We start from the raw sequence: 266186 nt of genomic DNA, 5'->3' as shown, positions 1-266186 counted from the left end.
AATGGTCTTTGGAACTAGACTGATGGTATGTCGAACACTGATGTTGAAAAAGGAACATCGATGTTGAAACAGAAAGCATAAAAATGATAATAATTTTCCCAATGTTCCTCAAGATTATCTTCACCAAACCCTTATGTTGCATTCATCTGCTTAGCATTCAAAGTACATCAGAATGTATCTCACAGTTCTGTGTTAAAAAGAAAAAAATAAACTGGATATGGTGGTACACACCTGTAGTCCCAGCTACTTGGGAGACTGAGGACTGGATTGCTTAAGCCCAGGAGTTTGAGGCTGCAGTGAGCTATGATTATGCCACTGCATTCCAGTCTGGGTGACACAGCAAGACCCAATCTCAAATATATGTGTGTATATATACACATATGTATGTGTGTGTGTATATGTATATATGTGTATATATGTATATATGTGCATAAATATATAAATACATATATGCATGTATGAGTATATATATATGCCTATACAAGTATGTGTGTATATATGTGTGTGCATATATGTATATATATGTATGTGTGCATATATGTGTTTATATGTGTATGTGTGTGTGTATACACACACGTGTGTATATACATATATACATATGTGTGTATATATGTATATATACACATATGTGTGCGTATATATATTCAAAGTACATCAGAATGTATCTCATAGTTAAACACAAACTTTAATATATGTATGTGTATATATATACACACACATATACATACACACACATATACATATATATACACACATACTTATATAGGCATATATATACACACATACATGCATATATATTTATATTTATAGAAGATTGTATGTGATTTAGTTTTTCTTTTTTTTTTTTTCTTTTTGAGAAGGAGTCTCACTCTGTTGCCCAGTCTGGAGTGCAATAGCGCGGTCTCAACTCACTGCAAACTCCACCTCCCGGGTTCAAGTGATTCTCCTGCCTCAGCCTCCCGAGTAGCTGGGATTACAGGTTCTCGCCACCATGCCCGGCTAATTTTTGTATTTTTATTAGAGAGGGGGTTTCTCCATGTTGGCCAGGCTGGTCTTGAACTCCTGAACTCAGTCAGGCCTCCCAAAGTGCTGGGATTACAGGCGTCAGTCACCATGCCCGGCCTGATTTAGTTTTTCATTCATTATCACTGAAGTCTAGCAACATCAGCAATGTGCTATTTGCAGAGAAATGCTTACAAATACTAACTTGATACTTTTTCTCATATCCCTATTTGTTTATTGATAAAAACAAATCAAATGTGATAATTACAAACCTTAAATCATATAATATATTTTGGTTGATTTTTGATTGAGTGTAACACATGGTTAAATGTAATTCTAAATTTTAGTATATTTTGTCCTCCTAAAGTATACAAAATCCTAAACATAATACAATGTAACTATAACTATAACATTTGTCCAGAAAAATCATGTTTTTATTACACATTCAGTTTAATCTTAATTAAGTAGAATGGCACTTGTTAAATGGAAAAAGTACAAATTTACCTAACTATATTATGAATATTATAAATATTATATTAAATTTTGTGTTACAATCTTTTAAAACAACTTTATACCATAATAAAATGATGAAATTGTTTAACTAAGAGTTTTTATGAGATTATTATTATGAAAGGGGCTTTAAACCAGAGAATGATGGGAAATACTGATCTAGTCCACTTTGTTTTATAGATGAGTTAACCAAGACCCTGAAAGGGAAGTGGATCGCTCAGTCCGTGAAAATTAAGCCCAGGTTTCTTGACCAACTAGCAAAGCTTCATATTATGTAACTCTAGGGGGCGCTGTTCATATTGTTGTGGTGCCATTTTCATAAACTAATGAGATCGGTGGCCTCCAGAGTTGTGCAGTGCAATGGCCTTGGCTTTTAGTTACTCAGTGCTTAATCCGTGAAAATCCCAGTTGTTAAATCTTGCTTATTTTCCTGAAGTTTTCAATATATTATTTGCAAGACCTCTAAGTTCTCAATTTCTTTTTTCCAAACTGAGTCCCACATGAGAAAAGGCAATAAAGAAGCATTAGCAGCTGGGCACGGTGGCTCATGCCTGTAATTCCAACACTTTGGGAGGCCGAAGCGGGTGGATCACGAGGTCAGGAGTTTGAGACCAGCCTGTCCAATATGGTGAAACCCCATCTCTACTTAAAAAAAAAAAAAAAATACAAAAATTAGCCAGGTGTAGTGGTGCGTGCCTGTAGTCCCAGCTACTCGGGAGGCTGAGGCAGGAAAATCGTTTGAACCCAGGAGGTGGAGGTTGCAGTGAACCGAGATCGCACCACTGCACTCCAGCCTGGGCGACAGAATGAGACTCCGTCTCAAAAAAAAAAAAGAGTAGTTCACTTGACAGTTAATCAGATTCTATTTTTCTTTTTAAATCAGGCCTTATGCTGGGGGCTACAAATCAGAGTTGAACTGTTGTGCTTTCTGCCCTCAAAAAGTTTGAAATGGGTCAAGAAGCAATAATATATCAAGAAAATGATAAGGGTGCACTATTAGGGATGTGCTGTAGACTGCAATGCTGGCACAAAGGAAGAAGTGATCTGTTCTGTCCAGGGATGGTTGAAAAGAGAAAAGCCTCACAGAGAAGGTAACACTGTTTGCCATGGGAGATTTAGTAAAAGAAAAGCAGAAGTTAGTTGTAAATAAAATTGGCCTAGATTAAAACTGTCTTATAACCCACACCCTTCAGTGCTAGATTTATTATAAATTCAAAGCAAGGTATCATTTATATCTGATATGTGACTAGGATTAACTAGAGAGTATTCAGGGCAAGCTTCAGTACCTCTTTGCCTAGAGTGATAGGAAGGAGGCCTCTAATTTCCTCTATCAAGTTCTTACAATGCCTTTTGATTAATGATGAGATGTGAAACTGAGTATTTACCCTCAGTGACGAGAGTGTGACCCACATTAAATCCAGTCACTTTGTCTGGGTCTCTCATAAGCCTGAAACTTTCAACATCTTTCTAGGTTCCTCTCTTGTCCCACATGCTGTTACAAAGTCCTGTGGGGTCTACCTTTTAAATATCTCTCAAAGATTTCACCTCCTCTCCATACCCACTGCTGCTGACTAATTCAGATCCTGTTATTCTCCATCTGTTCTCTAGGTCCTCTTGACCTAAGCCTCATTTCCCTTTAATTCCTGTAAGTCGATGGTAGGCAGGATGTGTCTTGCTCATATTTCTGTCTCTAACCTTTAGCTAGATATCAGGCACATAATATATACTCAATAAATGTTGAGGAGCAAGTATGAATAATAAATATTGTATTTAAGCTTTGGGTTCACAATCTGACACATGACAAGAGAAGAGTCATGCTGTAATGAACAGAAGATACTCCTCTTGTCAAAGGAATTAATTTCAGTCCAGCATCTTGTAATTTCATTGCTCCATCAGCTTTTCTTTTCAGCTATCACATTAGGTTTGTTATATGATGTAAGTGAGGAGAAACACTTAAAAACATTTTTTTTGACTGGGCGCAGTGGCTCACACCTGTAATCCCAGCATTTTGGGAGGCCACAGCGGGCAGATCATGAGATCAGGAGATCAAGACCATCCTGGCCAACATGGTGAAACCCTGTCTCTACTAAAAATACAAAAATTAGCTGGGTGTGGTGGCGGGCGCCTGTAGTCCCAGCTCCTTGGGAGGCTGAGGCAGGAGAATTGCTTGAACCTGGGAGGCAGAGATTGCAGTGAGCCAAGATCATACCACTGCACTCCAGCCTGGCTACTCCATCTCAAAAAAATAAAAGATTTTTTTTAGTAAATAAACTGAAATTTTATGTGTAAATAATATAAAAGTTTTCTTTTTTTAAGACTGCAATTATCTTGTTATGACAGATTGAATATTGAGCAAAGAAAGATGCTGCCCTAAAGTAGTTAAAGTGATCTGGGAATCTGTGATAGATCTCACATGAGTAGCATTCCCAGCACGTACTGTGTCTTGAGCTAACATAGCAACACGATGATGTGGTAGACACCAGGGACATATCAGTGTGGCTTAGGACAGGTAGAGAGCCAGCTGTTCCATTCTTTAAAAATTGTCTTTTTCACTTGCTTTACGTAGTTCCTCCTTGATGCTAATCTACTCAAATGGAATGAAGTTTCATTTCAAAGTCACAGATTAGGATAGATCTGGAAAGGTCCTTGGAGGTTGTTTGGGGTCTGAGAGATGAGGAAGCTCAAGTCCCCGATACTTGATTTGGGCAGCAGTGAGCTGCCAGCTTGTCTACATAGTCCCTTCTGGCTTCTCTGGCCAGTCTGGGAGGGGAAGTGTCATTGTGTCATTCCTCACCCCACACCCCTCCATTGTTTTCACCCTAATTACTTCCTCTGTTTCTCTCTCTTCTTTCCTATGGGAAAACCCAGGCATCCAGCAACAGGCCTCAAGTCTTCTCCTCTTTAATTAGTAAAACTTACAGTATCAAACCAACATTGTTACGTTCTAAATGGTATTGTATTCACATGTTAGCACCATTGTAATCATTGAGATATATTGATCAATATACATGCCATTTTCTCTGCATTCTTTCATGGTTATAGAAAATGGAGACTTCTGCTTTTTACTCAAGTTTCTGCTTTTTATAAAACAAACACTTTTTGTTTCAAATATATTTCTCATTTGTTTAAATATGTTGTATTTAATATCTATTCAAAAACAAACTTATGGCCAGGCTTGGTAGTTCACGCCTGTAATCCCAGCCCTTTGGGAGGCCGAGGTGGGCGGATCACCTGAGGTCAGAAGTTCGAGACCAGCCTGGCCAACATGGTGAAACCCCATCTCTACTAAAAATACAAAAATTAGTTGGGCATGATGGTGTGCACCTGTAATTTCAGCTACTTGGGAGGCTGAGGCAGGAGAATCGCTTGAACGCAGGAGGCGGAGGTTGCAGTGAGCTGAGATGGTGCCACTGCACTCCAGCCTCGGTGACAGAGTGAGACTCTGTCTCAAAAAAAAAATATTAATAATAACATTTTAGATTAAGATGGGGAAGCAAAGAAAAAAACCCACTAGAATATGTTATATTAAAAGATTGACTGCATGTCAAGAGGAAAATATGTTGAGCCTCATGATAATTTATAAAGTAAAAAACACAAAAAGCAGTTCTCAGGATCCTGACCCCTCCCCACCTACCACTCCCTCTGTGACAAAATATCCAACTTACTGTAATACATTACAATAAACACTTCAGTCTCATTTCCTCTCTGGGCAAGTTGCTATCACCCTTGGTGTGGTCCCAGTGATTAAATGAAATGCAAATATCCTGGAAAAATAGCCTTCATTTCTAAAATATGAATGTTAGTTTTTGTTTGTGAGCAATGTAAGAAAGATTTTCCAAGAGAAGTATGAGATGCCAGGTCAGTAGGTGGGACTCACACGGGACTGCTGATATACCACCTAAAGGAGGGGACACAGTGCGGCGGCTGGGAGCCTGCACCCCAGACTTTGTGAGACCTGAGACTGAATTCTTAGTTCTACATGGCTGTCTCAGTGTCCTCATCTGTGAAATGGGCATCGTGAACTTTGGAGTGATGTGAGGAATAAAAGAGGTACAGCACCTGACAAACAGTAACTGCCCAATAAATGACACCTACAATTCTTCCTCTAATTACCCAGTTTTATGTCACTGTTATTGCGCTAGAGAAACAGAAGTAGTAATGCCGTACATTGTGATTCTTTTTCCAGGTTCTGATTTCTCTACTGACCAATGTGAGGAGACTTCCTAACACAATTTGTGACAAAGAAATACAATGAGTTATTATTGTTCTGTGGTCCTGCATGAGTTCTAATTGGATCTACACAAGGGGGATTAGTTCCAGGAGCATCAGAAAGATCTTACTATAGCCGAACCTGAGGCCCCAGACCTTTAGGGTGAGAATCATAGATGAATTCATTTCAGAGCATATTCATATTGCAATGATCCAGTATAAGTCCTTTGGAAGATTTGGGGCCAGCATGATGCTGCTCAGTTTTCTTCTGTCGGATGCCAGAGGGTCCTCCACTGACAAATACTCTGCCTCCGTATGTTTTGGGATTGCATTTCAAGGTTTAACCATATCTCTTATGTGAAGCAAATATTTCTCAATTCATTGAAAAAAGTAAAACCACTGTATCACATGACAAGAAGGAAATATTTTCTTTCCCCCTTTCATTAAAAAAGACACAAAACACAACACCGAATAATGAAAGGAAAACAAACAGGGCCATTCCATTCTGTGGAGGAGGGGCTGAGTAGCCGCAGGGGACAGCTGCAGTGTGTCTGGCGTCCCAATTCTTTCCTTTCCCATCACTTTATTACTTATTGGACCAAGAATGTAGACAATTCCGGCTATGGTTGTTTTGCGTTTTCGTTTCTCGACTTAAACTCTGTGTTATGCATGTTTGACCCCTATGCTGGGTCTTGGAGCCGACAGAGTCACTTCAACATTCTGCATGGAGCCTTCTGAGCAGGTGGCTGTTATTCCTTTCTCAGCCCCCACCCCTTCCTGTGAGGCCCTGGCCAGTCACAAGGACTCACACGCCCCTTTGTGTTTATCAAAGTCATTAAACCTTTCATGCCTCTTTCAAGCACTTCTCACTGTGGTCGTGGTTGGGTACCAACTGACGGAACATTCACACACCTTCACTGTGTGAACTTTAACACGATGACCTGGATTCTGCCGAAACAAGGCAACACAGGGAGGAAAGAAATAATGGATGTGGTGGTTCCTTAGGGGGTGCTTGATTCATTTCTGAAAACATATTTTTGAACATATAGAAAAAAAAACTCTTAGAAGTGAATATTTTTCATTATAATATTGATGGTTACATATGGATCTTAAAAACAATGGTTGACTTTGTTCCACAGTTCATGACAATACAAATACAAGACGACCACTTTTCCAAATCTTTTTTGTAAACCATCACTTTTGTTTACAAGCTTTCATGACTCTTGAATTTTCTGATATGCACATTTACATTAAAAATGCTAATTTTTAGGGTGACACTTAAAAGTGCAGCTTTTTAAAGCGTTGTCAATGTTTTGCTTATATAAGAAAAAAGAAGTGTGAATCGGTAGTAACATACTTTATATTATAATTTCTAATGAAATGTTTAGAATATTGCTTATCACTTTCTGCATGTGGGGAATCTAACAACAGAACTGTACAGGGGCAAATGAAATATACAATCATTACGTAGAATTCTGTGTTTGGACAAAGTGCTTTTCCTTTTAAGAGAGTTGTGCATTTTCTGAAATTTTAGTAAACAATATACTTATTTCACTGCTGGAAATTGTGCCTAATATAGCAGAGATTTCTATGTGGTAGCAGTGCTCAGGCTGTGTGTGCGCCTAATGGGCTTGGCGCAGTGGTGTATTTAATAATACAGAACATCGTGTCCTATTATGTCAGCCACGCATCCTCGCTAATGAAACACGATCTGCCGCCATTATATATCAAGTGGTGTCAAGTCATCCAAAAACACTCACCAAGGAAATACTGCTTATTAAATTTATCTAGAATTCTCATCCAAATTAGTGTTGCATTTTATGCAGATGGGGAAACTGAGACTGTCAAGAAGTGACACTAAGAGAGTCTTGTGCTAGGAGGAGAATCTTTTATAAAATACAATATGATTCTTAAACTTCACTGGCCATCAGATTTCTTGGGGTATGTGTTAAAAATCAATATTCTGTGCCTCCAACTCCAGAGTTTCTGACACAATAGGGGTCAGATGGCACCCAGAAATCTGACTTCACAAGAACCCTGTGTGATTTTGACATCACTGGTCTACTCTAACAAATGAGTTATAGTTGTGTTGGCCCTATACCCAGCTGAGAAGACACACACCAAGAAGTTGTGTCCTGAGCAAGATGGGAAAGGCTAAACTCTAAAGCTGAAGAACCTTGCTTTTGAACCCAGCTCATTTCTGTTTTCAATTAATTTCTCTCTCCCCAGGCACTTCAGGTGGCCTCACTGTTGAATCTTCATGGAGGTGACTTACCAAGCTCCTCATTTATTTTTTCCCTTTCTCCCTGCCCTCCGTCCCACATTAAACCTCTGTGTTATGCCTAAGGTGACAGCCAGATGTCTGATGAATGGCCCGTGTTGAGGGGTCGTGACTGCCAGCACTTCAGTGTGTGGTGCTCCTAGGCATGCATTCCTTTTAGCAAAGGGCTCCAGAAAGTGTGGACGTTTGCCACAAGGAAGAAATCTCAAATACTAAACTTCCAGATGCCTTGGCAGTACAGTGGGGGAGGTGATTTTGGTTTGCTTCCCTCGACTCTTGGCAGGTCTCCTTGTAAAATCAACTCTGTTCCTAAGAACGCACAGGATTTCCTTTGCAGACTTGCATAGAAGTTGAAGAGGACAGAACTGACCACAAAAGGCATCAAGAGTGCCAAATTCTTGTATTCCAGCTTTGCTGGTTGGAGTGGATAGGATCAACCTGAAAAAAAGATTGGCTAACACTACTCAAATTCATTTGACCCCAATATGATACTAATCTAAATCGTAAAGCCAGCATGAGAGTTTGCAGTGGGAAGTATCTCTTTCCAAAGGGAAGCTGTTCCACCCGGGAAGGATCAGCATCGGCTGTAGGAGTTTAGAATCAGGTCACTTTTGCTCTTCTCCCAGAGGCCCTACTCCAACCCTCCTGGAGGCCAGGGTCATGCACTTTAACAAGCAAGCAGAGGGGGAATGTTTGCGAAGCCAGTGATGAGGAGGGCCAAGATGAAGCTGGCTCTATTAGGAGAAATGGTTCTGGTTCTAAATCTAGCCCTCTTACTCTAGCTATGTGTCCTTGGGCAAGATATATAAACTCTTTAGCCTCAGTATTCTGTCCTTAAAGTACGGAAGTACACTGACACATAGTAAGCACTCTGTTATTATCGTATCATTAGTGGTATTATTAGCCCTTCTGGAAAAAGTTAGAAAGCTGGACTTGATGTTGGGGTACCTCAACCTCTTTGTTGGGGTAGGAATGGAAACACTGGGAGAATTTCTTCTATGCATTTTCAAGCCACAGCGCATCTGAATTATGGGTTAGAAGCCAAATTAAGGTATCTGTATTAAAATATTAAGGATATTATTACATCAATTTCCTCAAAAAGTTCTTAGTCTTTGTCTCTATTAGTACTTTTTAATGTGTAAAATTTAATTAGATAAAATAAAGCAAATTGTCAAATTCAATCCTATATTGTAAACTGCAAAATAACATTGCAAAGCATCATGCAGACGTTTAGGGTTAAAATTCAAGGTTTGACCTGATGAGGTGGCTCATGCCTGCAATCCCAACGGTCTGGGAGGCTGGAGCAGGCAGATGACTTGAGCCCAGGAGTTTGAGACCAGCCTGAGCAACATGGTGAAAACTTGTCTCTACAAAAGATAAAAAAAATTAGTTGGACATGATGGCTCACACCTGTGGTCTCAGCTACTCAGGAGGCTGAGGTGGGAGGATCACTTGAGCACAAGAGGCAAAAGTTGCAGTGAGCCGAGATCATGCCATTGCACTCCATCCAGACTTGATGACAGAGCAAGACCCGGTCTCAAAAAAAAAAAAAAAAAAGAAAAAGAAAAAAAGAATACAAAGTTGGCTTATCTTAGCATATGTTTTCCCAGGGGAAAAAAATACTATATTTTCATGACCTCTTAAACTTAGAATCAGATAAAGGGATACAGATTCATTGTTCATAAAAAGTTCAGTGTTTCTTATCACTTTATTTAAAAAATGTATTTTATTTTATTCCAGCTTTATTGAGGTATAATTGACAAATAATGTTATATAAATTATAAGTGTATATATGAGAAACGTGAAATATTTATCACAATCAAGTCAGTTAACACATCCAAGACCTCACATATTTACCTTTTGTGGTTGTGTGGTGAGAACATTTAAGATCTACTCTCTTAGCAAATTTCAAGTGTACAATACATTGTTGTTAAATTGTCATCATGCTGTACATTAGATCCCTAGAACTTACTCAACTTATAACAGAAAATTAGTACCCATTGACCAATTTCTCTCCATTTCCTTCACCCCTCAGCACTTGGCAACAACCATACCACTCTCTGTTTCTATGAGTTTGACTGTTTAAGATTCCACGTATAAGTGAGATAACAAAGTATTTATCTTTCTCCATCTCACTTATTTCACTTAGCATAATCCCCTCAAGTTTCATCCATGTTGTTGCAGATGGCATGATTTCCTCAGGTTTTTAAGGCTGAGTAGTATTTCATTGTGTGTATTTTATTTATCTGTTCATCTGTGGATGAACACTTGGATTGTCTCCATGTCTTGTCTATTGTGGATAATGCTGCAGTGAACATGGGAGTGCAGATATCTCCTTGGGATATGTTTTTGTTTTCCTCAATTATATACCCAGAAGTAGCATTACTGGATATGAAGTATTTCTATTTTTAATTTTTGGAGGAGCCTCCATACTGTTTTCTTTTTATTATTATACTTTAAGTTCTAGGGTACATGTGCACAACGTGCAGATTTGTTACATAGGTAACATGTACCATGTTGGTTTGCCGCACCCATCAACTCATCATCTACATTAGGTATTTCGCCCAATGCTATCCCTCCCCCAGCCCCCCACCCACTGAAAGGCCCCAGTGTGTGATGTTCCCCTTCCTGTGTCCAAGTGTTTTCATTGTTCTATTCCCACCTATGAGTGAGAACATGCGGTGTTTGGTTTTCTGTCCTTGTGATAGTTTGCTGAGAATGATGGTTTCCAGCTTCATCCATGTACCTGCAAAGGACATGAACTCATCCTTTTTAATGGCTGCATAGTATTCCATGGTGTATACGTGCCACATTTTCTTAATCCAGTCTATCATTGATGGATATTTGGGTTGGTTCCAAGTCTTTGCTATTGTGAATAGTGTCGCAATAAACCTACGTGTGCAAGTGTCTTTATAGTTGCATGATTTACAGTCCTTTGGGTATATACCCAGTAGTGGGATCACTGGGTCAAATGGTATTTCTAGTTCTAGATCCTTGAGGAATCACCACACTGTCTTCCACAATGGTTGAACTAATTTATACTCCCACCAACAGTGTAAAAGCATTCCTATTTCTCCACATCCTCTCCAGCATCTGTTGTTTCCTGACTTTGTAATGATTGCCATTCTAACTGGTGTGAGATGGTATCTAACTGTGGTTTTGATTTGCATTTCTCTGATGACCGGTGATGATGAACATTTTTTCATGTGTCTGTTGGCTGCATAAATGTCTTCTTTTAAGAAGTGTCTATTCACATCCCTTGCCCACTTTTTGATGGTGTTTATGTTTTTTTCTTGTAAATTTGTTTAAGTTCTTTGTAGATTCTGGATATTAGCCCTTTGTCAGATGAGTAGATTGAAAAAAATTTCTCCCATTCTGTAGGTTTCCTGTTCACTCTGATGTTAGTTTCTTTTGCCATGCAGAAGCTCTTTAGTTTAATTAGATCCCATTTGTCTATTTGGGCTTTTGTTGCCATTGTTTTTGGTGTTTTACTTATGAAGTATTTGCCCATGCCTACATCCTGAATGGTATTGCCTAGGTTTTCTTCTAGGGTTTTTATGGTTTTATCTCTTACATTTAAGTCTTTAATCCATCTTGAGTTAATTTTTGTATAAGGTGTAAGGAAGGGATCCAGTTTCAGCTTTCTACATATGGCTAGCCAGTTTTCCCAGCACCATTTATTAAATAGGGAATCCTTTCCGCATTCCTTGTTTTTGTCAGGTTTGTCAAAGATCAGATGGTTGTAGATGTGTGGTGTTATTTCTGAGGTCTGTCTTCTGCTGCATTGGTCTATATATCTATTTTGGTACCAGTGCCATGTTTTGGTTACTGTAGCCTTGAGTATAGTTTGAAGTCAGGTAGCGTGATGCCTCCAGCTTTGTTCTTTTTGCTTAGGATTGTCTTGGCTATGTGGGCTCTTTTTTGGTTCCATATGAACTTTAGTTTTTTCCAATTCTGTGAAGAAAGTCATTGATAGCTTGATGGGGACGGAATTGAATCTATAAATTACCTTGGGCAGTACCTCCATACTGTTTTAAATAAGGGCTATGCCAATTTATATTCCCACGAATGGTGCACAAGGATTCCCTTTTCTCTGCATCCTCACCAACACTTGTTATCTCTTACCCTGTTGATAATAGTCATTTTAACAGGTGTGAAGTGATATTGCATTGTGGTTTTGATTTGCATTTCCCTAGTAATTGGTAATGTTAAAGAGCTTCTCAACACCTTTTCATGTACCTGTTGGCCACCTGCATGTCTTCTTTGGAAAAATGTCTATGCAGGTCATTTGCCCATTTTAAAATCAGATTATTTATTTCTTGCTATTGAGTTGTATGAGTTCCTTATATATTTTGGATATTAATCCCTTGTGTATATGGTTTGAAAATGTTTTCTCCCATTCTGTAAGCCGCTTTTTCATTTTGTTGAATGTTTTATTTGCTGTGCAGAAGGTTTTTAGTTTGATGTAGTCCCACTGTTTATTTCTGCTTTGGTAGCGTGTGCTTTTCATGTCATATCCAAAAAAAGCATTGCTAAGACAAATGTCATGGAGCTTTATCCCTATGTTTTCTTTCAGTAGTTTTACAGCGTTAGGTCTTACATTTAAGTCTTTAATCCATTTTAAGTTAATTTCTGTGACTGGCCTAAATCGGGGTCCAAGTTCATTCTTTTGCATGTAGATATCCAATTTTCCTAACACCATTTATTACAAAGGCTATCATTTCCTCATTGTGCATTCCTGACATCCTTGTCAAATATTACTTGATTGCATATGTGTGAGTTTTTGTTTTATGTAAAACATTTTTATTTAATCACGGAACTCTTTTGGGCACCATTTTTCCATTAGCATAGGGGTAGCTTCAGTTAATATTCTATAGCAAGGCAATAAATGTTCCATCAAGTGGAAATTCTCAAGTTCAGTTGTTGTTATTGAAAAATACTCACAGTCTTTTGCCATCAGCCCCAATGAATGCTCCACACAAAGGGATATGCAGTGAGTAATTCATCTGGACTAGCACTCCAGCTATTACCCTATACTTTGTGGGCTTAGGTGATTTTACTAGCTCCCATTTAGCATGTTTAACTAACATTTCCTAAAAGAGAAGATTTACATGCCTTCAGCTTCATAGTACTAGAAAGGGGAAACATCCCAGTCAGATGCAGTATCCATTTTAATAAGACATTTAGGTAAAGGAGTTCAACTACCTTACTTAAAGCTTGTTTAAACATCTTAAATTTAATAATTATATTAATCTGTATGCTTTTATGTTCTGGTCCCAGGCCTTTTCTACCCCCATACCATTTTACCTTTCATGGTGAAAAAGGGTTTGTGTTCCCAGCAGGGAGTTGCATCTGTAAGACATATGAGGGACAGCAAATTTGATAAGGCTTCTGAAACAGTCCTGTGATTCTGTGGGAGGGGCACCCATGTAAAAGGGGTCCACTTAGCCCCCAAATTTACTATGACCTGGCTAATGGGTGTACTTGCTGGGAGGATATCCCAGTCATCATAAAGCCAGTCCAATGTGGCTTGCATATGAAGCATATTAACTGTTTCATCTGGGGTGGATCACTTGGTATTTTATAGGGAGAGTTGGGCAGTCCTCTTCTCAGGGCAAGCAGCTCTTACAGTGTCACTTATCCAGTTTACTAGGCTGATTGTTCTCTTAGAAATAACCTCCTATACATTTGGATTACATATACTTATTAGTGATTAGTAGTGAGCTATGAGTTTTGCATGAACCCAAACAAGCTCTTAAATCCTGTGGCATTTAAATTTAAGAATTTTGTCCTTAAAGTGGTTATTTTTACAATTCACTATAGTAAAGATTTTTTAAGAAGTCGATAATACCAATCTATGAAATGGAACAATTCTCTTATATTATATATTCTGCTTTTTAATGGTTACTTGATTTTACCCTTCCCCCATATTGACTTTTTTTTTCTTTTTTTGGTAATCACAGGGCTCAGAGTTAGCTTTTGTTGCCCTGGCCTAATTGCTCCTTTTGTTTAGTTTTATTTGTATAATTTTTACTTCATTTTAAAGCAATCATTAAATAGTTTTTAACTAGAGGAAAAAACTATTTTCCTTTTTTTAAGCAAAATCAACATCTTTGTGTTTTATAAAGTTTACCAAAAACATATTTTATGCTCCCATTATTTTAAAATTAATAATCCAAATTTCCCAGTGAAAATAAAAACCAAGGGTTTAACATGACTTTAAGATTTTAAATTACTGGAGAGAATTTTGAGATTAAATTTACCAAATTAATTTTATCACAGATTACCAAGGTTATGGGAATTAAATGACATCTGAGCTAACTTCTACCAGTCCAACGGGCACTTTTATTTTGCATATCTATTATATCTATATCTTTATATGTGTCATGTGGAAGTGATATTTCACTACCAAACTGCATGAGAGAGTTCTAATCAAGTAACTTTTAAAAAGCCACTTGATTACCACTATATCCTATATGCTCTTGATATCCAGGTCTGCCACATAATAGGTACTCAATAATTTTTTTAAATTAATGAATGGAAATGACTGGCTAATTTTTTGTGTGTTTTTAGTAGAGACGGGGTTTCACCATGTTTGCCAGGCTGGTTTCGAACTCCTGACCTCAAGTGACCCACCTGTATCAGCCTCCTAAAGTGCTAGGATTACAGGCATGAACTACCATGCCCAGCCCCAAAGGATATTTTATTTGCTTGTTTAAAAAACAATTCCCTTTCCTACTTTAGATAATTAATAGAAGTTACAGGAGCCAACAAAAGGTGAAGGAGAGAGCTATTATCCAAGACCTTTTCTAAAAGAAAGAGTTGAATTTTTGAGATGTCAATCTGAAGAATGTCAGAGATAGGTCATAGAATTTAAAAATTAAAAACTTCTTGCATTAAGAATAAGTCAATATTTGTAATAAAATCTTGTTTTAACTAATTAGTTTTGTATTAGTGTATTTTTTAATATTAAATACCCATCTCTAGAAAGTTTCTTCTTAATCATAGCCAACTGAATTATACAATCCCTTTTTAAAAAAATATTTCTTTTTACTAAACTAATTATGACTTACATAGACCATTCACAACATGCTTAGACTTTCTGTTTTGTCCTAAATATCCCTCTTTCTTGAAAAACAAGGCCATTTTATTTTAGGACAAAAATTCATATGTGGGTTTATTTCTGAGCTCTATGTCCTGTTTCATTGGTCTATTGTGTTTTTATGCTAGTACCATACTGTTTTGATTGCTATAGCTTTGTAATATAGTCTAAAATCAAACTGTGATATCTCCAGCTCTATTCTTTCTCAAGATTGCTTTGGCTATGTGTGGTCTTTTGTAGATCTATGCACATTTAGGATTATGTGTTCTATTTCTGTGAAAAATGCCATTGAACTTTTGATAGGAATTGCCCTGAGTCTATAGATTGCTTTGGGTAGAATGGACATTTTAACAACATTAAATCTCCTGATTTATGATTATAGGATACCTTTTTATTTAGTTGTGTGTTCAATCTCTTTCATTAATATTTTATAGTTTTTAGTATACAGATCTTTCACATTCTTACTTAAATTTATCTTAAATATTTTATTCTTTTTGATGCTGCTGTAAATAGGATTGTTTGTTGTTAATGTATAGAAACATAGCTGGTTTTTGTATGTTGAACTTGCATCCTGCAGCTTTACTGAATGTATCCTTTCTAACATTTTTTTAATGGAATCATTAGGGTATCTATATATAAGGTCATGTCATCTGCAAACACAGTCAGTTTTGCTTTTTTCTTTATGATTTGGATTTTTAAAATTTCTTTTTCTTGCCCAATTGCTCTGGCTAGGACTTCCGGTACTAGTTGAATAGAAGTAGTGAGAGTGGGCACCCTTGTCTTGTTCCTATGAACAATTTTCAAAATTTTGGATTGGCATAAAAATTGGCTGGTGCTACCTACAGCCATAACTTCAGTTATAATGTCAAGATATTTCCATTTATTAATTCAAAAACAATTGTTCAGTACCTATTATGTGCCAGACCTGCATATCTAGAGCATATAGGATACAGTGGTAAATAACAGAGAAATATCAACTATTCACATATCAAACTTTCCATTTTAGCATACAGGGTGGAACAAGAACCTGCTCCCCCTTTGTTGAAACTTAAGTTTATGTGTCCATTCTGGATAAGTCTTGCAGAAAGTTTGATGAACACTGTCAAGGATGTACAGAGCAGGGTAAAGCTTAGGCACAGGTCGAGGGCTTGAAGTGTCAGGTGGTACTCTTCGTAGTGTGGTATGTCCACATAGGCTAATGGGAATTTTGCATATGGATAAGGAAAGGTAACTGCATATCCAAGGTAATTAGTCCCTGCAATCCCTGAAAATGAATAGAAGCAATATGGGCCCAGGAGAGCAGATTCCAAGGCTACTGCAAAATGGAGTGGACATTCCATAATGCTCAGAATCCAAAGGTGAAAGTAGCTTCCCACTGAAAATAAAGCAAGAATAAATTGTTACTGTGGAGACAAAATATTTCAAAACCTTCTTAGCAATATGAAGAAAAAAAAAGAGATGCTGGCTATGAATCTCTCCTATTGGAAAATGAGGGAGAAATCGATCACGACCTTCTCTTTATATTTTCATTTTCCCTTGAATATGTCCCTTGTATTTTCATTTTCTTTTCTTTTCTTTTTTTTCACTTTTTATTTTAAGTACCAGGATACATGTGCAGGATGTGCAGGTTTGTTACACAGGTTAATGTGTGCCACAGCGATTTGCTGCACAGATCAACCTATCATGTAGGTATTAAGCCCAGCACCCATTAGCTATTCTTTCTGATGCTCTCCCTCCTGCAGTCCTTCATTTTCAATCTACACCACAGGAGAATAATATATCAGCCAACTGGGGCAAAATTTAAATTAGTTCAATTCAACAAACATTTATTTATATATTTCCCATCACATGGAGGCAACTAGTCTGGGTTGGGAAAAACAAAGATGAGTGAACAAAATCCCTGCTCAAGGTTCTTGCTATTCAGCTACTCAGGATGTGGTCCATCCAGTAGCACTGACATCCCCTGGGAGCCTGGCAGACATGCAGAATCTCAGGCCTCACCCAGATCTACTGAATCAGAATCTGCATTTTAACCAAATCTCTAGTTGATTTACATATACATTTAAGTTTGAGAAGCCCTGCATTAACCATGGCAATAAAATCTATAATCAGATAATGTAGTCTTTCTGTATCATGGGATTATCTGGTTTTATGCAGTTGAAATGCAAGATAGCATAGACTTTTCATCCTTTTTTAGAAGGAGAGGTACCAAGAAGATTGGAAAGAGATCTCAGTTTAAGGAGTTGAGAATTAAAAATATATTACTAAAAGCAGAGAAACCTATAGATCCATTTCTTCAAAATGAAATTTAGGAGCACTAGCACTGGCTCCATCCTCCCCAAATACAATAATCATCACAGGAACTTGTAGAAAATATTTGGAGCAGGGATCAGATAAAAATTATTCAGGGCTGGGCGCAGTGGCTAATGCCTGTAATCCCAGCACTTTGGGAGACTGAGGTGGGTAGATCATCTGAGGTCAGGAGTTCAAGACCAGCCTGGCCAACATGGCGAAAGCCTGTCTGTACTAGAAATATAAAAATTAGCTGGGCATGGTGGTGTGCACCTGTACTCCCAGCTACTTGGGAGGCTGAGGCAGGAGAATCACTTGAACCTGGGAGGCGGAGGTTGTAGTGAGCCGAGATCATGCTACTGCACTCCAGCCTGGGTGACAGAGTAAAACTCCGTCTCCGAAAAAAAAAAAAAATTCATTTAAAACAGAGTTTATTACTGAAATCCATTGTAGCATGGCATCAATTAGACCAAATTCAATTCTAATTGGATGTCATATTTTTTTATGTTCCATCCTGAACTTAATAGTGATTTGACTTTCAAAGCCACTCTACCATCCTATTTGGCATCTGTATATTTACCAGGTACCTCTGGGTCCACTCTCTGTAAGCCAACAGTAGAAGCACACCAGTTGTGATGGCCTGCGACAAGAAAATGCAAAAATAAACATTCACCACAGAAGGTGCCTCTGGAAAGAATTCAATCTGTCTCACAGTTTGACAACTTCATCACGAACTTGAAGGAACAGCAAACGACTCAGTGGATTGATGGCTCTGATTTCCTCCTCATCCATGGAAAAAAACTGTGATGATGAGGAAAGTAAGCCTTTAGTGTCATAAAGACATGATTCATACAAGCTCATTTTTTGATTCTCTATGTTGCCTTTGCCATCAGAATCACCCCCTCCACTACTGTGAGGTGTCACCACGATAATGGTTTGGTTTTATAACACTTGCCATATGTTTTATTTGATTGTCTTTTGTTCACCTTTCACACAAACTGATGAAACTGTAAATGGAAGGAACCAGAATGGAAACTTGTCACAAAACCCTGAAGCGACTTGCTCTTTTGCTATTTGCTTTCTTTTGAGACTCCACAGCCTCAGCCTGCTGGTAGGATCCAAATATACGATCCCCTTTTCTCAAATAACAAAGATTATCATTAGAATGAATGCATGATGTGGCATTTATTGTTCTGGGTACAGTGGTGTCCAGCCTTTCAAAAGAGAGTTTTTCTTTATAGTCTCTGTTGAAGGAAAAAGGCCCAAAGTGTGGAATGAAAATAGTTAAACAAAAGAGGGAATAGTGTCACCAGAATTTAGCAGTAGATAATGGGAAAAAAAATATTCCTGGGCTCTTTGATTCAGCAACAGGTCTCATGGAGGAGACCTTTGTGGTCACTGAGACTGGAAATAACTTATTCTTAATCCTGTGTATCATTTGTTCTTGGTTAATGACTCTTTTGAGGTTGAGAGAGAAAGAGGAAGAGATGTGCCTAAAATAAGATATAGAATATGGACAGCTCCAAATATAGTACAAGTTAGCTTTTGACAGAGAAATAAGCATGACTATATGTACACAATCTACAAAGTTAAGGAGGAAAAAAAAATCAGCATTTTTACCAACATGGTTTTGTGGTATGCTGCTTTTGTAGCAGCTGGATCTGGCATATTTACTGTTTTGAGACTTAGCTTTTTCATTTTCCTGGCATATTTTATTTTGAATGTTGGATTTAGAGAATTTGAGAGACAGGGAAACACACACACACACACACACACACACACACACACACACACACACACACTTCTCATGTAGCTGAGCCTTCAATTCCAGACTTGGCATCGCCATACCATAAAATTCCCAGGGATAAAAACAGAACCATCTGTAGTCAAAAGAGGTTCCTGGCTTGATTCTGCAAGAGGAAAGTTTCCAAGGGACCCTATGGAGGGTGAGCCAGCATAAATAATACAAGAAAACAAAAGAATTATTAAGAGCAACTGTAACACCGGTGCTGTGGGGTAAGCCTGGGGCTTTCTCTGCTTTGGGAAGCATGGCCCTCAATTGACACATCACTGCTCTGTAAGACAGAGAAACACTGAAGCCAGATAAGCAAGGGAGACAGGCTCATGCCCCTCTGCTGGTTTAACTCTGAGTAGATAGCTGACATTATCAGATGCTGAGATTCCAGGTTGCCTTAACTACTTTGGCATGAGCTGTTTCTTTCCTTTCAAAAAGTTGAAAAATACTGCAGAATTTCAGTTGCCTGTTATTTTTGTAGCTGCCAGCTTGAATTTTGCTTTGTTTACATAAAACTTTGAAAAAGATCTTTCATGGAGTAGGCTGAGTATGAATGCCTTCAGTAACTTGTTAAATCTACCCTGCAAATGGAAAGGTGGCTCAAGAGGTTAGCGCACCCATCTTTATTGGTGCTCCCCACCAGACATGGGAGATAGAATAGAGCTATTTTCCCCAAGATGCACAGATTTCCCCTTTTCTTTCTTCCATTTCTTTTTGAAAATTACATTTTTAGATACAGAGGAGAAAAGAATGAAAAAGGAAGAGATTTGAGGGTAGGCAGGACAAGTCAAGGGGAAGAGAAAATGTGTGAGAGGGAGAGTCTGAAGGGGAATAGTTGGCTGAAGAGGAGGCCAGGTTGTGAGGAAGGGGAGAGTGGAGGCTGTGCCCAGCAGTGAGTGGGGAAAGAAGAGAGGGCCTCCATCCTGCACTCGCCTCCCTCAGCTCTCCTTGACATGCTGCTGCCTTGCTTTCTGGGCACATCCAGGGGTATCAGTTGGGTTTTGCAACAATTGCTGCTAACACTTTGATTGCATGATAATTATGAACTCTCCCACTAAATCTTTAAATTGCCTAAGTAGAGGCAATTGCCTAAGTTCCCAGAAGTAGATGAATTGAAGGAATCAGGGAGCCCTCACAATAGAAATAGAAACTTTTAGAGGTATCATTTAATATGGGATAATTTATTCACTTACAAGCATCTGTTACGAGTCTACTGCAAACAAGCAATTTGCTAGGTACTATGCTGATAAAGTAATAATAAATGTTTACATGTATTGAGTGAGTGTTTAATATATGTTGAACATGTCACACATGCTAACTCATTTAATCCTCACAATGACCTTATCATGTAGATATCCTCCCACTTTTAAAATGAGGCACAGAAAGGCTAAATAAGATGAGCAAGATCCCGAAATAGTAATTGTACAAATAGTAGTTTTGACTGTCACTGGAATCTACAGTTTGGGTGTAAAAATAGTGCACATAAGAGAATGGCTACAACACTAGGCAAGAAGGATGAATGTTTTCTACATGAGAAGAGCCCAGGGATAAGGTATCACTTACAAGGGAAACATCGATGATGAAGGCACTATGGAGAAATAGGATCTGAAGTCGGTTTAAGGATGGATGTGATTTCAATGGGAGGTGACAGAGGGAGGGCAGCCTAGGCTGTGGGAGCAGCGTGTGCAAAGGTGGGGAAGTGGCTGTCATGCTTAGGGAGCAGTGAGTGAGGAGTCCACACTGAAAGGAGGGTCAGTTCTTGGCAGAGACGAGTAGAAAACGAGGATTGAAAGCCAGGTAATACCGGAGTTAGGAGGACCTCACAATGCAGGCTAGCCCATCTGAACTTTGTTTAGGGACAATGAAGCAACATGAAAGCTTTTTGAAGGAGCTGTAGCCTGACTACTGAAGGGGTTTAGAAAGATGAGCCAGTTGTGTGCACGCGAGATTGGAATAAAGGGAGGCCTAGAAGTCTCTGTAGAACCCTGGTCTTCAGATTTATTTTTTCAGCTCTTGCCACAATAACTAATACATTTCATGTCATAGTTATAAATATTTTTATGATGCATAATGAGGGTTACATATTATTTTGTTCAGATATAAAAAATGTGATGCATTCTTATACTATCTATTCCATTCCATTCCATTCCACTACACTCCACGCCATGCCACGCCACTCCACTCCACTGCATTCCATTCCATTCCATTCCATTCTATTCTATTCTATTCTATTCTATTCTATTCTATTCTATTCTATTCTACTCTACTCTATTCTATGCATTTATTGTAAATGCTGCTAGCTACTCAATAGATTTATTTTATAATTCATTAATGGATAGATTCCCACAGTTTGACTATCAAAGTTACCTAGGCATAAAATCTGAGTAGTGATGGGAAGTGGTGAGGGGAGGGTGGTATACAGTGAGAAGGAAAAAGAAGGAATGCGTAGGGATACGCCTTGTAGGAAAAATTAAAGTTACATGGCAACTGATTGGAGTGGGGCTGATGTTGGGCTGCTTTAGGGCATTGCTGCCTGCAGTGTGGTCCTAGGACCAGCAGCATGGGCATCCTCTAGTAACTTGTTAGACATGCAGACTCTCAGACCCCACCCCAGACCTGCTGAATTAGAACCTGCATTTCATCAAGATCTCCTAATGATTTGTATGCACGTTACAGTTTGAGAAGGGCTAGTTTAGAGGAACAGGTTGAGTCAAAATCACTCCTGTGTTTGAAATTGAGTTACCAAGACAACGACAGGGAAGTTGAAGAAGAAAAAAAATGGTTTTGGTGACAAGATGATTAATTTGGTTTTAGACAAACTGGCCTTAAAGCAGCTTTGGATATCTAAGTGGAAAAATGGACCATTGACATAGATTCTTTGCTTGATCAAACTGTAGTCAGGTTCCTGAACCTTCTCCTAGGCCCATCTGTGTACTTCCTTGTAAAATCCAGTTTGAGCACAAGAACCCTGCTGAGTCAGTTTAGCAAGAATCCCCCCCAGCCTTGATAACTGATCACCCTCTATAACTAGTTAGATTTCTCCTCCTCCCCAATCCCCAAAGTGATGTCTGATCACCCTGGCCTGTCTTCAGCAAGAAAACTGTTAGGTCCGTATAGCCACAATCCCCCTTGTCCCTGATATTTCCTGTTAGTAATTTTCCATCCACTGACTTTCACCCTGCTTCTCAGCTATAAATTCCCATTTGCTCATGCTGTATTTGGACTTGAACTTTGTTCTATATTGATGTCTCTTTTTCCCTATTGCAATAATCCTGAATAAAATTTGCTTTTATTGCTTTAACTAACTGTCCAGCTCTGGTTTTTCTTTGACACCATCAGGCAGTTGGAAGTCATGCAACTGTGGAAGCTGTAACAGACGTGCATGGTCATGTAATCAAGCCCCTTCTCTAACCGTCGAGGAAGGGGCAGAACTTCCGCTGAGGAAGACTGCAAAACTAAGTCTAGTGTGACCTTTCTCCCAAATTCCCTTCTCTAAGCAGGGCTCTGGGTGTAGCGCTGTGCTTGCCATTGGCCAAGTCACTGGGCTCTCCAGTCCTCAGGGCCTGTGTTTAAACTCATTGTACTCCAGTCTTTTCATCAGAACTTGTTCTACAAGCCATGTTTTCTAGAATTAATAGAGCTCATTCCTTAAGGTACTATGATCTCCTCACTGAATACTTTCTAGCAGCTGATGCTTTTAAATAACCTACCTCCAAAATTCTAGGAAAATTGCTTGTCATATAAATGTCAAAATGGAACTAGGGAGTCTGAGGACAAATCTATATGAAGTACTTAGAGAGTCTTGAATGAAAGGCTTTGAAAAGTACTGTATCATATGCAAAAATCTCTCTCTTACAAGTCTCCAAGGAAATATGGAGTCATCGGCAAAAGGAAATGTCGATATGGTTGAAATGTACAAATCTTGTCACTGGAGGAAGACATACTTTGGAGGCAAGTTAAGAAGTGATTGGTAAGGAAGGTTGTGGAATGAGTCAGAGACCATTTGAAGTTCACCCTGATCAGGCAGAACCATGGTTCAGTAGGAAACTCACTAGGAAAAAAAAAAAAATTTGGTTCAAATTTAGACATTATTGAAATACTGAGCATTTGTATTACTTTCCTTCGCATGAGGATTTTTTCCTGCCCTAGTATAATATAAACACCACCCTGACCTTTAGTCCTTGCAACCTAATTGGTATGCAACTGTATAAGAAATTTTGTACCAACGGAATGGAGGGCATGAGATTCATTCACTCATTCAACAATATTTATTGAACAATATTTATTGAACACATAGTATGTAATTCCCTTTGTTCCAAGTTCTTCACATACGGCAGTAAACATTATAGAAAAAACAATCCCTGCCCTTCTACAATATACATTTGTTAGAGGAGAGGGGAATGCACAAACAATAAATTTAAAAAATTATATAGTATCTTATATGCTAATAAGTGCTACGGGAAAAAAATAGAGCAGGGTATCAGAGATTGGGAACACCGGTTGGGGTCAAGGAATTACAACTGCAAACAGTGTAATGGGAGCAAACCGTTGTAAAAAAAAGTGATGTTTGATAAAGAATTAATCAAGAATTGAAGGAGGCTAGAGAGTGAGCCAAGTTCAGGAAGAGGCCTTAGGCAGAGGTCCTGAGGCAGAAACACATCATGGCGTGTTTGAAAACTGCAAGGAGCCAGTGTGATGGGAGAGAAGTGAGCTAAGGGAAGAGTGGTAGGAGATGAAGTCCAGGAAGTTAACAGGATGGAGAACTCAGCAGGTTACGAGGGAATAGGATAGGAAAGTGAGGCGGGTGACACAGGATTAAGAACAAAGGGCTTGAGCACAGAGAAGGCACAAATGAAAGGCATGGTATTAACTAGCATTTGAGGAGGGCTTTAAAATTGCAAAGCTCTTTATTACACAATCTTTGTTTAAATTGTGTTAATTCTCATTGTGCATCTTAGGGTTAGACAGTTTTACATGTGGGCTCTTTTTATCTGTGAAATTCCCCATTTTACAGATAAAGGGAATGAGGAACTGGCTGGCAGAGGGTCCTACTTTTGACCTCCTACCAAGAACATCAAAGTCAGGACTTGAAAACAGGTCCGCTTCTCTAAATCCTTTATCTCTGACTCCATTTCCTGATGCTGCCACCTCTGAAATCAAATAGTCAGTCACCAATTAACTATGTGCTGGAGACATATCATATCATTTCTCTGGGCCTAACTGGTAAAAATAGATGTTTGACCTAGAACATGATTACATTCAATCAAAATCACCAATATTTGTTGAATGTATTATGTTAGAGTCTGCAAGGATAGGCAAAGAGCTGTAACAAAAGAATGTAGGGTTGAACTCTAATCATGATATTGTTAAACTTTGTGAAATTAGACTTTGAAATAGAAAATATCAGAATATGTTTCACATAGAGGGTAAGTACTATTTTGAGAAACTTTTGTTTTACAGATATATAAACATCTACTATACATATATATGCATAATAGATGTCTATTATAAACATCTACTATACGTATCTATTTATCTAGAGAGAAGAATGTAGATGTATTTATGTACATTCTGGGTCCTCACCTACAATATTTTTCTGACTCTGAGTCACCAAAAAAAATTTTGGAAGCTGCTTCAATAAATGTAACTGCCATCTCTGCATTCCTGTAGAACTTTAACAAATATTTCTTTGAATGAATTATGGTTTCAGGCAGGTGTTGAAGAAAAGAAGAGAAGATCACGATTGGGGTGATAGATACAAAAGCATGTATTGAAAAAGAAAAAAACTGAGAAAGAGAAACATAACCCTATGCTTTCCTCATTCCATCCACTCTCCCATCATCCCACTGGCCTCCATCTATCTACACACATTCATCAAACCCCACTAGACTAAGTTCCTTTAAGATGAAGACCTTGTTGGATCCTTCATTGTAACTCAAGGACATAGTGGGCTATTCATAAATATTTATCTAATAAGTAGATTAAAACTTATATTTCCTGAGGACTAGTTTTTAGGTGGTATCCCAGTTAAAGTTTTAACTTTTTAAAGATTTAAGATACTCTCTCACACAAGAGTGACTACATTTTGTTTGTTTGTTTGTTTGTTTTGAGACGGAGTCTTGCTCTGTCGCCCAGGCTAGAGTGCAGTGGTGTGATCTCCGCTCACTGCAACCTCTGCCTCCTAGGTTCATGTGATTCTCCTGCCTCAGTCTCCTGAGTAGCTGGGATTACAGGTGCGTGCCACCACACCCAGCTAATTTTTGTATTTTTTAGTAGAGAGGGGGTTTCACCATGTTGGTCAGGCTGGTCTCGAACTCCTGACCTCGTGATCCACACCCCCCCCCAGCTTCCTAAAGTACTGGGATTACAGGCATGAGCCACCATGCCCGGCCAAGTCGCTACATTTTAATAGAAGACTCCTTAAGATCAAAAAGCTTCAAAATTGCATTCTCCAGTCTCCAGTGGTGTCAAGCATCACAGGAATCAATGAGAGAAGGATTTGTTGGACAGGTGCGTCTCTGTAACTTGTCTTAAATCATACCAGCATGGAAGCCAGTTACTCTTAAGACTAGATGTGCTTATTTTTTTTTTTTCGGTTGGAGAGCTAAGGAACCAGGCCAATTGTTTATGTGTGCAACGATTCAATGAGCACACACGGAGTACTACTACTTAGTGTCAGACACTGTACTTGGCAAACGTACTTTCCTAGTGAATTTTTAAGTCCATCTTGAATTACTGAATTATTTGAGTTATTTTCAAATAATTGAAAATTATTGAGCTATTTTCAGTTCAAACAGTTGCATGCAAGAGAAAGGTGGAAAAATAAATATTTGGAGTTTGTAAATTTTGGGGCCATGTACATCTTAGTGTTTGCAATGAAAGCATTAGTTTGAAAGTTATTTTACTTTGTTCTCTATTTTAAAATTACGTTTCAAGGTTTATGTTTTTTCTAAATTCAAATTTCAAAAGATTCTAATTTCTTAGCAATCAAGATAACAGGATTAAAATAAAATAACTTTTTAAGAATTTCTTGAGCAGCATGTCATTAAAGATACATAATATACATGTATACATGATAAAATAATATGACAATTTTTATACTTAAAAAATGCAATTAATAGAAATCAATGTTCCAAGGCGGATTCTGATTTTTTGTGGAATTTTGACTTCTTTGTATTGTTAGAACAATTTAAAAGGACATACATGTTCTTCTGTTTCCCCTTTCCCTCCCACCTTCCTTTATTTTCTCAATACATTTCATAAACTATTTTCATACCAAAGCTCCATTCCAGATGGGACAAGCAATCCGAATACTCCATCCCGTGAACCAAGGCTTGTAAGAAAAGACAGGGAAGAAAGCAATAACTCCAGAGCAGACACTGAGGCTCCCCAGAGTGACGAGAATCCGGCCAGCAGCCTGGTAGAGGCCCTTCATTTTCCTCGGTGGCTGGGGGCCTTGGTCTCAAAGATGTTTTGTTACCAAAACATGAGAGTATGACAGGCCTCAGTAAATAGAAGTTTCTTAGAGACAGTAGCCACGACACATATGAACTGTTGATCTACTTGGAAACAAGATTCTATTTGTTTTACCAAAGATGAAATGTACTCAAATAATCCTTGGCATAAATTTGACACAATAAATTCTAATAACAATTTATTTAAGAGAAAGAGAGAGAAAAAAATTATTCCTTGCTTTGGATTGCTGCCTTGATTCCCTTCATTCTGCCCTGTCCTGGGGAGTGACCACTTCCTGGCTTAATCAGATTCAAAGGCTTGCTGACTGAGCTAATTGTTTCTCATCTCAACCTGCCTAGTGGTTCCAGCATAAAGCCAACATCCTTTGTGTACAATAGATCCACATTCCCAGCACAATTTCCCACAAAACAAAGTAAAAATAAGCACCCTGATCACTTTTCATTATATTTAATTTAAATGATTTCAAGCAAAAGCAAGACCTTCACCTCCTTTCAAAGTTTAATTCCACTACAATTCTTTTTGATAAAGATTTTTGATATGGATTCATTCCCAAATGGACATGAACTTTATTATGGAGCTTTGCATTGTTTTCACTAAACCAGTTGCACTTTATTTTATTATTAATCTAATTTTCAAATAAAGTATGCTGATGGAAATCTATGCATTTATAAAATAAAATAAACTTTGAGGAGTAATTTATCAGTTGAATAAAATGCTGATCCCCATTCTTTCTTGAATCATAATTCTGATTTGAGATATTGAACTTAGGTACATTTAGGCAGTTACAAGTCATCTCTTACTTTTTCATGCATTTGACAAAATGGTGTTATTTAATTTTGACTGATTGGATATATGTAGATGTCTGTTTCAAGACAATATCTTAAAAACACAGGTCAGTTTCTGAAGCTATCTGAATAATTTTCCTATTTAACATTAATGCATTTTTTCTTTTTACTGAAATAAAATGATGAAAGACAATTTTATGAATGTAAATATGGTGGTTTAGGACATCAATTTTGAGTCAGATGGAGCCATGACCTGATTCTGGTTCCACTCTCTACCAGGTTTGTGTCCTTGAGCAAGGGCAAGTTACTTAACTTTTCTAGGTCTGTCTCTTCATGTGCGAAATGGGAATAAAAATTAGTGTTTATCTCACCAGGGATTTGGTTGAGAGGATTAAATGAGCCAAAATCAGAAATGCCTAGCCCGGAGTTTAGCATAACAAAGGTGTTCAGAAAGTTACTCTTGTTACATTGGGATATTCCACCTTTGGGGTCCTTGCATCAGGGGACAAAGGTGCAGTCACTGTTGGTTTTTTTAAAATTCATCATCTTATAAGCATTATGTTGAACTCTTTCTGAACAATTTGGTAAAAACTCCCAAAGGACCGTCCCATGTGTGGTGGAAAGAGAAGCTTCTCTCTGATTCTCTGCTTTTTTTCTTTCTGCCTTTCTATCTTTAATAGCCATTCCACAGTTTGACCCAGATTTTGAAGCAGTTGCATTCCTGGATATACAGAATCCAGGAAACCAGCTCATGCTTTCTGGTACAGCTGCTATTTCCTATCTCCGCTCAACACTGTCGGCTATATTCTCTGATTTTTTTTTCTAACACCACTAGATAAATTTCACAAGGGCAGAGACCTTGCAAGTCTTCTACATCCTTTAAATATATGAGATATCCGCAACATCTACAACCCTGTCTGCAACACAGCAGATACATATGGTAATAAGTATTTGTTGAATTAGTTGATTAATACATTAAACTTTCCCCTTTGTGTTTGGGCTCCCCTGTCCCCCTAAAGCTGCACAAGTATAGATCCATGTGAATCCACCACCGTCAATGAGTGTTGATGCTAGTTTGTTCCATTGATATGGGGGGAAGGGGTCGAGAGTGAAGAAAGACTTGTTTGTATTAGTATTCGGTTTGAGCTGTTTTGACTTTTTCCTTTACTTTTTATCTCAAGGTTATAGATAGATGGCATGTCAATATGCTGCGGGTCAGATCACTCTCTCCTGTTTGCATGTTTGGAAAACAAAGACTGTTGAAATACTCATGTTAAACAGTACAAAGATGGCAAACAAAGAGAATATTTTTGTTTTAATTTGAAGGGCCTTTTAAGTGCTTGTAACACTCACAGCCTAACCCTGACACTGCTATTGTGACTTATAAACCTGAATTTATTAGTGATTAGAGGAGTTGTTGCCACTTAATATAACAAAGAGAAGGAAGAGAGGTAGAATAGGGTTTCTCTCTGTGTGTTTTCCCGCAGGAATCTAGTCACACTAATTTCATTAAAACAAGGACATTTTCAGGGAGAGCAGCTACTAGGAAAGAAAAGAAAAAATCACTGCTTCTGTCTTGGGCGTCCTGTCTGATCAGCCATGTCTGTGTTCCCATGTCCTCGCAGCCAGCAAGGCTTATAGGGTCCCTGCTCCCTCTAGTCATCCCATGTGGGATGACTACAAGCTGGGCCTGCAAGTTCTCCTTGGAGGTGGTGGCATCAACGTCTCTGTAGGCTGCTTTGCAGTCCCCACCTTCTCCTCAACCCAGGGGATCCCAGGATCTTGGCTCAGGGAAAAATGCGGTAGCTTCACTAAACTCTTCAAGCCAGTTTTGCCACTGAAAACAAACAGAAAGCCCAAATGGACATTTTTATCCTAATGCTCCCCCTTCCACACCAAACACAAGAAATCATCAATCAATAAATCAGTCAAGCAAAATTGCGCCCCCAAAGAAGTGGAAGAATGTCAGTGACGTGGAGAGAGGGAACCTGATATGAACATTCTCTACCTCTTTAAAATGCATTCCTTCACATGCGAGCCCTAAAAATAACAGCTCTGTGGGTGCTGTAGTCTTGGGATTTTTAAAGTAGGTTTCAAAGCTATGGAAGGAGTTCACTTCTGCCAAGATAAAAGACAATGGAGCTCCAAAAGAGAGATGAAATTGAAATGTTTTCTTTTCCTAGCAGCTTCAGATGACTAGCTTAATTTGTTTATATATTAGAAACGTAGCTTGTGTACTAGAAAGAGTATGAGCTTAGGTGTCAGAAAGACCCAGATATTCAATATTCTATCTGATGCATACAAAAGGAATGAAAAAATTAGAAAAATTAACACTCTGCTAATACCAGTGCAATAAAGCAAAGATCATCAATAGATGTTAAAAACCTTTGGATAAATGGAGAAAAAAATTACAGTGCAAAAGGATATCTCTACAAAGTAGAAATATGTCAGCCACCTTAACCAAGTGATCAAACTTTACATCACCCAAAACAAGACAAGCAGACATCATTGCCTCCTGATACAATACAATGCAAGCACATGCCATCATCTGTGTAGTATTTTTGGCAAAAATATTTTAACCTGAATCTAATTATAAAGAATAATTAGATAAATCCAGATTATAGGGACATTTTGCAAAACACTGGCTTGGACTCTTCAAAATTATTCAAGTCGTAAAAGACATTTAAAAAGCTACAGGGACAACTGAGGAAGTTTAAGTATGGAGTTTATTTTAGACAATACTAGTGTATCAATGTTAAGTACCTTGGGAGGATGATTAGCATTGTATTTATATAAGAGAATGTCTCATTGGTGAAACTGGGTGATGTCAGTGCTCTTTACAGTTTTTTCAGGATTTTTGTAGGTTTAATTTATTTTTTAATTTGTAATTTAAATTTTTTAGACACAGTGCCTTGCTCTGTCACTCAAGCTGGAGTGCGGTGGTACAATCATAGCTCACTATAACCTTGAACTCCTGGGCTCAAGCAATCCTCCTGCCTCATCCTTCTGAATAGCTGGGACATTAGGGCCATGCCACAACTGGTTAATGTTTAAAATTTTTTTTTTTTTAACGTAGAGATAGGATCTTGCTATGTTGCTTAGGCTAGCCTTGAACTCGTGGCCTCAAGTGATCCTCCAGCCTCAGGCCCCCAAAGTGCTGGGCTTACAGGTGTTAGCCATTTTCTGTAGGGTTGGAAAGGTCAAGATAAAAGTTGAGACAAGAAAAAACAAGATTTAGTTGTATTAACTGCATGAAATAAAAGGCCTGAGTTTTGCTCAGGCATATGGCCATGCTGGCTCAATACCCCTGATGATATTGATGAATCTGGAATGTGCAGGAAATGCAAGGCAAAAGCCGCTTTGCCCCTGTGCAGCACCAAACAGAACCTGTCTTCCTAGAATCAGAAAGATGGGACAGATGTGTTAGGTTAGACTGTGAAGGTGCTCCACCTATGCAGACACAATATAGGTATTTTTAAATTTACTTTTGTGTCTTTCCAAATAGTGCAGTTTCTTAACTGGATTTAAAATCTTTCCAATGTTCATCCATAATGCACATTTCCCTTTGCTTTTTACTAGCTATTCAACTTCAACTTTGAGTGAACCCGCTCTTCTTGTAATGGCTTGGGGTTTAAAGAGAACAAAGTTCAATTTTTATCATCCCTAACTGGGAATTGTCAAATTTAATGTCATCCAATCTGCAAAATGTTTGGATGTAAATAGAGATTTGTACATCAGCTTGTACTTACCTAACTCAGATTTTTACTTGCCTTTGGTATATCTGACCTGCAAATATGTTTTTGAAATTATCTGGAATGTATCAGAATTTTCCCATGGTTTTTGAAGCGAAGCACTTAATTGTGTCACCGGCAAACTTGCCCAGCTAGCTGCTGTTTCCCTCTCCCAAGCCTTGCAGCTGCAAGGAAAACCTCTTATTGGCTGACTTGTCCACACCAGGCGGCCTCCCACAGGCTACTGTGGATATTGTCTGCCTTTTGGAGAGGCTACTCCTATCTTGTTTTATCATGGAGATAGAGGAGTCACAGATAGAACTGTAATTGTGACCACAGCTGTGATTGATTGGTGCTTTGGCCACCAAGGAGAGGAAAAGAAACTAAGAAAACAGGAAGAGAGAAACAGTGGGGGTGTCTGGGGAAGAGAGGTGGAGAAAAGATGGAGAGGAAAGAAGAACAACAAGAGAGGAGTCAGAATGTAGAGCAAAACATTCCTGAAGCCAAAAACAGCTTCTTGCGTCACTTACAGATTCAAAGCTCGGGTCTGAACAGAGTTGATTCAGGGACAGAGGAACGATGGAAGCCTTGGGCCGTTCATGTACATTTTACAAAAGCCGTTTGTAGGGAGGACAACAGGGAAATAAATAGAGGAAAAAGACAAAAAAGTAGAATGAGAAAAGAGAAACTCTGAGTATTCTAAAACATTCTTAGATGATGCTTGTTTTAAAAACAAGCTTTAGGGATGAACTTTTAAGTCTTCTTAAACAAGGAATGTATATTCATTTAGTTTCTTCTCTTGACATTTTTGAAAAAGAAAAGAACCAAATTGATCCATGAGAAACTAAGCACAGTTTTTGACCCAGTTATACGCATGTAAGAGGCAAAAGGGGAAGAGGAATGATGAAGGTGCATTGCTAAAGCCCTCTACAGTTACTATTATTAGTCCCATTGTAGAGATGGTGAAACTGAGGTTCTGAAATGCTAAATGAAGGTGACACAATTATTAAGTGCCGAATCCTGGTTTTGAACCTGTAAATGCTTGATTCTAAATTTTGTAATTTTTGCTTTTTTCCACTAGATCAGTATTTGGTGTACTATGTCTTTTTAAAAAATATACATACATCTGAGAAATTAACCATGAAGCATACAAAAACCTATAAGGCTATACTCAAACCGAGGACATAAGAGGAATGGGATGATGCTGTGTTTACTTACACCAAGGAGGCTTGATCAGAACTGCTGATTCTGCTTCTAGTTATACACAAAAAAAGAATGGAATAAAGAGATTCTTTACTTTCTCTTAAAAAAAAAAATTAGACCGGCCGGGCACGGTGGCTCAAGCCTGTAATCCCAGCACTTTGGGAGGCCGAGACCGGCGGATCACGAGGTCAGGAGATCGAGACCATCCTGGCTAACATGGTGAAACCCCGTCTCTACTAAAAAATACAAAAACTAGCCGGGCGAGGTGGCGGGCGCCTGTAGTCCCAGCTACTCAGGAGGCTGAGGCAGGACAATGGCGTGAACCCAGGAGGCGGAGCTTGCAGTGAGCTGAGATCCGGCCACTGCACTCCAGCCTGGGCGACAGAGCGAGACTCTGTCTCAAAAAAAAAAAAAAAAAAAAAAAAAAAATTAGACCAAAGGAGAGAGTGATATAAAAGTCCCAGAATATCTATCTAGAGTGTTGCTGTGCATAGTTTTCGGTTTTCCAGTGCTGTATGAGTGGGCTGTTGCCCTTGATGTGGAGATGGACTGGAATGGTTGTCATATGCAAGGTTCCTGAGTAGGACAAGGAACAGCCTGCTGCAATAGAAAGAAACTAGGGCTGTATGACCTGGAGTAAATTTAAGCCTCCTGTAATCTCGGTCCTTCTCAGCAAAATGTGAAGGTTGGACTGGATAATTTCCAAGACTCCTTCTGTCTCTACGATTCAATGACTGAAAATAAATCCCAAAGGAGCAAAAATACCTATGTGACCAGATTGCCTGTCCCAAAGAAGGCTTTATCTGTTAGAGCAGACATGCCAACTTGTGTTCCCCTCTATCTGGTATAAACTGTGGGCACATAATAAGCACTGCACACACTGTGATTTGGCCAGCCGAATTCTTGCTCAAGAGATTTCACCCAGTATTCCTCTAAGGAGGCCTCACTTTGGCCCCAGCAGAACACAAAAAGGCAATAAGTGGGAGCCAGCATCTACCAGCTAAGTAATTAGCAGGTTGTGAGTAACAAATTGGTGACCTCAGTCCAGCTCCTGTTGTCTGTGTCATAAAACAATTAAAACTGGCCAAAAAACACAGCAGATGCCAAGATGGCCAAGGAACAATGGAACATAAAGTCATATCACTCTTGTTTCCCATCTTCTTGGAAAGGGATGAAAAGCTGGGGAAAAAACTGGTAACATTTGTAGGCATGGAATTTATGGTGCACATGGAATGGAGAAATGAGAATTCAACAAGGATCTGGTATGGCAGAGAGCTCAAAGGCAAATCCCCATCTACTGGCCAACACTAGGTAGAGGATATCTCTGTAAACCAGTTTCTGATTGGTCAGGAAACAAAGTTCTTTCTCTGTGTTTCCTTTTCTTTCTTTTTCTTTTTCTTTTCTTTTTGCTTTCTTTCTTTCTTTCTTTCTTTCTTTCTTTCTTTCTTTCTTTCTTTCTTTCTTTCTTTCTTTCTTTCTTTTTTTGAGATGGAGTCTCTGTCACTCAGGCTGGAGTGCAGTGCTTCAATCTCAGTTCACTGCAACCTCCACCTCCCAGGTTCAAGTGATTCTGCTGCCTCAGCCTCCCGAGTAGTTGGGATTACAGGTGCGCACCACCACACCTGGCTAATTTTTATATTTTTAGTAGAGATGGGATTTCACCATGATGGTCAGGCTAGTCTCAAACTCCTGACCTCGTGATCCACCTGCCTTGGCCTCCCAAAGTGCTGAGATTACTGCGCCTGGCTCTGTGTTTTCTAAGCAATGTTAAAAACATTGTGAGCCTCAATTTTCGGTATATTTCAACACATATAGAAAAGCAAAGTGAGCTAAGGTTGGTACAATTTGGTTCACTTTCTCAACTTCATCCACATCTCTGCTCAAAGATTTTCCCTTACCAATCTCCCCCTCTCCGTCCCTTTATCTAGCTTTATGGATCTTCATGGCCTTGTTACCACCTGACTTTATTCTTCATAGCTCTTGGCTTATGTCTTTACTGTGTGTCTTCCCAATTAGAGTAACAGCTCCATGAAGGCAAGGATTTTGTTTTATTCACCACTGCATCCCAAAGCCAAGAACAATGCCTGTGGTCTATAGTAGATGCATAGAAAGTATTGTTTAGTCAAAGAACTAATGAATGAATGAATGAATGAGTGAATGAATGAAACCACTGCTTATCATCACAGTTGTTAGTTTACTTATTTTTAATTTTTTTAATTTTTATTTTTTGTAGAGATGGGATCTTGCCATGTGCCCAGGCTGGTCTTGAACTCCTGGCTTCCAGTGATCCGACTGTTTCAGCCTCCTAAAGTGCTGGGACTATAGCCATGAGCCACGGCACCAAGGCTACAATTGCTAGTTTATACAGACCAGTTTGCTATGAAAGCTAGCTTCTCAGGTCTTCTCAGAAACATGCGATATTTAATATTTTGGTCTTAAACTGCTCCAGCCCTCTTCCTTATGAAAATCCACATTGAAATACAAAGAAGATCTTCCAGGTTAGCTCACCTGGAAACTGCATTGTGAATTTATATGCATTGTATGTAGATACATGGGAGAGGTGCACTGAAGTGACCCATGGCTGAGATTATTTTGGCCTTGCTATGTAAGCACACGACACATTGCCACATGACTTTGTGTTAAACAGAGGAAGACGCAACGTCACAGACCAACCGCCTGGAAGTCCGGCAAGAACTTCTGCCTCTGGGAGAAAGCTCTGACAAACACCTTTTAAATCCACTGCTGACTTTTAAAGTAGTTGCTGTTCATGATGACCTATCTAATTTAATAGATCTTTCACTTGGCCTGTGGTTTTATGTATTGATATCTCTACATATTAAAAGTTTTTATTTCCTTCAGCAGACCTCTTTGCATAGATAATATTTTCCCCTAATTCTGTAGAAAAGTGAAATACTGATATTAACATTTTTAAACTTGGAAAAATTTGGCTATGCAAACTCACGTTTCTATCATAGTTTCATGCAGATGATAATGTGGTCTTTCCTAAGATAGGAAAATCGATCCACTAAGTGCATTCGTATGACATAAGGAGCCAGGTCACACACTCTAAACACCACCTACTGACGGCAGATTGAGGGTATCAGTTTTGTATCCAAAGGCTCACAATTTATTTTCTCTTTTCAACAACCCAGATATCCTGCCCTTGTTTTTTTTTTTTTTTTTTTCCCTTAAAGTGGCACGATACGAGAAACGGATGTTTGTGGGACTTCCACATCACATTTTCCTAGTACGTAAGCCCTTCCATTTCTTCCACACAATCCACACAAAGCAGATTGACATAAAAGATAAAAGCTAGGTCTCTGCAAGGCCCCTTTATCTAACAGACTAAAAAGAATGTAGGGCAATGACAATGAAAGGCGCACAGTAATAACCCAACTGGAGAATCACAGGCAGAGCCAGCAAGGACCTTTGAGACCAGCCAGTCCAAGCCTGCCATTTCACAGAAGAATACCGGTTAAAATACCAAGAAAAAAGTCATCCAGTTGCAATATTAACCTAATATTGAATAAGGCTGTTGTGACTGATTATCTTTCTGCTATATCTGTGTTTAGCACTAGATGTTGCTATACTGCTATTTATAGAGCAGCTTCTCTTTGATACCCAGTAGGAGCTTAACCTTCTAATTTGAGTTCCCTTTAGCAAATGCTGAGTTTCTAAAATCATACTCTGCTAGTATATAGTATGTTACATTGAACTAGCTTCATTTAAATGGCACAGGTATGACATATTTAATCAGCTGAAACAACTATCCTGAAAAGAAGTGGTCAATAAATGCTAGGGAACTCCAAAGTTAAATTTTTCGAATTGTCCTAATTCAAATATTTACTTAAACTCTGTTTTTATATTATGCGCAATACAGGGGGAATGACATTGTTAGCTGTGTGTTTCCTGGAACTGACTAACTGCTACAAGGCCACAGATAAAGTTTGTTTATAGAAAAACAAAATATGAAAAACCATTTAGCACTCTTCTATTTGGGATTTAATAATCCCACACTTGCGAGTGGGAGAAACGATAGTCCTCCAGAACCTTCCTCTCCCTATGGTAACAGAGGATGAAAATGCTTTAACCCCATCTAGTGACAGATGAGTCATGATTTAGATTAGTTCAGTTGTTCAAAATTTGAGTGGTAATACCAAAGGCAGAAATAAGTAATGCCCCAAGAAATTAACAGTTTAGGAAGAGGGCAAATTTTCATTTCACCTTCAGGTTTTAAAGGATAAAAAATTCTCCTATTACGTGTGAGTCCTCAATATCATTACTTGCTTCTTTAAATTTGGATAAATTTGGCATAAGCTCAGCATAAATGTTCAAATTCTACAAGTCACTTTTGTTAGAATCATCTAGTGCTGAGTTTAAAATCTTCTAAATATATGTAACAAAACAATGTCTAGTGTATTGCTACTAAACATGTTTTTAGTTTTGGTTATTTATCAGTAACTATTTGTAACAATAATGATCAGGTAATGATGCTAATAACAGTCCTAAGTTTTTACTGGAAAGAAAAGTGGAAGACTGAAGACCAGACCTGCAGCATCTTCATCACCTTTTGGAGCTTAGAGTAATGTTCCTGCAGAGTTAGCTACCAGGATCTGTAATATAAACTCTTCATTCTAGTCCTGAAGTGAGGGTTTCTTCTAATTTTTATAGTTTTGGCCTCAGGCTAAAAGAACGAAGTACTTGGCTGAAGTATTACTTTTTTTTTTTTTTTTTTAACATATTCTTCCCAGCTCTCTCCCCAGCACAAACACAGCCCTTCTTTTCTGAAGATTTTATTTCCTTTATGTCTTTTGAGGATAAAACTATGCTTTGTGGTTTTTATACCATATTCACTTAGGATATTTAAGATATTTGAAAACAGAGTGAACTGTATATTTTCTCCCAATTCTTTCTCCATACAGGTCCTCCCTTCCCTGCCACTCAGAGCCTCAATGATAATGCTCGATGATAGTATAAAGTAGTATCCACCACTATTTTGGCCCTTCTTTTTTTTTTGAGACAGAGTCTCACTCAGTCTCCCAGGCTGGAGTGCAGTGACGTGATCTCGGCTCACTGCAACCTTCCACCTCTTAGGTTCTACTGATTCTCCTGCCTCAGCCTCCCAAGGAGCTGGGATTACAGGTATGTGCCACCACACCCAGTTAATGTTTGTATTTTTAGTAGAGACGGAGTTTCACCATGTTGGCCAGGCTGGTCTTGAACTCCTGGCCTCAGGTGATCTGGCCACCTTGGCCTCCCAAAGTGCTGGGATTACAGGCATGAGCCACTATGCCCGGCTTTTGCCCTTCTTTTGTTATACTCTCTATCAAAAATGGGAAACTTCAAAAGTGCTCCAAACTCTAACCCATGTTCTTGTAAACTTGGTATAAGAGGTGCTTATAAGAAAGTGAATTATCTGTTTCCTACAAAGTAGAGGACGGAAATAATTTTTTACAGAACCTAGTTTGGAAATAAATGTTTAGTAAATGACAGAAAGGCAGGAAGGTAAGAAACAGTGTAGAAAGAACAGTGAAAAAAATGTTTCTGCCATCTTTGGTCAAACCCACATAGATCATTTATAGGTAAGTCTGTGGGCATGTGCATAGGGGGTAAGAAATAGTAAGATCTGTGAAAATGGACTTACCATTTACACACACACACACACAGACATGTTTTACCATTTACACACACACAGACTTACCATTTACACACACACACAGAGACACACACACACACAGACATGCACACATAAATTACCAAATATTTGCCCTTTGCTTTTCTTAATACTCAATTAACCAAAGTTATATTTAAAAAAAAATAAACCCTTTCTAGTGTCATCCACTAATCTTTTCCATCCCCTTTTATCCTCCAAGCGAATTTCATTCACATAATTCCAAAGAGGTGAGTCCATCTGGGTCCCGCTCTTGTTGAATCATTATTTCCAGCGTAGTTTAACAACTTCTATTTTTCAGTTTGTTCCAAGATTGAGACAAAAGCTCCCTACCAGAAGCAAAATAAAAGCCAAATTCCTACCCTTCTGCCTCATTTCATATTTTAGTATACTATGTTTCCTAATAACACATTTTGTAAACATGGAAATGGAACACGTTCTGTGTAACAAAGGTAAGGCTATGCACATTTAATATTAAGTTGTGATCCTCAGAAGACATCCACTTCAGGCCACCTACAATTTACCTTTGTTCCTCTTTCCTACATATAGGAAAAAAACAACTAGAAAAAAATCATAAAACTCAACTACATGCACTTTAAGGCCAATGATAACTCAAAGGCTTTTAATACCTACATCAGGGTCAGAACTGGCCTAAGCTGAAAACTGAGGATTGCACACTGACGTACAGACGCGATATCCACAAATAAAAAAATATAGTAACAAGGGCAGACCATATGATTACAAGGTGCTACTAAAAAGCACATTAAAATCTAGCATTATTAAAGTACTATAAATGTTTGCTTATGACCAATGAAGCCCACAAACACTGTGAAGAATATTTTATGTATTAATAACAAAAATTCTCAAAAAAACTGTTTTTAAGTTTTTCTTGTTAATTCTGGGCTAGAGAAGACAATCTTTTCTTTTTCCCTCCCTTCTTTCCTTCCTTCCTTCCTTCCTTTTTTTTTTTTTTTGACAGAGTCTCACTCCGTTGCCCAGGCTGGAGTGCCGTGATGCAATCTTGGCTCACTGCAACCTCTGCCTCCCGGGTTCAAGCAATTCTCCTGCCTCAGCCTCCTGAGTAGCTGGGACTACAGGTGCACGCCACCACACAGGGTTAATTTTTTTTTTTTTTTTTTGTATTTTTAGTAGAGAGGGGGTTTTTACCACGTTGGCCAGGATGGTCTCGATCTCCTGACCTTGTGATCTGCCCACCTTGGCCTCCCAAAGTGCTGGGATTACAGGCTTGAGCCACCATGCCCGGCCCTTTTATGTTGTTTTTTATTAAAGACATTTCAAAGAGCACATACACATTGGTTAAATCTGAGAAGTATTTACAACATAGATTTAATTCCATTTTGAAAAATCGACATATAACTATTGTACATATTTATGGGGAACATAGTGGTGTTTCAAAATGTATAATCTATAGTGATTATATCAGGTTAATTTGCATAATAATCATCTCAAACACTTATCATTTCTTTACATTGAGAACATTCAATATCTTCTTTCTAACTATTTAAAAATATACAATCTATTATTGTTAACCAGAATTATTCGATAGTGGTATAGAACACTGGAACTTATTCCTCCTCTCTAGCTATAATACTGCATCCATTAATAAGCCTCTCCCTATCCCCTACCCCATCCCCCATCCTTCCCAGCCTCTAGTATCCTCTGTTCTACTTTCTACTTCTATGAGATCAACTTTTTTTAGCTTCCACATATGAGTGAGAACATGTGGTGAGGAATAATTTCTATAGTTCGTTTTTGAAAAACATAATTATTTCAGTTAGGAAAACCTTATGCTCTATTTTCTTAGAAGAAAGATTTGCATCATTTTTGGTGCACTTTTAGTGAATTAAAGCCTTTATTTTTAACATATGAGTGTAACTTTGGAATGAAAAATCAGTAGACTCTAATCTAAACATGGTGTTTGTCAACAGTAGACATTCTGAAAGCACAGAGGAGGTGTTACCTTTACCAGCTTTTCCTCATGAGGAAAGATACAGTAGTATGCCCTTGAAGGATGTACACCAGTTTTCTCTTCTATTTTTCAAAATAGTTTAAAACACACGAGAACCCTGGTTCTCTAGTCCACACTATTTTCTTTGACTTCACCCTGCCTGCAGGACTGCGGGACTCTGTCCCAGCTCGGATGTTCCAGGAGATGTCTCCCTCAGGAGCCTGCTCTTCGGCAGCACAGCCTCCCACACTCATTTCCTCCAGCTGCCTCCAGGTGGCCCTGGGCCCCATGCCTTCTGCAGCTGCTGCAGTGATTCCTGCTGCTGCTTGTCCTTGGCAGACGGTCACAGTGTGGTCTAGCCCATTATCTTTGGACCCAGCTACTGGCCTTGACTTTCCTTCTGTGGGAGGATTTTTCTTACCCAGTGGACTCTCAGCTTCATGCAAATACAGCTGTTTGTAGAACCTCCTTAGTCTTGTACAAATTTGCAATAGTTTAGCCTGACCTGGGGGCCCTCAGTTATGTAAAGATTGGGACTATCACTGTAAATCCGTCATCTACTACATTGTGCTTAGCAGTATTTGACACTGTAGAAAGATATAAGGAAGGAGGGAAGGAAGGATGGAAGGAAGGAAGGAAGGAAGGAAGGAAGGAAGGAAGGAAAGAAGGAAGGAAGGACGGAAGGAAGGGAGGGATGGAGAGAGGGAGGGAGGGAGGAAGGAAGGAAGGAAGAAAGGAAGGAAAGGAGGAAGGGAGGGAGAAAGGGAGGGAGAAAGGGAGGGAGGGAGGGAGGGGGGGACTACAAATGAAAATCCTAAAAGGCATGTGTTTCCTGACTGTAAGAAGTTTATTGTCTATTTGATTATAATCACTCATAGCTAATACTCTTCAAATTTTATAATCAGATGACTAAACCAGAGAGCATATCTAGAGGTCATCTTAAAAACTTTTGGTAAGCAGTCAATCAATAGTAATCAGTTCAACCAGTAAGCTCCTGATAGATGTCATTGCAAAAAAACATTTTCTCCTTCCAAGATCAAATCCAAGTTCATGGTTTTAGCAAATGAAAGTAGAAAACCTCTTCTAGCCATCGATCTCAAATCCAATTTTGGCCTAGGCTTCAGAACAAAACTTAGCTCTAACAATTTTTTTAAAGTCCTTAAGCAATATGTTTCCACAAATACTCTCACAGAGGAGGAAATTACAAGGTAGGGAAATTGCATAAGGTATCTACTCATTAGTAGATCTAAGTTGGGTCCAGAGTTATGTATGAACTCCAAAATCACCATCAGCCATAGCATTGCCCCTCTGGCACTGGGGAATGTCTCCAAAAATCTCTGGGATGAGGCACCACTCTTTTCCTGCTTCCCCATCCTACACACCCAATGCAATTGGGCCAATAAGGGCACATGCACACAAGTGATAAAGCTTGTCATCTAGTCAGAGAATGGGGAGATATCACTTCTCTGTTCCAGGTATGACAGTCTTATTAACACTGCCTATCATCACAGCAGCATTGTTGTCATGCTTTTAGATACCACTGAGCTTGCAGTGAGTGAGCTGAAGCTCTCAGGTCTTTTATTGTATGAAGTCTTGTTAAACCAGCCATCTCCCCAATCCCATATATGTGAAGTTGATTTGTCAAACTTTACACTATTACTGTTTAAATTCTTGGTAATTTTAACCCACTCTCCAATTCAAGTTAAATCATTGTGAATCTTGATTTTGATATTTTCCCTTAGTTTTCATCTGCAAATTTAATAAGCACAACTTTAAAATTTCCATCTACATCATTAGATGAAGGTATACAGAGTCCTGTGGCAATTTACTGAAGACAGAGCTCCACGCTAATATTCACACATTATAACAAGCAGTTTTTGGATATGCTTATTCAACCAATTTAGCTTTCACATAATAAAATAATCAGAAATCCCATGTATATCTATTCTTCTGATTTACCAGCTCAGTAGGTCTATCCAAATATCATATCAGGTTTGTTTATGGTAACTCATTCCTAGAGAATTCTCGCTAGCTCATTGTGATTCTTTCTCATCTTAGAAAAATAATAACATTGTGATTCTTTCTCATCTTAGAAACATAATAACATTCATGAATAGTTTTCTGTTTATAAAAGTAATAAGTGTCTATTTGTAGAAATGTTTTGAACACAAATGCATAAAGAAGAAAAGCCACACAGAGTCTCACCTCCTACGACTGTAGGCATTTTGGTTCATTTCTTTTCAGCTTGTTTTTTATGTTCACTCCTCCCTACTCCATCCCTACCCTCGTGCCTTACACACATCTTATGAAATCCCCTCAACTGTTCACTCCGTGCCTGCCCTTCTCCCAGCTCAAACATTGAGAAGATACGAATACAACAAAACCAGAAAAAATAGTGAGAAATCTCGGAACTTTAAGGTCAAAAAAATGTAAGTCTAAAACAGAAATGTTTGCATGCATGTTTGTAAGAGTGACTATTCTTGAAACCAGATCAGAGGAAGTCAAGGAAACCAGATCAGAAGAAGTCAAGGAGTTATTACAGCCAGGAGCAGACCAAGATTAAGAGAACACAGCCTCAGCCAATGCAAGTTGTCATCTGCACCAGGGAACCACGCGGGTGCCCAGGTAGTCTTGCTGATGTCCAGTGGAAGCCACCAGCCAATAGTGGCCAGTAAACTGTCTTGCATTATAACCTTCTGTGGCCAAGGCTTTGCCCTACTTGATACAGCCCTTTCTTCAATAGCTCCAAATAATATCATGGAAGAGATAACTCAACTTTATTACAAAGCCTTACCGATATTAAATGAATTTAAGACCCAAGTAAAATCATTGTGATCTCCCTCCAACATATGTATTTTGGGGAGTCTCTATGTTTCTGTCAATCTGAGGCTCTGCCAAAGTAGCTGCCTTATCTCTGCCAAAGGGAGGTGCTGCCACCACCCCCAGAAGCTGGAGACTACTGAATGCCTTCTTACCCACCCAGCCAAGACTGCACTCCCAAAGATCAACCTCTCCCAATGCTTTGTCTTCATGCCTTCAGCCCACTTGGTGCAAGGCAGCTCAATGCCTGCTCAGACAGCATTTAGTTAGATTGCTCTTTTGATACTCATACAGCTTTAACTCCTCAGGCACACACAACTCCTCAGGCACACACACTTTTCCAGATCCACCAGAATGTGTCTCTTAAATCAGACGCCTGTGATCCTGGCAGTGCTCAGTGATGTGCCAGAGGGACTCAATGCCCCAGGACACCCACAGAGCATCTGTTGGAGCATCCATTTAATGTAAGGATAGGAGAAGGAACTTTAGCTTTACATTAAAATAATTAATGAAGCACTGCGGGTTAAAATGCAAAACATGAATTTTAAATGGAGATGAAATACAAAGCTTGAAAGCAACTTGATTGCCCCGCATTCTTAAATAACACACGTCTACCTCTAATACCACTTCGGGGTATGTGTTGACTGTCCTGGATCCTCTGAAGTACTTGGGATGAAACATTTGAGATCCTTTTCCTGCTGTGCCTGAAACTGTTGCTAAGTTCAGCTCAACTCACCAGTCTCCTATTTACTCTGTGACATATAATCACCCAAGGGCCCCAGAGTCCTTCTCTGCAAGCCCCCTCCTGTCCCCTATGAGTATGCTGGACATATCTGTGGTACCTGAACCCAAATGTGGATGTGGTGCAAATATTTTTCCTCGGAAGGCTTTTTATGTCAATCTAACTCCGTGACCATAAAGGTGAGTGAAAGGGAAGGCTTTGCTTAGTTTTGCACAGCAATTCTCAGGCCCAGGCCAATAAGTTTCGCATCTTGATTTTAGAATTTAAGTTTAAATTGTGATTACCTTTTTCACATTAGTAACTATCATTCAAAAATATTATTTTAATAAGTTTATAGTATTTTATTATTTCATAGTACAATAATTTAGGTAAACATGATTATAAGATTTTTATGTGATATCTATTTTTTGTGATTACAGATTATGTTATAATTAATATTCGTAATTTTTAAAATAAATCCATAATTGTTACCTTGGGATACAAATCCTACAATTGGGATTTCTAGGCTAAAGGGTAAGAAAAAAGTTTGAACGTATTGATATGTATTTGCCAAATTATCCTGAAAAGTGTTTAACTCTTCCCAACAACGAACACATCTGCCTGCTTTCCCTCACTCCACGTTCACTAACAAAGGTCTTAAAAAAAAAGTCATTTAAAAAAGGTCATTAAGAGCAAAAAAATGTGTTTAGATTTAACACATTAAAAAATGTTATTTTATTGTGCTCTATTTTTGTTTCTAAACTCCCTGTGAGGCACTTACTTATTGATTTGTTCATTTGTCATTTTATTTTTTATTTTGCAAACTGGCTGCTTGTGCATCTCATTTTTGTTTGTTTTCTTTTATGTGTCTACAAATTACAAGCGAGTCTTTTTTTCAACAAGTTGAAAAATAATCTCTTTAGAGGCCAGATTTCCTGAAATCACTGAAGAACCTTACTAATTCCCACATGACACTGAAAGAAACAACACGGGACTAATTTATGCCTTCCCTGGACTTCATATGGAATTCCCACTGTAGTAACTTCTCCAACAACATTGTGAAATCCAAGAAATCCTGGGGCTCTATGTGGCTTAGTTTACACAATCATAGTCAGAGTCACAGTGCAATGACCACAAGCGTCATTTGAAAAGATAATTTTTGATATTTACATAACATGATGACCGTAAAGTGGGATCCAATTCAGACTCCAAGTAACAAGGGGCTCAAGCCTTCTCCTGAAGCCACTCTGGATCCTCTTGGCCCCCACATTCTAGCACTTTCCCTCTATACTATTCTTATGTACATTTTTCTTCCTCTCCTTTCCTCACTCTCCTAGATCTTTATCATGTAGATTAGCTCAGCATCTCTGCCTAAATCCTTTCCACCTTCATATTTGCCTCTCCTGCCCAGTTCCTTCCTCCCCATTCTTCTGAATTTCGATTAAAAACAAACAACAAGCAAACAAAAGCAAGGAAGTTGAGGAACATTCTCAGCAGAGAGCACTACAACCTGCCAGCACCCACAGGCCTTTGATACCACCAGAAACCACAGTTTGTCCCTGCATGGAAATAACTCTGCACAGCACCTCAGAGCTATTAACAATTCCTGCCAATTAACTCCCACCTTGACCCACATCCTGGTCACTCTCAGCTTACTCCCCAGTGCAGATGCACCAGTTACTCATCCTCGCATGTGCTGTGTATTTTGTTCCCTCTTACTCATCAGCTCCTCTTGCTAACTTAGGTGGGAGCCTTACCTCTCGCGGTGGTTAATATTAGGTGTCAACTTGAGTGGATTGAAGGATGCCTAGGTTGTTGGTGAAGTATTGTTTCTGGGTGTGTCTGTGAGGGTGTTGCCAGAGGAGATTGCCATTTGAGCCAGAGGACTAGGAAAGGAAGACCCACCCTCAATGTGGGGGGGCACCATCCAATCGGCTGCCAGCGAGGCTAGAACAAAGCAGGTGGAAAAAGTGGGATGACCTTGCTTGCTGGGTCTTCTGGCTTCCTTCTTTTTCCCATGCTGGATGCTTCCTTCTGCTCCTCCTGCCCTTGGTTATCAAACTCCAGGTTCTTCGGCCTCTGGACTCTGGGACTTGTACCAGTGACTTGCTGGGGGCTCTCAGGTCTTCAGCCACAGACTGAAGTCTGCACTGTTGGCTTCCCTGGTTTGAGAACTTGGACTGAGCTACTACTGGCTTCTTTCTTCCCCAGCTTGCAGACAGTCAACTGTGGGACTTTGCCTTGTTGCCATGTGAGCCAATTCTCCCTAAAAAATACCCTGTCATACATACATATATCATATTAGTTCTGTCCCCCTGGAGAACCCCGACCAATACACTTCTGGAGCCTGTGTTCCTTTGTCCTCTAAACAAGCTTCTCATCCTGAACCTCTTGCAGAACAATACTATGTGGCTTGTGCTCCTGCAATGCTGCTCCACTCACTGCAGTCTGCCGGAAGCATGCCATCGTGAGATAGCACAGTTCCTCAATCTTCAGCGCATCAAAGCTTACCCCTCTTTTTGCCAACAACACTTTGAGATGATATCATCTTCAGTTGAAAAATGTTGCGACCTTTCAGTTTATGAGTTTGGCTTGCTTACATGCAAAAGTTATAAAGGAAAAAAAAGCAGCACAATAAATTTTATTAAATTTAAGGAAATATTATTTTATGGGTAAGTTACGGATATTCACACAATACATAAAAGAAAGTCACGCTGGTAAAGTGCCCATGAGGACAGTGAAGGGCATTCTCCAAAAATGTTAAGAAAAAGTTGGCTGGGGTGGGACCCAGATGTATGATACCAAGTGTAATTTATGTGCCAAGGTAGGACCCAGAGTGTGAAGAAGGTGGGATGCGAGGTTCCTCTGATGGATGAAGAGCAAAGACCTTTCACCTCCAGGATGAGTAAGGCTCTGAGAGCAGGGACTTTTGCCTGAGATTTTTATGTCTTACTCTTTGAATATGACCTTTTTTATGTCAGACTATGTCCAACTAAAGAATTAAAAACCTTAAGCAAGCAACCTTAAGCCTCCCAAGCTTCACTTTGAAGCTCCATGAGTTTTCCTGCTGTCTGCTCATCTGTCGGTAAACCTAGCAAAGTTGGGCAAGTTGTTTTCTGTTTTTTGAGGGTTCCTTAACGCCACTACACAAAATGAACTACTTGTCCTTCCCCATCTCCTTTTATCTGTTTTTGGCATAAATAGTGGTGGGGCCTTGTGTCTCTGCTTGTAGTTCCTAAGATGCTTTGAGAGGGAGTCTGGCTGTGAAAGAGGAACCAATATATACATTTCATAGAATGTTAAATTTCTGACCAACACAACCACTCACTCTTCTATTCCCCACTATATGCCTGTTCTGCCTCATTATTCGTTATTTCAAACTGTGACCCAATATTTTAATCCTACCTCTCCCTGTAGCCCCTTAATCGCCTGTTTTGATTGTTTGCCTGTCTTTTGCTTTTGCTTCTGCCTTTGATGCTATCTCAAAGATCAAACTGGATTTCCAGCTCTGCAGTACTTGGAGCAGTGCTACTCCAGTCCTTGGATGGGTGAGTTCCCTGGACCCCTCTGGGAGCTCCTGCTTCATCATGAGGATACTGGAACAATACCATGTGGTCTGGAGGCAGTGTGAGAACACTCCTAAACTCACACTCCTATTTCCCAGTGACTACCCTTCTATTCCTATGTAAAAAACCCTGCATCTTTGAGGTTTTGCCACCTGACTGCACCACAATCTTGCCCATTCTCATTTTCAACTCTTGATATCCAGGTTAATATTCGACTTTGAGTATGGGCTTTAGGGCATTGTTTACTGTCTGACTCACAATGCCAATTCTCACTATTATCTTTAGTGCCTTCAGTGGTCTTGTGGATGATCCATTAAATGCCCCAGCCTCATAGTTCTTTGATTTCTTCAGCTCCAACCAGCTTAAAGCCCCACTTGATTCTAGACATTCATTCTCATAACTCAAGTTTTTCTGTGGCCAACTGCACTCGTTCAATTGCAATTTGATGCAATGCAAAAGGGCATAAAGAAAGGAGTGACAATCACTGTTGGTGAAAGAAGCCAGAGGCTGCAGTCTGAGAAACAGCAGAGCCTCAAGTCTAGGGGATTAAGGGTAAAGGCAAGAGATAGACAGCTTAAACTAGGGAATGAAGTATGATCATGTTTTGTAAATCCAGGGTAGTGAGCTCCAGGACATTAGGATAGATGCATTCACATACACACATGCAACTTCAGGGACTTTATAGACCCAGATTAAAGACAGCTCTCTTAAAGGATCAAGCTCATATTCTGTAGCATGTATACAAGGCCATTTGGTTACTGCTTTCCTCAACCTCGACCCGCAAGCTCCATGTCCTTTATAAATGTTGCTTTGATTCAGTTGAAGTTCACTGATGTGCCATGCTACTTCTCAAGGTTGTTCTGTCTGCCTTCTCCCCATTCTCATTCCTAGCATTTCCATCAGCTAGTAAAGGTCTTTTCATCTGCACCTAAGCCCTGCCTACCTCCCCAGGTACAGATAGGCCCTCCCTTTCTGCCTTCCACAACACCTATTTCCTGTTTCCATTGCAGCATTAACTCCTAATGCAGCAAGGTAACTTTTCATGTTTTAATCTGGGTCCTTCACTAGAATGCAAGCTACTTGTCGGTTAGGGACCAGATTTTCTTATCATTGTGTTACCAAAATCATGCTCAGCATTTGGCATATGTTAGGTGTTCAATAAATTGTGGTTGAATAAAGTTCATTAGTGCATATTATCTAGAGCCACATCTAAAGCTTTCTTTCTGAAACCCTGAAAACCAGATTGTGATTTCCAGTCTTCTGGTGATTCATCTTCTCTATGGCTCCTCAGATATTACCGAGCATGGGTTCTGCAAATGCATCTACAATGTTTTTAGTGTCCTGGAATATCAAGCATCTGTGTTTGAAGGAGGGAATTTAAAGAAGCTAAGAGTTCTCTTCCTATCTGATTCTTCACTTATCTTAGACTTAACCCTTGTGGCTGTTCTCAATTGTTCAGCATAAAAATTTTTCCCTTTGATAGGGACAATGCTAAAGTAACAGTTAAGTAATTTCTGCATTCTCTTTTCCTGGTCTGACCCAGCAATGGTTCTATCTCTTCTTCCTCCTTTTTCTTGCTCCAACTATAGCTTTATGAAATAGTTTTAAAATGTGAACTTAGTCTTTCGTTATTCCAGGCTTCCATCTTCCTAAAACAATTCTTACTCTTTGAATATGTCCTTGCTTTTGGGTCCCCCTTTCCACTTGGTCTCTTTGTGCTTCAGAGGGACAGGAAACTCTAAAAATCTCCCTTAAAGAGTCTCTCACTACACAATCATGTCAAAATTTCTTTGAATGTTTTTGTGAAATCTGCTTTTCTAATGTTTAGAGTTTGCATGTGAGTAGCCTCAGGGTTCCCATTTGAGGCTGTTGTAAATGTTAAGATAAAAATACACACTTTCTGCCAAGATTCTCCTTATTCCTATCTCACCAACCAGTTCTTCCTCGCGGGTCCGAATTAAATCCTGAATAGCAGATCTCTTCATTGCAAGTTACGAACAACGCAAATCAAGAATTCGTTAGACACATCCCTTTTACCAGAGTGAGACTTGTGGAGAATGTTGTCACTCTGTCTTACTGGTGGGCCACAGTTCAGACATTATCCAGAGTCTCCAGCAAGCCAGGTTAATTTATAACTTATTCCTAAGACAATTACTTCTTCTTTATCTTTCTCTCCTTTTACCCTCCTCCACTCCCTTTGGTTCATGTTTCTTAATTAGAGAGTTGAAGATTGAGCCTTTCTGTTCTCTATCTTTCTTTCAACAGATTTAACTCATTCACTGCTGTCTTCAATGTTTATACACAAAACTTTGGTGATACATACGTAATTTGTGTAAGACTACAAATTATCATTGCTTATTATCTATCTGCTCTAATTGGTGAACAGTTGAATCATATGGAGAAAAAACTCCAAGGACAAAAATGAAAGAAAATAAATGAGTATATTCCTCATTTACATCTATTGAACTGAATTACATTTCAACATTCATTATGACAGTCCATCTCACTTAAGTGTTAGCCTAACAGATTTTTTTAAGTTCTAGATTTGTTAACAAATTTATGAGAAAAAATTCTTCATCTGTACATATTATACATTAATATCAAATCAATCTATTTTCATAGGTTTCAAGTCTATAGGAATTATTCCATTACAGACAAGAGAATATAATTTATGGAAGATACTCTCTGATTAGAATTTATTTCTGTTTGTGATGTGTAAAATCAGAATTTCTAGGAGCAAATATTAAACTGTACAACTAAACAAACAAAAAAAAACTAGTCTCACAATTCCCTGCAGAGTAGAAAGCATTAAATTTTTACTTATTTTTGTTTTAAAAATAAGAAATTAAGTTAATAAAATATTTGGATGAACACAGACACCCTCCCTTAAGTTTTTCTTAAGTAAAAATAATTAAAATAACGTAAGCAAAACAATATGGTAACCAAACATCAGGAAATAACTTCAAAAGATGCGTAAAAAATATTGTGGAAGAATTTAAGGAACAAGTGTTAGGACAAACTATACAACGTGGGATGCTTGCTATAGCACCGGAGGAAAAAATGGATGTTTCTATAATGTCTTGACTTATGCTAGATTTTGCTTTAATTATATATTAGAAGTAATTTCTATGTTTTATTTAAGCAGTGGCGATCAGCAGAAGGCATACTGCATCCTTGGGACATTTTGGAAATAGGGACACATCTTTGATCCACGCAGTGACTGGGAGGCACTTACTGGCATTTAGTGGGTAGAGGCCAAGGATGCTAGAATTCCTTGTAGGCATGGGATAGTATTATACATTGAGGGACTGTCCCTTGTCCTGCAAAACTTCCAATGGTCTTACTGGACATTCAAGTAACCGAAAAACCTGCTAATTCTCTGAGCCCATATCTCACTCTGTTTTATATATAAACATTCAATATATTGTTTGCACTCTTTTCATATACACTACATTTTGGGGGAATGTAACTAGTGTAAAATGGAGGAGAAAATGTACTTTGTTTGGAACTTTGCTGATAGTTGTTCACCACCAAGTCTTGCTTATTTAATAATCATGAACTGATTGTTCATAACTCGCTTGGCAGCAAAACTAGATCTGAATCGATTTGAGGCTATTTGGAAAGTTATATCACTGACAGTAATAATTTTATCAGGCCACAGTTGTAACTGTCACATTCAAATATCCATATAAAGAAATGATGTTGACTCGCTCTATTCAAAATGTGGACCTTGGACCAGAGCGTTGGAATCACTCTGAACTTGCTAGAAATGTCCCACCCTAGACCGGTGAATCAGAATCCATATTTTCACAAGATCCACAGGTGACTTTTATGCACATAACAATTTGAGAAGCAATAATATAGACAATAATTAGATGAAAATTCTTATACTTCTTATTTTTTGAGACGGTCTCGATCTGTCACCCAGTCTGGAGTGCAGTGGTGTGATCTAGGCTCACTGCAGCCTCCGCCTCCTTTGTTCAAGGGATTCTCCCAGCTCAGCCTCCCAAGTAGCTGGGATTACAGGTGGGCATCACCAAACCCGGCTGATTTTTATGTTTTTAGTAAAGATGGGGTTTCACCATGTTGGCCAGCCTGGTCTCGAACTCTTGGCCTCAAGTGATCCACCTGCCTTGGCCTCCCAAAGTTCTGGGATTACAGGCATGAGCCACCATGCCTGGACCCTGTTATACTTCTTCAATAAAATATATTCATCATAGATAGCACAAATATCTGACCGCTTTATTATGTCTTTAGTGTGGTTTCTTCAAGAATTTTACATATTAGGAGACATTCTATTTTATTACAATTTACTTTCTCTTATTTGTCTTTTATTTATTGTCAGTGTATTTTATGTATTTTTGAAATTAGGACTTAATTTAATTTCAAGATGACAAAGAGGACAATGCAAAAATAAAAAGGTGTGTTGTTCTTATAAGGCTGAGAGCAACTGAGAAAAAAGAATTATGTATTGAGGAAGAAAAATATATTTCCAGTGCATATGATTTCCACTATAAAAACAATGTTTTATGGAAAAAAAATGTCTCAGTGCACTGATGGACGAGCTGCTTTGACTGGAATAAAACTTAAATTCTAGGATAAGGATACAGAGATAGCTCCAAAAATAAATTTATTCACTGCTTTTAATAAAAAAGCAAAATGTTCTTGTAGCAAAGAAGTTGAAGCTAGAAGGGCACAAATTTGCTATAAGATTTTGTTGATATATTTGATGGTTAATTTTATGTCAACTTGATTGGGCTAGGGGATGCCCAAATAGCTGATAAAACATTATTTTTGGATATGTTCATGAGGGTGTTTCTGGGAGAGATTAGCATTTGAATCCATAGATTGAGAAAAGAAGACCACCCTTGCCAATTTGGTTGAGCATCATACAATCCATTGAGCTCCCCAAAAGAACAAAAAGGCAGAGGAAGCATGAATTGACTCTCTTTGAGCTGGGACATTCATCTCCTGCCTTAGGACATCTGCACTTTTTGTTTTCAGGCCTTGGAACTTGGACTGTGACATACCGCATTAGCTCCCCCTGGTTCTTCAGTCTTCAAGCTTGGACTGGAATGGTATCACCAGTTTTCTTGGGCCTCCAGCTTACAGATTGGGGACTGTGGGACTTCTTAGTCTCCATAATTGTGCAAGCCAATTCCTAATGTAAATTCCTATTTTATATATCTCTCTGTATATTCTATTGGTTCTGTTTATCTGGAGAACCCTGACTAACACATATTGATAATATTACCAAAGGCAGGCATTTGTAGTAAACTGTTCACTGTTCTCTGCAGAGATGATGAGTGATAATGAAAACATTCTGTATCACGGATAAGAACACTGATTATATCATGGCAGAGTATGTTTCACAGTTGTCAAATTTATTTTCTTATTCTTATTTTCTAAAAACACTAGTGCTTTATATTCTGTCTTTTCTATGATAACAAGTATCTGTCAATCCTATGGTAGTAAAGCAGAATTTTTAAAAGAAATTAGCATTGTCCCTTCAAAATAAAAGTGTCACTTTAATAACAAATTAGAGAGTTTCCACTTTTGAAGGCAACTTAGGCTATGGTGACAGCATTCTGAAAGCAGACCTTTTGCAGTGCTTCCTTCTTAACCGATTGACTTCTGAAAACACGTATCATCTAAAAAACTCCTCATATCTGCTCACTTTAAAAAGCCTGGAAATAAACATTTCTAATTTGGTTTAAAAATCTTGCCAACAATGACTCTCAAGTGGGTTTTGAATCTACTTGTTATATGCAATTGTTAAAAATAGAAAAATGCAACGCCTCTGATTAGTTGACAAAAAATATTGATCTCTAAGACACTGGATGAATTGGTTGTGGTAGAAAAGTCTTCTTAAAGAGTTCTTGCTTGTCTGCAGAGTTTCCCCAATTCTGTTTTAATTCAGGTCCATGATCACTAATTCATAATTCTAAAATCCAAAATTTCTGAAAACCGAAAGTTTTATGTGTGACTCACTTGGCAGCAAAACCTGATCTGAATTGATTTGAAGCTATTTACAGTCTATTTTTCCATGCAATATGCCTATTCATATCTTTTGCTGTAGAAATATAAGGGTGTTTAACTATGGGGTGCAGCCCCAGACCTCATCAGGGGTATTACATAATATATGCTATATGAATTGTATATAATTTCTGAAATCCATAGAATTCTGAATATGATAAATTCATCTGATCCTAGGAGTTTTGGAGCTCATGGAGTTATGCAAGTACCGGCACTGAATAGGAGATGAGTAAAGAATTGCAGTGTTCCTGACATGCAAGGGTCTTTTCCAGTGTATTTTAATGTTAAGGGTCTATAATTCTGAAATTTGTTCCCGGATTTTTTGTTGTTATAAGGATAGAAGAATCACATTTTTGGGCAGAGGTTCTGTAATTCAGGGTCAGCATGTCAACTAACAGATTGTTCCACATATACATATTTTTTCCTACAGAGGAGCTCTAATTCCCAGGAACGCCCTGAGCGCAACTGAAGCTGAGACATTTCTGAGAAATTCTTTTGCTTTATGTGGGGTGTGGAGTAAGGGTGTCTTGACTGGCCTTACAAACTAGCCTAAGGCATGAGTTTAAAAGTGCACCTTTAAGGCAACAGATTGTACAAGTGTGAAAAACGATACCAGCAACGGTTTAGTGTGACTGTCCACAGGATGACTTTTCTACTGGAAAATGAAGAATGAGACTGGAAAATGAAGAATGAGGCAGGAAGATGAAAATGTTTTCCAAACTCCTTGGCTATCAGCAAATGTTTGCCAAGAAAACATTTCCATAATTCTCCAGAGGTTCTAAGTGATTAGAAAGCACACAGGCAGGGATCCAACCGACTCTTACCCTGGGAGGTTTTACCATTCTTACAATCATTAAACAACATTTATAACAAGTCTTTCTTTTTCTATTCTTTTATTTTAAAGAAAACATTTGCTTAGAAAAAATACAATACTAAAATTTATATGGAACTACAAAAGACCCAGAATAGCTAAAGGTATACTAAGCACAAAGAACAAAACTGGAGGAATTACATTACCTTACTTCAAATTATACTGTGGAGCCATAGTAACCAAAACAGCATGGTACTGGCATAAAAACAGACACACAGACTAATTGAACTGAATAGAGGACCCAGAAACAAATTCACACATCTACAGTGAATTCGTGCTTTACGAAGGTGCCAAGAATATCGACTGGAGAAAAGACAGTTTCTTTAACAAGTGATGCTGGAAAAACTGGATATCCATATGCAGAAGAATGGAACCAAATCCCTGTCTCTCATCATACACAAAAATCAACTCAAAATAGGTTAAAGACTTTGTTTTTGATCCAATGATAGTTTTTATTATATACCATTTATAATTAGTTTTCCATTAAAAGCTATTCATATATGTGGCTCCCTTCGTAATCCTTTTAAACACAGTAGCCCTATGGACTTAACCTGTAAGTTACTATTATCCTTTATTTCATTTTATTTACAAATTTGATTAAAGACTTACATCTAAGATTTCAAATTATATAACCACTAAAAGAAAACATTGAGGAAACTCTCCAGGACATTGGAGCGAGCAAAGATTTCTTGTGGAGTTTATGCATTGTTTTTCTTTTTCTTTTTCTCTTTTGGGATTCAGTTTTTTTTTTTTGAATTCAGTTGCGCTTATAGTTCTTTAATACAATTGCAGCAATCAGTTGGCATATAATTGTATTATTCCAAATATTCATTTTTAAATGGCTTTTTGCAAGTTTGCTTATTTACTAAACATGCTAGTTTGTATAAATATGCAAATCCATGAAAACAAATAAAATTATAAAAGTTATGTCAACATTATCCCATTACTGGGTATATACCCAAAGGATTATAAATCATGCTACTATAAAGACACATGCACACATATGTTTATTGTGGCACTATTCACAATAGCAAAGACTTGGAACCAACCCAAATGTCCATTAATGATAGACTGGATTAAGAAAACATGGCACATATACACCATGGAATACTATGCAGCCATAAAAAAGGATGAGTTCATGTCCTTTGTAGTGACATGGATGAAGCTGGAAACCGTCATTCTGAGCAAACTATCACAAGGACAGAAAACCAAACACCGCATGTTCTCACTCATAGGTGGGAATTAAACAATGAGAACACTTGGACATAGGGCAGGGAAGATCACACACTGGGGCCTTTGGGTGGGTAGGAGGCTGGGGGAGGGATAGCATTAGGAGAAATGCCTAATGTAAATGACAAGTTAATGGGTGCAGCAAACCAACACGCACATGTATACATATGTAACAAATCTGCACGTTGTGCACACGTACCCTAGAACTTAAAGTATAATAATAAAAAAAAAGAAAAAAGTTATGGAAACATTGAAAATACAGAAATATTTCAAATAAGTCATTAGATGGGGGAGTTGGATCCTTTTGGGCTTGTTGGATATGAAAAAGCTTCACAGGGACTGGCTATGGGTAACTGAGAAGACGTATCTCTGGTATTGCAGGGGGAGCTGTAGGCGTCAGTGTGGGGCCTTTATAGTCACATGGCAGACAGCTCACAAGTTACCGTTGCTGGAAAAAATGCTGAAACATACAAATGAGCTGAAATGAGGATACAGAAACACAATGCTCTGCACATCTTGGCAATATCTGCTGTGCTGTTGTGTTCCTCATTCTCTCTTGAGACTTTTGGTCTTAGCCACTGTCATTTTTTCACAAAAAAATTGAGCCTCACTAACGACACCGTTCTGATCTTTCAGTGAGTCACTATTATGGTGGTTGAAGTGATTTATGTCATCCGGTGACTGGGAATACAACATCTTGCTCTATACTCTGTGTCTCCAGAGAAACATGTGCATTGGTTAATTAACGTTAGCAATTAGATGCTTGTGAATGAATGAATGAAATGAATGATTGCTAATCCACAGACTGTCAGGTGGACTGAAGGGCACAGAAGTCATACAGATTATGTCAGTGAGGATTATTGCGGACAAATAATGAATGCAGACTTGCTATCTGAAAGAAAAGGGCACCAGGGCCTTACAGAATCAAGACAAAGTGAAAGAACAGCAGGAGTGAAGGAAACAACAAAAAGATAAAAGAAGAAGAAAAAAAAAAAGACCCACAAAACCTAGGAAGTAAAAGTTTCCTAGGTTTTACTGGTCAGGGTAAAGCTGCTGCTGGGACTGCTTCTGTCTCTGTTCAATAAGCTCAACCCCAAAGATCACTGGCTCCCTCATCCCTTGAGATTCAGTCCACCAGGCCTATAGGGTAAATGGAATGGTGGTGGGAATATGGAAGAAGGATCTGATCTTCACTTTTGAGGTTACTGCTTGAAATTGCTCTCTTGCCAGGACTATGCCTATTTGGGGAGAGGTAATTTTCTACAAGAAAATGGAACTGTCAGAAAAGATGACCGATGTTGGTATCCCAAAATGACCCAGATGATCTGGATGGCAGTGTTTGTATAAAATGTACCACAAGGGAAAATCTGGGGGAGCACCATTAGTATGTAACTATTATAAAATAGTTCTGTTTCTGTTGAAAGCATTATTACAAATTAACAAGAAACTAATTTGCCATAGAAAAAGAACAGACAATGGACATGAATAGATCATTTTCAGTAAATGGCACAAATAATAACATGAAAAAATAGTGTTTAGCATTACTGACTATAAACAAGTTGATTAAAACAAGATATGATTTTGATTCATGACATTTTCAGGTTACAAGCAAGGCAACATTTAATACTGGAAGGTAATTTTGCAGCCTCACACAGCACCTTTAAAAAATGCTGATCCAGTATTTCTACTTTTAGGAATCTATCCTAAGAATGTAGAGATCTTGACAAAGATGATGCAACGTAGTGTTCATTCCAGCATGATCTGTAAACTGCAATAAAGTCTGAAAATATCCTAAAACATTTGATAAGTGATTGTAATAGTCTTCAACCATAGAAATGATACCTTAGAGAAAATTTAGTGACAGTAAATAATACTCCATTTATAAATACTTAGTGAGATAAGGAAGATTCTAAATTCCGTACAGCACGGTTTTAATTTTATAACAAACCTTTAGGCATAGAAAACATAAGGAAATATACTAAATGCTAATAGAGAGTGTGTGGGGGAGTTATAGGTGATTTTAATTAAAAATGTTTTTCTGTGGTCTCTAAAACATAGATGTCCTTTTTTTCTAAAATATAGATGTCAAAATTATAAAAATGAACATATATTGTTTTTATTCTCAGAAGAAAATATAACAACAGGATTTCAAATACCACTTTGACAAAAATGTCAAATGCATATTGAGATGAATGTATAGCATGATTACTTAGTCATCGTTTCTTGACATATTTGAAGATACGAAAGATTTGGAAGAAAAATCACAAAATCTCTCAGTAAAATAAAAATAATTACATACAAAATTATACTACTTCTAAAACTTATGTTTGGGAGTCCATAAGCTTAAGTTCATCTCTAAACAACATATGGCATTTCCTCTTTTATTCCTCTATCCCAGGGAGGCAGAAATTCAGTTACTGTAAGGGCACTTAGATAATTTTCTTTCTTTCTTTCTTTCTTTCTTTTTTTTTTTGAGACAGAGTCTTGCTGTGTCACCCAGGCTGGAATGCAGAGGCACGATCTCAGCTCACAGCAACGTCCTCCTCCCAGGTTCAAGTGATCCTCCTGCCTCAGCCTCCCTAGTAGCTTCGATTACAGGCACCCGCCTCCACCTCCGGTTAATTTTTGTATTTTTAGTAGAGCTGGGGTTTGGCCATGTTGCCCAGACTGTTCTTGAGCTCCTGACCTCAGGTAATCAACCCACCTCGGCCTCTCAAAGTGCTGGGATTACAGGCGTGAGCCACTGCGCTTGGCCTAGATAATTTTATTTCTAATTAGATTTAGTAGAAAGACCTATTGTTGGAGGCAAGTGCCAAATGTTTTCATAGTGACACTTAAGAATTTGGGATGCAATTTTATAGGCTGCTGCTTCTCAACCAAAAGCATTATAATTTCTAAAGACAAGCTTGTAAGAATGCAGTTACGTGTGTACACAAGACTTATCAGACCATCTGTGACTAATAAAGCTTGAGAAAGAGGGGAGGAGAGAGGGTATTCTGCCTTCCAGTAACATGCTTGTCTGAAACTTGCTAAACTCCTCTTAGGCAATACTCTGCTCAGAGAGCCATGTGTTTAATTGTAAAAACCTGTCAGTATCATAGGATTCAAAAGACATCAATCATTTATGTCAACAAGGAAAGAGTGAGGGCTGTATGACTCTTCTATCATTAGGAAAAGATGTGCTCAAGAGACAAAAACGTGGTCTAAGGAGGGCTGAGCAACTGTAGGTTACAGGAAAACTGAGTTCCAGACTATAATTTGGCCCCCCTCCCCTAATTTGGACTGGTATATTATATTTTTCATTTCATGTAATGCCATGTGTGCAGTAAGACATTATGTAACTTGGCCAGTCTCGGTGTGTAATATCCACTAAATGCTTTAAAGTGGCTGAGGTTATTAGCAGTTTGGTGCATGGGGAGGCCATTGCTTCCCTTGGCTTTGGCGGGATGCAATATTGTGTAATGAGGTTGGAACTGGCCTATATTCAAAATTACATTCCCAAAGGGCTGCTTATTCAAGCCACATGACAACTGGTTCTCTTTTTCTTAAGACTTCATTCTAAGTGGACTAAAAACAGCAAAATTGCCATGTTTGAACAGTTCCATAGGTAGACTGGGTCTTTTCCTTGTTTTGCTCCCAATTTATTATTTTATACTAAGATTTCTGAACTACACCCAGTTTTAGAGACATCGGGACACAAATTCCCGTCCCCCTCCATCTAAGCTGTGTGACCTCAGGCTGGTTACTTCATGATTCTGAGCCTTCATTTCCTTACCTGTAAGTTGGCGTTAACACTTCCCTAAGGAGGTGTAAGTCTTATAAAGACGCCAGCAAAGCTCCAGTCTCTTAATTATGTCGCCTCAGGCAATTTATTTAGCCGTTTGATTTGCGGATTCCTTACTTACAAGTTGGACCAGTTGTGGCTACTATCCGCAGTAGTCGAGGAATAGGTATGATAGGCAAAGCTCCGGCAACGGTGGCTGGCCCTTGGCGGCTCAAGAGGACCTGATAATGGTCCTGCTAGCGAGCATGCCCTAGTGTAATGCGGTCGAGTCATGAAACTTTGGGAAAAGAGAGAACAAGGAAAGCGGGCGATCAGAGGCCCAGCCGCGAGACCCGCCCCGCTGGGGCCGCCAGCCTGCACCGCGACGCCCCAGGACCCGGCACCGCCTCGCTCCACCCCTGCGAATCCGGGGCGAATCCGGGCGGAGAGTTCCTGGCGGCCGCGCAGCGCAGAGCACCCTCCCGCCCGCCTCCCTCCGGTTGAGCTCCAGCTGTGCCAGAGGCACGCGGGCCTGGAGAGTCCGCAGCCAACGCGCAGGTGCTAGCGGCCCCTTCGCCCTGCAGGTAGGAGCCGCGCCGAGACCCGCATCACCCGGCGCCTGTGGGAGCCGGGTTTCCCCTGCCTTCGCCTTCAGTCCCTTCTGGCTCCCAACCCGGTCAACTGGCCGCTCCCCGCCCAACTTGGACGGGACTTCAGTGAGTGAGTCGGCAGCGGACTCCCCAGCGATCCCCAAGGGCCTCCCTTGCACGGCTTCGGGTGGAATTCCTGCAGGGTGAAAGCTGACCACTCAGGCACGCACTTTTGCAGCGCGGGCGGCTGCCTGGAGCGCAGAGCCGCGCAGGCTCCAGGCTGAAGCCCGGGCGTCCTCTGCAGGATGCACCGCCCCGCCGGCGCGGGGCTTCGGGTGCAGTGTGTGTGGTGTCCCCAGGTCATCCGGGCGCCCTTGGTTCGGAGGCGCGGTGGCATGACTGGGCTGGTGGGGGCGATGGGACCAGCATCCCGTACCAACCAGGAAGTGCCGCGTCCCAAAGCTTCGAGCCCAGCCCTCAGAGCACGGTCCCGGGGGTGTGGTCACAGCCGCGGGTGTCCGCGCCTCCAGCCATGTGATGTGACCACTCGGAGGCGGGGCGGGGGGCCCGGGGGCGAGCAGCAGGGCGTGTGTAAAGGGTCTTGTTCGTCACAGTACGATTCAAGGTATTTGGGACCTAGGGCTCAGATCCAGGAGTGCGGTCCTCCAAGCCTTCCAAAGGATTTTGTGACGCCCTTGAGAACCGCCCTTGTAGACTCAGTCCTGAACTACCGCCACGCCTGTGTTTGCTCCTCCTCATCTGGGATTATTGCCTTCTTTACTTCCTCTGTGAAGCACTAAATACGAGTAGCTTTTTAAGAACAGACCACAACAGTTTCTTCGTTTGACTATCACTAAGTCTGTCTCCAGAATGGGGAGCTCCGTTAACTTTATCAGCCAGCCCTGCCAATTTTAGTTAAGATAAGCCTTTGTGGGCCTCCAAAGACCTCTGAGAGACTAGGTACCCAGAGACCTCTGAGGTATGTTAAATGGTTTAATTCGTGGTGTTGCAATTAAAACTTAAAGAAGGAAAGGAATCTGCCATTTGAACTGTTAACAGACACCACATTTATACACTGCCTATTTGAATAAGAATCTCTTTCGATATTAAATGTTTTGTGACACACAAGTGAATTTGTACACAGTCTTTTAGCTTGAATTTGTAGACAGCCTTTAAATGTTGTTTGGGGATCTTTGGACTAATTGTATAAGCGCCCAGTCTGGCTTCTCAAGAACCAGTACAGTTAACAATCCATATAAAAAGTTGGAATGCTGCCTGGGCGCGGTGACTCACGCCTGTAATCCCAGCACTTTGGGAGGCTGAGGTGGGCGGATCACCTGAGGTTAGGAGTTCGAGACCAGCGTGGCCAACATGGTGAAACCCCGCCTCTACTAAAAATACAAAAATTAGCCGGGCGTGGTGGCACACACCTATAATCCCAGCTACTCGGGAGGCTGAGGCAGGAGAATCGCTTGAACCCGGGAGGCGGAGGTTGTAGTGAGCCGAGATCATGCCATTGTACTCCAGCCTGGCTGAAAGGGCGAGAGTCTGTCTCAAAAAAAAAAAAAAAAAAAAAAAAAAAAAAAAAAAAAAGAATACTAAGGCTTTGAGGAAAAAATGTCTTTACAATGTTTGTTCCTGATGACAGAATAATTATGAACTATAGTAAGTGCTGTACAACGCTCATTTAGGTTTGTAGACTTACTTATAACTAGGTGGTGGGGAACCGTGCTTCTTGAAAGTTGTATGATTACTTAGTGTTTCTTAATTAAAAACATAGTTACAAATTTTATTTACCTTTAACTCTTACATGGTTTTAAATTTATTTTTGTTCCGAAGGAAAAGTAGGACTGTCATTTTTAAAAAAAAAAATTTCCAATTTTATTTTAGATACGGGGATACATGTGCAGGTTTGTTACACGGACATGTAGCATGAAGCTGAGGTTGAGGGTACAACTGATCCCATCACCCAGGTAGTGAGCATAGTACCTGATAATTTTTTAACTTTTGCTCTCCTTCCTCCCTCCCACCTCTAGTGGTTCCTAGCGTCTATTGTTGCCATCTCTATATCCATAAGTGCCCAATGTTTACCATATATATATATATATATATATTTATTTATTTATTTATTTATTTTGAGACAGAGTCTCACTCTATCTCCCAGGCTGGAGTGCAGTGGCACGATCTCGGCTCACTTCAAGCTCCGCCTCCCGGGTTCACACCGTTCTCCTGCCTCAGCCTCCCCAGCAGCTGTAGTACCTTCCACTTATTAGTGAAAACATGCGATGTTTGATTTTCTGTTCCTGCCTTAATATGCTTAGGATAATGCCCTCTATCCGCATCCATGTTGCTACAAAGGACATGATTGTGTTATTTTTTATTGTTGCATGGTATTCTATGATGCATATGGACCACATTTTCTCTTATCCCGTCCGCAGTTGATGGGCATCTAGGTTGACTCCATTTGCTATTGTGAATAGCGCTGTGGTGAACATATGAATGTGTGTGTGTTTTTGGTAGAACAACTTATTTTCTTTTGGATATATACGCAGTAATGGGCTGCGGGGTTGAATGGTAGTTCTGTTTTGAGTTCTTTGAGAAATCTGCACCTGCTTTCCACAGTGGCTGAAATAATTTACGTTCCAACCAACAGTATATAAATGTTCTCTTACAGGATTTTTTTTAAAAAATTTTCTTTTAATTTCACTTTTGTTGTAGTAAAAGATGCACAACATAAAATTTACCATTTTAGCCATTTTTCAGTGTGCATGTAGTGGCATTAAATACGTTCACATTATTGTGCTACTGTCACCACCATCCATCCACAAGACTCTTCATCTTTCTTACAGGGTTTTAATAACATTTTAATGATAATGGTTGTGTTGCAGGCTTTAGTTTTATCACTAAGCAAGGTTTGAGTTCCTTCTCGTAGCTTTAGAGAAATGCACCTTTTAAACTTTTTTTTTTCTGAGGCAGGGTCTCACTCTGTTGCCCAGGTTGGAGTGTAGTGGCACAACAGTCTTGACCTCCCAGGCTCAAGTGATACTCCCATCTCAGTTTCTGAGTAGCTGGAACTATAGGTGTGCATCACCACCCTTGGCCAGTTTTGTTTGTTTGTTTGTTTTTGTAGAGATGAGGTCTCACTGTGTTGCTAAGGCTGGTCTTGAATAACTGGGCTCCAGCAATCCTCCCATTTCGGCTTCCCAAAGTGCTGGATTACAGGCATGAGCTACCATACCCAGCCAAGAAATGCACTTTTAAAAGAGAAAAGGTAAAAAGCCATAAACAGACTGTTTAACAAATCTTATCTACAGCCGGAAAGGCCTAATACGTTACTGTTTGAAAATAAACTTGTGATGTATTTAAACTTTTATCTAAGGGTATTGTGGGGTTTAGCTATCAAGAGGAAGGAACACGTAAGGCAGTTACTGTTATTGATCATTTCCTCTCCTGAGTATCTATCAGAAAAATGGCAATTGTCAGTGTTGTTGTCTTTAGCAGTGCAATAGTACCTATCTAAATTATGCTTGAACTCAGGTAATGTTGCCTTCTTAGTAACTAAAGGCAATGTTGATCAAACTTGAAACTACATGTAGCAATTTCCTGTCCATCCCAGGTGTTTACTAAAGATTGATACTACGGGACCCAACACATAAGATATGTCTCTTTAAACTTGTAGTTAGGCTGAGTCATTGTGTTCACAAGAAAAGCTGTAACTTTGCAAGGTCTGGTTTTATGTTTACAATCCTTTAAGTCTGAGCACCACAAAATAAAATGTATTTGCTGGGGGGGTGCGGTTAAAAGTTGTCGCAGGGTTAAAACGAGAAACATGTAAACCTAACTTTCCCATAGGCCTGTGACATTTCTGGTTACAAAGAGAATCATACAAATCACATCTTATGCTTCAGTGGGAACACATTCCAGTGTGTTAGTTTCCCTAAATTCACACTACAGTGTAAAATCTGGACCCCAGCTGTTTTAGTGCTGGGTTATTAAGCAAAAGTGTATGTTATATAAGTGTTTCATAGTATCACAGGTTTTTTTCCTATTGCAAAACTTTCTTAATTTTTAAATTTATTGAGCAAACATTACAGCGGCAGAATAAAATCAATTATTTATTTAATAAACACTTACATGGTGTTTACTTTGTGCCTTGCACTTGTCTAAGCATTTTACAAACATGAATACATTTAACCCTCAAACAACCCTGTAAAGTAGGTAATCTTATTATGGCCATTTTATTTATTTATTTATGTTTGTTTTACTGTATTTTATTTTGTAGAGATGGGGTCTTGCTATGTTGCCCAGGCTAGTTTCAAACTTCTGGGTTCAAATGGTCCTCCTATCTTGGCCTCGAAAAGTGCTGGGATTCACAGGTATGAGCTACTGTGCCTGGCCTATGCCCATTTTATAGATGAGGCAGTTTGAGGCATAGTGAGATCCCACAACTAGCTCATGGCAGAGCTGGGGATCCATCTCTGGCAGCTTGCACCCAGAGTTTTGACATTGCTGTCTGTTTAGAAAAAAACATAACCTGTGATTCCATCCTCCTAACAAACTTTTTTTTTAAGGTTTTTTGATTCCCATTTTGTCTTTGTTCTTTGACGTAATCGCAATTATAGTGCAACTCAGACAATCTGTTCAAGTCCTTTACTTTTCGGAAGAAGAAATTAAGGTGGAACATGGGTATGTCCAAGGGTAGAAGCACTGGGGCAGGGTCCTGGAGATCCTCTGCTGGGCCAGGCCTTAACTCCCTGATTGTAAGGAGATTGGGCCAGGGATCCTGGGAGAGTCTGGGAGGCCAGGGCTGTGTTTGGGAGGAGTTGGGTGTTATTTGCCAATCCAGAGGGAAGCATTTCAATATTTTAAAAATTGTTATGACCATACTAGAGCTAATCTACTAAATAAGGGCCCACGTTATGGCCGACTGGGTCATGGGAGGTCTTGCTTCCTAGGGCTCCAGAATCCTGGATTGCTTCCCCCGTTGCTGCTAATGCTCATGACCCTCAGCTCCCCCTCTGGATGAGGGCAAGATTTTATTCTGTACTCAATCATTTTTTGAACTTTTTGGATCTAGAGTTGGGAACCTTTTGGAAGCCTCTGACGCACAAAAGAAAATCAGCCAAAATCAACATGGAAATAAAAATAACTTGGTTTAGTCAGTTCTTTTGTTAAGAAAGAGAGAGAGACACTTCTAAGGCCGTAAACTTATGAACTTTATATTAAGAACAGGAAAATAAGGGTTCAGAATTTAACAGTGATCTTTTTCAAAGTAGGCTTTTACAGATGGCACATTTAGATGAAGGCGAATAGGAATAAACATGGGGAAAAGGAAAGCCGTAGAAAGGGAGGGGAGAAACAAGTGCAGAGATGAGGCATTGGCAGAGAGCCATAGATAGGAAGCATGGAGCTAATACCTTTGTCAGTTCTTTACAAAAAGCCTGCGTCTCAGAGTGTTACCACCGGATGATGCCTTCAAAATATCATAAGCAGTTGCAAATGATCTTTCCTTTGGTTTATCTTGATGGGATCTTAATGTTTAAACTGTTGCTAATCAACAAAGCATGTGGACAATAAGATACAAGGGAACTCTTGGCCCCTGATTGGGATCTTCATAACAGTCTAGTCTAGTTTGGTTTATGCCACTTTCCGTGGGTGGATTTTATATGTAGTGTGATATTAGAATCACTGGATTTGCCGTTATTTTTTCTATTGACAGTCTTCCCTGTGACAGGGCAAGGTTCTTGAGGTCACAGACTGTGTTTTTGTCATTTTTGTGTCTACAGTGTCCATTGTAGTGTACAATAGATGTGAGCTGAATGACAGGGTACATGGATGAAGGGAGAAGGTGTAATCCATTTTGTTAAAAATACATAGGTATTTCCAGAAAATAAGTCTTTATAATTAATGTTGTACTTATTTATTTGCTCCATGGTGCCATTTAACTATTCTTAAAAATAAAATGTGTAGATGTGGAATGGACAGTCTGTGGCATTTTGGGTAAACAGCTGTACTCACTTCATTGATCTTTTTCTGCCCAAGTTCTGATGAAAGAGTCCTTTGAAATAAAGAGTTCGAGTAGGTAGCCATGGGTTGGGATTGGAGATTCATGACTTGGAGCAGAAAAACATTTCCAGATGTGTAGGGCAGTGGTTCTCTGAAGATGCAGACCCGAAAGTGAGACATTTAACCAAAGGAGCTAAGAATAGGGAAAAAAATGAAGATGAAGTTTTAGATACTGTTTTTTAAGTGTCACCATTATTCCTGCTTTGGAATAAAAAAATGTAAGAATTTGGGGATGAAGTATATTTTTGGCACTAACATCACTGTGATGTTAAAACTATTTTTAAAAGATAATAAATACCCACACCTCTGACTTACTAATTATTTTACTAAATGTATTGCTCTCTATGCTATTTATGTCTATTATTTCTATATGGTGAAAATACTGTACCTGCTGCACGTCTTCCCCAAACTGCATGTTCTAGTGATATCATGTTGGTAACTTAGAGGTGGCCATGGTAGGAATTTCTTTTTTTGAGACAGGGTTTCACTCTTGTTGCCCAGGCAGGAGTGCAATGGTGCAATCTTGGCTCACTGCAGCTTCCACCTCCCAGGTTCAAGCAATTCTCCTGCCTCAGCCTCCTGCCTCAGCCTCCCAAGTAACTGGGATTACAGGTGCATACCACCACGCCTGGCTTATTTTGTATTTCTAGTAGAGACAGGGTTTCACCATGTTGGCCAGGCTGGTCTCGAACTCCTGACCTCGTGATCCTTGGCCTTCCAGGAATATTTACACTGTGGAAATTGGCACACACTACACTTAGGGTTTCTCCTCCACCCCAACCTGGTTGCTAAGCATTTGTCAGCACACCACTGGCTTTGCCCAAGGGGGATATCTGAGCTTCTCCACCACCCCCCCCTTTTTTTCTCATTATGACCAAAGAGATTTGTCGTGCACTTTTCTTTCAACTGTCACAGTGATTCTGAATTTGGCGATGTGGTTGGGGGGAAAGGAATACATATAGTTATGCTATGTTCTAATCTCTTTGTGCCTATTATCTGGTCTGGTCTCAATTGCATTCAATTTAACCTTTGATTCTATCCTTTTGTAGAGATAGAATTCTCCCTGCAACCTCCTGAAGAGCTGGCCTTCCCTCCTTCTCCATCACAGTAGTTCCAAGGTCTGGCTAAACAAAATCACCTGGGAACTTCTTAAAATACAAACTTCCAAGTTCTATCACATATGTAATAAATTTAGATTTTTGAGGAATGGGACTCAAAGTAGTATTTTGTAAATTCCCTTGGGAGTTTGATGATCACCCCATGTGCCTTCTGGGCCCCTCTTGTGGGCTCTTGCTCTCCAGCCCTGGCACCTGTGTACCGTGCTTAGAATCAGGTCATTTGGGCTGCTGGACCCCGGCCACATTGTATGGTAGCCTTGATTTTTATGTTTGTACTCAAATTCTGATCCTGTGAACCTTGGTAATCAGGGGCCACTCTTTTCCCCATTGGCCTGTCATTCATACCAGAGCCTGATTTTTCGTGCTCAGTTCTTTGGAGCCTGGGTTTCTAACTAGCGAGGCAGCTAGTGTGTTGCAGGGAGACTATCAGAGGAGTCAGGTGTGCTAAGTTTCATTTCTACTTTAGCGTCTGTGTAACCTCGAAAAACTTGTTTTTCACCTTTCTGGACTACAGTTGCCTATCTCCAGAGTTTGTTAGGAAGGTTGTTTCTAGAACACATCAAGCTTTGTTCCATCTTAGGGCCTTTGAATCATGCTATTCCCTCTGCCTGGAGCACACTTCTCCTAAGTCTTTGCATGGCTTGCTTCTTTTTGTCATTTGGATCAATGACAAAATGGTCAAATGTTATCTCCTTGGAAAGGTTTTCCCTGACCATTGAAAGCTGCCTCACCTCACAGTCCACATTGCGTTGCTTGCTACCTGATCCTGTTCCAGCCTTTTACCTGGGGTTATTTTCATGCTAGCATTTACCACCATCTGAAATTCTTTTTCTTTTCTCGTTTTCTTGGTTACTGGGTTTTCTATGCAAGAACTTAAGCTTTATGAGAGTAGGGACTTGCCTGACACATAGTAGGTACTCACTAACTACTTGTTGAATGACTACCTTTCCAAGTTATTATATAAATATATGATGTTAGTGTGAACCCTTGTTCCCAAGCGATTCATTTGTTTTCCTAATTGTTCTTTTCTGACCTCACAGATGTTGCTGTTTTTATGACAATGATTCATTGCTGAGGTATTACTGCAATTTGGAGCAAAGTGCTGCTCTCAACTGATGAGAAATAAAATCTGTAGCTTTCTATGTGAATGCCTCCTTTCGTTTTCAGAGAGCTTGCAAAATCTTGTTTCAGTTGCATCTATTTGTCATGTGGGTGTATAATCTGCGATAGAATGGATCGATTAAACATAACATAAATGAGACTGATTTGGGGAAACTCCTGTTTCCTCCCTTTTTTGAGTTCTACCAGGGGTGGTTTTTGGTAGCGTCATGGGGACTAGGGAAATGTGTATCACTTTGTAAGAAAGGCAGTCCATAGGCTGGGCATGGTGGCTCACGCCTGTCATCCCAACATTTTGGAAGGCTGAGGCAGGTGGGTCACTTGAGGTCAGGAGTTCAAGGCCAGCCTGACCAACACGGTGAAACCTCATCTCTACTAAAAATACAAAAATTAGCCACGTGTGGTGGTGAGTGCCTGTAATCCTAGCTACTTGGGAGGCTGAGGCAAGAGAATTGCTTGAACTTAGGAAGTGGAGGTTACAGTGAGCTGAGATCGTGCCATAGCACTCCAGCCTGGGTGACAGAGCAAGACTCTGTCTCAAAACAAAAACAAACAAGTAACAAAAAGAAAGGCATGCCAGAAACGCATGTTGGATATGTTCATCCTATCTGATCTCACCAGATACATGGAGTAGGTTTGACTAACGGTGAAGTAATTTTTGTAGATCCATTGCCTGGAAGGCCAATAAGGTTGGCAGTGAAAGCTTTCATCCTGTATTTGCAATAGCCCCTTTTCAGGATGGTGTTGAAAGATTTATCAAGCACAGAGTCTTTTTGGTGCTAACACAGTACTAGGCCTAGGCTAGTGAGTCTAAAATGTGGTTCCAGCCCCACAGTTTATAGTCTAATGCAGTCACCCAAAGGCATGACTGAATTGTGCAGCAGAATCCTGCCAGGCCACCTGAAATGGGCTGCCTTTTATAATGATTCTATGTTCCAGTTTTCCTTGATAGTGATTTTCCAACTGCTTTGTTTCAGGGCAGTGCGGTGTTGTGAATGTTTGTCTTCTTCAAATTCATTTGTTGAAATCCTCACCCCAAGGGGTGATGGTATTAGGAGGTGAGGCCTTTGAGAGGTGATTAGGCCACAGTGGCTCTGCCCTCATCAAGGAGATTAGTGCCTTTATAAAAGAGGCCAGAGAGGGACCTCTGGCTCTCTTCACTAAGTGAGGGGTTAGTGAAAAGGCAGCCACTGGGGAAGCAGGTTTTCACCAGACACCAAATCTGCAAGCACCTGGATCTTGGACTTCCCAGCCCCCAGAACTGTGAGAAGTAAGTTTCTGTTGTTTATAAGCCACCTAGTCTATGGTATTTTGTTATAGCAGCCTGAATGGACTAAGACAGGTGGGCTGGCATTGGAGTAGAGATTGGGTCCAGGGATGTAGACAGCAGAATTCTGGAGCGTTTCTAAACACCACATTCAATCAGAGCATCTCATTTAGAAAATGTACTATTGTATATTTGCCTTTTAAAAATTATTTTTGGGCTGGGCACATTGGCTCATGACTGTAATCTCAGCACTTTAGAAGGCCAAGGTGGGTGGATCACTTGAGGTCAGGAGTTTGAGACCAGCCTGGCCAACATGGTGAAACCCCATCTCTACTAAAAATACAAAAATTAGCCAGTTGTGGTGGTGCACACCTTTATTTGCAGCTACTTGGGAGGCTGAGGTAGGACAATTGCTTGAACCAAGGAGACGGAGGTTGCAGTCAGCTGAGATTGTGCTACTACACTCCAGCCTGGGCAACAAAGTGAGACTCCATCTAAAAAATAAAAAATAAAAAAGTAAAAATTATGTTTGTTTCAGATTTGCAGAAAAGTCGTGACGCTATTGCAGCAAGTTTCAAAGGAGTACACAGTTTCCTCTATTATTAACATCTCACATTGGTATGTGATACATTTGTTATAATTAATGAACCAATATAGACGCATTATTAAGTAAAACACATACTTTTTTTTTTTTTTTTTTTTTTTTTGAGACGGAGTCTCGCTCTGCCGCCCAGGCTGGAGTGCAGTGGCCGGATCTCGGCTCACTGCAAGCTCCACCTCCTGGGTTCACGCCATTCTCCTGCCTCAGCCTCCCGAGTAGCTGGGACTACAGGCGCCCGCCACTGCGCCCGGCTAGTTTTTTGTATTTTTTAGTAGAGACGGGGTTTCACCGTGTTAGCCAGGATGGTCTCGATCTCCTGACCTCGTGATCCGCCCGTCTCAGCCTCCCAAAGTGCTGGGATTACAGGCTTGAGCCACCGCGCCCGGCTGTAAAACCCATACTTTATTTAGATATTCTCCCATGTCCTTTTTCTATTCCAGTATCTTGCCCAGGATACCATGCTACATTTCATAGTTGTGTCTCCTTGGGCTCCCTTGGTTATCATGGTTGCTCAGACTTTCCTTGTTTTTGATGACCTTGATAGTTTTGAGGGGTACTGGTTAGGTATTCTGTAGAATGTCCCTCAGTTGAGATTTTTATGATGTTTTCCTCAAGATTACATTGGGATTATGGGTTTGGGGAGGGAGAGGACAGAGGTAAAATACCATACTTATCACATCTTATCAAGGGCACATACTATCAGCATGACTCATCACTGGTGATGTCCACTTTGATCACCTAACTGAGGTTGTGTGTGTAAGGTTTTCCATTGTAAGGTTACTTTTTTCCTCCCTCTACACACTGTACTCTTTGGAAAGAAGTCACTGTGCACAACCCATATTTTTGGGAGTTATGTTCTACCTCCTAGAGAGGGGAAAATGTCCTAAAAAGATCTCATTCCCTTTACTTCCTTTAATGTTATAGATTTTCTGTTGAATGTCATTAATTTTGGTTTAAAATAGAAAAGTAGTACACTTAGGTGGCCTTGTTTCATTTCTGTGCTAGTTCACAAACACAGAAACACTTTAGAAAGAGTTTTAGTTGCAGGCAAGTCCCTCTTTTTTTTTTTTTTTTTTTTTTTTTTTAGATGGCGTCTCACTCTGTTGCCCAGGGCTCACTGCAACCTCCGCCTCCCGGGTTCAAGCAATTCTCGTGCCTTAGCCTCCTGAGTAGCTGCAATTACAGGCACACACCATCATCCCCGGCTAATTTTTGTATTTTTAGTAGAGACAGGGTTTCACCATGTTGGTCAGGCTGGTCTTGAACTCCTGACCTCGTGATCCACCTGCCTTGGCCTCCCAAAGTGCTGGGATTACAGGCGTGAGCCACCATGCCTGGCCTGAGTCCCTCTTTTTTAATGAAAGTTGTGGGCAGACAATTATGCTCAGAGACCAGATAAATCTGGTCAAAGGGACCAGAATGATACCCCTGAATCAGGTGTTGGTTAGTGGCTTAGTGTGCGGTAGGCTTCCCATGAAGCCTTTGTGCTCTGATGCCTGACTGAGGACACAGTCCTCCTAAAAAAGAGTGTGAGGCCCATTGCAGCATGGCTGACTCTCTAATGGCCAAGTTCTCTTGTGGCTTAGCTCTCAGGACAGTCAGGTAATATGCCCAGAGCTGGACCTTGGGATCTGGCTAGACAGACCTGAAGAGTTTTCTGTTGCAATCAAATAAAGGACAACAATATTAATTTGGAACATGTTGAGAAGTCATTGTTGTAATTAAGCACAAGTTAAGCATACATAATAAACACTTCACATAATTGATTAGAATTATTTTAACACAACCAAAGCAAAATTCAAAAATTCCAAAGCAAAAATTCAGTTCTCAATCTTTCTCTCTCTCTTTCTCATGCCAGTGACCATTATTGACACTGTCTCCTGATTTCACCTAGAATTTATTTCTGAATTTACTTGATATTCTCTAAGTCATAGCACTTAATATGACTTCTATATAGCAAAAGCTTCCTTACGCCTGATTTCCTAGGGCCAAGGACTCAAGGAGTCTGTAAAATTTGACCATAATTTAAAATTGGCCATATGTTCAATGAGTAGGAGAGTTGATGTGAAGCAAGGGAGGTATCACAGGCCCAGCCTAGACCCTTTGCTCTGTGCTCCAAAAATGGTTTAGAATTCCTTTAGTAGAGAATGTGTGACTGTCATTCACTGAGCACGCTACCTTATCATTTAGTTCTGTATCCCACAGCATCTTAATCAGTCTACTTTGATCCTGTCCGACCCACTTTCCTGCCATTGCTGATTATATAATAGGACAATCTTACTTAAGTAGGGGTGAGTGTTACCTGGATTCAATGGCCTGAGAATTTTTTCCTTCCCTTTAATGTTTCTTTAGGTTTCACATTTTAAGGGTCAGTGACACTTAGCTGTTATCCATTGTTTCACAGATGAGTCATGGAAAATGGAAAATGAGTTTGAAAATTATCCTCACATGACAGCCATCATGCAACTTATAAGGAAAAATGGCACTTGGGGAGTAATAAGCCTCTAAAAATTTCTAAAGATTGAGGGGGGAAAAAACCCTCAAAGAATTTAGCTGACTTCAGTCAGTTTTAAATAAGAGGCCCAAAATAAATAAGTGAGAAATTTGAAAACTTCCTTCATATCAATACATGCCAGCTTTTTTCATATTATTAGGATATTTGCATATATTTTGGTCAAAACTGCTTACTTGAAAATACGTATTCAGAAGAAAAATGTCCATAATATGCTGTAGTGGTTTTTTTTTTTTGTTTTTTTTTTTTTAAAGACAACCTTCTAAGTTTGCCTCTGAAACTACCCTGAGAGCAACTGCCCTCTGGGGATTTATGGTCTAGTGCTGTGGTTCTCACACTCCACTGTGCACTTGAATCCCTGGAGGGCTCAGGAGAGTACAGAGCGCTGGGCCTTACCCTAGAGTTTCTGATTCAGTAGGTCTGGGCTGGGCAGAGAATTTGCGTTTCTAACAAGCTCCCAGATAATGCTGATGCTGCTGGTTTGGGGACTGCGATTTGAGAATCACTGATCTAATGGTTTAGCTGACACATCAGTAAACATAATTCAAAGATTAAATGCTGTGAAATAAGTACAAGTAACATGCAATGGGAAACAGGGTGTGGAGAAGTGGGGTAAACGATGAATGATCAACTAAAGATCAGAGAAACCATATGGAAGCAGAAAGGTTAAGCAGGATCTTGAAGCCTTGGCAGGTAGGGCATTTTGGTGATGACAGTCTCCTGTTGGGAGGGAGAGTGCAGAATGTATATGGGAGTGGGAGTGTAGCCTAGCACAGGAGGAGAGTAGGGGTGGTGTGAAGGGAGGAACAACCATGAACAGGTAGAATTCAGAATGAGAGGGCTGGAAAGTTAAACTAACACGTTCTTGGTTTTTGGAGTTTGGCAGCAAAGGAAAAGCATGATCAGAGCTATGCTTAAGAAGGGCAGCTCTGGCATTGCAACAGATGGTGCAGGAAGAGAAAGAGTGATTTTGGGAGAATCAGTTAGGAATTATTGAGGCAGCCCCGCCCAGAAGCAAGGATAGCCTGGAGAAGAGCATGAAGGTGGGAGGGATACAGTCATGGGAGGCATCTGTAGCAGAAGCCACACATTTGGTAGTTGATTGGTTCCTGAAAATGAGAGAGCGAAGAGTCAAGGTGAGAGTGAGGATTCAGAGTCTGAATTGTTGATGATGAGTGTTGGTGGTGGCTGGATCTCTCAGAACAAATAATTGGATAAGAAAAAGAACCTCGGCCGGGCGCGGTGGCTCAAGCCTGTAATCCCAGCACTTTGGGAGGCCGAGACGGGCGGATTCCGAGGCCGGGAGATCGAGACCATCCTGGCTAAAACGGTGAAACCCCGTCTCTACTTAAAAAATACAAAAAACTAGCCGGGCGAGGTGGTGGGCGCCTGTAGTCCCAGCTACTCGGGAGGCTGAGGCAGGAGAATGGCGTGAACCCGGGAGGCGGAGCTTGCAGTGAGCTGAGATCCGGCCACTGCACTCCAGCCTGGGCGACAGAGCGAGACTCCGTCTCAAAAAAAAAAAAAAAGAAAAAGAAAAAGAACCTCCTGGGCCTTAGTTTCTTCAGTAGAGGAGTGGACTAGATACTCTTAAAGGTTTCTTTGTAATTGTAATTAAGGGTTTGAGGGTTTTTGTTGTCTGAAATATGACAGAACATAGTTGTACAAAAAGTTAATGGCTTGTGTATAACAGGCACTCGTATGTTTGTTGATTAGTTGATCCATGACAATCATTAGCTCTGAAATAGTTACATCTGCAAATAGTCTTCTTCCTCGGCTCTTCATTTTGCTATGGTTTTCTTAGTATGTTGACTTACTCTTCCTCCCATTTTATAAATTATGAATATCAACCTTTTTTGATATGTGCTCTATGTATATATTTTAACAACTACAGCAGATAATTTAAACATCTCTTTGGCTGTTTCTTACATCATAATAATCACACCATATATGGGGATATTTATACACAACTCTGTCTTTCCCACTGGATCATAAAATCCTTTTGGGTAAGGGACATATCTTACTCATTTTCGTCTTCCTCACTGCACTCATGGTCAATACTTATAAAAAGTGGCCAGCAAATGTTTGAGGAACTGGATTGAATCATTGAGTAAGAGTAAATTACTGTCTGTTCTTTTGGGAGAGACAAATGTTTCAGACAATAAAGAGTAATAGTTTAAAGGGAAATGGAAGTCCATATATCCTAGGAGGTAGAAAGAGGAAACACATTTCATTCAGTAGACTCTTAGAACTGGAATAGACATACTCATGGACACTGTAGGGACTAGAAGCAGAAGCCTATAAAAAGTAGCGCAGTGGTTAGCTCTATCCTAAATTAGTCATTGAAAACCTTGGGCCAGACCTTTCCATGCTGGACCTCAATTTTCTCCTTTGTAATATTGAGGTTATACTAAATTACAAAGTTTTAGAACTCTCTGAACACCCTTTTGGGAAGAATTTTAAGCAGAGGGAACAGCATGAGTAAAACACAAGAGATAGGTAAGAGTATGTGTGTTCTTTGTGACTGGTTGTGACATGCTAGGAAATTAAGCAGGAAGAGCAGGTGGAGGCCTTGTTTCAGAGAGCCAAGATAAGGAGTCTGGACCCATCCTATGATGATAGGTGGTGTCTTATGCAGAGATTTGTGCCAGGTGGTTTAATTGGGGTTGGCATCCAGGGAGCACGGGTGAAGGACCAGAGACAGTCATCTAGGGAAGGAGGCAATAGTAATACAAGGAGGCATTATTGGAGTGCCATTGCTATAGGCAGCTGATTGCTTTATTCCAAGAGATCATCTGAGAAGTTTTATGAAATGCACTCAGCACAGTTTATGTAGAGAAAAAAGAGAGAGGCTTTTATCTATATTTCTTGTTTCCCATTGAATTAAAGCAGCCCCACTTCTGGATTGCACATGTATGACTGCCAGGTTCCCATGGGCGACACATGAAGCAGCAACAGAGGAGTCTAGGGGTGAGTGAGCTTGTCAGTTTGCACTTGTGTGAAGCTGGTTAAATTCTTCATGGAACTGGCTGCAATGGCAATGCTGGAATAAGAAGCAAGTTTGAGAGGATTTGAAGTAGTCCGTAAAAGGAGGCCAATACAGGGAGCTATTGAGAGATTTTAAACAAAGGAACACCTAATCAGAATGATATAATGGTGTGCTTGTAAGTGTTTAACAACCAGCTCTCCAGAAAATGTGCGTGCACATATGTCTATTATAAATTGTTCTGATACAAAAGATGTGTAGCACACAATTTACAAGTAGTAATAAAATGCTCTTTATCATTAAATCTATATAGCTAATTGATTTGACAGATTTCTGTTGGTTTTTGTTGAACTCTTGTATCCATAGCCTAGTCATGGTTACAGTTGATGAAAGAGCATATTGATATTTTCTTTTTACATTATTGTGTAATTTGAAAGTGAAGCAGCAGAGGTGTATCCCAAAATTTTACTTGTTCAGGAAACATCTTCCTTATGAATTGGCCAGTACTTTTTCTTAATACTAGAAGAATATTTCCTCAATTTTTTGTTTTATTCACGATGTAACTAGTACAAGCACCAGGCATTTTATTAATATTTTCTCTATCACCTCCTTAGGCCTAGACAATTAACAAAACAGAAACGATGTGATTATAGTGTTCGTCAATTTCAGTATGAAACTACCCTTATCATGGCCAGTATCAAGTTACAGGGAATTGGGAAGAGATGCACAGTAGCAGCACAACACAACATTGTATAGTCTTTTCACATCCAGTAGTCTCCCGTCATCCAAGGGGGATATGCTCCAAGACTCCCAATGGATGCCTGACACCTCAAATAGTACTGAACCCTATACACACTATGATTCTTTTTCTTATACATACATGCATGTGATAAAATGCAGTGTATAAATTAGGTACAGTAAGAGATTAACAATAATAACAAAATAGAACAGTCATAATGATATACTATAATAAAATTTACATGAATGTGAGCTCTCTTTTTTCCCTCTCTCAAAATACCTTGTACTGTACTCTTCTTCTTCTTCTTTTTTTTTTTTTTTGAGATGGATTCTTGCTCCCATCATGTAGGCTGGAGTGCAGTGGCACGATCTCGGCTCACCACAGCCTACACCTCCCAGGTTCAAGCGATTCTCCTTCCTCAGCCTCCCGAGTAGCTGGGATTATAGGCGTGCGCCATCACGCCTGGCTAATTTTTATATTTTTAATAGAGACGGGGTTTTGCCATGTTGGCCAGGCTGGTCTCAAACTCGTGATCTCAGGTGATCCACCCACCTCAGCCTCCCAAAATGCTGCGATTACAGGTGTGAGTCACCGCGCCCAGCCCCTTCTTCTTGTGATGATGTGAGATGATAAAATGCCTGTGTGAAGACAAAATGAGGCGAATGACCTAGGCATTGTGACATAAATGGAAAATGCCAGAAATAAACAATTCATGTTATAAATTGTGCACCATTCTGAGTAATGTGATGAAATCTTGCACTCCCCCATTCCATCCTGCCAGTCACTCGGTAGCCATCTCTGTTACCAGATTAACTGTGGTTTTATCAGTATCACAGTGCTTATGTTCAAGTAACTGTATTTTACTTAATAATGGCTACAAAGTCCAAAAGTAGTGATATAATATTTTCGGACCATGGTTGACTGCAGGTAACTGAAATTTTAGTTACATGAAACTACAGATAAGGGGGGGACTGCCCTACAGATAAAATAGGCATAAGTATCCTCAAGACAATAGATATTATTAAAATGAAGAAAAATAATAAAGAAGTGATAAACTGAGAACTTTTGCTTTAATATAATTTATTTTATTGTAAGTTTATATAATTTAATTTTTAATAATTGCTATGTTTAACAACTGACTCACAAAATTGCTGAAAATTTCCCAATCTTGATGAAAATTTCCCAGTCTGCTCTCAGGAGCCTATATGAGCCAGCCCAGAACACCACTGGAGTTATAATTTGAGAAGATTACCTTGGTAGCAATCTCTAGAAATGTTTTGTAGGGGAGCTACAGTAGGGGTCAGAAGTAGGAGACAGATTATGAAATGTCTTCAGACCCTGCCAGCGTGAGGGTTCAAATGATGTCTGGTCGGTGGAGATCATGCAAATTTCACTGGTTTGTGTTCCCACACGGATCTGTAGGACCTTCAGTGAAAGTCTCCTCCAGGTATTCCTGGAGGTATCCTGGCATTGTCTCACATGTGTTTTGAGAGCCCCACTCCCTTGGGGGGGGTCTTACGCTTTTGCTTCCTTGTTGATGACCATGGGCCAAAGGGGCTCTGTGGGTGAGGCTCTACCTCAGCCATAGCTGGTGTCCTCCTGAAGAGGATTTATGCCAAAAAGAGTCACAGGCCAGGCCTTGTTTTTTCAAGTTTGCAAATCTAGGGGAGAGGGAGGCTCTAGAAAAATGCTGGAACCTGGTATGTGCCCTGCAGAAACATCCTTGACTCCCTTTGTCACCAGGAGCCTAATTTTACTGTGTTTTTCTGTGACTCACAGAGGCAGGGGGCAAAGACATTCCTCCCCACTTCTTCCTGCAGCTGCTTGCTGCATCAGCCTCAGCCAGTCTGGGGCTGGGCAGGGAAACAAACCCTCTTCCTTCTCTTGGTTTATCCCCTGGTTTGCTCAGAGAGACCTTTGTGTCTGAGGCCCCCTTCTTGCCTTGCAGCTCAGCTGGTGCGGTGCTGAATGCCTTATTGATGGCCAGGGGCCCCTGATCCATCTGCATTCCCAGAACGTATGAATCTCATTTGGGGGCCACCCAGCCCCCACTACTCTTAGTAGATGAAATAAGGTGGAATAGATAAGAGGATGGAACTGGCCCCTGGATGCATGATGGGGCCAATAACGGAGGTACAGGGTGCATAGGTGGCTGGGCTGTTAGACAGGGAAAGAGGATGGAATTGAGATGCAAGGTAGAAAAGCATGACTATGTTCAGTTTGGGATTTGAAGAAATAGGTACTGGTAGGACAGTTCAGAGGGCACTGGGCCTTCAGGAGAAAGAGAAGAAAGGAACGGTGGCATTGGGAGTAGTAAAGCTGTGGGTATGAATGAATGTCTGTGAGACTCGCCTCCCCGTGAGGACATAGAATGAGAAGACACACTTTACAGGTAGACTAGGTTGGGTTCAGAAGCCCAGAGAACACGAGTGTTTAAGGGATGGTGTTGGGAAAGGGAGCCAGGCCAGCCAGAGTGGAATGTTTGGGAACTCTGAAAGGAAGGAAATGGCATGAACAAAGGAGCTAGGGCACAACAGTGGTGACTCACACTGGGAACACTTCAGCCCATTGTGTTTATGCTTATAGTTTCCCGAGTTTATCTTTTGCGGGTTATGATTATGTTAACCTCACCTCCCTTCCTCCCTCTTAAAAAAAAAAAAAAAAAGGAGTGAAAGACTCTTCAGTATCATGAATGGCCCCAGGTGAGGAAGACATCTGACACTTTTATATCATGTCAATACTTCGATGTAGCCTTTTAGAGTCAGTGTGAGGAGAAAACAAATTTACTTGAAGCTAAAGGCATGGAAAGTGTCAGCTTTTTCCTGTTTGATGTTTCTTGTTGTGTTTTCCATATTAATCACTTCATTTTCCCCTTGGTCACGGGCCTGATATTTTTTTTCCCGACACATGTCAGCTGCCTAGTGTGTCAGGCAGTTTTTCACTGCGATACAGAGACACAGTAGAGCTGGAGCTGGCAAGGCGACTGCCAGAAGTATGTGTCACTCTTGATGGTTACGTTCACGAGCATCCAGAAAGCCCAGTGCTCCTGAACTGAATTGCAGGCTTTGAAATGACCACGTGGTTTGCATTCAGCAAAAAACTATACCCCAGACATGTGCAAGTGTTGTTGGTTTGGGGAAAATTAGATGGTTCCAACATGAAAAGACTGAATCTATCTAAAGAGATAGGCTAATGTGAGTTTTTTTTGCAGCACAAATCTGTTGAATAAGTGGATTTGGATGTAACCACAGGCTTGCCATATGAAATTCTGTTCCATGGGAATTAAAGTTTGTGGCTTTGTGAAGGCATTTGTTGCAGACTTATGAAAAGTTCTCGTATTCTTTTGCCAAAACATAGAAACATGGAGAAATACAAAAAAACCCTTTACTGTGGCTGTCTCCTCTAATCCTCTTAAACACTTACTGTGTCCCATGTACATAGCAGTGAAATTAAATACAGCTATTCCTGATAATGTAGCAACTTAGATGTAGAAGTCTACTGCTAAGGGAATAGGAAGACTAAAGAAAACAACGCTTATATCAGTTAGGAATTGTGTTTCACTACAAGTATCAGAGCCCCCAGGTAGTGGCTTTCTTCTCATGTATAAACAGTCCAGAAGAAGTCCATTGAGAGCTGGCATGATGGCTCTAGAAGTCATCAGTCTCTAGAGCTCTCCAATCTGCCACTTCCAGGATGTGGCCCTTGTCTGAGGTGGCTGCTGGGGCTCTCCATATCACATTTACATTACAGACAGAGAATGGAGGAAGAGGGGCATGCTAACTCCCTTTGCATCGACTCCCTCTCATAATTCCAGTACTCCCAATTACGTCTCATTGGCCAGAGCTTAGTAACATAGCCACACCCCGCTGTGTGTCTCTAAATTATCATAAGTCTCATTTTTTGAAAAACTAACTCACAGTCTTCTCTTCTCCTGGCCATTATTGCAAGAGATTGGGAGACAGCCAGTACAAGAGTGAGATTCTTTAGTGTCTTCCTGGATGATTCCATGCCAAGAGGTCTTCCTCTGTGTCCTCTCGACAGTAATAATTGCAACATCATGAATCAGTCAGGGTTTACCAGAGATACAGACTTAGTAGGTTACATGTATTAAGGGATTTATTATAAGGAATTGGCTTACTCAGTTGTGGGACTGGCTAAACAAGCTTGAAATCCACAGGGCAAGCAGTCAGGCAGGTAGACCATGAGCAGGCTGGAGCCCTGTGAGTGGAGTTGAAGCTTGGAGTCTCTGAATCCAGGGAGTGCCTAAGCCCTCTTTTAAAGGACTTTCAGGTGATTACATCAGTCCTACTCAGGATAATCTCCCTTTCGACTAACTAAAATCAACTGATTAGTTACCTTACATCTGCAAAATCCCTTCACAGCAGCAGATTAGTATTTGATTGAATAACTAGGTAAAGGCACGTGAGTACACACATGCTACAAAATGGTTGCTGCCTCCTTTCTTTTCTCCACCTCTTAGGAGAGAATATCCTTTGACCCTAAGTGGAAGCCTACAGGAAGTGGAATTCTGAGCAATGTGGTTCAGCCCAGCCATATCACATGCTATTATAAAGTAGTCATGAAGAGAGAGACATAGGTAAAAACAACAGTTACTGTTTCTTCATTCTGATATCTGGCAGCAAGTGAGCGATGCTATCATTATTGGCTAACATCAGGAACTGGTATTAATGCGTTTTGTTTTGTTTTGTTTTTTGCTTTGTTCTCCTCTGTCATAGATAGTGAAGAGTAAGGGAAGAATTTGAGGGTCATCAGCCATTGCAAACTCATCAAAGTTAGTAACACTTAAAATTTGCTTTTAAAATGAATGGAAAGATGTCCAAGTTTTTAATAGCACAAATAATTTTTTTCTCATTTGTACCTTTTTTTTTGTCTTCTGTATACAGATATTCCCACTGCGGCCACTGCCCAAAGGGGCTCTTATCTGAGGACTACTGTTGACTTCGTGTCCCCAGTTTTACAGAGCCATCTTTCTGAAGCACAAATTAGATTACATTATTCTACAGCTTAAGTCCTTCCATGAACTTCCCATCACCCAAGAGTGGATCTGAAACTTCTTAGTGTGTCATTGAAGACCCTTCTCTATGTGGCTGCCATGCATTTTTTCAACTTTATTTCCAGCCTTCCAAATACATACATCCATCTCCCTCCCACACCCTCTGCAGGGGCTTTTCGGTGCCAGAACATGCCATGTGCTTTTCTCCTTTGGGGCTCTTTGAATAGGATGCCCTTCCTCCCTTGTCTACCTGTAAATAGAAACATCCTGTGCATTGGTGGAGTCTGCCCTGACCACCATTTTCTCAGCATGCTGAATTACTTCTGTTCCCTTCTGTGTTTGCACAGCTTTGTTTGTACACAGTAGACTTTTGGCTGGGCCATGTAGACTGCCTCCTCCATGAGTTTGCCAGCTTTTTGAGGACAATGTCTGTTTTATTCATCCTCGAATTCTCAGTGCCTAGCAGAGTGCGCAGCACAGGGTAGTTAGGGAATACATATTGGAGTAAAGGAATACAATTCAAATAAACAGTCTCATTAACAGATGCAAACCAACTCCTCTCATGACAGCAGAGAATCTAAGCTCAAACAAATTACCAGAGTTGGCAGAAGAAGTACTATATATAGACAGAAGTTAATAAGTGCCTTTCTTTGTCTTAGGCCATTGATGACAGTGATGTGTTTTTATAACGTAGATAACCACAAGCAGATGTGTCAAAGCTCTTTTGTCCAGGAATAAACTGAGTTTCGTCATCATCTTGATAGTACTTTCCTGGATGAGTGTTCAGGAAACATGAAAAGTTTTTAGAACAATTCAACAAATGTGTAATAAAAGTTTGTTATTTTGTTTTATTTGTTGTTATATTGTCTCTTGGCTTGGGTTTTTATTTGGGAAGCTAACAGAGAGACGGGATATTAGAAAACCAGAGGCAAACTGCTTGGTTTATTGAAGCACTAACCAAATGAATGCAGGTATACAAGTAATCCAGGAATTCTATGCATTAAGGAAAAATGTATTTCTATCACCTCTGTGTTGTTGTTACTTTGTGAACCTGGCTTGGTTTTTTCAGCAGTTGGTAAACTGATAAAACTGTTTCTCACTCTGTCATTCATCTCCTCAGTTTACCAACCCAGAAATCCTCCTTTCAGTCTTTACAAAAAAAAAAAAATGCAGATGCACTCACAAACACGAAAGTTATTGTTATTTTTTTTTTTTTTTTGAGACGGATTTTTGCTCTTGTCACAAGGCTGGAGTGCAATGGCACGATCTCAGCTCATGGCAACCTCCACCTCCTGGGCTCAAGTGATTCTCTGGAGTAGCTGGGATTACAGGTGCCCGCCACCATGCCCAGTTAATTTTTGTATTTTTAGTAGAGATGGGGTTTCACCATGTTGACCAGGCTGGTCTCAAACTCCTGACCTCAGGTGATCCACCAGCCTCGGCCTCCCAAAGTGCTAGGATTATAAGCATGAGCCACTGCTGCGCCCGGCTGAATTTTTCTCTTGAGGCTGACAATCATACAATTGTTTTTTTTACAAAATATTTTTCTTCCTTTTTTTAAAAAAACCAAGTTGGTTCCAGTAATATGTAAATTTTGTTAAATTATCAGGGAAAAATATTTTCTTTTCCTAAATGAGAATTCAGGGATAATATGCTTGCTGCTCCATAAAAGGTGGCTGTTCTTTAACTTGTATCAACCTTCCTCGTTTGTACCATGCCCCAACCCACACACACACACCACACCATCCCATGAACATTAACAAGGGAAAAGTGGCCTGAATTTTATTTTCTGGGAATGATGGCATTCAAATGAGTTATAAAATATGCAAATATATTTTAGATTCCTTTGCTGGTGCACAAATCCATAACATTTTCGCCTAGGATGATAACGTGGTCATGAAGTTCTTGGGTGCTGCATTTTGTACAACCAGTTCTTGCAATGGCAGAGAACCATCATCCACTTGGGGGCACCCAGGTAGTTACTTAATTAAAAAAGAAAGAGGGCATTGCCAAGGGAAAGTAATTTGATCACAAAAATAAGGGAAAATACTCAGGGTAGATGATCTATTCCAACATAACAAATCCAGAAAGTAGGCCTGTGTTGAACAGAGATGACCATGCCCTACAGACACCTAATGTACCATACAGACTCAGTAAAACCCTGGTCAGGTACCTGTTAGTTGGTACTTCAGCACAGGCACGTAGCCTGAGAGACACAGGGGCCCAGAGGCGGACAAGCAGAATGGGCAGTGATTGGCAAGAGAATTCAACTGTAAGCTTTCCAGGGCAGGGAACATGTTTGGTTGACTCTCTGTTGTGTGCTGGGTGCCTAGCACTCTGCTGTAGACATGAACTCAGTAATATTTGTTTAATGAATGGCTGGCTGGCTGGATGAATTGAGTGAATCTAGAAGGAATCTAACAGGAAATGGATGGACAGAGACTGAAGGTTTAAAGCAGTGATAACTTATCTATGAAGGGAGTTAGTTAGCATGAGGCATCACTACGGAGGCACTACGTGTATTGAAAAATCTATTTGATTGGCTAGACTGTTTGCATAAGAGATAAGAATTCATAAGAAAATCCCCATGTTACCTATTCTAGTTGCAGTTTTGTCAGATGAGATATTTTGTTATATTTATTACATATAAAAAATTTAAAGACTTGCTGTTTGTATTTTGAGTAAGTAATTAAACAACACAGAAACTCAACTGACATGGAAGCTTAAATTACAAATTTTATGGTACCATCCTGAACAATAATGTTGCTTTGAGCAAAAGAAATTCTGAAATACTGTTTGAGTCCTCAAACAGTATTCAATTATGATAAAAATATTTCAGTGTTCCTAATTCTTTATTCTGTCTAATTCTTTGAGATTAGAATAATTCTAATACTTTGGATATTCAAGTATCCGCTTAGCTCGGTTGCTGCATTTCTCCCTGGCTCTGGGCTGACAGGATTCTGTAATGCTGAATCAGTCTTACCAGCCATTTCCAGATGGACTTGGGGGTGGCTGCTCCTTGGTTTAGAAAGACAATCTTACTGGATCTTTTCTTTATCTTCCTGGACTCAGAAATTCACTTTTATTAGTTCAGCCAAGGATAAATGAATCCTACAGGTTTGCTTAAAATCAGATTCACTGGGGATTGATGAAGAGCAGGATAATAGTTTATTTATTCTGACAAATTGCTATTTCCAAATAGTTGGAAAAGTTTATTGGTGGGTAATTATTCTTCTGCCAGGAAAATCTGCCACGAACCTACATTAAGGTGACAAGATTGCTTGAAGGGTACTGGGCAGGATAAAGGGAGCCTGATGGCCTTAATTCCATAGTACTGTTTCCAGTTTGGAAAGTCAACCCGAGAAACATTTATTGAGGGCCTACTGCATGTGAAGGAAAGGAAGTTGGCCATTATTGAACCCTTCTGTGTGGTAAGCACTGTTTAGTGCTTTAACACTTTGGTTTTCACATGCTTGTTGCGTTTAATCTCATTGAATGGGCAAATCACTGTAGAGAGTACAGGACTGAAAGAAGCAGCCTCTGCCCATAGGGACGTTCCAGACCTGTAATGTCCAGTATGTTGTCCCCTAGCCACATGTGGTTATTTGAGAATTGAAATGTGGCCAGTGCAAGTTGAAATGTGCTCTAAGTATAAAAGAGACACTGGAGACTGGGTGCGGTGGCTCACGCCTGTAATCCTAGCACTTTGGGAGGCCAAGGCGGGCAGGTCATGAAGTCAGGAGTTCAAGACCAGCCTGAACAACATGGCGAAACCCTATCTCTACTAAAAATACAAAAATTAGCTTGGCATTGTGGCATGTGCCTGTAATCCCAGCTACTCGAGAGGCTGAGGCAGGAGAATCAGTTGAACCAGGGAGTCGGAGGTTGCAGTGAGCTGAGATCGCACCAGTGCACTCCAGCCTGGGCGTCAGAGCGAGACTCTGTCTCAAAAACAAACAAACAAAAACAACAAAAAAATAGACACTGGATTTCCTAGTAAGCAAGAGACGTAAAATATCTCAATAATTTTTGTGTGGATCATATTTTAACATTACACAGTATTTTGGATAAATTAGGTTAAATAAACTGTAATTAAATTATTTTCATCCATTTTATTGCACTTTTTATGTGGCTACTAGAAAACTGAAAATTATATATGTGGCTCACATTTGTAACTCATACCATATTCTGTTGGAGTAGAGAACAGAATAGAGGTAAGATATAAACATAAATTGCTGAGATCTAGGCTCTCTTCCAACCTTATGACAAGCATTTAAATTGGAGTAAACGTGTCGAGGGATACTTTGGCAGTATCCCACAACAATAAAATCTGGATCTTTACAGGAGTTACTGTAGTATTCCTATAGTACTGTGTCTGTACTTCAGAGACAGAATGCTGAGCTTAATATAAGTGCACCTAACATTGTATTTAACTTTTCCTTAGGATTCGCTCTAAAACCTATTTGTATGTTATTAGCTGTTAATTGGCTATAATATGCTGGCACTCTGTGAGGTATCCATTACAATGGTAAATACGGAGATCCAGATTCGAATATTAGATTATTCTCTCTAAGGGAGGAGTTTCTATAGATATTTGCTATCTATGGGTAGCTATGATACCAGACACAAAGTGACAGATGCCTTATGTGTAGCGGGTAAAAAACTTTGGTGATTCTAGAGGAGAGTGGTCACTGTCTGGCTTGCAGCCTGTGTTTGAGCTGGAGCTTGAAGAAAAATAGGATGTCTATGGAAAGATTGGGCAGGTTGCGGTGGTGGCGATCCAGGGGAGGGAACAGCAAGAGGAAAAGCTCAGAGATGAGACATTCTTTGGGAAGAATGCGGCTAATTCATTTGCCTGGGGCATGGCATGTGTGCAGGGGAATGATAAGAGGCTGGATTTTAATAGTGGAAGGCCAGGCTAGGGAATCTGGACTTTTTTTTTTCCTGAGTACTTAAATGTTATTCAGATGGTTTCTTAAATACACAATTGGCTCAAGCCTGTAATCCCAGCACTTTGGGAGGCCGAGACGGGCGGATCACGAGGTCAGGAGATCGAGACCATCCTGGCTAACACGGTGAAACCCCGTCTCTACTAAAAAAATACAAAAAACTAGCGGGCGAGGTGGCGGGCGCCTATAGTCCCAGCTACTCGGGAGGCTGAGGCAGGAGAATGGCCTGAACCCGGGAGGCGGAGCTTGCAGTGAGCTGAGATCCGGCCACTGCACTCCAGCCTGGGCGACAGAGCGAGACTCCGTCTCAAAAAAATAAAAAACACAATTAATGGTCCCTCTAAAATTCTGAATGCCTCAATGCTTGCTACTGTGTTTTTTTTTTTTTCCTTCTGAGAGTGAGGTGACTTAGTGCTTACATGTTTTTAAAATAAATTATGTTGAAATAATTACTTTGAGACTAGTTTCTTCAAATCCTCCAAATGTGGTATTTGTTTTGTTCCAAGTAGCAACATGTGCTTTTTAGGAGTGAGAACTATAAGACACAAAGAGATGAGCTGAGATAGGAGGATGCATTTTTCTCTGATAACCAATTTGTTGAAGTGTTTCAAAAATTACACCAGCTCTTTATGTGTCTTATATTTCCCATTCTATGAAAGAAAACCACTTCCATAGAAATTATTTTTAAGAATATGAAGTCAAATAATACTCCTGGATCTTGAAAAGACCAAATGGGTACACATATTATCCAAACACAGAGAGTATAGGACAAGAGTCCTAAAAATGCTGGAGAGTGTTACAGTTAAGAGGGTGGGCTGGGTGCAGTGACTTATACCTGTAATCCCAGCACTTTGGTAGCCTGAGGCAGGCAGATTGCTTGAGCCAGGAATTTGAAACCAGCCTGGGCAACATAGGGAGACTCCATCTCTACAAAAACATTAATACAAAAATTAGCCGAGTGTGATGGTGCATGCCTGTAGTCCCAGCTACTCAGGAGGATGAGGTAGGAGAATCACTAGAGCCCGAGATGCAGAGGTTGTAACGAACCATGATTGCACCACTGCACTCCAGCCTCAGTGACAGAGCAAGACCCTTTCTCAATAAACAAACAAATAAACAAGCAAACAAACAAACCCTATCTCAATCAATAAAATAATAATAAAAAAACCCAGGAGTCAAACATTTATATTTAAATCTACCATCTGCCAACTTTTATACTGTCATCTAATATCCTCAGGTCAACAATTTTACGTCCACTCCTTTGACTTTGCCACCTTTTTACTTTCCATCAATGCCCTGTGTAGTCTAACTTTCCACTTTACTCACCTTATCTGCGTGGTCCACTGTTGTGGTTACTCTACTTGCCTCTCTCCTCTTTCTATCCCACTGTCCTGCAAAACACAACCCTGGTTAAAATCAGGGTTATTCAGGCATAACTCTACATTTTCTTCCAAACAACAGAGCATTCCTGGAAAACACACAACACTCTGATGACATTAAATTAATCATCCTACCTTCCACCCCTGCCTCCACTGATACTCAGCCCTCTCTGGCAACCCTACTATATTCCCTAGTAAACTCACTCTCCTGGGTGACTATTTCACACCTTTGTTTCTTTCCTCAAACCCCTAACATCCCTTCCCAGACTCTCTCGGCCATGGATCTTGCTGCTTATATCACTGGGCAACTAGAAGCAGTTTCCCAGCTCCCATATCCTCTTGCATCCATCCATCATCTGTCCCCCATCCCCTGCTCTTTACCATGGACAAATGTGCATCCTTCTGGTTGACATCCATTTCACCCCAGTGTACCCAATCTGTTGCTCTTGCCTGTTCAGAACTCTGCTGCCACAGAATCTGCCCACTAGCTTCATTAAAGTTCCTCTTTTTACAGGATCATTCTTATTCAAACATTCCATAATGTCTTCCTTCTTTACAAATACCTCCTCTTCATTCTTTATCTCCCTCCAGATTTGCCTCATATCTTTGTTCCTCTTTAAAACAAAACTCTGGTAAGTTGTCTGTTCTCGCTGTCTCCAATTCCTTACCCCACACTCTCTTCTAATAACATCTTATAAACATTTCAAACATGCAGGAAAGTTGAAGGAATGTTAAGGTGAACACCCATAAGCCACCACCTAGATTCCACAATCAACAGTTTGCTTTATTGCTTGAACATACGTCTTGTCACCCATCTATCCCTTTATCCTTTCATCAATTCAATTTATGTTTTGGATACATTTTAAAGTAAATTGCAGGCATCAGTACACTCACTCCTAAACATTTCAGTGTACATATGATTAATTTGCTTCCCTATTTGTTTATAGTTCTCTTTTTAAGTAAAATTTACATACACTGAAATGCTCAGATCTTTAGTGTACCATTCAGAGTTCTGAAAAATGCATGTACCACCTCTGCAATCCAAGCCCTTTTCAAAGTAAATAACACGACTATCGCCACAGAAAGTTCCCTCATGTTCCTTCCCAGTTAGTCCCCAGACCACCCTCTTATGCTCTGCCAGAGGCAACCACTGTTTTGATTTTTTTCCCACCATATGTTATTTTTGCCTTTCTAGAAGATTATCAAACTTGAATCATACAGCATATGTACTCTTTTATGTAAGGCTTCTTTCACTGAGCGTAATGTTTCTGAGATGTATTCATATCATGTGTATCAGTAATTCTTTCCTTTTAGAGTGAATCCATTCCTTTCTGAGCTACTGAGTATCATTCTATTGTTTGATGATACAACAGGTTGTTTATTCATTTTTCTACGGGTGGATGCCTGAGTTGCTTCCAGATTTTGACTGTCGTGAATGCAGTCTTTTTTTGTGGCTGTATTTTCTTTTCTTTTGGATAAATACTGCAGAATGAAATGACTGGGTCATAGGATAGGTGTATATTTAGTTTTATAAACAATGGCTGGACTTTTTTCTAAGCTGGTTGTAGTTTTACACTCTTACCCATGGCGAATGAGAATTGTGCTCTCTCTGCATTCTTGCCAGCATTTGGGTTTGACGATCTTTTTAATGTTTACTTGTTCTGGTGGGGATGTAGCAGTACCTCATTGCGTTTTTCTTAAATTTCCCTGGTGAATATTAACATTGAGCACTTTTTCATATGCTTATTGATCACAAGTCTGTCTTCCTTTGTGGATGTCCAGTCAAATCTTTTGCTCACTTTCATTGAATTGTAGGCATTCATGAGGTATTTTAAAATATTAGTTCTTGGCCGGGCGCGGTGGCTCAAGCCTGTAATCCCAGCACTTTGGGAGGCCGAGGCGGGCGGATCACGAGGTCAGGAGATCGAGACCATCCTGGCTAACACGGTGAAACCCCGTCTCTACTAAAAATACAAAAAGAAATTAGCCGGGCGTGGTGGCGGGCGCCTGTAGTCCCAGCTACTCCGGAGGCTGAGGCAGGAGAATGGCGTGAACTCGGGAGGCGGAGCTTGCAGTGAGCCGAGATCGCGCCACTGCACTCCAGTCTGGGCGACAGAGCGAGACTCCGTCTCAAAAAAAAAATATATATATATATTAGTTCTTTGCCAGATATATGATTTGCACATCATTTCTCCCAGGCTGTGTCTTTCCTATTTATTTTTTAAATGACGCCTTTAGATGAACAGAAATTTTAAACTTTGGCTAAGTCTGTTTTTTTTTTTTTCTTTTTCTTTTTGTGTTAATTGCTTTCTGAGCCATATCTAAAAGCTTTATAATTTTAGTTTTTACTTTTATGTCTATGATCCATCTCAATTTTTGCATGTGGTGTGAGGTCGGGGTTGAGATTTATTTATTTTTGCTGTATAGATATTTAGTTATTTTAGCATCATTTGTTAATAAGTCATTTTTTTTTCTCCGTTGGATTTTTCTCTCACCTTCATGAAAATCGAATGACCATGTAAGTGTGAGTCTATTTCTAAGCTCTCTATTCTGTCTCATTGATCTATTTGTTGATCCTGTACTAGTACCACACTGTCCTGGTTGCTATAGACTTACTACGATGTCTTGAAGTCATGTAGTGTTAAGTCCTCCAACTTTGGTTTTATTTTTTTTATGATTGCTCTGGATATTCTAAATCCTTTGAATTTCTATACACATTTTAGAATGAGTTTATCAATTTGTACAAAAGAGCTTGATGAGATTATAATTGCTATTGTGTTGGATCTATAGATCAGTTTGTGGATAACAGAAAATTTAACAATTTTTAGTCTTTTAATCTGTGAACATGGTATATCCACTTATTCAGGTCTTTAATTTCCCTCAGCAATGTCTTGTAGTCACATTCTCATTTGAGCCGATGTTTTAGGCTTTTGCATAAATTTCTCCTGAGCCCATCTTGGGGACATCAGTGACCTCCATGTTTCTGTATCCAGTGGTTAGTTCTCAATCTTCCTCTTTCTCTATCTCTCAGCTCCTTTGACATAATTGATCTCTCTATCATTGACACACTCTTTTCACCTGGCTTCTGTCTTGCTCACCACACTCTCCTGGGTTTCCTACTACTCCACTGGCAGTTTTTCTTTCTTTCTTTCTTTTTTTTTTTTTTTGACCCCCTTTACTGGACACATCTCTTCTTCCTGGTATTTAAATGTTGGAGAGTCCTGGGTGTCAGTCTTCAGAAATCCCTCCTTTATTCACCCTCAGTCAGTCTATGGTGAAAATATGTTACTTAATGCTAACTACCACGTTTAAAGCCACCTGACGTCCAAGCCTTGAATCTCAGACTTATGTCTCCAAACCCCAGTCCTGAATCTCAGACTTATGTATCCCAATCCCAGTCCTGATCTCAGACTTACATCTCCAAACCCCAGTCCTCATACTTACATATCCAAACCCCAGTCCTGAATCTCAGACTTATATATACAAATCCCAGTCCTGAATCTCAGACTTATATATACAAATCCCAGTCCTGAATTTCAGACTTATATATCCAAACCCCAGTCCTGAATCTCAGACTTATGTATACAAATCCCAGTCTTGAATCTCAGACTTACATATCATAACCCCAGGCCTGAATTTCAGACTTATGTCTCCAAACCCCAGTTCTGAATCTCAGACTTATGTCTTCAAACCCCAGGCCTGAATCTCAGATTTATGTCTCCAAACCCCAGTCCTGAATTTCAGACTTATGTCTCCAAACCCCAGTTCTGAATCTCAGACTTATGTCTTCAAACCCCAGTTCTGAATCTCAGACTTAGGTCTCCAAACTGCAGTCCCGAATCTCAGACTTATGTATCCAAGCCTCAAACTTAGGTATCCAACTTCCTACTTCTCTTCATTTGGGTATCTCTAAGGTCTCTCAAACTTAACCTACCCAAAATGGCACTCTTGATTTGCCCCTAAAACCTTACTGCTTCTCCCCAGACCCCATCACCCACAATGTTCCCTAGCTGAATAATTAGACTTTCCTCCCTGTTACTCCTATGAGTCTTAGAGTCTTCCTTGGCACCTCTCTTTTTTTCTTTAGCACTCTGCATCACAACCCACATTAGAAAATCTTCTTGGCCCTATCTTCACAGTAGATCCTAGATCTGACTCCTTCTCTTCATCTCCCACCTGGGCTACTGCAGTATTCTCTTAAGTAGTCTACCTTTTCTCAGTCTGTTCTTTTTTAATTTTTTTTTTTTTTCATTGAGACAGAGTCTTGCTCTGTACCCCAGGCTGGAGTACAATGGCACGATCTCGGCTCACTGCAAATTCCACCTCCTGGGTTCAAGTGATTCTCGTGCCTCAGCCTCCTGAGTAGCTGGGATTACAGGTGCTCGCCACCACGCCCAGCTAATTTTTGTATTTTAAGTAGAGAGAGGGGTTTCACCATGTTGGCCAGGCTGGTCTTGAACTCCTGACCTCAAGTGATCCACCCACCTCAGGCTCCCAAAGTGCTGGGATTACAGGCGTGAGCCACCATGCCCAGCCCCTCTTAGTCTTTTCTTTACCTACCCAGCTTGCGTAATCTTTTCAAATGGCACAGTATTTCACTTTCTTGATTAAACCTTTCAGGGCCTTTTCATTATATTTAAGGAAAAACACAAATGAAACTATGCGATGGTTTACAAAGCCGTACATAACCAGACTCCCCAGTTTCTTCTCTCACTACATCCTCTACTGTTGCCCTTTCTTTCACAGCACTGACTACATTGGCCTTTTTGTTGTTCTTGAACACACTAAGTTTGTATTGGCCTCTGGGCCTTTGCAGTTTCTGTTTCTTCTGCCTAGAACCTTTGCCCAGATGTCACCTCACTTCGTTCAGGTCTCTGCTCAAGTGTCATCTCCCCAGAGAGGCCTCTTCTGACCACCTTATCTAGGGAGTGTGCCACCTCGCCACTTACCCCATCTCTCTCCAGTCCCTTACTCTGCTTTAGTTTTCTTAACAATACTTAGTATTTTCTGGCTTTATATATATTTGTTTTAATTTTTGATAGTCTGTCTTCCCTAATAGAATATAAACTCCCTGAAGATAGAAGTTTTCTGCTTTCATCACTAATGCTGATAACAATGCCTGTCGCATAGTAGGTGCTCACTAAGTACGCATTGAATGCCTGACCTTGGGAAATTTAAGCTTTCTGGCCCCATTTTCATCACCTGAAAAATGGGGAAAATAATTGTATCAACTCCTATGGCAGATGTCAATGTCAAATAAGATATTGAGTCTAGTAAGATATTATGGCAATAGTGTTGGCTGTTGTTTTGTAATTATCATTAAGTAACAGAAATAATTTAAATATAAGCAACAAATACATATATGAATGCAATGTAAGGTAGAATTTTTACTATATGCTTTTTACAATGGCCGATTTCAGAGGTATAACTTGTAATATGTAGTTACTGATTACTAAGTTGGAGGAAGTAGTTATAAGTACCTGAAAAGTTAAATGCCATCGCTATTTAAATAACCCATCCAGATAAAATAGAAAGTCGCAAGGCATAATTTGTTGCCTAATGGATTTGCTGCTGCTAATGATGATTGCTGGAGTTGTTGAGCAATTTTTTTTTAAAGCAGGGTGACCTGAAAATGCTTTGTAGGGGACATGGGTTTGGGCTGCCCCTTGAAATTCTGGAGAGAATCTGACTCCTTTACTGTCCAGGAGGGGGAAGGGCATTGCCGCAGTTGCGACAGTGGCACAAACTCGAAAGGAAGGAAGAACTAGGTAATTTGAAAAATGGAATAAACCAGTTTGGTTGGAAAGCGAGGTCTTGCGAGAAAGCAGATTGAGAGCAACACAAAAAACAGGGTAGGAACTAGAGCAAGTGGCTTCAGGTTAAAGGAACTGCTAGGGCAACAGGAAACCCTTCCTTAGATTGGGTAAGCAAGGAAGGAAATGCCTCTGGGCAATTAGGAAAGAAGGTAAATTACCAAGGGCTTGTTCCTGCCAGGTTTAGTCTCCTCCTCCCTTACACTGCAGGCAGCTCTCAGTGAAACCTCTGCGTTTCGTACAGCAGATGGGTGTGCCGTGTTCAGAGACAGGCAGCAGCAGGGAGGCCAGTTCTTCTGTTCCTGGGATGTAGAATCCAATTCTGAACTCTTTTTACACACAAAACTTTTCACTCTAGTTTTTAGGTGACTGATTAGAAGGCAAGTGACGATTTTCACTATGGCTCCTTATTTTAAAAAGAAAGAAAATAATAGGGAAACTTGGAAATTAAAGATCCATCAGTGAACATAGTAATGTAGATTTTAACTGCATATTAAGAAATGTTCAGCTTTGTTCAGCCTTTTTTTTTTAAGCAGAAGTTACTGTATTGTGTCAGATTAGTCATATAAACCTACATTCTCGTTACTGTGTAAATGAAAGTCATGTATTATATGAGAAGGGGCCAAAGTCGTCTGTGAACTGATCAGGTTATTTAAAAAGAGAGGTTATCTAGTTAACCTTGAGATAAAATTTGTTTGCAATTATACAGTTTTATGTAAAATTACAGTAATTTAAAAGGGTGCCATCACACGCGCCTTCAGTTTTTTGTTATTACCAAGTTACAAAATGATGTTACACGTTGCAGGGTTAGAGTAGATTTCAGAGCAATTTGTAGTAATTAAGAGTCACGCTGTAAAAGTAAAAGAAGCAAAATAAAATGAAATATAGACAGGAGCCATGACAGATGTTACAGAATAGAGAAAGGATGTGAAGACAATGGGTGCTGTTGTCATTACCGCAGCCCTGGCAACACGCGTCACAGATTCGATAATGAATGCCAGTTGGTGGGCACAGAGAGGAAAGAACAGAGAGCCCATTGTTTCAGCTCATCCATCTAATTTCAAACCAATTGCTTCAGTAAAGTCTTCTGTCTTGGTTACAGCCAATGGCAAATTAAAGAGCTGAAATATTGCAAATCTTGTAATTCACTCTGGATCATCAATCAGAACTAACTAAAAGAGCTTTGAGCAAGGAAACAAATTCAATTCTCAGCCTCACCTGCAAAGAGAAGCCTGGACAGAAGTGCAGCTCATCACTGGGTGGGCACCCACTGTGCCCTCCTCTTGCGATCAGGTTCTAGCTAGTGTGGTATGAGGGGGGGCTCTTCATCTTACTCTTCTGTGTCCATGACTACAGCTCCATAGAGTGGTGTGACAGGTACCGCCGTCCGCTGCAGCACTGGCGCAGTGCTGAGGCCCAGGAAGGAGTGTCCTCTCAGATGGCAGCTTCTGCTGAGGTTCAAGGCAGGTATGGGTTCCTGCCTTTTCCTACTCTGAATCAATGTGATGGACGAACAAGCTAACACACGTGAAAGAACTTTGTTTCCACAAATGAAGCGGTTACTGTTTTGATTATTTTAGGATGTGGAGTCAGGTGGTGGTGGAAAGAACACAAAGTCAGAAGTCCTGGGTTTGCATCCTAGCTTTGAAAGCTGGCTCCATCTCATACCAGGGTCCCCCTTTTCCCAGTGCTACTTTTAAGTGTTTTCCTGTGGCTTCTTTCCCCTTTTATTTTAGTTAACTAATTAATTAATTAATTAATTAATTAACTTATTTTGAGACAGAGTGTCTCTCTCGTCCAGGCTAGAGTGCAGTGGCACAATCTCTGCTCACTGCAACCTCTGCCTGCTGGGTTCAAGCAATTGTCCCATCTCAGCCTCCTGAGTAGCTGGGATTATAGGCGTGCACCACCACGCCCGGCTAATTTTTGTATTTTTAGTAGAGATAGGGTTTCACCATGTTGTCCAGGCTGGTCTTGAAGCCCTGACCTCAGGTGATCTGCCCCTCTCGGCCTCCCAAAGTGTTGGGATTACAGACGTGAGCCACCGTTCTGGGCTCTTTCCCCTTTTAAATCACATGTTGTTTACTTTTACTTGTGCCATGGGACCTCTTTGATATTCTAATTAAGCTAATGAATCACTCTACAGACTGTTTATTCTGTAAAATTAAACATATAAAATTAAAATGCATAGGATTACAAAGGAAACCAATTATATTGACATAAAGTTATCAATATGCAAAGAAGTAAATATGTCATATTGTGATACCTGTCCTTTATTAAAATGCATTACTTACCAGTATCTAGTGACAGGTCTAATAACTACTGTAATTTCGAAATAGTGATGAGTGGAAATGATACTTTGAGATATTGCAATAACTAATGTGATATGAAAATATCTTTGCTGTCTAAGAAAATATCTTTGATGTCAAAGAAAATATCTTTGATGACAAGTTACAGAAGGAAATGATAATTTTAGTTAGAAGTTAGTAAAAATAAATATAAAATTTTTTATCAACAGCCTGAATTCTGTCTGACACCCTTAGCCTTGCCTTAAATTTCACCCTTTCTTGTTATGCTGTGCATTTTCCAGGGATAAACTCTGTGTCCCACTGTCCCCCAGCTGCAGCTGCTCCTTCAGTGTCAGTGACTCCTAAATGTACACCTCTGCTGTCTAGGCAGAGAACTGGAGCGCCTGGCCTGCATCTCCTGGGACATGCTGAATATCCTCCCTGAATGGCTCAGAGGACCTCAAACCCAGCCTCCTTCAGCAAACTCCTTGGCTTGAGCATCTCCCCACCCTGCTCCCACCAGCCTGCCCTTCCTCCTTGTCCCTAGCTCTGTGAATGGCATTAGCAACCACCACGTGGCTCCAGCCCCGAGCTGGCTTGACAAGGGAGCCAGTGAGCATGCTGCTGCAGGGGTTGCTGCGCAAGACTCCTTGATATAGTTTATGAAAGTACAAACTTGTATGTTTTACAGCACTGGCCGCTGCTTGCCTTTACCTGGGATGTCTAAATTTCTACTCACTGAACAAAGCCTCATTCCTCCTTTTCAACATGCATATCTGGACACTTTCTGGTTTAGCATCCCTTGGTGATGCCTCTTTGCTCCCTGATGCGACATAAGAGGACTTTGCATTCCTCACAGCGTTTTCTTCTGCTGGTCCCTCAGCCTTACTAAGGCCCCTGCAGGCAGTCCCTCCAATATCCCCCACGGCATTTACCCCTTTGCTTTGGCAGACTGAGTGAGTGCCCTCTCCCTGGGGACCCTTTCCCTTCCATGTTGCCTCCAGGTCTCAGTTCTGTGGCCACTTCTCTGAAAAGACTTTTTGAGGACCGTTCACAGTGCTGTTCTTATCCACTGTCTCCCCCACCCTTGCATTTGACCAGGGCCTTGGCAGGGTTTAAATGGTACGCACTCAGGAAGAAAGAGTTACTAAAGTACATGGTTAGGAGCACCGACCTGGGTTCTAATCCCAGCTCTGTCTCTAACCGTGTGATCTTGGCAGTGTACTTACTAGCCTTTGGACGCCTCAGTTTTCTCATCTGTAAAACTGGTATAATAATAGAGTGGTAAGGTTTAAATGAGTTGGTACTTATAAAGCGCTTTAGAACCAAGCTTGGCTCATCGTAAGAGCTTAAATAATAGCTATCCTTATTCATTTTAGTTTTTTGTTCGTTTGTTTTGTTTTGTTTTTTTGAGACAGTCTCGCTCTGTCGCCCAGGCTGGAGTGCAATGGCAGGATCTCGGCTCACTGCAACCTTGGCCTCCCGGGTTCAAGTGATTCTCCTGCCTTAGCCTCCTGAGTAGCTGGGATTATAGGTGTGCACCACCACGCCCAGCTAATTTTTGTATTTTTAGTAGAGACGGGGTTTAGACAGGGTTTCACCATGTTCGTCAGGCTGGTCTGGAGCTCCTGACTCATGATCGACCTGCCTTGGCCTCCCAAAGTGCTTGGCTTACAGGCATGAGCCCCTGCACCTGGCCTCATTTTAGTTTTAGTAATACAGCTTGGGCTCATTTAAAAGTCATATCCTGCTATAGTCTTATTATTGCTGGGGTTTTATTAAAGAATGTAGTGTAATTTAGTGCCCATGACTTAACTTTTCTTCGTCTTCATTAATGTTAATATTAGACATTCATTTTAGATGAATTAATTTATAAGTGGCAAAAGGAAATAAATTTTTACTGAAAGATAAGAGAAATTCTGGGAATACAGACATACAGACTGATGGAGATATAGCCCCACCAGTAGTTTATCTAGCTGAGTTGGGGATTTATTCATATTTCTTCCATTTCAAAGATTGTGTTGGTCTCCCACGAGTATTTTTTGAAGCTCTTTGTGCAGAGGAGAGATCAATATTATTTATCGGAGGATTTCCTTGGGCATGCAAATTATCATATATGTTTGCAAACCAGATCTATGTAAAAGAGATGGTTTTGAATCTAATTGCATTTTTTGCATGAGCATTTTTATATCCTCTAGAAATATATCACAATTGTGTGGAAAAATTTACTATTTAACAACATATTGTATGTGACATTAATGCGCTCGCATAACTGATCCTTCCCTGTTTTTCTTCTAACATCAAAGTAAGTAACATTTTCCCTGAGGTTTGTTCAGTTCGTCCAGCCTTCTCTTGGTTTTGCCAGCAGGTGGGGCACTAGCTCCTTTTAAAGTCATCGGCCACGTGTCCTGAGGCTCGTTTTCTTTTCTTCCAGAGGTGGAGGGGATTGTCTTGCCGCGTCACTCTGAAGTGACCCCATGAGATCCTGTTGAGCCGTGACCTGGGAGTGGGTAGAGGAAGTGGGAAAGGTGTGTGTTAGATCTAAAATAGTCTCCAGGATTTTCATGCCTGGATTTGTTGAGCTAATGGCTTATATTTCACAGGTTTTGAGTCACTTGAATTTTACCAGTAATTCATGTAAATCAGTTTGGCAACAGGTGAATCACATTTTGCTTGGCATATGTGGTCCAATCTTATGGTTTAGGAGAAACAATAAAACTCAGAAACTTTGATCATTATGTTAAAATAAGTCTTATTTAAACAAAATACAAATCATTATGTTAAAATAAGTCTTATTTAAACAAAATACAAATCATGGCAACAAGCCATTAGAATTAAAACTGTTCTTGGAGTTGAGTTCTAGGGGAATTATGTATACTGTGAGCACATTGTGTAAAAAGCTGAGCATAGATTCTTCTTCTTTCTTAAGCAATATGCTAGAACATTACTGACTCTGTTTTAAGATCTAACTGCTTTAAGGAATTGATTGACTACATTTTTCTAGAATGAAACATAAATTTCTTACTTTGAAATCTTAGTGAGTGGTATTAAGTTCCATTTTAAAAGGCAGCTTAAAGATCCATGTTAAAAGACATGTCTTAGCTTATACATCTATTCTAAATGTAGGTGGTGAAACTGAATTATAAGAATGTTTTTAAGATTTATAGACACTAAGTCAGAATCAGAAGTTAGAAGGTTCTGTGACAAATTTTCCTGTTGAACTTATGTTAATCATTGGATTTGATGCAGTTTTTAAGCTTATTCAATGATATCTGAAAATAGTAATAGTATCTACATTTGATTCTCAGAAATGATAACTTCATATGTCCCTCTTATGCAATGTGAAATTACAGTGCTATCTGTTCCATAACTGCCACCCAACTTGTACAATATAAAAATCATTTCATGGCCCTAATGGAGGACAGACTGTATTCCCTTGTTTAAAGTAAATCAGTCACTTTAATGCAGTGTCTGAGGGGAGAGAAGGGAGTGACAGTTCCCTTTGTTTAAGTTTGTGTTATGGTTTTCTTGGGCAGCCAGTACGAAAGTGCAGCCTGAAGCTGTAGCTCATTCTGTATGTGGATTTTATTTCTCACAGCAGTCCGGTGTCTATTTAACATACGGGGAGTGGTTTCAAGTTCATTACTAAAGCTTATAGGTTAAAGTGCTTTGTGGGCTTGGCTATGACTGAAGTCGCCTTGAGGGAGTCAGCCAAAACTGGGCTTGGGAACAGGAAGGCTTTTGTTTATTTGGATTCTCAGGGTAGTCAATTTTGCCACCTCTTGGCTTTCAGCTGCTTTGGAGATTGGTTTCATAGCAAGGATTCTTTCCTTAAAGTGATATGGAGCAACTATTTTCACAGGGGCACCAGGTTAGTAAAAAACTTTTTGCACTTTCTGCTGCATGTGTCAGATTTTCTTTCTGAGCTTGTGGTGTGATGATAGGACAAACTGGGTTGCTGCGTTCTTTTAGAAAATAATGTGAGTTCGTTTATCCTGTAGAGGTTTAGGGGGTTATGTTTCTCCTTATAATATATGCATTGTTTGACCCATATTAAATACAATGGGAAGCCAAGAGGAAATGACATATTCATATCTGTGTTGGATTTGCAATCCAGAAGTCTTGTTAGTAAATATCAGCCCCTGCCACTCTTTTTTTTTTTTTTTTGAGACAGGACATTGCTCTGTCACCAAGGCTGGAGTACAGTTGAATCATCATGGCTCACTGTAGTCTCAATGTCTTGGGCTCAAGCGATCCTCCCACCTCAACCTCCTGAATAGCTGGGATTACAGGTGCATGCCACCACACCCAGCTAATATTTTTTTATACTTTTTATAGAGACCAGGTTTTGCCATGTTGCCCAGGCTGGTCTCCACCTCTAGGGCTCAAGCGATTCGCCTGCCTTGTCCTCCCAAAGTGCGGGGATTACAGGCATGAACTACCTTGCCCAGCCCAGTTCCTTTCTTATCATTACTTTGTGTCCTCGCACTAGACTTTCTAGGTATAAATATGATTTTATATGCAGTTGATTTTATTTTTTGAAACATTAAGTAGCGGGGAGTTGTGCCCCAGTTGGGGTTGTCCTCCCTCACCACACTGGTGCGTGCTTGTCTGATGCACGGTTTTTCCTTGAGCCTACTCCTTGGAGTTACAGTGAACCAGAATATCATTTTAATTTTTCTCTTTGAAAAGTCTGGCACTTTTCTGGAATGCCTCATAAAATACTGGCGTAAGATTTGATTCAGGCAGAATGTACAGGTGGATTAAGCCCCACTGAATTTTGTCTTCAGTTTTGCTGTTTTTATTCTCAAGTGATTCTTCAGAATACAAGATTACCCTAGGATTAAAGAACAGCTGTAAAAATGGAGTGTGACTTGTAAAACATAAAAGTATAGTTAATAGTAATTAAGAAATTAAGTCAATATAATCAAGCACAGAGAAAGACATTGTCTTCCTTAATCTCATTAATTTAAAGATCTAAAGAGCAATTCTGCCTTTGTTAATTTGCCACCAAAGCAATCTGGCATGAAATTGTTCTATAGGAGTAGTTCAATTTGGTGTTTTAAAGTTTGCAACACTTTATGAAATATAGTTTCTCTTGCTCTCATGTTATCTTAAGGATGCTTTAGTTCAGGGTAATGTACTAGTGTTTTAAAATATGCTAATATGCTTCTGTTATTGCCGTTTTATTCTCCTTTTTTCCCCACTGGGAAATACAGTGTATTAGAAAGGGTCTGTTCTTTCATGTTCTTCTCTGCTTAAAGAAAATTGAGGGGGAAGGGAGACAGAAATAGGTACTTAAAAAAGATCTTTGAGGTGATATGCCAAACTTTAAGGATCCCTTTCCCATCAGTGCTAAGTTGAAGTTATAATGTTATGGCTGCATGCCATTTTGGGATTACAAAATTGACTGTATTTTATACCCCCTAAGACACAATTCTACAGCTGTGTTATTGTCCCTGCCTCTGTAGATATTTTCTTTAACAGTAAGTTTATTACATCATTTTAGCTTCCCCAAAGTGCAAAGATTGCTATGACTTTGCTAAGTTTTATATATATGCCATATATATGCTATGACTACACATATGTGCTGTTGTGCAATTATTAATTATTAAATGATATTAAATTTCAAGGAACGACTTGTCTACCTGATTGTAGCTGCCTGATGATTTTAGAGAGAAATATTAAGACATGTTACTCGTTGATTACTTGTTCGTGCTTGACGGATACAGATAAAGGTCTTTCAAACTTACATGAAACTCATTTGTAACTTGTAGATCTCAGTTTCTGTGTTCCCAAGTGCTTCATAGCTTTTCATCTCAGATGGCAACAAAGCAAAGACCACTGATTAGAAACAAAAATAATGTGGCAAAGGATTAGAAAAGAGGAAAACTCCCTAAAAACCAGATTTTAGGGTTTTCCCAGAGAATATACACATTAAAATGTTTCCTCCAAACGTGGGAGAAAAAAAACAAAGGACTACAGTAGAGAGTTCAAAATCTGTAAATTTGGGATAAAGTATCTAAGCAAACCTTAGCTTATTCCTGATTCTAGGTTTGGAACACACATTGCATTTGTGTTCTCATTCTGCTGGACTGGCTTAATTTTGTTATATATTTGTTATATTTTTGCTAATAAGAGATGGGTATTTGCCTCATAACATACCATCTAATTTTAAGCTGAGTTTTGTGCTAATTAATTGTTATCCAACATGCTTTCTTGTGGATATTCAAAGTGATTTAGATGTCTCACACATCTCAGATGGTTTATGAACCTAACTATGACCCAGAAGGATGTGATGCCAATTTTCTTATAAAATGAATCTGAGTTTCAAAGCTGAAGATAAATTCTTAGGCAAACTTTTTTAACTTGAATTGGCTACGCCCCAAACGTTGAGCAAGTTGCATGGCAGTAGAAGATCAGGACTCTGAGGAAATAACTGAGGAACTAGGAGTAGCAGTGGTATTAGAGATGAATTTTCGAACCTTGATAGATTTTCACCAGATGGACCAGTTCCGTTCACAGCCCAGATCACTCCTTGTTCTTGCGTGATCACACATAGTCTTGATCTTTGCAGCATATGGTTTGGGAGGTGCAGGCTTTTGATCTGCAGTTTATAGCCTTGTCAGCTTCAAGTAAGGACTAAAATGAACTGTGCCACATCTGCCTTTTCCAAGAACCATCCTCCTGGTTCTTGCCCCCTCAAGAACCAGGTGCTTGTGTGCACATAGGTCTTATGGTTGTGTATCAGGAAATGTGGAAGATTATGATACCACCCACCCCAGAAATTCACTACTTTAGTAATGTCAGTAAATACTGAACTTCCCAGAGGAATTGCAAAAGCTGAGGACAGAGTATACTCCTGGAGCTGATCTGACCACGGAGGTCCCCAGTTGCCTGTTTCATTCCAAAGAACCCAATTTAAGTTTGACCTGGGATTTCCGGGGTCATCGTACTACCCTAGTAGTAGTAATAGTCATAGCAGAAGTGGTAGAATAGTGGTAATAATAATAATGAACACAAAAGGCATTTCCTAAGTGCAGTCACTATTCTAAGCCCTGCCCCACCTTCTTTTTTTTTTTTTTTTTTTTTTTTTTTTTTTTTTTTTTTGAGGCAGAGTCTCACTCTATTACCCAGGCTGGAGGGCATTGTCACGATCACTGCTCACTGCAACCTCAAACTCTTGGTCTTAAATCAGCCTCCCACCTTGGCTTCCCAAAATGCTGGGATTACAGGCATGAGCCATGTAAACAAAATACTGGGATTACAGGCATGAGCCATGTAAACAAAATGCTGAGATTACAGGCATGAGCCATGTAAACAAAATGCTGGGATTACAGGCATAAACCATGTAAACAAAATGCTGGGATTATAGGCATGAGCCATGTTAACATGCCCGGCCTGTTCTAAGCCTTTTCCTTAATGCTCACAACAACCTTAAGTGGTTGATTTTCTTTATTATCTCCATTTTACAGTTGAGGAAACTATCCAAGAAAGTTAGATTGACCCAAGTCAGAGCAACTAGTAAGCAGCAGTGACAGTGTTGTGCATCAGAAGGTGCTGTGGAGGGGGAAAAACTGAAAATATAATCCAATATTAGAAAAATATAAGAAAAAAATACAACCTAATACATTTTGGATTGTATTATATCCGATATAATCCAGTATTTGTTATTGAGAAGCAACCATGTAGATACATCTGTGCTGCTCTTCATTCTGAAGATGCTCCGTTGACCTACTGTCAACCAGCAAGGCAAGCCATTTGTATCCTTTCTCCACTTGGGTTGGTAAGCTTGTGTTCTGCTTTCTCACCTACTCTGCTCATGACCAGTGGCAAGAACCTGGTGACCAGTGGCAGGATATAGAGGTTGCCCATGGCCTGTAAATGAAACCAGTACTGGCCAGGCCACATGGAGAATAGCCTACTGCATTGAATACTGTCTTTTAACTACTTAAACTACTCTTGGGATTTTAGAGACTTTTTAAGGCTAAAATAATAAAACCATTAAAGCTAGGATCTTGGATTTTCTGATTGTTTAGCTTTAATTTGGCCTGTATGAGTGTCCTCTTTATTTCTGCCCAGTATGACTTCCTGCTAGTAATCAAAGCTCTGGTTATTTTGTCAGTCTTGAAGGTTTTCTTAAGCTTAGTGGATAACCGAGATTATGAGACATGTATTTTTTTTAAGAGACATAAATGTGCATTTGAAAAATATTGGGCAAATAACTTCTACACAATTTGACTAAAATTTAAACATGTGACAAATAAGTTTGGAACCTTTAACAACATAGAACAAGATAGCCCAGACAGATTAAGGAACTAACTTAAAAGAAAGAAAAGAAACCAAACAATAAGAATTCTGATCTTTGAACGGGTAAGCACTTTCTCTTCCCAAAATCAATAGAGGAAATCACAAAAGGAAAAAGTCCATAGATTTAAATTTTCTAGGTAGGAGTATAGAAGCTTTAAGTATAAAAATGTTAATCGTAGTTTTATTTATTACCATGAAAAGTTGCAAATAATAAAAACATAGAGTAGCAGAAGAAAATTGCATGATGGACCACCACAATTTTATTTATGGAAAATTGTAATAGGAGGAAGTGGTGATGATAGATCTTTAAGTTAAAATAATGGATATTAAACTATCTCTCCATCATACATCTGAATGTGTTTAAAATATACCTCTCTATGTGTGTTATGCTTCCAAAGACAATAGAAAGGACGATCTCCTTAAGTAAATAGAGATTTAGGGGTTATTTTGAAGGTGGGATTTCTGATGATTTATATTTTCTTCTTATACTTTTCTACGTATTGGTATTTTTAAACATGATTACTTTATATTCATTTAAAAAAGGGAAAAACTATTCATGGAGAAAAAAAATGAGACTATACCAACATTTAATAATAGAAATAGTAGACTAACATCACTCTTAATCTATTTAAGGTAATGGCTCTAAGATTGATTTTAATTTCCTCAAAGTTTTATATATTTAAAGTTTTCTTAAATAATAATTTATTACTTTTATAATAAAAATTAAAATAGATTAGAAGTGACAGGTTAGAGTTGAGGTGAAATGAATTTTTGTAAAGGACAGGATCATTTTACTTTGGAGACCAATTATATTGCTGCCCTTATACATCATGTTAGGAAACATACCTTTTTGACTTTTCTGTGTCAGACTTAAAATTTTAATTAGGTTTTTATAGCTAATTAAATTATGAGGTAGATACTTTATTTAATAAAGGATATGGAGGAAGTTCACATAAATACTTGAAACATCAGTCCAGGAAAGATTCTTTGAGGGATTTTCAATATATCCAGATGTCTGAATAACACTTCTTTGGTCTAAATGCAGTTGATAATGTCATGAAAGAGACAAGTCAGCATACCAAGACAATCCTTAGAAGGGATGATTTGACTGGAATGCTGAAGACAGAAGAAAACCTTAGAGTAGCTGACTTCATTCTTCCCCGTCCTCACTTTACAGATCAAGTCACTGAAACCCAAAATTATTGAGTCCTCAAGGCTACAAGGTCGTAATAGACTCAAATGGAGGCTTTTGGGGTCCTTTGATTCCCCCTCTGCTGCTCTTTATAATATTCTGCTCGTTTTCATGCACTTTAGTAATGATGAATGAAATTTTATTTCCATTTCTCCTAGGTTGGTAAAAACTAAAAACTAACACCATTCAGAACTTAACTAATGATGTTTGAAAAAGAGGCGGTAGGCTGGTAACTGCTTCCCAGGAAGACCTACCAACTTCACTAGCATGCTCATTACTTTCATCATTGTTGTTGGAACATTTTGTTCTTGGGTACAAGCTTACTTTACACACATCTGGTTTCTATGTTTGTTCTGGAAGACAGCAGCCACATGGAGTGACTAGAGAACACTTGATACTGAGCTCTGGAAATCGTTTTTTAACAGCTTTATTGATATTGTGTAATTTACAGATCATAAAGTTAAGCCCTTTAAAGTATACAATTCATTGGTTTTTCTAGTATCTACAGAGTTGTGTGACCATAACTATAGTTCATTTTTTGAACATTTTCATCACTCCAAAAGGAAACTTTGTATCCATCCTCTCTACCTCCCTCTTTTCCTCTCCTAGCTTTAGGCAGTCTTTCTTTCTTTCTTTCTTTCTTTCTTTCTTTCTTTCTTTCTTTCTTTCTTTCTTTCTTTCTTTCTTTCTTTCTTTCTTTCCTTCCTTCCTTCCTTCCTTCCTTCCTTCCTTCCTTCTTTCTCTCTCTCTCTTTCTTTCTTCTTTCTTTCTTGATTTGCCCATTTTGAACATCTCATATGAATGGAATCATACAATATGTGAGAATCCTTAAAATTTTGATTTGATTTTCAAAGACGATGTAGACAAACATGACCTGGTTACTCTGCAGGCCCCATCTTCCCAACAGTGTCCTGAGTGTGAGATTAAGACCAAATGAACTCTGTCAGTGCTGTCAACTATTTTATTAGATTAAACGACTTGTTTTTGGCCTCTAGAGTGTCTAACTCTTTAACTTTTCAAAGTTAAAGAAAAGTGGCCGGGCGCGGTGGCTCACACCTGTAATCCCAGCACTTTGGGAGGCCGAGGTGGGCAGATCATGAGGTCAGGAGATCGAGACCATCCTGGCTAACACAGTGAAACCCCGTCTCTACTAAAAATACAAAAAATTATCTGGGCGTGGTGGCGGGCACCTGTAGTCCCAGCTACTGGGGAGGCTAAGGCAGGAGAATGGTGTGAACCTAGGAGGTGGAGCTTGCAGTGAGCCGAGATCGCGCCACTGCACTCCAGCCTGGGTGACAGAGCGAGACTCAGTCTCAATAAAAAAAAGAAAAGAAAAGTAAAGAAAAGAAAAGTACATACTCATTAGTGTAAGTCTGTTGTAGGCCATGTTGCAAAATTACTGGGTTAGACCATTGCTTATTAGTTGTGACCTTGTGCAAATTACTTGACTTCTCTAAGACTCAACTTCCTTACCTATAAAATGGGGATAATAATTGTACTTACCTTAGAGGGTTCCTGTAAGAATTAAATGAACTAATGCATATAAAAAGCTTATCATAATGCCTGATACATTATAAGTGTTAAATGAATATTAGTGATTATTATGTGTCATTGCAAATAAACTGTAGACCAGCGCAGTGGCTCATGCCTATAATCTCAGCACTTTGGGAGCCTAGGCAAGAGGATCACTTGAGCCCAGGAGTACTAACACAATTATGAGTGTGAAGGCATCACACTCACACTGGTGTATGAGACTTTGCTATAGGTGGCAATTTGGTGTGGTATGGTGCTGGAACTCAGAGTGTGAGAATGAGTTCACCATCTCACAATATGAATAGCTACTATTTGTACATATCATAAGCACTTACTATGAGCTAAGTTAGAATCCAAAATGACTCCAAAACTATGTAATCAGGTTGTAAAATTGCTTACTTAAGGCAAACAGTTTTCTTGTTAATAGTTCTGTTTTACAGAATGTTCTCACACATGTTAAACTGAAATTTACACTCTTGTAGCTGCCCCCTCACCCTCCCAAGTCTTGTAATATCTTCTACATGGAGAATCAAATGCCTAATCAGCTAGTTCTTCAGATATCTGAAAATAATGGTCATGACCCTCACTTACCTCACTTTCTTGCTCAGACATCCAGAGATACATATATTGTTCCTTAGATTACACAGTCCAACCCACCATACCCCTTCCTCTTTCCTGGAATGGGCTTTCCACTCACATGAGCTCGTAAGTGGTCTTCAAGGTTCCTGTCCAGGGTGCTTTACCAGTGGCAACCTTCCCCAACGCCCAGATGTTGAGCAGCTCCTCCTCTGGGATACGCCCAGATGTTGAGCAGCTCCTCCTCCTGCTATACTTCTGTTCACATTCTTGAGAATTTGCTGTGTCCTCCCCCGGCCTGTGAGCCCCTGAGGGAGAGCTCTGTTTATCTTTGTGTTCCTAAACCCCATCCCGGCCCCTGACACTTAGTAGCTTCTCAATACAGTGGAAGAGGAACTTCATCTTACTTCATGTGGGTACCTAACTATATCTGGTTTTAGAGAGGTTGCACTATAAGAACCTCTCTAAAGTTTTTGGATATAAAATGCATAGACAAACCTTGATTAACTTAGGACAGAAGAAGATAACCAAAAAGCCTATGGCTTCTCCTAGACCAAAAGTAGCACCATCTGGGGAATAAGACTGTGAAGCCCTTTCACTTGGTTACTGCGCCATTCAATTTCACTTGGTAAAAGTGTCCACTAATATCCTGATGTGAGTAAGGTGCTTGTCTGTTGGACAAGGTTGATACCCACCACCTTTGCTCAGAGAAATGTAAATAAAATGATTGTAACATTTTACATATGGTTGAATGACAAAGTTCACAGTAAACTTAATACCAGTGTTCAAATGAATGCTGATAAGAAGATACAGTCCAAAGTTACGTTTCTGTATTAATCTGAGACCTTTGCAGTTTTCATGGAGTATATATAGAGATTTTTTCTGAATGTGTGGATAGAGGGTTCATTTAAGAAAAAGTGTGTTAACTGGGGAAACAAAGAGGCTGGCCTGCATCTAAAGGAAAGAAAGTGGGTCTCACCAAGGGTTTGCTGTGATTCATAAAAACTGGTCCGCATCTTAAATGGATTAATTATGGGCCCAACTGGAACATTCTACACAGAATGAGCCCAGATGCTGGTCATTTTATCTGGGAGTCTCAGGACTTAACCACGTGCCTGCTCTGAGCACCAGACTTAATACTTTCCCACTCTGAAAATCCTAGGAAACACTGCTTCTTGATGCCTGAGTTTGAATTTGCCAGGTTTCTCCATCCAACTTGAGTCTGCCACCCTTATGCATAGTAACAGCACCAGACACCCCAGTAAAACCATCTTCTTCCCCTTGCTTTTTACTGGTTTTGCTCTGGTGGAGGTCTGGCCTAGGTCTGAAGGAGGAAGAGTCAGGTGTGGAATTCTGAAGTTGAGGTAGATGCCAGGGTGCGTTTTCTGAGACCAAGAACGAGGCTCTTCTGGGGAGTGCTGGCTCCGGGGAACTCAGGGACTGACGGAGCATCTCCTTTTTTAGGAAGCACTGCATTTTCAAAGGCCTTTTAACTGTTGGATGGCTTGATGTATTAGAAAGTTAGTAACTTGCCATGGTCTGTAGAAGGAGGGATCCAGACCCTGCTTTGCCTGACTATAGAGTGTGTTCCTACCACTTGCTCTGCTCCCTCCCAAGTAGCCCTGCCGTGAAGTTGGCTGATCCAAAATTCCCAGGGCTTTCTCACAAGAATAGCTGCTAGTCCAGGCAACTGCCAGCCTATACATGTATGTGTGCGTGTTTAAACTTCAATGAGGATGTATACATTTATCTTATTAAATTTTGTCTCTTTTGTTTAGCAAGGAACAACTTTGTGTATGTCCCTTTCCCCATTTTTTTACAGTGTGATTACCAGATCAAAAAGTATAAATGCTTTTGTTGCTCTTCAACTATCCTACTACATTTTCCCGAGAATGGTGTCTCCATTAACAGTGCCACCAGCAAGTGAGTGCTTCAGCACAATTGTTACTAGCTTTTAATACAATCCATTACTGGTTTCATTTGGGCTGGGAACTTGGGTCTCTTGTGGAAAACTCATGCATGTGATTCTCTCCTGGAGTTCCTCAGCTCCCCCTTAAACCCCCATCCTAGGCTGACTCAGGCTGGTGAGTTACCCTGCCAGGTGCTCCCTTGGTAATTAACATGTGTCTTCAGGTCGTAGTGGCCTCTGGACTCTGCCTTGAGTCAGACACCTTGGGCTGCACTGCCCCAGACTTTGCTCTGCTTCCCTCCCATCCTCTGACTTTGAGCATGCTCACTTCCTTCCTCTTCTGTCATTGTAAAATCCTGGGTTATTTCAGGCAGTTTATAGAAATTCTCTGAAACTAGAGGATGTCTCATGACAGTAACAGAATAAGAGCGTTGAGAATTAAAAGCAATTCTTTTTATAGAACCACAGTGGTTGAAGGAGGGATATGTTGCAAACTTTCTAGAAGATAATACCTAGATGATTAATTAGCAAGAAATCCATTCCAATTATTCTAGTTATCACTAGATGAAGGCAGGGAAAGTGACAGCAGAAAGTGTGAAGAATGTATAATTGAAGGCATTAAGGAAAAGAACCCATCTACTAGATTTTAAATCACAAAAAGGAAAAAAACTTAATAAAAGAAAGAATTTCTACCTGTATACTGTGTCATTCTGTTAGTTCTAGGAAGTATAGATTTGTAAAAAATGTAATTAAAAAAATAAATGTAATTTATTTTTAAAATGGGAATAAAGAAAAAAGTCAAATATACATCTTGGCTTCTACTAAAACCTCCTTTCATTATTTGCATGACTTTTATAGGTGGAGTTATTAGGGTTCAATAACTCTATCTTGACCCTTTTGTAACAACAATGAAATACCAGTCTTGCGTTTGCAAGCAAAATAGCAGAGCTTTGCCTTTGGGGAAGCAAGAGAAATGACAGTAACCAAAGGGGACAGTAAGACTGTTCTGTTAGAACATCGGTATTGGGTTTTTGTTAAGAAAAGAAGTAAAACAGCAAGTTGCCAGACAAGCTAATTGCTAAGCAAAATGTAGATTGAATACTGGGCAAGATTTAAAAAACGTCTTTGAATAAGTAAATATTAACTAAACAATTAGCAACAGATTTGATTATGCTACATGAAACAAAATGGTATGAGTATAAACACAAAGCCACGTACATACACAAACATGTAAAATATCTTTAATTTTCAGGAATGGAATTCTCTAGCTTTTCTAGTATCAGGAAACTAGAAGGTTCCCTTTTCTTCTTTTTCTCCCTTTTCCGCTCCCCACATTTCCCTTTCTGTTCTTCTACTGCTACCTACTTACCCGCTAAGCATCAGGTTACTAGTATGAGGGCACAGGGTCGAAAGAATGTATTCTAGGATTAAATTAGAAGAAGAAAATTCTATAGAATTTCTCTTTCAAAGAATAAGTGTAAAATTATCTTTCTTGAATGAAAGAAAAAATCAGTATCTTCAGTAATTAATACTAAAAATTAGTATCTTCAGTATCTGGACCTCATCAAAATATATCTTCCTTTCATTATTTGCATGACTTTTATAGGTGAAGTTGTTCAGCAAAATGAACTCTCTTGTGAGAGGACAGCTACTGTCCTGCACCTCTCAACCAAAAATGCAGGCCACCTTCTGCCTGAATAAGGCAGGCCACTTAAAAAGAAAACCATAAACCTTACTGAAAAAAACTCATTTAAATCCAGTTTAACCTTGTTTGTTAGCTTTAGTGTTGTATATGTGCTTAAATAATTGTATTAATATTTAAAAGGAAAAAGTGACCTCGACAGGAAGGAACTGCTGGATTGTGAAGGAAGGTAGTAATATCATACACGTGTTGAATTTTATCAGTCCACAGGGCAGCTCTACTCTGCCTGATGAGTGATTCAGTATTTGCCAAAGACTTAATGTATTTTTATTTGCTACATGATATATGCTTCTAAAGACAGGTTTGGAAATTTCAGAGAGGAGTAGAATGATAGATGGCCTCCCCATAGACTCAGTTATTGCTTCTGTCATCAGTTCTCTGGGGATCTTCATAGGTCCTTTAAAAATATCCATATGCCACTATCCAGGAGAAGGAAGGTCCTGAGACAGTCATAGCCAGCTGGTTTTGTTCTCTCTAGGCACAACGCTTCTGTCATGTTTTCCTTCTTGGACATTCTTTCCTCCTATCATGAAGAAAGTGTTTTACTTTGGAGCTAGTCTAAACCAGTGTCTCGGAAGCTGATATGCATATGGCTCACTTGGATGTCTTGTTAAAATGCAGATTCTGTGTCCGGAGTGTGGCCAAGGTTCTGCATTTCCAACAAGCTCCTGGGTGATGCCTAGGAGGCTAGTCTATGGACCACACTCTCAGTAGCAAGGATATCTAGGTTTTGTCAACAATCCCAGAGAGACAGATGGTGGGGAAAGGTGAGCAATAAAACAGAGATTAAATGGAGGAGCAACATTTGTTCGTTGATCACTCTGATTACTTTGGCCAGTGTCCAGTTAAGTTCAGATAGGCAGCAGTGCACATTGATTAAGAACTTGGGCCCTGCAGTCATCTTCCTGCCACCCACCAGCTGAGTCACGTGAGCACGTGACCAATCTCTCTAAACCTCAGTTTCTGAAGTTAAGACACACAAATAATATGAAAATTTACATTTTAGGGTTACTGTGATGATTAAGTAATATAATGTACATACTGAATAAGTGCTTGCTGTTAGCTATTAGTAGTAAGAATCCAGGAAGCATTTATTGAACACCTACCACATGCCTGGCATGTTAAGGTAGGGACAGAAAGATTAAAAGCCAGCTCTTTAATTTCAGAGGAGATTTAATTGGTTTATTTGAGAGTCCCCGGAGTTGAGGTAAGATCTAAAACTTTTTTTTTTTTTTTTTTTTTTTTTTTTGAGACGGAGTCTCGCGCTGTGTCACCCAGGCTGGAGTGCAGTGGCGCGATCTCGGCTCACTGCAAGCTCCGCCTCCCAGGTTCACGCCATTCTCCTGCCTCAGCCTCCGAGTAGCTGGGACTATAGGCGCCCGCCACCTCGCCCGGCTAGTTTTTTGTATTTTTAGTAGAGACGGGGTTTCACCATGTTAGCCAGGATGGTCTCGATCTCCTGACCTCGTGATCCACCCGCCTCGGTCTCCCAAAGTGCTGGGATTACAGGCTTGAGCCACCGCGCCCGGCCTAGATCTAAAACTTTTGACCCCAGGGCCAGTGCCCTTTCAGTCCACATGCTCATTGCCTATTTCTTACATTGAGTAGCTATATGGAAACAAAGGTGGTTTCAGACCAGCTTTAATTCAGTAAAATCCATGTGCTGAATCATAGTGAATTGAACATGTTCTGACTTTTAAGACCAAGTGATTTACATTTAGTTCCTATGTTTGAGCGAGGTATCTCTGAGGATAGAAATTAAAGGGCAGGTTTTTGTTTTGTTTTGTTTTGTTTCATTTCGTTTCTTTATCAGCTGAAAGTTTTTCTTGGGCAACTAGAACTGAATGATATCAAAGGCAGGTATAATCAATGTTTATTCTGGTGAATCAAATTCTGAGCATATACTTGCCTTCCACTTTTGGCATCTATCTTCTGAAAGTGAAATCCTGAAAGTGATTTCAAAAGGACTCTGTTTTTACTTGAGCTAACTTCTTTTTCTAATAGAGACTAAAAAATTTGCACCCTGTGTCTTTTCCAACAATTGCCCAGCATGAGTATGTGTGTGTGCCTTTGAGGAGCTGGGTATTCCTGCTTTGTGTCCATCTTCTGTACATTTTTTTGGAACCCTGCCTTAAAAGGAAATGATCACTGACCCAGAATTTCTCTTTTCTTTATCTAATTGTTTTTTCTAGTTATTGAGTCTTTCATACTTTTTCTGAACTTACAATAGTTTTCTTTGTGACACATACTTTGGTAGTTTTTTAAATACGATAATAGATCCCAGTATGATTTCTGTGTTTGTGAAAACATAATTATCTCACTGAGGAGAGTCTTCAGAAAGAAACAGTGGAATTAAAGTAATATTCAATATAGACGTTGTTAGATTGCTTTCTTTTAGTGTTTTGACAGTGTCTTTTCCCCTTCTCTTTTTGGGTATAAGCAATTTGTCTATTTTTGTTATAAGAAATGTAAAAATGATTTTTGCCTCTGGTTTTTCTACGATGGGATCAAGGAAAATTCCCTGCCCTTTCTTTGAACACTGATTGATTTTTACAACTCTGGTTATTATTATTCCTATGCCATTGCTGATTTTAAAAAAATCTTTATTGGGATATAATTTATAAACCATGAAATTCACCCATTGAAAGTGAACAATTCAAGGTTTTTAGTATATCGACGGAGTTGTCTTTGCAGATTTTTGCTAGCACGTTATTCCCTTCTCTTTCTACTGTGTATGCTTAAACTCCTCTGTATTCACATTTCTTTAATGAATTTTGCCACTATGTATAGTTTTGGGCAGATGTAAGTATCGTAACAATTTTTAACATCTACTAACTTAAGACACATCCTGATTACATCGCACGTTTTTATTCACTTTATATTAATGCCATTTTAATGGTGAATCAATAATCTGTCAACTATGCCTACGCATTCTTAAACCTGGCATGTTCTTCATTACCCCTTCCATCCTTTCTTCCACCTAAACCTCACTGTCGACACACATCCAGTTTAGCTTGTTTACCTTAAATATTGCATTGTTTCTTAAATGTGACAGACAGAATTCTGGTGGTCCCATTAAGGCACTACTTTACAGCTGAAACTCATCTGGAAATCATTGTTCCCTGTAGCAGCTTTATAAAGAGAGCTGGTTTTCTGTTTAGCAGAATATAAATTTGTGATAAAATACCATAGTTTAGCCGGGTAATTAAAAATAACCAAGTAAAAGTGAGTTACTTATCCTGTGAAATCATATTTGGGGCAGCCCAAACTTATTTTTATGGAAGACTTTTTAACTCTAGGACAACAGCGTCAAGACCACTCTGGGGGAAGGGGGTGTAAAGAGATAAAGTGCAAATGCCTTAACATCACTTACCTTGTACTGTATGTCCAGGTGCACTGCACCTTTCTCACTTCTTCAAACATGTCATGGTTATGGAGTTAAGATATGGTCAGATGGGAGAGATATTTAGAATTTGGCTGGATTTATTAATTGATTGGATATAGAGAGTTAGGAAAGAGAATGGCTAAGGATGAGTTCCAGAATTCTGGTTTATGCAGCTGGGTAGATGATGTTTCCAATTTTTTTCAGGAAGAAAATATAGAAGGAGGGAGTGTTTTGTGGTTAGAAGATGGTGAATTCTGTTTCGAGCATATTGAGATGCTCTATGGAATCACCCAGTGGGGAAGTTCCTAGGCAGTTACATAGACAGGTCTGAGGATCAGGACAAGGATTGCAGCTGGAAACAGTTACCGAGAGCCCAGTAGATGCTAGTGATGGGCAATACAGAGTTGGCCTCTCTTTTCAGGGAGCTCCCAGTTTTTTAGGGGAGACAGAAGCCAAGAGGAAAGGAATGTACTCAACAGTAGTATCCCTGAGTAAAGGAGACATCAGCATGTATTTTAACCATCCGTTACAGTGGATGAGATCACCCTGGGAAATGTGTAGAGTAAGAAAGAATAATCCCAGGACCCTGAAGAATATTAGCATGTAAATTCTGAGCACAAGAACAGCATCAAAGAAGACTCCATCTCAGTTGGCAGAGAGGGAGGAGGAAAACTGGAGGAGTGTGAGAACATGGAAGCCAGGGAAAGAGACCCTCAGGAAGGATGCAGTCAAGGGTTGTGCAACAGAAAGATTAAGTGAGATAAGAATGGGGAAATGTCCTTCAGATTATGGAATATGCAGGTGGTTATGAACTTTGGAGACAGCTGTTTGGTGGAGTGTACAAATGGAGGCCAGTGACAGCAAGTTAAAGAAGGAGGAGTGATAAACTAGAAGGAGCAAGTAGACAACTTTCTTAGGAAGTTGACTTTGAAAAGAGGGTGAGAGACATAGCTGGAAAGCCCCATGAATGCCAGTCTGCGTAGTTGAGTGCTTTTTATCCAGCTGTGTTTAGAAGCCTTGGGATAAGTGCCACGAAGGCAGATAGTTGGTGTGGCCCAGGGTTGAATTTTTCCAGATGACTGCAAAAGAAGGACATACGAGCAGAGATTTTTGGGCAAGCAAATAGTCAGAGATGGACTGCATGCTCTCAGCTGGATGAACAGGAGTGTGAGGTCTAGAAGGAGCTGGTGGCGAGTTAACACCTTATCGGAGATAGAGTAGTAGCTGAGTCTCAAGGGTGACCTTGGATAAAAGTTGCCTGCACAGCTGTCTCACCAGATAGGATGGAGATTTCCTGGTTTTAATAAGGAGTGAGTCACAAGGCAAATCTCTGGTCATTTTGTCATAAACCCTACATTTGAGAAGTTTTGCCGCTTGGAAGAAAGATGTAATATCACTAGTATTTATGTTCATCCATCACACTGGAGGACAATGGGAGTGTTATCTCTATTGTTCTGGTTGTATTATTTCCTTTTCTAGCTCTACTTCTTTTGTTAAAATTAGCCAGAATTGACTTATCTTCAATTCTAATATGTAGTTTGGTTAGACACAAGGTGAGAAGATTGGTTTCGAGAGACGAGATTTCGATGAGGAGAGTTTATGGAGAATTATATACATCTGAATATGAAGGCAGTAATTTACGGGAAATGGAAAAAGCAGAGAACATGAAGTTGAGAGTTCAGGACTGAGTCTCAGACCAACAGTTTTACAGTATGACCTTAATCACTTTGAGTTATTGCTTCTTCAATGAAAAGAAGGTTAAAAATAATAGTTTCCCTTGTAGGATTATTAGGAAAATGAAGATGTATGTGTACAGAATGCTTTGTAATCCAGAAAGCATTATGCACATGTTCTTTGTGCTGCCCAAACTGTGAGCAGTTCTGAGTCTTATTCGTATTCATTCATTCTCATTCGACTCATTCAGAAACAGTGACTGGGAACCCAATAGACACCAGTGACTCAGGATTTAGAGACAGTGTCTCCCTTCAGAAAACTCAGTCTTCCAGAGGAGTCAGAGACCAAGTGGAAAGGAATGTACTCAATGGACTCACTTGGATGCTATAGAAACACTGAGAAAAAAGGCACCTAAACCAGCCTGGGCTATCAGGGGAAGCTTTCTGGAAGGGGTGACACCTGATATGAGTCCCAATGGATGATAGGAATCAGTCAGGCAAAGATGGGGTTGGAGGAAGGCAAAGCTGCAGAGGGAGCAACCTATTGGAAGGCTGAGGTTGGAGAGCATGGAGCATGTTTTTTTCAGTCCAGCTGAGCAGGGAAACCTAACACAAAAACCTTGACTATGAGTCATAGCAAGAGAGAAGCAGTAGAAGGGAACATATGTGTAATTGAGATACTTGAGAATGTTTTAAGTGGTAATAGGGGAAAGCCACAGGATCAGGAGAAGTTGATGAGGGAGTTGACTGATGAAATAATGAGAGGAGGGTTGGAAACAAGCAAAGGTGGGAGATAGGACACGCAGAGGAGGGGCCTTCTTCCAATGTTTTGGTGGGCTGGGAAGGAGTCAAAATCACAAATAAGGTGAGGGACATTGAGAGATTCTGCCCTTAAAGCCTCCCTTGTCATGGTAAAGTGAAATTCATGAGGTTATTTTATATTCCTAGTGCCTAGCATGGTGCTCAGCACATAGTAGGTGTTCAATAAATATCCATTGAGTGAACTATTGTCATCCTGAGAAGCTGCTTAGAAGCCCCGCAAAACAGCTGCACTGGAAAGCAAGGTAGCTTATCAATCTGGCTGGTGCACACTGACTCTCTTTCCAGTTCATCAAAGTTTGGCAGCCTGCCTTTTAACTTGCCATTTCTTGTTAGTATTGATGCAACCCATTTGCTTCTGACCCTTGGGAATGTCGCAGGAGTCAGGTGTCCCGAGAATATCTCTATTCCTTAGTACTATGCATAGGAGCAGTGGTTAAACAAAGACCAAACTAGTTCTTTCCCAGTGAGGCTGGCAGCCTGTCCACACCTGTTGAGCAGTCTGGCTGCAGCTCAGACAAAAGCAGTTTATCCTGCCTGTCTGGTTGTCTTTCTTCCACATTTCAGACATGGTTCAAAGCTGCATTATAAAGGAAGAATCCATCCCTGAAACAGACTTGTATGGGCAAGCAGGGTGCAACAGAGGTGTAAGTTCTAGTCTCATCAATCCTTTATCTGTATGATTCTGAGCCTCTCTCTTCTCAGTGCATTGAAGAGGTTGGACCAAATGAATGCCTAGATCATCATGTGTGCCAGGCATTACAGATCAGGTTTTTTATTCATTGGTTTCTTCAGTCTAAAAATTGTATGCTTAGTTCTTACTCAATGTAATTCAATTCCATTCAAAACCTGTATGGTGCCACCAAATATGTGCACCATACAGGTTTTGAATTGAATTGAATTGCATTAATTTCTATTCTTTCTAAGACACATACAGACACATAGTAAAATACTGCCCACCGGTTATATAATTCACTTCCCTCATTTAATTCATTTCTTCTCAACAAATACTAAAGATATGAGAGAGATCAGATTTGATTTCTTTCAGAGAGGGCAAGATGTTAAAGCCTCTGAAGTATGGGGTGAGAAGAACTCGGAGGCGTATGCAGGCTCAGAGAAAGTAGGCTGTGATCACAGATTAATGTTTGCCATGGAGATGCAACTGGGAAGGCTGGCCACAGGTTTCATTTATTGTTATTCTGAGTTCTCAAGGAGCTTACAGCTCAGCAAGAGGGAAAGAGCTGCAAATAGATAACTTTGGTTTAGCCAGAAAAAATGTCAGATTTGTATGATAGAGACCACAGAAATAAAAATGCACTGAGTCCCTTTTGGACTCCTTGCTAACGGCGTTCTCCTCCCTCCTCTCTTGCTAAATGTTACCATTCTTCTAAAGTTATTGTGTATCATTTCCTCAATTAGTTTTTATGTCATACTTCTATATATTTATCCATAGACAACATACAGGATTGTTCTATGTTTTTAAATCCTAAACAAAAACTGTAAGCCGGATTTTTCCCATCAAACTTTGTATTGACATTTATTCATGTTGATACATGTAGTTCTAATGCACTTATTTTCTCTGCTGTATAGCATTCCATTTGAAACATTCATTTGCCTATTCTGTGGTAGATGGATATTTTCAGTTGTCTAATTTTCTTTATTGTGAATAGTGCTTTAGTGCCCATTTGAATATATGTCTTCTTATACCATGGGGGAGTATTTTTGTGAACATACTTATGGGAAGCATTGCTGGCCAGTAGGTTCCATCATCTTCAAGTTTACTAGATATCGTGATATAGATATGAAATTATTATTATTTTTTTCTTTGAGACAGAGTCTTGCTCTGTTGCCCAGGTTGGAGTGCAGTGGCGCGATCTCTGCTCACTGCAAGCTCCGCCTCCCGGGTTCACGTCATTCTCCCGCCTCAGCCTCCCGAGGAGTAGCTGGGACTACAGGCGCCCACCACCACGCCCGGCTAATTTTTTTGTATTTTTAGTAGAGACGGAGTTTCACCGTGTTAGCCAGGATGGTCTCGATCTCCTGATCTCGTGATCCGTCCGCCTCAGCTTCCCAAAGTGCTGGGATTACAGGCGTGAGCCACCGCGCCCGGCCCATTCTTCTATATTTTATTTCAAATGTTTACATGTTTGTAGTTCATGTTTAGGTTTTTAATCCTAAAAACATTTGTTATTCACATTTGGGACTATAATATGGAAACTATTCTTATTGGAGCTTTGAAGTATAGAACTAATTTTATTTTATATTTCTCTGAATTGCCAATAGTTTCAGCATCATGTATTAAACAGTTCATTTTTCTCCATTATTTTTTTCATTCCACTTCTGTCAGATGCCAAGAACTTATATTTGAATAGGTTTGTTTGGGGGGGTCCCTATTTGGTATAGTTCATCTATTTCTGTGCCAATAATGTACAATTTTATTTTTTTCAGGTTTGTAATAATTATTGATCTATCTGATAGGGCAAGTCTTATCTACTTATTATGATTTTTCTGTTACAGATTCGAGGATCATATTGTCAGGTTCTGTGAGAAATTCTTAGGAATCTGAATCAGTAGATTTCCTTTGAGGAAAAGCAACCTTTATTTACTAATTCAATACCACATTTATTGAGCTTTAGGATGTTGTTTCAATCTTACGGCCTCCATTTATTTCTGATGAGAAGTTCATCATCGTTAGTATGGTTCTCCTGAACACAAGTTATTTTTCTCTGGCTGCTTTTAAAATTTAGTTTTTTCTTTACATGACAGCAGGTTGACTTTAATGTACCTAGGTGTCATTTTCTTTGTATTTATTCCTGTTTGGGATGCACTGAACTTCGTCAACCTGTAAATTTATTTCTTTCACCAAATTTAGTGAATTTTTAAATCATTATTTCTTTAAACATTTTTTTTCTGCCTCATTTTCTCTCTTACCCTATCTTTCTGGGATTCAAATTATATGCTTGTTAGATTTTTAAAATATTATCACATAAAACACTGAGGCTTTGTTCGTTTTTAAAAAAATCTTTTTTCCCCTCTGTCTGTCCTTCAAATTGGATAATTTCTGTTGTTCTGTATTCAGGTTCACTGACCCTTTCTTCTGTCATTGCTATTCTGCTGTTAAGCCCATCCTGCAAATTTTTTCTTTTCTCTGGTGAGATTTTCTACTTATTCGTTCACTGAAACCATATTTTCCTTTACATCTTTGAGCATTATTATAATAGTTGTTTTAAATAATCCTTCTCAGCTAATTTCAACATGTCAGGCTTGGTCTCTACTCTTCACAATGGATCACATCTTTCTGTTTCTTCTATGTGTAATAGTTTTAGGTGACATTGTGACTGGCATGTTGTAGAGACTCTGGATTCCTTTATACTTCTTTCCAGAGTTTGGATTTTTTGTTGAGTTTAGTTTTGTTTTACAGTCATTTAACATGCCTGGACTCAAACTCCAGACCCCATCTGTCCTGTGGTGAGCAGCAGCAGAAATATCTGTTAAAGTCATTTTAGTACTAGCTGCGTAGCTTTGGAATGTATCCCATGCCTACATAGTTCAAGCGTCAGCCTATGCAAAATTTGGGGTTGTCTCCCCCTCTGTGGCTCTCTCCTTTCTAGGATTTCTGGCCTCACTTTTCAGCTGCTGTGATAGCTGTGAAGTTTGTTCTTTGGTTCTTCAAGCCAGAAATCTATGGACTTTCTATCCGAGCTTTAGTCACTCAAGTTGACATGGTCTGGGACCAGCCCTTAGACAAAAACAATGCTGTTTCTTTCTTCCGAATATAGGTTTCCTTCCAGTTTCTGCTTGATTTTGGTTGTTTTTCAAGCAAGTTATACACACACACACACACACACACACACTATATATATAGTGTATATATATAGTAGTTTTATATATATTACAGAATGTGTAGTTGTTATCTGTGGGATGGTAAATCTAATAGAAGTAATACCTCTATTACTGAAACTAGACATTGTGATCTTGGATAATTTTTATATACAGTTTTTCATTTTGTAGTTATCACAGTTCCATGTAGTTTCTTCCCAGGGATGCTGGGTGTGGTTATTTAGTCCCTTTTAAAGAGGCAGTGTAGCTCTTTGAAGCTCTGGGTTTTTTTGTAAGAGTGTCACTTCCAGGCCACTGCCTCCCATGGTTCTGGGATCTTATCTCCTAAAATTTATGTGAGGGAACAGAACTGTAATCTCAGATGCTTATCTGAGATCCAGAACCCTTTGGACCCTACAACTTCAGTTCCAGTGTGCCCATCAGACTTCAGTTTCTTCATTCTTAGACACTGTAGGGTTTTTTTTCATTATTGTTTTTGTTGCTGCTGCCACTGCCGTTAACCTTGAATAAATCTTTTCTTAAAACAATCACAATTTACCTAGCAATTCTGTGTTTTCAGTAGAAATGGAGCGTATGTATCAGCTTGATTCATTTTGTTTCCAGAAGTTTGTAGCAGTGTTTTCTATAACAGACAACATCAGACCGTTCCCAGATCCAGCTCTTGCTGCTAGTTCCTGTGCTTAGGAGGGACATGATTCAGGTGGGAATATATGGACTTTGGGCAGGGGTCTTACTGATAGCTCTTAGAATAACTAGGGACATAAGAACAGCTAACTTTATTTTAGCATCTAGTATAGTCCAAGCTCTAAATCACGCAATGTTACTTCCATTTTACACATTAGGAAGCTGAGGCACAGAAAGACATAAATAACTTGTTTCACCATAAGGAGAGTCATATTTCAAGTTACTTCACTCAAAATCACAAATGTACCATGGTACAGTACTGTCTCAACAAACATTTTTAGTAATTATATAGATGGCCAAAAAATTGAAATTGTGCTATGTCAACTAGCAGTTGTGACAGGATTCAAAAGCTAATCAGCACTGGAGAGTTTTTGGAGGAGATTACGATGCGTGTTTGCCAGATTCATTCTTCTCATAGGTGAAATTCATGGGATATCACTGAAAACACTCTCTGTACTGCCAAAACTCACACTAACAGAGGTCGTTTGCCTGTTGCTTTGAAGAGAAGCGAAAGAAAGGAAAGCATGAATATTCTATTCTTGGCCATAAAGAAACTGAGTATTCATTTAACATCCAAGGATGTTAATTTTAGAAGTCTGACCAGTTTTTAGCAATATTAACTACCTTTCTTTTATAAAGAAGAATTTTCCCTTTGACTTAAGTCAATCCAGTGGTTGTACAAAGTCTCCGACTTACACGTAATAAACGTATTAACAGGCTTTGAAGTTAGGAGTGATCCTCCCATATTTTCTCTTCAAATACAAATCTTTATAATGTGCCTTGTCACTTACAGGGACAGGAATAAATCTTCTTAGATGTTGGCTCAGAATCCTCATCTAAATGTCCTTGGCATTTGGGCTAGGTTTTTATCTTCTGGGTGATGTCATTTAGAATATGTTGTTTTTCTGACATTTGGTAATGTTGACAGAGGAGTTTTTAAAATTATAATGTATCTATTGCAAAGTCCTAAACACAGACAACTTCATATTCATGTAAAACAGATATTTTATTTTATTTTATTTTATTTATTTTTTTTTTTTTTTTGAGACGGAGTCTTGCTGTGTCGCCCAGGCTGGAGTGCAGTGGCCGGATCTCAGCTCACTGCAAGCTCCGCCTCCCGGGTTTATGCCATTCTCCTGCCTCAGCCTCCCGAGTAGCTGGGACTACAGGCGCCCGCCAGTAAAACAGATATTTTAATTTTCAGTTTTTAGGTGAGGAAACTGAGCACCAACTAAAGTGACTTTGCCCAAGTTAACCAAGGCAGAAATAATAGCAAAGTAGATCAGATAGTTGTGTGGCCTTGAGCAAGTCACTTATCTCTCTGTGCCTTCAGTTTCCTTGCCTATGAAAAGGGGCTAAGAATAGCAGCTACTTCATAGGTCTGTTGTAAGGACAGATTGAGTTAATGCATGCAAACCACCTGGATCACTGCCTGGCACATAGTAAACATTATACAAGTTTGCTTTTTAAAAATTACTGTTAAATTCAGCACAAACGAATTTCTGCAGGAGCCAGGATGGTTCAGAAAAAAAAAAAAAAAGAACAAACAAACAAAACATGGGCTTTGGAATCCTGGTTCTAACGCTGTCCTAGCTCAAGTTTCCTGTATAGAGCCTCTGGGGTTGCATAGTAGGGTTGAATAGGGGTGTTTATAATTCTAGAGGAGAAAAAAATGGGGGGGAAGAGAAGAGAGGCAGGAAAGAAGGCAAAGCAGTCATTTCCTGGCTGGCCATGGCTTCCCAGGAAAAGCAGCCAGTCACTCCATCACATAGAACATCTTCCAGATTGACTGTTTTGTATCAGTGTGCTCAGCACAGCCAAGGCCTGAAGGAGAGGGGAGAGGCATGCATCTGCCAGCAACTTAACCTGCCCTAGTATCACAGGCTGTGAGACTTGGTTTCCTGTACTCCTCTTACCCCCCTGACACAACTCCTGAGGAAGCAAGAGAACATGTCCCCGGTGCAGCACTTTAACTGAATCCAAAAGCATCTGGATAAGCCAGTGCCTCCGAGGGTCTGGTCAGAGGTCAGTGGAGCCGCGTGCTGTACTGCATGCCATGGAAGCTGCATGCCAAAGCCCTGCCCTCGCCCAGAAGGAGGTTGAGATGGTTGGTGGCTTTAGGAGAAGAAGTGAGAGCAGTCATGACTGGGGATCTTTACTGAGCAGAGGCCAGGAAGGCAGATGGGACCCAGCCCATCTGGCGGCCTACATACCAGAACCAGTCCCACTACTCACAACTGTGCAGCCTCAGTAAGCTCCCATGACCCCAGTGAGATTGTTGTGAGGATCGGAAGTAATACACGTAACATGCCTTTCAGTGCAGGCACTCAAGAAATGACACATCATATTTTCTTAACCATCAACATTTGAAATAGATGTCAATTTCCTTCAGCATTTGAATAGATGTCAATTTCCTTTAACATCTGTATTTGACTCTGGAAGCAGTTTGAATTCAAAGATATGACTGAGATGAACTAGAAGGTGATACCACTGCAAAAAGGGAAATATTTAACTCTAGGACATATTAAAGGAAATTACTCAGAAAGCTCATGCCAGAGAACAAATGCCATGGATGTTTTTAAAAGGTCATCCAAAGAGGTAAAAGGACTTACGAAAAGTCATGAGAATCAAGAAATTATTTTCATGCCCCAAAACATGTGACTTATATCCTAATTCACTATTGGATGGTGAAACAGCTGTCTGGAAGGTTTTCCCTTCTGGAAACCATGATGTCTTATGGGATTTCTTTGTGCCTCCATGGCATAAAGCTGCCTTGGTTTTCTTGGGTTATTATTAAAAATGGCTGGGAGAGATCATTATTAGAAGTATCCTAATAACATACTTACTGGTTGAGATTAGCTAATGGCAGAAATTATGGAAATTGTAAGAGCTATGTAACCATTTTGCTTTATGTCATTATAGATGTGTTTTTATTTGTTTGTTTGTTTTTAGCTAGGGGAAAAAAGAGAACATGAATTCAACTCTTATTCTGTGAGCACAGTGAGTCCAAAGTATTTAGCACCAGTCTGGACATCTCAGGGATAAAAGCAGCATCAGTGTTAGGCCAAGTGGAGGGTTTGATATAAAGCCAGGAAAGAAGGATAAGTAAGTGGAAGATTGCTGGGCTCTGGGCCCCCTGAGATCAGACTGGATGTGGAGCTCAGTGGAAGGGCTGTGTTTGGGAATCAAACTTCTGACTCTTAGAACCATAGACGTAATAGCAAACTGGACTCACAGGTTACGGGCAGGAGAGCTGGCTGGGTGATTCCGCATCTTGGCATTTCCTTTTCTTGGCACAGGCGCAGGTGGAAGGCAGAAGAGGAGCAGGTGCATGGCTTTTGGGTCAGCCAGAGCCAGGCTGAGAGGTGACTTACTGACTTTCTGACTCTTCACCTCTGTCACACTATCTCACTGTCTGCAAAGTGGGAATGATGACAGTACTCCTCATGAAGTTGCCGTGAGGATCATTTGACATGATGCATGAAAAGCCCTCAGCAAAAGCCTGGCACACAGGAAGCTTCACTAGCAGTTTGCTGTGTTAGCTGTGATTGCTTTGGCAGCCAATCTGTTTCTTACATGTTATACGCCTCTCAGGGGCTTTTCAACCAGAAGGCTTCTACATCTGAGTGTGTCTGCGGTATGTAAGGGAAATAATATCTCTTTGTGTCATTCACTGAATAACCTGCAGCTGACAGCTTTCTCTATGGATAGCTCACTGATTATGTCACTTAATCAACAAACGTGTTGAGCAGGTGCTCAGCTGGGTGTCTGTGGTGAATGCCCATGACTCTAACCCTCTTCCCCCAGGAGTGTCCCTGTCTAGTGGGAAGACAGGTGTGTCAGTGCATCAGCACATGATTGCAGCTCAGCGGAATGCTTCTTCACCTAAAGGTCTTGAGGGTACAACCATGAACCTATGAAAATATATGCAAAATGCTGCACGTGAACCCATGCTCATTTATTTCTGGGGTTGTGGGTTCATAGATTTCATCAAAGTTGCAAAGGGTGCTGGACCTCAAAGGGAGCAGGAGCCACAATCGTGAGAAAAGTGGCGAGCACTATGGGGATGCCAAGGAAGGATTGCATAACCAGCCAGGGACAGCAGGTTGGATGAGGCCAGGAAGACATGCAAAGAAAAGGAAGGACGTTAGCTGGGTCTGGCTGGCTAATGCCTTCCATGATTGTTTTTGCAGAGGAAGGCTTACTGGTTTCTCTTATACTTAGGGTAGTATAGTCCAGAAATTTCAGGACTGGTTGAATGGGAGAGACCCATTCTTAGAGTAGCCCAGCCAGAAAGACAGTTGCAAGATGGTACGTTAGTTTTGACAGCTAAAAAAGAGATGAAAAGCAGGATAAACTCTGTTAAGATTATTTTTTCAGGGGTCCCCTTTTAATAGAATTAAAGATGACACTAGCAACCGAGATGATTTTTGCCTGTAGATGAGTATCCATGATCACATTTACTCCTCACAGCTTCCTAAGGGAGGAAGCATGAGTGGAACATTTCATAGAGGGACACTGCAACCCTCGGACTGGTAGTTGCCCAGGTTACACTCATAGTAAGGGTAGAACAATCCTAGGTCATTTGATCTTTCCCTTATACCATTGACATTTCATTTTCTGTCCAAGGTACATAATCACCTTCCCTTAATATTTGTGGAAGTCATGTTCCTTTTTATAAAAAGTCAAAGATCCAATTAAACATCAGAGGATATTTAAAATGTATTTTCTCAAAACATGTAGTCTGGAGTGTAAAATATGTTAATATCATTTACTTTATTGAAAGTCAGCTAAACTCAAAAGATATTTATCCAAGTCATATTTTATTACTGGAGATTGAGTTTAGTACTTGAATCCACATTTATAATTTTTATATCTCAGAGAGCATCAAGTCAGTTCCAGAAATACAGTTGCTGTATGATGTGTTTTCGAAGGTTATATATTATGGATCCTTTAATTTTCATCATCGTGAAAAAATGGGAAAACAAGATATCCCCACAACTCAGTTTGGGTTTAAACTATCTAATCATGATTTTTTTTTTACATTCATACATTATGATATGATTTTTGGCTTAGGAATTCATTGCATTTATTTCTCTCAGTAAGTACAATAGCATCTAGAAAAAAATGAGGAAATTTTTGCATATTATGTTAGAAAGGAAGCAATAAGTAAATTGTAACTATGTTCACGGAGTGAATGTGGGTTGTTGTTCTTTTAAAAATGGTTTTACTTTTTAGCAATGCATAGTGGCACATGCCTGTAGTCCTAGTTATTCTGGAGGCTGAGGCGGGAGGATCACTTGAGCTCAGGAGTTCAAGGCTGGATTGAGCTATGATCACACCACTGTACTCCAGCCTGGGCAAGAGAGCAAGAGCTTGACTTAAAAAAAAAAAAAAAACAGTTTTATTTTAAGAGTATATGAAGCAAAGTGTAAAAGCCTCCCAGTGCTAATGTTTCCTTCCACCCACAGTCCCACCTCTGGATTCGTAGGTAGCTGGGCTTTGAAGTCAGATCAATCAAAGTTGATCACCAGCTTCATCACTTCCCAGCCGTGTGGCCCTGCCAAGTTTCCTACCTTCTCTAAGCTACTCATTAAAAATGCTGGTAACAATGGGACCCAGCTCCTAAAGTTATTGTGAAGATTAAATGAGATCATGATATTAATCTCTTTGTACGGTACCTGGCATGTAGTACAAATTTAGCAAATATTGGCTAATGTTCATATTTATGTTAATATCAATAATTATAGTTGATATTATTGTATTTTGGCTAAGGCAGTGTTTATCTATTTGTTATCTGAAAAGGCAAGTGTCTGCTTCTCTTTGATGTTCTACTTCCCAATCTTGTTGAAAGTTGAGAATAGAAAATTCTCTGATTTCATCACTGAATAACTGGAGGCCATTAAATCTTCCCTGCAAAGATTTTCAGTTCTATAATTCAAAACGAGAAAAAAAAAAAAAAACCCTTATTTACTTTCCAGATACAAATGCAAACAGAAATAAAACACAGCTGCTCTTATCTCTCCATGGGCACCATCTCTTCTTGGTACTGAAAAAGATAATGATCTTGCAGTATAATTTTATAAGGAGGTAACAAAATCAATTACATTATCTCAAGTGTAAACACTGAAGCCCTTATCCAATTGCTGACTAATATAGGCTGTGCCTGTGGCAGCTGCTCACCCCCTATTATAGATTATTTTAGATGAAAGAAAACATTGACTGATAAATGAAGATTTGACAACATAGGAGCATAGATAGTTTTACAGCTTGATATTCAAGAATGAAACCAGCAATACAATGGTTGGATGAAAAGTCAGCACACAATGCCCATGGACACAAGTAAAGGTAAAGATGGACAAATGATTCATTGTCTATTATTAAATAGTAAAGTCTTTACAAAAGCATGAACAAATCTGCAAATGCTTTGGGTCCATTTCCACGTGGTCTTATAAAATATTATAAACCATAAAAGTAAAAGGCTAAGAAGGAACTCAGGAAGCTGTTGAGATATGTCATTTTCATAATTGAAGTGACTGTGGGATTAGTATGATCCCTTCCAAGGTATGGTGACTAAAGTAGAGGACGTCTCTTGTCACAGGACTTAAATTTCATATAAAAGATTAATTTAAATTTATAGACATTCAAGCCCATAAAATAAAAGTAATAATTATGGGCCTCTGTAACCAACTCCATAAGATTTTAGAGCCAGACAAAATCTGCTTTATAAACTCAACACTGACACAAGTTGAGTGACCTTGGACGATTGCTTAACTAAATCTCTCAGAATAATCATATCTACCATGTGGGGTCATTGTGAGTATTAAATAACAAAACTGTGCTACAATTGTGCTTAGCATGTGATAAACACTTGATAAATGATAAGATGTTTTCTTTGTTTCATGTCTCACTCTTCAAGTTTTTCATAAGTGAATATGCTTCTTTTTTCTCTATCTGAAGTTGGATATTTATTTTAGCTTGATGCGTTAGCTCTGTAACACCGTATAGATTACTGAAGTCTTTGTATTTCTTAAAATTAACAGGCATTTTTAGGATCAGCACGTAGTTCAAAAGGAAGGTTATTTGGAGTAACCTTTGTCTTCACTATGTTAAGAAAGTTGACAAAGTTAATAAGTCTGTTTAATCAATAAAAAATATCTGAAGTCTTTAAAAATTAACAAGCTGCAATGATATGATGTAATTTCTTATCTGTTTTTCCTTGTCTCTTTTCCTCTAAATTTTTCATTACCTTGTATTTTGAGTAAAATAAAATCTGACACATTGTTAAGTGTTTGTTGAATGAAGAGGAAAGGACATACATATTTTGATTTTGACCAAAGGCAACGCTCCTCAATGGAGGCTGAATAGATCTTAATTGAATTATGTAGGTTAGAAAACATTCTGCTACCTGCTTCTCTTACTCACATGCAAAACTACTCTGATTAATTTCTTGGGCTAGGAAAAGGGTTAAAGTAATTAAATTATAAGGGAGGCTGAACACTTTTATGGCATCTTTTATCTACAGTTAGGGTTTTTGTGTTGAAAGAACTCTAGAGATGAAATGGCTCAACCTCTTCAATTTATAGAGAGGAAACAAAGACCCTGGGAATGTAAATGGCTTTGTCTTGTGGTAACCGAGTTGCAGGAATTTATTTCCAATTCTTCCTATTAGGGTTTGCTCTTAAATGGACTTGCCCCAGGGTACTTATTTATATTAACTGTTCCATCTATTCCAAGGGCTTACATATCTACAAAGAATAGATAGCAAGGTAAAGATTGTGATTGAGAATATTGGCTTTTGGGTTAGAGAAACCTGAATTCCAGTCCCTTCTTCACCACTTACCAGCTGTGTGACCTTGGACAGATAGTTTAAAATATTGATCAAGTTACTTAGTCTTTCTTTGCCTCAGTTTCCTTATCTATAAAGAGGGAATGACAAACTCCTGTCATGCTCAAAATAGAAATAACAAACCCTCACAGATTTATTATTAATGACAAATGAGACAATGTATGTAAACAATTATAACCAGCGAGGTGCATTCTAAACAATTAGTAACTATTAACTATTATAATATAAATTAGAAGTGGGAGGGAACATTGAAGGGAAGAGATAGTCCTATACTTTGCTATAGTAGGCCACAAATTTGGCTCCAAGCTTTCTTACAGCCGACATACAGAAAGAAACATGATTGATTACATAGTTCCAGGGAACTTAGATATATTAATTTTATATATCTGGCCAAACCAGAACCTCCGTCCTTCACTCCCGTTTTTGAATTTCCAAACAGTCTCTTTCTCCCAGACATAACAGTACAGGTTTTAGAGACTCATTGAGTTATAATAAGGGCTGTATAAGTTTTCCTGAGACTTTCTTGGCATTCCCATATAGCCACTTAGCTTTTTGGTAGCACTTGCAGGACAGACCCAGATAAGTGTCTTCCCCGGGCAAATTTCATTCTCAAGAAGCCCAAGACCTTGGAGGAGGCCAGGGGTGAACTTTGGGTTATATGCCTCATTTCCCTCACCCATATCAGGTGTTCCTTAATCACAGGGGCCTGCCTTATTCACCTTCACATTTTCATTCATCTCATCTCACACGTGGTGGATGCTCATTGTGATTTGCAGTTATAAATGAACATGTGCTGAAGAGTTACTGGTATGAGGGTCCTTCCGTTTTAGGGCCTGGTTTTAACAGAGAGATTATTTCTGTATCAGGCAAAACAGACGTTTCATCCAACTCTGATGACATTGTGCGAAGCCTGAATCTCAATATTTTACATGAAAAATAATATCCATGTGAACTCTTCTGCCCTGGGTACTGATGTGCAACGACTTGTGTTATTAAATATCAGAGTGAAATAGAACTAGTTTTCTTTAAAGAAATAAAAAAAGGAGGGAAGTATAATTCTAGCACCTCAGATATCTTTCGGAATAGGTACGTTAATCAATTTCCTTTCAAGACACATACGTCATTATACCTCATGTAAAGTCGTGGCCAAATTCTCATATCTCGAAAGGTAATATACACTTTGCTTGTGATATCACCTACAGAGAAAATGTAGAAAGATTATGCTATCATAAAAATATTTCTAAATCTGTATATTTCAATATGTGAAATACTCTAAATTTTCTTTAGGAGATATTTAGACTTGCTTATTTTACATTATATTCTTTCTTCAGCTGTATTTATTATAGCAAATAATCTATTTCTTTCTCTGAATAAGCTTTCCCAAACCAATCTCCCTTGAATTACTTATCCAAGTTAATAAAGTCGGATGAGAGAAATGTTGGCATTCAATGTGGTGTTTCTTTTTTTTTTTTTCTTTTTTACAATTGAGTACTCCGTTTTAATTTACAAGTTAAGAATCCTTTAAATGTTAAACAGGAACAACAACTAAAAGGTTGTTTTAGATAACTGAGTCTCACACAGAGCAGGCGGAATTGTTTCCATATGCTGTATCTAAGTCTGGATTCAAATTGTGGAATAGCATTTTATGTTATCAAAATACTAAGTCTTTGTAACCCTTTTCTTCTTTCCTAGCCCCTTTGCTTTTACTCTGTCCTAAGTTAACATGTCACTGAAAACCGAGTCACGGGTAAATACCTCTGCACTGCAGAAAATTGCTGCTGACATGAGTAATATCATAGAAAATCTGGACACGCGGGAACTCCACTTTGAGGGAGAGGAGGTAGAATACGACGTGTCTCCCAGCGATCCCAAGATACAGGAAGGTAAAGACGGATGATCTGAGCGGGGAAGAAAAGAGTTTGTCAGGGTTGCTTGGAAGAGCACAAATTTGAAGTAACCAGCAAATGATTGATTTTCCTTGCAGATGTAACACTGGGCTCAGATCATTTTGTAAGAGGCTTTCTTGTTTTAACACATGGTTCTTGAAAGAATGCCTGTAAAAGACAAGTTATGCTAATCATATATTGCATTAACTTTATTTACTTATTTTTTAGTGTATATCCCTTTCTCTGCTGTTTATAACACTCAAGGATTTAAGGAGCCTAATATACAGACGTATCTTTCTGGCTGTCCAATAAAAGCACAAGTTTTGGAAGTGGAACGCTTCACATCTACAACAAGGGTCAGAGCGTTTATGGACTCACCATTTTTTCTTTTGTCAATATATGTGAATTACTACATAGCCTTTCATTTTCCTCCCTCCTAGCTATGACCATGTTTGTGGCTGTTTGTTTGTTTTTATTTATCTATTATTTCCAAGTCATTGTCACCTGTCAAGGTTTTGCCTCCTTCCCACTTAATCTTCATTCTTATATTCCTCTTTCTTCATTCGAGCCAAAGCTCTTTCTTTTAAAAAGGCATGTAAGGCAAATTAACAATGTAATAAATTGCAAAGTGCCTCTCTTACTCTTCTTCTCTCCCTAGTTTTCTGTTTCATTTGGACTCTTGATGCGTATTTATTCCACCTTGCATGGCAAGTATAAGTCAACAAGAATTTTAGCTTTCCTAATGTTTATTTAGAATGAAAATGTTGGTGCTCCCTGGCTCTTAAGAAAAAAAGCCAGGATACTGGATTGGCCAGTGCCATTACCCCAAAATACTGTTGAGAGAATTCTGCAGGCATACTCTGCCTCTCTGATTGGTTCCTAGAAAACCATCCTTTAGTCCTCATTCATGTGCTTTTTCATTGAACGCTGAAAAGGCTTTGGAGTAAAATGTCTTCAGCAATCAAAGGTAGGCCCTTTGAAATGGATTGGACTAGAAGAAACCTTTAGGGTAGCTCCTTTTCTCTGTTCCTGCCTAGATTTTGCAGTTGTTAAGTCTCCAGGGGAGGAAAATGGCTGCAGGGTGGTGACTTTTGTCCCTTCAGGCTAAGCTCTAGCCATGGCAGAGTAAGGCCACCATTGCCTCCTGCCTCAGGGGAAGCACAGATTAATAACCAGCTGTCAGGGCACAGCTTCGCCTTCCCTTCCTCCTTGTCTTTTGGAGGTGGCATGCGCTGCATCGCTTTCTGGGTGGTTTTGCCTCGTGCTGTGTCCCAGCTTACCTGCACATACATGTACTGACTTCCAGCCTGCACTCACTTGGGTGTCAGCCTCTGGTTTAGGCTTTTCCCTGTAACTCGGGTCCATGTCTCCCTGATACACCACTGAGCAGAACTCACTCAGAAATGTCTCTAAGATGAGCTTTGTTTTCTTTTTTCACCTGCCAGCATTTAGATTGAAAGATAGTTAACATGTGGGGGTAAATGACAGACTCTAGAGCCAAACTGCATGATTTAATTCATCTTTGCCTTGTGATCTTGAACGAGTGACTTAACATCTCTGTTCCTGTTTCCTCTTCTGAATAAGGGGTATAACAGTGCTTACCTTATAGGCTTGTTATGAAGATTTAGTAATGATAATACATATGTATAATATTATACAAATGTACACTGTATACTCATTACCGCATTCACTTTCTCCACCCATGCCTCCTTAATACTGGTGGCTCCTCAGGGTGGGTGGGTGGTATAGACAAGGCTGGACCTTGGAATGTGTTTCACAGGAGAAGGAGAGAAGGCATATCATGCCATTTCTGAAGAACAAAAACAGCCAAGATGGTGCTCTTAGTATACAATACCTCTCACCCCTGCCAATTGCCTGGTTCACTGCTTATATTTGTGGACTGGACCCCTGAAGACTCATTAGGGCCTTCTCTCATTGTCTCCTCCACCTAGTTGCTTGTTTCAGGTGTGTGTGTGTGTGTGTGTGTGGATGCACACACACACAGATATGTTGGAGGAATAGCATTTGTAGGAATCGTCTCATGTGTGATTGAAAGTTTGTCTTATGTAATTCATCAAGTGAACATTTAGGGAATATTATTTCTGTAATTGGCTGCTTTTGAAAGAAATTTACTTAAGTACTTACACAAAATAAGTAGGCTGGACTTAAGTATACTTCCCTGTTACTAATTAAATATTGTTCACTGAAAGCTTTTGGAATTTTTGTTGTTATCTAAAATATCAAACATTTTTATGTATCACTGTAGGTACCAAGTATTAATCTTTACACTATTGAATTAACACATGGGGAATTTAAATGGCAAGTTAAGAGGAAATTCAAGCACTTTCAAGAATTTCACAGAGAGCTGCTCAAGTACAAAGCATTTATCCGAATCCCCATTCCCACCAGAAGGTAACCATTTTGGAATTAATTATGCCAGTATACAAGTTGAATGGAAAGTGTATTTTGGCTGGGTGTGGTGGCTCACGCCTGTAATCTCACCACTTTGGGAGGCTGAGGCAGGAGGATCACTTGAGGCCATGAGTTTGAGACTAGCCTGGGTAACGTAGCAAGACCTCCTCTCTACAAAAAAAATGAAAAATTTAGCTGGATGCGGTGGCACGTGGTGGTAGCTAGTAGTTCTACCTACTCAGCTGCAACAGGGGGATTGCTTGAGCCCAAGAGTTTAAAACTGCAGTGAGCATGATTGTACCACTGCACTCCATCCTGGGCAACAGAGCACACCCAGTCTCTAAAATAAATAAATAAAAAGTGTATTTAATTCACAGTATTGGCTAACTAGTCTATTGTTGGTAGATATTTTCAATTAAATAGTCTCTTAAAAATATGCCATCTCATGAAAGATACATTAAAGTCATAGTCACAGAATAATCTAGTAAGTGTTTGCATTCTGTGTGTTTGTGTTTTAGACACACATTTAGGAGGCAAAACGTGAGAGAGGAGCCTCGAGAGATGCCCAGTTTGCCCCGTTCATCTGAAAACATGATAAGAGAAGAACAATTCCTTGGTAGAAGAGTAAGTTGCTTCACTATTCTGTTGTTTTGAACCTAATTTTGCAGTGCTGTAGAAACACAACATCTACTGAGGGGTGAAGTAGGCCTGGCTACAACTCCTCTCATCCACTCATCGATCCCCCAGGCTGGTTTAGCTTTTCTGGAACTAGTTAGGCAGTCCCTTCTTTCCCCAAGCCATACAATGCATTTTCTCAGAAGGGGAAGATCGTTCTTGGTTAGGACTTAACGTTATGAAGAAGCTGTTCTCCCGACTAGAACCGTTTTGAGCTTATTGTGAGTCAAAGATTGAACTCATTCAATTTTTTTCAAACAGTTCAAAGATTGAACTGTTTGTGGATTTTGAGATCTACTCTTTTAAAATAATATATTTCCATACATAAGCTTCTGTGTTCGTAATAGCCCATCTTAAATATATGTAAAATCTCATTCCTAAACTATAGATGGAGCAGTTAGGGCCTGAGAAGAGTATGACGGAGTACAGACAGGCACAGCACGGGGACAGAAAACTCCAGGGGAGGGGCACTTCTGCCTGCTTCCAAGATGGGTGCTACAGAGTGTGGACGATTAATTTTTTTTTTTTACTAGAAAGTGAACAAGTGTTTGTTAATTTCTGTCAGTTCTGTTTGGTAATCTGAAACATTTATGTTCCAGAGGGAATGTTTGATTTCTCCTTTGTAGTTGTCATCTTGGCTAAAATCTCTGTAGGTATTTGGACCAAATATTTTCCAAGATACCTAGACATATACAATTATATAGTTTTGGTTTACTGTGTGCACATGTGTGAATTCAGCTGAAAATGAAACTTAGTGATTAAGCAAAACCATGCTGAATTTTATATCATGGTCAATATGATTGACATCTGTTGCTCCAGTGCCCCAAGCCTGTATCCCTCTACTCCCCATCTGCCTCCACACACAGTTTAGCATATTTAAAATCAGTACATTCTACTAGAAAGTCGTTTAACCTCTCTCCACTTTTTTTCCTGGAAAGCTGTTTAAAAATTGTAGTGTATCTTTCAGTAAGTTCAGTGTTAGAATAGAAAAAAAAAATGAAAGTTTTTGGTAATATCAACAAATTCTTTAAAACAACTTATAGCAAGTCCTGCTATAATAGCTATGGAGGATTAAAAGAATATATAGCTCAGGGCTTGTCAGCAGTTTATAGAAGACCTAAGCATATGGAAAGTTAAAAAGTAAGAAGATATTTAAATAACAGTTCAAAAGAATTATGGAAATGACAGACTAATGCTATTCAGGATTCCTTGCTCCATGATTATATTATTAAATAATTGAATAACTTATACAAGTTAAGATGAAAATGATGATCTCATCATTGTCACTACTGTTTAATTTTTAAAAATAAATATGACCATGTTAACACTTACCTAAATTATTTGCATTACAGAAACAACTGGAAGATTACTTGACAAAGATACTAAAAATGCCCATGTATCGAAACTATCATGCCACAGTAAGTACTAGTCAGTGATTTGAGTTTGGAGTAATTTTCACTATAGTAAATTGTCAGCTAAATTTTGGATCATTTTATTAACACAAGTGATTGTATCCACATCTACATTCGTCCTTGAATTAAATTAAGTGAATACAAAGTTGATTTGACAGCAAGGTCCAGTTTACAATGGTGTGATGCTGTTTAAAAAAGTTGAATGAACTTAATATGTCTATAAAAATAGATTTAAATGAACTTGAAATGCTGCTATAAGCTAGATTATCTAGAAATCAGCCTTCTTCTCTTCTCAGGTTTCCAGGAAAATGCCAAAAAACATTTTTAGCTACAAAGAGTAACTGTTGAGTAGTAAGTGATGAAAACAGTTGAGGGGAGTTGAATGCCTAAAGATTTTGTGGTGGGTAGGGCGGTTGCCATCTGATTGGCTTGTCATGCCTGTTAAAGGCCTGTCTTTTCATTCCAAAGTGAGAAGCATGGGAAAAGCTAGGAAAGAAAAAATGCTTGAGGAATCCAAGTAAAGAGAGAAGAGGTGATGGGGCTTAGATGCAGCCACAGAAATTAAGCTTGGGTTATGCAGCTGGCAAGCAGGGAGGGAGTAGGTTTCCTAGTGTCAGCTAACAATTAGCTCTGAGCTGTTAAAGGTGGGGTGTTTTTAAAGGTTTAGCCTTCAATTATCCAGAGGTCTGGATAACTGAGAATGCACGGGTTTATTGGATGTATGTATGCCTTTGTATGAATTGTATTGTTATGGGGCCGTGTGCATCTATATTATATGTGTGCAGAACTCAAGAGTTGGTGCAATTGTGATCTGGCCACTAGTTTAGAGAATGGCATCACATAAACACATAAACAGAAAGAGGAAAGACCTTAGTGTATTTTGGAGAGGATTCAAGAGCAATTGGCTCTGTGAGTTTCTCATAACAGGAGCTGCCTCGCTGCTGCCTTGCAACACACAGTTTGGAGTCTGGTCCAAATATATATCCAGCTGGTCCCCATTGCACACAGCTGACCTGAGTCTAGGTCACTACCTGCCTCCTGCAGCAGCTTGCACTGGGGCATTCGATGGACTTGAGGGAGCTTCTATGTCTTGGTAAACCTGGAGAAGGGTTTTCTGAGGAAAACAGGAATTCAGATTGCACCAGAGAATCTCAAGAGAAGGATGATGGGAGGCAGGGGTTTCTTTTCTTCTGGGACTCAGTAACTTGTATTGTTGAAATAACATAATGAATAAGGATACTACTACTATTGTTAATAAAAATGATACCTCCTGTTGTGTTGTCTGAAATCAGACAACAGACAATTATTTAAATGTGTATTAGTACCCATATGCAATAATTTTCCATTTCTTTTACTTTTCTGCCTGCCTGTGACTTTACTTTTACTATTTCTTTTGGCTTTAACAGTTCTTGGTGAGTTCATTCTTCTCTTTTTATGTACTTTTCTACATTTGGGATTCTACTATTGACTAAAGAATGTTTACGTTTAAAAAATGTTCATTTTAATACTTTTCTGGTCATAAAAATATTTTCAAAGTTAAGCCATGTTGTATTTAGAAATTCCAGAGTGACCTATAAACATTTCCTTTGGAAAGGAAAGCCTCATTAGCAACTGGCTGAGGAGATTCTCCCTCTTATTTTCTTTTTCTATTTCTTTCCTTTTTATTTTTTATTATTATTTTTTTTTGAGATGGAGTCTCACTCTGTTGCCCAGGCTGGAGTGCAGTGGCATGACCTCGGCTCCCTGCAACCTCCGCCTCCCAGGTTCAAGCAATTCCCCTTCCTCAACCTCCCAAGTAGCTGGGACTACAGGCGCCCGCCACTACGCCCAGCTAATTTTTGTATTTTTAGTAGAGACAAGGTTTCACCATGTTGGCCAGGATGGTCTCGATCCCTTGACCTTGTGATCCGCCTACCTCGGTCTCCCAAAGTGCTGGGATTACAGGCGTAGCCACCGCACCCAGGCTCCCTCTCATTTTTGATGGTTACTGAGATTATTCTCTCCAACAGCTGAATTGTTCAATATGATTCAAGCACAGGATACAATTTGATATACATTAATTCTCTAACGTTCTTTTTCTTTAAATGTAGTCTGGCCTAAAGACTAGATCTGTAGGCCTCTGCCTCATATTTGTGAAATGAGATTGGAATCTATGTGTTTTCTTCAATAATTGTGAGAAATATTAAAAAACTGTTTGTTAAAAATGCTTTACTGTCTGTAAAAAGCATATTAAAAGTTATTTTAACATGTATATAATAAATTTACACTTTTATAAGTATAAAACAAACCTATTTTAAGTGAATTCAGGTCCTTAAGCAGATAGAATCATGGATCAGAGGTCAAGGGACTGAACAGGATATGTTCTTAATCTCTATAGGGCCATCCAGATCTGTATTTGGAACAAGTGTGTTTAACAAATAGCTCAAGTGATTCTTACCATCAGGAGTTTGAGAACTAAACTAAAATGCTATGGTCAGCTTAGAAATGTCTTGGTAAAGTTAGACCACTTTAAAAAGTGGAGATAGGGCTGGGCATGGTGGCTCATGCCTACAATCCCAGCATTTTGGGAGGCTGAGGCAGGTAGATCACCTGAGGTCAGGAGTTCGAGACCAGCCTGGACAACATGGTGAAACCTTGTCTCTACTAAAAATACAAAAATTAGCCAGGCGTGTTGATGGGCGCCTGTAATCCCAGCTACTTGGGAGACTGAGACAGAAGAATCACTTGAACCTGGGAGGCAGAGGTTGCAGTGAGCCACGATTGTGCCACTGCACTCCAGCCTGGGCTACAGGGCAAGACTCCGCCTTAAAAAAAAAAAAAAAAAGTGGAGATAAATTTATTATAAAGGTGTTTGTATAATAGGATTTTTGCCAAAGGAATTTGGTTTAGGGTTCTAAGCACTGACATTATTTTTCTTAAATGGCCTCTGAAATTAGACATGGACAGTTCTTTCCTCTCACTTTATAGTCATTGGTTGGGTTTGTGCTCAGACTTTTCTCCCATGATTATGAAGACTTGCTCTGATTTTAATTCTTTTTTTTCCTTCTTACGCTTCTGCAAAACAGAGCATCCTAGTGTTTTAGTGTAGTCATCATCAGACAGTCCCCTCAGAGACTATGGGTGATTTGTTCAGTTTTCTTTGCTCATTTGTAAAATGAGGACAAATGTATTTCCCCTTTACTCTAAGCATAAATATGTAAAAAATACCAATATCTGAGTTGTGTAATAACATAAAAAAATCTCAAACAGGAATTCCTTTTGTATTCTGAAATTGTATTAGTGCTGGCTGTGGTAGAGAACTCACTAGCTAGGCATTTTAATTAGTAACTGGAAAATGTTTATTTTCCAGGGAATTAAAATAAGAGGAATAAGGAGCAGTAAATGTACCTTTTTCATACGTGAGATTGAAATTTAGAAATGGAACAAACTGTACAATTTCCAAGAGAAGGGCCCTAAACTGATAGGATCATATCTCTACCTTGAAGTGAATCATTTAACTCATGTGACTCAGATTCCTTATCCCCAAGAAGATGATTAGCTTCAAATCTTGGATAAAACATGCCACAGATCAGTAATACTGTGTTCATCTCTCCCTTGTTTTGTAGAATGAGCTTTAACTTGAGGGGAAGAGTAGGTAAAGAATAAACATGCACGCAGTGTTTTCATTCCAACAGGGAAAAGCTGTACTAATTTGAACAGCTGCCTCTTCAAATTAAGGGAAATGTTTTCTTTCTTACGATTGAGTCTTAGCATTTAGAAGGACTTTAGGCCTTTGTCCAGCCTCCCAGTTTCCTTCATAGATTAGATGTCCTCTTTGTTCCCTGCCTTTCCTGGAGTACCTGAGTCTACAAGGACATTGCCCAGCTCGATGCTCTTACCTTCCTTGTATCTGATAATTTCCCACCTGGCCATTTACTTGAGTTTTTGCTACCTGGGAAATAAAAGGAGCCTCTGAAAGTCACCCTTCTCTTACAATACAAGGATGGGTGGAAGGGGCAGTGTGTACATGATTGCCAAGTGATTTTCAGGATTTTTTGTTACCCCTCGGGTTTGTTGTTTGTCTCTTGACATAGAAATATTTTTGCTTCTCTGTTTCTCTAACGTTTTTAATATCCAATTGGTAGATCACGTTGGAATTTTTTACTTGAGACCACTTTCCACCTAGTGCCAAGAACATTATTGCATTGCAACATTATTTCAGTTGTATTCATATTTTACAAATTCCTTTGCCAAAAAACAAAGACAAAAAGATATTGATTATACATTACTCAAAAGATCAATAGAATAAGCCCCGTGAAATACTGTTAGGCTAAATTGATCTTTAAATTCTTATTCCTGAGAATCGCTTGCCCAAATGGAGAATAGAATTCTTATCACTGAAGACGTACTAAGAAGTTTAGACAACATCATCTTTGTTAAATTTTAATTTTTATTAGTTAGGTTTGCCTCTCAGTTGACCCTGACACACTTACTTTCAATTTGATAACTCTATTAGAAAAACTTTTATTGCCAGATATGTTCTTTTCTATATAATAGGCCTGGTTCCTTCTTAAAATCTCTCTCCAGTCAAACTTTACTAAGCCATTAGGATAAATTAAATTTCATATTAATGTGTAACTTTCAATTTTCTACATTATTAATGTGTGCTTATCTACTTGGCTGAGACTCTTTACACTTAGCAGTTTTGTTATGATACTCCAAAAGTTACGATTTCTGAATGATTTCGGAGAATATTTCTGTTGTCAGCTATTTGATGATAACAGCTATGTAAATAAGAACTTTTTTTCTTATTTAGATTAGTGGCTTCCTTGATTTTTGTTTTCATTTCCTGTTCTTCCCTTCGGTTGTTCTGGGACTTTGCAGAAGTTAGTTATGCCTCTGTAGTAGAGTATAGTCTTCAAATGTAAAGTAGGACTGACATTATTTGTCTGCTCGCTAGAGATAAAAGTTATGACTTAGGATTTTAAAATATTTTGGATTTTATGGCTGGCAATCTGTGAGTCATTTCCAATAACCCATAGGTTACTACATTTTCCAATTAAGAAGCGTTTTCACAAACCAGATAAAAATGCATGATACTGAGTGAATCACTGTTTTATATAAGAAATGAAATGTAAAGACCTTGAGGTGTTTTTGTTTTTTGGTTTTTTTTTTTTGAGACAGTCCCACCGTGTTGCCCAGGCTGGAGTGCAGGGGCACGATCTCCGCTCACTGCAAACTCGCCTCCCGGGTTCGAGTGATTCTCCTGCCTCAGCCTCTGCCTCCTGAGTAGCTGGAATTACAGGCATGCACCACCACACTCGGCTAATTTTTGTACTTTTAGTAGAGATGGGGTTTTGCCATGTTGGCCAGGCTGGTCTTGAACTATTGACCTCAAGTGATCCACCCACCTTGGCCTTCCAAAATGCCAGGATTACAGGCGTGAGCCAGTATGCCTGGGTGAGTCCTTGACTTCTTAAATTCTCAATTTAAAAAATGCTGTATGAAGATACCTTTGACTTAGGATTTTAAAAAGATAAGTCTTTTTGAATTTTAAAGACTATTTTCTGCAAATAACCCCAAGAAAAGAGAAAAATGCAAGCATTTAAATTAACCTTACAAGGATAGAAAGTCTTGAGATATTTGTAATTTTTTTTTTTTTTTTAACAAGAGTAGTGTTAGATATGTCCAATCACATATAAAACTGTCATGGAAAACTTTTGTTTTGTTAATCCCATTTACAAACCTAGATCAAATGCCCCTGCCTCTGTGATGATGTCATGTCAGCTAGGAGGTGGTTGCCCTCCACTACTCTATAACTCTGTAACTACTTTGACATGCATCTAGGGTGGTTCATCCCACAGAACTTCATTGAGGGGAGTGTTTTCTATATTTGGTCTCCCATCTGCTTCCTAATGCTGGGAGAGTATCCTTTTAGTCTCTGTTGTCTATCAAGGCTGTTATTGACATGGTGTAAGGAACTGAACTTATTCTTTGTCACGTTTTTAAAAAATCTGCAAATCTGCATATGCTAACCATTACATAATGTTGATTTGTTTTTCCCTCTATGCCTCCACATTTACATCTGGCTCTCACCTACCTAGAATACGCAAGGAATGCAATTTGATTTAGATAAATGTTGAATGACTTTTGGCTTTTGCAGCTTAGTTTTGAGGGCGCTGACTTTGGTCTGACTTCATAATGAGTTAATCATACTGAGGTAATCCTTTCTTAACTGTGTCATCTTGGACAACTTACTTGACTTCTCTAAAACAGAGGCCTGCAAACTAGGGCCCGTGGACCAAATCCTCCCCATTGCCCATTGCCTGTTTTTGTATGTTCTGTGAACTAAGAATAGTTTTTATATTTTTAAGTGGTTGAAAAAATCAAATGAATAATAATATTTTGTGACACATAAAAATTAGATTATCTTCGTGTTTTATATCCATAAATAAGGTTTTATTGGAATACAACCACAGTTATTCATTTATATATGTGTCTATGGCTATTTCCGTGCTACAACAGCAGAGTAACTGCAAAATGAAATGTATGCCCACAAAGCCCAAAATATTTACTGTCTGACTCTTTGTGGAAAATATTTGCTTATGCCTACTCTAAACCTCAGTTTCCTCTTCTGTACAATGGGAAATATAGCACCTGCTTCAAAGGGGTTTGAGATAATGCATGAAAAATGTTTAGCATAACACCAACACATAGCACTCAGTAAGCACAGCCACAGTTGTTGTTATAATATTTACAGTTTTTAACCTTCCAATACAGTGAAGGTGGGCCTAAAATTCTCTTCCTCTTCAACTCATTAAAAATCATTCTTTTTGTTATGCCTGATGTTCAAAGCCCTCCCCACTCTCTTTTCAGCCTGTTTAATTTTTCATTTTTTCCTTCATTTTACTCACTGTAACCCAACTGTACATCCTATAACCTTTTTGGACCTTCTGTTCTAGCCCCCCATTCATCTCCCATTTCCGTGTGCCCAAATCGAGTCCATCTTCCAGGTCCTGCACCAGTATCACTCGCTTCTCACATTCTTTTATTGTTTGAGTGTACACTGTGCCACACAATATCCACCCTGCGCAACAAAAACAAACATGAAAGAATATTGGGAATAGACTCTCTCTCTCTCCAAGCTTCTTGAGCATTTTATCTCTGTATCTTAGAGCACACATCACTCTTTTGAGATTTAGAAGATCTAGTAGGGTGTGTCTTCATTATTTATATACTTCTAATCTGCACTCTTTTAGGGCAATGCCATTATTATTGATCTCTGTAGTCTGTGGAACACACCAAACAGTATTTACACACAGCTATACCTAATACATGTTTTTTAATGCATAAATTTGAATTGTTTTGCTTGCTAAAGATGGATTTTTTTGCCTCTTTTCAGACAGAGTTTCTTGATATAAGCCAGCTATCTTTCATCCATGATTTGGGACCAAAGGGCATGTAAGTTGCAATAAACCTTGAAAGAGAAGTATGAAAAGTTGATATGCATTAACACTTAATATAGCAGCATGCCATGGTGATAGAGTCCTCCTGGCTTTACTGCTAGCTTCTCTTCTCCCCAGTAGAGTTAAAGCAACTGATGGAATTACTCATACAAATCAGAGCATCTCCCGTGATAAACAATGGTAGCAACTGCTCCACTGTCTTTGTCATGTGCTTACAGCACAGATTCTTTCTAACCCAACAGTGGAAGTGTCCAATACCTATAGCAAGTATGATGTGTAGGAGAATACATTAAAAATCCAATATATAAGATCTCCTTTTATAATCCCTTATAAAGTTAAATGTTTACACTCATTTTAATGATTACTTTAAAATAATACTATGTAAAATATATGTTGTATAACCAGATGGAAGTTTATGATTTTCCTTCACAATATTAGAGCTTGAAAACATAAAGAGCTTAAGTTTCACGTTCTAGTTAAGAGCACTGTTGATAGTTGTTTCAAAAAGTTTTTTTTTTTAAGTTTAGCCTTTGTTATTGCTTTTTCTTGTCACATTTTTCAGAATTAAGATATTGTTTTCAAAACTAGTAGCTGTGCTCTGCTTCCTTTGGCATGGCTCAATTAGCTCAACTAGTTTGTTAGTTTGCTAGAACTGTGTGTGAAGAGACGCAGGGATGTCCTGGAATCTGTGTGTGAGATGCACCATGGTCTCAACAGCAGGTAAAAGCATCCCTGTGCAGGCATGTGGAAATGCATGGAGTCTTTTTTTAGTTTGTCACAGTGTCACAATGTTGAGGAGGGAACACTCAACGTTTAGAGCCAGGAGACAGAATGCTTAAGGTCCTGTGTAGTGCACAACAGAATCACACCGCCCCGAATGCTGAAGGGGCTATATCTCACCAGTATATCTTAGGGTTCATCTCTAGAGTACCCAGCCTAACAATTAGGGTACTGAGCTAGTTGAGAGCGAGGAGGAGAGAGTAGGGAGGAAAGTCATGTGAGAATGAGATGGTTTATTTAGTCCCATGTTGGGAGGCTATACAAGCTAAGTGGGAGCAGGAAATTTGAAGGTGATGGGTTAATTTTATGTCTATTTCAGAGAAGGTATGATAATGAAAAGATCTGGAGGACACAGAATACCAGGCTTGAATTGCTGTGGTCAGGGAAGAGCCTGCTACAGATGGTCAAAAAGGTAGGAATTAGTAAGTTTTGTGTGTTTGTTTGTTTTAATACACTGGGTATTTGGGTTAGTTTTACATACCAGTTTTAAATTATAAATCCTTTAAAAGTCATGACAGAAGAAATTTTTAGTTATATTTTAAAATCCAAGTTCCAGCATTCATTTAAATATTCTACCCAAAGCTGAACTTGTAGGCTAAGTGTACAAATTATATTCATGAAAACCCAAGGACACAGAAGGCACAAATTGGCTAGCCAAAGAAGATGTACAAATGGCTAGTAAGTATACAAAAAGATGCTCAACATTACTAGTCATTATGGAAATGTAAATCAAATCCACAGTGAGATACAATTTCACACCGTTAGGATGGCTATAATCAAAGGGATGGACAATAACAAATGGTGGTGAGGGTGTAGAGAAACTGGAATATTTTCTGTAGAGAAACCTCAGATATTGCTAATGGAAATGTAAAATGGTGCAGCCACTTTGGAAAACAGTCTGGCAGTTCTTTAAACTGTTAAACGTAGTTTCCACATGTCCCAGCAATTCCAGGGATTCACCTAGGAGAACTGAAAAAAATATGTCTACACTAAAACTTTTCCATAGCAGTATTATAATAGCAGTATTATGGATAATAGCCTTACAAGTGGAAACAATTCAAATGTTCATCAATTGATGAATGAATAAACAAAAATGTGGTATTCCCATACAGTGGAATATTATCCAGCCGTAAAAGGAATAAATCACATCAAGTTAAAAACCTTCTGCACAGCAAAGGAAACAATCAACAAAGTGAAGAGATAAACCACAAAATGGGAGAAAATACCTACAAACTACCTGTGGAATAAGGGATTAAGAACCAGAAAGAACTCTACAGGAAAAAAAAATCTGATTTAAAAATAATCTGATTTAAAAATAGGCAAAAGATCTGAATATACATTTCTTGAAAGAAGACATACAAATGGCAAACTGGTGTATGAAAAGGTGCTCAATATCATTGATCATCAGAGAAATGCAAATGAAAACCACAATGAGATATCATCCACTCCAGTTAAAATGGCTTTTATCCAAAAGACAGGCAGTAACAAATGCTGGTGAGGATATGGAGAAAGGGGAACCATCATACACTGTTGATGGGCATGTAAATTAGTGCAACCACTATGGAGAACAGTTTGAGGTTCCTCAAAAAACTCAAAATACAGCTACCATATGATCTAGCAATTCCACTTCTAGGTATATACCCAAAAGAAGGAAATCAGTATATCGAAGATATATCTGCACTTCCATCTTTGTTGCAGCACTATTCACAATAGCCAAGATTTGGAAGCAACTCAGGTGTTCATCAACAGATGAATGGATAAAGAAAATGTGGTACATATACACAATGGAGTACTATCCAGCCATAGAAAAGAATGAGATCCTGTCATTTGCAACAACATGGATGGATCTAGAGGTCATTATGTTAAGTTAAATAAGCCAGGCACAGAAAGACAATCTTTGCATGTTCTCAGTTACTAGTCGGAGCTAAAAATTAAAACAATTGAACTCATGGAGATTTTATCAGAGGCTGGGGGAAAGGCAGCATGGAGGCGGGTAGTGGGGATGGTTAAGGGATACAAACAAATGGGATAATTAAGATCTAGTATTTGATAGCACAACAGGTGACTATAGTCAATACTAGTTTAATTGTATGTTTTAAAATAACTAAAAGTATAACTGAATTGTTTGTAACATAAAGGATAATGCTTGAGGTGATGGATACCCCATTTATCCTGATGTGATTATTACACATTGTATGCTTGTATCAAAGTATGTCATATACCCCATAAATATATAGACCTACTAGGTACCCACAGAAATGAAAAATAAATTAAAAAAAGAAAAGAAATGAAGACCACTGATGGTCATGGAGTTTCTTTATGGGGTGATGAAAATATTCTGACATAAGATGGTAGTGACGGTTGCACAACTTTGTGAATATGCTAAAAACCTTTGCATTGTAAACTTTTAAAAGGTAAGTTTTATGATATGTGAATTCATCTGAATAAAAATTTAAAATTAAATGAAAAAGCATATGAAGTTCTGATACATACTATAATGTGGATGAACCTTGAAAACATGGTAAATGAAAAAATCCAGATACAGAAAGGCACATATTATATGATTCTTATTTATATGAAATATTCAGAATAGACAAATCTGTAGAGACAGAAGTAGATAAAGGGTTTGTTTCCAGGGAATGGGGAGGAGGTTGCTTTGTATTAATTTGATACTAGTATGGGGTTTCTTTTTGGGCCAATGAAAATATTTTGGAACTAGATAGTGGTGACGGTTATACAACTTTGTGAATATGCTAAACATCAAACTAAACTGTACACTTTAAAAAAAACTTAAGTAAAATTGTGCAGACTTCAGGGATGGTAATTTTAGACTTACATTTGTGAAAAATGTTTATCATGGTAAGTGTAATATAGACAGAAAACTTTATTTTATGTCTTACGTCTTACCAATTAAAAACTCCTTGAGGAACAATATTTTCATCTGATTCTTATCTGTATCCCCCAAGTTTGGCAAATGATAGACAAAAACTGTTGCAATAACAATGTACTGGGGTTTTGAAAAACTATTACAACACTTAAGAAATCAGTTATAAATATTTTATCTGTATATATAATATTTCCCCCAAATTGAAAATGATAAATGTGGAATTGAGCTATGTGTATATTCAAAATGTATAAAATTAATACTGGCATCTACCTTTACACATATCAATTTAAGATATACTCCCAACAAAAAATACCATTAAGTTGGGCCTTTACTTTGTGGACTTTGAAAGGACAGAAGAAATTATAAGGAAAAGATCAGAAGATTAAAGAAAATTGAAAATTTTTGTAAAGGAAAAAAGTTTTACTAAAATAAAAAGGGAAATAATATACTAAAAAATGTATTTGCTTTCAAATACACTTCTCTAACTTCTAGAAACTTGGGGATTCCTTCTGACCATTCCTCCCTAGTAATTAAGTGCCCAAATCAGCTGCTACATACCAACCACAGTTTTCAGACTGTAACCTTAAGCATTTGTGATTCTTTGACCAAAGATTCTGGAGGCTGTCAGAACCCATCTGTCTGTGTGCACAGCAGTCTGTTAAGTGTCAGCAGCTCCCCAGAGCAGCCATCAGCCAAGAACTGATCAGAGTCCAGCCCCTGCTCCTCAGGTGGGGTGATTCTGCAGCATTCTCGACACTGTGTCCCAGCGTTCCTCAGCTGGGTTACGGCACAGTTGCTCACAATAAAACGCATGAAAATCCACTCTCTGTGGCTTCCTTCCTTGCTCTTTCTTTCTATCCTTCCCTAATGGTGCTTCCTGGTGCCCCCTTATTAAGCTCCTTTGTATACATCCGTATCTCAGAGTTTACTTCTGGGACAACTCAACCAACCGAAGGCATCAGCTCAAGGAATGGAAGCCATGGTCTGGTTTATTCAGTCATTTATCGAGTGCCTAATGTATGCCAGATTGTGACATACTCTTGTGAAAAAGTAGTGAACAAGATGAAGTCTCTGCCCTCATGGAGTTCTATTAGAGGGGAAATGCAGGCACTAAGCTGACAATTAATGTAAATTGTATAAATTCAGGTAGCGATGAGAGCTTTAAAGGGGAAAAATGTTCTGTGAGGGATTTGGGGATTAGAGAGGGTGACTTTAGCTCTGGGAGTCAAGGAAAGGCTCCCTGAAAAACTGACATTTGGATTTAACCCTTATGAGAAGCAGCAGCTAGGAAAGGTGAGGGAAATACTTTGTTACATAGAAGAAATATGCCCCCTCTTTTTAAACTTTGGATTAAATTTATTATTATTATTATTATTATACTTTAAGTTCTAGGGTACATGTGCACAACGTGCAGGTTTGTTACATATGTATACATGTGCCATGTTGGTGTGCTGCACCCATTAACTCGTCACTTACATTAGGTATATCTCCTAATACTATCCCTCCCCCTTAACCCCTCCCCACAATAGGAACCGGTGTGTGATGATCCTTCACACACCAGGAAGGATCCTGTGTCCAATTGTTCTCATTGTTCACTTCCCACCTATGAGTGAGAACATGTGGTATTTGGTTTTCTGTTCTTGCGATAGTTTGCTGAGAATGATGGTTTTCAGCTGCATCCATGTCCCTACAAAGGACACGAACTCATCCTTTTTTATGGCTGCATACTATTCTATGGTGTATACGTGCCACATTTTCTTAATCCAGTCTGTCACTGATGGACATTTGGGTTGGTTCCAAGTCTTTGCTACTGTGAATAGTGCCACAATAAACATACGTGTGCATGTGTCTTTATAGCAGCATGATTTATAATCCTTTGGGTATATCCCTAGTAATGGGATGGCTGGGTCAAATGGTATTTCTAGTTCTAGATCCTTGAGGAATCGCCACACTGTTTTCCACAATGGTTGAACTAGTTTACATAATAAGTCAATGAGGACAATCTAAAAAGATACGATCCTCCCTGGAATGAAATGTATCATCACTGTAAATTGTGTACATCTTTCTGTGAAGATTAAAGCCCTGGTTCCATATTAATAATAAGTATTCTCTGAGTCGCATTTTTGGGATTTAAAATACCAGAAAGCATATATAGAGGATAACATATAGTTGACAAAATTAGTTTAGAAAGTTTCTCAGAGTCACAGGCTTTTTTTTTTTTTTTTTTTTTTTTTTTGAGACAGGGTCTCACCTTGTCACCAAGGCTGGAGTGCAGTGGTACAATCTCGGCTCACTGCAGCCTCGACCTCCTGAGCTCAAGCAATCCTCCCACCTCAGCCCCCCAGGTAGCAGGGATACAGGTGCGTACCACCACACCTGGCTAATTTTTGTATTTTTTTGTAAAGATGGGGTTTTGCCATCTTGCCCAGGCTGGTCTTGAACTCCTGAGCTCAAGTGATCTGCCCGCCTTGGCCTTCCAAAGTGCTAGGATTACTGGTGGGAGTCACAGCACCTGGCCAAGACAACTATTTTATTAATGTCTAAATGAGACTTACTTTTAAAGGTGATACTCCTTCATAACTTTTTTTTACTTGTACCCATAAAAATACATTCTGATCACTTTTTAATGTATTCTATGACAAATTGTAGTAAGGCAAACAAGGAAATTGAACTTTCAATCAGGTCTCATAATGACCTTGTCTGAGAGGTAAGTTTAAAAAAAGACAAACAGAGAAAACATTTCTTCCTACAATGTAGAACATCTGCTTCAACAGCACATTTATTGAGCAACTTCTCTGCACCTGGTAGGAAGTTAACTTTCTTATCTCAAATAATGTCTTAAGAAAAAGAGATACATAGATGTTAAGAAATAAATTTAGCATTTATTATGGTGGTACAAAAGTAATTGTGGTTTTTGCCATTATTTTTAATTTCTTAGCACTTTCTTACTTAGTGTTTACTTTAGTGAACTCTGAGCTGTACCAATAATTAAAATTTTTAGACAGTGATAGTGTCTAAATGGTTTTATTTACTCTCTGGAATCCATTCATCCAGCCATTCTTTAGGTGAGTTGGTGGCCTTGCCTGAAAGCTTGCTCTGGGCTGCTAGAAGATAATGCTAGCCATTGGGCAGATAGTAGTAGACGCGATAGGCACATTCCCTGTTCCCAGGGATCTTACGCTGTACTGTAGGAGACAGACAATAAACAAGAAGACAAATACTTCCAGATGTGCAACAAAGAAGCTAAAGCAGGACATGATGGAGTAGAGTTGGGGTGATGAGGCAGGGGTGATGGAGAATAGCTTTTTTTGGATCCAGTAGACTGCCTGTAGAAGGATTTTTAAGGAGAAGTTTGATTGACAAGAGACTGTCCATGGAATTGTCTAGAAGAAAGTTTTTAGACAGAGGAACAGCAACAACAGAGCCCAAAGAAGAAACCTGGCAAGTCTAAAGAAGACCCAACATTGATCAACATTGTGGGAGACAACAGTAGGAGATGAGGCTGAGAAAGGGAGGGCTGGCTCAAGTGGGCTTATCTGCATTTTAATGCCATGACAAGTAGTAACACAGGCAGAAAGTATCTTTTTAAAACAGACCATAATCTCACATGGTTTAGAACAAGGTTAGTTATAATAGTTCGCATGTATTGGGGCCAGGCACTGTGCTAAGTATGTGCATGAGTTATCTCAGTTAATCCTTCATGAATACGTGAGTTATCTCAGTTAATCCTTCATGAATACTTATGAACTTGATGTTACTGTTAGGTCCTCATGTTATAGGTCTTATGTTGTCCTCATGTTATAGATTTCGACATCATGCTCAATCACTGAAGTTCGCACAAGCAGTGAGTGGCAGATAGAATTGGAGCCCAGGGAGGCTGACTTCAGGGCAGGCACTTGATCCCTGTGCAGATGGTGCTAACTCCTAGAAGGCTGGTTGATAGATGTATTTCTTGATATATATATATTCCTGAGAAAGAAAAAAAAATCTTGTTGAGGTGTTTTGCATCTATGTTCATAAAAGATATTGGCCTGAAGTCTTCTCTTTTGTGTTGTGTCTCTGTCAGGTTTTGGTGTTAGGATGCTGCTGGCCTCATAGAATGAGTTGGGTAGGAGTTCTTCCTCCTCAATTGTTTGGAATAGTTTCAGTAGGAATGGTACTAGCTCTTCTTTGTACATCTTGTAGAATTTGGCTATGAATCGCCTGATCCTGGGCTTTTTGTTTTTGTATTTTGGTTGGTAGCCTATTTGTTACTGATTCTAATTCAGAGCTGATTATTGGTCCACTCAAGGATTCAGTTTCTTCCTGGTTCAGTCTTGAGGGGGATGTATGTGTGCAGGAATTTATCTGTTTCTTGTAGGTTTTCTAGTTTTTGTGCATGGAGTTGTTCATAGTAGTCTCTGACAGTTATTTGTATTTCTGTGGGATCAATGGCAATGTCCTCTTTGTCACTTCTAATAGTGTTTATTTGGATCTTCTCTCTTTTCTTCTTTATCAGTCTGGTTTTGATTTATCTTAGTAATTTTTTGAAAGAACCAACTCCTAGATTTGTTCATCTTTTATATGGTTTTTTATATCTCAGTCTCCTTCAAACCACAATCCAACAGCACATCAAAAAGCTAATCTACCATGATCAAGTAGACTTTATCCTCAGGTTACAAAGTTGGTTCAACATATGCAAATTGATAAATTTGATTCATCACATAAACAGAACAAAAGGTAAAAACTACATGATTATCTCAATAGATGCAGGAACGGCTTTTGATAAAATTCAACATCCCTTCATTTTAACAACCCTCAATAAACTATGCATTGAAGGAACATACTTCAAAAATAATAAGAGCCATATATGACAAACCCACCATCAACATCATACTGACTGGATGAGCTGGAAGCATTCCTCTTGAAAATTGGCCCAAGATAAGGATGCCCTGTGTCACCATTCCTATTCAACATAGTATTGGAAGTCCTGGCCAGAGCAATGAGGCAAGAGAAAGAAATAAAAGGCATCCAAATAGGAAAAGAGGAAGAGAAACTATTCTCGTTTGTAGATGACATGATTCTGTATCTAGAAAACTCCATAGTCTTTTCCCAAAAGCTCCTTGAGCTGATAAACATCTTCAGCAATGTTTCAGGATACAAAATCAATGTAGAAAAATCACTAGCATTCCTATACACCAACAACAATCAAGCCAATTGTGAATGGGATTGCTTTCCAATCAAATCAGGAAGGCAATCCCATTCACAATTGCCACAAAAAGAATAAAATACCTAGGAATACAGCTAACTAGGGAGGTGAAAGATCTCTACAATGAGAATTACAAAATACTGCTCAAAGAAATCAGAGGTGACACAAACAAATTAAAAAATATTCCATGTTTATGGATAGGAAGAAACAATATCATTAAAATGACCATACTGCCCAAAGCAATCTACAGATTCAATGCTATTCCTATCAAACTACCTATAACATTCTTCACAAAACTAGAAAAAAATATTTTAAAATTCAAATGGAACCAACAAAGAGCCTGAATAGCCAAGGCAATGCCAAGCAAAAAGAACAAAGCTGGAGACATGATGTTATGTGACTCCAAACTACACTACAGGGCAACAGTAACCAATACAGTACAGTACTGGTACAAAAACAGACATATAGACCAATGGAATAGAATTAGAGAGCCCAGAAATAATACTGCACACCTACAACCATCTGATCTTCAACAAAGCTGACAAAAACAAGCAATGGGAAAAGGACTTCGTCCTTAATAAATGATGCTGGGGTAACTGGCTAGCCATATGCAGAAGATTGAAACTGGACCCCTTCCTTAGGCCATATACAAAATGCAATGCAAGTTAGACTAGAAACTTAAACGTAAAACCTAAAACTGTAAAAACCCTGGAAGGCAACCTAGGAAAAACCATGCTGGACATAGGAACTGGCAAAGATTTCATGATGGAGACACCAAAAGTAATTGCAACAAAATCAAAAATTGACAAATAGGATCTAATTAAACTAAAGAACTTCTGCACAGCAAAAGAATTTATCAACAGAGTAGACAGACAACCTACAGAATGCAAGAAAATATTTGCAAACTGTGCTTCTGACAAAGATCTAATAGCCAGTATCTATAAGGAATTTAAACAAATTTACAAGCAAAACCAAACAATTCCATTAAAAAGTGGGCAATGGACATGAACAAACACTTTTCAAAAGAAGACATACATGTGGCCAAGAAACATTTGAAAACATACTTAACATCACTGATCATTAGAGAAATGCAAATCAAAACCACAATGAGATATCATCTCACACCAGTCAGAATGGCTATCAAAAAACAAACAAAAAAACAGATGCTGACGAGGTTGCAGAAAAAAGGAAATGCTTATATGCTGCTGGTTGGAGCGTAAATTAGTTCAGCCATTGTGGAAAACAGTGTGATGATTCCCCAAAGAACTAAAAATAGTATTACCATTCGACCCAGCAGTTCCATTATTGGGTATATACCCAGAGGACTATAAATCATTCTACCGTAAAGACACATGCACGTGTATTTTCACTGCAGCACAATTTACAATAGCAAAGACATGGAATCAACCTAAATGCCCATCCATGGTAGACTGGATAAAGAAAATGTAGTACATCTACAACACAGCATATGAAATCATGTACTTTGCAGCAATGTGGATGGAGCTGGAGGCCATTGTCCTTAGCAAACTAACACAGGAACAGGAAACCCAATACCACATGTTCTCACTTATAACTGGGAGCTAAATAACGAGAACTCATGGACACAAAGAGGGCAACAACAGATACTAGGGCCTACTTGAGGGTGGCGGGTGGGAGGAGGGAAAGAATCAGAAAAAAAAATGCCTGTCAAATACTATGCTTAGTACCTGGGTGACGAAGCAATCTGTACACTAAACCCCTGTGACGCAAGTTTACCTATTTAACAAACCTGTAAGTGTACCTCTGAGTCTAAAGTAAAAGTTAAAAGAAAAAAATATATCTATTGACAAAAAAGAAAAAGGGAAGAAATCAGAGGAGTTTTTATGAATGGCATAATTAAGAAGAGCTTTCAATAAAAGCCAAGCATCAAATTACCCTAATATCTAATGACTGGTAAAAAGAACAACTACAAGACACCAGTGAAAAAAAATTGAAGAGGATCAGAAGAATTAATACTGTTAAAATGACCATACCATCCAAAGCAATCTACAGATTAAGTGCAACCCGATCAAAATACTAATGACATTTTCACAGAAATAGAAAAAACAATCCTAAAACTCATATAAAACCACAAAAGACCCTGAGCAGTCAAAGCAATCCTGAGCAAAACAACAACAAAAAAAACAAACCAAAGCTAGAGGCATCACACTACCTGGCTTCAAAACATATTACAAAGCTATAGTAACCAAAACAGTATGATACTGGTATAAAACAGACACACGACTAGTAGGACAGAATAGAGAACTCAGAAATTAATCCATGTATCTATAGCCTACTGATTTTTCCAAAGGCATCAAAAACGTTCTGTGGGGAAAGTGCACACTCTTCAGTAAACAGTGCTGGGAAAACTGGGTTACCCTTTGATATCATAGCCTTGGTATTTGTCTTGAGGAGCATTATAAGAACTCTTATAAAATGTATAATTTCTATATTTGCTTTGAAAATTGTTATCAGGAATATTATTCATTATGTTGTTCAGTTGTCTTATGTTAGGTCCCAAATGAGAATCTTTGTTTGGAATTTAGTTTTGGAGGAAATCCACTTATTTCTTTAATATATTCATTTGACAAGAAAAACCAGGAAGCTTATACCCACATGAGTGTGTCATCTCTGTAATTATATTTACCTTTGTGGTTAGGTATTTTAGGTATTTACTTTCTGTGACCTTGACATTTTTCCTTTTTTGAGCTATACCACATATGTTCTTTGCTGTAAGTTATCCTAAATCCATTCTATGCCCTTTTATTAGAAAGGAGATAGCTTATGTATTAAAAAACAAATTAATGAAATGAAACTATGTGGAAATCAATGTAGGTTTGTCTACATTAAATTCCAAGTTACAAAGCCATTAAAACATAATGCAATTCCCAGTTTCAGTAGAGATTTATTATAGATATATTTTAAATACTGAGTTCCCATGCTATATTTACAGTATTACTTATTTTATATTCAGATGTTCAAACCTTACTATTCCATAATGTGGAAGTACCTAGAGTGCTTTACTTTGATATGCGCTATTATGCCCATTTTGTTACTTCAGTTTTCAAATAATTCAGTCAATCACTCTATAATTGCAGGCAAATAGGAATACATGTTGCTATATGCAGCCTTATGAAGTTACCATTTGCATTCACTGTAAATGGATTCCATCTCCTTGGTCTTGCCCTTCTATTGGGGGAACCCACCCCCGATAATTCAACATTATTTCACATAGGTTCTTTTCTATTTCCCTAAGTGTTGGCCGGTCTGAGAAATAAAGGGAAAGAGTACAAAAGAGAGAAATTTTAAAGCCGGGTATCTGGGGGAGACATCACATGTCAGCAGGTTCAGTGATGCCCCCTAAGCTGCAAAACCAGCAAGTTTTTATTAGTGATTTTCAAAGGAGAGGGAGTGTATGAATAGGGTGTGGGTCACAGAGACCACATGCTTCACAAGGTAATAAAATATTACAAGACAAATGGAGTCAGGACACGATCACAGGACTGGGGCAAAATTAAAATTGCTAATGAAGTTTCAGGCACACATTGTCATTGATAACATCGTATCAGGAGACAGGGTTTGAGAGCAGACAACTGGTCTGACTAAAATTTACTTAGGTGGGAATTTCCTCGTCCTAATAGGCCTGGGAGCGCTACGGGAGACCAGGGATTATTTCATCCCTTATCTGCAACCATAAAAGACAGACATTCCCAGAGCAGCCATTTTAGAGACCTACCCCTGGCAATGCATTCTCTTTCTCAGGGCTGTTCCTTGCTGAGAAAAAGAATTCAGTGATATTTCTCCTATTTGCTTTTGAAAGAAGAGAAATATGGCTCTGTTTCGCCCAGCTCTCAGGCAGCCAGACCTAATGGTTATCTCCCTTGTTCCCTGAACATCGCTGTTATCCTGTTCTTTTTTCAAAGTGCCCAGATTTTATATTGTTTAAACAATTTGTGCAGTTAATGCAATCATCACAGGGTCCTGAGGCAACGTACATCCTCAGCTTACAAAGATAACAGGATTAAGATTTGAAGTAAAGACAGGCATAGGAAATCACAAGAGTATTGACTGGGGAAGTGATAAATGTCCATGAAATTTTCACAGTTTATGTTCAGAGATTGCAGTAAAGACAGGCGTAAGAAATTATAAAAGTATTAATTTGAGGAACTAATAAATGTCCATGAAACCTTCACAATTTGTGTTCTTCTGTCATGGCTTCAGCCGGTCCCTCCATTCGAGGTTCCTGACTTCCCGCAACACCCTTCCTATCATGCATCCTGTGAGTGCTACCTGCCAATATTAGGGACATTCCTCCAGCTTTGCCATTAGTGTTTAAAGAGCTAATGAATTACTGTGAATTACTTGTTACACTGTTTCTTAGAAAAACATAATAGAAAGGTTTTGTTGTTGTTTTTTGTTTCATAGCGATTAAAAATAAATAAATCTCCTATGTAGAAAATGTAATTATGTCTACAGTCTGCCAGAGTGATTACTTAAGATTTGTCATAATAATTAGTTCTTCTCATTTTATTTACTCAATACAACTTTTAAAATACTTACTACCTTACAGATGGTTAATAGTGAAAGATTCCTTTTTACTGTATATGAAACCAGACAGCGGTGCCATTGCCTTCGTCCTGCTGGTAGACAAAGAATTCAAAATTAAGGTGGGGAAGAAGGAGACAGAAACGAAATATGGAATCCGAATTGATAATCTTTCAAGGTACAAGTTTCAAATATTTAAAAAAGATTTCTACAAAAATATCTTAAAAACAATTTTTTCCTTAACCTTAAGTAAAAAAGGAGTTTAAAAAGGGTTAGAAAATTGTAATTTAGAGCTCATCCTCAATCAATGTAATGAAACCACTTTTTTCCTTGTATATATTTTAAAGAGTATCTGTGTGCAACAGAGTCAGAATAAACAATCGCATATGTAGATGTTTGCTTATGTTAACAGAAATTACTACTCAATTTGCCAGTTTACTAAACAGATAGATTAGAGCTATAGTTCACATTTTTAAAATAAATGAAACCTTTACTTTGTAAATCAATATTCTTTAATTAACAAAACACCAAAAGAGTGATTTGATTTATAAAAATTGTTACACACATATTTTAAGAAAGATACCTTCTTTTTCTCTGAGACAGGGTCTCACTCTGTCACCTAGGCTGAAGTGCAGTGGCGCAATCTCTGCTTACTGCAACCTTCACTCACTGCAACCTCCATCCTTCAGGTTCAAGCAATTCTCCCACTTCAGCCTACCGAGCAGCTGGGACTACAGGTGCCTGCTGCCACACCCGACTAAATTTTGTATTTTTTGGTAGAGACGGAGTTTCACCATGTTTGCCAGGCTGGTCTCGAACTCCCGACCTCAAGTGATCTGCCCTCCTCGGCCTTCCAAAGTGCTGGGATAACAGGCCTGAGCCATCCCACCTGGCCAAGAAAGATATCTTGAAAGGACACTCATGTACATTTATTTATTATAGATTTTATTAGTGAGTACATGTGTATGTGATCTTTCTGGAAGATTGTAGTTATATCATGTATGTGTGTCTTTATACGTATATATCCATTTGTCTCTATATAGTTCATTCACCATCATGTATATGACTATATATGCATTTCTCCCTGTACACATACACAACATAGCTTCATATTCCCTTACTAATTTACATGTTTGTGTGTGTGTGTGTGTGTGTGTGTATGTGTGTGTGTATAAAAAGATGCTGAACTTCCTGATGATATTCTATGAGAATGGAACATTTAAGATTGTGACTGGAAATATAATGGTGCTGCCATTACACCTTCCTCCTACATTCCTGTTTTACAGTGAGCCACAGAAGTCTGGCCACAGTTCTCATTGGTCCCTTACTTTATTGGCCACTTCATCTGCATTTCCCACCCTCGCTTATTCGTATGTCAATGCCAAATGAGGCCATTCACATCCAGGTTTCATTACCTTCCTTCCTGGTGTAAGATCCCCCCATGATTTTATCAAATAAGGCCAAATTTCCCCACTTATTTTTGAAGGGCATTTATTTTCCTGCGTTTATTTGAAATTCCTCCCTAATATGCCTTGCAGGTTCTATGGAGGCAGCATTTTTTTCTTGCCTCTTTCCCTTTGCTTTTCTTATGTCCATGGTTGGAATAGTTCTTTTTTTCCCCCTTGATTCTGACTCACATCCTGTAATAATGTCTTATCTTGTTACTTGTATCTTCTGTAAAGTCATCTCGTAACTGTTTTTCAGAGGCTTTTTAGCTCAATTGGAGTAGTGCTTGCAGGATGGGTCAAGCCCAGGCACCTCCTGTGCCCTCTTGTCTCCATCCCTAGAAACCCGTGCCTCCTTTACCGCACATGATGGGGATGCTTCACTCCTCTCAGCTCCACCATGTCTCTCCTCCCCTGTCTCCACAGCCCAGCAGCAGCAGCCTCCCCCTGGCTTCATGACTTTCAGACAAAAGCCAGCATCTACCTCTGACATATTGAGGAAAGCAGTTTGGACATGGTTAATCTTTATAAATAATTCTTTTAGAATCTATGAACACAGCCCCCTTCCCTGCTTCTCATCAGGATCATTGCATTTCCTCAAAAAAGCAACCTCCCTCCTCACGCATAGTCTTCTTACATTGGGATGGTGGTAGATTTCTGCCTACATGGCAGGGATACAGCTGGCTCCAACACTCTGTTTTCCTTCAAACTTCAAATTTGGATAACTTATTTTTCCCTCTTAGTAGTAGGCAGAATTCTGACACTTGGCATTAAGAAAAAAACTTTCTGGAATCCACTCTGAATTTTTTTTTTTTTTTTTTTTTTTTTTAGCATTTATAACTCTGTACGAGTTTAGGATCGTTTAGTTGTGAGTGACAGAAAAATCTAAAGCAAACTGGCTTATACCAAAGAGAACTTATCAGCCATGTTGAGCGTGACTGATACCCTTGTGGTAGCAAGATGGCCACCTCCCACACTCACACCAAATTCTGTGGAAGCAAGAGAGTCCCTCCTGGCATTCCTGAGCAAGTCCTCACATTTGCTCAGGAATGGCTGAAAGGATACTCATGTCCATTTGTTATAGGAATGGATGAACAAATGTACATGAGTATCCTTTTTTTTTCTGATATCAATATGTTTAATTGATTATTATTGCAAAAGAACAGTTTTCCTGGCCAGGTGCGGTAGCTCACGCCTGTAATCCCAGCACTTTGGGAGGCCAAGGTGGGCAGATCACAAAGTCAGGAGTTTGAGACCAGCCTGGCCAATATGGTGAAACCCTGTCGCTACTAAAAATACAAAAATTAGCCGGGTGTGGTGGTGCTTGCCTGTAGTCCGAGCTACTTGCGAGGCTGAGGCAGGAGAACTGCTTGAACCCAGGAGGCAGAGGTTGCAATGAGCCGAGATTGCCCCACTGCACTCCAGCCTGGTGACAGAACAAGACTCCATCTCAAAAAAAAAAAAAAAAAACCAGCACGGTGACTCATGTCTGTAATCCCAGCACTTTGGGAGGCCAAGGCAGGCAGATCACCTGAGGTTTGGGAGTTCAAGACCAGTCTGATCAACATGGAGAAACCCGTCTCTACTAAAAATACAAAATTAGCTGGGAGTGGAGGTGCATGCCTGTAATCCCAGCTACTTGGGAGGCTGAGACAGGAGAATCACTTGAACCCCGGAGGTGGAGGTTGCAGTGAGCCGAGATCATGCCATTGCACTCCAGCCTGGGCAACAAGAGCAAAACTCCGTCTCAAAAAACAAAACAAACAAACAAACAAACAAAAAAGAACAGTTTTCCTACGATTAATGAAACAGAAAATGCACAACATATTCATGCCAGAACCACCTTCTGGGACCAGGAAGATGGAATATGCAATTTTGCTTAGCTTTGTTGAAGAGAAGGGATGGCTGTCATGAAGCACAATTGGGATGATATTTCCAGAAGCTGAGGGAATGGATACTAGAGGGCACAAAGGGAAGTGTCCTCTAGAGCAGAGATCCCCAACCCCCTCGGGGTGCCAGTCCATGGCCTATTTGGAACTGGGCCGCACAGCAGGAGGTGAGCAGTGGGCAAGGGAGCATTACCACCTGAGTTGCAGTATCCTGTCAGATCAGCCACAGCATCAGATTCTCACAGGAGCCCGAACCCTATTGTGGATTGCACATGGCACGGGATCTGGGCTGCACGCTCCTCGTGAGAATCATGTCACCTCGTGATGACCTGAGGTGGAACAGTTTCATCTCGAAACTACCCCCCATCATCTGTGGAAAAATTGCCTTCCACAAGCCTGTCCCCAGTGCCAAAAAGTTGGGGACCACTGCTCTACAGGAGCCAACAGCTCTCTAACACTTAAAAGTAGATCCTCACCTTACCCCTCTTTCTTTATCCTCCTCATGGCCTAGCACGCAGCTCTAGGTCTATGGTAAGTATCTTTATGCATGTTTGCATGAGTTAATGAATAAGTAACCTGAACATTTATTTTTGTTATATTGAATATATTTCTAGAAATACTACCAAAAAATGTTAAATGCCTGCTTTCTTCATGTTCTTTGTCTAAAATTTTCAGTTTATGTTTGGTATACTACCAAATAAAAAAGAGCATGAGATAGAACAGAGTGACTATTCTTTTCAACTTTCTGCTCTCTCTTTAAAGGACACTTATTTTAAAATGCAACAGCTATAGACATGCTCGCTGGTGGGGAGGGGCTATAGAAGAATTCATCCAGAAATATGGCACCAACTTTCTCAAAGATCATCGATTTGGGTCATATGCTGCTATCCAAGAGAATGCTTTAGCTAAATGGTAAGTTAGTTATTATTGCTCTAAGCCTGCCAAGGCAGTCCTAGCATCTAATATTACACTGTCCTAAATTCACCTGGAATCAATTTTCAAAACTGTGAAAGATTATGCATTATACTTAACAAGGCTTCTCTTTTTGTGATAATTATAGGACTACCTGATTATATATTAGTTTTTCAATTGTTGCTTTTAAGATTTTTCATGGTGAACTTAGCTAGCTTTAGAGTTTGAAGTTTGAATTTTAAAGCTAACTTCATACATTTCTTTAATGATGCAAATGGAAGGTTTATTTAAGTCATTAGCCCTAATTTAGGAAAAAGCATTTACTTGCTAGATATTTCTTTTAAATAAAGTCACGCTTAGCATGTTTTTCTACCCGTGGATTGGAAGCTAATTTCTTTTCAGTCTCAGAAGAAAAACTGTATGTAAGTTCAACAGGATAGGAGAATTCATCTGGCTCCTTATGATGATGAGGCTCAATAAATTTGTTGTTCTCTAAGCAGAGAAAAATCAGGCTGCTTACCACTCACTGCCCTTCCTAGGCAGCAGAGGAAACTTGGTATTTTCAATCCTTGTTTTGCAGGTACACAAAGTCAATGATGATTGTGTGTTATGTGGAGACTCTAGGCAGTGGCTTCCATATTTTGCTTTACCATAAGATAAGTTTCTTTTCTTTTCTTTTTTAATAACAAAAAAGAACAATAAACTTGTCTTTCAGGTATGTTAATGCCAAAGGATATTTTGAAGATGTGGCAAATGCAATGGAAGAGGCAAATGAAGAGATTTTTATCACAGATTGGTGGTTAGTATTTATCCCTGGGAATTTTTTCTGGAAGTTTCTATGTTTAGAAATGTACAGTGGTATAGTGCTGTTCAAGAATTACACATATGAAAATCAGCAGTATCTATGGATGGTTTGGCCAGAGTCTCAACCAATTGACTAAGCCTTCAGTGAAAGGCCTTTTCAAAAACCTTGGCCTCAACAATATTCATAAAATACTTAGTTTGAACAATTAGGTTTTATATTTGCATTTGGAAGCAGACTTCCATGTGTTCATGTCAGTAAAGATTATGCTGTAATGCAAGTCCACTTACAGAGGTAATGGTGTCTTTGGGTGTCTTTTTCTAATTTTGGTATGTCTGTCATGAGGGCCAGTGAGTATACTTCTTCTAAATTGTGACTTTGATGTTGAAATAGTTCCACTTGCCTGTTACTGTAAAAATATCCTCTGTAATGACTAGGCCTCATCAGCTGTTCTAGAGATACATCCGGTTTCAACTTTGTGACCACCTTAAAAAAGTGTCCATAAGAGTTGCTATGCTTATTAAAGTCACCAGAAGCCTCATATCTGAAACTCATTTAGCTCTTGGGAAATTTACTCCTGTAGTTGGTGTAGGCATTCTAGTCTGACTTCAGTTCCAATCATTTATCTGCCTGGAAAGCTAAAACCCATTACACATGCTAACACTGGCTATGATGGAAATGAAAATGTCTAAAATGTGTTTTCCTTCTAGGAACTTATTAGTAGTTGCCTGAATTGCCCCTTATCCAGTTTTCTTCCAAAAGGTACCTTACATGAACTGTTAATGTATCATCATAATTTATTCCCTTCTAACTCTAGGTTTTGTGGGCAATATCAATATCTAATTCAAGAATGGGAACACATCTTTTGCTTCAGTTATCTGGAAATCTATAATGCTAAGGCATGCTTTCTTAACCTTGGCCCTGTTGACATTTGGGGCCAGATAATTCTTTGTTGCAGGGGGCTCTCCTATGCATTGTAGGATGTTTACTGACATCCACTAGCTACCAGTAGTAAGTTCCCAGTTGTGACCACCAAAATATCTTCATCCATTGCTAGATGTTCCCTGGTTGGGGTTGGGAGAGGATGCAAGATCCCTGTCGGCTGGGAATCACTGATCTAGAGGGGATAGACGGGGTATGTGGTGGCCAGCATGCTCATGCTTGTGGAGGAGCTTAATTCTGGTCTTTCTATTCTTGCCAAATTTTCTCTTTTCAGTCAGTTACCAGGAAGAAAAAATGTTTCATACTTAGGAGCTATTTATTTGGTTGAATATTTTACAAACACTTGTGATAATAAATTTGTGCCAGTGAGTACTATATTCTTTAAAAAAATATTTCTGAAAGTTTCGTGAAGATGTGAGAGACTAAAAATAATTTTTCCATTGAGTCTAGATTTTCGTGCTTTGTATCTGAACACCAAAATTTTTTTAACTTTTAAATTCAGGGGTACAATTACAGGTTTGTTAAATAGGTAAACTTGTAGCATGGGAATTTGTTGTATGGATTATTTTATCACCCAGGTGTTAAGTCTAGTACCCACTAGTTATTTTTCCTGATCCTGTCCCTCTACCCTTGAAAGGCCCTAGTGTGTGCTGTTCCCTTGTACGTGTCCATGTGTTCTCATCATTTAGCTTCCACTTATAAGTGAGAACATGTTGTATTTGGTTTTCTGTTCCTGTGTTAGTTTGCTAAGGATAATGGCCTTCAGCTCCATCCATGTTGCTGCAAAGGACATGATCTCATTCTTTTTCATGGCTGCATTGTATTCTGTGGTGTATATGTGCCACATTTTCTTTATCTAGTCTACCATTGATGGTCATTTAGGTTGATTCAATTAAACATTGTATACAGAGATGGAACCCTGAATGTTGTCCTCTCTACTTTCAGCAAGAGAATGAATTGGGAGGTTATTTATTTTTTCATGACTGCACTAGGATACCATTTTATTACAACACATCATTAGAAATAAAACCTTCACAGTAACTTCTCTCAAACAAGTAAAGAAAATTCTTGTTGTACAAACATATTCCAAAAGGAGCATTCAGAAACTTAACCAAACCCTAATATGCGTAGACCTGAGAGACTGGGGTTATCTACCACAGTCTCTGTATGGAGTCTGTATGTTAAATGTGTCAGAAATAGGATTAAGAAAACAGGAGAATACAAAAGAAAAATCAATGAACAGAGATTTTTAAAAGAGGGATTTTGTAAAGGGTAGAGAAACAGAAGAGACAAAGGTTGAGCTGGAGACAAAGGTTATAAAGAAAATAAATCAGCATTGCATTACTAACTGGCTCGCAAACAGAGACTATTCTAGGTAAAAGAATACATGTTTTCAATGTATTTAAGTTGGTTTTAAACGCAACTTTCTTTAAGTTGGTTTCAATATTGTTAGTGTTTTTCAAATGATGGGTTGAGCCTCTTTAGTAATTGTTTGTTAAAATAATTTAGTATGTTGTGACCAGTATTTTTTTTTTTTTAAAGAATGGCATAGGATAGGATAAGGGAGGGAAGGGAAAAGAAAGGAAGGGTACAATGTAAGTGGTAATAAGGGCTACTAATTTTGGAAACTTTTATTTTGGTTGTAGATAGAGAGATAGATAAACAGACAGACTGACCGACCGGCTGTTGGTTTGGGGTATAATGTATTTCTGTCTGCAGTTTATGGCCCAAAAGTTTAACAGTTTGAAAGCCACTGACTTTCAAAAATGGTTAGTAAACTTTTTCCTTAAAGAGCCAGAGAGTAAATTTTTTTTTAAGGTTTTCAAATCATGTACGGTGTCTGAAGCATATTTTTTTTTACAACTCTTTAAAAATATAAAAACCATTCTTAGCTCACAGGCCATGCTAAAACAGTCTATGGGCAACATTTGACTTGTGAGCTATAGTTTGTTGACACCTATCTTAGAAGATAGACTTAATTCACCACATTTTATCAATACTAAGAGCTAAATGTAGTGTTTTCCGAAGTTGTACCATTTTACATTTTCACCAGCAATGTATGAGAGTTACAATTCTTCCACATAATTGCTAGTCCTTGGTGTTGTCAGTCGTTATTTCAAAGGGTATACAATAGTGTTTTATTATGATTTTAGCTTGTGTCAGGAACATCATTTCACATTGAGCAAATTTTCATGTGATATTTGGACATTTATTTAACTGTTCAAATTTTTCCCCTTTTTTTGAGAGGGAGATGTTGTCAGTCTTCTTGTTTAGTTGTAAGAGGTATTTGTACATGCTAGTTAAAGTGGTTGTCCCATTTCACTCTGGCCTCCATTCTTTCTGTTGAGAAATTCTCTGTCACTTGAATAGATTGTTCCCCTCTAAGTAATGTGTTATTTTTCCTCTGAGTGGTTTCAATATTTTCCTTCTGTCTTTAGTTTTCAGCAGTTTGGTTATGATGTTTGTGTTTATCCTATTTGGGGTTCTCTGAGGTTCCTAAATCTGTAGTTTTATATCTTTTGCCAAATTTAAGAAATTGTTAGCCATTATTTCTTTACACATTTTTTCTGAACTTTCCTCTTTCTCTCCTCTTTCTGAATCTCCAATGACACAAATAGTGTCTTATTTATTTGTCAAATTCATTGACTCTTTCCTCTATGACAGGGTCCCCAACCTCCAAACCAAACCAGTCTCCAGACTGTTAGGAACCAGGCCACACAGCAGATGAGCCGGAGGTTGTAGGGGGAGGTAGTGAGTATGAGAATTACTGCCTGAGCTCCGCCTCCTGTCAGATCAGCCGCGGCATTAGATTCTCCTAGGAATATGAACCCTATTGTGAACTATGCATGTGAGGGATCTAGGCTGCCTGCTCCTTATGAGAGTCTATATAGTGCCTGCTGGCCTATCTGAGGTACAACAGTTTCATCCAGAAATTATCCTTCCCCCTCATGCCCACCCATGGAAAAATTGTCTTCCATGAAACCGGTTTCTGGTGCCAAAAAGGTTGAGAACTGCTGCTCTATGATCTCCATTCTGGTATGGAGCCTATCCTGTGAGGTTTGGGGGATTTATTGTTTGCTTTTGTTTTTCTAGTGTTTTTGGTAATTGTGTTTTTCACTTTGAAAATTTTTATTTGGTCCTTCTCTATATCTTTTTCTGTAAGACTTTTTTTGTCTTTTCATTTTAGGAGTGTTCACCCTTACTTAGAGCATTTTTATAATATCTGACATAGCCTTAAGTAGGTAATTTCAATATCCACGTTGTCTTGATATTGACGTCTGCTGATTCCCTTTTCCATACAAGGTTAAGATTTCTTTTTTCGTTCTGGTTCTTTGTGTGCCGGGTACTTGTACTGTATTCTAGAAAATTTTATTATTATGTTATAAGACTCTGAGTCTTGTTTGAATCCTGTGGAGAATGTTAGTATTTTTGTGTTAGCGGGCAATTTACCAATTTCAGTTCAGGCTTAAAGTTCCAACCAGCCTTTTATGAGTGTTGTTTTAATGTCGGTTTTGTTGTTAATGCCTTTGCGGTGCTATTCAGATCTGTCCCATATGCGTGCCACCTAGTGGCCAGTCTGAGACTTGGATGGTGGTCTGTTCCTCAGTTCAGTTCTCAGCCTCTTTGGTGTGATGTTTAGGATGAAATCCATGCATAGACAGCTTGGGAGTGAGCCAGAAAATCAGAAACAACTTTATGGAGCTGCTTTTCTGAGCTCCTCTCCCCTGTTTTTAGTTTCCCATGGCTTCCCTTTTTAGCCTTCTAGCCTGAAAGATGGGTTTTTATTTACTGTGCTCTGCCATGTGCTTTCTCTGATGGCACCCATGTCCAGAGCCAAGCCAGGCGTATTTACATCACCATTGGTGAGGAAATTTCCCCTGCCTCAGAAGTTTTAGTACCTTTGGGCTCTCCACTGCAGCCCTGTCACTACCAGAGATCCTTTTCATTCTCCCCAAGCCTGAACTAGAGGATTTTTGAACTTCTCTCTGTGCCGATGCCTGTTTCCAAGTTTTCCCTCCAAGTCAAGGAATCAAAGGGGGAAAAATTGTTAAACTTATCACTGGCTAGGTGGTACTTCAAATTCTGTTCTTCTTTTTCTCTATTGAGGCTTCCACTTATTTAGCTCTTATGTAATTTTTCTCAGCAATATTTTGTATTTTTCTAGCTATAGGTCTTATACATATTTTGTTAAAATTTTCACTGAGTATTTTATGTTTTTTGATATTATTGTAAATGATATTTTAAAATTCATTTTCCATACAGAACTAGAAATGCAATTAATTTTTGTGTATTTACCTTATAGCTTGTGACCTTGCTAAATTAATTTATTAGTGCTAGTAGCTTTTTTGTAGATTGCTTAGGATTGTCCTGTAATGATTATATGATCTATGAATAAAGACAGTTTTACTTCTTCTCTTCTAATCTATATGCTTTATATTTTATTTTCTTGCGTGTTGCATTGGCTAGTTATCACCAGCAAAATGTTGAATGAAAGCGGTGAGAATGAACATCTATGCCCTGTTTCTAATCTTCAGAGGAAAGCATGCAGTTGTGTTATATTATGAATGATGTTAGAGATAGATTTTTTATAGGTACCCTTTATTACACTGAGGAAGTTTTTTTCTATTTCTAACTTGTTGGGAGTATTTATTGTTAATGGATATTGAATTTCTTCATTTCTTCTGCATTTGTTGAAATAATAATATTTTTCTCCTTTTTGTTGTTACTGTGGTGAATTACATTGATTGATTACCAACTTTTAAACCAACCTTGTATCTTAGGATAATCCCACTTGATCATTATTTTTGTAAGTTGCTGTGTTTTTGGTAAATATTTTTACTTCTGTGATCATAAGGGATGTTCTTTAGTTTTCTTTTCTTGCATTGTCTTTATTTGGTTTTAGTATGAGGAGAATGCTGACCTCATTAAATAAGATAGTGAGTGTTCCCTCCTTTGTTTATTGGAAGAATTTAGGTAGTACTAACATCATTTCTTTCTTAAATATTTGATAAAATTCAAATATTTAATAAATTCTGTAAAGTTGGCAGAGTCTGTAGTTTTCCCTTTGGGAAAGTTTTAATTACAGATTCAGTTTTTCAGTAGCTATGAAGTCAGTATCAATTTCTTTTTATTTTCATTATGAAAATATTTTATTCAAGGAATATGTTTATTTTATTTAAATTACCACAAATATTGGCATACAGTTATTTTTAATAGTTATTATTCATTTAATATAATTTAATGCCTCTAGGCCCTATAGTGATTCCCTATCTTTCACTCTTTTTTTTTTTTTTTTTGAGACAGGGTCTTCTTCTGTTGCCCAGGTTGAAGTGCATTGACATGATGATGGCTCACTGCAGCTTCAACCTTCTAGGTTCCAGCAATCCTCCTACCTCAGCCCCCTGAGTAGCTGGAACTACAGACATAAACCACCATGCCTGGCTAATTTTTTAAATTTTTTCATAGAAACAGGGTCTTACTATGTTTCCCAGGCTGGTCTCAAACTCCTGTGCTTACGCAGTCCTCCCATTTTAGCCTCTCAAAGTGCTGGGATTATAGATGTGAGCCCATCCTTTCAATCATTTTTTTGTCATGTTTTTTAGCCTTGCTAGAAATTCACAAATTTTATTGATATTTCAAAGAGTCAGCATCTAGTTTCATTGAATTTTCTCTGTGTTTTTTCAGTTTTATATTTCATCAAGTTCTGCTCTTATATTTATTATTCCCTCATCTTCTTGCCTTGGGTTTAATATCTTCTTTTTCTGTCTTTTAAAAATGGAAAGTCTGATCAATAATTTTTAATGTTTTGTTTTTCTCATGTAAGCATTTAAAGTAATTAAATCTTCTAAGTGGTACACTTAGAGGTGTGTTTTAACATCTCTGAAATCAGGAAGCATCTTGCGCTCTTACAGTTACAGTTGTCATGATTTTTTCTTTCTTAGTGGTACATGCAGTAACGTTGCATCCTACAGTCACTGGTGTCCTAGATTCAATTAAATGTAATATGAAACAATAACTTTGTTTACAAGTGAGTAAAGACCCTTACATGATAATGCTTGGTAAGTTATAGCTGCTTTCTTCTTGCTGTGCAGCCATGGTTTATACTTTGTTTACACCATGATATAACAAAATCTTTTTTTCTTTTTATGTGTTATCCTCAAAATTGAGGGCTCCTTGAGAGCTATCTTAAGATTCTTCAAAGTATCTAGTGGAATGCTCAGCATACAAGGGTACACATGTTTGTGGATTAAATGAAATAAATGATGATAAAGACTTAATTGCAGAGTATAACATTAAAAGTCTCCCGCAAACTGAAGCTCTTTGAGCCCATATTTAATGTATACATCAAAAAATTGCAATTGTGTATATGTTGTTGGATATCTCTCATTTTTGGTGAACTAGCAGTGGACAGCAATGTATTTTACTATTTTAAAGCAGATTTCTTTTTAATGCTTCTTTGATCTTTTCTGATCAATTGCTGTGCTTTATTTGTTTGTTTGCTTGTTTGGACATAGATTACTTTTGAGTTTGTTCCCTACTCTAAATTAAATATGCAAGTACTTACACTGTCCAAACTCTCCATTTGTCTGTTTCCTTATTTATTTTACCCAATAACGTTTCCTTTAGAACCTTTATCTCTGGGTTTTTATTTTCTTTAACTGAATGAAATAAAGCATAACATTGATTTCTTTTAAGCTCTTTACCTCCTTGAAGCACTGTTGATTTCACATGCTTAGAGGACTCCCTGGGAGGGCAATACTCCAGTGCAGAATTCCATAAGACTTTTATCTTGACATAGTCTACCCCTGCTTCCTCAGGTCTAGCAGTTCAGTGAAGAAAGGAATATTTTCTGCTGCTTCTTTTTTCTAACAACAGGGAAGTTACAGCATGTACATATTTAACTCAGAAACTAACTTTAGAACCCAGCCCCAGGGGAAAAATGACTCTATTGTACTCTTAGCTGCCTTGCGAAGCTTAGCTTACCTGAGCCGCCTTATGCCTTACTGAAGGAAAAGAGCCTAGGAAGAATTTCGTATGTCAGCCGACCTTCCTTCTCCCCTGTCCAGAAAGCCCAAGGTTCCCTCAGACGCTGCTTCTTTGTGTATAGGAAGTCAGTGTGTCTGGGTATCCATTAGAATGCTTTTAGTTTGGGGTAACAGAATGTTCAACTAAAGAGGGCTTAAACACTGAGGATTTATTTTTCACATTTAATGTTAGTCTAAAGTTGGGCAGTTCTGAGGTTGGCAGAGTGGTCTAGTGATTCTGGGGTTATGGTTTTCCCCTTAGAATTTCAATATTGCTGCACCTCTATAAGCATCATACTCCCATATGACATCCATCCTAAAGCTGGAAGTGTGGGCAGGCTTTCTCCGAGAGAGGGAGAGAGAGCGAAAGAGAGGGACGGGGAGAGAGAGAGAGAGAGAGTGTGTATTTGTGTGCATGTTTCAGGGAGGAAAAACTTTCCCATTAAGCCCCTGTGTACCTCCTCATATATCTCATTGTTCAGGATTGTGTCACGTTGTGCTCTAGCTGCACAGGAGTCTGGGAAAGCAAGTATCTAGAATATTCAGAGTCTGTGGTGGGAGAGAGGCTCTGACAGCAGGGAAGAAGTTGGAGATTGTTGGTGGGCAACCAACAGTATCTGCCTGTGTGCATAGCTGTGCATGTGGGTACGAGACAGAGAAAGAGAGGGAGAGAGAGAGAGAGAGAGATAAACTAAGATTGATGTTTTGTATGGCTAAAGGCTATTTTTCCCATATGAAGTTATACTTAGACTCATAGTATTAGTTATTATACCTAGACTCATAGTATTAGTTATATATTAGACTCATAGACTCATACCTAGACTCATAAAGCTTTGGATTACCTACCACAATGGAGGATGATAATGGCATTTGGCCTGAAATTGCCTTTGCTTCCTATGACACAATCAGAACTTTATATTTTGTTTTAGTTACTTGAAATCTTGGTTTCATTATTTCAGGCTGAGTCCAGAAATCTTCCTGAAACGCCCGGTGGTTGAGGGAAATCGTTGGAGGTTGGACTGCATTCTTAAACGAAAAGCAGTATGTACTTTCCCAGAAAATGCTGATATAATTTTTTAACTGTCTGTTGTCTCTGAAATGCTTTTCTTTTCAAAGCCTTTCACACGTATAACTTTTCACTTTAGAGTTTGACAAAAAGTAGGATAACTAATGTTTTTCAGTTCATTTGGTTCTATTTTTTTCCTATTGCTTTTGAGTGCATAAATATTTTAGACTAATTCACAGCATGGATTATGTTAGCATCTCTAATTTTTATTTTTGAATCAGTTATGGGCAGTTAATTTTATAGGCAAAAAAGTTATAATAAAATTTCATCATTGAATAATAAATGATTAAATGGAGCATAACATTTAATTGTATTCATTATTTTGTCATTTAAGCAAAAGAAAAACTCATCTGGAGAATGGTTTCAGCTAGATGGGGCTAACATGGTGTAGAGTAATATTAAAGGGGGGGAATAGTCACAGTTGGTGGTGTTTTTGCTCTAGTTTTGGTAAAGTTCATGGTAATAACGTGAACTGTTTCCTGTGGAGTTGACCCTGTACATTCTGGGTGAACATTGAGTGTGTGCTTTTTAGGTATAAAACGTAAATAACTGAAGCAGTCTAGGCTCACTAATGACTGCACTGGTATTTCTAGTGATTTTTTAATGTAATAGGCCCTCAACAAAATTAAATCAGTTTAAATTAAAAATAGACCTGGATTTATTATTTAGCATGTCCAAATTGGAAAGTGCTAACTTTTTGCTGTTATCAGAAACTGTCTTAACCTTTTTTTTTTTTTGAGATGGAGTTTTGTTTTTGTTGCCTAGGCTGGAGTGAAATGGTGTGGTCTCAGCTCACTGCAACCTCTACCTCCCAGCTTTAAGCAATTCTCCTGCCTCAGCCTCCCAAGTAGCTGGGAGACAAGTGCCTGCCACCACACCTGTGTTTTTTTGTTTGTTTGTTTTTGGTTTTTTTTGCATTTTATTATTTTTAGTAGAGACGGGGTTTCACCATGTTGGCCAGGCTGATCTTGAACTCCTGATCTCAGGTGATCTGCCCACCTCGGCTTCCCAAAGTGCTGGGATTACAGGTGTGAGCCACTGCTCCTGGCCAACCTTTTTTTATTCTATCATTAAATATGCTAGCAGAACATGTAGAGCCTAAATAATTGAGGTTAGCATTTTTCTGTTTCTCATGCCCTTCACTCATTTCTTCTTTCCTATCCTCTACATTTCACTTTTTCTTTCCCCATTCACTTTCCCCTTTTCTCTCTGTATCTTTTCCCCATGCATTTACTTGAGTATTTCTGGGGATATCCACAAATATAGTCAGACCTCTCTGCTAATATTGAAAGCAAAAGAAATTGATAATATTTATTTGAAACACATTCTGCCAAACAACATCATTTTGATGGATAGTCTAGTTTGTTTCATCAATAGAATTCCAGTTACAGAATTGGACATTTTGATTCTGAAAACATTATTCACATATTTATTAAATAATTCATCATACAGTTACTGTCTCCTATGAGCCGGCTTCTATGGTAATCACTAAGAATGCCACCATGAATTGGATTTGAGCCTTGACAGTGGAGAACTTGCTGAGGGAGGGACTCATGTCTTGAGCTCAGTCCTAGCCTTACCAGACTACTTTCTACCTATTGAATGGGCAGTAACTTTCTCTATGTTTCTCTCAATTAAATGGCATCTTTACCATTTTCCCTCAAGATTCTGTTTTAGTACATTTTTCCAGCCTTGCCTAGCAATCTGTACTAATACTAGTAAGTTTTTTGCTTATAATATGTAATCAACACTTCACTGTTTTAGGTTTCCATCAATATGTATTTATTGAATGTTTTCTACGTGCAGGTCATTTGGCTAATCATATGAGGATGTACATAAATAAAAGCTATTGTTCTTAAGTTGAGGGAGCTTATAAAATCTACAGAAGTGTCAGTTGCATACAGAAAAAATGCCTCGATTTTATGGCAAGAGGGAAAGCACTGGGCTTTCCCAATGGAAAAGGTCCAGTTGGGGAGCCCCTCACAACATGAAGGATGTGGGGCATTTAGGATGGACAAACATTTTTAAAAGGGAAAGAAGAACTTTCTGGGTGTAGCAAATGTAAACAGCAGTGCCAAAGACTTTGTAAGGCACAGCAGGGTGGTTAATCCCATCTGAGTGTTAGCATAGCCGGATGGGGGATTAAGCTGGAACTGCTCGTTGCAGCTAGGATGCAGAGGCTTTGTGAGCCAAGCTAGTAGTTTGACTTTATGGGAGACAGTGGAGGCAGTACTGTGCGGGACAGGGCAGTGTGGGGAAGCAGGGGTGGTCTGATCGAAATGATGTGTCAGACCCCGTCTCTACTAAACATACAAAAAATTAGCCTGGTGTGGTGGCGGGCGCCTGTAGTCCCAGCTACTCGGGAGGCTGAGGCAGAAAAATGGTGTGAACCTGGGAGGTGGAGCTTGCAGTGAGCTGAGATCACGCCACTGCACTCCAGCTTGGGCAACAGAGCAAGACTCCGTCTCAAAAATAAAAATAAATAAATAAATAAATAAATAAACAAATAAGATGTGTTGGGAAGGTGATTCTGATAGTGGAAGAAAGTGGGAAGAACTCTGATTCAGAAAGCTAAAGTTTAGATCACTTGAAGGTACAGTGTCTACAGGACATCTAAGTTAACTTGAGAAAGCTAGTAAATGCCTCGGCAGGGCTCTGGAGGAAGATCCTGCAGGCCTGGCTTCCACCTCTTGTTTGCTGGCATGCGCTTGTTTATTGCCCTCAGCATACCTGTTTGGTTACCTTTTCTGTCTCTAGCGTGACTTCTCTTTACTTTTATGGCCCATGAACCCTGGTGAGGTCCCTTGTGAACACCATGGCCAAATAAACGTTATTGTCTGAAAACAGTGCTTCATTTCCATTTCATCCACTTCTTGGAGCTTGTAATTTTTAAATTGTGGGTAATGATATTTTAAATTTCCTAACGAAATAGTAATACAATTAAAGATTGATTTCTCGGTGGTACATTTAGTGGAGTTGCTCTTCCTTAATCTCCTTCCACCATATTATTACTTTTTACTCATATTTACTGAGTGTTAAATTTTTTACCACTCAGATCATTCCAAATTGACATTTTATATGCACATAAATACGGCTTCACATAAATAAATTAGTTTCTGAAAGCCACACACTAGCTTTGCAAAGTATGAGGTTGAAACATAATGTTTGTTTTTTGCATTAACAGGTCCCAGAGGTCCACAAGATTTATTAAAATGAATGTCTTATTTTCTTCTATCTGATTGTGCAGAATTTCTGAGAGGAATTTAGAAACTGTCACTGCCTCATAGCCAACCTATGGCAAACATCTCTTATAATGGCTATTTTTTAAGAAAAAAATACAATATTTTATTTATCTGGTTAATAACCAAGTTGAACTTTTCCTATTTCTTTGGTCTTCTGATCTGCAATGCCATCACTTAAAATAAAAGCCAATCTTGAGAGGCAGACTGTTCACAACTCAAAGAAATCAGCATCTCAGGGCTTTCCACAGTTCTGCACTTGCTCTACTAAGAGGTGAGATAAGCTGCATCACAGTTATGGCAACCAAATCCCCACACGCAGTTTTGTGTGTCTCAACCTTAGGAACTTGTGATATTTCCTATAAAACTTAGACTAATGGGAGAATTTGTCTTCAGGTTGATTTCCTTCTGTCCTGGATCACAAGGCACAATGTAGAGTTGCTGTCAGTGATCAATAAAAGGGAAAGTTGTCCAGGACTGAGAAATGACAGGAATAATCACATCTCTACACAGATTCTTATCACATCTCTACACAGTCTTATCAAAGTGGTGGGCTACAGTGGCTTGCAGGGAAGGTATCTTCAGCTTCAAGAATGTGCTTCAAACAAAATTGATGTGTCGGACCCCGTCTCTACTAAAAATACAAAAAATTAGCTGGGTGTGGTAGCGGGCGCCTGTAATCCCAGCTACTCGAGAGGCTGAGACAGAAGAATGGCGAGAACCCGGGCTGGGTTCTAAAGTTAGTTTCTGAGTTAAATATGTACATGCTGTAACTTCCCTGTTGTTAGAAAAAAGGCACATGAGCTTTTGTGCTCTTATATCCCAATGTTGCCTGCTTTTAAACGGTGAGGAAATGATTTCTTTATACCCTTTACTTTCCATTTTCTTAATATATTATACCCCTTGGGGAAGTCCTTGGCAAGTGACAAAAACATTAGTGAGCATCCTGGGTTAGGGAGTGGGGTGGGCTAAACTGTCTTCAGGCAGTGGACAGACTTGGCTCATTTAGAAAATATTTTCACTCTGCTACCTTGAGCAATCGGAGGAAAAGCTGGCTAAGAAACAAAGTCACTGATTTCCACTATAAAAATGTTGTTTTCATTGTCTTCCCATGTATTTTGAATATCTAAAGCGCCTAAAAATTTCTACTGTTTATAGTGTTATGTCTGCTCTACTTGACAAAAAACGAATTAGAAAAGAGGACAGAACTTTCATCTTTAAAAATTCATGTTTTATGAAATGTATTCTCTGGAAACTTTGGGTCAGCTGAGTTCACCAGAGATAAGAAACACTGCATTGCATAGGCAACTCCAGGCCATCTGTTTTTCTACTTCTCCTATTAATCATTTCTGTCCCTTTCTCTAAGCAAAAAATAATTTCCCCAAGGGTATTAAAAGGCAGTAGGCACTAAAGCATGGGATGTTTTGAAAGTGTATTTTTTAAATTGCAGAATTAACATCATCAGGTTTTTCTTTCCTTTGGCTTTCATTTTGTAGAAATATTTCTCACATTTTGTATAAGCCTGCACTGTAACAACCTGGAAAATGCCTTCATCCCCAAGGAATGATTCATTCTCCTTTGCCCTTTATGGCTAGAGTTTATAATAGTCAATACCTTGACCAAAAGAAGAAGAATGCATTGTTTTATTATCACAGGAATATTGTCACTAATTAAATGTTTATTGTGGCTATAGGTGTAGGTAAATAATTATAAACCACATAAAAATGAACTTTCCATATTTGATTACTTCCTTTTTAGTCATTTGTCTTTAAGCTAAAAAGACAAGTCTCTACCCTATTTCCTTTAGAATTATTTGAATGAGAAAAGACATAGTATAGAAGAAAATGTCAGGTATTAATAAATGGAGAGTAGTAATATAATCCATTAGTGCTAATATCTCTATTATTTCAAAAATCCATTAGTTATGCAGGTAAGTGGAAAACTGTAGGATTCAGGCCAAGTTCCTAATTTGCAACTACTATTCTTCATGAGTAATAATGTCTTAAGCCTAAGAAACAGAATTTCATCTGCTTAAAATAAATGGATCATGATGAAAAATGTCAGGTGTAATGTTCTACAATTTAGGTTGAAATTTTGAGTTTTACTCTTTGTATTATATCTTTTAGTGAGAGGCTTTTTTTGGTAACCATTATTCAGTGCTGAATTCTAAAATATTCAAATACCAAAAATAGACCTGAACAGGAGAGGAGAAAAATAAAATAATTTTGTAATTTTCCTTTAGAGCCCTTCATCAGTGGTTCATGACAGAGCAGTCTCTGGCCAGACCATTAAAATTAATCTGTTCACCTTTTGCTACACTTTCACTCTTTGCTGAAATATGTATCTATATTCTTGATTATAATAGTACTTGCATAATTGTAATACGTAACTAGCAAGTGCTAGAAGCCAGCTGTTAACCAGAGAAATAGAATGACATATATATTCTTTTTGATCCTGCTTTTTTGAGAGCAAAAATGAGTCTTCTCCTAGTACTCAAATCTTGTTCACGCACACTGGAATGTAAATCTAGTGTGCACCTCAGAAATACATATACCGTTAAGATATTACTAACACCACGAAAGACAGAATGTTAGTATTTTGAAGTAATGTTAATATTTTGAAGTAAATTCCTTATTATAAGGAATTTAGGGTTCAAAACATGCTTTTTAGTACTGGCAGAACAATATTATGGAAATGTTTATGTGTTTGGTTTGCTCTTAAGATTTTATATCCTGTGATCTAGAACCTAAAAATATTAACTCCTATGTTATATCAGATTGTATAGCATTGCAAAAGTTTTTAGTTCTTGTAAAAGAACTAAATTGTATAGTTTTGCAAAAGTTTTTAGTTCTTGTAAAGTAGGTGCGTTCAACCCAGTAAGATATCTTTAAAGATTTTTATTCAAATTTCCCTTATAAACAATGACTAATCACCATGGAGTATTACTTTAAACTGTAACAAAATTATTTTTTCATTATGGTTTATTAGATACGCCTGCATCTGTAATATTCTAGAAAGTATTATGGAAAAATTATTGCCTTAATTCTCTAGGATATTAAATGTCAGGTGTCATTTAGATACGTAATCTAGTATGTATGCAAAATGTTTCAGAATGCTTTCAGAGCGGCTGGGTACAAACAATGCAAATTGAAATGGTGCAAACTGTACAAAAATAAGGAGAATTCAGGACTAAAAAGTAAAAAAAGGGACCCACAAGGTGGGGGTGAATAAGCCAGTTTCCTGGAGGTAATACATTCTGAACTGTACATCGGAGGGGGATCCATGAGTGGGCAAGCAGCAGGAGAGGAGCATTCCAGTGAGGGGCGGTTTAGCCTGGCCTGAAAGCCTGTCACCAACCAGAACTAGAATGGAAAATACCAGTGCTTTTCTATACTATTAGCTATCGGACCTGGTCTTTTGGTTTTTGTTTAAATATTTTTTTCAGATGAGATGGGTAATGTGCAGACGTCCTAAGAAGATTTGAGTGTGGCACATCTCACACTTGTGAGTGAACACACAATCATCACACTCATGAACTACAAAAGAATTGGACATTGTCTTTTTAATGATTAATATTACTAAATAATTGTATTATTTGTATAACATGTTAGCATCTACAAGGCACTTTTGATTTAATTTGACTCAATTAAATAGGCCACAGTGGCCTTGTCTATTTTCTTTTAGATCCAAGGTCTAAGGAAGGATGGATCAATTTAATTTGAGTGTCCATTTTATACTAAAGTTTTCAATGTTTTGGATCTTTAATCAATTATTGATTCTTTCTTGATATGACAAGTTGTAAGAATGGAAGGGAGATAGATTTTTATTTTTAATATTTGTGTCTCAATATACACACTTAGGTGGCACTTCCTTGTATTGCCTTTTTTATTAAAATTTTATCTTATTTGTTTATAAAAGAAGTTAGAAAGTACAGTGCAGGCTAGGTGCGGTGGCTCATGCCTGTAATCCCAGCACTTTGAGAGGCCGAGGTGGGTGGAACACTTGAGGTCAGGAATTTGAGAACAGCCTGGCCAACATGGCGAAATCCCTTCTACTAAAAATACAAAAATTAACCGGGTATGGTGGCTCACGCCTGTAATCCCAGCTACTCAGCAGGCGGAGGCATGAGAATTGCTTGAACTTGGGAGGTGGAGGTTGTGGTGAGCCGAGATTGCACCAGTGCACTCCAGGCTGGGTGACAGAGACTCTGTTTCAAAAAAAGAAAGAAAGAAAGAAAGAAAGTACAGTGCAAAGGATAAAGAAAATGAATTGTAACTTCCCTCCAGAGATACTCATTCCTCCATCTGTTTTCTCTTGTGACAGCAACAAGGGGTGAGGATCTTCATAATGCTCTACAAAGAGGTGGAACTCGCTCTTGGCATCAATAGTGAATACACCAAGAGGACGTTGATGCGTCTACACCCCAACATAAAGGTATTCAGGTTCCTCTTGATAACCAATGTTTCTTTATTATTCTATAGGATTTTTTCAGATATGTTTTGTTCTGGGCAGTAATAATCTATAGAATTCCCAAATGTATATTTGATCCAATAGCATTGTGTCCTCAGAAATGAAGCAAAATACTATACTTTCTTATCTTCCCTACATTGATGGAGGTAAGCAGACCTCATATTTCTGCTTCTCTGACTCTGATAATTGAAAGTGAGAGTTTAGACAAGAACATGCTTCCTGCATTTGTTTTGATATTCATGAGCTCTATCAAGTTCTCACACTTGTCATTAAGTTTATCCCGGAACCTCTTAGATGTGGTCTCCCTGTGACATCCCCTGATCATTGATAGCAGCAAAGAGATCTCCTCTAGGATTTAAAATGTCTTAAAAAAAAAATCAATGGCACCTAGTATAAAATACTAATAAAGTAAATAAACATGAAAAACAATTTGAAATAGTTATTTAATATTTTGCCAAATACCTAAAACCTATCAATAAATATAACCCAGTCATTGAGGTACATCAAGACATAACGAATGAATAAACCTCCAGCAGGCTTAAAACATGTAACAATTGTATGTTTCACTTGGTCAGAAAAAATGAAAGTGTTTTCTCCCAGAGAATGATTTATTAGGTTGCATAATTTATATATATTATTTATTCATTCACCAAATTTCTATCAAGTACCCACTAAAGATGTAATTTTGCAACACCAACAACTGTGAGGAAAGAGCTGTTAAAGGAGCAGAGATTTGTATGTTACTGAAGTTAAACTGGCACAAATTCAAATTAGAATGTTACAACTTTAGGATGTTACATTTAACTGCAAAGAAAATAGCAATCCAATATATCACTATTTAACAAAAAGAAATGAGAAAGGAATTTATACATGTCACTACAAAGAAATCAACCAAACAAAATGGAAGACAGTAATGCAGGAAATGAGAGACAAAAAAGTTATAAGGCATGTAGAGAATAGTAGCAAAAGTACAGAAGTATCTTACAAATAATTACTTTAAATGTAAACGGATTGACCCCTCTAATCAAAAAACAGATTGGTAGATTGGATTTTAAGAAAATATGATCCAACTATATGGTATCTACAAGAGACTCACTCTAGATGCAAAGACACAAGTAGGTTGAAAATGAAAGAATGGAAAGGATATTTCACACACATAGTAAACAAAAAAGAGCAGGAGTGGCTAAACTAGTATCAGACAAAATAGACTTTAAATCAAAACATGATTACAAGAGACGAAGAAGGACATTATATATTAATAAAAGGTTCAATACAGCAAGATATAAAAATTATACACATTTATGTACCTAATAACAGATCATCAAAATACATGAAGCAAAAACGGACAGAATTGAAGGGAGAAAAACACAGTCTGTGGTAATAGTTGGAGACTTCAACATTTCACTCTCAGTAACGGTTAGAGCAACCAGACAGAATTTAAGTAAGAAAATAGAGGACTTGAACACACAGTAAACCAGCTGGATCCAGTGGAAATACAGAACATTCTAGCCAACAACAGCAGGATACACATTCTTCTCAAGTGCACATGGGGCATTTTCCAGGATCATCTGTTAGGCCCCAAAGTAAGTCCTAATAGATTTTAAAAGGTAGATAAAATCTGTCTGACCACAACAAGATAATGTTAGAAATTAATAACAGAAGGACAGCTAGAACATTCAGAAATTCATAGAAATTAAATAACACACTGTTAAACAAGCAATGGATCAAAGAAAAAATCACAAGGGAAAGAGAAAATACTTAGAGACAAATGAAAATGAAACAACATACCAAAATTACGGGACACAGAGAAAGCAGTGCAAAGGGGGAAATTTACAGCTATACTTGCAAAAAGAAGAAAGATCTCAAAACAACAACCTAATTTTACAGTTTAAGGAACTGGAAAAAGAAGAACAAACTAAACCTAAAACTACCAGAAGGAAGGAAATAAAGATTGGAGCATGAGAAGTAAAACCAGAGGATAGAAAAATAATACAGAAAATCAATGAAACCAAGCTGGTTTTTTGAAGAGATAAAATCAACAAACCTTTAGCTTGATGGGCTAAGAAAAAAAAAAAGACTCAAGTTACTAAAATCAGAAATGAAAGTAGAGACATTACTACCAATTCTACAGAAATAAAAATGATTCTAAGGGATTACTGCAAGCAATTGCATACCAATACATTGGATAACCTAGAGCAGATGTGCAAGTTCCTAGAAATACGAAACCTACCGAGACTAAATCATGAAGAAATAGAAAATCTTAATAGACCTTTAACTAGTAAGGAGATTGATCAGTAATTAAAAATCTCCCCCAGATGAAAAGCTAGGGACCTGATGGCTTCACTGGTGAATTCTACCAAACATTTAGTGAGGAATTACCACCAATCTTTCTCAAGCTTTTTCAAAAATTGAGGAGGAGAGAAGAGTCCCTAACTCATTACCCTGATACCACTGGATTGTACACTTAAAAATGGTTAAGATGGTAAATTTTATGTTATGTTTATTTTACTACAATGTTTTAAAAAAGTGTTATTAAGAAAACAGTAAGGCCAGGTATGGTGGCTCATGCGTATAGTCCCAGCGCTTTGGGAAGCTGAGGTAGGAGGGTGGCTGGAGGCCAGGAGTTCAAAACCAGCATCGGCAACATAACAAGACACCCATATCTACAAAAAACAAAAAGATTAGCCAGGCATGGTGGTACACGCTTGTAGTCCCAGCTACTCAGGAGGCTGAGGCAGAAGGATCATTTGAGCTCAGGAGTTCAAGGCTGCAGTGAGCTATGATCACACATCTATACTCCAGCCTCAGTGAGAGTGACAGTCTGTAAAAGAAAGAAAAAGGAGAGAGAGAGAGAGAGAGGAAGGAAGGAAGGAAGGAAGGAAGGAAGGAAGGAAGGAAGGAAGGAGGGAAGGAAGAAGAGAGAACGAAGAGAGAAAGAAAAAGAGAAAGAAAAGAAAGAAAGAGAAAAAGAAAGAAAGAAAAGAAAGAAAGAAAGAAAGAAAGGAAAGAAAGAAAGAAAGGGAAGGAAGAAAGGGAAGGAAGGAAGGAAGGAAGGGAAGGAAGGAAGGAAGGAAAGGAAGGAAGGAAAGAAAAAAGTAGTTGCCAAAGCTTTTGTCATCTTTTTACCTTAAGGCAAATGAAAATAAGAAGTCAGACTGGGATAATTTTGAAAGCAAGAGGTTACTAACTACTCAAGGTACCTTTTAAATAAAGAGCTGCCAAAATATCTATATGCCTATATTCATATGCTTAGTATTTCAATTCAACAACTGATAAAATATCAATATAATGCATTACAAATTTTTCCAGAGATAAATAGTAGTTAAATATTTTTAGCTTTTTTTTTTTTTTTCAGTACTGAATTTAACTTAATCCTTACAGGGGGAAGGGGACCAGCTATCAAACTGAGCTGACTGTTTTCTAATGTATTGCCAGACCTCAAGCTAAATGGCGGCTGCCCCAAAATATAGTATATGGACATGGGAGCTTGAAAAGTAAATAGGAGTCTTTTTTTTTGCTAAATGCTGAGAATAAAATTATTTTCTCTGGTGTATACGTTGTACGGTTTGGTATTTGAATTATAGAAAATGCTTTTCAGGGAGAATGCAGTCCTATTTCATTATGACAGGAAGGACATTTTAAAAGCATATTATCAGTGGGGATTTTTCCCTCTCAAGGTGATGAGACATCCGGATCATGTGTCGTCCACCGTCTATTTGTGGGCTCACCATGAGAAGCTTGTCATCATTGACCAATCGGTGGCCTTTGTAGGAGGGATTGACCTGGCCTATGGAAGGTGGGATGACAATGAGCACAGACTCACAGATGTGGGCAGTGTGAAGCGAGTCACTTCAGGACCATCTCTGGGTTCCCTCCCAGTAAGTATATTTCACCTTTATGGAAATGTATAACATGAACGTAATTTGTATACGTTTGTATTAATAGCATGACTGATGGATTCATTGAATAAGAGATGGTGTCTCCTTGGAGGGGAAAAGAACATTAAGTCAATCATGAGACAGACTTGGTTTCAAATACCAGCCTCCCCACCTAGCTAGCTGTAACTTAGCATTGCTGAGTCTGTTCTTCTCTTGAAAGAAAAGAAAATAGATTCAGTGGAATTTTGCCTGTCCCATATTCAGCTTTGTTTTCCATTTAAATTAAGATTTATTTTTTATTCAGAAATAAGATTGATAAACAAAAATATGTGGCAGTTGAGATTTAGGTATTAAAAAGCCTTAAGTATCTGCCACAGTTTTTGGAAAGTTCCTACTTAAAGATACACAGAAACAGGATAGGTCAGTCTGGGGTCATTTAGAGGGAATTTGAGCCAGAAGTGAATAACTTCCCAAAGTGCCTTTTTAAATAGAGCTGCCAAAATATCTATATGTGTATATCCATCTGCTTGCTGTTTCAACTAAATGACTGCCAGAATATGAATACACTTATTAAAAAATTTGATGGGCTTCATCTTATTTACTGCTGGAAATGTTGGTGACTCATTTATGCAGAAATAGCAATTTAGTGCATAGGGAACAGGAAAAATGATTGACAGAGGAAGCCTTGCTTACTTAATGTTTATCAGAGGAACAAGTTCAGGAGTTCAACAGTGAATGTAACCCATGTAATTGTATTTGAGATTAAAAGTTTAACTGGAGTGAAATTTCAAGAATTTGACCTACTGAAAGAAGAGCCAGAGCAGAACTCCTTCTATTCCTTTGGTAGTTTTTAAACAGTTCACAAGAATCCACCACTACCCTGTGGCTGACCTCAGACATTATTGCATATCTATTACAGAACTGCCATCATTCGTAAACTTTATACTTAGCTCTACTTGAATTAAAGAACCACATTGCAGCATGTCTTATGCAGTGTCTTTGTTTACAAAAATAATTTTCTCAGCCTGCCGCAACAGAGTCTATGGAATCCTTAAGCCTCAAAGATAAAAATGAGCCTGATCAAAACCTGCCCATCCGGAATAGTGTTGATGATGTGGATTCAAAACTGAAAGGAATAGGAAAGCCAAGAAAGTTCTCCAAATTTAGTCTCTACAGGCAGCTCCACAGGCACCACCTGCACAACGCAGATAGCATCAGCAGCATTGACAGCACCTCCAGTAAGTCATGGCCTTTGCTAGAATTTATCTTAACTACCCACTGTTCTTCCATAGCCGGACACTACATACCTGTTGTTAAAATCTGTCTTTCTGTAATGGAGTAGAATGAGCAATGTTGAGAGGTCGCTATATCATGCTATTCAACCTCATGCCATTTTGTGGCTTTGTTTGCCTCATTTTAGAGCAGATTTATTGTTTTATCCACACAAAAGTCATAACGACCACGATTACTGCTTCTAATGGTAGCAGAACGACAAAGGGTTTCTAAAATACACCAAGCCATAAAGGAAAAAGGTATTAGATGTACTTTATAAACTTTTCTTAGAAGAAATTACATTTATCTTCCTATCCAGAAATATATCAAGCTTATTTCTTCAAGCATCAGACTTTCTACATCTTGTAAATTTACTATTCCTTTGAAATCCATTGTAAAACCCTACAATTTTCTGTTGCACAGAATCTTATAACTGATGTTATAGCCCTGTCTGGTTTTAAAAATGATCAACCTTGCTTTCCAGTTTAGAAAATTTGGTATCTGTATTTCTTTGTAAAAAAAAAAAATTCTCAATTTCTCTAGGTTGTTTTAATCACTATAGAAGTCATCACAATTTAATCCATGGTTTAAAACCCCACTTCAAACTCTTTCGCCCATCAAGTGAGTCTGAGCAAGGACTCACTAGACCTAATGCTGGTAAGTGATTTGTGAAGTGGCAGAACTCCCTTAGGCTTGAGCTTTGGTTGTGCTGTCTGCTGCATGGGCATAGTGAATGTGTTTCCAGATTGGCTTTCTGTTTGCAGTTTTGTTGCTACATATATTATTGAGAGTCTGCTCTATGCAAAGCATCCTGTAGTATCCAAGATCCCTACTCCCTAAGAACTTATAGCAGCAAAGACAAAACAGACCTAATAAGAGAAAATGCATGGCACATGCAATTCAATAGTGTTGTGGACGTTCTATGGAAGGTGGAAGGAATTCCTCTCTGATGGTCCAACGAGACTTTTTGAGGAGGGGACATTTGGGTTAGGCCTGGAAGTAATTGGGGTAGGTGATAGGAAGTCATTGCAAGTGAGGGAGGTGAGTTGAGCAAAGGTGCTGGAATGGGAAAGCAGCAACTGTTTTCAGATCGTGTAAAATGCATTATTTGGCCAAGATGCAGTTTTTGATATAAGACTAGGAAGATATATGACATTCACATTTGGGAGTTGGAATTTTATTCAGTTAATTTTTTTTTTTTTTGAGATACAGTCTTGCTCTGTCACCCAGGCTGCAGTGCAGTAGGGCCATCTCGGCTCACTGCAACCTCTGCCTCCCGGGTTTTAGCGATTCTCCTGCTTCAGCCTCCTGAGTAATCCCTAGCTGGGATTACAGGTGGGCATGACTGTGCCTGGCTAATTTTTGTACTTTTAGTAGAGATGGGGTTTTGCCATGTTGGCCAGGCTTGTGTTGAACCCCTGACCTCAAGCAATCCGCCCACCTCGGCCTCCCAAACTGCTGGGATTACAGGTGTGAGCCACCGCACCTGGTCAGTTAAAAATCCTGAAGGCCTTTGGGTGGATGTGTTGTGTCATGCTATGTGAATTTTCAGAAATCATAATCTGATAGCTGTTGGTACGAAGATACTCCAGATACTTGAGGAATTAATGAATGATTAATGAGTTTCACTTGTGGTGGGAATAAAGAAGGATTTGGCCACTGGTCAGATATGGAGATAAGTAATCATAATAAATGACGCTAGTAAAATCATAGGCTAAAATTTATTTTATGCAGACTGTATCCATCACTGCCCTGAGAACTTGCAGTGCTTAGTAGTAATATTGTCATCTTCTTTTTACAGATGAAGACATTCAGGGTTAGAGATGATACATGTCATGCCCAATGGAGTTCCAATTTATCATCCTCCCAGTGCCCATGATTAAGACTTGTGATTTAGCAGAAATGAAGATCACTATGTTATACGTTTTTGGCTAGAACCTAAGGCCAGGGCTCTCATGTACTGTTTAGCAGATGAGAGTTACAGTCTAGTACACATGCCTGAATGTGAGTCACTTGTGGCTTGCAGGTGCTAACGAACCAGAAAACTTATGCTGGACTTTGAGTAGGGATTCCCAGCATTCTTTCACCTAGGGCAGGGGTGTCCAATCTTTTGGCTTCCCTGGGCCACACTGGAAGAAGAAGAATTGTCTTGGGCCACACATAAAATATACTAACACTAATGATAGCTGATGAGCTAAAAAAAAGTTGCAAAAAAATTATAATGTTTTAAGAAAGTTGGTGAATTTGTGTTGGGCCACATTCAAAGCCATCCCGGGCTGCACGTGGCCCACAGGCTGTGGGTTGGACAAGTTTGGTCCAGCTACCCTGCATTTTAAAAAATGCAGTAATCAACTACACACAATGAACTAAAACTTCAATGTAACTGTTAAATAAATTTATGTTTTATAAATCATAACAGCATCAATATACATTTAAAAATGGAGAAGAGGCCAGGGACGGTGACTCACACCTGTAATCCCAGTACTTTGGGAGGCGGAGGCAGGTGGATTGCTTGAGCCCAGGAATTCAAGACCCTCTTGGGCAACGTAGTGAAACCCCATCTCTACAAAAAATTAGCTGAGCGTGGTGGTGTGCATCTCTCGTCCCAGCTTTTCCAGAAGCTGAGGCGGGAGAATTGCTGGAGCCTGCAAGGCAGAGATTGCAGTGAGCTGAGATCATGCCACTGCACTCCAGCCTGGGTGACAGAGGGAGACCCTCTCTCACACACACAAAAACAATTTTTAAATTTTTAAAAAATAAAAATAAATGGCTCAAGCCTGTAATCCCAGCACTTTGGGAGGCCGAGACGGGTGGATCACGAGGTGGGGAGATCGAGACCATCCTGGCTAACACGGTGAAACCCCGTCTCTACTAAAAAAATACAAAAAAACTAGCCGGGCCAGGTGGCGGGCGCCTGTAGTCCCAGCTACTCGGGAGGCTGAGGCAGGAGAATGGCATAAACCCGGGAGGCGGAGCTTGCGGTGAGCTGAGATCCGGCCACTGCACTCCAGCCTGGGCGACAGAGCGAGACTCCGTCTCAAAAAAAAAGTAAAAATAAAAAATAAAAATAAAAATGGAGAAGAACAAATATGGGGAGACATTCTTATTTAGCATACAGCTAGTACTGGATGTGTGTGTGGATTCAGGGACAACTCCCATTAATTCCTGTGCTTGACAAAGCTTCAAAGTCCTGGGAAGCAGGAGGCCTCTGCGAAATCCAGGAAGCCAGGAGTGCATGCAGTGGCAGATATTAGAGGTAAAGGGTTGGAAACAGCTCCAGGTAGTGCCTTATCATTTCAATGTGTAACTTTGCTGCTTTATTACTGAAGTTAAAAATGAAGTGGAGGAAATGAGATTGCCAACCCTGAAGATTATGGATCTGAATTATGACTGATAGTGTTGCTGACAATAGGATTGAGAGCAAGTGGAAAAGATGTGAGTGAAGTGCCGAGTCCAGTAAGTAACTCACACCTACCGCAGGTTGAGAGGGGTGATATCCACAGGGGTGATCTGAGACACTGATCATACATGTGTGTGGTTTTCTGTTGCTGATGAAAAGTACCCTTGACATCTGTTTACAACCTCTCACTGATAAACTGAATATATGTCTAGTGCAGCATTGTTGAGAGACAAAAAGAGAGACAGAGAGAGAGAACAACCTAAACATCAAAGAGCAGGGAATTGGTGAAGAACATAATGAATGGTAACAAATGGTTCATCTCTTTGATGGAACTGGGCAATAATTAAAACTAAAATAATTTTGTAATTGGGGATACAAAAATAAACATAGAATATTTATTTATTTAATTAAATAAGTATTTATTGAGTTTCTATTATATACCAATCACTATTCTGGGTTCTAGAGGTGTAGTGAATAAAGCAGATGAAGTGCAGTTAACTAGTTGGGTGGTAAGGATGAGAACTGTGTGTACAAATAGAGGGGCAAACACATTATATCAGGTGGTTAATTATGGAGAATAGTTGAGCATGATAAGGGAGGAAGGGCACAGGAGAAGTTACTATTTTGTAAAGGCTGGTCGGAGAATACGTGTCTCATGAGGTTAGTTTTTAACTGATATCTAAAGGAGGAGAAGAATGAGGATAAGAAACTGTCTGAGAGAGGGTGTTTCTGACAGAAGGAATAGCAAGTATGAAAGGCCATGAGGCAGAGGGGACAGGTGTGTTCCAGGAATACGGCTGTAATGAGGTGGGCTAGGAGAGGATGATAAGAACAGAATCAGAGAGGTAGGCCGGGGTGGATTATGTGAGGTCTTGAAGACCACTGTAAGATTTTGACCCTGAGTGAGACAGGAAGTCATCGCATGGTCTTGAGCAAAGGGTAGGCAAGGGCTGACTTAAATTTTCCAAGGATCATTCTTCAGAGCAGACCAGGGTGGCAAATGGTGACTGTGCAGGTTATGAATATATTTTGAGGGTCAAGCTGACAGCATTTGCCAATGAACTAGATATGAGATGTGAGAGATGGAGAGGACTCCAAATCTTTGGCCCACTGGAAAGATGGAGTTTCCGTGAACTGAATTGAGATGGTTATGGGAAGAGCAAGGAAAGTTTGAGGACGATTGCCACTATGTCAAAATATGTTCCTGAAGGCAGCTGACAAAGGATGTTCAATGATGCTATCTTTGTTAGGAAAATAGAGCTTGAAGTGATTTATTTTTTTCCCACATTGTTGGTACTGTTTTCATTTTACTTTTATAATCAAATTTAAATACAAATTTAATTTTTTAAAATGAAAACAATTCGTTTACCTCAAAAGAAAAGCCAAAGGATAGTGGGGTCCTTCTAGAGCAGTGCTTTCCAAACTCGATTCCTTGGATCCTGGAGTTTCTAAAAGGCTTTGAGGAGAACATTGAAGTAGGTGAACCCCAGGACCCTCCCACTGCTCTTGGTACCTCTTCAACCAGAACAATCTCACTTGTATCTGTTTTAAATATTGGAGTCCTTCTGAATTTGTTTTAAAAATAAATAAGTAAAGTTCTACTAAAAATAATGAAGGAAGTTTAAAGAGCAAGGCACTAGATTTAAATCATGTAATACCTTAAAAACTGAGGTTGCCTTATAAAACAAATTAAGCATGGAGTGACTCTTCGTTAGAAATTTAAAACTGAATATGAACTTGAGTTAATGACTTCCTTGTCCTGAGAATGCAAAGAGAGTTAGCCTCTCTGCAATATCAATTTCACTTGACTGGCCGGGCGCGGTGGCTCAAGCCTGTAATCCCAGCACTTTGGGAGGCCGAGACGGGCGGATCACAAGGTCAGGAGATCGAGACCATCCTGGCTAACATGGTGAAACCCCGTCTCTACTAAAAATACAAAAAAACTAGCCGGGCGAGGTGGCGGGCGCCTGTAGTCCCAGCTACTCGGGAGGCTGAGGCAGGAGAATGGCGCAAACCCGGGAGGCGAAGCTTGCAGTGAGCTGAAATCCGGCCACTGCACTCCAGCCTGGGCGACAGAGCGAGACTCCGTCTCAAAAAAAAAAAAAAAAAAAAAAAAAAAAAAAAAAAAAAATTCACTTGACTGCACATGACCATGTTGAATTGGGCTCCTATTAAACCTCTCTGGTGTCATACAGAAATCAGTGTGGAGTGAACATCACTATGGGTTTTTATATAGAAAAACTGCACTGAAAATGTGGTTAGGAATCATATCTGTAATATATGTTTTTCAAAATCAGTCAGCCATTTTCACGTTTTTTTTCATTCAGAATTAGTTGTAAGAGGGAGAATTTTGCTTGATACTATTTTTAAAGTGTTGAATTTTATTCCTCTTATTTATTTATTATACTTTAAGTTCTGGGATACATGTGTAGAACATGCAGGTTTGTTACATAGGTATACATGTCCCACGGTGGTTTGCTGCACCCATCGACCCGTCATCTACATTAGGTGTTTCTCCTAATGCTATTCAGCAACTGTGTGAATTTTCAGCAATTGCTTAAAATTTCCTTTTAAGCAATATTAAATAGGTAAGTGAGGGAAAAATTATTTTTGCAATTTAGTTGAGACAGGCTTTTCACATTTGAGTGTCTAGTCATAAGGGATAATATTAAGCTGTTTCTAAACTGTTCTTAGGAATGCAATGGATAGGGTGTATAAGATTCATCTTGTGCTGTTAAATAGCTTATTATCTAATAGGTGAGCATGAGTTTTAAATATTTTACAAACCTAATATTTTAGTCATTCATTGAGGGAAGATACTCCTACTGCAAGAGTCATCATTGATCCACAGATGACATACAGGTCTACAAACCCTTAACAACAATTCTAAATCCCAAAAAATTTTGAAAACCAAAATATTTTTAAAAATATAACTTGTTGAGTGCCTGTATTGGAACTGGCCTCGAACATACATAGAAATTCAGTAGGTAGAGACTAAAAAGGTAGAAAACAGCCATTTTAGGTAGATACTACATCTTAAGACACAGATATAGGAAATGCAAAAGTATTTATTTCGGCATCTCAGACCTGAGTGTAGAATGTGGTAGATACATATAGGTCTATAATCTCTCATACAAAATCTTTGGAATCAGATTTCAGAAATCAGAAAGTTCTGGATTTTAGAAAGGTAATACAATACCTATACCCTCTACTATGTTACCCTCATAGCAGCATCCAGGAAATACCTGGAATGTAGGCAAACCATTTATTTTTGTGCAACACCAAGTGGGATCAATACAGATAATAAATAACCTCTTGTCAGTTCAGGCCAGGTTTTGCTGACCTGGGAGCTATGAAATGAGCTGTGAAAATCAGCTATGAAAAAACATTTGAATTTTTAGAACTTTTGGAGTTTTGGAATTGTGGTTAAGGGCTAATTTGTGCAGATTGAGCTGGTGGGATATATCTGTATCAGTTTACGGAGGACTTTGAAAATCAGACTGAGACATTGCACCTCTTCCATTAAATGCTGGAAAATCCCTAGGGGCAGGGAGCAATTAAGGGTGAGGCTTTATAGCGTTTATAGTAGAGACACAGGGAGTCTGACAAGGTTGTGTCAGTGAGTTCAAGAACGAAGTAAATGGAAGAACCTTTTTCCAAAGGCATCATGGTCTGGGAAGCCATGGGAAGGTGGGTGGAGAAGTCCATGAAGAATAAAGGAGCCAAAGATGATTCCGAGGTTTGAGCTTGAGTTACTACACGCAGAGAGCAGAAATATCAAGGAAAGACTTGATTTTATGGAATGATAATGATTTTAGTGTCGGACATAATTTTAAAGTTCTGGTGGGAACTAGGTAAACAATGTCAAGTGAGGCACTGGAAGTGACCTTAGATCTGGAGTCCAAAACAGAGGCCAAACTTGCAGGTGCACATTTAGAAATTGTATCGAAAAAGATGGGAGAGGCCAGGCGCAGTGGCTCACACCTGTAATCCCAGCACTTTGGGAGGCTGAGACGGGCAGATCACAAGGTCAGGAGTTCGAGACCAGCCTGGCCAACATGTGAAACCCTGTCTCTACTAAAAATACAATAATTAGCTGGGCATGGTGGCGTGTGCCTGTAATCCCAGCTACTCGGGAGGCTGAGGCAGGATAATTGCTTCAACACTTGAACCCGGGAGGCGGAGGTTGCAGTAAGCGGAGATCATGCCACTGCACTCTAGTCTCAAAAAAAAAAAAAAAAAAAAAAGAGAGAGAGAGAGAGAGAGAGAAAGAAAAAAAAAAGGAAAAGAAAAAGACAGGAGAAAGGGGAAACCTTGTTAGTGAGGAGGAGCTAGGAAAGAACAAGCGGCATAGGCTGAAGAAATGGTAGAACAATGGAGACCTGGAAGGCAAGAGATGAAAACAAAAGGAGAAAAGGAGGAGGATGTGGCAAGACCAGAGAACACCAGGCAAGGAGCAAGAAGACCCCCTTCTCATAAACTTTAGCAGCCAGAATCTGAGCCACTGACAGAGGAGGATGCAGAAGATTGGCATGCCAAATCTGTGCCAAAAGATAAGGCAGGTGCAATTATGAAATCATTTGGGAGCCAGATAGCAACCTAATGAGACCCCCTTGGATCAGCATTGTTGACATCAGAAGTCCTCTCGACCTGCTCATCCATGCTCATGCAATTCTGAGCTGTTGTTTTCACAGGAACTAGTATTTGGCTCCATTGCCTTAAGAGTTCATTTGTACTGAGAAGGACCCTAATTTATGTGGAATAGTTTTTAGGCCATGGCCAAAAACAAAAGCAAATTTGAATTATGAGCAGGTTGAATTCAATTAGTACCAAGATAATTTCCTGAGACTAAGAATTTCCTTTATTTTCCTTATCATAACTAGTTGTTAGGTGAAAGTTAATTTTTAAATGAGTGTATGTGTGTTTATGTAAAGCCTTAGCTTAGAGTTTTGCAACTGATGAAAGCAAATTGTATATATATTTTTTATATTTGAAATCTGAAATATTATTTATCTCATTTTTGTTCCCTTTTGTTTCTTTTCTCACCCTCTGTTTTTCTTTTTACAAAGTGCTATGTTAACAACAAAGAGCCTGTAGATGAGCAAACAGGCCTACCTGCACTTTGGCCTTTCAGTCTCATAAAGCATGAAAATAAATCACTGGGAGAAGTCAATAGAAGTCTATTTTTAACATGATTTCATTTTGCTAATCTATGGCATTTTAAGTCATTTTTCTTCTATAGAAAATTTCAATAGCCTTTGGAAGGTTAATGATTCAGTTTGAGATAGAATGTTAGCATTGTGTGTGGTGATTACATAAAAACATTTGTTCTGCAAATATTTAATGATTGCCTGGATGCTTGGAGGTACTGGCAGTGAGGAGATTTGGTTCCCCCTCCCAAAGAGTTTATAGACTGGTGAGGCATTGATGGAGGGCGGGAACCTGATACAATTGCATCACAGAGTTAAAGGTGTTGGGGCAGTTGTTAATGGGATGACAGCAGTGCTAATGACTGCCTCTTCCTTACAGGGAGCTGGGAGGTCTCTCGTCTCTCTAGAGCAGGTGACAGCTAATGTGGCTCTTGAAGGATGATTAGGATATCAGGCCAAGAGGGAGAAAGGAGCATTTCAGGGAGAAGTAATAATGTGCCGACTACATGGAGACATGGCAGACCACGCCTGTTAAAATACAGTGAAACATGTGCTTTACATGGGGCCTGGGGTTGGGTGGGGAAAAACAAGGACTAGAAAGAGTTGGCACCAGTTTGGGAAGAGCCTTCTATGCATACTAAGCCCTTAGGACTTGAACTTCCTGTAGGCAGTATGTGAACCTTCCAGGGCTTTAAGCAAAGAGTGCCTTTTACAAAGACAGTTCTGGGACAGTGTGTTGGTGGCGGGACCAGTGCAGCCCTCTCACTGGCTACTGCAAGCAGTGCCATTTATTCATTCAACACATATTTTTGCATTCAGTGTCTATTTGTTAAATGCCTCTTTTGTGCCAAGCGCTGCATTTGTGATTTGTAATTCTGCTAATCTTTTTACTTCATTGTCTTCGTATTTAGCCTTAAGTCAATGGTCTCAGCATAGTTCTTTGTGAAATGCTACAATAGATTGCTGCTTTTGTACCTATATCATAAGCTTTCATCTGTTGTTGCCATATTTTTTATAAATGCCATCTATGATTTCAAGTATGTAAATGTTAAAGCGCAACAGATTTTAGCTGTTATCTAGGCGAAATTCTTCATTTGATGCATAATGGACTTATGATCTAAAAAGTTGAAGCTCAGTGTCACTTAGCTAGTTAATTCCAGGGCTGGAACATGGACTATCTGTAAATTTGAAGTTCTTGCTTCAATGCAAAACAATTATGCATCAGGTGCGCACCATGTTGGTTGAGGAAAAAGAAGCGGCATGGTATCTTTATTGCCTCTGCGTCTCAGGTTTCTCCACCTCACCCCCGCACCTCCCCCTCTACCCCCCAAAGCCCCCCAACAGCTTTACTGCTCTCTCATAATGCCACCTTGTGAGTTCTTCATTCACAGTTAATTCTGTGATCAGTTCTTCCAGCGATCTGGTAGGTAGTGGGAATAAGTTACTCAACTGCCTGAGGTCAAATTTCATTGTTTGATGATGAATCTTGTTATAGCCCTAATTGCCCACTAAAAGTAAACTTGTAAGGACTGTAAAATGTTGTTAGCTCACAACCTCTAATACAATGAACATATGCCACCCTAGTGATGTCTTAAGAAATTAAGAAGCTTTTAGGTGTTTAATAAATGAGAGTTGAGCCTCCCTTTCTGGGATCCCCCTGAACCACAGTCCCTGAGGGGGTCTTGCTGCATTCACAGATACCGGGTCCATCCGCAGTTTACAGACAGGTGTGGGAGAGTTGCATGGGGAAACCAGATTCTGGCATGGAAAGGACTACTGCAATTTCGTCTTCAAAGACTGGGTTCAACTTGATAAACCTTTTGCTGGTGAGTATTATGATGGTGGGGTGCTGGTTATATTTTGTCTTTTACCTTTGAGCATCTCAACAAGTACACACGTGCATGATCTAAATGACTTTTGTTTTGCTTCTGTTTATTTTTGAAAATGTTTTAAAACTTTGGAGACTTGATTTAGTCATTAGTCATGTGCTTAAGGACTCTTTTTTTCAGTTATAATAAGAAAAAAACACGAAATAGAGCTGAACTGTCTGAAACCTCCAGATTTGTTAATGGCACATTTTTGGGGTAATAATCAGTAATTTTTCAGGAAATGGTAGGCTCCCTTTGATCATCTTTTATTCTGCTTATTTCCTGCATTTCCAAAATGAGAATGGCATATTTTCAGATTATCACTGGGTTTATATGTTTAAGAGGAGATAGAGATGGCATTGCTTGCCATTGTTTCAACAGGATAAAAAATTAAAAATATAATATCAAACACACAGCCTTAGATAGTTTGTACCCACTCACATCTTGCCATGTCTAGTGATTATCTAATCCTAAGTGAAATGGAAACATATTTGGGGAGGTGCCTGGGAGCTATGTCCCTGCATGTGAAATCTGTTTCCCTTGATTATAAAAATGTTGTTCTGTGCAAGCCAAGAAATATATACCTAGTGAGCACTAACCCACGTTTCCTTTTAGTATCGTAGTTGGAGTCAGAGAGCCTCTGCCCCAGCACCGAAGTTAATGACTGATCCTTGCCTGGTGCACCTGGGCAGATTTCATTGACAGGTACTCCATGCCCCGGATGCCCTGGCATGACATTGCCTCTGCAGTCCACGGGAAGGCAGCTCGTGATGTGGCACGTCACTTCATCCAGCGCTGGAACTTCACGAAAGTACTTGGATATTGCTATCATGATTTATCCACATGAAGAGAGGCAGGCCTAACTAGAGAAGAGGTTCAGAGGAGGCTGTTGGCAAGAAGAGATTGTCGCGGCCACAACTATGTCACCGCTCTGCTGTTGGCTCCATTGATGTCAGGGTGCCTGGGCATCTGGGCAAAAAAAGAGGGAAACATTTCTGAATGTCCACACCATAGACAATTCAGAGTGCCTAGGGATAGGTGCTGCTGTGTGGGTCCTGATTTTAATTTTGTTAATATCTTGGACACAGTGTTGACCAAGCATTTAGTAGCCCGGGCTCGGTAGTCATTTGCAGGGCTGTTATAGCGGGATGGGAGCCTTGTTTAGATGAGAGGGCTTGAGCTTTAAAGTCCCGTCCAATCCTGGAACTGCAATGGGTTTATATTGGTACAGGATTCTGAGAGCTGGTTCTGAGCAAACCAAGCAATATTAAGAAGGTAGGGCCATTTTCCTTTTCTCCAGATTGTGTCCTCATTACTTGTAAGAACTTGACCTAACATTCAAACCTAACATTCATAAGTTAAGTACGTATCATTCAGGTTGGGCTCGGTGGCTCACGACCGTAATCCCAGCAATTTGGGAGGCCTAGGCGGGTGGATCACCTGAAGTCAGGAGTTCGAGACTGGCCTGACCAACATGGTGAAACCCCATCTCTACTAAAATACAAAAATTAGCTGGGCGTGGTGGGTGCCTGTAATCTCAGCTGCTCTGGAGGCTGAGGCAGGAGAATCACTTGAACCCAGGACGCTGAGATTGCAGTGAGCCGAGAGAACGCCATTGCACTCCAGCGTGGGGGACAGAGCGAAACTTGGTCTCAAAAAAAAAAAAAGAAAGAAAGAAAGAAGGTACATATTCAGGTGTTTTTAAAGTTTCACTTTATTTACTTGAAGTGATAATGAGGCATGATTCCCCTTGGTCATTTTGAAAAAGAATTTAGTTTTATCAACCACTTAGACTCTCACTTTGTTTTTCATTCACATGAGGATTATAAAAATTTAGTGGACATTCTAATGGAAATTTTTTAACGAAAATTTAGGGGAGATGGATTAATAAACAAATGGGGTGTTACTTTTAACTTGCTGTACTGGCAAAGATAAAAATCTCTGCTAATACCTGTAGTTAGGTTTGGGGTGGTTTTTGTGGTATGCTCATACACGCTGCCCCAGGGAGGATAAATTGGTACAACACCAATAAGTCTTTTTTAAAGACTTTGATCCAGAAAAACTATTTCCAGGTATTCAAACTAAAGCTGTAATCCAATAAGGTAATTTATTTTGATATGGCTTCTAATAATTCAAATAAAATTAGAAATAACAGAAATCCTTACTAATAGGAATTTGTTAAACAAATGATTCTTTTATACCATTTTACTATGAAGTTATTAAAAATAATGATATCCCACTATATTGCTGTGGCAAGATATGTAGAATATAATCAGTAAAAAATTAGTTTATAAAACAATAGTCTCATTTTTGCAATTATAAACGTCTATAACTACAGATTATATTTAACCTGTCTTTATAAATATAAAACAATACGTCCCCTACAAAAGGTAAAAACAGGACTATGAGAAATAGAAAACAAACACAAATAATCTGTAGCCCTTCACTTAGAAATGTCCATTAACATTTTTCTTTTTCTTTTTCAAATTAACCTGAATTTATTTATTTATTTATTTATTTTTGAGATGGAGATTCACTCTTCACTGTTGTCACCCAGGCTGGAGTGCAATGGTGAAATCTCAACTCACTGCAACCCCTGCCTCCCAGGTTCAAGTGATTCTCCTGACTCAGCCTCCTGAGTTGCTGGGATTATAGGTGCCCGCCGCCATGCCTGGCTAATTTTTGCATTTTTAGTAGAGATGGGGGTTTCACCATGTTGGCCAGGCTGATCTTGAACTCCTGACCTCAGGTGATCCCCACTCCTTGGCCTCCTAAAGTGCTGGGATTACAAGTGTGAGCCACTGCGCCCTGCCATAAATTTATTTTATAATCACAAAGTAGGGAGAATGAATCTTTTTTCTCATTTGAATATTTTTTATCCCTTTTTCTTTATTTTAGATTATGAAATCAAAATATCGGTCCCTTTCTTATCCTTTTCTGCTTCCAAAGTCTCAAACAACAGCCCATGAGTTGAGATATCAAGTACCTGGGTCTGTCCATGCTAACGTACAGGTAAGTTCTGGCTTTTCTTTTTGACAAAATGCTACCGAGTAAAATTACTGTTATTAGACCAAGGGTCTGTTACATTGGCTTCAGATTTTTCAATGACTGCTTTTCTAAGGCAAAACTAAATGGACCTTTTAACACTTAGATTTCCTATGTTAAATGGATTCAGTCTAGTCTCTTTTTAAAACTCTTATAAATATAATAAATGCATGTCCTTAGAAAAGGCCACCGCCAAGGAAAGGCTATTCCTGTAATTCCTTCTGAAGTGACCCTAGCAACGTGATTCCCAGTAAACCTGGACCTGATACTGCCTAAGCACCAGGAATGTGGCTGAAACTTAGCAGCTAGGAAGCTAGTTGTAGTTCAATCTAATTTTAGTTCCTGATTAACCAAATGTCTTCTAGAGGCCCTTTTAATGGAATAAGGATTTGTCTTAATAGAGTCACAACAGTTTACCACATCCAGTTTAACCATCTCAAACTACAAATAAAATTCAGACCTCGTGGGGCTCTGAGGCCTATCTAGGGCCGGCCAGCTGCTTATCAACAGAGGTGGACCTTGAAATCCTAGTCTAGTCCAGTGTTACCCAGTCTGCTTCCTTTACCAACTATAGCTCAAATATCTTGAGATCATGTGGGGACAGAAGTAGGATGGGCCACCTTTGGCGTTGCTTTTTGTTTGAAGTCATCACTATGGGCATCAGAAGAATTGTTTAAGTAAAGTCCAGCAGCCTGCTACTGCTACATATCATCAGTAGGGACTATATAATGCAGACATGGATCCTAGGGAACATGATTATATAAATGAAGTGCCGGCCGGGCGCGGTGGCTCAAGCCTGTAATCCCAGCACTTTGGGAGGCCGAGACGGGCGAATCACGAGGTCAGAAGATCGAGACCATCCTGGCTAACACGGTGAAACCCCGTCTCTACTAAAAAATACAAAAAACTAGCCGGGTGAAGTGGCGGGCGCCTGTAGTCCCAGCTACTCGGGAGGCTGAGGCAGGAGAATGGTTAAACCCGGGAGGCGGAGCTTGCAGTGAGCTGAGATCCGGCCACTGCACTCCAGCCTGGGCGACAGAGCGAGACTCCGTCTCAAAATAAAATAAAATAAAATAAATAAATGAAGTGCCTAAATCAGTTATTTTGCATCGTGTGCAATTGGAGGTATGTGTATATAAGAAATCAGACATTTCAGACTGTAGATCAAATAATAGAACATTTTTTTAAAAAAAGGCCAGGCACGGTGGCTCCCGCCTGTAATCCTAGCACTTTGGAACGCCGAGGCAGGTGGATCACCTGAGGTCAGGAGTTCGCAACCAGCCTGGCCAACCCTGTCTCTACTAAAAACAAGAAATTAGCTGGGCGTGGTGACATGCGCCTGTAATCCCAGCTACTCGGGAGGCTGAGGCAGGAGAATCGCTTGAACCCAGGAGGCAGAGGTTGCAGTGAGCCAAGACTGCGCCACTGCACTCCAGCCTGGGCGACAGGGTAAGACTGTTTCAAAAAAAAAAAAAAAGAGAAACGGCTTGAGAGAAATATCAGCGGCAAATACTAGTCATCCCAGGCTAAAAAGAAAACTAATTTAAACTCAGAGGCATAGATAGCTATGATTTATATGTAAGCTGATGAATATTTTATGAACCTGTTTAATTTTATTCTACGTGGAGGAGAAAAAACTACCCATGCTAGAATATAAAATAAGAAACTTGTTATTAGGAAAATAAGAATTTAAGATTTGAACTTGCGTTATTATTGACGTCATGGTCAATTTATCAAAGTTAGCTGATGTTAATAAGTATCTGCTGAAAATGGATTGCTGGGAATTAAGTATTTTTGTAATCAATGAAGAAAGTTTTAGCATAGTGTTGCATATGCATATATTTTCCACTTCACTGTTGGTGAAGTCCTGACTCACATAGTCTCATCCTGCTGTCTGGTGAGGTCGATAGATACTCTATAAGATGCTTCTCTTTGTTCACTTTTTCCACATCACCGATGTTGTGTGAGAAATGACACTAGACTGGGTGTGGTGGATCACACTTAGAATCCCAGCACTTTGGGAGGCCAAGGCAGGAGGATTGCTTGAGCCTAGGAGTCCAAGACCAGCCTGGGCAACATAGTGAGACCCCATCTCTACAAAAAGTTTTTAAAAAATTAACCAGGCATGGTGGCACATGCTTGTGGTCCCAGCTACCCAGGAGGCTGAAGCAGGAGGATTGCTTGAGCCCAGGAGGCGGAGACTGCAGTGAGCCTTGATTGCACCCATGCACTCCAGCCTGGGCAACAGAGCGAGACTGTCTAGAAAAAAAAATAAATAAATAAAAATAAAAAATAAAAGAAATGAGACTAGATCTGATAAGCTCATATGTTAATCCCTCATATGTTCAGGTGACCTGGATTCAGGAATCTACAAAGCCAAGGATATTTAACAAAGCTTATTCATTTGTTCGTTCATTCATTTATTCAGCCAATGTATGTTTACTAAGTGTTGTCCGTTTACATGGTGAAGTCATCAAAGCACACTTGGGTGTCAAGGGGGTAGACAGCAAAGGAGTTCTCTGCCTCTGGAAACTTAGTTAGCTGGGGAGAGATAGCTGAGATGAACAATTCAGTTAACAGTGCAAGATACGGCCTCTGAGTAAATGTTGGTGTGAAAGTAAGGACCAGCATGCTATGAGTTTGGAAATCCAGAGCGACAGAACTGGGTGTCCGCTCTAAGGAATAATCCTACTTGCTCAGAAGACAAGAGGACTGACTACAGTAACCCATTCCCTCTAAGAGAGGCTCTGATGAAGTTAGATGGCATAAGGCCGGGGCGGGGGTGGGGGCGGGGTGGGGGCTGCGCCTGTAGTGCTGGCCTAGTGAATTTGGACCTGGTATCGGAAGCGCTAGTGAACTTTGGATGGTTTTTTTTTTTAATTGCGCAAGAAGCATGATACATGAATGTTCTATGAAGATTAAGGAGAGAGTTTTCCAAACTGAATTTACCTGTGAGATGCTGATAACTACTCCACAAAGATTTCTATGGACAGATAAGGCTTTGTAGAATTCTTTAAAACAGGTCTCCTTAGCTCCTTTGTTACGCTACAGTGTATTATGAAACCACTAAGAGGGAATATGATGTGAGCATTTCCCAAGCTTATTTGACAGAGAATCTCTTGTTTTATGCATTCTTATCTGTTTTCATCTTTCCAAACAAATACCTTGAGACCAAAAGTTTATACACGTGAAGAGCTTATTAGACTAGAGAGAGAATGAGAGCAAGGGAACAAGTGAAGTGGCTGTTAAAGTAATTCTGAAATACAATTAAGATCTAAACTAGAAATGAAGAGAAGGGACAAATAGGAGATATTTTTGAGGAAAGAGACAAAGGGACATCACGACTAGGAACTAACTGAAAATTCAGGACAGAGGAAAAAGTTAAAGATAATTAGTTTGGTGTCACAAAGTCTCCAAAGAACCATAGGAACTGTGTCATGACTGATGGGCCAGGGCACTAATTGAGATCACCAAAGGACTCGGGTAGCTCCTGTAGTACATCTAGTTCTGGGTGCTATAAATTTTGCAGCATGATAATGGGTGTATAAAATGAGTATCTAAAAGTGTCGCTAGGCAGTGCTGCTGGAAATATCCAGCTAAATATAATAAAATGCATTTTAACACAAATCATGAAAGCACACAAGGTGGTGTGGTATGAAGACTGTACAGCAGCATGTGGCCTCAGCATGCCATTCCCCCTCCCTGAGTCCAGTTTTGTCATCTGAAAGCCTTATGTTTGGTATGAATCTGATCTGAGTCCCTTCAGACATTTAAAGGGAAAATTTTCATTCATCGTCTTTCATACATGAGGTATCATTCAAAGTACAAGTGTTAATGACTGTCTACTTAATCCTTCTGCTATAGCTATGATCCCTCACAAAATAGAACTCAAATGGCCACCAAAATACACTTCTTAATTTTTAAAGTAGTTAGAATGACATTTATCACTAAATAGAAATAGAAGCCTTTGCTCAGAATTTGTACCTTGATCGTTAAACTTGTTTCTATGGATTTTTGAAAGAAAAGGAAAATATGTAAGCAAATTAAAACATCATAGATACATTTAATCATATGGCAGTGATAAATAGGACAAAAATTAAAAGGAAGGATAAGACTTAAGAAAATAGGACATCACTGATGAACTCTTAAATTCCAAGATTATAAGATTACAATTTATTTTACTCCTCTGGTCCTGAAAACTTGCTATATCTATAATTAACTCTTTGCCATCTCAGTGCCTAAAGTAAAATCTCCTACAGACTGACTGGAGTTAAGGCTGTGAGTAGGGAATGAATTGCTCACTTCAGGAACTCATATTCCTTGTAGCTTCAGGCCCTTGCTTAGCTTTAGGACTCTCAGCCGCCCAGGCCTTTTCTAGACCTGTTCCCAGTTTTATATTTGTAAGTCTGCATTGATTTTGTTAAAGAGGCCTCCCCTAGTTTTCAAAGTGTGACACCTAGCAAAACCTGGAGCCCTCCTGGTTTGTAGTAGATGTTTTTCAGAAATGATGAACTAACTGTAGGGTGAAATAGTGGAGGTAGCCAGGAAGTATATCTTTTTGAAGACAGGAAAGTCTGAGATGGCCAGAAACTTGAAAACAAGCAAACAAACGAACGAACGAACGAACAAAACATTATCCCCCTACGTTTCTCCTTTTCTGTGAAGTTGTGATCATGATATTGTTTCACTTTCTTCACACTATTTACTGGCTGGAATCGTTATTTATCTTTTCAGACACTGGTTTTTCAAGCTGTGAATGTATGGTGCTTAGAGGGCAAGAGTGGTAATCTAGTCCAAACTCTGGTCTTTCAAAAAAATCCAGAAGGAGCAAGGAGACAGGCACCTGGCTGTGTGGGAGGCTATTTAATTTTTAAAGAGTTTGTTGTCACATTCTCAAACCTTTGGATCTCAGCTATCATGACAGTAGCCAAATGACTGTTACCCAGTTGAGAAATGTAATAAAATTTTTCCTCAGGATTATTGTTGTTTGCATAGCTTTTAACATAGTTATTATAGCAATACTAAGAAGGAAATGTATTTTTTGATTTTTTGTTTATTTTTAATTATTATTGATACATTGTATTTGTACATGTTGGTGGGGTACATGTGATATTTTGTGACATGCAGACTGTGTAATGATCAAGTCAGGGTATTTGGAGTGTCATCATCTCAAATCTTTTGTTATTTCTATGTGTTTGGAACATTTCATGTCCTCTCGTCCAGCTCTTTTGAAATATCAACACACTGTTGTTAACTATAGTCAACCTACTCTGCTATTGAGTACTAGAACTTAACTGTTTGTACCCATTAACCAGCCTCTCTTTATCTCCGCCCTATTCCCTGTACCCCCCTACACACACCCTTCCCAGCCTCTAGTTTCTATCATTCTTCTATCTTCTTGCATGAGATTGACTTTTTAAGCCCCCACATATGAGTGAGAACAAGATTTTAACATAGCTGATTGTTCATAATGTAACTTAGAAGCCACAAGCTTATTTAATTGTGAAGAAAAATATAAGGTAGCAAATAAGGGATAGATTCTAGAGCCAGACTGTTAACATCTCAGCTCTGTGACATACGAGCTGTGTAACCTTGGGAAAATTACTTCACTCTTCAGCGTGTTCCATTCATTTAAAAAACATAAATGACACTGTCTGTCTCATAGGATTGTGGTGATGGTTAAATTAATACATGCAAAGCATTTAGAAGAGTATACCAGTTTGAGTTCCATCAAAAATAGCCTTCATGCTTTCCCTAGTGTTTCAAAAGTTTGCAACAGGCCAGGCGCAGTGGCTGAGGCCTGTAATCCCAGCACTTTGGGAGGCTGAGGTGGGTGGATTACTTGAGGTCAGGAGTTCGAGACCAGCCTGGCCAACATGGCGAAACCCCATCTCTACTAAAAATACAAAAATTAGCTGGGCGTTATGGCACATGCCTGTAATCACAGCTACTTGAGAGGCTGAGGCAGGAGAATCGCTTGAACCCAGGAGGTGGAGGTTGCAGTGAGCCGAGATTATACCACTGCACTCCAGCCTAGATGACAGAGCAAAACTCGTGTAAAAAACAAAAAAATAGTTTGCAACAAAGAAGTTAACATTTCTCTGGGTAGGTCACCAGGCTAGTTCTAGGGATAGAAATTTTTATGCCATAAATCTATTGGAATGGGGAGAAAGAGTATTTGACATAATAAAGTAAATAATAGATAAAATTCAAGTTATTCTTTTGTCTGGAGAAGGGCACTTAGTTGCTAATTTTTTTAATACAGAAACATTGGTCACACACCACTGGCAATTCCACAGAGGGGAGACACAGCCAACCAGGGAGAAGGGAGCTACGGCAGGCAGTGTGGATGCCTGCCCATAAGCACGAATTGCTGCTTCTGAAAAAGTCATCTAGACCTGATAGCTGACTTCAGCAGCTTCCACTGTACTTTTAAAATAATCTTGGGTGTTACCCCTCAGTGCTGGGCCTTCTCAGAAGCCTGCCAAGAGCACTCAGAGAAGAAATGGCAGGAAAAGGCATGGGTAGCAGGAGGAAGTGGGAGAGATGGTTCTGAAACTGCTTCTGCACAGAGAAGGTGAAGAAACTAGAATAAACTCGGTTTCAGAATGGTCTTAATGGCATTTAAGATACGTTATAAAGACAGAGGATATTTGACATGTCTGTTAAGGTGAAAGAAAATGCTGAATGCCATGTCGGCATCAACATGGGGTCAACACATGGGAATCTTTTTAAAGCTCCTAATAGAAACCTTTCCTTGGACAATCGTGCTGAGAATTCCTGCCTATATGGAAAGAACTCTACTGGAATCGAGTCTTCAGTCCTATTTGAGGGAAAAGAAGGAAAGAAGGAAGGGAGGGAGGAACAAAGAAGGGAAGGAAGAAAAAATGAGAAAGAAAGGAGGAAAGGGAAAAAGGAGAGAGGGAGAGAGGGAGGGAAAAAAAGAAAATTTTCAAGGAAGTATAAATAACATCCGAATTATACCACTGAAAAAAATTGTTTTCACACTTGGAATAAATGTCTAAAGGATATTCCAAAGGATCTGTTAGATCTGAAAAGACAGCAAAATGTTTTGTATTGCAGAATGGTGTGAGAGAATAAAGTAGATAGGTGAAGAATAAAGTGAGCAGGTGGGGGTAAAAGGAATCCACTTTGTCCATTTCCATGGAAGTTATTTACCATGGAAGTTGTTTTCCACGTATGGGCCAGGCCTTCATGGACTAACGCATTTGTGAGTGTTACTGTGGGTCTTGGCTGGAAGAGCTGATATGAACAGAGCATTTGCTATGTGCTTGGCACTGTGTTAACCCTTTGTGGATTATCTCACATACATTCAGCAGTCTGTAAGCTAAACTCCTGTGCAACCTGTTTCTACAGATGAGGAAACTAAGACTATGAGAGGTTAAAATAACAGTAACTAGTGGGGGTCTGGTGCAGTGGCTCATGCCGGTAATCCCAGCACTTTGGGAGGCCAAGGCGGGCGGATCACCTGCATCAGGAGTTCGAAACCAGCCTGGCCAATATATTGAAACCCCATCTCCACTAAAAATACAAAAATTAGCTGGGCATGGTGGCGTGGGCCTGTAATCCCAGCAACTCAGGAGGCTGAGGCAGGAGAATTGCTTGAACGTGGGAGGCGGAGGTTGCAGTGAGCTGAGATCACACCATTGTACTCCATCCTGGGAGTCAGAGACTCCATCTCAAAAAAAAAAAAAAACAGTAACTGGTAGGGATGACTTGCTTCTAAGCAGTTTGGCTTCAGTGCCTGAGGTTAATTAGCCATGGATACTGTTTCCAGTAAGACACAAAGATGGTGGTAACCACTGGGGCTCTAGCAGAGCAAAGCTTCATGTCCTATTTGTCTTTGGGTGTCACCTTGTGTTGCCACAGCCCCAAATCCATCCCAAACTCTCCTTTTGCTTATTTCTGGCTCCCAACAGCACCCAACTAATACTGTGTTTCCTAGGACTTCTTTCACTTTAAGTCCTATTCTTCAATAATTACCTTTTCTTTCTGTCCTTCAGCTTCAAGATTAACTTTTCTCTTTTGTTCCGGAAAGGAATCATCTTATGTGAATAACTACACACTGTGATATGAGTGGCTGACACTCAACTAGAAAAGTGGCTATGAAAAGAAAGAGCTTGATAAGATGAGACAGGTTCTTGAACTAGGTCAGTTTGGTGATGCTCGTTGCCTGCTGTTCTCCTCAGTACAGACTGGAAGGAAAAGGCCCAACAATCAGAGGATTCCCTTCTCTCCCCAACACATACCACTTGTGAGCTTCTACACAGTTGGCCTCTGCTTGTGGAACATTTAAAAGTGCTTTTGTCCTAAACAATCTTTGTTCCATGATGGACTTGGAATCTCAGGGAAATAAAAAGGAATTCATATATGTGCTGAATTTATAGGGAATAAAAGCATTATGGTGAGAGAAAGGAAGGGAATTTGGGACAAATACTAAGAAAGATCCAAAGGTTTTTCCTTCAGAAATAAATTTCTGTTATTTAATCCATACATTTGACTTGGGCCCATAGGATGGAAGGTGATTAGGGATTGTGGCTAAAGAGAAGGCTATATTTTAGGTTAAAAAATAAGACATAGCACAGAGGAAAATGACTAGTCCAAGTTACAGCTTTGAGGCTAAACCATAAAATCAGAAATATGCCATTTTTATATATTTTAAAATTATGTTTTCACATTTGCGGTTTGAAAAGTATGGGTTAGATTTGATTCCCAGTACATTTGGGACAGTAAAGATAAGCTATATTTTTGCATGTGAGGGAACAGTTTGGGGGTTATCTCAGTTACATTGGTTTAAAACAGAAATGCAAGACAAGTTGGTGAAGTCAGTGAAGAAAATGAAGAGAGTAAATCCCAAACTTAAAATAAAAGGAAATCTCAGTGGCAATGGAAAAGGTGAAAAAATAAAACAAAAGGAAATCAATCAAAATGGGTGATATGTTTTGGCTCTGTGTTTCCACCCAATCTCACCTTGAATTGTAATAATCCCCACATGTCATGGGAGGGACCCAGTGGGAGGTAATTGAATTATGGGGGTAGCTCTTTCCCATGCTGTTCTGATGATAGTGAGTAAGTCTCATGAGATCTGATGATTTTATAAAGGGGAGTTCCCCTGCTCATGCCCTCTTACCTGCTGCCGTGTAAGATGTTCCTTTTCTCTTCCTTCATCTTCTGCCATGATTGTGAGGCCTCCCTAGCCATGTGGAACTGTGAGTCCATTAAACCTCTTTCCTTTATAAATTACCCAGTCTCTGGTAGGTCTTTATTAGCAACATGAAAACGGACTAATACAATGGGTTTGACTTATTTGACTGTTGATAAAACTTTCTAGGCCATCAAGCATTTAAAGCAGTTAAGATGATTTTTATATAACCTCAGGGTTCCCTGTCTGCGGTTCAATGGTCTAGGCAGAGCAAGAAGGTTCATATTTTCCATTTTTCTTGTGGTGATAGGGAGATTTTAACTAATTAGAATAGTAGTAAATGAATAACGATCCCAAGTGATTTTCTTCCGTGTTGCTCGAAAGATATGTTTCAAGTTTAGCCGCAAAAAGATGACATTTTTTATTAATGAGTTTTTATTGTGAGTAAAGGATATGGGATTGGACTCAGGCAATGGGATAGATGATGCTGAAGCCCCTCAGGAGGTAGGAAACCCCTCATACTCAATGGTTTTATAGGCATCAGGGAGCCCCCTCCACTTTCTCTTATGCTCTCCCACAGGCTGATACATAAAATGGTCGTTTTTTTTCTTTTTTTTTCTTTTATGATGCAGTTTCACTCTTGGCACCCAGGCTGGAGTGCAATGGTGTGATCTCGGCTCACTGTAATCTCTGCCTCCTGGGTTCAAGCAATTCTCCAGTCTCAGCTTCCCAAGTAGCTGGGATTACAGGCACGCACCACCAAGCCCAGCTAATTTTTGTATTTTTAGTAGAGATGGGATTTCGCCATGTTGGCCAGGCTGGTCTCGAACTCCTGACGTCAGTTGATCTGCCCACCTTGGCCTCCCAAAGTGCTGGGATTACAGGCATGAGCCACCACCCCTGGCCACAAAATGGTCTTCTTTTGGCTTGAAGCTTTACATATTTTAAATACTTAAATGCCTACAGATAGAGAAACATTTACCATTATCCTTCACAGAAAAAATGGCAAATATGTGACCTTCAGGCGTCCCCTTCCATGCAAGCCATTGAGGATCAACCTCAGATTTCTTCCCCAGTGCACCTGCTTTCAAGAATTGCCTCTTAACCCAGCTGTCCAGGAAGTCATTCTGAAACTATTAGACTTCATATGCAAGCTGACATCGACATAATTCTCCTCATGTGTATCTTATGTGAATGAGTTTATTGAATCTTACGTGAATGAGTTTATTGAGTCAGAGCAAATTTTGAGAGTAAGAAAGGAAAGAAAGTATAAGGTTTTTGGATTTGAGGGGAAAACTCAGATGTTACCAGCAAGGGTGGGTTATAAATTTTGTCTATAACTTTTTATAGAGGTAGACATACTATATATAGAACATCTAGTACTAAGTGCCACATACCATTATTATCACTTTGTGTTTGTTATGCCATTTTTTCTTCACAGCAGCTTTAGGGGATGGGGAGAAGTCTCAGTTGTATAGTGGAGGAAACTGAACCTCCATGATATTTAAATGATATGTAAATGCTCTTTCACCTTGGTCAAGGCATTTAAACATAATGGAGATTCCGGTCGGGCATGGTGGCTCACGCCTGTAATCCCAGCACTTTGGGAGGCTGAGGCGGGTGGATCACTTGAGGTCAGGAGTTCAAGACCAGCCTGGCCAACATGGCAAAACCCCATCTCTACTAAAAATACAAAAATTAGCTGGGCATGGTGGCGCGCACCTGTAGTCCCAGCTACTTGGGAGGCTGAGGCAGGAGAATCACTTGATCCTGGGAGATGGAGGTTTCAGTGAGCCGAGATCACACCACTGCACTCCAGCCTGGGCAACAGAGCAAGACTCCTTCTCAAAAACAAAAACAAAAACAAAACAAAACAAAACAAACAAACAAAAAAACCCCAAAAACCCCTTGAGGTTTCCTTCTTTCCAGGGTACTCTGCATTTGTATACATTGCCTCCAGAGTTGTATAGAATCACATCAATAGCATGAGAATCTTCTCAAAGTAGACTGCATTTTCGGTGCTATGTTCCTTAGTAACAAAATTAAACATTAATTTGAGTGGACTAAGAATTAAAACTTCTATTTCTTCAACCTTTGTTATTTCTACCTGATAAGTAATAATGCAGCTTCTTGGAGATGATGTAAAATCATGATATTTTTCCAGTATGGATAATATTTATCTAAATTTTCCTTATGAGTTCTCTTCTGTGATATTTACTATATTCATGTTGACAATTAAATTTTGAAATTTTGTTGCACATATTCATCTGATAAATTTTTTAATACTTTGGCGATATTTTGTAATAAATAACTCATATTGGACAAATAAATAACACTACTGAGGATGGCACAGTCAGTGATTTTTAGTAAGTGTGAGTTTTGGATGTAATGGCCTTATAGTTTCAATTTTAAAGTTATTGATTTGAACAAGAATTTTACCAGGCCTTTTATATACAGCAGACATAGAACTGGTTATATATTGGATCGCTTTTTATATTCCTAATGAGTATGGGGCCACTCTTTTTATTTTCAATATCAGTTGACCTTATAAAGGACAGTTTTAACATTCATTTCAAACCAGAAATAGCAAGTCTATTTTTATAGTAATTCTTTTGTGTGTCATGCTATTATTTAAGCACCTACTATATGCCAACATCATACTACAATGCTAGTTAGAATGTTGAAAAAAAATGATGACCAATTATTGCTGAGTGTTGAGAGCGCCTTCCTTCCATGTTCTCTCGTCCTCTCTCCTGTGCACAGCCACAGTCTGCTCTGCAGCATCCCTGACACAACCTGCCACAGCTCAAACGCATCCTCTAATGCTCATTAATAATAACACTTATAACCACTTAATAGGTTCCAGACCTCCTACTACACATTTCACAGTAATTCATTTAATCTTCTCTATGACCCTGTAAAGTAGAACTCCATTTTATAGAACAAAAATCTGAGGCACAAAGAGGTTAAGAAACATGATCAACAGCTAGTAAGTAGAGTAGTTGAGCTGGGCTTGGAACCTAGACAGTCCTGCTCTGTATCAGTATATTTAACCTATATTCAGGTGTCTGAGCAAGAAGAAGCTCGAGTAATCCAGCCTGGACAGGTGAGTATCTGCATAAAGCGAGGCAGTGTGAGCGATGAGAAAGCAGCAAATCTGAGAAATCCTCCAAAGAATAAACAGAAGTAGATGTGAGATTGAATACAGACGCTAAGGAGAAGAGCCATGCCAAAGAGCATGCCAAAGACTAATGGAATGATGGTATGCCCCTGGCCAGTGGGGTATTTGAGATGGGAAATGGTTTAGAGAAAAAAGTCATGAGCTCCACTTTGATCTGTTTAATCTGAGGTGATGGGATCAACTCCAAATTGAATGGTATGACACACAGATGTGATGAAATGGCAAAGCAGTGTGGCATGGTAGAAAAACATCAGATATGGAATGACAAAAAGCAAGTTCAAGCTGTGAGGCTGATGCTAGTACCTCTGTGACACCATGCAAGTTTCTTTGCTTCTCTGAGCCCCAGTTCACTTTCCTGTGATTAATTTCCTTTATTATGCCATTAGAAAGTTTAGACTAAAGTGGCGTGCCATGGAACAGACAGCCAATTAAAGGTAGAATGAAGATCACATGACTAAATGAACTACCTTTCAGAATGTATTAATCTGAACAATATCTATTTAGGGGAAAAGGAATAATCACATTGTTAAGTCAGAGCTAGGATGGCCATATCATATGGTCCAAACCAGTACCCTTTTAAGAGTGAAAATATGTGCTCTAAATAAATACACCAGAACAACAGGGATTCTGGTGTAATTGTGGGACTGTCATAGGAAAGGAAAACAAATGGTTACGGTACTCACAGCCACCAGAAGAGGTACTTCTGAAATAGTCTTTATAGAAACCACAATTTGTGGTTTCCAATTTTGAATGAAAATAATCCTGGATGAAAATGGGTATATTCAGGATGTGATTTCCAGCTGAGAACCTTCCTTATGGACTGTATCTAAAGACCAGTTCCTTTCTCCCGTTCCCCACCCCACTACTCTCCTTTGGTTCACACAAGACACTCAAGCCACTGTAGTCATTCAGTCATCTAGAAAAAGGAGTGACTTCATTGTATTAATATGTCTGATGTCCTCTCCATTGCTAATACTTGTTCATTTCTGATTGCTGCCTTATAGTTGCTCCGCTCTGCTGCTGATTGGTCTGCTGGTATAAAGTACCATGAAGAGTCCATCCATGCCGCTTACGTCCATGTGATAGAGAACAGCAGGCACTATATCTATATTGAAGTAAGTCCTGCTCATGTAAATTCATGTGAGAAACTGCCTTCCCTTAAATATCATGCCGAGATTTCAGAGTCCCCAAACTTAGGACCTGTCATATTAATGAGTACATTTTGAGATGTGAAACGTGCTGGAGAAGCTCTAGTTCATATCACCTGGATTTTGACCTCCCAAGCATACCTGGAATTGGCTCTGCATTGTCATTAACTCAAGACTCTATTGGGAGTCTCCCAAATCTTTGCTATTAAAATGCATCATCAACTCACTGTAATAGTATTAGACAGAAATACCCCAACATGGATATGTAAGTTTTGATTTCGCTTGGGTTGGAGGGTTTAAGTGTGAAGCAAGTTCTATTTCAGGAGAGCACACACAGGGGTGAGTTGCTAAAATAGAGACCACTGGATGCTACTCGTTTGGGCATGGCGGAGTAGGGAGACTGCAGGGAAAAGAACATGGAAAAGGAAGATGTGAGAACATTAAGAGCAGGTACCACCTTCTTCAATCCTGTGTGAACTACTATTCATTATGAAGCTTTTTTTCATTCCAGAATTTTTAGAGTATATGAGAAAATCTGGGGACACTGAGTTTAGCTTGGGAACTTAAATTACTCTTCAGAGTGAATATAAAAATAGTTCAGAGAACTTGAAAAACCCTGAGAAAATAAAAAGTCACAATAATGGAAAAAATAAATCATAGTGTAATTTCCTTCTTTATTCAAGTCTTTTCTTTCCCAATGAATGTTTTAAAGGTAGATAGGGGAATGGGTTAACTGAGGAAAACCATTGTAGCCCTGTTTTTCTTCCCCTTGGGTCCTGGCTCTCTCCCACTCTGAATAGCAACAATTCATTAGAGACAAGCAGGGAAGAATTGGAGCTTTATTTGTTTCATGAGCCTGGCTAGAGAAACCTAAGTTAAATATAATATATTAGCTGGCTAAATGCAGTGTGGTATCCTGAATGGCATCATGGAATAGATATAGGACATTAGTGGAAAATGAGCAAACTCTGCATAAAGTCTGGAGCTTAGTAATGCTATTAGTATTATTAATTTCAACAATTATACCATAGAGATGTAAAGATGTGAAGGCTGGCTCATCTATTGCCCAGAATCTTTTTGCTTCATCTCCTTTTAGCAGCATTAACATCAGCTTTTCTGGCCGGGCACAGTGGCTTATGCCTGTAATCCCAGCACTCTGGGGGGCCGAGGCGGGCAGATCACCTGAGTTCAGCAGCTCGAGACCAGCCTGGCCAACATGGTGAAACCCCGTCTCTACTAAAAATACAAAAAAAATGAAAAATAAAAAAAATAGCCGGGTGTGGTGACGGGCACCTGTAATCCCAGCTACCTGGGAGGCTGAGGCAGGAAAATCACTTGAACCCGTGAGACAAAGGTTGCAGTGAGCTGAGATTGAGCCATTGCACTCCAGCCTGGGTGACAAAAGTGAGACTCTCTCAAAAATAAAATAAAATAAAATAATGAATAAAAATAAATAAATAAATACAAAATCAGTTTTTCTTTTTAATGTGACCGTAGTATTAAATGATGTCAGTAATGCCATGTAGGTAGACATGTTGGGACACAGACCTGGTTGACACTTCTCTAGTCAAGATAAGCAGTCAGCATTCACCCGACTCTTCCAAAAAAGGAGAAGTAAAGGACACGACATGTAGCCAGTCTGTGTTTACAGCTGCTGAGGAATGCTAAGCTTCTTTATAATATGAATTCAGAAAAAGAAACATGGTTTGGTTGCCACTGAGATTTTGATTGTCTGATGCCCTAAGGGGAATCACATTCTCAAAAGACTTTCTGCACCGTGTCTTCCCATAAGTTTGTCTTCTGGAGGCATTTTACAGATTTATGCACTTAAGTATACAAGCTCATATAGTCATAAACATGATAATGCTGCAAAGGGATGATAATTACGAGTTGTTACATATATATCTCTTTACCTTGAGATGATTAGCAAATACTACTTTGTGATAATTGTCCTTATAAATTACAGATGCGTTGTAACAATCTATTCTATTTGAACACATGATATTCATAATATTTGCACCAAATTTTTAACATTCCTTTATGCAGCAACAAAATCTTTTGCACTGTTATGATAATGTCGTAACTTGTTTTCTAGTAACAGTTTTAAAGACTATTTTGTAGATATATAAATAGCAGAAGTACTTAGAGGAAAAAAACATTTATTTTATTTTATTAACTGGCTTATATGTATGCAACATACAAAAGAGAGTTGAGGCTACTTAAAATAGAAGTTCAGAGATAATAAGATACCCAAACAAACAAGACAAGGTGAAAGCAGATACCAGGAAATAATGGAGAAAGGGTGGAGAAAACTAGACCAGGCTTTTGCCATCTACCCTGTTATAAAAGCAAGCTTAGCATGAGGTAGGATGTTTGCCAATATAGAATTTTTAATCATAAGAATTTATACAGTGTGTGAATCTGAAAGAAACTAATTTCCCTATTGATTGAATTTGCAATGTTCCTAAGTATTCTGAGAATGTAATTTAGAAAATCACCTATGAGGAATTCTCATGGTGGAATAATATAGTGTAACTTTCCACTTGATTAAGTGTTATAGGTGATAAGACCTGGAATCAAATGAGACCCAGAGTGAGATGAGGCAGCTTTTATTCTGTGTCATTGACTTTCTTGATGTGATTTCAATGATCAGAACACATCTGCTGTGTGAAACATTTTAAAATATATATCAGTGTATTTTTTATTTACCATATTGTCCTTACGTATACTGCTTACAAAATAAAGACTAACATGATTGTCTTGTTTATTTCTCATAGAACCAGTTTTTCATAAGCTGTGCTGATGACAAAGTTGTGTTCAACAAGATAGGCGATGCCATTGCCCAGAGGATCCTGAAAGCTCACAGGTAACAGCCTTTGGCTGGGAGTTTTTGCTACAGATGTTCTTGTATTTATTACTAAAATGACTTTGCAAGGCCCATTTTTAAAGTACTGTCATTTCCTAGCAGGCTTAAATTTGGTTCAGCCAGCAATAGGTTACTGATGCCTTCAGTCTGAGTCAGTTGCTAAAAATTCTTTAGTCCCCTTTCTAGGGAATTTGAATTCTTCCAGGGCACAAAAATTTCTTCCTGGCCAGTCTGTTTCCCACACATGAGGTTTGTGATTTCTTTTATTTAATAGCAGACCATGAGCTGTGTTCACTTAAAAAACAAAGCAAAATAGACATAATATTTTGCTGTGGGTTATGTTTAAATTCTTGTTACCATATGTCATATTTATTCAGCTCATGGGATTATTTCTTTAATAATTGGTTTGCTGTGATAGAATTTACATACTGTACAATCCAGCCACTTAAACTATAGAATTCAGTGATTTTTAGTATATTCACAGAGTTGCACAACCACCACCTAATCAATTTTAGAACATTTTTATCCACCCAGAAAGAAACCCCATTAGCAGTCATTACCCATTCCTTCGTTTTTTAGCCCTTGGCTACCACTGATTTTTCTTTTTCTATAGATTTGCCTAGTCTGGGCATTTCATATAAATGGAGTCACACAGTATGTGGTCTTTTATGACTGATTTCTTTGTTTTAGCATGATGTTCTTGAAGCTCATCAGTATTATAGCATTTATCAGTATTTCATTTCTTTTTATTGCCAGATAATATTCCATGACGTGGATATACCACGTCGTATTTATTCATTCATTAGTTGGTGGACATTTGGGTTGTTTCTACTTTTTGCCTATTATGAATAATGCTGCTATAAACATCCTTTACTAGTGTTTGTGCAGATATATATTTTCATTTCTCTAGGGGTAGAATTGCCAGGTTATAGCTAACTCTATGTTTAACATTTTGAGGAACTGCCAGACTGTCTTCCAAAGCGGCTCTGCCATTTTATATTCCCACAGTGTATGAGAGGTCTAGCTTCTCTGTATTTGCCAATAGTTACTATTATCTCTCTCTTTGATTATAGTCATTCTAGTAGACGTGAAATACCGTTTTAGAAATGGTATTTCATTGTGGTTTTCATTTGAATTTCCCTAATGTCTAATGATACTGAGCATTTTTGTGTGTGCTTATTGGACATTTGTGTATTATCTATGGAGAAATATCTACTCAGATCCCTTGCCCATTTGTTCATTGGGTTATTTGACTTTTTGTTGTTGAGTTGTAAGAATTCTTTATACATTCTAGATACAAGTCTCATATCAGATACATGATTCCCAGTTTCTCCCATTCGACGGCTTGTCTTTTTACTTTCTTGCTGGTGTCATTTGAAACGGAAAATATTTTTTATTTTGATAAAAGCTAATCAGCTTCTATTTTTTTCCTTGTATCGCTTGTTCTTTTGGCATCTAAGGAATATAGATAGTGCTATCTAAGAAATCACTGCCTGATCTAGGATCATGAAGATTTATGCCTGTTTTCTCCTGAGAATTTTATAGTGTTAGCTCCTACATCTAGATCTTTGACTCATTTTGTTTCCTTTTATATATGGGGTGAGTTAGGGGCCCAACTTTTTATTCTTTTGTTGATGGATATAGAGTTGTCCTAGTACCATTTGTCAAAAAGGCTATTCTTTCCACATTGAATTGTCTTGGCATCAGGTACAATTTCTTTTTATGGCTGATTTCAGCTCCATGTAAAAGTAGCAGAATAAACACATAAACACAACCATTATATTTCATTACTTCAAGTCATTGAATGCATGCAGTGAAGAGTAAGTGCATATACATTTGGGAATTAAAACATTTTTTACTTCCAGTGTCATGTGGTACTTTGATCTCTTTTTTTCACATAATATTTGGGGACTTTTATACTGAAGGACATATTATAACAGTAACTATCAGCATTTTATGTGATTCACAGTTTATAACTACATTGTCTCATAGAATCTTCACAACTACTCTTGAGAGTAGGTCATGTATTTGTTGTTGTTATTGTTATTATTGCTGTTGCTGCTGTTCCCATTTTTAGGATTAAAAACCGAAATTCAAGAGGTTATATGACTTGTTTAGAACACTAACAGCAATAGGTAAAAAACAGCTTTGAGCCTAAATCTTTGGACTTTCCACCCAGTGCTTCCCCTCACATGACTCTAATGCATTGATGGTTAGGATTAAAAACCCATTCAGGGCTTCCCCAAGCTGAGGCAAATGTGTTGGGCCTATAGTTCCCTCCCCCTATTGACTGACCATTGGATGCAGGCTGATCCTAGGGAGTGGGGATGACCTTGAGTGAAGCAGGTCCCTTTCACCTATGGAGGACTCCATACTTTTCATACCTGGAGGACTTCACTGTGAGTGTTCTGTGGCCTACATGCTCAATAGCTGATGGGATGGCTGTCTTGATCCCATGGTGAGAAGATCTAGGCAGCACACTACAGCATCCATCACATCCTGCAGGGTGTACAGTGGATCTCACCCGTGACTACGCATCAAAATCACCACTGACTTTTGCAAGATTGCAGAGAGCTTAACACACCTCCAGGCTTAATGGATCATAATTTCCTGGAGTGGGGTCCGGCATCCATATTTTATACTGCCCCAAATATGTGTTTTTAAGTGTTTGGGAGCCTGAAAGAATATTTTTCTTTACTGTAGTAATTTGTCTTTAAAAATCTGGACTTCTAAAATAATAAAATTAGGCTTGGCATGGTGGTTCATGCCTGTAATCCCAGTACTTTGGGAGGCCAAGGTGGGTGGATCAACTGAGGTCAGGAGTTTGAGACCAGTCTGACCAAGGTGGTGAAACTCTGTCTCTACTAATAATACAAAAATTAGCTGGGCTTGATGGTGCATGACTGTAGTCCCAGCTACTCAAGCTCCTGTGGTCTTGAACGTAGGATGCAGAGATTGCAGTGAGCCGAGATCATGCCATTGCACTCCAGCCTGGGTGACAGATCAAGACTCTGTCTCAAAATAAATAATAGATAAATAAGTAAATAAAATTATAACATTTTAGGGTTAGAAGAAACTTCAAGATATTTTCTGATGGAACATTTCCCAGTGATCTTATCAGCTGCTCCTGAAAGGAAAAGGGATCTGTGACTTTAAACAGTATGGTAAAGTAGCACCTGTTGCAGATTGTATCTTACACTGGAGTTTGATGGAGCACATTAAAGACTGGCAATTTCAAGTTTGCTTTGTGGAAAATGGGGAATTCATTCATCAAATTTCAAATAAACCATGTGTCATTCAGCTCTGATCTCTCGATAGTCTCATTTTTTTGAGAGGCACATTTTCAAAATGGTACATGTGTCACACATTTAGACTTTCCGTGGATACACACACACATCCTCAAAACATATTTTACGTTTTTCCCCCTCTCTGCATCTCTGCATTCTTGTTAATCTCCCTATGTTAACTGCAACTGTAAAACATATTTTTGCTTAATTTCAAATCTGTGAGCTTGTGTTCTGTGAGCTTGTGCTGGGCAAGGTAAAGGCAGAATTAAAAAGCTTATCTTGGGCAGGTGTGGTAGCTCACATCTATAATCCCAGCACTTTGGGAGGCAGAGGCGGGAAGAATTGCTAAAGGCTAGAAATTTGAGACCACCTGTCTTTACAAAAAATAAAAAAAAAATCCAGGTGTGTTGGTGTGCCTATAGTTCTAGCTACTTGGAGGCTGAGGCAGGAGGATTCCTTAAGCCTGAGTGTATGAGGCTGCAGCGAACTGTAATCGCACCACTATACTCCAGCTTAGAGGACAGAATGAGGACTCGTCTCTAAAATAAATAAATAAATAAAAATAAAATAAACGACTTATTTTGCAGGTTGCTGGCATGGGGTGCCCCCTATTCACTAATTAGGGGCCATGATATGCCATCCCAAGCTTACCCCTCTCTCTCCATAGACTTCTCTGTAGTCTTCTTTTCTGAGACTCAGAACTTCCCTGCCAAAGTCACATTCTTAGCAACAAGTATAATTTTGGCTATTTGAAAAAGAATAGAATACAGCCCAAAGCAGATGGAGGGAAATGACAGTCCGCAGTCAGCCAGGCCTCACCAAAGGATACAGGCCCTCTGCCAGGTCCCTCCCACCCTGGAGAAATCTGAGTCTTCAAATTGCCAACTCCCTCAACTGGGCTAAGTCTTTATTTTTCTGCCAGCGCTGGAATCCAGCCTCACAACAATTCCCCTAAGCAATTTCTCGGTTCCTCTCACTTCCTCTGGTTCCTTCTCAGCAGCCATAATTCTTTATAGAAATAGGTTTGCAAAGCCTCCATATTCTGACATGACCTAGAGCCTCAGACTCATGTTTATTCCATGCTGACCTAAGAACAGCCAGGGGAATCAAAATTAAAAACAAAAAAAATCTTCACTCTAATAAGTAAAACTGTCTCAGAGTTGAGGCCAGCTGCCCAACCCACTTGAAACCTTTCTTTGACAACTCAAATGTGATTGGACATCAGAGAGGAAAAAAAAAATCATAATCCACAGTCTAAAATTTACTGTTTTATGCCATGTTTGACTAAGCTAAAAGATAGGACCAACTGCTCCAGGTAGACACATTTTTAAACACTGTGTGCCATGAATGAATGGTTTCTGAGGAGGATCTCAGATCTTTGCACATGGAAACTTGACATGCATAATTTTTCTGCTTTGGTAGAAAGTCAGGAAGTGAGAAAGTGCATTTTATAGTTTAGCAAAAAAAGTTGACGCATGCAATGAAAATAGGCAGTTGACTTAATGCTTTTGTGTTTTAATATTAAACTGCATTGAAAAATATGCTATTTAACTCCATTAAAAATACAGTTTTGAACATTGTTCAAACTTACCATGCTTCTTTCTTTTTTTTTTTTTTTTTTTTAAAACTGAGCCTTGCTCTGTCACCCAGGTTGAAGTGCAGTGGCAAAATCTTGGCTCACTGCAACCACCACCTCCCAGGTTCAAGCAATTCTCCTGCCTCAGCCTCCTGAGTAGCTGGGATTACAGGCACATGCCACCACACCCAGCTAATTTTTTTTTGTATTTTTGGTGGAGACGGGGTTTTACCATGTTGGCCAGGCTGGTTTTGAACTCCTAACCTCAAGTGATCCGCCCACCTTGGCCTCCCAAAGTGCCCCTCATGCTTCTTATAACTGTAGAAGAGCTACTGCTTGCCTGTAAGTGGGTGGTATGGGAAATGCCACACTGAGAAATCTGAAATTATTGGGGGACCAGATGTCTGGAGACCTGAATTCTCTCCAGCTCTGTTATCCACAGGTATGTGACCCTCTGAATACGTCAGTTTGCCATTCTGACACGCTGTTTCTTCACCAACCACGAATAATAATATCTGTTCTACCTAGTTTATATGAATATATGTGAAAGTAGTTTGTAAGCTGTAAAGCACCAGTTCAAGTAAGAAATTATTACAGCATTTCCATGATATTCATCATCTGGAAATATGTTGTTCACTGTAAATTCAAGCAAGGATAAAGAAGCATGATATTCAAATCAGCTGTTTCAAAATTAGTATTTATGCTAGAAAAAGAAATGTTTTAATTAAAAAGATGTTTAAATGTTCCATATTTTAAATTATTGGATGGCTACTTCTGGATAAGAAAAATTTGTTTTGGTTTCTCACCACTGGCTCTTGTTCATCTTGTGACAGGTTTAGGCACACAATTACAACACTTCTGTCTAGAAGTTTGCTGCCAGAAACCTATAGCTCACTCTTCCTGGGGATCGATTCTTGATTTCCCTGTTATTGATCTGATAACACTCTCCCCCAAAATATAAAGTAAAATAATAAAATGTGTTCTGAAGCATAATATATGTTTAGTTTAGCATTGTTTTAATTTTAGATGCTATTTACTTTGTTGTTATTTGAAGATATGCAAGCTTTCTAATTGAAATCATCGGTTGATATAATTGAATAAAAATGTTACCAAATAGTTTCTGAGTCTTTCCACATAATCAGTGCTATACCTGTGTTACCTCATTCAGTCTTTGTATCAACTTTATGGGATTGGTTGTGTAATTACTCCCATTCTACAGATGAGGCTGCTGAGGCCTAGTGAGTTTAGATAACTTAGCCAAGTCATATAGCTGTGGTTGGATAGGAGTAGGACTCAAACCATGTCTGTAGGACCTCAACTTGTGCTTTTTACTAGTAAGCTACAAAGCTTCCCCCATTTCAAGGGATGTGGAAATTTTCGAATGGTATGCCTCCCAGAAATCTATGAAAAATACTTTATCTTGAAATTTTAAAAATTGAATGAGCTGGGCACTGTGGCTTATGCCTTTGATTCCAGCACTTTGGGAGGCTGAGGTGGGAAAATCACTTGAGCTCAGGAGTTCAAGACCAGTCTATGCAACATAGTAAGACCTAGTCTCTACAGAAAAAATTTTAAAAATTACCTGGGTGTGCTGATGCATGCCTGTGGTCCCAGCCACCCGGGAAACTGAGGTAGAAGGATCTCTTAACCTGGGAGGTCAAGGTTGCAGTGAGCCATGGATTGCACCACTGCACTCCAGCCTGGGTAACAGAGCAAGACCCTGTCACCAAAAGAAAAAAAAAATCAGATGAATGTTTTATTTTTTAAAAGTAATGCTTGATAGATTAAAAGTTCTTGGGTTAAATGTCCATCAGTGACAGATTGGATTAAGAAAATGTGGCACATTGGCCAGGCGCGGTGGCTCAAGCCTGTAATCCCAGCACTTTGGGAGGCCGAGACAGGCGGATCACAAGGTTAGGAGATCGAGACCATCCTGGCTAACGTGGTGAAACCCCGTCTCTACTAAAAATACAAAAAACTAGCCGGGCGAGGTGGCGGGCGCCTGTAGTCCCAGCTGCTTGGGAGGCTGAGGCAGGAGAATGGCGTAAACCCGGGAGGCGGAGCTTGCAGTGAGCTGAGATCCGGCCACTGCACTCCAGCCTGGGCGACAGAGCGAGACTCTGTCTCAAAAAAAAAAAAAAAAAAAAAAAAAAAAAGAAAATGTGGCACATATACACCATGGAATACTATGCAGCCATAAAAAAGGATGAGTTTGTGTCCTTTGTAGGGACATGGATGCAGCTGGAAACCATCATTCTTAGCAAACTATCACAAGAACAGAAAACCAAACACCGCATGTTCTCACTCATAGGTGGGAACTGAACAATGAGATCACTTGGACTCAGGAAGGGGAACATCACACACCGGGGCCTATCATGGGGAGGGGGGAGGGGGGAGGCATTGCATTGGGAGTTATACCTGATGTAAATGACGAGTTGATGGGTGCAGCACACCAACATGGCACAAGTATACATATGTAACAAACCTGCACGTTATGCACATGTACCCTACAACTTAAAGTATAATAATAATAAATAAATTAAAAAAGAAAAAAAAAAGAAAAAAAAAGTTCTTGGGTTTAAAGAAAATCTATGTCCATAATTACCATATCTTATAATTTTGTACCAAACTGAAAAGACATGTTGGGCTCGTTTCAGGAACACTGTCTTAAAGAAAATTTAACTGCAGTTATAATAAAAAGAATAAAACACATTTTATCTAAGTATGCCAATCACTGGTTTCACATTTTTTCTTGTGGGATAACTCCCAAGCTCTGTACGATTCCTGGAGAAGAGGTTACCTTGGGACACAGATGACAACAGATCGTGGCAGGAGACCTTTTGATTTAGATCATGTAAATGCTTTCATTCTAATTCTAAAAATTGTATAAAATGGTAATCTCAGCAGATAGAGAAATGTAAAGATTAGCACAAGGCAGAGGCCAGCAATCATTTTGAGCCTGAGCATGTGCCCTGGAAAAGAGAGGAAGGAAGAAGGAGACTTAAAGAAAAATGAGAGTGAAAACGGACTGGGCCATACTGGGAACAGTTTAATATAAGGTTCTGTCTAACCTCATCTGGGGGCCACTCAGGGTCAAAAAACGATCAAGCCCAGGGTGAAGTCTAAGTCAAACATGCAGGGGAATCCCTCAGCATTCTTAAGTTTGAAAGCTTGCCATTTTCAAAAGATAACCAATGAGAAAAATGATGTGTGTTTGTGCACAATATATAATAATTCAAAATCTATAAAGTCACATAGAGGATAGGTAAAGTCAGTGCTAAATAGAGCCAGCATTTCTAGTGGACTAGTCATGATTTTAGCCAGTTCTTTCATGTGCAGATGAGGAAACTGAAGCCCAGAAGGATCTTCTCCTTTTAAAGGATTTGCCAAGCACAAAATAAAAGGGGTTATGTCCCAAACGACCAAGAAGCTATAGGTCCAATTCCAGCATAACTGATACCACCATAGTATAAAGTTCTCTTTACACACACATACACACACTAAGCCCTAACCACAATTCTTATTTCTGACAGTATTCACTGCTGCAAAATCTACAACGATACAATTTATAGCAGCTCTTGAAGTTCACAGTGATGAAATACAAACTACAAATCCCAAATTCTCAAAAAGTAAAGTGTCTTGTCACTAGCGAAGCATATCAGGCTTCCTCGGGGCCTTCTTGCCAGACCCTGAGACCCAGTTGTGAGCAGACGAGGCTTCTCCTAACTGTCCTTCATGCTGAGGAGGGACCAGGGGGTGAAGGAGGAGGGGCTTATGCAGCAGACAAAAACAAGAAAAGGAACGTAGAGGTACATCACTGCTGTGACCCAGCTACATGGTACATTCGTACTCTGCTTTTAAAGGTACAAGCAGCTTTATAGCAATCACAAACATTTTGAATTTTTTTTTTTTTTTTTTTTGAGACGGCATCTCACTCTGTCACTCAGGCTGGAGTGCCTTGGCGCCATCTCGGCTCACTGCAAGCTCTGCCTGCCAGGTTCATGCCATTCTGCCTCAGCCTCCTGAGTATGTGAAACTACAGGTGCCCACCACTACGCCTGGCTAATACACACACTACTATTTTCTGTTGAATTGTAATTTATTTTCTTTTCCTAGAGCTCATCTGAATTTCTAGCTCAAGCGCATTTCCACACAATAGGAGGGGTTTTAGTTTTGGCACTTCCTGATAACGTGGCCAAATTCAGTGATTTCTCATTATTTCCCCTCTGTATTCAGCATCAGGGTTCTACTCCTGCCTCCTCTCCCTCCACATCCCTTCCTTGATCTTGATGCTATGGGCCCCTGGATCTTTGGAAAGGGGCTTCCAGGCACTGGTGTTGATCTCCCTCGGGCCTATTCTGGCATTGGCTTAATGTAGCTTGGGGATGTCAGCCTTCACCTTCAGACCTGCCTCTCTACCACTTCTCCTCTGCTCCTGCCACATCGCATAGCTGCTGGACGACATGCTCCACATTGCTCTGGAGTTCACCTGAAAGCAAGGCTCAGATCCTCCTGGCTCTCATATCCTCACATTGAAAAGAGAGTGGGGTCTATCCTGTTTTCCCCACAATTCAGCTTGAGGCCGAAGGACTGATTTTTTGCCCTAAGTCTTGCTCTTATTTCTCTACACTCCTGCCTCCGCTTAGAGAATCTCTCTCCAGTTCCCCAAATCTAAAAGAAGTTGATGTTTTTGTGTCCTGCTTCTCACCACTCTTCCGGGGTGAGAGTGCCACCCCGGGAGCAATGCCTGCTTTGTTTCTCCGGTCACAGAGTGGGGGAAGTTAACACATTTAAAGGGAAAAATGATATAATGTTTTGTAGCATTGGCCTGCCACATTTTTATTGTCTTATAACATTACATTGGGGTCATTTAACACAGTACCAGCAGTATCGTGCTATTGAGCCTTCATAGTGGTCATTTTTAGTGGCTGCAAGATGATCATTCCATTGAATGGCTATAACATAATGTAGTTAACCATCCCTTTATTATTGGACATTTATTTCCAATTTTTAGCTATTATACATAGCACTGCCATAAGAGTTAGTGAATTTTGAAGAAAAACGTTTAACAAGAAGCCTGAGAATGCTGTTTTATAGAAATTGAACTAATGTGGATGAAGTGGTTGCTGGCATGATGGGTAGTTATCCGGGGCTTAGTGCCCACTAGCCATTATCTTGCTTTTAAGATCATATATATTTTATACACTAGGGGCTCAGATTCTTACCCTAAGCTGATTGCTATCATTTCCCCAAACCCCATGTTGTGAGGATTCAGTATTTCCGAAGGGCATTAGATTCCTCAGCAGCTGGAACTCTTGTCCTCTGTGGATTGGATCAAGGAGGCAGATTGGACATAGTGTCCCATGGAATCTTCTGTGCTTTGGCTTACATTCAACCACAATTTTGCATTTGAAATTCCAGAGCCCTTTTTTCTACAGCAGCGAAAATCTAAATAGTTTCCACAAGTTTGCTGAACACAGTTCAAAATTTTCATCATTCAGGAAATTTATGAGCTACTATATTGTAAAATAGGAAAGGGTTTGAAATGGAGCTAAGAGAGTCCTAAAAACAAGAAAATGTGAATATTCTGATTCCTACAAACTAAAATTTGCAAGAATGTCTTGTAATATTTTTATAGGACATTTCTCAATATCCTACATATGAGATCTCCCTTGTAAAATCATTTTTGCTTAAAAAAAGGATAAAATAGAACTGTCCCTTACAAACATCATCACAAACATTTGTGTCAAAAGACCAGCAATACCACTTGTAAGATTTTTCCAACATTACTTTTGTTAGTCAACATAAATATCAAAATATTTATTTTGAAATAGAAACAAAATTAGAAGCAATTTAAATGCCTGTCAATAGAGAACTGGTTTAAATATTAAAGTACAGATACATGGTAGAATATTAAATATTAAAGTACAGATACATGATCCCTGTTCTTAAAAAGTAAGTATGTTCTGATGTGGAAGGATTTCCAAGATACCCTGTTAAATGGTAAAAATCATGTTCAGAAAAGTGTTTAAAGTGTTTATAGTATTCTAATATTTGTGTAGAAGGAAAAAGTACATATATTCTTACAAATTCATACACTATTTCTAAAAGAACATGGAGGAAACTGTTAACAGGAGTTGCCCTCAGGATGAAGGAGTGAGAGAGAATTTTTTCACTGTATAATCATCTACCTCTTACATTTTGTACTATGAGCATATGTTACTCATTTGAAAGTAATCTATTTGGTGGTTCCTCAAAATGCTAAACATAGAATGACCACATGACCCAGCAGTTCCATTCCTGAGTATAGTCCCCAAAGAACTGAAAACAGGGACTCACAGATACTGTATGCTAATACTGATAGCAGTATTATTCACAATAGCCAAAAGGTGGAAACAGCACAAGTGTCCATCAGCAGGTGAATGTGATATGTACATACCATGGAATATTATTCAGTCTTAAAAAGGAGGGAATTCTGACACATGCCACAACATGGGTGAACCTTGAAGATGTTATGCTAAGTGAAACAAGTCAGACATAAAGGACAAGTATTGTATTATTCTAATTACATGCAAAATCCAGAACCACCAGATTCATAAAGACAAAGCAGATTAGAGGTTACCAGGGGGTGCAGGCAGGGAAAAACAGGGTAGTTATGACTGGATAGTCACCGAGTTTCTGTCTTGGATGTTGAAAAGGTTTGGGATAGATCATCATGATAGTTATACAATATTGTGTATGTAATTGATGCCATTGGACTATACACTTAAAAATGGGGGCTGGGCGTGGTGGCTCACACCTGTAATCCCAACACTTTGGGATGCCGAGGTGGACCGATAACCTGAGGACAGGGGTTCGAGACCAGCCTGACCAACATGGAGAAACCCCGTCTCTACTAAAAATACAAAAGTATACAAAATTAGCCAGGCATGGTAGCACATGCCTGTAATCCCAGCTACTCAGGAGACTGAGGCAGGAGAATTGCTTGAACCCGGGAGGCAGAGGTTGTGGTGAGCCAAGATCACACCATTGCGCTCCAGCCTGGGCAACAAGAGCGAAACTCCATCTTAGGAAAAAAAAAAAGGGTAAAATGGCAAATTTTATATTATATATATTTTACCACAATAAAATGTAATTTAATTTAAAGAAAATATAACTTTATTTAAAGAAAAAAGTATGTAATATATTATATACATTTTACAAATAAAATGTAATTTAATTTAAAGAAAAAAACTCCTGTTCAGCTTAGCCTCTTCTCTACCAGAAACTTCCCCAGAAACATTTTTCCAACCTGATCCCATCCTCCTAAAGCAAATAATACCACGTGTATAGCATGTGCCAGGGTTCTTGATTGAGCACTATCAAAACCAGAAAGATATGTGGACAGGCATCCTGTGTTTCCAAGGAGCTTATCACGTAGCCTAGAGAGCAGATGTGTGTATCACTATCGTGTGAAGCAGAAAGAGTGCTGAACAGGCATCCTAGCCATGTGCTGTGAGTGCCGAGGCAAGAATAAACCAACTCGGACTGGAAGGGCCAAGATGGCTTGGCAGAGGAAGTAGCCGATAAGGTGACCTAGAAGAAGTGGGATTCATTGGAGGCCCGGAAGGCTGATAAGCCAAGCTTTATTAGTAGGAAGGTGTACCTCTGAACAAAGGTGGTAGTCTCCTGTCACTGGGCTGTGGTTATGGGAGGATTATACTGTAAGGCAGTATAATCCTGAATTCTGAAAAGGCAGTTGAGGCCAAATGACATCCATTTTTAAGTGTCCAGTTTAATTTATTTTGAGTTTTAAATGTTGGCTGTGGGGAAATAGCTTAATAGCTTAGGTTTTTTGTTTGTTTGTTTGTTTGTTTGTTTCTGTTCTTTTTCACTATCCTGCTCACCATATAGGGATATGAGCCTTTTATTCTTATCAAGCAGCAAACTTGAACAGTTTACATTTTTTAATGTTTTCTTTCCAACTCAAACTATGTTTGCCATCTAGTGATTAATCTATGCCATTACATCAACCTACTTAATTTCCTTGTTTCTTAGCAAGGCAGCCAAACTGTCACAGGCCTCCAAATTCTGTTGTTGGTAGTCATTTTTGCCCTGAACTTCTCTCCCCACTTGCCCTCACGTATACATCGACATTCAGAGACATCAGTAATAAAATCTGATCCCCCAAAGAGTACTATAATATTCACATGAGAGAAAATTTTAGTTGGTTAGAAGAAAATGCACTTTAGAAATGAGAAGTTTAAGTAGATCGGACTTGAAAATTAACCAATAACAACACACGTTTGTGTGACTGTAGTCCTCCCAGATATCCCGGCGAAATTCATTGATCACAGTGTATGTCACATTCCTTTCGAGGCTTTTTCTTCTTCCTGTATATCCTATAAATAGAGACAAGAATGTTAATAGCTTTTGATTCTGAATAAATGGTACCTATTTGGAGCATACTTCAAATTTCTGACTTTCTGAATGCCTGTCAAAGAGGGAAACCTACACTTTCTTCTTCTATTGTTATATCATTGAGTAGAATTCATTTTCCGTCAAAGGTTGTCGTTAATCACTTGAGACAGTGGGACATGAAATACTGTGTTGTATGTGCAGGGGGCTTAAATGTACATATTGGCCACTCAGAATTCTTTTTTTTTTTTTTTGAGACAGAGTCTCGCTCTGTCGCCCAGGCTGGAGTGCAGTGGCGCCATCTCTGCTCACTGCAAGCTCTGCCTCCCGGGTTCACGCCATTCTCCTGCCTCAGCCTCCCGAGTAGCTGGGACTACAGGCGCCCGCCACCACGCCCGGCTAATTTTTTGTATATTTAGTAGAGACGGGGTTTCACCGTGTTAGCCAGGATGGTCTCGATCTCCTGACCTCGTGGTCCACCTGCCTCGGCCTCCCAAAGTGCTGGGATTACAGGCATGAGCCACTGCGCCCGGCCGGCCTCTCAGAATTCTTAAAGGGCCTAGAGTAACATTTTACAGCTGAAAACTCAGAGTTTCTAAGTAGATAATGATGACTTCTGTTTTGGAAAATATAATAGATCCAGTGTGTCTTTTTGCCCCTGAGATCTTGGCTATGAGAACTGATTTACTCAACAATTATTAACTGAATGTCTACTATTTCCATGACTCTAGCTAGGTACTGTGTTAACTATTAAGATAACATCTTTTTTCAAAACTTTGTTATAGCCTCCTCTCCCTGCCTCTTTCCGTGGGATCCAAGCAAGGATTTCTTACACTGCATTTTGTCCTACGAGCGATTATGCTGTAGAGAGACAATGGGTACAATTTCTACTTTACTGCCAAGTTCAGCTTGTTATTCAGGCTATGAAGCGATAGCCTGGATGACAACTTCTGTCCTCCAGTCCAACAGCACCCCCCTCCCAAGTCCTGAAATGTGACAGAACGTGTTGACGTGTTGTAGGAAGCCATTCACTCAATCTCAAAAACCATGTGAATTGCTTGGCTGTCATTTAAAGCTGATACTACCTTTTATTTTTTGGGTGAATTTCTCTGCATCTGACCTTTGCAGGGAAAACCAGAAATACCGGGTATATGTCGTGATACCGCTTCTGCCAGGGTTCGAAGGAGACATTTCAACCGGCGGAGGAAATGCTCTACAGGCAATCATGCACTTCAACTACAGGTGCCAAAACTCTAAATGGTCTGTTTTGAGCTTTGGATCATGCGTGTAAGCTGATGAAGAGAATGGCAGTGTTTCTCTGCCTCCATTCAGTGGAATGGGGAACGAATGAACACTTTATCTTACTTTCAAATCTTGGCCTGTTTGCTAGTTGGTAAAATTCAAATGGAGTCTACAATGATAAATGATTGGCCTAAGACACATGGCAAACATAAACGAACTAAAATATTAGTCCCTCTTGTATAGTTATTGTCTATTTCTATATATGTATAATGTTGATTGAAACTTATCTTTAAGTGGTTAAATAGCTATTGAGATTTACATGTACTTTGCAGTAAATAGAGAAAAAATAAATGCCTGAAATGGTATGATTTGCTTGTGTTTGGTTATGATTTTTTAGGCAGCAAGTCCTTCAACAAGGTTGATAATGATAGCTTCTGTTAGTAAATACATTTCCGGAATTTTGTTTTCTCTACCACATCTTTGTTAAAATTTTAGGGAAAGTTTTGTGCTTGATATTTTTAAAAGCTGAGTTTTTATATGTATTTAAAAGGGCACACTTGGGTTCCTCTTAAGGCTTCAGATATGGTCAGTGGAGCATTGTGAAAAGGGCTAGAAAGTGCTAGCTGGTGGCTGGGGGGAGCACAGGCTAGAGAGCCTGCATAGAAAGGGCTGGAAAGGCACCTCTGACCTTCTTTCAGGGTCACTTAACCAAAATCTCTTATTTTTGTGAACCACCTGTAGTTTCTCACCTTTCTAATCAAACCCTTTTGAAAGGTGGGAGAGGACGAACGATACCTTACATAGAACCCTTGGTAAGTAAAGCAGATTAGGGGTCAGGGCCTTGGTCAAATCAGGGGTGGAGGCTTAGATGCCCTCCTGCTTGGGCCCCTCCCCAGATGCTCCTGCTGGAGGATCTGTGCACAGTTTGAGTGCACCATTGTAGTGGAAATTTTTTTTTTAATGCTCTTTTTTCTCACTGATGTTTCAGACTTGTATCTGTTTATCTGCCAGCATTTCAAGGATATATTTTGTTTGTTTCCTTCAGGGTGCTTTGCCTTGTTGCAGTACAAGAGAGCTTTAACTGTGCTTTGGCCTATATACTTGGACTGAAGATTTGCACATTTCTAATATTATCTGATTTACAAAATGATAAAAAAAAAAAAAAGCTTTTCAAGTATTTAAGGCTCTGACATAATGTTTAATTGAATTTTATCAATTTCATTCACCATTCTAATATTATTTTTGCAATATTGTCAATTGTAATTGTTTTCTATGACTATTTTCTTGCCTTCGAACCAGCTGAACGAAGTAACACATTTGGCTTTTGTTCAGAAACAAAATCTATAACCTTTTACTATGCAAAAACATCTCTATTTGCTGGCATCATCTTTAATAATATCAGCATTTCTCAGGCATAAGTATACTCTTTATTACTCTCATAGAACAAGCAGATGAAGCATAGAATTTTTGGTTTTGTCAGATTTTATAATTCATGAACGATTATCAGAGTCTTAAGAAACAAAATCATTAGCAGAGTCCTTTATCTGAGACTATATTTTTCATTTTTAAGTGGTTTTGCTGACTTTAGAGACAGCCCATTCTAATAGTTTAATTCGTAAATTATTCTGCTAAGTGCTTGCCCTTTTCACCTCTGAGAGCAATGTGATTCTGTAAGTATTCTTATCTACTGATGCATTCTAAATTTATCTTTGCTGTTATCCAGTTTTGTAAGAGGGAAAGTTCATTCATGACCCATCGTTTTTCAATAGCCTCTCTTTCTAAAATCTGACATAACTTTTCCATTTACCCAACTCAAAACAACTATCATGTCCCATTAGTAACATTACAAAAGTGATATTCATGTAACTTTTTAGCATTTAGAAATATACGTAGCATCTTCTCATAGAAGCACTTGTTCTGTTTTTACTTGTGTTAGAATTAAACCTACAGATACTACATGGGATTGGTTGTTTTGAAACCTCTGTAATTATTTTTTTCCTTTACATATTTTCAGAACCATGTGCAGAGGAGAAAATTCCATCCTTGGACAGTTAAAAGCAGAGCGTAAGTAACTGCTTTTTTTCTCATATGGTTGTTTTTTATTATGAAGGCGAGGTATCAGTAATCATTAATGTTTCACAGTGTGATTATAGAACTCTATTTATAAAAGGTACCCCACAAAATGTTCACCTGTAATAAAGCATTTATTCTCATTAAGTTGCCCAAACCATTATTCAAATGAAGACACCAAGACTAAATAGGTAATAAAAACTGAGCATCTTTATAATTTCTATTTATTTTTGTTTATAATTATTTTGATAATAACAATCATGAGATATTATAGTTGTTTGTTCTTCTTTATCTACTGAATGCAATTTTTTATACTTTTCAAAGACGCTTTCACAGATGTCTTCTTTTTTTTTTTGAGACTGGGCTTCATTCTTGTTGCCCAGGCTGGAGTGCAATGGCATGGTCCCAACTCACTGCAACCTCTCCCTCCTGGGTTCAAGCAGTTCTTTTGCCTCAGCCTCCCAAGTAGCTGGGATTACAGGCATGCACCACCACGCCCAACTAATTTTTTTTTGTACTTCTAGTAGAGACAAGGTTTCACCATGTTGGCCAGGCCTGTCTGAAACTCCTGACCTCGGGTGATCCGCCCGCCTCGGGCTCCCAAGGTGCTGGGATTACAGGTGTGAGTCACCATGCCCGGCCTCAGATGTCTTCTTAATTGATTCTTCTACCTAGTTCTTGGCTACAATATATTGTAACTAGAGGTTTACGTATCTATATCTCCCTGAACTATGGGTTCAGCATATAGTGGGCACTCAATATTGCCCTATATCTCTGTGCAATCAAAACAAACTAAACTGGAGTCAGAACCCAAGTTGTATGACTTCCAGTTCAAGTTGGGTCCAGATTGTGAAAACTTGGACAGCCACACTAAAAAGGCTATGTTTTATCCAGAAGGCAAGAAGAGTTTGGTGGACACCTCTGAGCCCCTGGAGCAAACTCATCAAACTGACATTTATATGAAGATTCATTTACTGTTGGTAAACAGGGTAGAGATGGTGGCAGGCAAGAGACAAAGGTACATTGGTAATGGAAAAGGAGGGTCATGTGTGGATAAGATTGTGAGGGAAGACTTGAGGGAATGTGGGAGCTGGAGAGGAAGGGAAGTGTCAGCTAATTCTGAGTTTCAATCCAGCGGACCAAGAGAATGGAGCTGCCACAGGAGGTCTGGAAAAGGCAGAAGGACTCGTCCTAATCATGTGATGCCCTTCAGAGAGAATATAAACCTCAACTGAGTTTTTTGAAGGAAGATTTTATTTTATACTGGTAGCCTCCCAAATGGGGTGCACTGGATGATGTACTGGAATGTGGGTAGAAAATAATAGACTTTCCAAGTCTGTATATTTTTAGTTTAAAAGTAAGAAATTAGGACATCAGCAGGAATGGCAGAGGAAGGATCTCCAAAAATACAGTCCTACATAAAAGCAACAAAATACTGACAAAAGTTGTCACAATCAACTTCTTTGGACGGGGAAATTAAAGGCTTGTAACAATCCAAGGAGTGTTTAATGAAGAAAAACAGCTGAATCTTGGTAAGAATAGCAAGCTGTGTGGCATTTTAACTTGCCGTATACCCATCTCCCTCTTCTCAGCTCCAGAATAGTCTTAAAAGCCAACAGCTGCTCAAATCAGGGTGAAAACCAGCAGCCTAGCAGGCATTGGAGGGAGCAGATCAGGGTTGAGGCTCCCATGTCCCAACAATTCTCACAGTATTGTCATTATGTGACCCGTCTGGCACTTCCCTTTAAACTCCCATTCTAAGTACTTATATTTATTTCACCTGACTCAGACCTTGCTCAGTGCAAGTAGCCTTTTTAAAAAACCTGGGTATTTATGGCCGGTCCCGGTGGCTCACGCCTGTAATCCCAGCACTTTGGGAGGCCGAGGTGGGCAGATCACGAGGTCAGGAGATCGAGACCATCCTGGCTAACACGGTGAAACCCCGTCTCTGCTAAAAATGCAAAAAATTAGCCAGGCGTGGTGGAGGGCGCCTGTAGTCCCAGCTACTCGGGAGGCTGAGGCAGGAGAATGGCGTGAACCCGGGAGGCGGAGCTTGCAGTGAGCTGAGATCGCACCACTGCACTGCAGCCCAGGCGACAGAGCGAGACTCCATCTAAAAAAAAAAAAAAAAAACCTGAGTATTTATCAAAAACAATCAGCAACATTTATTTAGCATCACAGCTAACTGAAGCGGCAGTAACAGTTGAGTGAGCAAGAAGCTGACTAAAAATCTTAAGAGGAAAAGCTGAGGAAGGAGATCCCCTAGTGGGCACTAGAAACCTCCAACGTATCCCTGGGAATCTGAAAGGTCATGGGTACGTAGAGGGCTGTGCCCATGCCCAGGGCAATGCGCATGCTCAGGAAAGGATTGAGACGGCCCTAAGCTCTCACCTCTAGCTGACCTTGAGGCTTTGTGCAAGCAGAAAGTGAAGCCTAAGACAGAGTTATAAACTGCATGCCGGAGCATGTAAGGCCTGTGGCCCTCACACACATACGCAGAGCTCCTCAGTGAAGTGTAAGAAACTCATTTGGTACAGGCATTTAAGGAATTGTATAAAGTATGTTCTCTGGCCACAGTGGAATGAAATTATAAATAATAAATTATTTATAAATAATATATTATTTATAATATAATAAATTTATAATATAATATAATAAATTTATAATATAATAAATATAATATAAATAATAAATAAATAAATTTATAATATAATAAATAATAAATTATTTATAAATAATAAAAGGAAATGTTGGGAATTCACAGATAGGTAGAAATTATACAAAATACTTCTAAATAAGCAAAGAATCAAAGAAGATACTTCAAAGGACAGTAGAAAATATTTTGAGATGAATGAAAATGAAAACAACATATCCAAACTTATGAAAGGCAGCTATAGCAATGCTTATAGGGAAATTTATAACTATAAACATTTATATTATTTAATAGAAAATAAGAAATCTCAAATCAATAACCTAACCTTACATTTTAGGAAAGTAGAAAAAGAAGAGAAAAATAAACCCAAAACAAGCAGAATAAAAGAAATAACAGATTGGAGGGAAAATAAATGAGATAATAGAAAAAAATAGAGAAAATTAGTGAAGGCAAAAGTTAGCTTTTTGAAAAGATCAACAAAATTGACAAACCTTTTAGGTGGACCAAGTAACAAATAGAGAAGACTCAAAGCACCAAAATCAGAAATAGAGGAGACATTACTACTGACTTTACAGAAATAAAATGGAGTGTAGAATACTATTAACAGTTGTATGCCAACAAATTAGCCCAGATAGATGGATAAATTCCTTTAAAGACACTGTATGAGTCAGGGTTACCTAGAGAAACAGAACCAATAGGAGATATATATATATAAATTAAGAAATTATATAAATATAACTTCTCAGCCTCCATAATTACCTGAGCCAATTCCTCATGATAAATCTTTTCATATATATAAAAGATACATGTATGAATATATATTTTATATATTTACATATTATATGCATATATATTATTTAATATATATTAAATAAAATATTTATTAAAAATAAAATATATAAATATGTGTTATATCTATATAATTATAGATAATATTTTAAATAATATATAAATAAGTAATTTATATATTATATAGTTATATAGCCATCTATATAATATATAGATATATATCTTTTATCTATATGAAAAGATGTATATATAATAAAATATATATTTATACATTATTTATATATTATAAATATATAGATATATATTTTTATGTGCTATATATAAACAATATATAAAATTTTATATTATATATTATATATTTTTATATATCTATCTTTCATATATATATGAAAAGATTTATTATGAGGAATTGGCTCAAGTAATTACGGAAGCTGAGAAGTTCCACAATCTGCAAGCTGGACACCCAGGAAAGCTGGGTATGTAATTCTCATCCAAGTCTGAAGGCCTGAGAATCAGAGGAGCCAATGTTGTTAATCACAGTAAAAGGGTAAGAGCAGACCGAGATTCCAACAGAAGCAGAAAAGCAAGAATCAAAAGGCATGAATTCCTCTTCCATCTGTCTTTTGATCTCCTCTGGTGCTCAGTGGATTAGATGATGCCCACCAACATTGGGGAGGGCAATCTACTTTAATGAATCCACGGATTCAAATGCAAATCTCATCCAGAAAACCCCTCACAGATACACTCAGAAACAATATTAAATGGACATCTCTTGGCCCAGTGTTGATATGTACCATTAATGGTATTGTATTAAAGACACAAACTCCCAAAACTGATTCTAGAAAAAATTGAAATTATAAATAGAGCAATAACAAGTAAAGAGATTAATTTAGCAATCAATAATTTTCCTACAAAGAAAAGCCCAGGCCCAGTGGCTTTGCTAGTTAGTTCTACCATCCGCAATAGAATTAACACTAATCCTTCGTATACTTCCCCCCAAAAATAGATAGGAGAAAGGAATACAGTTACATGTTGCATAATGACATTTCAGTCAACAACAGATTGCAGCATGATGGTGGTCCTGTAAGATTATAATGGAGCTGAGAAATTCCTATCACCAAATTATGCCACAGTCATACTCATGTCATGGTACAATTCCTTTATTTTTAAATAAATTTAAAAATTTAATGTAACCTAAGTGTACAGCATTTATAAGTCCACAGTAGTGCACAGTAATAATTTAGGTCTTCACATTTATTCACCACTCACTTACTGACACCCAGAGCAATTTCATTCATGGTAAGTGCTCTATGTAAGTGTATCATTTTTGGTCTCTTATACCATGATTTTACCATGCCTTTTCTATGCTTAGATTCACAAATACTTGCCACTAAGTTGCACTTGCCTACAGTATTCAGTACAGTATCATGCTGTACAGGTCTGTAGCCTAGGAGCAATAAGCTATACCATATAGCCTGGGTATGTAGTAGACTATATGATTAGTGTAGTAGGTTTGTGTGATTAAACTTTATGATGTTCAAACAGTGACAAAATCACCCAATGACACATTTTTCAGAACGTATCCCCATCATTAAGCAATGTATTACTATACTTCCCAACACATTCTATGAGTCCAGTATTATCCTGATACCAAAACCAGAGTCATTATAATAAAGGAAAAGGACCAGGTGCGGTGGCTCACACCTGTAATCCCAGCACTTTGGGAGGCCGAGGTAGGAGGATCACGAGGTCAAGAGGTCGAGAGCATCCTGGCCAACATGGTGAAACCCCATCTCTATTAAAAATACAAAAATTAGCTGGGCGTGGTGGCCTGCAACTGTAGTCCCAGCTACTCAGGAGGCTGAGGCACGAGAATCGCTTGAACCTGGGAGGCGGAGGTTGCAGTGAGCCGAGATTGCGCCACTGTACTCCAGCCTGGGCAACAGAGTGAGACTCCATCTCGAAAAGAAAGCCACAGATCAATCAGATCAATATTCCTTGTGAATGTACACACAAAATTCCTCAGTGAAATACTACTAAACTGAATCCAACAATATAAAAAGGATTATACATCGTGACCAAATGGGATTTTTCCCAGGAATGCCTGGTTGGTTTTAACATCTGAAAATCAATCAATGTGATGCACCATGTTAATAGAACAAAGGACAAAAACCGCAAATAATCATCTCATTAGACACAGAAAAATTATTTGGCAAAATAATTAAAACAAAACAAAAAAACCTCAACAAACTAGGAATACATGGAAACTTCCTCAGCCATATAAATGGTATTTGTAGATGTCACATATAACTGACATCATACTTAATGGTGAAATACTGAAAGCTTTCTCCTCTATGATCAGTGACGAGATGAGAAAGTTCACTCTTGTCAACATTGTACTGGAGGTTTTAGTCACAACAATTGAGCAAGACAAATACATTTTTTTAAAGGGAAAGGAACAGGAAGAATAAAACTACCTCTTTTTATAGATGACATGATCTTGTATGCAGGAAATTCAAAGGAATTCACACATACTATTACAGATAATAAATTAGTCTAGCAATGTTTCAAGATACAAGATGAATATTCAAAAATCAATTCACTTTTATACTCTAACAATGAATAAACTGAAAATGAAATTAAGAAAATAATTCGATTTGAAATAGCATCAAAAGAATTAAATATTTAGCAATAAATTTAATAAAGGCAGTGGAAGATACATATGCTGAACATAATAAAATATTGAAAGAGATTAAGGAAGATCTAAATAAATAAGAAGATACTCTGTTAATGGATTGAAAGACTTGGCATTGTTAAGATGGCAGTACTCTCCAAATTTATCTATACATTCAACACAATCCCTATCAAAATCCCAACTACCTTTTTGCAAAAAATTGATAAATCCTAAAGTTCATTTGAAATTTCAAGGCATTTAGCATTGCCAAAACTATCTTGAATAAGAACAAATTGGAGGTGTCACATACGTGATTTCAAAACTTGCAGCAAACCTACAATAATAGTGTGACTTACAGATCAACTGAATAGAGTTGAGAGTCTAAAAATAGTTCTTATGATTATGGTCAATAAAATTTCAGCAAGGTGGTGCCAAAACAATTCAATGGAGAAAGAATAGTCTTTTCAACAAATGGTGCTGGAAAAACTAGATATCCACGTGCAAAAAGAAAAAAAAAAAAGTTGAACCCCTACCTCATATCATATACAAAAATTACCTCAAAAGGGATCAAAGGCCTGAATATAAAAACTAAAACTATACATTTCCCAGAAGAAAATAATAGGCACAAATCATTGTGACCATGGCTTCTTGGATTTTACACCAAAAGCACAAGCAAACATATAAAAAGAGATAATTTGGATTTCATCAAACATGAAAGCTCGAAAGCCTTTGTGCTCCAATGAACATTATCAAGGAAGTGAAAACACCCCACAGAATGGGAGAAAACTGTTTGCAAATCATATATATAAGGGACTAGTGTACAGAATGTATAAAGAATTCTTACAATTCAATAATAAAAATAAAAATAACTCAAAAAATAAAAAATGGGCCAAGGATCTAAACAGGTGTTTTTCCAAGTAGATATTCAAATGGCTGATAAGTACGTGAAAGAAAACTCAATATCACTAATCACTAGAAATTCAACTCAAACCCACAATACAACCTCACACCTTCACATTCACTAGGATGGCAATAATAATAATAAAGTATTGGCAAGGATGTGTAAATAGTGGAACCTTAGCACATTACTGTTGGGAATGAAAAATGGTACTATTTCTTTGGAAAGCCGGTTTGGCAGTTCCGCAACAGTTAAATGTAATTACCCTATAACCCAGCAGGTCTACTCCTTAACATTTACTCAGACATTAAAAACAAAAGTCCACACAAAAATTTGTACACGAATGTTTATAGCAGCATTATTCAGAAAGCCAAATGTCCATTAATTGATGAATGTAGCAACCAAATGGGGTGTATCCATACAGTGGAGTATTATTTAGATGTAAAAAGGCTTGAACTGACACATGCTGCATCACAGATGAACCCTGAAGACCTTACGCTAAGTGAAAGAAGCCAGGCATAAAAGGCCACATATTGTCTGGTTTCATTTTTATAACATGTCTTCAATAGGCAAATCCATAGAGCCAGTTAGTAGAATAATAGGGTGTAGGGGAGAGTGGAATGGGGTGTAACTGTTAATGAGTATAGGGATTTTTGGGGGGGTGATAAAAATGTCTTGAAATTAGGTAGTGGTGATGGTTGTACAGCCTTGGGAATGTACTACTTATAAAACATACTGATTTGTACACTTTAAAGAAGAGAATTTTATAGTATAAAATTTATAAATTTTAAGAATTTTTAAATGATTTGGAAACTTTAAATACAAATTTAAAACAGTGACAAATTAAAAATAGTGACAAGTTTTAATACATGTATATAACTTCAAAATGTACATATACTGGTGTTGTGTGTTCAGCAATTTTTCACTGATGGTCTGCTCAACCTGCAAAACTTTTGAAAACAACTTTAGACAAAAGATATGTACATCACCAATAACGAATACTTCCAAAAGTTGTATCTCATTGTATGTAGGACAGGGATTTGCCGGAGTATTATCTCTGTCTCTGTTTTCTGAAGGCCTAAAATGAAGATGACAGTGAATGAGTAAATTTATAAAAGATATATTGATAAAGTAAAATCGGGAAAATCATTCAGCGCTGGCAGTGGCTTGTAAAAAAGCACAGGTGAGGATATAGGAGAAGAAACAAAAAATCAAAACAAGCCTATTACGTTTTCAACAGTAAAAATGTCCTGGGCTTATTATAAGGTATTTCCTTTGGCTCTAGACCCTTTTCCTGCCTTTGCCTATTCAAGGGTACAAATTGGATTTTAACACAAGAAGTAATTTCAATGCAAAGCCTGTTTGTAAAAAGATTTCCAAGTACCTTGGGAACAGTCAAAAATAAGGCATCTCAGTGGGGAAAATGTTCATATGCTAGACAAAGAGAAAAGATTAATTACATAATGCCTGTTTCTAAAGTACAAGGTTGTATTGTTGGCTTTGTTTTAGTATATGTAGTGGGTTTTAAATACATGAACTAGCTAATCTCTAATTGGATAGAGAAATATAGTTCTCTACTGTTTTAATTATTTAGAATAACAAAACTGCTGCTATGAATATGTTAAAATTCCTGAAAAGAAAACCAGCAACTATTAGTATGTAATTATCTGATACACCAGTCTTCAGAGATTTAATGTTTAATTTAAAGCATTTCTTTATCGTTTTTATAATTTTTGTTAATTTCGGTATTAGCAGCCAATTTAGTATGATTTAAGGGCCAGAAGTTTTCAATCAGGATTAGATATGTACATATACCAAGTGCTACCAGTTTTTAAGTAACAAAAGCCTGTAACAATTCTTGATGTCCTTTCACGAAATTTTCTTATAAATATCGAGTCTATTGTATTGAATTTCTCTTCTTTTTTTTTTTTTTAATTATACTTTAAGTTCTGGGGTACACGTGCAGAACATGCAGTTTTGTTACATAGGTATACACGTGTCATGGTGGTTTGCTACACCCATCAACCCATCACCTACATGAGGTATTTCTCCTAATGCTATCCCTCCCCCAGCCTCCCATTCCCCTGACAGGCCCCGGTGTGTGTGATGCACACACCAATGATCACAACAGGTATGTCCTGGGATCTGAATAAATCTCCAGGTTCTCAGATACCTCCATGACATTATATAATTTGGGACTCTTTCTTATACTTGTTTATCTATTTCTTCACATTAATGCTTATATATGCTCCTGGTTTGCTTATATTTTCTTCAAAAAGCATATGTTTCTCTGGTATATCCTCATAACATAAATTAACATCACCAACTTTGTACCTATTACATGTTGAGCCAGTTTTTTTCACAGAATAAAGTACTGGCTGAAATATTTTCTCTATTTGTTTTTTCTTCTTTCCATATAGAGTTCATGGTGAATTTATTCACATCATAAATGGGCGTCCCCATAGCATTTGGCAGGCCACACTCGCATTTGTCCAAAATGTCCACTTTCTGGCTAGGAACCATTATCTTTCTTTTAGATCATGTTACTGGTACCAACTGTTAGCTCTCTTCCCAAGGCCATTTTTCACGAAGAAATAAAGATTTAATTACTTCATAAGAATTATTGCATAGTCAAGGATGAGTGGGAAGTAGGTATGGACTGTGGGCTGACAGGCTATCTTACTAAGTGATGTTTTGCTGATACTCTCTAGGCCTGCTTTGACATGGCACATAGATGTGCTTTAGAAAATTACAAATATGACATGGCCTAAACCTTCAAGCTGCTGACAGCTAGTCAGTATCATTAATCTTAAAAAAAATTAATTTTGAAATAATTTCAAATTTATAGAACAACTTCCAGGACTGCCATATATCCTTCATCCTAATTTCCCAGATGTTGTAATAATTTTACTTTCTTTGCTTCATCATTCTCTCTTAATAGAAAGATACATTGATATATAGATGTTGGATTTTTTTTTTTTTAACTCTGAGTCGTTTTGGAATAAGTTGCAGCCATGATACCAATTTCCCCCTAAATATGTATGTATGTTTCTGAGAAAACAAGGACATTCTCTTAAGCAAGTATAGTTCAATTATCAAAATAAATGAACATTGATATAATACTGTTATCAGTTTATAGAACTTATTGAAATTTTGCCAGTTGTCTTAGGAATGTTCATAGCAAAAGAGGGAAGAAGGCTTTTTCCTAGGCTAGAATTCAGTTCACAATCATTTGTGACATTAAGTTGTCATGTGTCTTTATTTTTCTTTAATATGAAATTATCTTTCAATCATTTTGATTGGGGGGTGGCAGAGCTTTCTGATCTTGATGTTTTTGAAGAGTACAGGCCAGTTGCTCTGTAGATTGTCCCTCAATTTGGGTACATCCGTTGTTTTCTCGTGATTAGATTTAAGTTATACTTTTTTGGAGCAGTATCACAGAAGTGAGGTTGTGTTCTTACTGTAACATAGCAGGAACAACCTTACTGGTTATATTAACTTTGATCACTTAGTGAAGGTGGTGTCTGCCAGAATTCTCCACTATTTTCCCCTTCATAATTAATAGTATTTTGTAGGAAAACACTTTAGGTGTATATAAATATCCTGCTTCTTATCAACCATTGACCTCCTGGTTTTAGCATGCGTTAATCATTCTCTGAATCAATTATTGTGATAGTTACCAAATGCTGACTTTCTGATTCCATCATTTTTTTCTACATTTATTAGTTTCTTTTAAATTAATTAGTTGGAATTTTACTGTAAGGAAAGTTTTCCCTTTTTCCCCGTTTATGTACTTATATTAGTATGGATTTACAGCTTCTTTTATTCAATGAGTTAAGATCTTGGAGTTCAGCTTGCCCAGGTTTGGCCAATGAGGGCCTTTTAAAGGTGGCTTGATGTTTTTTGGACATGTCCCCAATAATCGTCTTCTTTTACTGGCACAACAAGGTGTCCCAGACTCATATATTCCCAACACTAGCCCTGCAATCAGCCATTTCTCCAAGGAACCTAGGTTATTTTAGTGAAAAATTGTATTTATAAAGCAAACTCTGGGTGCTAGATGTGATCATTGCTACTAGAATATCACTACTTTGGGCCTCTGTACACACACACAAACCTGTTCTCTCTCTTTCTTGCCATATGGATACCTCCAATTCCAATCCCACAACATAGGATTCCTTCTAGTCATCCCTCTCTTTATGTTTATACCTCCTTTCTTTCACAGTGAGAAACACAGCTCCCTAATCCGCAGCATATTTATGTATTTCCTCAACCTTTCAATACACAGAAAATAATTTTGGGATTGCTGGCCCATACCACTGTGAAAAATGAATCTACTTACTAGAGTTTAACAATTGCTTATAGTGTTTTTTGCCTTTAGCCTAAGGGTGTACACTCAAATGTCTGTGATCAGAAGTAGTTGGATTATGTTGTTAACTTCATTTGCTTGGATTATGTTATTAACTTCATTTGGTTTGGTTCATTTGCTTTGGTTTATATTACATTTCAGGGTTTTTTAAAATCTCTCTTATTTTTTTTTGAATGCATGAGCTATGCTTCCAATAGCCAGAGCTATACAAAAAGTATATTTAGATAAATGCCATTCCTCTATACTTTCAGTTTCTACCCCAACCTTTTATCTTTTTCACCCTGTACTCACCCATCCCCTATTGGTAACCGGTTTCATCAGTTTCTAGGTTAATCTTGTGTTTCTTCTTGGAAAAATGCTTAGATAAGTGTATATTTTCTTATTTCTCCCGATCTCTTTCACAAAAAATATACTGCATATTCTCTTGTTCACCTTTTCTTTTCCATTTAACAGAATATCCTGGAAATCACTCCATATTAATTCACAGAGATCTTCATTTCTTTTTAACACTGCATAGTCTTCCATATGTGGATTCGCCATAGTTTATTCAATCACTTTGTTATGAATGAGCAGTTAGATTAACTTCAACAACAATTTTATGTTTCTAATAGAACTATATGCAATGGGTAACTGTGTATATATTAATATATATACATATATATTCTTATTTGTTGGAGGTATATATTTAGAGTAAATTTCTAGAGTGGGATTGCTGGGTCAGGAGGTAAACACATAGGTAGCTTTGTTAGATATTGCTAAATGACCCTTCAAAAAATTTGTACAAATTTGCATTTTTATCACCAGTATATGAGAGAGTCTGGCTTCAACCCATTCTCACTAACAGAGTATGTTGTCCTACTTTTTATTTTTTGCCAGTCTTATTAGATAAGAAATCATTTCTCAATGTCATTTTTATTTGCATTTCTATCATTATGAGTCCATGGATATCTTTTCAAAGGTACCTTTTGTGTGTGTGAATTGTCTATTCATGTCTTTTGCCCATTTTTCTATTAAGATTTTGATTTTCTTTTCCCTTCAATTATTTAGAGTTCTTTATATGTTAGGATTATCACCTCTTTATCTGTGACATATACCGCAAATACTTTCTCCTAATTTGTCTTTTGCCTTTTGTTTTTTGCTGGTGGTGTTTCGTGTCATGCAAATGTGTTGTTATTTTTTTAATCTAACCAATTTACCAATCTTTTCTTTTCTTTTTTTCTTTTCTTTTTTTCTTTTTTTTTTTTTTGCGTTTGGATACTTACAAAGTCTTTCCTACATTTGAGGTATAGAGGAATTCATGCTTGCTTTCTTCTATCACTTGTCTGGTTTCATTTGCTTACATTTTTATCTCTGATCCATTTGGAGTTTATTCTTGATAAAAAAAATTTTGGAGTTTTATCTTTTTCAGGTGGCTATGGAACTGTACTAGCACCTTTTATTTAAAAGTCCTCGTCCTTATCATTTGAGCTGTTTCCTTTATCATATACAAAATTTCCTTATGTATTTGCATCTCTTTTTGGACTTTCTATCCCATTCACTGGTTTATCTGTCTATTTATCTGCTAGATCTGCACTGTTTTAATTATACAGGCTTTATAGTATGTGTTAATATCTGATAGGGCTAATGACTCATAGCTTTTCTCTTCTGTTTTTCTTAATTTATTCTTGCATGTTTATTTTTTCCATACAAACTACAGGTTATCTAACTCCATGAAAACTTGTTGATATTTTTTCCGTTACAATACATTTGAGATCACATTAAATTTATAAATTAACCTGGGAAGAGTTGACATCTTTATAATGGTGAATTGTTCTATCCCAGAACAAGAGCAATCTTTCCATTTGTTCAAGTCTACTCTTGTGTCTTGATAGTGTTTTAACTTTTTCTTTATAAAAGTTTTGCATATGAACCATTAAGTTTATCTCTTTTATTTTCTTTGTTGTCATTCTAAATGGGGCTTTGTCTGTGATTATATTCTCTAAGTGGTTATTGTTTTGTGTGTATAAAGGCTGTTGATTTCTATATGTTAATTTATATCCTGTTATATTTAATATTTTTATTATTTGATATAATTTTATTACTGATTCTTCAGTTATGTTTTCATAGTATCTGCAAGTGGGGATGACTTTACTTTTTATATGATTTCTCTTACACAACTGTATTGGCTGATACTTCCAAGGCAATGCTAAATAGTATTGAAATTATTATACACACATATACATATAAATGTATAATACATATATTATATATTTTTTCAGCATGTTAAGAAAGTATTCATCATTTCCTACTTTCTTCATTGCTTTTATCAGGAGTGGATACTGAATTGTGTCAAAAGCTTTCCAGCATCTGTTAAGATAATTATTTTTCTCCCTAGATTGGTCAATTTAATGTCTAATAATGGATTTCCTTATATTGAGCAGACTTGCATCCTGGAATACATCTCACTTGGTCATGGTGTATTATTTTCTTAGTGTATACTAATCTTAAATAATTATCAAAGCTCTATGGCAGTGTCATTCAAAAACAATATCCCCTAGGGAACTTACTGAATTGATTTCTGCTGAATCAGAATTCTGGGAATAGTCACAGGAATCTGCTTTAAACAAGTTCCATAGAGGTGGTCTTCATGCACTCTGAGAACCACTGGTCTACTATATTGTTCAATGTGAATTTTAGTGGAAATTACTATAAAAAAATACTTACTTTAGCAAAGGACTTGCTCCATGATTCCTTTGAAAAGCTGCTTTGTATCTTAAACTTATAAATTCTAGATCATGATCCAGCTGTAGGAGAGTAGATGATACAGAGAAATTAAAAGGTAAAATATTTTTTAGTTTCAGCTGGCACCTGAATAGTCATTTATCCACTCACACATTTATTCAGCTTTTTTTTTTTTTTTTTAGCACTGTGAATGGATGAGAATACCAAGATGTGTAAGATCCAGTTCCTGTATAACAGTAGAATAAATTGAGGATTATATAAATATTTGTAAGATACTAGGCATTATGTTAGAAACGTTATCCAGGAATTTTATAGGTCTGAGGGGCTTAAAAAAGGAAATGGATCAGAAAATACTTAAAAAAGGAGGTGATTCTTCAGATGAAGCATCTTTCCAATATAACATTAACAAATAGGGGAACAAGTTGATTGCAAAAATCTCATTTACATGAAACTTTTTAGAAATGCATCCCTTACACACGATGCACTAGTATACCAACATTTCAACTCTCATCAAACACAGCTATACAACATCACTCATATGTATATGAGGGGAAAGCTATCTCTAAATGCAGGCATCTCTGTATGTAACCTATGAATGGATTTCTTTCCAAGATACCCAAACTTAATAGAAACACTGAATAGTATCAGTAGCAAAATAGAAACCATCAGTAATAAATGGAAACTTCAGTAAATGGGAGATGAACTGCCACCTTTCTATGCTTCGAATTCTCTTAAAGACAAAAAAAAAAAGACCAAAAAAAAAAAGTATGCTCTCTTGATATTAGAATTTGTGATGGTTTGGTTCCACTCCATTTATTCTTGGTATCAGACTTTGCTTATCCAAGACAACTGCTGTGTGGGAGAAAGACCGTAAAATCCTGTGACTAACATTCACACCAGGGGTCATGATTATGAGCTGGCTTAGTATGGAATGCATTTCTTCTCATCATGTGAATGGCCCCCACGTGATGAGATGGAGGGCAATATTTTAAAGTACAAACCTGGTGCTGCTTGCTCTGAAGAAAATTCTAAGTCTAATGTAGTAAGGATTCTTCTATTTCCTAATTTTAATGATCTAAAGGGAGGAATGGTTTTCCATTGCCAATATTTTTATTTACCCAAAGTCTGCAGAATTTAACTGATGCTTCATGCTGAATGTGCTACAAATGATGTAGCATCAGGTGGTTTGGCACACACCTTGCATCTGATTCAAACTGCAGTAAGTGTCAAGCAGGATAGAAGCAAATGTCACACTGAAGTCTTGGTTAATCTATTCTGGCTCAGCGTTCACCATCACTCTTCAGTAGTTAACTCATCAAATCATTGAAATAAAATGTTCATATTCGAATAGCTTTTTGGATTGCCTTAGCAAAGGGAAGACAGAAAATACTTCAGTTAAAAAAATATATATATATATAGCCATTCAGATTGACAATATGAAATTCAGATACCAAAAATAAATCCTGGATGAATTCTGAAATAGAAAAAATATACATATAATATACAATCTATTCTGAACAATCTAAGTAGTATGTTTTGAGAAACAATAAGATTTAATGTATATTTATTGAGCTTGGTCACATTAATTTTATTTTTTTTTATTTTTTTTATTTTCTTTTTTTAACATTAATTTTAGTAATTTCTTTTTAAATTTGCAGTTGGCAATCAGTGGATAAATTACATATCATTCTGTGGTCTTAGAACACATGCAGAGCTCGAAGGAAACCTAGTCACCGAGCTTATCTATGTCCACAGCAAGTTGTTAATTGCTGATGATAACACTGTTATTATTGGTAAGTACAGTATATGGTCTGTTATTGTATTCCTTGCCAGTTGACTTACCCCATGCAAAAATGTTTGCTGCTATTCCTCCTAAGCTTCCTTTGCATTTGAAAGAGACAGTAACACCATATCTAAAACATTTCTGAAGCTATCCTTTTCTCTTATGTCCTTTCTAACCCATCTGTTGAAATTGTTATAGATACGGAATAGGTGTATATATTCGTGGGGTACATACGACGTTTTGATACAGTCATACAATGAGTAACAATCACATCAGGGTAATTGCGGTACCCATCACTTCAAGCATTTATCATCTCTTTGTGGACTAAACTATTTTTATTTATGAAAAATCAGAGGTATAGAGCAATTAAAGGGACTTTGTGAAAATTGCAGCATCCAGGGGCAGCTGTTTAACCCAGCAGTCCAATAATGTGCCAGATTTCACTAATTCTTTATTACTCCCTTATTTTTTTTTTTAATTTTTAAAGCTATTTTTGAGATGGGAGTCTTGCTGTGTTTCCCAGGCTGGTCTCAAATGATTCTTCTACTTCAGCCTCCTGTGCGCTGGGATTACAGGCCTGAGCCACCACACCCGGCTATCCCCTTATTTTTATTTACAATCCAAGTGCTCAGATTTCAGGGATTGGTGGGGGATAAATGAGGAGGGAAAGTGTATCTTAAGTGAGTACCTTGTGGTAATTCGTATGTGTTTACACCACGTCCACCTAACCATTACCACAGATCTGAAGTCGTACAAAAGTCGAAATCAGAAGGATGGTAAAGTATTGCTGCCTCTATGCATGCCATTATTTTTCCTAACATGTATGTTTTGCATGTCATTAGTTAGGACGTAGAGCAGTCCAACTTTGTTGATGTGCGTGGGTGAAGTGGGTATTGTGTACTAATGGTAGGATGTAGCCCTACACTAAGGTCTGCAGTCTTTTCTTGTCAAGGATACACAGAGGATTTTTCCAAAAGTCTCTTCCCACTGACAGATTCAGGAGAGTTACTCTCCTAAATAACTTGTACATTCTACCTAAATTAGATTAGCTTGATCAGCGAGGTAGATGTTCAGCTTCCTTCTTTTATACACACAGAAAGCTTCATTCTTCCATCATCAAATTATTTTGACTTCTAATATTAATATTGTATAAAATGCATATTGGAAGTCCAGGATGACAGAGTATAAATAACCAACGAGATAAATGAGGTAACCAGTGTGGGGCATGTTATTTAGGGAGATGACCAACGAGATAAATGAGGTAACCAGTGAGGGGCATGTTATTTAGAGAGATGATGTCTCCCACTAATGGGAATTCTGTTCATCTGTTTCAAATAAAATGTAGTTTATCAGCTTGAATAAGATACTTTCCTATTATTCAAGAAACTAAATGCCATGGAGTATTTTGAAAATTTTGGACGATAAATATGCTTTCTATTCTCCACCGAGAAAAGGAAAAATATCTCATATCTGAGAGTAGTAAGACTGTCTTATCTGGAACATGATTTGAAGAGAAAAGAAACAGTTCTAAAGCCAGAAACGGTGTAAACCACAGTATGGTGAGATACATGCACACACCGCACACACAGACACACACACACACACACACACTTTTAATATTTGTATAGCACATCAAAATAATATTGTTATCTCCTCGTCTATAGCCAGAAACTGTGTAAACCACAGTATGATGAGATACACACACACACACACACACTTACTTTTAATATTTGTATAGCACATTAAAAAGTATTGTTCTTTTATCTCCTGGTCTATAGGGATAAAAGCTCTTTAGGAGTTTATTTTTTTCCCTCACTTGCACTAATACACAAGATTTCATTTATTTCTCCTGAGCTCCTCTGACTTGCTCTTCAAAAGCAAACCTCAGAATACTTTTGAATTAAATTTGACAATGACAGTAAGAAATAAAAACTATTGATGTTTCCTGAAATGGAAAAATGAAAATAAACAAAGCCACATGTTTCTTCACCAAGATTTCAGAAGCCTTGAAGTAAAAACTGACAGATGTAAATATTTTTTTGAAAGGTCATTTTGACTTTCAGCCTCGTTTACTTTACATGAAGTATAAATACAAATTAGTTTTCGGTACCAGACCTAACAGTTAAATAAATTTGTTGAGGTTTTTAATTGACTTATTTTCTGGAAAAGTCTCTAAACCCTCAAAGACTCCAATTTCTTTTGTTTAGCAATACTTTATCAATTTTGCACACAATTCTTACACATTCTTTTGAAACTGAGGATGTGGCCCTGGGAGTGTAAAGAGGTCTTACTTGCTAGTCCTTGGAGGCTGAATTCCTTTTTTCCTTCCCCAACTGCCTTAGAGAATCGATTTCTCCCAAGGAAAAGAATCCAGAGTTTCTTTTGTTCTTTTTATCTTGGTGGAAACTCAAGAATAAGCAGGTTTATTGTTACTGTTCTAACACATTCACCCTATTTAAGTTCCTAACACAGAAAACAGTATTTAAAATTCTCAGAGAGGAGTTTGAGAAGTTAGTTTGAGAATATTTTACAGGTGTTAAGCAAGTATTTAAACATTTAAAGGAGATTTAAGTAATGTATGATTTATTTTTCTTCCATGGCAAACTTATGCCAGAAAGATTGAGTAGCTGACATAAGAAAAATGACCATTTATCTTCATTTTACTCCTCATGAGGAAATATTTGTTTTCTCACACTGAAGATCGCTTTTGTGCATAGCTTTAATTGCCTGTGGCCCTGGGTAACCCTGCTGGTCATGAAATCTGTGACCAACTCCAGTTTTCTTACCCATCTTAATTTTAGCCTTTAACCAGACACATTTATTTGGTTTCCTAAACAAAGCCAAGCTACCCTTCAAGTAAAATTTAAGCCTATCCTGATGACTAAGTGAAATGGTTGTTTTTAATGTTCACTAACCTGCTGCAAAGCACAATAGACAGATGCGATACATGAATAAAACAGCGCCACTGCCCTCTCAGAGATCACGGGCTGGAGGAGAGGCAGCTACTCCTTCCATATGAGAACAGAAACACTAGGATGGACGTGGCCGAACCGGAACAAGAAGGTTCAGGGGCAATCAACAAGTATGAGTAGGAGGAGAAACTAAGTCGAGGTCATGAGTCTCAGGATTTAAAGGGCAGGCTTCACTGTGGCAGATGAGAGTCTGGAATTGAAGGGCTGCCCCAGTAAAGAGGGGGATATTTCCTCATGTCTGCAATTTACTTTTAAATGGATCAAAACAAAAATATGAATTGACGATGGATACAGGGATGAAGTGGTATACCAATGCCTGGTTCTTATTTTTAGAAATTATGATCTAGTTGGTCTGGTTTGGGGCCAGGCATCTGGGTTTTTTTGGTTTGGTTTTTGGCATCGGTATTTTTAAGAAGTTTCCTTGTTAGCCTTCCTAGGTAATGCTCATGTGTGGTCAGAGCTGAGAACCTCTGACCTGGAGGCAAAGGAAATACAAGTAGGTAGAGAAGACAGAGTCGCCCAGTGTGCTCAATAGAAGAACCAGTTTTCCTTTAAAACAAACTAAAACGGGGTAGAGTTGGTGCGTTCGTTTTCCATTACTGCTGTAACAAATGACCACAAACTTAGTAGCTTAAAACAATACAAATTTATTATCTGACACTTCAGTAGGTTAGGTTTAGTAGGTTTAGTCTTGTGAGTCCCACAGGACTAAAATCAGAGTGTGAGCAGGGCTATTGCATTCTTTTAGAGGCTGTTAGGGAGAGTCCATTTCCTTGCTTCTAGAGGCTGCCCACATTCCTTGACTCATGGCCCCTTCTTCCACATTTAAAGTCAGCAACATTCTATCTCTGAAAAACCCCCAAAAGTCTCAACCCATTCTTCTGTAATCATAACTCAGTCTGATTCCCTTTCACTTTTACAGACCTTATGATTGTATTGGGTCCACCTGCATAATCCAGGCTACTCACCCTATTTTTAAAGTTAGCTGATTAGCAACCTTAATTCCATGTGCAGCCTTAGTTCCCCTTTGCCATTGAACATATATTCACAGTTTTTGGAGATTTGAACATGGACATTTTGGAGAGCTGCTATTCTGCATACCACACAAGGATTCACAATTTCTGAGACACACAAAACAAGTACAAACCACAAAGGAAAGGAAAGATAAATCCAACTGCATTAAAATTCAGAAATTTCTTCATTAAAATTACTGTAAAGGGGAATAAAAAGATAAACCACAAACTGAAATAAGATATTTGCAACCCATTTAATATACAGAGCACATAAAAAACTCCTATAAATCAATAAGAAAAAACAAATGTCCAAAGAAAAATGGGCAAAGCAATTATATAGGAACTTCACCAGAAAGAACATACCCAAGCCTCATAAGCATATGAAAAAAATGTTTCTTCTCATTAACATGAGACAAATAAGAGTTTTAAAAAATACCAGACTGGCAAACATTTAAAAGTTGGGCAGTCTGAGTATTGGCATGGCTGTGGAGCAATACAGACTCCCCTCCACGGCTATTGGGTATATAAGTTGGAAAACATTCTGGCGTTACCTAGTAAAGTCATACACCCTGCAGCTTAGCAACCCACGCCTACATACAGAGCCTGGGAAACTCACACATGTCTGTACCAAGAAACAAATACACAACTATGTACAGCAGAATTGTGCATCACAGCAAAACTCTGGAAGCAACCCAAACATCCATCAATAGCAGAATAAATAAAGAAATCCCTAGTATGTTCATTCAAGGAAAAGAAATGCATTACAATTATGTACAAATAAATCTCAAAGACATAATACTGAATGGAAGAAGCAAATCTCAAAGGACTATCTGCTATATGATTCCATTTATATAAATTAAAAACAAGTCAGAAATAAACTCTTCCTTTTGTTGTTTAGGAAAACATTCAGAGCATGATGAATACAAAATTAAACATCAAGTCTTCCTCTTGGGGAGGGAAAAGTATGCATGGGAAGGTGCACAAAGCCTTCTGGGATATGGTAATATTGTTTTTGGCCTGGGTAATAAATTCAGTGATGACTATTTTATTATTGCTTAAGTTTTACACACATGGTTTCATATAGCCTTTTGCATTTTGCCGTATTTCACAATTTTTAGATTGTTTTCTAGGCCGGGCGCGGTGGCTCAAGCCTGTAATCCCAGCACTTTGGGAGGCCGAGACAGGTGGATCACGAGGTCAGGAGATCGAGACCATCCTGGCGAACACCGTGAAACCCCGTCTCTACTAAAAAATACAAAAAACTAGCCAGGCGAGGTGGCAGGCGCCTGTAGTCCCAGCTACTCGGGAGGCTGAGGCAGGAGAATGGCGTAAACCTGGGAGGCGGAGCTTGCAGTGAGCTGAGATCCGGCCACTGCACTCCAGCCCGGGCTACAGAGCGAGACTCCGTCTCAAAAAAAAAAAAAAAAAAAAAAAAAAGATTCACCCCTGGGTGAGGGAGGGCCCCACCTCCCTAAAAACACATCTTCCCTTGATAACCTGGACAAAATTACGGTTTTGTTAGTAAGGACCAATTGAGTGGGGAGGGCAACCAACAGTGTCTGCGAGGTCAGGAAGGTTGTTCAGCTTCGCTGTTTCTCCTTACAGGCTCTGCCAACATAAATGACCGGAGTATGCTGGGAAAGCGTGACAGTGAAATGGCTGTCATTGTGCAAGATACAGAAACGGTTCCTTCAGTAATGGGTGGAGAAAAGTACCAAGCTGGCCGGTTTGCCCAAGGACTTCGGCTACAGTGCTTTAGGTCAGTCCGCCAAAGTATGTCTTTCTGATGTATTTCCACTGCAGCGGTGGACCCAGCCCTGAACTCTGGCCCTGAGCACACGGGTCATCCTAGGTTCTTCTTCGTCTAAAACAGTGTGTCCCAGAATATAGGATATGTACCACCAGTAGTATGAGAAATGACTTTAGGTGGTACGTGAATAGTTTTTAATAGCTTTTTTTTACTGTCACGTGCAGTAGAAAAAACTGCAGTGGTGGTGCACTTACAGCTCATTGCATCCTTGAATTCCTAGGCTCAAGCAATCCTCCTGCCTCAGCATTCCGAGTAGCTGGGACTACAGGCACGCATCACCACACCCAGCTAAGTTTTTAAAATTTTTGTAGATACCGTGTCTCACTGTGTTGCCCAGGCTGGTCTCAAACTCCTGGCTTTAAATGACCCTCCTGCCTTGGCCTCTCAAAGCACTGGGATTACAGACGTGAGCCAATTAAATACTAGTCCTTAACTGATTTAGGACTAGACCGGGTCAAACCCTCCAGCTTCCCTTTAAGTTTTTAAAATCAAATTAATTCCAGTAATACAAGGATATAATAAAAATTATTGAAGGAGTATGCCAGTGACTGCTGGTGTAAAATTTAAATGTGGGAACTTCTGTTTTCAGGTTTAAAATGACTCCAGGTGTCAGACATCCCTGATCTTTGGCAAGAAGATGCTACTTTTAAACTAATCTGTGGTGAAGCAGAGAGAATACTGGGCTAGGAAACTGGACTCATTTAGGCTGTGTGATCCTAAATAAGTCCATTCAATAAAGTGTTATTTAGAACTTTCTAGGGCTGGGCTGTAACTGTCCATGTCGCCTGTTGTCTATTCTCAACAGAGTGGTCCCTCTAGAACCTTCTAGATCATGTTGCTTCTCTGGTCACTACTGTCCAATGGCTTCTTATCTCACAAGGAGCAAGTAATATAATCTCATCTCCTTTTACTCTTTCCCTTGCTCCCTACAGACACTCATTTCCCCACTGGCCGTGGAACACCCTAACTACTCTCCCAACTCTAGGCCTTTGCAGGAAGTCCACAGTTTTATGATTCTAGAACCATATTTGCCATGAGGCAGTTTTGGTGCAGCCTCTATAGTGGGATGCAGCAGGTGGCCCCGATATAGTTAAGGTCAGGGCTTTATGCTCTTCTGGGAAGGGCACTGCACCGCAGCCTGTTGTTTTCTTTGTGTTAATGCTCCCTTTTGGAAACTGGCTCACTTGCAAATGGGCGCTCAGTGAGCACTTAACTCCCTGCAAAGGCAGAGGCCACTTCCCTCATTCCTACCAGTCCAGACTTTGGCTTCCAAGACCAACAGAAGCCTCAGTTGTAGAGACATTCATTCTGCTCTCTCTGTCCAAGTAGCTCAAAAAATCCATCCCTCAAAATCTGTCAATACCTTCTAACAATGTTTACTGCTGTATTTATTGCCTTTGTTACTACTTGTTTTGCCAGTAAGAATATTTTCAAACCGTTGATAATTCAATTAGCTTCTAATGTTAATTTGTTTCGTTTAGCAGAGGAGAATTTAACAATTGGCACCCTGCCAATTAACCCATTGATTGCCTACTGCAGCATATGTAGAAGACAAATACTTCCTTTTGTAAGCTGGAATGTATGTCACATCTTTTCAGTTCTGTGAGAACTTAAGAATTCTCTTTAAAGTCATGAGTTTCTTTATAACTTTTTAAATATATACTAATTATAGCAGGTAGTGGTTTTTGATTACAGCACATTTTTATGTACAAATTTGGCAAATACAGAAAACCAGTAAGAAAATTAAATTCATCTGTAATACCATTACCCTGTGCTAACAGTTTTAACATTTGATTTATGTCATTCTACTTTTTTGTTTATATAGATATTAATATACTGTATTCCTTTTTTAAAACAAAATTAGAATGTTGCAAGCCTACATGTTTTTTTTATTATTTAAACAATGTTTCACACATTTTCCATGTCATCGAGTATTCTTCTATAATATGTTAATGGCTACATTATATTTTATTGTATGTGATATCATAATTCCTTTAATCTTGCATTGTTTGGCAGATATTTTTGCTGATATAGAAAAATGGGTATGTTTGTGGATACCTTCTTGTTCACCTTCTTAATTGTCTTCTTTGATCTATTCTTGTTATATCACTAACAATATTTTAGAGGGCTTATTCCTTCTATCTTGACTGAGTTTATTTAATCTTTACCAATTTGTTAGATTTCACGTGGAATTTCACCATTTTAATTAACATTTTTTAGAGTTAAAAATGTGTTTATTAGCTATGTATAATTTTTTTCATGAATTGCCTAGCTTATTTGTGTCCTTTGCCCATTATGCTGGAAGGTTTAACTTTTTTTTTTTTTTTTAAATACAATTAAGGAGTACAGGTACAGTTTTGTTACATGGATATATTGTGTAGGGGTGAAGTCTGGGCTTTCAGCATAACTATCACTGAAATAGTGTACATTGTACCCATTAGGTAATTTCTCATCCTTCACTCCACCTCCTACCCTCCCACCTTTTGGAGTCTCCAACGTCAGTTTTACCACTCTGAATATCCACGTGTATGTACTGTTTAGCTCGCACTTATAAGTGAGAACATGCAGTATTTGACTTTCTGTCATTTCGTTTAGGATAATGACTTCCAACTCCGTGCATGTTGCTTCAAAATACATGATTTCTTTTTTTATTTTTTTCACTCAGTTGCATAAAGTTTTGGGGTTTTTTTGTTTTTTGTTTTTTAATACTTTAAGTTCTAGGGTACATGTGCACAACGTGCAGGTTTGTTACATATGTATACATGTGACACATGTTGGTGTGCTTCACTCATTAACTTGTCATTTACATTAGGTATATCTCCTAGTGCTATCCCTCCCCCCTCCCCCCTTACCCCTCCCCACAATAGGCCCCAGTGTGTAATGTTCCCCTTCCTGTGTCCAAGTGATCTCATTGTTCCCACCTATGAGTGAGAACATGTGGTGTTTGGTTTTCTGTTCTTGCCATAGTTTGCTGAGAATGATGGTTTCCAGCTGCATCCATGTCCCTACAAAGGACACGAATTCATCCTTTTTTATGGCTGCATAGTATTCCATGGTGTATATGTGCCACATTTTCTTAACCTAGTCAGTCACTGATGGACATTTGGGTTGATTCCAAGTCTTTGCTATTGTGAATATTGCCGCAATAAACATACGTGTGCATGTGTCTTTATAGCAGCATGATTTATAATCCTTTGGGTGTATACCCAGTAATGGGATGGCTGGGTCATATGGTACTTCTAGTTCTAGATCCTTGAGGAATCACCATACTGTTTTTCATAATGGTTGAACTAGTTTACAATCCCACCAACGGTGTAAAAGTGTTCCTGTTTCTCCACATCCTCTCCAGCACCTGTTGTTTCCTGATTTTTTAATGATTGCCATTCTAACTGGTGTGAGATGGTATCTCATTGTGGTTTTGATTTGCATTTCTCTGATGGCCAGTGATGACGAGCATTTTTTCATGTGTCTGTTGGCTGTATGAATGTCTTCCTTTGAGAAGTGTCTGTTCATATTGTTTTCCCACTTTTTGATGGGGTTGTTTTTTTCTTGTAAATTTGTTTGAGTTCTTTGTAGGTTCTGGATATTAGCCCTTTGTCAGATGAGTAGATTACAAAAATTTTCTCCCATTCTGTAGGTTGCCTGTTCACTCTGATGGTAGTTTCTTTTGCTGTGCAGAAGCTCTTTAGTTTAATTATATCCCATTTGTCAATTTTGACTTTTGTTGCCATTGCTTTTGGTGTTTTAGACATGAAGTCCTTGTCCATGCCTATGTCCTGAATGGTATTCCCTAGGTTTTCTTCTAGGGTTTTTATGGTATTAGGTCTAACATTTAAGTCTCTAATCCATCTTGAGTTAATTTTCGTATAAGAAGTAAGGAAAGGATCCAGTTTCAGCTTTCTACTTATGGCTAGCCAATTTTCCCAGCACCATTTATTAAATAGGGAATCCTTTCCCTATTTCTTGTTTTTCTCAGGTTTGTCAAAGATCAGGTGGCTGTAGATGTGTGGTATTATTTCTGAAGGCTCTGTTTTGTTCCATTGGTCTATATCTCTGTTTTGGTACCAGTACCATGCTGTTTTGGTTACTGTAGCCTTGTAGTATAGTTTGAAGTCAGGTAGCGTGATGCCTCCAGCTTTGTTCTTTTGGCTTAGGATTGTCTTGGCAATGTGGGGTCTTTTTTGGTTCCATATGAACTTTAAAGCAGTTTTTTCCAATTCTGTGAAGAAAGTTATTGGTAGCTTAATGGGGATGACATTGAATCTATAAATTACCTTGGGCAGTATGGCCATTTTCACGATATTGATTCTTCCTATCCATGAGCATGGTATGTTCTTCCATTTGTTTGTGTCCTCTTCTATTTCCCTGAGCTGTGGTTTGTAGTTCTCCTTGAACAGGTCCTTTACATACCTTGTAAGTTGGATTCCTAGGTATTTTATTCTCTTCGAAGTTATTGTGAATGGGAGTTCATTCATGATTTGGCTCTCTGTTTGTCTATTACTAGTGTATAAGAATGCTTGTGATTTTTGCGCATTGATTTCGTATCCTGAGACTTTGGTGAAGTTTCTTATCAGCTTAAGGAGATTTTGGGCTGAGACAATGGGGTTTTCTAAATATACAATCATGTCATCTGCAAACAGGGACAATTTGACTTCTTCTTTTCCTAACTGAATACCCTTTATTTCTTTCTCTTGCCTGATTGCCCTAGGGAGAACTTCCAACACTATGTTCAAAATACAGGATTTCATTCTTATTTATGGCTGAGTAGTGTTTTATGGTGTGTGTATATGTACGTGTGGGTGTGTTTTCTTTATCTAATTGTCTGCTTAAGGACACTTAGGTTGCTTCTAACACTGTGCTATTGTGAATAGTGCTGTGATAAACATACAAATGCAGGTGTCATTTTTATGACACCTTGGGTAGGTACCCAGTTGTGGGAATGCCGTATTGAATGATAGTTCTATATTTAACTCTTTGAGAAATCTCCATACTGCCTCCCATAGAGGTTATACTAATTTATATTACCACCAACAGTGTATATGCGTTCCCTTTTCTCCTCATCCTCACGAACATCTGTGTTTTTTTTTACTTTTTAGTAATCGTCATTCTGATTGGTGTGAAATGGTATCCTGTTGTGGTTTTAATTTTCATTTATCGATAATGAATGATGTTCAGCATTTTTTTATGTTTCTTGGCCGCTTGTATGTCTTCTTTTCAAAAATGTCTTTTCATTGTCTTTTGCCCACTTTTTAATGAGGTTGTTTTTTAACTTCCTTTTAATGATTTATAAGTATTTGAAATATGTGTAGGATGCTTATTCCTTTGTCATATGTGTTGCAAATTTGGTTTACCTGTTGTCTTTTAGTCATCTTTGGAGAATTTGGGGGAAATTTTTCAATTCTAATTAATCAAATCAATCTGTTTTTTTCTTTTTTGTTCCCACCTGCCTTTTCCTATATGCTTAGAATAGCTTCCTCAGCCTAAGATTAAACATTTACTTGTATCTTCTCCTGGTGCTTGTTTGACTTTACTTTTTACAATTAACATCTGCAGTGTATTTTAGTGTAAGAAGTGAGGTCGGGGTCCTGACTTCTTTTCTCAACTAACCAGCTGATCTGGAACCTTATGATATATAGTAGGATTCTTTGCCTCTGTTATCCGCAGTCCACCTTTAAGATACACTGAATCACAATCTATTCTGGCTTCTCGCTCGTCTCTCTGTTATGCTATATAGAAAGTCGGTTTACTTGCATGCCAGTGTGATACCATGTTATTAATGTGGCTGTGAATTGTAACACTACTTTTTGCCATACCACTTCTTCAAATTAGTATTCCTTTTCAAAATAATCTTGGTTATTCATAAACATTGATTCTTACACAAAGACTTCAGAATTTTTTTTTTTTTTTTTTTTTTTTTTGAGACAGAGTCTAACTCTGTCGCCCAGGCTGGAGTGCAGTGGTGCGATCTCGGTTCACTGCAAGCTCTGCTTCCCAGGTTCACGGCATTCTCCTGCCTAAGCCTCCCGAGTAGCTGGGACTACAGGCGCCCGCCACCACGCCCGGCTACTTTTTGTATTTTTAGTAGAGGCAGGGTTTCACTGTGTTAGCCAGGATGGTCTTGATCTCCTGACCTTATGATCTACCCGCCTGGGCCTCCCAAAGTGCTGGGATTACAGGAGTGAGACACCACGCCTGGCCTAGAATTGTTTACTCAAGTTCTCTCAAATTCTTATTAGTTTTATAAAATTGGAATTACAGCAGATTTATAGATGAATGAAAAGAATTGACACCTTTATAATATTGAGTCATCTTGTTGAAGAACAAGGAATAGGCTTCAATTTACATGAATATTTTATTGTTCTTCAATAAAGCTTTAGATTTTTATTATTGGTGGGGAAGAAGATTATTCTACAGTAAAGAATTCATTTTTTTTTATGCTGATCCTATACTTATGCTAACTTTGTTTCTAGGTGCTTTTTCTTTGCATCTTTCAAATTGTGTTAAAGAGGCAGTTCTTAAACAATTATTTTCACTTTGCCCCAATGGCAATGCAGATAATATATTTAAAAGCACTACAAAAACGTTCTGTCAATTTTAGCCTCTTTTTATTAGGAAACATTCCCAAAGATAAATATTGTGGCCTTGACTACAACCATTTTTTTCACTTAAAAAATGCAGTTTCACTCCGTTTTCCATCTGGCCTATTTTAAAATAGAAATAGACATATTTCAATGTGAAATCAATTCTAAATAGAGACAGGATCAAACATGTACTAAATTTCACAACTGTGAGCTGAACAGTTCAAGTCCTAGAAAATTATCCAAACTTTGCAGATATAACCATCACTCAAGAGAAACCATTGTCCACACAATTAGGGCTCAGAATCATTTAAAGTGATAGATATGAGGAATGGAAAGAACAGAAATATTTGTTTGTGGTTTTCCTACTGTCCCACTTTTTGTGATGAATAAGCAAATATTAAATAATTTTCATTAAATACATCAACATAAAATTAAACTAGTTTTCTCTCAAACTTTAGTCCTCAAAAGAACACCCAGAGTACTTCATATTATTTTTACTCTGCATTTAATATAAATTTCTTATAATTAAAATACTGACAGGGAAAATAATATATTGCCTGTTTTAGACTTATTTAAATACTTTTTCTACAAACAAGCCCTTACCTGATAGTTTGGTGGACACATTGGCTTATCTCTTGCTCTAATTTAAAAACAAAGTCACAGAAAAACTCTTTCTGCTCAATTTTCAGCTTCTTAAATCTGGCCCAAATCACAGGTATTATAATAATTGACTTACTGTCATCATTTGTACTGTCATTCACATTTGATGCAGTAAAATTTTGCTTTGGGTCTCAATTAGCAGCCAATGTCTATGTGCAAACATCTCTTAAATCTTTTTTTAAAAAAGTTATTGTCACGTAGTCTGAAGGAGGCATTATTTGAAGTGGAAACAGAACTTTGAGGTTATAAAAGTCAAGAATCCTATGGTGCCAGATCCATTAAAAAAATTTTTTATATAGTGGAAATAGTGCAGACTAAAACTAAAATGAGTGTCCTTTAATATCTACAGAATTGTACTTTTTCAGGAGTTGATAATGTTGGAGAACACTGGGAACATATGCATGCTTAATAGTGTTTGTTTTTGGTACAGCCTTTCTTGCAGTAATTTGCATATTCTCCGACCCAAGAATTTTAATTCTAAAATTTCTTCTAATGAAATAATCACAGAAATGTACAAAATCACTTTTGATGAATCAACTATGTTCACTGGAACACTGTTTATAATAATGGGAAATTGGAAATTACCCAAAAGTCGGTAATAAAATAATTGGTTCAATAAATTTCACATGATAGGAAACTCTGCAGCCATTAAAATGATGATGCAAATCTACATTTATTTAAATACAAAGAGGGTAACAATATAATGATGTCTAGTTGTTAAATCCGGTGGTCAATTCTTATCTGAATTGGACAGCTCTCCTTGATATACTTCTTTGTGTGGTTTCAGGATCCCACATCCTCTGGCTTTTCTCCAGCCTCACTGGTTCCTCCTCCTCTCCCTTACTGTTGATGTGCACCCAGTCCTCTCCTCTGTCTGTCCTCACTTATTTGGTGAACTCAGAAAAAAATACAGCCTTTGAGCACATGCGTGAGGACAATTCTCAGATTTATATCTCTAAACAAGCCTTCTCTCCCAAACCCCAGTTGCATTTATCTGCTGCCTACTCAGCACTGCCACTTGCGTCTTTATAAATGTCTCAATAGGCTCAAAATCGAATTCCTGATCTCCCACAAACCAGCTCTACCCACAGAATTCCCTATCTCAGCTAAAGGCGACTACAGTTGTACATTATTATAGTTGCTCAAGACAAAAACCTTGCAGTCATCTTTGACGCCTCACTTTTTGACACACCCTACACATTCACTCTGTCAGTAAAACCTGTTGGGTCTATCTTCATCTCCACTGCCACCCAGGCCCAAGCCACCATCGTATCTCACATGGATTATGGGAGTAACTCCTAAATGGGCTTCCTGTTTCAACCCTTGCACCCTAGAGTGTGTTCTCAATACAGCAGCTGTATTTTAATATGTAAGTCAGATTCTGTCACTCCTCTGCACTGACGTCTACACTCTCCATTTCATTTAATATAAAAGCCAAAGCCCTTACAAGGCCAATTTTCCTATTGCTCTTTCCAGATAGCACAGGTCTTCTTGGTATTATTTCAGCCCATCAAGTATGTGGGAAAAGGACTTTGCCCTTAGTTTGAGTTCTAGCTCCATTACTAGTGTGCCTTGAGATGTTAGTTTCCCATCTACAGAATAAGAATCATCTGTCCTGTCTACCACACAGGATTAAGGTGAAAGTGCTTTTTAATCCTAAAGGCTTCTCTAAGTACAAGGGTTATTATAATTTTCAAATATCACTTCTAAAACTTGTCTCATTTGCTTGAGAAGTTTTTGTTATGTCTAGTCCCCTGTTTATGTAAGGTCAGTTCAGATAATAGTTCCTTTTATGTCAGGCACTCTGAGGATATGCGAGTAGCCAGGTCATGGTCTCTCAAATAATTTGCATATATGTATATATATATATTTGCATATATAGAGATAGGTAATAATAGACATATATCCTGCAACAAACTGCTTTATCCCAGTTACTCAATGTGAAGGTCACTTGTATTTCAGGGTCGTCCTTGGCTATCTTGATGACCCAAGTGAGGACATTCAGGATCCAGTGAGTGACAAATTCTTCAAGGAGGTGTGGGTTTCAACAGCAGCTCGAAATGCTACAATTTATGACAAGGTGAAGTTCACATATTCCTCCCCCCTTTCTTTTCACTGAATCTCATCACAAAAAGCATATTGTTATTTCTGCATATTATCGGTACAGGGTATTCTTAATACATGTAAAAAAACTAATACATTTCCAGGTTGTAATAAAATGCCTCTTTGTGGACCCTGAAAAACAACAGCAAAAAGCATCATGGATTTTGGTTTAGAAAAGTCTTTAGCAGCATTCTAATCTCTCCTGTGACGCAGGAATCCCATCGGCAGCATCCTTAGCACCTGGTTACCCAGCCTTTGTACATGTCTAGTGACAAAGAGAAGAGGGGCAGATGACATCAAAAAATAAGCCACAGCTGAGTCCAGCCTAGCTCAATTTGCTGGTATTATAACCTTGTATATAGTGACTTGACTTTCTGAATTTCTTTTTCCTCTCCTATAAATTGGGAGGAATATTCACAAGGGTAGTTATGAGGACAAAGAATAGTCTAGTGAATGTTTTTAGCACATAGTGTATAGTAAACAGTATTCATCCTTATGATGAAGCTTGTTAATATTAATAACAAGACATGTCATTTGTTGGACAGCTCTAGTTTTAGAAAGGTGTTTTAACACCAGCTCCATTTGATGCATACCAAATGTATCGCCTGTGAAGTCTACCCTTTGGTTATAATAAAAAATGTAAAAGAGTTCAGAGTTGTGTAACAGTGGAACAAGTTACTTCAAAAAGTAGCTAGTTGCCCATCAGGGAAAAATATACAAGCTGTGTTCTAGCCAAGACTAATTGACCATCTGTGAGAAGCTGGAGAAGTCTGTGTTCTTCTTCATGATTTCCAGGTACAGACGTGAACCTCTTTTAAAAACATTAGGGAAAATACGCAATTTTTGTCTTAGAGCTCCTTCCAGCAGAGAGACTTACTCTTACTGAAACATGTCTACTATCTGTATAACTTTATTTCTTTTCTTTTCTTTCTTTCTTTCTTTTTTCTTTAAATTGACATGGAGTCTCGCTGTGTTGCCCAGGCTGGAGTGCAGTGGCATGATCTCGGCTCACTGCAATCTCTACCTCCTGGGTTCAAGTGATTCTCCTGCCTCAGCCTCCCGAGTAGCTGGGACTACAGGTGCCCACCACACTCGTCTAATTTTTGTATTATACAGGCTGGTCTTGAACTCCTGACCTCAAGTGATCCACCCACCTTAGCCTCTCAAAGTGCCGGGATTACAGGCATGACCCAATGCTCCTGGCCCCTGTATAACCTTATTTCATCCTGAGGACTGAAGGCTGTGATCAAGTAGGCCATGTGCATAGAGTCATTAAAATGTAATTTTACAAATGCAGTGCACAGCCTTATTTGAGTCCTGGATTTGGGGGAAAACATCTATAAAAGACATTTTGGGGATAACAGGATAAATTTGAATATGAAGCATAACTTAAATGACATTATATAATTAATTTTCTTAGGTGTGAGAATAGTATTGTGATTATATAGGCACATGTCCTTATTCTTAAGAAATACATGCAGAAGTATTCAGGGGTGAAGTGTTATGATATCCAAAACTCATTTTCAACTGGCAAAGTAAGTGTTACATATTAACAATTGATAATGCTATGTAAAGGCACAGATATGAACCTCTTTCAAGAAAAGTTAGGGAAAATATAACATGCAATATTATTCTTAGACCAGAATCTCCAGTGAAATCCAGGGATGATTATTATTAAAAAAATTAACTTTAATGTGGGGTAACATTAGTGTAATTTCTTGCCACTAGCCATGACTTTTTAAAATGGAAGCAAATCTACTTATTTGTAGCACATAAGATAACCAATTCTTAAATCAGGTCTGTGCTGTAACATAAGACTAATAATATGCTTCATACAACAGAGGTCTTGTCTGTTGGAATAATTATTTTCCATAAAGGGCATGTGCTCGCTCTTAAACTTTTTGTTCATTTTTCTATTTATGTTCTAATCAGGTGTTCCGGTGCCTTCCCAATGATGAAGTACACAATTTAATTCAGCTGAGAGACTTTATAAACAAGCCCATATTAGCTAAGGAAGATCCCATTCGAGCTGAGGAGGAACTGAAGAAGATCCGTGGATTTTTGGTGCAATTCCCCTTTTATTTCTTGTCTGAAGAAAGCCTACTGCCTTCTGTTGGAACTAAAGAGGCCATAGTGCCCATGGAGGTTTGGACTTAAGAGATATTCATTGGTAGCTCAAGGACTTCTACCCTGAAGACCACACTGCACACAGTGACTTCCTGGAGATGTCATAGCCAAAGCCAGGCCTGATGCATTCTCGTATCCAACCCAAGGACCTTTTGGAATGACTGGGGAGGGCTGCAGTCATACTGATGTAAGGACTCTGAACGTCAGCAAGGCTTCATAATTCCTTCTGCCTAACCTTGTAAAAAGGGGGCTGCATTCTTGTTGGTTGCATGTACTCCGTTGAGTATATACATATACTCATTTGAGTATGTGTTGAGTAAAACACATATTCAAATTCCATAACATATACCAAAACCCGTTTCCTTTGTAACAAGAATTTACCTATAACTGTGATCTAGATTGCCAAAAGATGTCTGAATCTCCTTATTCTTCTCTGATCTTCATTTACACAGCCAGTGTATAGCTGGACCTGCCCTCATCTTGCAGTTCATACAGGCACTGTTTGAGAAATTGTTTATTACTAGAAGTTGTAATGCTGCTTCAAGATTTTTCATGGTTACCTGGGATGCCCCTGCTCATCTGGTCCTGAAGTAGTAACATTCACCCAAATGATGACATAGTCCTTATTCCTTTTCAGTCACTGTACGAACAAAGCAGACTTTAGCCTACACAGTAGACTCTGGTAGGCACTTCTGATAACATTGATACTATATCTTGATACCACGAGTCAACAGGAAGGAATAACTTCCAATATTGAGACAGAGATTTATTTCATTTTGCTCCCAAAGGCACTGACAAGATGAGTCCTTGTGATTAGGCCCACCTGATCAAATGTAAAAACACGTGTGGGATATTTGATTACATAGCAACCAGATAAAACTGAGAGCACACAGCCTTCGGAAACCCCCAAGGTGTCAAGGGGGATCAGATCCAGATAAGAGAAGATGATTCCTTCTAGTCCTATAAAATTTCCTGTCATCCTTAGCTGCTGGGTTGATTGAAATTTGATTTCTACATTTCAAAATCAAACCAGTGAATACAATTTGTCTTCTCAAGAGAATCAGAGGCATCGTAACTCCTACCAGGCTAGTATGAGTCTAACCTTGTTTGACATTCAGCTCTACTGCTACATAATCTTCTTTGAGAAAAATTAATTGATTATAAAATATGTGCTATTTCACTTGCATTATTAAATATATATTAACCCCTCTCACCAGGGCTTCCAGTGAAGTTCCAATGCCCTAGTCTGTGAATTATCCTGGAAATGTGTTTTTCCTTTTCGGATGATAGAGTATCCTTTGGTAAACTGAATTTTACTAAGCAGAACAACTCTGACAGTCTGAAGAGTTAATGTGGGTTCTCATAAGGCCTGTCCCTGTAAAACAAAGTGCAGGTGTAATGATTATACGTGTCTATGGATTACCTGGACAGACTCCCGTTTGGGTTGTTCTTCAGAGAAGCAAGCAGCTGATCCCTGTTTTCATGAAGCTAATACTTCAGTTGGAAAAATTAAACAGGAGCACAAAGTCAGGGATAGGGGTTAGCGGAAGAGAGAAATAGTGTCACATCAAGGAGAAGATCTCATAGCTAGGGAACATTTCACAAATAAGGTGAGATTTTGTAACCAATAATAAAAATGAATGTTTTTATAAGCAAATAACTTATTTTTCATATGGCTCTAGATGGTAAAATGACTTCATTCTATAGTCATTATAAATAAGAATTTGCTATTGATGAAAGAAGTTTAGATTGGCATTTGAAGTATTGAGTGTATAGGATCGCTAAGGATTTCTTAGATTTTATATTTAAATATTTTTTTAAACCTTAGAGGAAACAACAAACTGGCTCTTGATTTTGAGCACCCTACTCTCGTGAAAAATAGAAGGTTGAAAGGACCCTTTCCCTTATAAGTAATTTAATCCAATTTCTCCCCATTTTATACATGAGGAAACTGAGGCTCAGATCAGATGAGGACTCACTTAAATCCACTCAGTATGTAGATGGTAGAGCTGGGACTAGCAACATTGCTGCAGCCTACTGTTGGCCTCTCTCTTCACTTTATCATTGCCCAAGAATGAGGATATGCAGTAAACAGATTTCAGGCAAGATATCTCTAAGCTGTTTTGAACCCTCTGGTATTTTGTATTTATCTGTTCGTCTGTCCCCCTACTAGAATGTAAGCTCCATGGGGCAGGGACTTCACTGTATTTTGTTCATAGTGTATACCCAGAACCTGGACCAGTGCTTGGCACATAGAAGATGTCAATAAATGCTTGTAGAATTAATAAACAAGGTGAAGGAGAGAGCTAATGGTATGAAAATCTTAGCTTCATATAAGAAGTCTTACTACTGCTTTCTATGGCAAGTTTCTTTTCTATTGCATCTTCCCAAAGGCAAGATGCTTATCTGCAAAGAGGTGATAAGATTTACTTGGAGGGATTTTATGGAAAATTCAGTGCAATATTTGCTTTTTTTTTTTTTTTTTTGCAGTAGCAGTTTACATAGTACAGCATTCTGCAAAAATTGCATGAAATGTGGACACAAGATGTACTGTATGACTTAATTACCTGTCATTCTCTGACACCATTACTACCTACTAGAAGTTCAAATAATTTATCTTTAACATTGCAATATCTGATAAACCTTTTAAAATGTGAATAATTCAAAGCCTTGAAAATCTATCATGAATCTGCTCAACATTTCAAAGTGACTATTTTGAAATGCCTATAAATGCTATATACCTGACATCCTGCTAATTTCTGTAATAATTTTTGTTTTCAAGGGGGAAAAATTCTAGTATTACAAAAAATGAATGATGGAAAGTGGCCATGGTCTATTAAAGCTATTCAGATTGGCCATGGTCAGTCGGTCATCGGAGGATAGCCTTAGCATAGCAAGTCTGGCGCAGGCGTTTGTTCTAAATCTAGTGTCCAGCTCGTGACTCACCCTTCAGTGGGATGTTTTTAATTCCCACCTGTACTGCATCACAGGGAGGCATGTAGAGCTGGTCATTAGATAATTGTGTGGCATACTGGAAAACAAAATGTTTATTTTCAAAGCACCTTTGAAAGGAAATTTCATCTATAGGTCCTCAAAATATGGACAGTTAATTTCTTATGTAAGAACTTAGGAAATTATAATATCATGAATTAATACTTTTCCAGATGAAAACAACAAGCTGAGAAGTCATTTTGCAGATGTAAGACTAGGAAAAATAGATTTTATGTATATAGAGCCTGAACTTTTTCTGCATCTCTCCTCATTTCTTATATTTTTTTTCTTTTTCTTTGTTTCTTTTCTTTCCTCTCTTTCTCTCTTTTTTTTTTTTTTTTTTTTTTTTGAGACTGGGTCTTGCTCTGTGGCCCAGGCTGGCAGTGGTGTGATCTCCACTGCAACATCTGCCTCCTGGGCTCAAGCAATCCTCCCACCTCAGCCTCCTGAGTAGGTGGGACTACTGGTGCATGCTGCCACACCCAGCTAATTTTCGTATTGTTTGTACAGATAGC

The 266186-nt window shown here is 38.7% G+C and overlaps 2 protein-coding genes and 1 non-coding gene across 13 annotated transcripts; 1 reads left to right on the top strand and 2 right to left on the bottom strand.

The window, feature by feature from the left end:
- Positions 1–9490: 9490 nt before the first annotated feature.
- On the bottom strand, positions 9491–26690 carry TMEM212 (transmembrane protein 212). Its single transcript, XM_015445521.3, is given in 4 exon segments — positions 9491–16458; positions 16461–16479; positions 17977–18036; positions 26468–26690. Coding segments are annotated over 4 exon segments (615 nt in total). The 5' UTR covers positions 26627–26690; the 3' UTR covers positions 9491–16081.
- A 32787-nt stretch (positions 26691–59477) lies between these two features.
- PLD1 (phospholipase D1) lies at positions 59478–264969 on the top strand. Of its 11 annotated transcripts, none has more exons than XM_005546385.5 (27): positions 59478–59617; positions 130639–130829; positions 131061–131188; positions 133099–133244; positions 133763–133868; positions 135272–135337; positions 142713–142771; positions 143876–143968; positions 156220–156372; positions 160291–160440; positions 161156–161239; positions 170169–170250; positions 177838–177948; positions 181662–181862; positions 182887–183100; positions 183678–183791; positions 193382–193510; positions 194245–194363; positions 196451–196564; positions 209946–210056; positions 212867–212955; positions 227344–227457; positions 229472–229521; positions 245290–245424; positions 251005–251158; positions 260413–260530; positions 262486–264969. In XM_005546385.5, exons 2-27 carry the CDS (start codon positions 130670–130672, stop codon positions 262708–262710), a joined length of 3225 nt encoding a protein of 1074 aa, XP_005546442.3. In that variant the 5' UTR covers positions 59478–59617; positions 130639–130669; the 3' UTR covers positions 262711–264969. The 11 variants fall into 11 exon arrangements, with proteins under 11 accessions (XP_005546442.3, XP_065396249.1, XP_073887504.1 ...); XM_045386628.3 differs by lacking the exon at positions 59478–59617 and adding an exon at positions 60173–60602; XM_005546384.5 differs by lacking the exon at positions 59478–59617 and adding an exon at positions 99217–99345.
- Positions 176959–177062, bottom strand: LOC123572100 (small nucleolar RNA U13). The gene has a single exon (XR_006696436.1). It is a non-coding gene; the product is annotated as a small nucleolar RNA U13 (small nucleolar RNA).
- Positions 264970–266186: the final 1217 nt, after the last annotated feature.

The sequence above is a fragment of the Macaca fascicularis genome, chromosome 2 (assembly GCF_037993035.2).
Source record: "Macaca fascicularis isolate 582-1 chromosome 2, T2T-MFA8v1.1".
NCBI classification, from domain to species: Eukaryota; Metazoa; Chordata; class Mammalia; order Primates; family Cercopithecidae; genus Macaca; species Macaca fascicularis.
The sequence above is the reverse complement of the archived record's forward strand: the minus strand, read 5'-3'. Positions and strand labels throughout refer to the sequence as shown.

Coding starts and splice junctions, on each gene's coding strand:
- PLD1 (XM_005546385.5), top strand. CDS start 130,670: ATGTCACTGAAAACCGAGTCACGGGTAAATACCTCTGCACTGCAGAAA. Junction 143,969..156,219: donor TGCTACAGATGGTCAAAAAG/GTAGGAATTAGT, acceptor ACTACCTTACAG/ATGGTTAATAGTGAAAGATT. Junction 183,101..183,677: donor CAGCATTGACAGCACCTCCA/GTAAGTCATGGC, acceptor CAATTTCTCTAG/GTTGTTTTAATCACTATAGA.